This window comes from Phascolarctos cinereus, unplaced genomic scaffold (genome assembly GCF_003287225.1).
Source record: "Phascolarctos cinereus isolate Bilbo 61053 unplaced genomic scaffold, phaCin_HiC Scaffold_1;HRSCAF=81, whole genome shotgun sequence".
Taxonomy (NCBI): Eukaryota; Metazoa; Chordata; class Mammalia; order Diprotodontia; family Phascolarctidae; genus Phascolarctos; species Phascolarctos cinereus.
The window spans coordinates 220021991-220237738 of NW_027555514.1; the positions used below are offsets into that span (position 1 = coordinate 220021991).

Sequence of the window (215748 nt, forward strand, 5' to 3'; positions counted from 1 at the left end):
GGCTTTTTACAGTCATCTCTACATCAAAGAAGGAAATGAATCAAGTGTTAGGCTGTTTTTGAGAAATGTACAGGGAGTCATGATCCCAAACTTTTTACCTCTATAGCACTGGCAGCTCCGAGAATATGTCCTACCCATCAATTTGAGGAATATTTTTAAAAGATATTAAACTGACATCATTCTACAAAAAAATTAGGGGGCAGAGGACTACTACAATGAATGTGTTCTGGATTTTTCACCTTTTTCTTTTGGGGTATGAGCACAGAGGACATTGCCCTGCTGCTGCTAGCAGTTTGTGAAGAACATTGTAAATGTGTCTTTAGTGGTGGTGGTGAGTGTCCATATGTGACTACTGTATAATTGAGTTGGCAATTCAGTACAACCATTCTGTCATCCTGGTGTGTTTTAGGAGTGTCTGCAATAGTGCCACTTATGTCATTTGGTTCAGTTAGCATGTTCTCTACTGATAAAAGGATATTCTCTACACTCTGAACTGGGCTCCTTTGCTCAGCACTGCTCGCCTCCTCTACTGAGTCATTTCCATTAGCATGAAGTGAGGGGACTGTCACTACTGCTTTCTGCTACTCCATCTTGGCTACTGTTTACCAGATTTTAAGCAAACACAGAAAAGAAGCTATGGCAAGTTAAAACACAAGATGAACACAAAAGAATGACAATATTCATAAAAATAGTACGAGCACTAAGCCTCAGAATGAGCTGAATGCTAAAAACAAAAAAGTATTTTTAGCTATCTTAGGGAAAATGGATCAAGGAAGGGAAGGCTGTTCTTTGGGTAGATGTGATAATGATAATGAACAGGTGAATGAACACAGAATTGCTTAACTTTAATTTTTTTTTCTGTTTTGTCTGCAAGGAGAAAGATCTTTGGGTTGGAAGAGATAGAGCAAAGGCAGAGAACAGGATGTTGATATCCAAGACAAATGAGAAGGTTGTAAGAGAACACCCAGTTGACTTAGAGGACTGAGGATACTTGTGCTTACAGGCAGCATTCTAGAGTAAAGAGCAGTAACAGGCCCTAGGCTGTGTGTCTGGAGCAAGGAGCAAGAAGCAGAGTAGGTTTAATTCCAGTTTCCAGCCCAGTCTGAAGCCTGAAGAGGAATAGCCAGGGAAGGAATCCCAGACCAAAGGGAATCCTGTTCTGTCAATCAGTAGCATTTTCCAGCAGGCTGATGATAGCTAGGTCTAACAGCAGTCTACTGAAAGTCCAAACAGGTAAGCTGACAGGCCTATGACTCAGACCCAAACTCAGGTCAGGAACTTAGAGAGCTCAGACCAAAGAGGCAATGATCAGATTTTTCCTAGACTTTGAGAACAAAGAAAGATTGCAGGTCCCCAGCCTGAGCTGTCCCTGAGATCGTGGATAACACAATATTAGTATCCCAGAAAGCAACAGTAGGATCAGCCCAGATATTCCCCTTCCCACCCAACCCCCCCCACCTCAAAGTGCTTGGATCCTGGGCCTAACATAAACTCCAAAGTCAGGAAGTAGGTTGAAGAATGAGCAAACAAACAAAAGAATCCCACCATAAAAAGCTATTATGGTGACAGTGACCCTCAGGACACAGACCCAGAAAAAAAGAATGACTCCAAAAACATCTACAAAAAGCAAAACCTCAAAGAAAAGCACAGCTTAGGCACAAATTCAACTAGAATTCCTGGAAGAGAAGAAGTTAACAGTTTTGAAAAAAGTTTAAAATACCTTTATAAATGAAATGAGAGTGTGAGGGGGAAAATTAAAATAAATGAAAGCAATGAAGAAAGAATGGGAAAGGGAATTAATAGCTTGTTACAAGAAGTACAAAACCTTGCTCAACTAACAAATTCCCTGAAAATTAGAATGAACTAAATAGAAGCTAATGAATGAAAAAAAATAATAATCCAAGAAATATTAAAAACCAAAGTCAAAAGACTGGGTGGGGGGGGGGAGAGAGGAAAATGTAAGATAACTGACCTGGAAAAACAGATCAAGGAGAAAAAAAATTTAAGAATCATTGGATTAACCCTTTGACTCGACAATACCAGTACTTAGGCCTGTATCCCAAAGAGGTCAAAGAAAAGGGAAAAGGATCTATATGTACAAAAATACTTACAGCAGCTTTTTTTTTTTTGTGGTGGCAAAGAACTGGAAATCGAGGGGATGCCTGTCAATTGGGGAAGAGCTAAACAAGCTGTTGTATACAATTATGATAGAATACACTTGTGCTATAAGAAATGATGAACAAGATGGTTTCAGAAAAACCTAGGAAGCCCTATGTGAATTGATGCAGAGTTAAGTGAGCAGAAACAGGAGATCATTATGCACAGTGACAGCAATATTATCATGATGATCAACTGTGAGAGACTTAGCTACCCTGATCCATACAATGATCCAAAACAATTCCAAAGGATTCTTGATAAAAAAAAAATGCTTTCCACCTCCAGAGAGAGAACTGATGAACTCTGAGTACAAACTGAAGTTTAATTTTTCATTTTCTTTATTTTTCTTGTTTTTTTGTGTGTATGACATGGCTAATATGGAAATACGTTTTGCATGATTTCACATGTATAATTCATGTATTGCTTGTCTTCTCAATGGGTGGGGGAGGGACTGGGGAGAGGGAGGGAATTTGGAACTCAAATTTTAAAAAAATGTTAAAAATAAATAAATTTAAATTAAAAAATAATCATTGTATTAACTGAAAGCTATGCTCCCCCAAAAGAGCTTTGACATCACATTTCAAGGAATCTTAAAAGAAAATCTCCCAGATCTCTTAGAAGCAGAGAATAAAGTAGAAATAAAAGGAATTCAGTGGTCATCTCCTGAAAGAAACGACAAAATGAAAACTTACCGAGCAAAACTGAGCATAATCGTACAAGTGGGAAAATGGACCTTTCACGAAAGGGGACTCACAAGCATATTTGATGAAAGACCAGAGCTAAGTAGAAATTTTGAAGTACAGGGGCAGCTACGTGGCACAGTGGATAGAGCACTGGCCTTGCAGTCAGGAGGACCTGAGTTCAAATCCGGCCTCAGACACTTGACACCTACCAGCTGTGTGACCCTGGGCAAGTCACTTAACCCCAATTGCCTTGCAAAAAAGAAAGAAAAGTAATTTTAATGTTTCAAGAGAAACATTAAAAGGTAAACATGAATAATCACAAAGGTCTAAATAAGGATAAACTGCTTACATTCTAATATGGGGAGATGACATATTCATCACCTCTGAATGCTGTCATCATCAGGGGTCATAGAAGGAGCCTAATTAAACAGAAGTCCTGGGAGAAATTCTGTTATGTCTTGATGATCTTAAAACAATGGAAAGGGAAGGGAAGAAAAATACAGTAGGAGTAGGGGGAAGAGAGTGCAGATGAGGGAAATTATTTCACATGAACAAGGTAAGCAAGTAGATGTCTATATAAACAAGGAGGAAGGGGTTGGAGGAGTGGCTGACACTTGAACCTTACTAATCTGGACTGGTCAAAAGAAGGAGGAATACATATTCACACATAGTTGGGTACAGAAATGATCAAGATCTCAGTTTCAGAGAAACCTGGGAAGACTGGTATGAACTGATGCAACATAAAGTGAGCAGAACCAGGAAAATAATTTATACTGTAACGCTGTAAAAATGAAACATTTTAAAAGACTTAAGAACTCTGATTAATGCAATGATTAACCCTGATTACAGAAGACCAATGATGAAAAATTCTGCCTACCTCCTGACAGAGGTGATAGACTATGCAAAATGGGAAATATAATTTTTATATGGCCAATTTATTTTTGTTTGACTAGCATATTTATTATAAGGGTTTTGTTTTTCTTTTTTTGGTGGGTGGAGGAGGCCAGAGGGAAAGAAAATAAATGCTTATTAATTGATGGAAAAAATTTTAAAAAGAAAAGAAAAAATTATAATCAATGAGTTGAGTACAACTACATGGGTCTCTTTAGTTAGGACCCCCTTTTCTCTCTCATTGGGTTGTCAGAATTGTTTTCAGTTGAATCTTGAGAACTTTAGTCTTTGGAGCTTCCCATTCTGCTTATTCTGACTTGACTTTTAGAGTTTCAGTCCACGACTTTCTGCCTACCCTTTATGTGCATGTCATAATATTCCTATTATGGTTATTCATGTGCATGTCCTATCTTTCCTGATGGATTGTTGAAGACACTTTATCCCCTTCAGTTCTTTATACAGATGGTATTTAATTGGTTCCAATCTGTTTACTTTTATCTTCCTCACCAACCTTCCAGCACAGTGACTTATATAATAGTCACTCAATAAATGTTGAATTATTTCCAGAAGAAATCACTTACCATGTTTATAAAGATTATAGAAACAGAAAGCATTCAATAAATGCTTATATAAGATTTTTGTGTATTACAGAATCCTGCATGCGCTTAGGGCCAGTATACCTCAAAAAAGTAATGAGTTAAAAACGGTATATTTAAAAAAAAGTCAACTTAATGGCTAGTCATTTTAGTCACGGGGTTAAAATGACTCTTACAAGGAAAGATGAAAAAGATGGGCTCTTTTCAGTCTGAAAAGTGATTTAATAAAAGTTGATAAAGCCACAAAGGGTATAGATGATGGGCATACAGACCTGTTCACCTGAACCCTAAATACTGGAACTAGGCATATCTCTGGAAACTTGGAGGTATACATAAGTAAACTGAGAGAACAAGGAATAGTCTACCCATCAGATCTATGGAGAACAGAAGAATTCATGACCAAACAGGAGATAGAGAACATTATGAAAAGCAAAATGGATAATTTTGATTACATTAAATTGAAAAGTTTTTGCACAAACAAAGCCAATGCAACTAAGATTAGAAGGAAGGTAGAAAATTGGGAAATAATTTTTACAACCAGTCTCTCTGATAAAGGCCTCATTTCTAAAATATATAGAGAATTAAGACAAATTTATAAGAACACAAGCCATTCCCCAATGATTTGATACAGTCTCAGATGAAGAAATTAAAGCCATCTATAGTCATATGAAAAAATGCTCTAAATTGTTATTGATTAGAGAAATGCAAATCAAAACAACTCTGAGGTACCACATCACACCTATCAGATTGGCCAACATGACAAAACAGGAAAATGATAAATGTTGGAGAGGATGTGGGAAAATTGGAACACTAATACATTGTTGGTGGAGTTGTGAAATGATCCAACCATTTTGGAGACAATTTGGAACTATGCCCAAAGGGCTACAAAAATGTGCATACCCTTTGATCCAGCAATAGCACTTCTAGGGCTATATCCCAAAGAGATCAAACAAATGGGAAAAGGACCCACATGTACAAAAATATTCATAGCAGCTCTTTTTGTGGTGGCAAAGAATTGGAAATTGAGAGGATGCCCATCAATTGGGGAATGGCTGAGCAAGTTGTGGTATATGAATGTAATGGAATACTATTATGCTATAAGAAATGATGAACAGGCTGACTTCAGAAAAACCTGGAAAGACTTATATGGTCTGATGCTGAGTGAAGTGAGCAGAACCAAGAGGACTTTGTACACAATAACAGCCACGTTATGCGATGACTAATATGGTTAAACTGAACCCTTCTCAGCATTACGAGGATCTAAGACATCTCCAGAGGCCTCGGGATGGAAAATGCTGTCCACATCCAAAGAAAGAACTATGGAAGTCGAATCGCTATCACTTATTTTTACCTTCTGTTGAGTTTTGTTTCATCTTTCTGATGGTTCCTCCTATTGGTTTTAATTTTTACTTACAACTTCACTAATGTGAAAATATGTTTAATAGGAATGTAAATGTAAAACCTATATCAGATTGTGTGCTGTCTTGGGGAGGGTGGGGGAGGAAGGGGGAGAAAAATTTTCAACTCAAAAGCATATGGAAGTGATTGTTAATAAATCAATAAATTAATAAAATTGGGGGAAAAAAAGAAACTTGGAGGTATAAAAACACAATTTTATAGGGGTTCCCCTTTACCATTCTCGTTTCCTTAGACTTTTGCCCACCTATTCAGTTCAGTTTAACCAACACTGACTGTGGGCTCTCTGCATGGCAATCATCCTTTCTTTCATCTTCATTATCTTTCTCTCTCTTGGTTTCTTCTCTGTCCACAAACATGTCCCCAACTTTAAAACAATACCCTATCTTGATTCTGCTACCCTCACAAGCCACTGTCTTTTCTTTCCTCCCTTTCAGTACCAAACCTTTAAAAAGACTGATCTATATCCCATGCCTTGTTATACACTGCTTTACCAAATCATTCCTCATCCTGGATGCCTTAAAATTCAGCTTATATGTTCACCACTCTATTCAAACTGCTCTCTCCAAAATCACTAATGACTTCCTAATCGCCAAATCCAATAATTTTTTTTCCAGTCTTCATTATCCATAACCTCTGCAGCACTAGGCATTGTTGACTGTATCTTCTTGATATTCCTTTTTTGTATTTTATAACCATACCCCTGTGCTCTTCGTTTTTGCTCGTGCATCTGTGATTACTCCCTCTTTGGCTTCTCTTGGACATTCCTCTAAATTTCTGGTTCTGACCTCTCCCCTTGAGTTCCGGTACCAAATTTCCAACCACCTCTCTGGACCGGATCTCCTCTCACCTCAAACTCAACACGTCCAAAATGGAACTCATTCTCTGTATAACGATGTCACCGTTCTCCCTGTTGGGAGGCCATGCAGACTACTGTGAGGACCTCAGCAAGGTTCAACATAGCCTTCCTTCTCTCTCACTCCTACATTCAGTCAGCTGCCTTTTGGTTTTTCCAAACCTCTCCTATCAGCCTCCCTCTCGTCTCCACTACCATTTCAAGCTCCTTTACTTGGGCCTTCGTTTTCTCTTCTTGGGTTCTAATGAGTTTACCTGACTCTAGTCCCTCAGTCTTTGAATCTTCACAAGACGGCCAGAATAATATTCATCTTCCAGGCCCATACTCAGAACTGTTCAGTGACTCCCCATCCTTTCAGGAAAACAAAAGAAAAACAAAACCACAAACCTCTTCCTTACACTGACATTTAAGTTTCTCCATGATTTATCTCCAACCTACTCTTTAAACCTCATCTCATGCTGCTCTACATTCCATCTAAAGCCTCAGTACCCTGACCCTGCTCTGGTCTTTTCTTATTTGTGCCTTTCTGCTATCCCTTGATTCCTGAAATAGTCAGGCCCTGACAATTTGGGTTACTGAGTCCTTCCCTTTCTTTCTTTCTTTTTTTTGGGGGGCTAGGCAATGGGGTTAAGTGACTTGCCCAAGGTCACACAGCTAGTGTTGAGTGTCTGAGGCCGAATTTGAACTCGGGTCCTCCTGCCTCCAAGGGCTGGTACTCTGTTGTGCCACCTAGCTGCCCCTAATCCTTCCCTTTCTTTAGGGGCCTGCTCAACAGCTTTTTTCTGATTGCTTTTCCTAGAATTAATTTCTGCATCCTCAAATTTTAATTTTACTGTGTGATGCTCCCCTACACATTGTAACTTGTATTATACTTATAGGAGGTCTTGTTTCCTCTCCACCACCTAACAGTGTCTCATACATAGCAAGCATGTACTCAGTGTGTTGAACTGACTTATTCTAGAGGCAGCTCAGTGGAGCAGTGGATGAGAGCTAGGCCTGCAGTCAGGAGGACAGAGTTAAAATCTGGCCTCAGACACTAGTTGTGTGATTTGGGCAATTCCATTTGCCTTTGTTGGTTTCCTCAACTATAAAATTGGGTTAATAACAGCATCTGCTTCACAGGGTTACCGTGAAGATCAAATGAGGTAGCATTTGTAAAAAGCACTGAACACTGTGCCTGACACATAGTAGGCACTGTATAAATGCTTCTTCCTTTCCCTTTCCCTCCGGGACGCTGTGGCTATTAAGCATATGAAACTCGTGGAAGGTTATACCAATAATATAAGGTGTGCCTTATTTTATAAAATGTTCCACAAGTTATATGTTGTCATCTTTGTTTAAAAAATGCTTTACACTTTAAATTATGGAATTTATCTATCAGAATGCTACAATAAACCCTTATATAACCACTCCCATTTAAAAAAATATATATTTTAGTATATTGGATTTTTTCATATATACTGGAACTTCCTTTAATACTGTTTCAGGATGCAGTTCAACAAGCATTTATTAAACACCTACTATGTGTATGGTACTATGCTGGCTACACTGGATATAAAAAAACAAACAACCAACCAAATAACTAAAAACAACACCTGCCCTTAAGGATTTTGCATTCTGTGGAGGTGATAGGTTCAATCACTTAACTGGCATTTATCACGTTTCTACTAGGTGCCAGGTATATGTGAGATGGATGTATATAACTTGAGAGAATAGATGATATTCTTGAAAAACTTCCTGTAAGAGTTGGTACATGAATTAGGCCTTAAATTGAAGCTAGGGATTCTGAGGGGCAGGAGAGAAAGGAATAGACTCCACGGACAGGGGACAGTCTAAACAGGAACACCAAAATGCAAGAAGGAAAGCCAAGTTCAGGGAATGGCAAATGGGTCACTGTGGCTGGAACATAGAAAAGTTAAAAAAGCCATAAAAAAGTAGGGTGGAGTTGGTTTATAAAGGACTTTCAATGTCAGATTCCTTAATTGTATAATAATTAAGCACTTGTTTTTAACAGGGTCCTTCTGGTACTTCCAGAAATAAAATCCCTCAGATGGAACCTAAGGTTTCAGATGTGGTGACTAGAAGGGCACATACTGTCTAGGCAAGTATACAGTATGTGGATTAGATTAAAAATTATACCAGCTATTGCAATATAGTAGATCTTATTATAGTGAGGCTGCATTTTAGATGGTTTCAGATCGGTTCTTGGGCAATTTCCTATGGTAACATAATAGAATTCAGAAGTTTAGAAGTCTAGAAATTTAGAAATCCCTGGAGAGCTAGGTGGCACAGTGGATAGAGCGCCAGGCTCGGGGGCAGGAAGATCTGAGTTCAAATCTGGCTTCAGACACTAACTGTGTGACCCTGGGCAAGTCACTAAACCCAGTTTCCTCATCTATAAAATGATCTGGAGGAGGACATGGAAAACTATTCCAGTGTCTTTGCCAAGAAAACCCCAAAATAGGGGGTCATGAAGAGTCGGACACAACTGAACGACAATGAAGGGCACCTCCCTAACCTTTCTAGGTTGTTGGGGAGGATAACTATCATTTCTCCTATGAAACATTCCTTGTTGCTGCTGTCAGAGACTACAAGGTTGGGAATTCTAGAAAATAAAGAACTGATCTATTTGGCATCATTGGTATTTCATAGGACAGCTGTCTGCAATCAACAAATCTTTGGGCATTTCCTGTGTGCACAGCACCTTAAAGACCTACCTACCAATTAGAGCTGTCAAAAACTGAAATGAAAAAAAAAAATACTGAAATGGGCTGCTTGCACAAGGTGTCCCCAGCGTTTTCAACACTGTCCATTAAAAAGAGCAAATTCAGATCACCAGGCTGCACCAGCAGGTGTGACTCCCATGGATGATAAAGCCTCACCTACACAGAGCTTAGTCAGTGTTGATTTTGCCTTGCAGGCTTATTAGAGCTGGGTCTGCAAAGGTCATCTAGTTGAACCTCACTCTAATGATGAGAAAACCAAGGTCCAGAGAGGTTATGACTCAAAGTCATATGGGTAGTGTAGTAGCACTAGGATTTGAACTGAGATTCTGTGCCTCAAAATCCAGTGTTCTTTCTGCAGGGCTTAGCAGCAGTCTAGGCATCACAGGAAACATTCAACAAATAGGGTAAATCTAGAAAGGAAACAACTGCATTTAACCCATGTATACTGGAAAAGCAGACATCCCTTCCATCACCTGCGGACCTTGGGCAACCTTTTCATACGGCCAAGAATTCCCTCCCTTTGGTTACAAGATGGCAGAGCTGGGGGCTAGGTCCCATAGGAAAAGATACAAATCACAGACGTCTAGCTGGTCTCTTCACTAGACCAAAAGTTTCTTTGGGGTGAGTATAGTCAACCCCAAATCTAAAGCATACTCACTCCCAAATGCTAGCACCTAAGTGAAGAAGTAGGATGCCCTTTTCCTCTGGGTCTTCCCCTAGTGCCCAGTATGGGGATTTGGGTAGACTGAGTTTCCTCTCATTGTTGATGGGAAGTAAAGAAGCCATAAAGCAAGTACTTAATCCACGTTGATGGAAAGAAAAATAACTTTCAGTAGTTTTGAGTTGCTTTCTGGATCTGTGAACAGGAAGACAACACAGACTGGTCAGATGGCAAGAACAAGGGATACTGAGGTGGTTGGCTGGAGAGCACTCTTACGGTGTTGGGAGAGAGTAAGTTATGCCTCCAGCACCTTGGGGGAATTTGCATGGCGAACTTCTGGGAGGACATAGATAAGAGCTATATAGGATGGGCAGGCATAGAGGGGACACAATCTGTATATAAGGGAACAAACTGGTGCTCTTGAGTATAACCTCAGCTCAGCATTCAAGGCCCTCCATATTTTTTATGGTCACAGAATCAAGAGGTGGGAAAGAGCGAATAGGTCATCCAGCCTGACCTACATATGAACAGGAACCTCCTGGACATCCTTGAGAAGGCTTCCTGTGTTTCAGCACCCACCCTCTATGTCTTCTGGTGATGGAGACCTTAGCAAAACAGCACAAGCCACTTGTGAACAGACCCTTTGGAAAGTGTTTCTGCTATGAAGTAAAAACTTGTCTGTAACTTTGGCCCCACTGAGCTAAGTTCTGCTTTCTAGAGCCAAACAACTAATTCTAAATCACAGGGTAGCCCTTCAAATACTTGAAGACAGCTATCATGTCACACCTTATCTATAAAGAAGAGGATAACAAGTAATTAACTTACAAGGTTGTTGGGAGCTGAAATGAGATAAGCTACTATACGTAAAGCATTCCCCATCCCCAAAAGGTAGGCAGGAGAGAGGGTAATTTATGTCCGTCATCATCTCGAAGACCTCCCTCCCTTTAATGACCCTTTTGCTTTTTAGAAAAAAGTAAGTTAAACTCAGCTGTAAACTAAATCTTCCAGCTGACTAAACACTTCCTAGTTCCTTCATTGACCTTCATGGTCCCCTCACCATCCTGATCACCCTACTCCAGATGCATGCCAGCTTCTCAATATCCTTCCTAAGACATGGTGCCTTGAAGTAAACAGAACTCTAGCAGAGAATACCACCACAATCTTCTCTCGTTCTCAACGCTAAGCAATCAATGTGGTCAGCTGAAGGTGGGAGTCACTTATTTTGTTACCACATCTAACTACTAACTTATATTAAACTTATACTCCAGTAAGCCTTTTCTAAAAAAAAAAACACAACCGCTACAGCCAGCTCTGTCTACACTTAAATTTGAAGACAATGATCATGTCACTTCCTCCCCACCGCTTTAGTCTCTCCTGAGAGCTGTAATTCCACATCACCAGCTGTTTTCTTTCTGATATCAACAGCCATCTGAAAATCCAAAGTGTAGCTCTTTCCACCCAAATTCTCCCCAATTTCTAATGACTGTCTAGCTGTGCACCCCCTAGGGTTGCAGACTTTTTGTCATACTAGACTCCCCACTTGTCCTCATCCCACAAATCCAGATACCGAATCTGACCTTTCTTACATTCACAGCATTTCTTCTGTAGTCACACCTACTACACTCTTACTAAGCTGCACTTTGGAGCTTAGTCAACAGTTTGCTTACTTTGGTACTGCTGCCTGGAGTCTTTTCTCCATTAAATCCATCCTCCACTCAGCTACTCAATCCCAAAGTAATTTTCCGAAAGCACAGATCTGACTATTCCCTGCCTTCTCCCTCCTAAGCTGCAGTGGCCCCCTATTACCTCGAGGATCAAATATAAGTCTTGTCATTTAAAGCTCTTCCTACCTTTCCAGTCTTCTTACACTTGACTCCCCTCCAGCTAAAATGACTTAATAATTCTTCACACAGGACAGATAACTCATCTCCCTATTCCATGTCTTTTCACTGGCTATCCGCTTTGCTTGGAATGCTCTTTCCTAACCTGCCCCCTGGTTTCCTTCAAGACAGCTCAAATTTCACATTCTGCAAGAAGTCCACCCTACTTTTCCCAAATAGTGCTATCCTTCTGAGATTATTTTCCACTTATACCATATAAATCTTGGATGTCCATGGTTATTTGAATATTACTTCCCCATTAGATGTGAGCTACTTGGGTGGTAGCTATTTTTTTTTTCCCCGTATGGGCACTTAGTACATGGCCTAGCATGTAGTCAGCCCTCAATAAATGCTTACTGACTTGATATACCTGTATGAATCTCTTTATTAATTTTCACCTACACGTATTTATTTGCCCTGCTTGCTGGATTGGCCATCAATCCTGCCAAGGCTTTAAGGAGAGAGAGCAATCTATATCCATTTTAAGACCAAGCCCAAGCTTTAGCTCCTCCAAAAAGCATTCCTAACCCTACTCCACACCGAACAGTATCTTTAATTTTTGTTGCAGTACAACTTGCAATCTGCCAAGCTCTTTCTTTTTCTGTTCCCTCGCAGGAGCTCGGTGATGGAAAAGGTCATGCTATTGCACAGACGCCATCCAGTAGGTATTCACTACAATAATTTTAGCTGGAGTTTCACTGCTTTTCGGCCATCCTTTTATGTACTGCTTACCAACTCCCTTCTGTTCAATCAACGCATAACTGTTCCCATTCTCGAACTGCCAACCTCCACCTCCTCATCTTCACCTCCCTTTCCTACTCCTTTGCCCATTTGTTCATACTCAATTAAGTCTCCTGAGGGAAACATGTCTTTCCCTCAAGCCAAGGCTCTCCCTCCACTTTAGCACTTGGTCTCCTTTTTCTCTCAGCACCTTTGATCTCCATCTTAGAATTTCAACATCTCCTCACAAACTCTTTGCTTCTCTTCATATGATGCTCAGCTCTCATCGACTCTAAAAAACAAAAACGAAACAATTTCACTCAAGTTTACTATCCCCATGAGCTACTGTACTGTACTGTACATATCTCTTCTCCTTCCATGCACAATTGAACCCTTAGTCTCTACTTCTCTTGATTCCTCATGCTGCAAGGCTTCTATCTTTGTTACTAAACTGAAACTGGACTCTTAAAGAACTCCAATGATCTCATCCAAAACATACCAGCCTTTTCTCAATGCACGTTTTCCTTGATCTCTCCAGTATTTGACACCACTGACCAGCTCCTCTCCCTTGATGTTGCGTTCTTTAGTTTGTGATGGTACTCTTGTTTGGTACCTTGTCTCATTTTCTCATTCCTACAATGTAACCATATGCCAAAGACTGAACTTGGCCTTCTTCCCTTCTTATCTGGCAATCTCATCCACATCCCCTGCCTCAGCTGTTATCCCTGAGAAGACAACATTCCTGGCTCTGACCTCTCCAACTTGCAGACTGCTCTTTCCATCTTTGTGGCCCACCTGACCCTCAAGCTCAGCATGCCTAAAACCGAATTAATCCTTCCTATGTCTCATTCCTACTCTTTACTTTGCTACGTTTTAATCAACTGAGCCACTGTTCTCCCAGTCTCCAAGCCCATCACCTCAGACATCTGATGTTTTACTTTCCTTCCAACCACTCCAGTCCCAGTCTTACTATTCTTACTGCCCCTAACCTGTGACTTAGGCTAACAGGCTCCTATTGTGTTTCCATGCCTTTCCTCTTTTCCACCTCTTGTCTATGCACCAAAGCTAGATTAGTGTTTCTGGCACACAGGCATCATGAGTTATTCTACTGCACTCCCATGCCTAACAAAGTCCACCGTCCTCATATCTTGGTTTTCAAGATCCTCCTATATCTGGTTCCAAACTACCTTTCTAATGTTATTTCTCAACACTCCTCCAGCATGCCACATGCTTCATTCATACCTGACATATCTGCCACCTCACAAACACATTCCATGTTTTTCCACCTTGATGCCTTTGCTGAACCTGTTTTTTATGCCTGGAATGTCCTCCCATCAACCATTCCTCATCTTTATTTACTGATACCCTATAAGTCTTTTAAAGCTTAATGCCCCATACTCCATGAAGCCTTCCCTAATCTCTCACATGGGAAGTTCCTAAGCTGAGTTCATAGACCATTCATGGACTTACACTAAAACTACATGTAACAGAGGCTTATCTTGCCTACCTGAATGTAAGGGCAGAAACCCTCTCTTCTGTGTGTTTAAACTTCTCAGATGCCCTCGTAGAGTACACTAAATGTTTGTGAAATGAATGAACTTGTGCTCTCTAGTCCTTTCCTATGTGAAAGAGTACTCTGTACTGAGTACACCATACTCAGCTCAATCATGGAGGAAGCATTTAATAAATGATTGAATGAATAAAACCAGCCCCTCATGAGAGGTAGATGGTTCAGAATTCATTCCCATGTTCATTGTACCCCAACTCCCAAATTCCTTCCCTGTCCCTCCTCTGTAGACCCCCCCAGCCCCAGACCTAATACAAGAGAGTGAGATTGGTGGGAAGACACAACTTCATTTACACCATGGTTTCTTTTTTTTCTCCTTTTTTTGGGTTCATTTTAGTAAAAACATCATATAAAAGGCATTGCAGCCCCTTTTCCCCTCCTGAGGGGTGATCCGTCAGGTCTGATTGGGTTGAGGGATGCTCCAGTGGGTCACAGCTCATCGTGAGATATGTGCAGGGCATGGTCACACAAATCTGCAGGCACAACACACAACAAAATTTTGCAGACAAATATTACCATCCTGCTGATATACTCCACTGAATACATATATGTGTATATGTATGTGTACACACACGCACATATGCATAAAAATAGAAATAAAATCAGAACCGTTACTAGCATCATCCTGGCATACACACCCTCAAACATTCTTTGGAGTATGTGCTCATATATTAAAACTTCCCAAAACCTCTTCCCACTTCCACTCTCCATCTCTTTATCCTACATGGAGACATGCCACTGAGACTTGGGGGAAGCAAATAAGAGCTAGTAGTTGAGGGGTGAAGGGTAGAGAGGCAATTCTGAAGTCCAGGTCTCCAAGGAAGGAAGGAAAAAATGCAGGCTGTAGTCAAGCATATGGAGAGATGAAGATACGGAAAGCTTACCTGTACGTTTGCTACAGAGCCGGTCTTTGACGTTGTCAGTCTCTCGGGAAAAAAACTCAATGAGCTCATCCTCATGTTCTTCTACGATGCTCTCACACTGTAAGCCCAAAGGACAAGTCAAAGTGAGGGGTGCTGGCATGGAGGCCTTTGCTCCAACCTCCCCAAGAGAAACTAAGGCAACACTCTAACTCTGCCCTTGGGCCCTCTGGCAATCTCAGAACACTTGAAACCCCACTCTCCCAATGGCTTCTCAGCCCTCACCGCAAATTTGAGGCTGGCTCTGATGTCTCCGTCAATTCGAATGCTTTCCATGTCTGGCTCATTAGCTCTCTTGTCCCGGCTCACTACCCGTATGTAATTCTTTCGATGAGTGGTAGGGTCGGCCTGTTCCCCATATTCCTTCATTTGCTCACAAACCCGTTCCAGCAGTTCTGTCAAGTGAGCTTCTGAGCGGGCATAGGGTACCTAGGAGGGCAACACACAAAAATCTTCAGCCTGGCTCAATCCCTCTGGGCATTCCCAGAGGTCATTTCCCCAAATTCACATCCTTCCTTTCCTTCTGAATGTAATTTGAAACTAACGTTCTCCAAAAAGCCTTCCCTCATTAACTATTGTGTTACCTATATGCCACAAGTACTGATGGACCAAGTTTACACAATATTCATTTTTGTTTATTGCTTTAACAAATGGAGATAATTCAGCAAACACTTATTACTCTCCTAGAGTGTTTATAACATACTGTTCTGCTCACAGTGGATACTGATTATCTATTGGCAGCAAAGACAACAGGGTGCTCAAGGTGCCCAACCCGGCCATTAGGGATCAACCCTTACCCATTTTCTCTCGTTAGGTATAGCCCAATCTTTCCTATTACTCTCTGAGTCTGTATCTCATTACTCCTAATGAGATCAAAGCCCATCCTGCCAGGCTAGACACCCAGGCCCTGCCCAGAGCCGATGGGGCTATTTAATTTTAGAGAAAGTATGAATTACCTCCACAAATGATTGGCTGCCATCAGGGTTGATACGAAAGGAACCCATCTGGATGGTCTTCTTGGGGTCTACTTGGGCAATTTCCCACTCCAGTTCATCCACAAGAGCCCTGCAGGCTAGAGGAATGGGAGCAGAGAAGCATAAAGGATTAGCAGCCTTAGAGATCATTTAAATCAGGGATTTTTAACCTAGGCTTCACAGACTCCCAAAGGGTCCATGGACAGATTTCAGGAAGTCCCTCAACTTGGATGGGAAAAATATTTTGATAACTGTATTTTGATACGATTGGTTTCCTGTGTAATTCTATGTATTAAAAAAATACAATTAACTATATGAACACAACTATAAAATTCTTTTCTTACAAATGAAGTCAGATCTAAACAACTGGAAAAATATTAATTGCTCATGGGTAGGCCAAACCAATATAATAAATGACAATTCTACCTAAATTAATCTATTTATTCAGTGCCACACCAATAAAACTATCAAAAAATTGTTTTATAGAGCTAAAAATGACAAAATTCATCTAGAAGAACAAAAGCTCAAAGATGCCAAGGGAATCAATGAAAAAAAAATGTGAAAGAAGGTGGTTTAGTCATACCAGATCTCAAACTGTATTATAAATTGGTAATTATCAAAACAATCTGGTACTGGCTAAGAAATAGAGTGGTTTACCTGCCAGATTTAGGGATAAGGAAAGAATTTAGGACCAAAGAAGATACAGAAAGCATTACAGAATGTAAAACAAATCATTTTGATTACATAAAATTAAAAAGGTTTTGCACAAACAAAACCAAGGCAACCAAAATTATAAGGAAAGCAGAAAACTGGGGGAAAATATTAGTAACAAATACCTCTGATAAAGGCCTCATTTCTCAAATATATAGAGAACTGAGTCAAATTTATAAAATTAATTCTTCAGCTGATAAATGGTCAAAGGATATGAAAAGGCAGTTTTCAGACAAAGAAATCAAAGCTATCTATAGTCATATGAAAAATATGACTATTGATCAGGGAAATGCTCTGAGGTACTACCACCTCAAACCTATCAGAGTGGCTAATATGACAAAAAGAGGAAAATGGACGTTGGAGGGGATGTGGGAAAACTGGGACACTAATGCACTGTTGGAGTTGTGAACTGATCCAACCATTCTGGAGAGCAATTTGGAACTATGTCCAAAGGGCTATAAAACTGCATACCCTTTGATCCAGCAATATCACAGCTAGATCTACATGGCAAAGACATCCACAAAAAGGGAAAAGGAAATATTTATTTCTACAAAAATATTTATAGCAGCTCTTTTTGTGGTGGCTAAGAATTAGAAATCAAAGGAATGCCCATAAATTGGGGAATGGCTAAACAGGCTGTGGTATATGATTGTAATGGAATATTATTGACAAGCAGGATGATTTCAGAAAAACCTAGAAAAATACTTACATGAACTGATGTATAGTTTAGTGAACAGAACCTGGAGAACTTTGTACACAGTAACAGCAATACTGTACAATGTACAATGAAGAACTGTGATGACTTAACTATTCTCAGCAATACCCAGACAATCCCAAAGTTCTAATGATGAAGCTGATATTGACTGAATACAGACTGAAGTGTGCTATTTTTCCCTTTCTTCCATTTTTTTCTTTTATTCGAGTCTTCTTGTACAAAATGATTAACATAGAAATGTTTTACATAGTTGCACATGTTTAACCTATATCTGACCGCTTACCGTCTCAGAGAGGGAAGGAAAGAAGGGATAGAATTTGGAACTCAAAACTTTAAATAAAAACGTTAAAAATTAAAAAATAAGAAAAAACTATGATTCTGGGGGAGGGGGTCCACAGGCTTCCCCAGACTGCCAGAGGCGTCCGGGACCCCCCCCAAAAGGGCAGCCTGGACAGGACAGAAGCCCGGGCCCCCGACTCAGGTCACCCCCCCACCCCGCAGCCTGGGCCTTTACCTCCACAGTGCAAGTCCTGGCTCCTCCGCGCCCACGCGCTGCCCAGCAGGGCGGCCAGGAGCAGGGCCAGCCCCCCGCAGCCAGCCATGGTTCGCGCGGCGCCGCGGCAGCTCCGCGCGCCTGCGGGGAGAGCGGCCGGGGATGAGCGGTGGCCTAGCCCCGCTGCCTGCCCCCCCCCGCGCCCCGCGCCCGGCCGGCCCGCTCCCACCTCTGCCCCCAGGCCCCGAGGCTCCAGGGCAGCAGCCAGTCTGGCCACCTCACGTCAGCCCCTACCCCTACCCAGGCGCCGAGCGCGGCAGATCGGGCTGTTCCGGAGCTCTTCGGCGCCGCCCGACTCCGCGCCCGCAGCCTCGCGGCCCGTCCGCCCGCCCAGCGAGGCCCAGCCTCCCGGAGCAAAGGGACACCGCAACTCCGCGGCTCGCAGCCCAAGCTCGTCGGGTCCAGCGGCGGCAGCTGCTAGGACCCCAGCGCCTGGTGGCAGGACCTGCGTGGCAAAGGGAAGGAGGCGTGGCCCGAGGGGCGGGCGGGAAGGGCGAGGCCGAAGCCGAAGAAGCCGGGCCCAGCAGGTGAAGGGAAGGTCCTATGTGCAGCGGGAGCGCAGAACTACAGTTCCCGAGAAGCTTTGCACCAAAGGGGAGCTCCCGCCATCCGGCACTGTGCTTCCTGTACACCCTCCGGCATTAAGGAACACGGCAGAGCCCACTGGGCTGGGGGGCTAGACCAGGTGCTGGCTCCGCCCAGCTCTCTAATCCATATTCCATCTGCCCCGGGAATCCCCACCTCCACTCCCAAATTTTAAGTGGTACTGAGAATCCAATGTAAAGAGGAAAAGACGGCAAGAATAAAGAATTTGCCGCGTTGCCCTACAAAGATGGGCCACTTACATTCCACCACTGAGATTTTTGCTTTTATTTTATAAAACATTCCATTGCAGACAAAGCTTAGGAAGCAGGTGTAGCAGAAATAACCCTGCTGAGCTTTGTAGCCAAACGGTCAAAGGCCTGGGACACAAGGCCCTTTGGCAAAGCCCTTGTGTTTTTTTTGCTCTAGCCCCTGAAGCTGTACCTTCCTCCATACCGTCATCACTTAAGTTCAGAGCTATTGACCTGTCTTGTCATTGCCTGGCACTACTGTCCCTAGCCAGCTAGGGACTGAGTGTTCTGTGTTAACTAATGGTACTGCTTCTTCCCTTCTGGGCCAGTTTCCAGGTTTTGCACTCTGTGCTGCCACAAGGGTAGAAGGGAGCTCAGCTCCTGCATATTTTGTAACATCCTAGCTGCACCGAGGAAATTCCAACAGTTCTAATGATAGCACCATCAGCAGAGTCCCTATAGGTCTGAGTTGGGGCCTGGGGCCTAGGCCCTGTCCCCAGGGCAGTGCTGGACAGGGAGATGCAGAGGACCAGCAACTGGAGAAACCACCTCTCCCTGATGCTGCTTCTGTTGTGTAGCCACAGAGCACTCAAGGAAGGGGAATGGAAGGATGTGGCTGGAAAAGAGCAGTCAGAGCGCCAGCACAGTGGAGAAGACAGCTGAATCTGTTAAACACAAAAATGAGAACATTAACCTTCAAGTGAATGAAGAGGTAGCGCTTAGAATTCTTAATGCAAAGAAAATAAGAAGGAACAAAAGGTATGATTTGGGCCAGGACAAGAAGGGGAAAACAGGGCTTGAAGGGGAATAAACTTCTTTCTAAGGTAGTTGTGCATCCATTCACAGGCATGCACACAGACACAATACACACACCCCAAAACAAAGCCAGCATTTCCCCTATCCCAGCTCTTACTCTTGGGGCTTGCTTGGCCATCAGGCTCAGGAACCTTCCAATCCATTTTTCGGCCCTTCTCGTAAAGCCCCTTGAGCACTTTGTGGAAAGACTCTGGTTCACTGCCATTTTTGCTTAACTCCAGATACTTTCGGTAAAGTTGCAGAGCTGTTCGGGCATCCTCAATGCTATCATGGGTCTCCCCTTGGATCTTGAGATCTGAGGAAAGTAAAGTGGTTTGAGGGCATAGTAGAAGGGAGAAAAATTACCACTATCTACCCCTCCTTTTTCCTGATGCTTCCTTAGGGAAGGAGCAAATTAACTCCCCTACAGCAGAGATGGAGTAGTTCCTGGGCTTCTTCATCATCATTACATGAAGTAGAAGAAAAAGCATGAAGTCGGAGGACTAGCACTGCTATTTACTGCCTGTGACCAGGCAAATCATTTAGTTTTTCTACACCTGTTTCTTTATCTGTAAAGTGAGAACTTGATTTTTTAAACGTGCTTTTCAGCTTTCAGTCCTCTGCTCCTATTATATGCTACAATTATACTTTACTACCACTAACCAAGTCCTCCTCTTTCCTTTTTCTCCCCCACCTCCATTCATTTTCCTCCAACAATTTCACCTTGAGGAACCGTGAAACATGGCAACTCACCTAAGAAATACCAAGCAAGGAAGCGCAAGGAGATCATTCGTTTTCGGGGCATGTGGAAGAGGTAGACAGTATCAATGACCTGGTCTTTGGGCACCTAGAAAAGATTAAAGTGGGAAGTTAAAAGCTGAGACACTCAGTTCCCATCTTCAGTACCACAAGGAGAACCCAAACTCCAGAAACATACCTCATTCTCTCCCCCTGCCTCTACCCCCTTCTCTCCCAAATACTCAGGGAAAGTATAGTCCGAACCATGAGATTGATGACCCGGAAGTCCTTCTGCAGTCCATGACCCACAAACTTGACACCAATATCTATAAGGAAGCGAAGTTTCAAATAGGTAGACTTAAGAGTGGTAAGGTGCTTGGAGGAAATCTTAGCATCAAGGTCTCCAGGCTTTATCCCTGAGTACTGGGTCAAGTAATCCACCACCTATGAGAGCAAAGAATGGAAAAAGTCATCCGGGAGAGGGAGCCCCCATGAGGTTTTAAGATCATCAGCACAAATTCTTCCTCTGTCCAAGCTCTCAAGTATCCTGGTACCTGTTCCTGTGTAGAGATGTAGTCATCTATGAAGGGGATACCTTCATTTGGCCCTTGACCCCGAACACAGGTGATTCTAGCCACTGACATCTGGCTTGGTTTGATGGTGGACTTGGTGCCGTCACTACGCAGCTCTGCCTCCTCCTATGGGAGTAGGGTAGAGATGGTTCTTATACACTTATCTATCCCTCCTGGGTTCCTCAGGGTTCTGCTCAAGTCCCCACAGATGTCTGGGCCCAATTACCTCATTAAGGGTGACAAATTCAGCATCCAGGCCCACCAGGTCCCCGGCCTGTGGCATCTCACTCAGCATCAGTGGGATGAAGGTAGCATGGGTCTTGCGCTGCTTCCGGGCCAGTGAGGCCTCGGCCAGCAGCACGCTTGCTTCAATAGGGTTCTTGACTGGAGGGCAGAGGGGCAGACAGCCAGGGCAAGGATGGGGAGTGGTGAGGGGAAGGAGGCTCAGGGTGACTGGGGACTCTGAGTCTGCATCGTGGCCCCTCAGTAATCAAAGCACATAAGTAGAGGGAATGAAGCCTGGTGGACAGGCTGATGGAGAGGTCAAGCCAGGGAGTTATCAGGAAATACACAAAGTAGAGGCTGAAGAAGGGGCTGAGGGATGAAATAAGAATTTCAAAGTCAGGGTCCTAGTTCAGTTAGCTCAGGGCCAAAAAGAGAGAAGAAGAAAGGGTATGAGGGTGTTCACAGCTTGTGGACAGATAGGAAATCAAATACTGAGACTATTCAAAGGAAGTTGAGATGGTGGGAAAGCAATGGGGCCAGGCAAAAGGAGCAGAACAGCTGGATGACTGGTGAAAAGGGAAAATCTCTTGGCTGACTGTGGGGTAAGGACATCTGGTAACAATTTAGGCCCAAATCTGTGGATCTACTTACAAAGTAAAATCTCTGCCCTGGCATCTTTAACCTTAGTTAAACTGATAAGCAGGAATTTCTACAGTGTCACCTAACATTAACACTAATCCAAAAACCATTAAGAAATTTCCTTGATCTCTTGCTGCCAGAGGGCCCAGTTTGAACTACCCATATCATGTGCCCACCCTGTACCACTCACTGCTCAGGTTGTATTTGTTGTTGAGGTTCCTCTTGACATAATATAAGATGGCGGGCACCTTCCAGCTCATGTCAAATTGCACAGCTTCACACTGTGAAATGGAAGAATCATTTACTGCCTCTGGCCCAACCCTGTTTTTTTCTCAATGCAAAGCATAATTTTCAGTTTGGCTAAATCTTTGTTGTACAACTAGGAATCCATCCCTCCCTCCTAGGTGTGGCTGGGGCTTTTCTAAGTGCCTTGAGATGGATATAGGGTTGGAGAAAGATGAGAAGACTAACCTTATCCACAGGTTCAATAAGGAAGTCATTGAAGAGGTACCACTGCTGGTGAGTAACACCCTTTAAAGGACAAAGGCACAGCACATGTCTGAGCACAGTGGGTCCACCCTGGCATGAGGAAAGCTCCACTATGGCCACCACCTTAAAAACCTCCTTCCAATGCCATACAACTCACCTCTTTGCGCTGGTGGTAGGTCTCCCCAACTTTGATGTGACCTACCAGGCTGCCCCCTGTTCGTGAATCCAGAATGTGGACCACAGTAGCCATAAGGTCGTACACATAGACATTACCTTCCTCTTCCCTGAGTGGGCTCTGCTGTGAAGAGAATACCTAAGTTGTTAAGCTAGGTATAAAAGTGGGAATGGAAGGAGAGTTAAGGACAAATTACATGGTGCAGGAGCTAAGAGAGGTCTCCAAGATGTTGAAGTGGCTCCTTTCCTTTGAGAATCCCTCCTCCTCCCACCCAGTCCTTCCAGCATAAGCACCTCATCCCCATCAGTCCAGTTGCTGACATCCAATCCCTTGTTCTTTGTCAGCTTCATTTGAATGGAGTATGGAAGCCAGACATTCTTTAGCTCCTCAATGGAAGTACACAAAGGCCGCCCTTTTGGACTTCCTAGGTCCTTCCTGCCAGACAAGCAGTCATGGAAATGGAGTTAGAAATTCTTCCTGAGATAATAGCAGTTATTAATATTTAGCATTCCAGTCACCAACATGTGGTAGGCCAGTACATACCAATCAGCCAGAGCACTCTCTCTGCTTTTAGGGATCTCCCCACCTGCTTTCTTTACTGCCATCTTGAAGGCAAACTAGACAGAAAAGAGAAGATCAGATTCTGCAAAAAGGCCTAGGGATAGGTCCCATATTAGGAAGAAACCAGAAAGTTCCCTGGCATCCCTGACTCCTAGCCCAGCTCCAGACCTCACCTCTGCCTGCAGCTTCCAGAAATCAGCTTCTTTAGAGCTGTTGACCTCACAGTTGATAACTAGAACGTCTGGGAGACGACGAATGTTGCGGGTCTGGACCTAGGGAAGGAAACTGGGAGTTGAGGCAATCTAAAAGGTAGAAAGTTTGGGCGGGGATAAAAAAATCAGGGTCTGTACCCTTGGACTAGATTAATTTCCCCTGCCCTGAAACCTGAGGACAGTAGCTTATAGGTGCACTCCTGCTTGGTCTTAGAGTAGACTCAGAGTGGACTGAATCACCAATGTAGGTGAAGGGGAGGATGTAATCCAATCCTGGACAACGCAGGAAGGTACTCTAAAATCCATGTGCTACTTACTGTGGGCTGGTACTTCTCACAGTTCTCGCACCAAGCCTGTGTGTTCTGCTCCAGGCAGATGCTTCTCTTCAATACCTGAGCAAAGTCATAGTTCTTCACAGTCTTATCTGAAGAAAAATGAGGCCGGTCACTCTAGCTGCTTCCTTGACTCTACAGTCCTTTGGCAATGGTTACCAACTGTCCCTTGTACTGCATCCCCTCCCATGACCACCACATCTGTGACATCAAGAAGCAGCTTCCCAGGGCAGCTAGATGGTGCAGTAGATAGAGCATCGGCCCTGGATTCAGGAGGACCTGAGTTCAAATCTGGACTCAGACACATAACACTCACAAGCTGTGTGACTCTGGGCAAGTCACTTAACCCCACTGCCTACCCCTCCCCCCCCAAAAATGACCAAAAAAAAAAAAGCAGCTTCCGTAATCCCCTTGGTCCAGGGCTATACCATTACTGTGGCTCTCAGGATAGGAGAGTGTGAAGAGCAGGGTAGATGACACACGCACTGTTTCTTTGCCACATCGGCACAAGCTACAGTTCTCCACCTCACAACTGAAGAGCTGCCCAATGACTGAATCTCCTGATGAACAAAAGCTGTTAGAAGCAAAGAAGAAGCACAAAGCTATCAGAGAAAGGTACTCCTGTATGTCAAGGGGCTGAGAGGACCATACACCTGAGGGGACCCCCCATGTTTCTGTCCTGTACCTGCCTCCTGCACCCCTGTAAGCCTGAGGGCCTTCCTGTTCCTGCATGTCTTGGTGTAGCTGTGTCAGAATAAAACGATTCCACCTCTGGATAAGCCTGGCCAGATTGCCCTTGCCTGAAACCTCATCTGAATCAGCCAGGATTAGGCCAAGGGCTGAGGCTTCAGGGATGGTGCGGAATGCCCTCAGGAAGTTACTGCCCTGTAAGAAAAAGAGGCAATGGAGATGATTTCTCAATCCTAAGAATCTGACACAGAGAAGCCTTACATCTCTACTAGGTGGATGTCCTCTAACCTGGCATGGATCACCACGAGACAGGTCCAACATGTGGAACAAGAAGCCCAACTCACAGCCCAGGCAGAATTCCTTCTGGCACAGGTGGTTCTGGATTAGACAGCGGACAGGCTCAAGGAAGTACAAGACCTAAAAGGAAGGGCAGAAGACCTCCAGAGTGAGAAAAGGCCAACAGTGCAGAGCATTCTGGAAGAAGAATCACAGAAAAAGTAGACTCTGAGACATCCTAAGACAGGGGTTCTTAACCTTTTTTCTGTGTCCTGGACCTCTATGCCAGTACGGTGAAGCCTCTGGATTCCCTTTCAGAAACATAATTGGAAGAAATGCTAAATTTCAGTTAGAGGTTAATGAAAATAAAGATATAATTCTTTCTCATCTAAGTTTAGATACTCCCTGAAATCTATCCATGGGCCCCAGGTTAAGAACTCTTATCCTAGTAAAAGGGGTAGGAGAAGCCAGGGGGGAAATGAGTATAGCTGACAGAGCTTCAGAATATAGTAGTAGGCATATTCAGTCAATGGGTTCTCAGCCCTTACCTGGATCATGCAGTTACAATAGGCATTGGGAATGTGGGGTTCCAGTCCAGCAAATAATGTCTTATTGTAGTGCTTAAAGTCAAAATCCTCCAGCCCTAGCTTTGAGTATTTGATGGTCACCTGGAATGAAGAGAACAACCTAGGTGAGAGGGGAGGATAAGTAGGCAGTTCCGCAACCACCCAAATAACCTTCACGTTTCTTGGAACATCTTGCCTAAATTCAGGGTGGAAGACTGGGGTAGTGGGGTAGAGGGAATCCTACCAATTCTGCCTAGTCAACTAATAAAACAGGTTAACTACTTTGGCCTCTCCAATCCTTTCCTATTATAATACTTCTCTCTGCTTCGTAAGGGATACCAACACAGATATCCCTCCCTTTCCCTGACCCTCAGTACCTTTCGATATTTTTTGGAAACCATATAGAGATGTGGCTCCTCTTCCCGCCCTATAGGTGACTCAGGAACCTGACTGAAGTTGTCAAATTCACTATCCAGCTCCTTGAGGCGGTAAGGGATCTAAAGGAAAGGAAAATTACGCAGGTAAGAAATCTATCACCTCTGATTCTGACATCACCTTCCTCACCCCTTATGACCACTTAACCAAATCTTTTCAATCATCCCTCATAACATCTCTTGGCTCAGAACCTTCCTTTTTACTTCTACAGTCCTGGTTCAGGCCTTTTATCAACTCACAACTAGAATATTCAGTAATTTCCCAACTGGTCCCTTGATGCCAGTTTATCGTCTATCTTGATATCTAATTAGATCCATCTCCCTAAAACATTGCTTTTAGAGTCACTTCCTTATTTTATAGCTGCCTACTTCTCAGAGGATAAAGTCTAAAATATCTACCCTGGCATTCAAGGTCTTCCAATTCAATTTCTATATCTCTGTACACATACATAGTAAACATTCAAAATATATGCTGCTTTACTGAAAACAGCAGCTATAAGGTTGTTAGAGAAGTAGAACAGAAGGGGAATGAGGTAGCACAAAGTAAAGAGGTAAAGGAAGCTGGAGTTGAGGTCTCCCCCTTTCATCTCCTCTCATACACACCTGGTTACGAAGCCTGGTTCGGGGATTGGGCGCATAGCCAATGAAGCCCACCTTCTTCATGGTGCGCAGAATCTCTGCATCCACTGGTGGTGCCCGCCTACAATGCAGCATGGCTCTGGGGCTTAAGGAGTCATGGGGCCCACAACTGCCCAATCCCCAAAAATCCCAGAGAAAGGGGAAAACTGAAGCCAAAGAAAAGGGGGACACTAGCTAATAGATGAGACAGTGACAGAGCAAGAAAAAGAGAATACCAGTGTCTTGGTCCCTCCTTCCACCTGGCCCAGAAGTAAGCAATTACCTGGGAGCAGGAGCAGAGTTGGCAGCTGGCCAGTCAGAGAGAAGAGTGTCAGTGGTGAGCGGAACTGGGATGAGAGAGAGAGGCAGTAGGTCCTGATTCCAGTCTAGGGGTGGCAGTGAGTCAACAAGGCAAGGTAGGGCAAATTCAGTTTCACGGGAGTAGGGGTTGAAAGATGCCTCAGGAGAATCAGCCCAGAGGTGTACACAGCCCTCTGAGTCCCCAAAAGCTAGGGCTTGCTTGCTGGCTGACACATCAAATGTCATCAGCAAAGGCCCCACAGGATTCACATGGAAGATGTCTGCTGGGTTGGCCAGGCCTGTGGGCTCACAAAACTGGCACTGCCCTGGAAAGAGAAAGTGAAGACACTGAGCCCACGTGGAAGACATTGAAATACTACTCACACCTAGCCATAGGCAAAATTAAGAAGGGCTATATCCTCACTCTAGCAATGGGAAGAAATCTCCCCACCAATAGAGATCCATTAGCAAGTAGCAGCCTGATCTATAATCTCTAAATACCATCTTTTTCCTCTTTCTATGTTCTTGGGGGAGTGGAGAAAGTAAGGGATTACAGCTTCAAGTTAGATCTTACAACCCTGCAGAGAGGTTCCCTCCCTTGTCCCAGTATAGCTCTACTATACCCTGCCCCCTTCCCTCTTCACTGCTGCCATCCAGTTCATCTCTCTATAGAAATTCCCCTTCCCCTGTCACTGTGCACCTGTCTGGGAGATGATGGCAAGGCGGGAGGTATAAGTGGGGATGAAGCGCAGGAAGGCAGGGTCAACGTGCACTTGTAGTGGTGTAATTGCTCGCATCATTCGCAAATCATAGACCTTGAGGAATCGGTCACAGGCCAAACCACTCAAGCGGCTAGAGAAGCCACAGGCTGCCAGCAGGTTGCCATGCACATCAAAGTCTGACAAACTCCCTGAGAAGGCATCAAATTCATGCTCCACCTTGAAAGTACGAAGATCCCGAAGAGATACCTATAAGAGGAATAATGCAATCACCCGAGTCAGAAAGAACGAGAATGAAAGAAGCAGACCTCAAAATCTGGGGAACCATCTTGAGAAGACAATAAAAGGAGAAGCTGAGAAAGGGAGAGACAATTTGACTGCTCCCTTGCCTCTGTGGCCCCTGGCATACTGAAAGGAAAAAAGCAGCCAAAATCTAGGAGAAAATGTCCAGTAAGGCATAGGATGAGATAGGATGAGAGCAGGGCAGCTGGGCCCTGTTAATCACCTGGTTAGATAAAAGCCAGGACTGAGGGGCTGGAGGAAAACAAACACATTAATGCATTGTGGCTGAAGTTGTGAACTGGTCTAGCCATTCTGGAAACCAGTTTGGAACTATGCCCCCAAAGTTACTAAATTGTGCTTTATACCTTCGCTATACCCCAAGGAGATCGAGAAAAGGACCCATATTTACAAAAATATTTATAACAGCTCCTTTGGTGATGGCAAAGAACTAGAAATTAAAGGGGTGCCCATCATCTGGGGAATGGCTGAACAAAGTGTGGCATATAAATATAATGGAATACTATTATGTGTGCTATAGGAAATTATGAAAGAGACAGTTTCAGAGAATCCAGGAGAAAACTTACATGAACTAATACAGAGTGAAGTAAACAGTTAAGGAGAACAATTTGTACAATCACTACACTGCAAAGACAAACAACTTTGAAAGACTTAGGAATTCTGAACAATGAACAATTCTGATCAAGTATGATTCCAAAGGACTGATGATGAATGATGCTGCCCCTCTACTGACAGAGGTGATGGATTCAAGAAGCAGAACAAGACATACGTTTTTGGATGTGGATGATGTGGTAATTTTTTTTTTGCCTGACTATGCATATTGGTTATAAGAGTTTTGTTTTTCTTCTTTCTTTTCAAATTGGAATTGGGTGAGGGAGAGAAAATACATGCTTGTTTTAAAAAAAACACAAAAGGTTCCTCCTATTGGTTCTAATTCTTCTTTACAACATGACTAAGGTGAAAACATGTTTAATAGGAATGTATATGTAGAGCCTTTATCAGATTGCATGCTGCCTTGGGGAGGGAGGTGGGAAGGGAAGGAGAGAAAATTTAAAACTCAAAAGCTTATGGAAGTGATTGTTGAAAACCAAAAATAAATAAATTAATTAAAAAACTTAAGAGCCAGGCTAGAGGGTGGCCTGGGCACCAAAATGAGAGAGAACAGGCACCTTGCCAGATGTGTGACCACAGAAGAAAAAGCGACTCGACTGCCTCATGATGGTGATGCCCGGTACCTCCACAGTATACTGGGGAAGGAAGCAGAAGGGAATGTCTAGGAACAGAATGGCCTTTCCCATCATCCACTCTCTCCCAGCAGAGGTGCAGAACCCCCATCTTAGGCAAGGTCCCAGCCCAGGAATTTTTTTCCCTGCCAGGCCTGAGCTCAGGAAGAGAAGATCCCAGGCTTCCCCCACAGCTCCTTCTTGCCCAGGCCTGCACCTTCTGTGTTTCCTGGACAGTGTTGAGGTCAATCTCCAGCACATGGTTTTGTAGTCCACCTACAAGCAGGGTGCTGCTCTCAGTCAGGAGGAGGCTGTGCATGTCCTCACTCTCATCCAGGCTGTGGAGGCAGGGAAAGGGTGAGGACCCAGATACCTTAGATTTCTAGCCCAAAGTCCCCAACCTTGGCTCTGAGCCATCTCACAGTGAATGATGACTAGGGGACAAAGCTTCAGGTTTTCTTTGTCAGTTCAGGGCTGGGGAGCCACTTACAGGTAATCAAAGATAATGAGTCCCCCACGGGCCATGTACTTTAAGTTGTTCTTAGTAAGAAAAAGAACACCATTCTCCAGGCTTTGGATCTGTCGAATATCATCACTGCCATTGACTTGGAAGGATGAATAGCGCTCCAGGGCTGGGCCAAAGAATGAGGTGGCATGGCCCTAGAAAAAGGAAAAAGGCAAACAGAGACACATACACTGAGTCAAAATACAAGGCCATGACAGCCAGCTCCCCCTTCTTCCCTTCACTATATAGCATGCTGTAGCAGAGAAAGGGCTTGGACAGAAAAGCAATCTAGCAATCAATTAACAATCACTTACTAAAAGCTTACCAAAAAAAAAAAAAAGCCTACCATGCCACTGGGCAGACAAAGACAAAAATCAAAGTCTCTGCCCTCAAGGAGCTCATATGCCATCAGGGGAGGCAATATGTATACAAATATACAAATACAATGTAAATTTTTGATGGGGAGAGGACTAGCAGCTGGGGGCAAGGCTTCATATCAAAGGTGATGCCTGACCAGGGTTTTGAAGAAAACAAGGAGAGAGAGAAAGGGAGGGAAAGAGGGAGAGAACACGGTTGTAGTTAAATGATTATTTCTGAAGTCAGAGGATAACCACTACAAAGGACTGAGAAGTGAGTGTGGCTGTGCAGAAGGGGAGAGATCTAGGTCTCTAGCAGTAGGGTCTAGTTTCAAGATGGGAGTCAGGCATGTTTTAGGCAACAGGGAAGGAACCAATAGATAACAGTGATGATTCAGGAGGTGTGTGTGTATGTAGGGGTGTGGAATTACAATGGCAATCTATTGGAGAACACAGGAAGTGCTGAGATCAAGGGTAGATGTGGAGATGTTGGCTTTGAGAAGAACCACTTCTTAATCACAGCATGGGGGATGTCCAAGGGTTTTGAGACGTAGAGAAGAAAACAGGGTTCACAACAAGCTATCTCTCTCTCTCTCTCTCTCTCTCCCAGTATGAAATGAGGTCCTCTGCTAAGAGTCATGCTTGAAAAGAGAAGAGGAAGTTTACACAGTCTCTGTGGGAAGTGGGCTAGAGAATTAGGAAGAAGAAAAAGGATTGTTGAGGTAAGGCCCTAACTCTGATAACATCAATCTGTAATGGACCTAGTCAGTTCAGGACCATGATTGGTTCCAACTCTGTTTAATAGCAGTTGAAGAGGAGCAAAGGTGGTGGACAGTGGCAGTCATCCAAGATTGAGCTCTGGCAAGGTGTGAGCACTAATGAGGGTAAGGGTCAAGGAACTGTCAAGGAGGGGAAAAGTTTAGAGTTAAATTGGTTAACCATGAGGTCATTACTAAGAAGGAAGGAAATGAAGGCGACAGCTTGGGAGAGTACTAAGAAATTAAGAATTAGAGGTACTTGTGAGGAGATACAGCAGGCTTAAGGAAGTAGAGCACAGGGAGAGAGATGGAATAACAGGAAGTCAGAAAAGGGGATTATGGAGTTTTAGATCATTGAAGTGGACTACTTTTGGGTGATGCCAGATCTAGTGTTAGATTTTTCCAGTGTATATGTAACATCTACTTGTGGTGTGGAGGGAAGGACTAGGTCATAGAAGGCAGTAGACTGCCAGAGTTACAAAAACACAAACATCATTTCATACCTAATAATCCATTATTGGCCATATGACCAAGAAAATTTTTTTAGAAATCTTTTTGCCCAAAGATATTTATGGCAATATAAGTTCTTACTGTAACAATAATAATAATAATAATGATAATAATAAAAAAGAACAAAAACTGAAACTAAAGTCCAAAGATTAGGGAATGGAAGAACAAACTGGAATGTTAACGTAATGGACTATCACATTAAGAATGACAAGTATGGGGCAGCTAGGTGGTGCAGTGGATAGAGCACTGGCCCTGGAGTCAGGAGGACCTGAATTCAAATCTGGCCTCAGACACATAACACTTACTAGCCTAGCTGTGTGACCCTGGGCAAGTCACTTAACCCTATTGCCTAGCCAACCCCCCTTCCAAAAAACAAACAAACCAAAAAAAAAAAAGAATGACAAGTATGAAAACCATAAAGAAATGTGGAAAGACATTTGAAAATACTGTTAAACAAAGAAAACAGAAATAGGTTAGTGTATACGTAGACTGTGACTAGGTAACAAGAAAATATACAATGAGGTGAATGAAGATTGATAGACAACAGAACACAAAATCGGGAGTGACAAATTGTTACCAATAACTATATACTGAAGGCTTTTTAAAAATAAGTTTAAATAAGAATGTAACTGATTCTGTCATGATTTGGAGCAAATAGCAAATTACTTATTTGAAAAAGAAAGAACTCTGAACTAGAAAATCAGAAGACCTGGGTTTTCAGTTCCAACTCCACCACTTACTTATTGGCTGTGTGACCTTAGGTAAAATTAACTTCTCTGAGCCTCAGTTTCTTCATCTTTAAAATAAGATGTGGCCTTTTGACTTGAATCCAAATTTCACAGAACAAATCCCCTTAATAAAAGGATTTGCTTGGTAAAACTTGGACTCAGTCAAAAGGCCACACCCAAGGACCTAGAAGGCCACAGGTGGCCTTAAGGCCGAAGGTTCCCCACACCTGGACTTAAGGATCCTTCTTGTTCTAAATTCTATGAGTCTATTGGCAACTAGGCCACGTACCCATCAATCATTTACCAGCATCAAATACCAGTATTTAATATCTTTAGATAATTATCTGAGTTGGTTAGAAAAGTGACAAGGAAACCTAAGTCATGGGTTTCATCCAAAGTTGGCTAGTTAGTTTTTGTTCCATCCTCTGAAACTCCCATCTTGGAAATTTTTCATCACACATATGGGGATTGGGCAAGAGAGTAGAGAGACCACCATAAATGTATTTTTCAAAAAACAAACTCCAAAGCTCCACTGGTGGCTCAGTAGTTTTATTTTCACATACAAGGAACAACACATTCTTCTTTACTGAGCTCTAAGAATAATATAGAAGTATACTGGGCACTCAAGATACATAAAAATTTTGTTTAATTCAACAAATATTTACTAAGCACCTACAATATGGACAGTATTGTGCTAGGAACTTGGGGAATTTCAGGAGGTTACAGTCCCTACCCTAGCACAAGGAATTTTATCTCAGAGAGGTTAGAATCTAAAATGATCAAAATGATACATACAAAATATAGAGAGATATGTACAAAAGGCAGCTTAGGTGGCGCAGTGGATAGTACACCAGGCCTGGAGTCAAGAACACCTGAATTCAAATCTGGCCTGGGATATTTATTGACCCTGGGCAAGTCACTTAACACTGTTTGCCTCAATATCCTTATCTGCAAAATGAGCTGGAGAAGAAAATGGCAAACCACTCCAGTATCTTTGCCAAGAAAACCCCAAATAGGATCACAAAGAGTCAGATTGTGAGTGAACAAAAATACATACAAAAATCCTAAAATTACATAAGTACATATGTGAGAGAAGAAAAATAAAGATGTAAGATTTAACTGGCTGTGAAACTAAACTTGTGGAGTTAGTTGGGGAGTCTGACCATAACTTGGGGTAGATCTTGGCAGAGAGAAAAAGACCCACTGGGAAAGGATACCAACTCACTTCCAAACTCTCTGACATCAACTGTCCCCTTACTGGATATTCTACCCATTCTGCCCCTACCACCAATCATTTCTAGCTCTCTGCAAAGTTCTTGAACTTCAATCGCCACAGAACAGTACGTATCTTACCCCATGACTCCCCACCCACAGCATCTCCTCGTGGAGGTCGAAGTGGGAGACGGATACAGGCACGCCCACCTCGGCTACCACACTGTGCAGCTCAGAGTAGACGCCTTCCATGATGTGCACAGACTCTGGGACAGACAGTGCCTCCAGGGCCACTCCCTCGGGGTCCAGCTCCACATTCTGCAGCAGACTAGGGTTCAGGTGGGCATCCAGGACAGGGTCCAGGGTGGGATGCAGGGCTGGGGCATACTCCGTCAGTCCAGGATCCAGGCCCTCAAAGTTCATGACGACAGTCGAAGCAGGCAAGGTCCCCCCACCCTCCCGCCCCGACCCCTTCTACTGGCCAGGTCCTGAACCTTTAGTAGGGGGGCCTCTGAAGGGACATCCTGATCTGCCGGGGGAGACGAACAGCTGTGCTTGGCGGGGAGGAAAGGGGGAGGCAGGCCCAGCTACGGATGCCTCGCCAGAGCCCCCCTGTGGCCTTTCCTGGGTACCTGAGTCAGGTAACCCGGGAAATCAGGCAACTTCCATTGCCAAGGAGGTCTTCCACCCTCTCTCCACAGACCCTAACCTCCTACCGTCCCATTTCTTCCCTGTACCTCTTCCCCACACACTGTCTTGTCTTACCGCCCACACCATCCCCCCCCTTACCTGCCTGGCTTAGCCTAGATGCACCTGGGGTGGGGGGGAGGACGTGGGAAAGGTGGGGAGTGGGGAGAGGGAGGAAAAGCTACCCAGAATCCTCTGGGAGAAAGGGGGACACGGGACACAAAATTTTTCCCAGAGTCTGGGGCCTACTTGTTACCCAGAATCCTCTGGGTGGAAAAACAGGAAGGGGTGGGGATAGGAAAGGCCATACCCATAATTCTCTGGGAAGGGAGTGAGCGGGGGCAAATGATTAGCTCCCGAGAAACCTCTGGGGAATACGCCCAGAATGCGCAGGGGTGGGGAAGGGGAGGGGAGGGCAGGGATTGGAGCCTCCGGGTCCCGGGGCTGCGTGGGTTCCCGCGATCCTTGACGCGCTGACTGGCGTCCCCAACTCTGGAGTGACGGATGCTTTCGGTCAAGGGGACGAGATAAGATTAGGACAGGGAAAAAGCCAGTTCAAGAAAAATGCCTCCGCGGGAAACCCCAAATCTTCCCGGCGCTTCTTGGCCTGCCTAAGTCTAGAAACTCTTCGGACCCGCTCAGGGCCAATCAGCGAGTGGCGTTTGGGGGCTCGAGCCAATCAGGCTGGGCCGGAAGCGCCGAGCTCGGGGAGGGTGGCAGTTGGCCCATTAGTGTCATCCCTGCTAGGAATGTCGAGCTAGGGAGAGGGGCGAGGGAGGGCTACGGGGCGCCGCTAGGGACTTCTTGGGTCGTCCCAGGCCCTTTATTGAAGGGCAGAAAATACTCCTGAATATTATGTCCAACCCTGCCAGTCAGGAGTGCTAAGAGGGTTGGGCATTAGGTCTGGGTTGGAGCGTGTGGCGGGAAGAGCCCCGAATTTGGTATCAGAAGTTCTAAACGGACTTTTTTGAGCAAGTCCATCTTTTGCGATCCCAGTTTATTATCAGCAAAATAAAAAAGTTGCACTAGATCAGGAGTTCTTAACCCCGGATCCTTCAAACTTAAATTTTTTTTTCAGCCAGGGACAAGGTTTGTTAAAGATCTGCCATATTGGCCAGACTCTTAAGGAATCTGAACATTTGTGAGCTATTGGCTAGGTTTTTAAGGAATCTAAGCACCTTAATGGAGACAAGATGGACCTTATATACCCAAAGACTGGGAGGGATCTAGGAAGGATCTTGATGGGAGTGACTGGGAGGTTGAGAATAGGGTCTACATAGGGTCAAGGATGGGAAGCAGCCAGGGGCAGTAGGGAGCTAAGACTAGGCTAGGTAATGGAGAATTGGGAGATTGGGCGTAGGCGTGGTCGATAAAGAAAGGCTAGTTGATGGGATTATAGCCTCAGGGGAATGACAGGGAGGACCTTGATCTAGGGAGAGAATTCAAGGAGAATCTCTTAGACTAATGAGACCCAAATTCTTTTAGGGTAAGGGTCGAAGGTCTCAGCTTCTGAAACTGCTTCCTGCTGGCAAAGGGCATAAAGCTGTCCCTGCCTCTCTGGGTCCAGTTCACGGGGTCAGACGTCAGGTCCAGTGGGCTAGAAAACCTTGGACTCAGTCAGAGCTTGGTAGCCTGAGCAATCACCTGTAACAAATTTAAAATTTAAAAAAAAAAACCTGTTTGAATATAATTGGTTTCCATTATAATCCTGTGTTTTATTCATTTAAAAACCATGATTTTGAGAAGTTTTATGGGTTGACATTCTTATCTCTCCCCTGTCCTGTTATGCTCTCCCATCTTCAGTTCTGATTACTGACCTCCCTTGCTCCTTTTAAATCTCAACTAAAATCCCACCATCCACAAGAAGCCTATCCCAACCCCTCTTAATTCTAGTGTCTTCTCTCTGTTAATTATTTCCTATCTATCCTGTGTATCCCTGACCTTGTATATTTGTTTGCATATTGTCCCCCCTATTGGATTGTAAACACCGTGAGGGCAGAGACTATCTTTTGCCCTTTTTTGTGTGTCACTTGGGCCTAGCATAGTGTCTGGCACTTTGTAGGCATCTAATAAATATTGAATAGATTGTCAAAATCAACTGGCACAAAAAGTTAAGAACCTCTGGACTCTGGACTAGATTTTGCCTGGGGTTCCTTTCAGCTCCACATTTAATGATACTGTAATTAACGAGTTCTCAGCCACACTGGATCCTACATATCCTTCAGACCTGAGTCCTGTCTTTCATATATACTCCACCTATTCTCCAGTGAATACAGTGGAAGGTTAAATGGGCTGCCATAAAACTATGACCTACTGCTCTTCTTTGATCCCCTGGCCCCAGACTTACTTAGCATTTCCTGTGGTGTCCAAATACATGAAAGAAAAAAAGGAAGCTGGAGCTAAACCGCTGCCCAACCCAAGTGACTGCATCCTCCATACGTCCCTCCCAAGGGACCTCTTTCCTGGAACTCCTGTCTGGCTGATTGCTTCTTCCCCAAAGGCCCTGGAAACATTCCCAGGGGACAAGGTTATGCAGCTGGGAAAACTCCCTCAGCCCCAGGAGCTTCGTAGCATCTCCTAAGAGATATAGAATATGGCTTCCCCCCTTCAGAAGGACGCTGGCTGAGTTTTCCCCTGTTACCCCCACTAAAATAATCCAGTAGATTGAGGAGGAACACCACAGAGAATACCACCTATAGCGAGGTTCCAGATAAAGCCCCAAAGATGCATACCTCTATTATTATAATAAGTATCTAAAGTGTTATTACTGTCATTTTAACCTTTTATTTAGTATTTTATTTTCCCCCAGTTACATGTAAAAACAATTTTTAACATTCATTTTTAAAACTTTGAGTTCCAAATTCTCTCCCTCTCCACCTCTATTGAGAAAACATATTCATAATAGTCGTATTGTGAAAGAAAACAGACAAGAAGAAAAAACTCAAGGAAAATAAAGTTAAAAAAAAGTATGCTTCAATCTGTATTCAGACACCATCAGTTCTTTCTCTGGGGGATGGATAGCATTTTTCATCATAAGTCCTTCAGAGTTGTCTTGGATCATTGTATTGCTGGGAATAGCTGTCATTTACAGCTGATCATCTTACAATATTGCTGTTACTTTGTACACATCACATCAGCTCATGCAAGCTTTTCCAGGTTTTTCTGAGAGCATCCTGCTCATCATTTCTTAAAGTACAATAATATTCTGTCATAATCACATACCACAATTTGTTCAGCCATTCCCCAATTGATGGGCATCCCCTCAACTTCTAATTCTTCACCCCCAGAAAAGAGCTGTTATAAGTATTTTTGTACATATAGGTCCTTTTCCTTTTTATTTTTTTATCTCTTGGGATACAGACCTAGTAGTGTTATTGCTAGGTCAAAGGGTATATATGGTTTTATATCCCTATGGTTCAAAATGCTCTACAGAATGGTTGAATCAATTCACAACTCTACCAATGGTGCATTAAAGTCTTATTTTTCCCACATCCCCTCCGACATTTGTCATTTACCTTTTCTGTCCTATTAGCCAATCCAATAGGTATGAGGTACCTATACTTCATATACCTCAGAATTGTTTTAATTTGCATTTCTCCAATCAATAGTGAGAGTATTTTTTTATTTGGTTATATATAACTTTAATTACTTCCTCTGAAAACTTATCATATGTTTTTTATCATTTATCAATTGGGGAATGGCTCTTATTTTTATAAATTTTGACTCAGTTCTCTATATGTTTGAGAAATGAGGCCTTTATCAGAGAAACTTGCTTCAACATTTTTTTCAATTACTGTTATTTCCCTCCATCCTACCCCCCCATTTATTCTCTTCTCTCTTTCCTTTCACCCTGTCCCTCCTCAAACGTGTTTTGCTTCTGACTACCCCCTCCCTCAATCTGTCCTCCCTTTTATCACTCCCACACCCCAACCTCCATTCCCCCTACCCCTGCCTTCTCTTATCCCCTTCCCCTCCTACTTTCTTGTGGGATAAGTAAGATAGATTTCTGGACCCAATTGAGTGTGTATGTTATTCCCTCTTTGAGCCAATTCTGACAAGAGTAAGGTTCACTCACTCTCCCTCATCTCCCCCTCTTCCCCTCCACTGTAAATATTACTATTGTTATTAAAGAGCACATAGAGACAGGGGTGAAAAGACACCTCTACACACACAGGGATCTGGACTGAAATTATCCTCTTCTCAGCTATGGTGACCCAAAGATAGACTGCATCATGGAGTGGATTTAAAATTTAGACTTCATAGAAGGGTTTAGATTGGAAATGTCCCAAACTGAGAGAAAACACCTTGATTTAGAGTCAGTCAATAATCAATAAACATTGTGTCTATTATCTTTCTTAGGAAATGTGCTAAGCTCAGGGATACAAGAAGAGGCAAAAGACAGTTCCTGCCCTGGATCGGCACAATGTAATGGGTGTTCTCCAAATTCAGAAATGCCAAGGTCCCTCAGCCTCTGCCAGGGGCTGCATGCAGCTACAATGCTCCTGAACCAGGTGAAAATATAACTGGGAAATATTTAAATAAAAATACAATAAAAGATAGATAACATTACATTTTAAAAATTAAGTGTGTGGCCAGGGAGATCCTCATGCAGGACTAGTGCCCCCCCTTCTATTTCAATTTGATAACCACTGCTCTCGAAGATTGTAGACAGAGAACATAGACATCCTCCCAAATTTTGAGGTGGTGTATAATGAAGTTTCAAATTAAGAAAAACAAAGGCTCTCAGAATTAAAGGGGCAACTTCCTCCCACTCTTAACCACAGTAGGTCCTAGAATGAGAAAGACTATTCCAATAGACCCCTGGACTAAAATACTATCCGCCTCCCCAGACACCCTTTCAAAGGGTTCAGACAGAGGTCTGGACTCCACAGAGGTCCTAGATGATCAAGTCCCTAGCTCTCACATGCTTTAGCCTTAATCTCTAGATGAAAGAAGGGGTCAGCTGGATCAGTAGCCTTGGGACTGAGTTGGAAAGGCCAGACGAGAGGTGTCCTGGTGATTTGCATAGCGGTCAAGGCCTAGCTGACGTCAGGGAACCCTGGCAGCTCCAAGGCGGGTGGAGTCCTGGGAGAAGCTCTTGCCCTAGAATAGTCCCACAGCTGCCCCAGCAATCCGGCTTCCTATCCTGCTGCCACAGCACCAGGAAGTGAAACAAGACTGCTGAGCCTTGTGCTTGCAATTCATCCTGGTGCTTGTCATACCAAGGCTCCCCGTATCCCACCCCACTCCCACGGCTAGATTCCTTCCTAACCTTCAAAGTCCCACTTCCAGGGGCTTGTAGACCATACCTCCTAGAGCTGGAAATGGGGAGGAAAAGCAGGGACATTTTGTAGCAATGGAAAAAGCTTCCCTAGCAGGAAGGGAAAGGCCTTTTCTCATCCCTCTCTCTCTCTAAAACTGATCTACCCTCTGCAGCTAATGTGTCCCACCCAACACGTGGCTGGATCACAGAGTCAACTTTTTGGATTAGTTCTAACTCTATCCTGTAATCTTTCTCTTAGTTCTCAGGGGAGGGGAGGGAAGGGAAAGGAAGGGAAGGGAAGAAAAGGGAAAACCCCAAATCCCCATCCTGGGATGGGACAAAAGTCAGCCTCTTGGGGAGGCCCTGAGGACCAGCAGATCATCTCCCACAGCCATGGTGGTCAACCATTGCCTCACTTCATGACGTCCAAAGCTGTTCTGGGCCCTTCAGACTCTTGGCATTGCCTGGGTGTAGCAGGAGGGGCTGGGGCAGCCCCAGCTTCCCACTATGCTCTACCCTCCACCCCCACACCCAATCTTGCACTCTCTGTTGCTTTATGTTGCATCATGGTAGGTGATGAAATCAATAGTGAGGCAAAGTTTTTCCACATGGATGCAACTAGCTACAGGGCCCTAGTGCACAGGGTATGGATCTATTTGGATGGGAAGGGAGTGTTTCAGGGTGATATCTCTATACTACTTCTTTTGCTGTCAAGTGCCCAGATGTACCTGGTCTTTCCTGGAACTACTGCCAAGAATTCAGGGCCCTGGCCTGACAATCCATCTATTGATGGGACACATGGTGTGAGTGGCATCTCCTGGCAGGAGATAGGAGAGGAGGAAGAGGGAAGGGAATAAGTATTTATATAGGGCCTACTATGTACCAGGCACTGGTTTATCACTTTTTACAAATATGATCTCTCATGTCATCAGTCAGACTCAGATGCAGTTCAGAAGTCAGAAAGGGGTGGACAGCTCTGGGGTTGTCCATGGACCAACCAAGGGCACTATCAGGAAACCCCTTTAAGCCCACACATGCCTTAGTTTCTGGTCTACTAGGGGTCAAAAGGCTAGGAAATACTATGGCTGTTTTCTGTCTCCTGCCTGAACTAACCCCAGCAATCAGCATTCCTTCTGAACTTTACAGAAACTATGGGACCTATTGTAGACTTCAGGTATAGAATGTCCTTACCTCTCTGGGGAGAAACAAACAAGGGACAGTTAGGTGGCCAAGTGGATAGTGCACCGGCCGTGGAGCAAAGAGGACCAGAGTTCAAATCCAGCCTTAGACACTTACTAGCTGTGTGACCCTGAGCAAGTCACTTAACAATGATTGCCCCCCCCCAACAAATAAATAAATAAATAAATGAAATCAACAAGCATCTATTAAAAAAGAAAGAAAAACAGTTAACCTGAGGAACTGTCTGGGAGCTTTGAGGTAAGAAAATTGAAGCTCTCATCCCAGATAGGGAATCCAGGAATGTCTGGTTCCTGCTTCAAAGAAAGAGGCACAAAGCAGGAGTTGGACCTGGGTCTAAAACTGAATTATCTATTATTCAGAGTGGGGTAGGTGCTTCTCCATCTCAATTTTTCCCTTGAGACAAAGGAATAAAATTATTATGTTTTGAGAGCCTTAGCTTTGGGAGTTAAAAAGAACAGAGAAAGGGCTAGCAAGAGGGAAGGGCTGTGGCCAAGATTTACCTCAGTGGGACAACCCTTGCCTTTTCCTCCCTTTCCACAGAGGCTTCAATTCCTGGAGAGCATTACACATGTCCTATTGCTGGTCTTTAGCCACAATAACCACATGACTTACTTCCCCTGGAACTACAGCCAGATACCTGGGCTCCCCGAGAAGGTGGCGGTGGTGGGTGGGTGTGTGAGAAAAAGGCAGGAGGGAAATCCCACCTGCTGTGAGTCACCTGCCCAGCAGAAAGGGCGGTACAGAGTGGAGAGTTTAAAAAGACACGAGGCAACTCAGAGGGAGAGAGAGAGAGAGAGAGGAGAGAGAAAGAGCCAGAGAATTAACAGGGAAAGCAAAGGATAATACAGAAAGTCAGAACTGGTCACAGATCAGTGTGAGGGGGGTCTGTGTGCTAGATACAGAACTAGCTGCAGAATCAGCTTGCCAGGGAGATGGAGTCTGGACTCAGGGTGATGCTTCTGTCGATGCTGCTGCTGTGGACTGCTGAAGGCCGAGCAGTACCTGGTGGAATAAATGTCGCCTGGGACCAGTGCCGGGAGCTGTCTCAGAATGTTACTGCCTTGGCGTGGGGCATTCACCCGCAAGTAAGTAGCCCCTTTCCTGGTATAAGGTATAGGATGATAACCAGGCACTAGGGCAGGAGGAGTAATACATGATGAGTCTTAAGTCAAGGAAAGGTAGAAAGACCTGGCCTGAAGCTTGAACTTACCAGTGGGCTCGGGATTCATTTTGACTCTGCAAACATTTAAGTACTCATCATATACTAGGTGAATAAGGTATTCTATAAGGGGCAGAGATTTACAGACAAAAAATAACTCCACCACCTCCCCGCAAAAAGCAAAACAAAACAAAAACCGGTCCTGACCTTTAAGAAGTCTAAAAGTTGTGGGGAAACTTGATGATATTGTTTGAACCTAGTTGTACATTTGCTCAGAGACCAGATTTGTTAAAATGCTTAACTCAGAACCTAAGTTGAACTAATAACCAGAAACTCAGTCAGATCCGGAGATTGATGCAAAGAATGTGAGGAGTTAACTCCTGTTAACACATCCTAAGCAACCCATGTTCTTAAGCTAGAAACTGTCTCTGTGCTGGCTAATCAGCTACTGCTTCCTTGTTCTTTTGTTTGGATCTTAGGGAGTGGGCCATCCCTATTTTTGGCTCTCCCCCTCTGCCTGATGACTTAATAAACTTTTCTAAATTATTTAAGTTCTGGGTTTTGTTCTCTGCCACATCATGGTTTGCTAGGAGGTTACATTAGCTATATAAAGAATGATGCAAGGAGGGAAAACAAGAGCGCTAGCTAGCAAATATGATTCAGCAAAGTAGAATCAGAGAAGGTAGGTCCTACAGTAAACTTTGAAGAGAAGAGGAGCTAGGTGGATAGGTTCTGGGGTAAGACTCTAGGGCCAGGCAGAGTCAGAAATGAGAAGGCCCAAGTGGATTCAAAACTTTCTGTGTTGCCTCCCCATCTCCAGGAGTTGCCAAGAGATGAAGGCACTGGAGAAGCTGTAGATGACGTGCCCCTCATCCAGTGTGGTGATGGCTGTGATCATCAGAGTCTCAGTGACAACAGCCAGGTACATGGGACACAATTGGGTCAAACAGAAGCAGAGGAATGGAGGGGACTGTGAAGAGGCCTGGAGAGTCGGGGTGAGTGAAGAAGTACCTATTATCCCCCTTGTCATCATCTTCTCTCCTTTAGCTCTGCTTGCAGAAGATCCATCAAGGCTTAATCTTCTACGGTCACTTGCTGAACTCAGACATTTTCACTGGGGAACCTTCTCTACTTCAGGAAGGTCCTGTGGGGCAACTCCATACCTCCCTGTTGGGCCTTAGCCAGCTCCTACAGGTATGGAGGAGCAGGATGGGTCTGGGACTGTGGACTTGGGAAAGAGTAAACTGAGGGACCCTCAGGAGTTGTAGATAGAAGCAGGGTGGCTGAGAGTTGAGGGTTTCTCTGTATCCCAACAGCCCAAGGACCGTGCCTGGAAGAAACAGCAGTTTCCTAGCCCCAGCGAGCCATGGCAGCGCCTCCTCCTTCGCCCCAAGATCTTACAACGACTTCGAGCCTTTGCTGCGATTGCTGCGAGAGTTTTCACTCACGGGGCAGCCACTTTGAGTCCCTAGGGAATTGGCTAATACTACCTCAACCATCAGAGGGCTAACGTGGATGAGACAGACCGTCACTACGTGTAAGAAACCAAGTAATGCTGAGTCGCACTCCTCAAATACTGATAAAGCATCACAAATGTTGACAACTACCAACACTGACAGAAGCCTGAATACCTGGGCCAGCAGATATTTATTTAGGGAAAATTAAAGTATTTATCCTCATAGGACAGTTGTGGGGGAAGTATTTATGATATTTATGCTAATGTATGAATTTTCTTCAATAAAACTTATTTATGCACAAATTGTATCTGACTTTTCAGGCGTGAGGGAGAGAAAGATGGAGGATAAAGGGAAAACAATATGTATGTCCCTCCTACGATTCATCCTCCCAACCTTTAAGTGGGTAGGAAGGGACAAAGTACTAACTAGTTTTCTGAGGTCTCTTACGCTTCAAGATAAATCCTATCCTTCCTCTTGGTAACATTACCTAATACATGCTAACAGAAGGATGTAGATCAAGAAGATGAAAATAATAGCAGGTGGGGCTCCTTTATTGTATACCCTGCAATTGCCTCTATCCCTAGTTTTTCAGCCTAATGTTTAGTGATTGAAAATCGCTAAATGAAACGAGCCCGAATCATTAAGGGAATGACTATGAAGAGTTGGAACCTATAGGGGGTTCCGGGGACATGAGGGTAAATTCCCCTAAAAACCAATGGGATTCTCCCTTAAAGGACACTAAGGCCCCCACTGAAGGGGATTTTATCACCCCAGGGAAGCTGAAATCTTGGGGATAGGGGAAGGGTTAGTGGGTGCTTCATCCCTCTGTTTCATTGTTGTTCCCAGCTCTTACCTCCCCCTCCTCTGCCCAGCCCTCTCCACCCCCCACCCCCAACCACTGTCCAGGGATGGGACAAAAGAAAAATGACAGGATGGCTGTTAGAGAACACAGTTTATTGTACTGGCTTTGCTCTTGTCCAGTTCTACTGGTTAACTATCATAATAGCAGTACTTGCTTGGCTCCCAGCATCATTTGTTATCAGACAGAGCTTTAGACAACCAGCTGCTCATCACTAAGTGGTTCCAGATATCAAAGTGCACATGTGAAACTTTCGCCAGGGGTAATGAGGGCAAAGGCAGGACAGGAAAGCAGCACAGGAAGAGCACAGAACAGGGTCAGGAGTTCTGGGGTTGAGCTCACATAGCTGCATGACCATGGATAAATCTCTATTTGTAAAATGAATACAGTAGAACTTGTACTTGCTTCATAGGATGGCTACTTTTAGGGAGAAAAGGGCTTTATAAACTTCAAATGATTAGATAACCCAGTTATTATTGATCTATTTACTAGACTCCCACTTCTGGAGAGAGCCTCCCCAAGTAAAATGAGGCAGACATTGCTTATCCCTTGCAAGGAAAAACTGGGTACACAGGACTTCACAAAGTGCAAGGGGAGAAAGAAGAGACAATTTGGCACTGGGCATGGGAGAACAGGAAGCTGTAAAGTTCTGTTTCTTCCTTTTCCTAATTCCATCTCCCTCCCCCCACAACAAACACCAGGCTCTTGATTTCCACCAAACATCGATATCACGATGGAGAGGGGTAGAGGGGGAAGGAAGGAAACAGGGAGAAATTTAATTCCTAGTAATTAGGGAAATCAAAAGTAGTGGCACCATCCATGAAGAAGTGGCTCACAGAAGATGGGGCCTCATCGCCAGGGGACAGGATAGGTAACACCGGGTCATCTCTCAGCAGGATAGCATCATGGGTCAACTCGTCATTTTTCAGAGCTAGGCAGTGCAGAAATGTGAATCAGGTCAAAGGCCCAGTTACAAAGCTGCCTCTCCAACAGCTAGGAAAGACTGAAAGGGTCACATCAGGTGGGAGAGGGCTTGAGAGGAAAGGAGAGGAATGTATTGTACAAATGAACCCTTTACAAACAGCCTTTCTCAGTATGGAGTCAAAAACTTACGCTCTGATAGCAACAGGCTTATGGTACAGTCTAGGTAGATTTTAGGCAGCCTTTGCAGAGCTCACGGACAGTAAGTCAGCCCTCACTCACCTTCAATATCATTCATATTTAGAGTTAGCAGGTCCTTCCCTAGGTCCCGCAGGTCCAAGGGAAGCTCAGGCTCTGTCTGTTCCCACTCTGGATGAAGATCCAGATCAATGTCCAGCACTTCTGGCTGCTGCAACGGATGTGGTGACTGCACATCATCGACCTGCCTAAATACACAAACCAAGAAAGAGACAAAACGAGAAGTCTGAGAGAGTGAGAAACAGAGAGAGAGAGAGAGAGAGAGAGAGAGAGAGAGAGAGAGAGAGAGAGAGAGAGAGTGTGTGTGTGTGTGTGTGTGTGTGTGTGTGTGTGTGCGCACTGTCAATCAATCCATCAACATGCACTTTATTATAATAGGCCAGGCATTGTTCTAAGTGCAGGAGATCCGAAGAAAAAGGAAAAAAAAAGCAATCCCAGCCTTCCAGAAGCTTATATTCTAAGATGTATGTAAATCAGTGGATATAAGATAAATAAGTATAGAAGGTAGCCTTATAGAGAAAGACATCAAGCAGTTGTAGGGACCAGGAAAGTCTTCCTGGGGGAGGTAGGGCTTAAGTTGAGTTTTGTTTTGTTTTGTTTTTTGTGAGGTAATTGGGGTTAAGTGACTTGCCCACGATCACACAGCTAGTAAGTTTCAAGTGTCTGAGGCCGGATTTGAACTTTGGCTCTCCTGACTACAAGGCCAGAGCTCTATCTACTGCACCACCTAGCTACCCCCTTAAGTTGAGTCTTGAAGGAAGCCAAGAAATCTAGAGTTGGAGGCAGAGGAAAACATTCCAGGTTTGAGGGACATATGAAATCACATGGAGAACAGCAAATAAAGAGGTATGGCTGGAACACAGAGTGCAAGGGAGGAACACTGGGTTAAAAGAATAGAAAGAAAGAAAAGGGCTAAGTCATGAAGTGCTTTCAATGCTAAACAGAGGAGTTTCTATTTGCTCCTAGAGGTGATGGGGAACCACTTGCAGTTACTGAGGAGGTGACATGCTAAGACTCAGGCTTCAGTAAAATCATTTTGGCAACAGTATGGGGGATGAGTCTGAGTGAGGAGAGGCAGAGAGACCAACCAGAAGGCTCCTGCAACACAGACCCAGGTGAGAAGGGGCCGGATTTGGATTGTGTTTGTATGAGCAGACGTAAGGGGATTCCTTTAAGAGATCTGTCGAGAAAAGTATGAGGAATAGTGAAGAGGTACAGAGCTGAACTTCTCTTGTTCCAAAGATTTCCAAATAGTTCAGTCATAGGAAAGGAAAGAAGGTTAACAAAAAAGAGAGAATAGAGGAGCAAATGAAGGACAAGAAGACTGGGAAGAAAGAGGAAATCTTTGAGTAAAGCTGAAAGAGCTTGGCATGGGCTGGTGAAGAAGACATGGCAGCTTAGGAAAGGGCCTAAGGAGGTCACATCTCACCTGTTGGACACTACAATGAGTTCCCGGCTTAAGTATTTCCTGTGTTTCGCAAGATCAACTGTGGTAGGAAGAGATACCGTCCAGGTGTTTTTAAGAGGGAAGAATGATGGAGGTTAGCGAATACAAATCAAAGCCTTGGGTGCCCTCCTTCTGCCCTCACCCCCATGCCACCCGGTCTGGTCAGTAACCGGAGGACCCTGCTCAAATCATGCAAGCCTCTCTGAATCAGAGTTCCCATCAAAGAGATGCTGGGGTTGGATTCTACAATCTCTAACAGGACTTCTTGAGTCCTAAGACTCCATGTTTCTACCTTTCTCACGGTAATAGGGTCCAAAAGCTTCATCCCTGGGTATGCCAGGGTAAAGGAAGCATAGTGGGTTCTCAGGCACATTCTCCTCTGCCAGTAACTGGTAATTACGAATGATCTCTGTAATCGGGACCAACTGCAGAATATCTTTAGTGTACGGCTCTACTGATCGGAGGACCACCTTGTCTGGAGCGGGGGAGATGGGGAGAAGACGTCAGAAGGGATAAGGCTTGAGGGAAAGTAGCAGAAGTTTGCCTCTTTTACTTTAGGGCTCCGGCTACCCTCCCTCTCCTCAATCCCAGTCAAATAATCAAAAAGGCCAAACCAAGCAGGGATCAAAACGTGGTAAGGGAGAGGACTCAGACAGGGCACGTCTTGCAGACTTACCATCATCCTGATGTTCCACCCATGAGCAGGTGATGCCTCCCTCTGCGGAGGTCTCACTGAATCTCAGCAGAAAAGTGCCTGGCAACTTCTTCTTCAACAATCGCAGTGCCTGGGCACGGGTCACAAAGCCCTTAATGAGCCTGTTATGTGGGATGCAAAGAAGGAAGTGGGGAATAGCCAGCACATGAGCCCCCTTGAGAAACAGCATGAGTGGAAAGAAGGCTGCTTTCAAGAGTTAGAAGAGACTGAAGTATGAATCTACTTTCTGAGGGTCTGGGATCAACTGATTTGACCTTTCTAGGCTCATTTCTTAACTCTACATGAGGGATACGACATTCATATGTGACAGCACCGCTATGAGGCTCAAACAAGACAATGTCTGTAAAATGCTTTGTAAACATGAAAGGAACATTGAGGTGTCTGTCATTACCGCACCATCTCCACTCTCCAGTCTATAGTTGCAGGGCCCACTGTGCCCACAAGGGGGAGCCCTAAAGCCACCCTCAGTACAGCAGAGCTGGCAAGGTCAGAGCATCATCATACCCATCCTTCCAGATATCCTTCAGGTGGCTGTGCACCAGGTCCAGGATCTTGTCCAACCATGTCCAGAAAGGCATCTTCCCAGGAGGGCTGTCCTGCTACAGGAGAGCAAAGGAAGGGGAAATACCTCAGAGAATGTGGAAGGATCCCGAAGAATGAAGGGGGTCTGCTGTCAGAGAGCATTCATTACCTTGGAGAAGGCAGCCCAGGACAACAACAATTGTGATTCTTTCTTGTGCTCTTGCTCTGAAGGACAGAAGGACACAGGGGCTTCAAATGGAGGGACAGATAGAATGCTGTGTTCAGTTCTGGGAACTATTACATTAAAAAAATTAATTTATTTTTAGTTTTCAACAATCATTTCTATAAGCTTTTGAGCTTTAAATTTTCTCCCCCTCCCTCCTCACTTCCCTCCCCAAGACAGCATGCAATCTGATATAGGCTCTGCATATATATTGCTATTAAACATATTTTCATATTAGTCATGCTGTAAAGAAGAATTAGAACCAATAGGAGGAACCACAAGAAAGAGGAAACAAAACGAAACAGAAGGGGAAAAAAAAAGAGCAAATAGCATGCTTCAATCTGCATTCAGACTCCATAGTCTTTCTCTGGATGTGGATAGCATTTTCCATCATGAGATTTTTGGAGATGTCTTAGATCCTTGCATTGCTGAGAAAAGCTAAGTCTATCAAAGTTAGCTATCACACAACGTGGCTGTTACTATGTACAACGTTCTCCTGGTTTTGCTCACTTCACTCAGCGTCAGTCCACACAAGTCTTCCCAGGTTTTTCTGAAGTCTTCCTGCTCATCATTTCTTACAGCACAAGAGTATTCCATTACATTCACATACCACAACTTGTTCATCCATTTCCCAAATGATGGGCATCCCCTCAATTTCCAATTCTTTATCACCACAGAAAGAGCTGCTACAAATATTTTTGTACGTATGGGTTCCTTTGAACTACTACATTTTTAAGAGAACACTGACAAGCTACTGTGACACCAACAGAGGGTAACGAGAACAGTATTTCAGATGGAGTATGATGGCAAGTGGAGAATGTGCCCTACAAAAAGCCAATGAAATACTGGGCAACAGGCATAGAGAAGACTTAGGCAACGGGCCTTATAACTATGTCTTCAAGTTTTTGAAGCGGTGTAATGTACAATTACATCTGCTCTGCTAGGCTCCAGAGGGCTGAAGTAGGAACAGCAGGTAGAAGGTAGATAAAGACTTTCCAACAGTTAACTATCCAAAAATGGAACAGACCAGGTGGCCAGGAGAGCTTGCAAGTTTCCCATCACTGGAAGCAAAAAACTGGATGGCCACTTGTTCAGAACATCGTCAGGGTACAAACTGGACTAGACAATCTCTGTTGCCCCTTACAACCCTAAGATTCTCTGGCTGGGGCTGGGTGGGGAGGTGTATATCACAGTGAAAAAGGGACAGAAGGTGAAAGGGACTAGATTGGAAACATGGGGAGCCAAAGAAGAATGGAAATCAAGGGGACTGGAATTTATTGAGGGAATGGAAATCGTCTGTACCAAACAGCTTTTTCTTCAACATGTTCAGCTGCTCTTGGTCAAGACTTCGGCCAGTACAGGAAGAGAACTGCCAGCTGAGGGCTAGGCCCAACACTGTCCATGGGGCCTTGGGGGGACTGGAAAAGAACTGCTGGTCCTAGAGACAGGATGGGAAGGACAGCTTAGTTCAAAGGCGCCCATGGTACTCCCCCAGCCCTCTCTGCCACGATTCATCCTTAGACCTGACCTAACCCTAACCCTCCCTCTCCTCCCTCATACTCTGCAGAGTCTCTTCCCAACCTCTCACCTGGGGATCAGAGCTGAGCAGATTAAACCAGAGTATGGAGGCCCAAGCACTGGAAAGCTGGTTCATGTTGGAGATGATCACCACAGGAAGACTATTGGTCTAAGAGGAAGATATTAGGGGAGGGGCAGGGAAGGGAGAGGACGTTCTGTGATGGCAATTAGCAGGAAGCAGGGGCTTGGCGCTCCAGCCCCAAAGGACAAATCCCCCCTCTTCCCCTCCCATCTCTTCTCTTCTCTTCCTACCATCCTCCTTTACCTTCAACTCTAGATTCAGACCCTGGTAGGAGTATTTGACAGTGAAGTTAATGATGTGAAGTTCCTCCGTCACAATGAGCAGTCCCTAAAGAGTCAAGGTCATGGTCAGCGGGCCCTGCTGGCTGCCTGCCAACAGTCCCATCCCCTTCCTTCCTGCTCTGCCCTAACCTCACCTCGCTGCAGCCCTTCCCAGAGCTGCTTGTCTTCTGCTCCTTCAGTGTCTGTGAACAGAAAGGGAAGAGGATGGGAAGGGGTTAGAACGGGGTGTAGCATTTTATGGTTTGCAAAGAATTTCATAGACATTATTTCATTTGATTTTCACAGCAAACCTGACAGGTAGGTATTATTATCCCATTTTACAGATAAGGAAACAGTTGCAGAAAAGTTAAGTGACTTGTCCAGGGTCATCCGGCTAGTAATTGTCTGAGGTGGGATTCAAATCCAAGTGTCTCAGGTTCTTTGTCCAGCACTCTGGCCACTACACCACGCCGCCTCCTCTTGCAATGCTGCTGTGTCACCAGATTTCTCCAATTCACTCATGTTAAAGAGATTACCTAACTCTAGGGTTCTGACTCTACATACCAGGCAGCGGAAGTCCCAGATCAAGCCTTGGCTCCTTCCCTTTTCTGGGGTCAAAGTTTTCTGTTCTGAGGTCAGGATGTTGAACATTCGAAAGCTGCTCCAATTGAAACAATAATAAAACCAATAGCATCAATAACTGGCATTTATATGGTCCTTTTTTCAGGTTTACAAAATGCTTTCCTCATGATAACCTCAACTGGAAGATCAGACAGCATCAAAGACACAGTTGAACTTGCCTCTGGGTTCCCATTTCTGAAGCCAACTTCCACGAGGGAGGGGACATACAGGAAATCTGATAAGTAGCCAGGATCTGGCCCCCCAGCCCCCCTCTGGAGTCTCAGGGATAGGAGACAAAATGATTCTCTTTTGTCCTGGTCATATCCCATTCCACCATGAGTCCCCTGGCTCTTACCCTTTCATCTGGGGAGAATTCCTGTGAAGCAAGACAAGACAGTTAATGGAACAGTCCTTAGAACTGAAGCCTCTTCTTGGGAAGAGACAATTCTCCCTCCAGGGCCCCGATTTCCATCCTCCCTCCTTTAAGTACTTTCCACCCCAGCCCTCCCCATACACACACTCCTCCCGCCCGACTCACTTGTCAATGGTGACGTGCACAGTCAGGGGCTCATTCGCATCCTGCAGCCTCACCAAGAGCCTGCAGAAGGAAAGGAGAAAGCTAGTCAGCCATGGCCTCTGGGCCTGGCCAGATGCCTGAAGAGGGGAGTAGGGAGAGTTTGAAGATAAAATGGTAAGGAAAGAATTACTTTGGATTCGAATCCTAGCCTTACTATTTTCTACCTGTGTTCTCCGGGGCAAATCCTTAATATCTCTGCAAGGGCCTTACTCTCCTCACCTATAAAACAAGGGAGTTTAGCCAGATGAATTCTTAGGAACCATCCAGCTTTACATTTATGATCCTGTTTTTTCCCAAGTCTGTGCTCTGCTCTCATTATTCCCTATGCTTGGAATGGGCTTCACATCCCAGCGTGAGTTCCACCTATTAAAGGGCCTCCTTACTTTTCTTCAAGGCCCATCAGATGGCACCTTCTCTATGAAGTCCTGCCTTACCCACCCAGGTGAAAGTGATCTCCCCCACTTCAAATTTCTCACCACACTCCACCTGGACCTTTCTTTTCCACTCCTCTTAGTCCACCCTTATATTTGGGAATTTACCCTTCTCCCCTTTTAGATTACAAGCTCCTTGAGGGCAGGACCCATGTCATATCTACACATATCCTCAGCAACCGAGAGGAAAGGAATAAAGAGATGAAGAAGGGGAGAGGGAGAATAGAAACTTCTCTTTAACCACAACATAACACATTCATTCAACACAAGGGAAAGAGGATGGCATGTGAGGTGGGAGGAAGAGGGAGTCATAAGTTGGGACAGACTATCACCATGATACCAACCGTGTTTGAACAGAAAACTTATTCCCAGTCTTAAGGACAAGAGGTCGTTTGACAGGCAGGAGCATCTGAGGTTGAGATTCCACTATAAAGGCTCTAAAGTCAGGGGAAGGAAGGGCACTGTCGAGTGTCTGACACAGAACAACTCCCCAGTCTTCTAAGGCCCAGACTTTCCCTCTCTTCCTCCCCAAAGGCCTCCTCCTCTCTCCCCAGGACTGGATGCTTATCCAAGGTGGTACCTGTGGAGCAGGAGCTGCAGCAATTCTGTGACCCCCTGTAAAGGCAGCTTAGTTTTCAGGGGATCATTCTCATAGCTCACGAAGTGGGTCAAATCCTCAAGTTCCTTCAGTTGTTGCTTTAGCTGGAACAATATCTTTGCTCCAGCTGTGAACCTGGTGGGGGAGTTGGAGAAAAAGGGAATGGACGAGATGACAAGACCCATGGGGTCCCTACCTCACCCCATCCCTGAATAGCTCTTCTTCAGTCACCCTGAAGATCTGAAAATAAGACTGGTCACAGAAAAAGCAACTAGGCTGTGGGTAAATCTATTACTCCCAATAGAAAAGGGTAGGCACTGGGGACACAGAGGAGGTGAAGAAGGATGTGAAGAAGTCATTTTCCTAAACAAGAAATCTCAATGAGCACCTTCTGAAAAACTGTTCGAACCCTCTGATAATCAGAGAAATGCACACTTAAGTAACTCTGAGTTACCCAATGATGACTATTAAATTAACAAACAGTTAAAAATAGCAAGATTCAGCACTGTGTGGGCTATAGTGAGATGCATACATTGCTGATGGCGCAGGCTTCTTGAAAAGAAACATGGCAGTTAGGAGTTATAACAATGTTGAACTTAGGCATATCACTATGACTATGCCCTAAGGATGTTACTGATGGATCACTTCCCAATTTATGTCAAACAAAACAAAACAAAAACCTTAGAGTTGCTTTATGTTCAAATTAGCAAAATACAAAAGCAAAACCCTTAGAATCAATAATTAGAGAACAGGTTCACAAATTTTGCGATTTAAGCATCTGGAGTATGATTGTGCCATAAAAAATTAAGAAATATGAACAACAGAACAAAAAATCTAGACTAGACTAGATGAGGCTGCTGGGAGGGGCTGAGTAGGTGGGTAGTTAGGGTCACTTTTGGAAGGTGGGGCGGCCAAGCGTCACTAGAGGAAGAGAGGCAGGAAAGGTCACCTTACCAAGTCTCTAACTGATCCAAGTGGAGGTCCAGAGGGGCCCCAATGCAGGCCTTTCGCTGCTGATCTTTCCACTTCTCTAGCTCCTGCAGCAGGAGCTCAATCAGAGTGGCACATCGGCCATGTAGTGCTCTGGAGGTATCCAGCACCTCCTAAAGCCAAGAAGTGTGTAAGTCTTCACCTCAACCAATAGCCACTGTCCTGCCTCCCTTTACAGCCTGCCCAGGTTACAGCATCATGCCATGGTCTAAGAAACCAGGGTCAAGGAGCACAGGCTGTACTCCACTTCCCCTCGCTCTCCCCGCCCCAAGTTCTCCCTTCTAGGGTCCACCCTCCCCTTCACCCCCTTCCCACCTTCCTTTTTCGGTCCAATTCATTGAGTGTTTCCTGAAGGAGCTGTTGTTGCTTGGCCTGATTAGAGTCCATGGAAGATGTCTTCACTGGACAGCAGAGGCAAGAAGCAAGGATCAGAACCAAGGCTCAGACACCTGGGTTTCTTCCCTGACTCGTCCTGGCCTTGGGAGAGGGCTGGTGTCCCAGTAAGTTAGGCAAAGTATCAGGTAGGACAGAGGTTTTGGAGGAATAGTGAGGGAAGTTCAGCCAAAATCCACCCCATCCTAATCCCCTTTAGATTACATAGTCCTTTAAGAGATTCCTCCAGCATCCTCTCCCCAGGCAATTCCCAGGGTGGCTGGCCATCTCTGACATCTCAATCTACTACTAGGTGACCCCTGCCACCTCATCCTTCCTACACTCCCTCCATCCCCCTCAGGAGCCTCCAAGCAAATGACTCATCTCTCAGAATCACTCAGTCTGAACTATACCTGGAGGGGTCTGTGTCTTATACCGAAAAGAGAAAACATCCTGTAGGTCACTCAGTTGGTAAACATCTTTGACCAGTTTCTGCAAGAGTAGGAGGGGTGAACAAAGCTGAGGTGAGTAAAGAAAGGTAAAGAGTGACATGGTGGATCAGTGGGGAGCCCTGCCCACCCCTCTTCTGGCTCCTATTACCTGTATCATATCCTTCAATTCCTGGATCCGAGACTCAATCTCCTGTTGCTGTCTAGTCTCCTTGGATACCTTAGGGCTTGTGTCTACATGGTCCTGAAAGAAAGGACTATGCGCGCATCTGGCCACAGACCTAGTGCCTGTAGTCCTGCTACTATCTAGTGTAGTTGAGGGACATGTGATGGTTATGCTCTTTCCAAGGAAAATATGAAAGGCATTCATAGTCCTCCCCACCCCACCCCACTATCTCCTCACCCAACACAGGCCTGCTACAACAAAGAGAACTTTCTTACCTGCTGGGTCCTTTGAGCCTGGTTCAGGATATTTCTTTCCTCTAGCAGCAGATTATAAATTAGCCCGGCCAGCTGCATGGGATTATCCTGGAAGAGAGCCTAAACAGGGATGAGGGGAACACAATGACTTCTTCATAGCCACCCTTAGTGCCTCCTGCCCCAGATGCTCAGCCTGTCTCCCACTGCCATCGTTCAGTGTTTCCTAAAGCCTGGATCTATACCCCACCCCCTGCCCTTTTCTGCTCAGTGCCTCCTCCAACCCTTCCACACCCCGACATTCAGGACCTGAATATCCCGGCAGAACTTCCTTAAGTTATGCTGTAGTAGCAGGTCAGAATCCTGACTATAACCATTAGATTGGGAGCCCAGTTGGTCCAAGAGATGATGGAAGAGCAAGTAAGCATGAGATGTATCAGGGCTCATGACTGCTTGGTACCTAGGCAGACAAGATCGAGAAGAAAGTTACAATCTTTGTAGAGGTCACAATCTAGGGGCTCCTGAGTGTGGAGGTTTTTCCTGCTGTCCTAAGACCCCCCTCATGTCCCCTCATGTGCCTCAAGTTCTGGGAACCCTGGGAGAATAGGGACCACCCATGAGTCTCACCAGTTTTGGTCCTCAATCCAAGAAGCTAGGTGTTTCCGTACATCCATAGGCAAGAGACTGTTTGAATAAAGTTCATGGAGCCGCTCTTGGAAAGGCCGGTCTAGCCCCTGCAAGATCTCCCACTTGGCCATTCAGGGCTAGATACTACAGGCCACAGCAAGAAGAAGAGGATCTAACTATGACTTTTTCCCAGGCAGGGTCAGCTCCAGGCACACAGCAAATTCTTATAGTTCCGATAGATCTGGCTCAAACTCAGCAGAACAGTAAGGTCTCTTCTGGCCAAGTATATTCCTGTTATAGAAATAATAATAATAACAATAATAACCACATTTACATAGGGTTTCATGGTTTACAGAATTCTTTCTTTATAATGATCGTGAATGGTGGATAGTGAGATAATTCCCATTTTACAGATAAGGTAGCAGAGGTTCAGCAAAATAATGCGGTATTATAGAAAGTACCCTGGACTTGAGGTCAGGGAGTCTGAGTTCAAATGCTTATTATATGACTTCAGTAGCTATGACCATAGACAAGTCATTTCAGAACTCGGTGCCTCTCAGTTTTCTCATTTGTAAAACTAGTAGGTTAGACTAGATCAGTGGTATCAAACTGAAATGCAAACAGGCCACTAAAACGTATATAAGGATCCCTGCCAGGTGCATGTTGTCTTAGAAAGCTACATATCAACATTATCTATGTTCTCTTGTATTTTCATGTTTTATTAAATGTTTCCCAATTACATTTTTATCTGGTTCCCACAGCACGCAGGAGTTGATGAGTTCCAAGGTCCCTGACATTCTGTCCTCCTTCATTCACAAAGCTGGAACCAGATGCTGAGCCTGGAACTAACCCTACATATTCTGAAAGTTCAGAGCTCTTCCTATTTGGCCTTTCTTGGCAGGCAACTGGAAAACACCATTTTCTAAATCTACCACAAAACAGGGCTCTAGCTTTACAATGTGTCTAACTACAATACATAGGGTCAGTGAGATGGGGGCTCATTCACTTTGTCATGCTTCAGTAGTCTTTTGGCCAGGGCATAGCCTTCTGAATTTCTACCTGCTTTTATATAAATACCAATAGACGCCTTGCATGGCAGTTTAAGTGGCACTTCCTAAAGGGATGTAGTGGTGTAGACAGAAGTGCTGTGATCTGGGAGTGAAGACCAGAGTTACTGTGTGCTATGTGACCTTAAATGTGCCTCTTTTGTTTTGGGCTTTTTTTTTTTTGGTGAGCCAATTGGGGTTAAGTGACTTGCCTAGGGCCACACAGCTAGTATCACATGTCTGAGGCCAGATTTGAACTTGAGTCTTCCTGATTCCAAGGCTGGTGCTCTATCTACTGTGCCACCTAGCTGCCCCAAATGTGCCTCTTAATATGACCTTCCTGAGCCTTCTTTCCCTGAGTTCTATATGTGAGATGTATACTCCAAGAAGATCAAAGAAAAAAAAAAGTTTATGTAGGAGCCAAAATATCCAGGTTTTTTTTTTTAGTAGTACTAAAGAACTGGAAACAAAGTGAGTACCTGAATGTAATGGATTATCATTATATCATAAGAAATGAATGTGAGAAATTCAGAGAAACATGGCAAGAATTATAGGAACTGATGCAAAGAAAGTGAAGTAATTAGAACTAGGGAAACGATTATACAAGGAGTACAGTAATGTAAAGGTAAAGAAATAATAAAATGAAGCCCATACTGTGTAAACTGTAATGGCCCTAGAGAAGAAATGAAGAAATACTTCTCCCTCTCTTCCTTGAAGAGATGGGGGTGGAGAGTAGAAACTACTGATTGGGAATATTGCACATGCTATTATATGTGGTCACTATGCCAATTAGTTCTGCTTAATTGTTTTTCTTTGCTATAGGGAAGGCTCCTCGTGGTGGGTATGGAGAAAGGCTAGAGAGAACAATGTCTGGAAATGATTGCGATGTAAATGTAATAGAAGTCATGGAGGCTTTCAATCTACTCAATCCTGGCCACTTTTGAGTACTGAGAACTGAAGGCCTTGGTCCTTTAGGACGACACAGCAAACCCTAGGTGGTGCCTGTCCCTCTCTATCACCTTGCCCTAGAAAAGGATGGACTACATCAGTTTTAAAAAGGAAAGATAAGTTCCCCTCTCTTTTTCCATCTGCCTTAAATCTCTCTAGTTCATTCTCTCCCATTCCAAGCAACATGGGAGCCCTGGCCAGAGGACTACCTAGGCAAACTTGAGCATGAGTTTGGGCTCTCTTTTGTTTTATTGACTTATTGAGTATAGGTCACGAGCAATGATTCTGAGAGGGATGTTTCCAGCCTCAGAAGCAACCTTGTGAATTCGAGAGTTCACAGCTAGTTGGCTACATTTCAGCAGGAAACCTGACAACTACTATACGGTTTCTTGGGTAGGAAGACCACAGGCAGGAGGACAAGTACAATCATTAGCCTGACTTGCCAGAAGAGAGGGTCTTGGAGGCAAGTGTTTGGACAGTGACTAGCTGAGGTGACAGTAAAATGCTGATTCAGCATTTCCATTCTTCAGGTTTTATTTTAACTCTTAATCTCCAGGGAAAGTATAACAGTAATTACAAAATGCTGCTACTTCTTGTTTAAATTTTTATTAATATGTGCTTTTATGAACCTTTTGTATTTTCAGCATTTATTTTGTGTGGAAGAAATAAATAGCTTTCCTATATCTGATTCACATTATACATTGAGTCCCTTTCTATTCACTGCTTTGAGTGGATCTTAGATACGAGCAAACCTAAGCTTTAATTGATTTCCTTTGGAGTTTTGAGGTGGAGGTATAAAGAGCCAGAGACAAGGAGATAAATGAGCCTGACCCTTCCCTTTGGAGGTCAGGCACTCCCAGCACTGATGTGGATCCATGTGTGCATGGGTCCAAAATAATATGAAATTATATCCCCCAAATTTACAAAAGTGTCCATAACCTTTGATGCAGCATCTCACTACTAGCAGATTACTGACAGCAAGAAAAAGGTTATCATTACAAAAATATTCACAGCACCACTATTTTAATGGCAAAAAGTTACAAACTATACTCAACAAATGGATAATGGCTTAAAAAATTGTGGGATGGCAGTGTGATGGAATATTATTGTACTGTAAAGAATAAAGAATATAAAGAATTTTTAAAATATGGGAAGACGTATGAAATAAAAGAGTAGGAGAAAAAGCAGATGTGTCAGTTTTTGAGGAGCTATGGGAAGACAAGTATACTAATACACTGTTGGTGGATCTAGGAATTAGGCCAACTGCTAAATATCAAGTTAGGGTTATTCAAGAAAAATTACTCAACTGTTCACACACCTTGACCCAGCAGTCTCACTATGGAGCATGTACCCCAAGAAGGTCAAAGACAGAAACAAAGATCTAATACGTGCCAAAGTAGGTGCTCACCCACTAAAGAATGGCTGAAGAAAATTGTGGCACAGGGCAGCCAGGCGTTAGAGTGGAGAGAGTGCTGGATTTGGAACCAAGAAGACCCGAGTTTGAATGACGATGAAGACGTTTCCTAACTGTGTGACCGTGAGCAAAGTCACTAAATCACTCTGTGTGTCACTGTATCAGTTTTCTGATCCAGTTGGAGTCAATGGCCTCTAAGATCCCTTCTGACTCTAAATCTATGAATATTAATAAGATAGTACTGTGCTGAAAGAAATTATGAATGAGGAATTCAGATAAACATGGAAAAATGTACACAAACTGCTGCCACAATGGAATATCAGAGCCATAAAACACAACAAAAAAGGAGGAAATTGAATTCTGTGTAACTGAAAAATCAGCAATGGTCATGGGATGAAAGATACTTTCATTCTCTGGCAGAAAGGAAGGGGACTCCTAGGACAGAATGCTGTAAACATTGTCAGATGTGGTCATTTTGGGGGGATGCTTTTGCTTCTTTATTTTTCTTTGTCATAACATAAATTGTTTATGTAAAAGCAAAAAGCATTAATAAAACATTTTAATGGTAAAAAGCCATGGGGCCCATGTACTAACGTACTATTCAATTCAAACAATCCAACAGATTTCTTTATTGAAATTTATTAAGCATCAGGTAATGCAAGGTACTATGCTAGGTGTTGGAGACTCAGAGACAAAAACAGAACAGTTCCTGACCTCAAGAAGCTTACATTCTACTGGAGCATCACAAGACATATTCAAGGAAGTATCTACAAAGTGTTGTGCTTAACTCTTTTGGAGAGTATATTTTGGTTTCAATTTGTATTTTTAGGTTGGTGGTGTTAAAATGAAATTTATCACTAAAAAAAGATATAAAGTCATACAATTGTAATTTTTAAAAATGGGCACAGACTCTGCTTTCAGTGAATTTATAATTTCATGTAACACTTCCCTCGACAGCCTCCTGCTGTGCCACCTATGTGTTTCTCCTATAAGGTCTGCATATTGAAGGTGGCAAAGAGGAAGTGTGGGGCTCAGAAGCCTTATGGGATTAGAGTAAATGGCATGAAAGAGGTCACAAAAGATGCACAACAGAATTGCTCTTAAAAGGAACAAAGCAGTGCTTGTGGCACTTTCTATCTGGACACTCTGCATTGCAGTCTGTAATACTGGAGTGGTCTCTGGGATAGACAATTTGAGTTAGAACCTTCAGAGAAGGCCCAATCCAATGGAGGAGGCTAAGGTTAGCAGCAGCCCAGTCTTGGGCATCTGTAGGTGGAAAGTGAGAGGCCAACGAGTGACACTGATGGGAAACACAAGAAAAAGATTTTAAAAAATCAAGAGAAAAAAACGTCAATAAAACGCCAGCATAAACTCATAAACCAAACAGACAGGATGCTAAAAGGCAGAAGGAAGAAACTGAGAGGACGAGGGGGAGAAGGGTGAAAAGAAGAGGAGAAACAAACAAATAAATGAATGAACAGAAAGAAAGATAAGATATTTAAGTAAATTCGAACAACTCAGTTTAGGGGAGGTAAAAAGACTAGCACCAAAATAGTATAAGTTAGGAAAAGTAATCACAGAAAGAGAAACAGGATAACCAATTAAAAATAAATGGAGGAAAACACAAATGATTCTAAATATGAAAGGATAAAGCAATCCAATGAAACAAAGGTGTAACAATCTTGTGAAAACAAAGTCTAATAATCTGTACATATAAGAAGCACATTAAAAAAAACCACATGCAGAATGAAAATAAGAGACAAATAAAACATGAATAATAATACAGTAATACCTAGTATTTATATGGAAGCTATTATGTGCCCCATACTACACTAACTGCTTTACAAATGTTATCTTTTTCGATCCTCACAACAACTGGGGTGGTGCTATTATTAACTTTATTTTATAGCTTAGTAAACTGAGTTGACAGACATTAAGTGACTTGCCCAGGGTTATACAGCTGGCATATGTTGGAGGCTGGATTTATACTCAGGTCTTCCTGACTCGGGGGGCAGCGCTCTATCCACTGTGCCAACAAGCTGCCTATGCTTCAGATGATTTTGTATTTTCATTTATTTATTTATTTTGGTGAGGCAATCGGGGTTAAATGACTTGCCCAAGGTCACAGAGCTGGTAACTGTCAAGTGTCTGAGGAAGATTTGAACTCAGGTCCTTCTGACTCCAAAGCCAGTGCTCTATCCACTGCGCTACCTAGCTGCCCCTAGATGATTTTTAAAAAAGCAGATGTTGCAATTCTGTTATCAGATAAAGCAAAAATAAAAATTTACAATGTCAAAAGTGATTAAAAAAAGAAAAAAAGAACAATACACTTAAAGGTACCATAATCAATGAACTAATATGAACATTTAATGCATTATAGTGAATATACATCTAAATTCCCAAGGGAAAAGTTAACTAAACTGCAAAAAGGCCTAGATAGTTACATATTATAGAAGAATTTAAACTTCCTTTCTCTGAGCTAAACGAATTTAATTGAAAAAGATAGAAAATGGAAAATGTGAAACTGAGCAAACTTCTGGAAAAAACAGAACTAAAAAATTTCCAGCATCTTCAGAACAGTAACATTAAAGAATAAACACATGTATACACAGCTCTCAATACCACATGGGACCTTTAGAAAAACAGACCATGTGGTAGGACATACAGAAATTACAAATATAAAGAAGCAGAAATACTGAACACATCTTTTACATAACATAATACAAATAGTACCCAATACAGCAAAAGATAGAGACACAAATGGAGACTTAATAATTACATTCTGACTACTGAATAATTACTAGAAATAATAATTATGTGAAAGAGAATAACAATGAAACAACATAACAACATTTCTGGGATACAGCTAAAATAGTCCTCAGAGGAAAAAGTATCTGAAAACATACATTAGCAAAATAAAAAAGAAAGGTTAATCAATTGAGTATGCAATTTAAAAATTAAAAAATAAATAAATTTAAAAAGGACAAAAGAAAATTTTAAAACTAGAGAAATAAGTAAAATTAAAATGAAAAGGCTACTGAAATGAGAAACAAAGCTAACAGCTAATTCTTTGAAAAGATTAAAATCAATAAATTCTTAAAAACAACTCCTCCCAAAAGAAGAAAATAAAAAATGAACAAGGTGAAATTTCAAATGCAGAAGAAAAAAAGTATCATCAAAACCTACTATACATATCACATGCTCACAAAACTAAATATGCAAAGGAAATAATTAGTTACAAAATATAAACTAACAAATATATAAACCAAAACAACTATTCCCCATTGGACAAGTGGCCAAAGGATATGGACAAACAGTTCTTAAAAGAAATGCAAACTATTAACAACCATATGAAAAATTGCTCCAAATCATTAATAATAAAAGAAATAAAAACTAAAAATTCTGAGATTTTATGCCACACTCAGCAAATTGGCAAAGAAAACAAAGTATGAAAGTAGTCTATGTTTTTGAGAGGTTGGAGAAAGACAGACACACTAATACACAATAGGTTGGGCTGTGAATCAGTCCAACCATTCTAGAAAGTAATTTGAAATTATGTTTTTTAAAAAGTAACAAATACCATATTCCTTAACCCAGGCATCTCTCTGCTAGATGTATACCCCAAGGAGGTAAAGACAGGAATGTCATAGGCCGAAAGACTCATTGTAACACTTTTTGTGATGGCAAAGAATTGGAAACAAATATATGCTCTTTAATTGCAGAATGGTTAAGCAAATTGTGGTAAATTAATATAATGGAAAATTACTGTGTAATAAGAAAAAAATTAACATTAAACAAGATGCACAGGAAGGCATATGAACTGATAAAAAATGAAATGAGTGGAATGATTCCCACAATGTCAATGAAAAACAAAGAGAAAACCAGAACTGAACACTAGTTAATTATAAAGATCAAGTTTGATTTTAAAAGAGATAAAGGATCATAATCTGGTTCAACACTGTCATTTTACTCGTGAAAAAATGTTCTTCCCTCCGTCTTTGCAGAGACGAGAGGTTATAAGGGTGGAACACTATACATACAATCAAATCCCACTGATGTGTTAGTTAGTTTGGGGGATCTACACTTTTTCCTCACTCTTTCTTTCTTTTTTCTTTGTTACAAGGAATGGCCTGCTAATTGTAAAGGGTAAAAGAGATAAATTCAGAAATGAAAGTTATACAAATGCAAAAGATATCAATCCGTTTTTTTTTTAAAGAAAAGCTAAAATCGTTGGAGGGCTACTCATTTTTCCATGGTTGGGCTGGACCAATATCATAAAAAATGATGATATTACTACCTAAATTTGTTGTCCTGTACCAAACTACCAAGGATATATTTTAAAGAGCTAGGCAAAATAATAACCAAACTCATTTGGCAGAGCAAAGGCCTGGAATTTCAAGGGAGATAACAAAAAATGGAGACTAAAGGTAGTATGGCACTTCCAGACTTCAAAGTATTATAAAATAGCAATTAAAAACTATTGGGTGCTGGTTAAAATATAGCAAAGTAAATCAGTGGAAAAGACTAGTGAAGCAAGAATCAGAGACAATCAAACTCAATAACTTGGTATTCAATGAATTGAAAACATAAACTTTTTTGAAGAAGAACACTCCATCTGACAAAAACACTGAAAATGTGCAGTGGATAGAGCACCAGCCCTGGAATCAGGAGGACTGAGTTCAAATCCTACATCAGACACATAATACTCACTCTAGGTCTGTGACTCTGGGTAAGTCACTTAACCCCAATTGCCTCACAAAAAACAAAAACAAATTGGGAAAACTGGTAAGCAGTTAGACAAAAATATAGGTTTGGATCATCATCATCACCATCATCATCATGGACATCATCATAGCTAGCATTTAGTACTTTAACGTAGCAAAGAATTTTACATACGTAATCTTGTTTTAACCTCACAACAAACCTACAAGGTAGATACTATAATTATTCCCATTTTACAGATTAAGACTGAGGATTAGAAAAAGTTTCAGTGACTGGGCTAGGGTCATCCAGCTAGTATTTGAATTCATATTTGTACTTGGGTCTTCCTCACTTCAGGCCCAGCACTCTATCCACTGTACCACATAGCTGTCTGGCATCTATATACCACAATGAATCACAATTGCATACTTGAAAAATATAAAAAACTATATTGTTAAAACAAAATTTGGAGGAAAAAGGATGGAGTCTCTTTCACAGGGGAAATTCTTAAACAAGTTAAGGAGACAATCACAAAAGATGAAACATAATTTTGATTACATGAAATTGAAAAGCTTTTTGCATAAATGAAAACAATGCAGCTAGAATAAGATGGGAAACTGTTGCTTGGGAAAAACAATCTTTGCATCACACAGAACCACGAAGACAACATACACAATGCCTAAAAAATAAAAGGACAATGTAGAAAACTGAATGCTTTGTAATTATAATGATCAAACTTGGCCTATGAAAAGAACTGAGAAAATAGAGCCCTGTCCCTTTATTGAAGAGGTGGGCTACTGTGGTGCTGGAATATTATACAATTTCTGTGTTGACTGGCTTTGCTGAACTCTTCTTAATCTTGGTCATAAGAGGAGTTTCAATTGGTAAGGGAAGGGAAACTAATGTGATGTAAAGACAAAGAGGAAGTAGAACACAGGAATAGATTTACCCAAAAGATCAGTCAGGTGCAGTGAGAGTACCTGTCAGAAGACTAGGAGCCCAGAAATATTCAGATCTTAGGAGTTTTAAGTCCATCTTTCTATCCACCCACCCACGTACATATTTATATGTAAATACACAAATACACATATGCATTTACACATGGCATGCACATGCATAGGTGTGCATTATGCACATACATAAACACATATAAGCATACATGTATACATGCGTATATATGTACTGTGTATATATTTAAATCTCCTATAGAAATACCTATACAAATACATAAAGTACATATATGTGTATGCATGTTTATTTAGATATGTTTGTATTATATATTATATTTACATGTATAAATGTGTATATATATATATATATATACATATATATATATATACACACACACACACAAATATATGGGGTTTTTTAGGCAATTGGGGTTAAGTGACTTGCCCAGGGTCACACTGCTAGTGTCAAGTGTTTGGTCTGAAGTTAAATTTGAACTCAGGTCCTCCTGACTTCAGGGCTGGTGCTCTAACCACTGAGATACCTAGCTGCCCCAAATGTACATATTTTCCCCCTTGTGCTCTAGAAAGTACTTTCCTTTTGGTTCATGAAAAGTTAGAAAGGAGATAAGAATTTTAGTGAGAAAGGGGACACGAGTGCATCAAGAAACTTGTGAAAATACTGAATGACCCTGATTTTATAGGTTAAATCCTAGACTGAACTGAGTGGAATCCAACCCAGGTAATGGAATAAGGTTGACAGTACATTCTCAGGCATTCCCAGAGATATAGGTTAGGTGCCTGAGTTAGTGAATGTGTCAAAACCCCTGTTCTGGCTAACTGCTGGCAGTAGCTTAGGCTGAGCCTGCACTCTGAATACCTATAAATATTTGTTGAGAATTTCCTATGTGCAAAGTGCTGGGGATGGATGTTCACCCACCTCTCTTTCTTCCTTCTGTGACTTTAGGCATCAGTAATGAGAACAAATTATCTGCTTTTAAGTCTCATATATTGGGGGGGGGGGGGAGAGAAGAGGCACAACCTTCTTCAGCTGTGTTTAATTTACTGTGAGGACAAGAGGTGGCAGATTAAGTCATACCCAGAATGGATCATGTGGATGTCTGGCTCTAAACGGCAACAACTCCCGCCCCCGCCCCCGCCCTCCATCCCCACTCCCTCCTTAAAATGTTATTTTAATAAATTATATACTGCATTTTTTAAAACAGCCCTCCACCACCACCTAGTGAGTTTTAGGTAAGAAGGGGAACAGGGCGCCAAGACTGGAATATCACAGGGAAAAAAGGGTGGGGGCGGGGAGGGAGGAAATTGAGGAAGGCCTGGGGAGGGTGTTTAAATCAGAATATATAAAGGGGCATGGGATGGGGGTCAGGGAAGAGACTCGAGGGAGTCGTGGGGAGGGGGTAGTCGGGTTAGGCACCCAAATCGTGAGTCTGGGTCCCCCGCGCTCGCAAGTGGGATTTCGGGCTCCGAGGGCTCCTGGATGCCCGCCCGCTCCGGAGAACCTACGTCCGCATGCCCGGGGCCCACGCTTCTCCCTCCGAAGGGGCTCCCCAGCCTCCTTACCTGGCGGGGGTCGCTCTCCAGTCAGCCTGCTCGACCCCAAACACTGGAAGCCCCTCCCCCTCAGTCCCAGGCTCCTCCCGCTGCCTGGCTATTCCGGCTCCGCACACCCCTCCCTCCGGCCGCGCGCGCGGAGCTCTGCCTCTCCGGGAGCTCTTCGAAGGCTTCCTCAAAACGCCAAGCCCCGCCCCTCTCTAAAGGGTGGGGCGTGAGAGGAAAGCCCCGCCTCCCACCTGCAGCAATTGGACGGAAGGCCCGGTTAAACACCGCCTACTTTGCGCGGCGGGAGGGAGCTCCGCTAGAAGAACAGCCCAATGAAAAGTCGAAGATTGAAGGCAGGGAGAATGATAAATTTCCGGGAATTTAGGCGGAGCTACAGGGGAAAAGGAGATTTTAAGCTAAGGGTGAGACTATGGGGCTGTCAGTCAATCAGGGGATTAGTTGGTAAGCGGCACCTCAAGGTAGCGCAGTAGATAGGAGGCTCGGTTTGGAATCAGAGAGTATTGTTCGTGAGTTCAAATGTGACCCTAGACGTTCGCGGAGACTGCCAGACTTGCATTCAGATTCCAAAAAGGTACGAACAACTTCAGTCCATCCCATTCAATACAGTTTAATTCAGTAATCATTTATTAAGCGCAGGCATAGATCCAAAGAACAATTAAGCGGCATTTATTAAGCACTTGCACATGATGATATAAACATCACTTTACATGCCATTGGAGTCCACAGCTCTGACTCTTCCTTATAAACCACTTTCGTGCCCCCTCTCCCAGTTCCAATGCCAGCTAGTAGGTAGCCTCTGGTTTCTCTACTATCCCCAGATCTTGAATGACTCCCAGTTCCACAGGGGGGTGGCCTCTGTCACTTCATCAGCCATATGTTTGCTACTGCCCATTGTTAGAGTCACCCTATGGTCTTTCTCCCAGCTGCTGCCCATTTCAGTAGTGTTTCTCCAGTCCTTCTGCCAGCCTTGATCTGTGCCTGGGGGTGGGCTTCCTGACCCCTCCTTCTTTCTGTAATAATATTCTATCAGTCTCTGAATTCCAGATTTGACCACTGGCTTAAGTGCCAAACCGGCCATTAGCCCTGCAGGGCCCGCAGTTGTCCCCATCAACCCAACAAGGAAATCATAGCCTAGGTCCACAGCTGCTTCCTGTCCTCGCTCCCAGGCCTGAACTGTGCAATTCTGGGCAGCATAATAGAAAGCTGTACCAAGGTTATAGTAACTTCCCACTTGGGGCAGAAACTGCATTACATTGTATACTTGTTGCTCCTTCTCATAGACACAATCTGCCTCGGAGAGTGAACGAGGGGCCCTTCCCGACCTCTCTGTTCTCCTGCCCAGGAGCTGCAGGTGGAGAACAGGACCCAGTCCGGCTTCCTTTCTCTTCTGTCCTCTTGTAGGCCTCGGAGCTTTTGGATGAGTTTCTCTGTGGCTTTCACCCCACCCAGTCTATAGAGCTGCTGCCGAAGGGCATGGGCATCAGTTGGACAGCCAGCTTGCTCCAAGCTTATGTACAATGGCAGACTAATCAGGTACCTAGGCAGAGGGTCTAGGCTGTTGAAATCGGGAAGAGACTCAGGCATCAGGTTGTAACAGGAAAGGGGGCTGAGAATGGACGGCTGGGACTCCAGGGAGGAAGGAGGGAAGGGAGGCTGGGATTCAGCTGGGAGGGCAGCTACTGGGTATAGCAGGAAGCCGAATAGAAGCACCATTACAGGCATTTTGGAGGGTAGTCGACACAGCCTTGCTAGAGAGAAATAAATATAAAGAAGACACAAAGCTATTCCTTTCTGGCTGAAGTCTGAAAGTATTCAGATCCCAATCAGGGAACAATTCTACCCATGTTAGAATCTCCACCTCAATAACTTGGTACCAACAGGCAAGGTTGGAATTTTTGTTATTAAACATAAAGATATATAAACATATATTTATATTTATAAATTTTTATATATTTATATATAAACATAAATATAAAATTAGTTATTCAAGAATTTGTGCTCTCCTTCCTCCCCTGCCGCTTCTGGTCTCTTCATCTTTGTCTTTGACTATGGAAAGCTAGAGAATCATTTTTCATCGAACAAAAGAGACAGAAGGAAACCCACCTGCTCAAGAGCTACACTTGGCCTCTCTTTTGTAGGTCTCACTGCCTTGTGACTCTCCTGTTGTGGGTTCTCCACATGTCCCTCCTCCTCCTATTCTATCCCAAAGATCGGCAAGAGATGTGGTCACTGCAAATATTTGTCCACTTTGCACCAGATCAGACTTTGTCCCCTTGTGGTGTAGGAAAGTTAGAGGTTTTGAGTCCAAGTCTAAGCTCTATGACACTTAACAATTCATTTAACTTCCATGAACCTGTTTGTTCATCAGTATAATAGGGACAACAGCTAGGTGGTGCAATGGGTACAGCACTGAACCTGGAGTTGGGGAGACCACAGTTCAAATCCAGCTTCAGACAGCTGTGTGACTCTACAAGCCACTTAACCTGTTTTCCTCAACTTTAAAATGGGGGTAATGATAGCACCTACCTCTCAAGATAATTGTGAAAGTCAAGTGAGATGGGATGTTTGTAAAGTCCTTAGTACCGTGCCTAGCACATAGTACTTGCTATAATAATAATAATAATAATAATAAGAATAAGAATAAGAATAATAGTTGTTGTTTCCACTGAGGAATATGTATAAAGTGCTACGTAAAGGTAAGCTATTATTATCATGACTTCATCCTCTTAGGAAAAAATTGTTTTACTTAACACTTCCTCTTTCTTGCTATTTGGCTGCCACCCATGCTCCCACATTCCTCCTCAGGATCAGAGAAGTCTAGGGAATGGACATTATGGAAGATAAAAGATTAGTTTGAGATTCTCCAATCTTACCCAGGCTGGTCCTTAGTCAAGACAATTACTGGTGCCATATTTGCAATCTTTCTCATGCAGTAGATCTGTTACAGCTTGCACTGAATTCATATAACCTTTAAGGACCTAAAGCAGGGGTGGGGAACCTGCAGTCTCGAGGCCACATGTGGCCCTCTAGGTCCTCAAGTGTGGCCCTTTGACTGAATCTAAACTTCATTGTGAAGTAGGTGATTCACTAGAGGTGAGTACAAAAAATGAGCTACTACAAATTAAAAAAAAAAGTAGGCAAAGGAGAAAGAATCTAACCATAGAGAATTATTATGGGAATGGAGAAGAGCAGGGTTCATCTTCAGAGGAGGATACTGAAACAAAGAAATCTTTTTCTACTCCAAAGAGTAATGTCAAATGATCACCTGCCTGAAAAGAATTCATAGAAGAACTTAAGGAAGAAAATGACTCCTTGAAAATAAGAATTGGGCAAGGGGAAGCCAGCAAAGTCATAAGAGACCAAGAAATAATAAAACAAAATATAAAGAAAGAAAAAATAGAAGAGAATGTGAAACATCTCATAAGAAAAACAACTGATCTGGAGAACAAATCAAGAAGAGAAAACATAAAAATAAGCGGACTACCCAAAAGCTATGATCAAAAAAAGAATCTTGACATAATAATACAAGAAATAATTAAAGAAAGTTGTGCTGAAGTATTAGAACAAGAGGGGAAAGTAGAAATTGAAAAAATCCACCCATCACCACCTGAAAGAGATCCTTTGAGGAAAAACCACAAGAATATCATAGTCAAATTCTGAAACTTTCTAACTCAAGGATAAAATATTATGAGCAACAAGTGAAAAACAATTTAAATATGGCAGTGCCACAATTAGAATCACACGAGAGCTAGCAGTGGCAACACTAAAAGAACATAGATCTTGGAACACTATATATCGAAGAGCAAAAGACCTGGAGTTCTGGCTGAAAATATCATACCCAGCAATGCTAAGTGTAATCTTGAATTTTAAAAAAAAATGGACATTTAATGAACCGTCAGACTTTGTTAAAAAAAAAAAACAAACCTGAACTTAATAGAAGATTTGACATACAAGAGCCAAGAGAAATATAAAGTACATACCAAAGACTAATTACAAGGGACTCAATAAGGCCAGACTGTTTTACCTTTTGTATGAGGAAAAGTAACATGTATGGCTAAGATTATTATTAGTAATTGGGTAGTTTGTAAGACGAGTATGATATGCTTTTAAAAAGTAAAACCGTTTAAGAACAGCTAAAAAGAGTAATTATCTCATACAAAGGAAGTGCAAGAGGAAGAACCAACACAGAGGAATTAGATGGGGGAGGAGGGCTGGTAGTTCTGGAGACCTACTTTCATGGCTAATGGGTCCAAGAGGGAACAATATATAAACATCTAGAAGAGTATAAAAGTCTTTTAAATTCAGAAAGAAATAAAATGCTAAGGAGATAGGGAGGGGGAAGAGGATAAAGGAGGGATCTTTGGAGGGGAGGGTGAGGGAATAGGTTAAGGGGTGTATAGAAGAATGTTTAGATCAATGGGAATGGGAGGATAAGGGAAGGATCCTTGGAGAGAGGTAGGGTAAGTAACAGGAGGGCAAGGTAGTGGGTAGAAGTAAAGTAGAGGAGTCAGGACTGATAGGAAATAATAGATACACAAACATAAAATAAAGATCAGGAGTAGAATTTGTTAGGGAAAAAGGAGCAGGGGTGGTAACCATGATCTTGGACAAAGTTAAGGCTAAAATAGATCCAATCAAAAGAGAAAAATAGGGAAACTACACTATGTGTCAGCCACATTCATCAACCTTGTTTTGGACTATTAAAATAATTAGACAGTATAAGGTTGGAATATTGCTGTGGTATAGGACATGATGAGTTGGTGGACTAAGAAAAATATGGAAAGACTTGGACTTAAGGAGGAAGAGGTTATCCACCTTCAGAGAAACAGAGGACAAATAAGTATAGTATGGTTTTACATAGATGCATATGAATGTGTATGTCTATATATGAGTATGATTGTATGATTAGAGATATCTAAGTATATGTATATGTAAGTGTATGTATGTAAGGGTATACATATGTATATATATTTGTGTGTATATGTCTATATATGTATACATATATATGTGCATATGTATGTATGTGTGTGTGTGTGTGTGTATATATATATATATATATATATATATATATATATATATATATATATATATATATATATATATATAATTTTTTTTGAGCTTAATTGTAGCCTGGGGGGTGGATAAGGGAGGAAAAAGAACAAAGTAAAAAGTGCACAGCAGAAAAAAGAAAACTTACAAGGAAGCAAAGAAAAGATGGACAGCTCTGAACACAATGCACAGTATTTATGATATTGACTTTCTTAAAATGGAAATTTATCACTGTACATTTTGAATCCTCTTATGTCCTGCTGTGTACATGGAAATGCTTTTTTTTCCTTTTCTTATTTTGTATTTGTTTCAATATTTAAGTTTGTAATGTTTCTTCTATTCCTACTGTGTACTTAAGTTTAAAATAAATTTTTTTCCCCTTTTTTTTGGTGAGGCAGTTGGGGTTAAGTGACTTGCCCAGGGTCACATAGCTAGTAAGTGTTATGTGTGTGAAGCCACATTTGAACTCAGGTCCTCCTGACTCCAGGGCTGGTGCTCTATCCACTGTACCACCTAGCTGCCCCTAAAATAATTTTTTAAAAAAATGTGGTCAACATATTCTTAGAAAGTGAGAGAAGGGAGGGGAGGTCAGTCTATTATGGCTTTCCTTGTGGTGATAATCAGTACGGTAAGAGGCAGCAAAGCAAAGCTGAATTTGGGCCATGATGACAGTGGCAGATGCAGGCTTGCTGGAGAGAAATAAAAGGTAAAGAGTGGGGTGGGGTAAGGGAATGGCAAGAGGCTCAGAGTGTTGCCAGGTCATAGCTAGGGATTGTTCTTAGCCCATCTCTCGTGGGACTTGAATCTGAGACTTGTCCCACTGAGGGTCTTTGAGGAAATCTCACTTGTCTCTGGGGGGAAAAAAAGCCTGAGAAATGACCCTCTTAGGTGTGACTGCCTATTTTTCTGTGCTTCTAGCATCTAGAATAGCTAAAGTCAGTAGGGAGTGGGAAGCAGATGGTTCAAGAGGTCAAAAAAAAGACAGGGCATATGTCCCTCTGCAGGCTGGACTTTGACCTCTTTGCCCTTGTTGTCAGGTCACAAAAGCCTTCTCTCTTTCTCTGTCACTATGCCCTGTAACCTCCCCTCCTGCCAGTAGCCATGGTGAGTGCCACCAGCCTCATGATCCTTGGACCAAGAATCACTCCCCAGAAGCCTGGGCATACAAGGAGCAGAAAGACCCTGACAGTGTCACTGTCACTTCCAGTAAGGTAGACAGGGAGGCCTGGGCCAAGGGGAAAATGTGAGGAGATTCAGGCCAGCAGAAGTAGGTTTCTATTTGCTGCTTTAATTTCATAACAAAGTACAAAACAAGAAGCACCTGTGAGTTGCCTCCTCACCCCCACCCCAAAGCTCCAAAGCTGGAGGCCAAGGCAGGTAACCAAGGGCCAGAGAAGAGCAGGGCCTGTTACACTAGGAAATTGGAACAAAGTCCACTCAAATGAAAACTTCAGTGAGGAAATACCCCCTGCTGTCTTTGCCAGGCTGCCCCAGCACCCCGGAGCTGCTCCTGGCAGGCAGGCGTAGGGACTGGTGCTGGGGCATCCTCTCACGTCACCCCAAAGCCCACCACACACAATCAGTGCCTTAGTCGTCTTCATCCTCAATCAGAAACCTCCTCCTCTTGTGGATCCTTGGGGGCTCAGGGGAGCCTGGGTCAGAATCTATGAGATTTGAAGGGAGGGGAAATGGTCAGGGTCTTATGAGAGGGGTGAAAGAGAGGAAGAATAGAAGGAAGGTTATTACACACAGGCACACAGACACACACATATAGGGTGATGGAGAGAGAGAATAGGAGAAAGGTATCACACACACACACACACACACACACAGAGTAATGGAAAAGGAAGATAGGAGGAAGGTATTATACAAAGGTACAGGCACACATACAGGGTAATGGAGAAAAGAACAGGAGGAAGGTATTACACACAGATAGACAAACAGACACACACTCCTACCTTTGTTTTTGCTTTCATTTTTCTCCTGCTCCCCATCACTGTCTAGCAGTTGTAGCTTCTGCGGCCCAGAACTTAATGGCTCCTTATCAGCTTCCCCCTCTGAAATGGTCCAATGAGGCACACGAGTAAAGGACTGAGGGCCTGCCCACCACTTCAGTGCCCCCACCAGTCCCCTAATCCCAGACCTGTTACCTGATGACCCTAGATCATTCTTCCGTTTTTTGGCTGCCATGGGGGACCCTGGAGCAAGAGCCAGCTTCTCTTTCCTGGGCCCCTGCTCTGGGCGGTCTGCAGACTGTGGCTCAGGCTCTGCCTGACTCAAAGAAGCTGCTGCCCTCCGCAGCAATGCAGGGCTCAGCTTGGCTGGGACTCGCCAGAAAGATTCCTAAGTGGTCAGGAAAGTTAAGGCCGACAGTCTGAATGGAGAAAAGGGCAAGAAAAGCATCAGTCCCTCCCCAAGCAAGGCACTCACCTGTTCTGAGGCTGGAGGCCGAATTCCCAACTTCCTCAACAGCTTCTGGAAGTCCTGGTTTTCCACTGCATCTTCATTCTCCTCTGTTAGAGGCACCAAGGGCACTGCCTGGGTGCAGCCTAGGAGCAGAACGGACAGACCAAGACTGTCCCCTTCATGCTTGACTCAGGTCCCCAGAAGGCTTCAGTGCCTTACTCCTCAAATATTCCCCAACCTTTCCCACTCACCATCTTCCTCTCGGTCATCAGCTATTCGAATCAGGCAGTTCTGGAGCCAGAGGATGGGGGCAGAGAAGTCTGAGGAGGTAAAGGGAAAATGATGTGCCTCCCCCCCACCCCCACAAGCCCTTGCCTCCCCTCACCCTACCCTCCCGCCCCAGTCTCCTTACCTTCCTCCTGCAGGATTTGCCTAAGGCTTTGGGGTATGTGGACTGAGGTGTCTTGGGCTGCTTCTGCCTCTGGGCCCTCTTCGTCCTCCTCACAATTTTCCTCCAGATCCTCCTGGTCACGGTCCTTCAGATGATCCTTTCCATCCAGCTAGAAGAAAACAGTCATAAGTTGGGCTAGAACATGGAGAAAATTGGAGGCTACTGAGTGGGACCTTGATTCCTGTCCACTTCACCAGAGGACGTGGGAACAGCCAAGAAGCCATGAGATGATAAGGGCTCAGTGTGGGAGCTGTACCAAGATGCTGCTTACAAGACTGGAAGTCACAGGCTTCCTCTGGCGCTTCTTATACAACTCTCGTCGATCTGCAACCAGCCCCAGGGACAGAAGTTTCTCCACTATCCGGGCCCGTGAGCGCTTAGCTGTGATGTTCTTCATGATGTGACCCAGGACATCTGCAGAAAGGGACAGATAGGGAGGAGGCCCAGAGGCAGGAGATGGAGGAGAACAAGAGACCAGAGAATTGTAGGAGAAGGCTGACCTGACCCCACTTCCTCCCAAAATGCAGAACATGAGCTCTCACTGCTACTGAATAATCCTTCTAATCTATGTCTATCAGATTTCCCACACTGACTGTTCCAAACCTTTTTTCCCCTTCTCAAAAGATCGCCTGCACCTGCGCCTCTACCACACACCCTTAGACCAGCTGACTTACCACCCCTCCCCCCCCAGACTATGCTCCTACTCCATTCTTTGCCTTTTTCCCCAGCATCATCACCTACTTTCTTCCTAACCTCTTGTATGTGCACTCCTTGATAAGGCCAATCCCTCCTCTCTACCTGTGACCTCCAGCCCATCCCCTCTAGCCTCCTCCAGTACCCTGCTACTGCCTTCTCTTCCCCCTGCCCCTACATTTTACTTTTTTTATTTTATTAATTTATTTTGATTTATTAACAATCACTTCCATATGCTTTCGAGTTGAAAATTTTTCTCCCCCTTCCCCCCCCCCAAGACGGCATACAATCTGATATAGCCTGCCCCTACATTTTAAAAAGTCTTCTATACCAGATGCTTCTCTGTTCCTCACCACATGCCTTCTCCTTAACCCCTTGCAACCTGGTTTCTCCTTCCACTACTCTACTGCTTTCCCAAACATCACAAATGGCTTCCCCATCACCAAATCCAAATGGCCTTTTTTCATCCTTAACTTTCCTGACCTTTCTTCAGCATCTGACACTGACGACTACCTTTTCTCTTTCCAGATCTCTTCTCCTTTTTTGAGTGTAAGAGACATAAATCTTCTGGTTTTTCTTTCATATTCTCTTTTCTACTCATCTTCTTCAGATTCCTTAAGCTGGCTATTCCTCAAGGTTTTTCACTTGGCCCTGTTTTCTTCTCTCTTTGCATTCTTTCCCTTCACAATTTCATTAATTCCCATGGTTTCAACTACCCCCTGTATGTAGATTACTCACAGAACTACGCATCCAACTCTGACCTCTTCTCCAAACTACAGACCACCAATTCTAACTGACTCCAAGCATCCCTTTACCTCCATGTTCCAATGGATCTCAAACACTATCAATCCCAAAGTGAGCTTTCTTTCCCAAATCTTTCCTCCTAAATCCCCCTTTTTGACTTCACTATTTCTATCAGCAGTATTTACTCAATCTCCCACATCTGAAAATTTGGTGTCTTCTTTAGCTCTGTCCTTTTCCTTATTTTTCACATCCAATGATTACCAAATTCTACAACTCCCCCCAATCTTCTCTTTCTGTTCACATCTCTTTTTTTTTTTATTGCCAAGAACTCAACATGAGCCTCCATTACTACCCATCTGGAGTCCCAAAACAGCCTCTTTTAGATGATTCCTGTCTAGTCTCCTGTCTTCAATCGTCTTCCATCCTGCTACTAGACTTCCTAATGTGTATATCTCAAAAGCACCTATTCTGTGCCAGGCACTGTGCTAAGCACTTTTTACAAATAGTATCTCATTTGATTCTCAGAACAAGCCTGTGAGATAAGTCCTATTCTTATCCCCATTTTACAGTTGAGGAAACTGGACTGACTTGTCCAGGTTCACGCAGCCAGTAGGTACCAGAGGCTCCATTTGAACTCAAGGCCCAGTGCTTTATCCATTATCTGGTCATATCACCCCCCATTCCAAAAGTTCATAGTTCTGTACTGCCTAAATAAAGTTCAAACTCCTTGACCTGTTGTTCAAGGCCCTCCACAATCTGGTACTACCTATTTTGTGTACCTACTTTGTGGCTTACCCTCTTACTATTCACCATACGCCAAAACTAGTCCAAAAGTAGATGGACTACTCTCTACTTTCCAAACGTGACTTGCACTTTCCCATGGTTCTGTTCATGTTGTTCTACACACCTTGTATGTATTCACTTGTTTTCACTCATTGGATTCCTACCTATCCTTTAAAGCCCAAATCAAATGCCACCTCTTCCACGAAGCCTTTCCTGATCCCCTATAAGTAATAGGCAACTTGGCCTACTGGAAAGAACATGGAACTTGGAGTTAGAAAGAATAAGATGCAAATTCCATATTAGACATTTATTGTCTCTCAACCTCAACTTCCCCATCTGAAAAATAGGGATAATTGTAGCACCTGCCTCCCAGGGTTGTTGCAGAGATCAAGTAAAATAATGCATGGAAAGCATTTTGCCAGCCTTACAATGCTACATAAATGTTAGCAATTATGACAATGATTCATACAACTTTTCCTTCACACTGCATAAAGAATGATGTTTTGAATCTATCTAAAGCATTTAACATGCATTATTCTGTATTATGGTTATATGTGCAGAATATTCTGTTACTAGACTGTAAGCTCTTTAAAGCCAGGGCTGGGCTTTAACTAAGCTTTATTTCTCCCCCAATAGTTAGAACAGTAGCCTGAACATAGTAGGCATTGAATAAATTTCGTTGAAATTGATTATCTTACTTTTCTGTTTGTATCCCCAGAACCTGCACATTGTTAGTGCTTAATAAATGTTGGGGTTTTTTTTACTTGTTTATTCAAATGACAGAAGGGAAGATTTCACATTTTATTCATGGTATTCAAAGCTGGAAACAATCTTTATGTCTAATAATTAAGTAATAGCTGAATAAACTATGATGTGTCAATGTAGTTGAATAGGGTTCATATGTTTATAGCTAAAAGAGACCTCAGAGATTATTTGGTCCAAGCCCCTCTTTTTGGCAAGGCAATTGGGGTTAAGTGACTTGCCCAGGGTCACACAGCTAGTACATGTCAAATGTTTGGTCTGAGGCCAGATTTGAACTCAGGTCCTCCTGACTTCAGGACCGGTTCTCTATTCACTGCGCCGCCTAGCTGCCCTGCAAGCCACTCTTTTTATAGATGAGAAGAATGACTTGCCCAAGGTCTCACAGGTAGGAAGGAGCAGAGTAGAGATTCTCACTCCAAAGCCAGAGCGCTTTCCACTGTATCATGAGTGCTACTATGCCACTAAAAGTGGTAAAGATGATAAACACAAATATAGAAATACTTGTTATACAAATAGAAGAAAGCAGAATTAGAACACATGCATCGACTGTGAGTATAACGAAACTTCCAAGGTACAAAGATGGAAGGAGATCAAGATGACACAAAGTGTTCTCTTGAAAATGTAATTCATTCAGATTATATAGTTTTATTGCTTATTACATTTGTATTAGTTGAGATAATTAGCTTGTAATACTTTTTAAAGGCACAACGAACCTAGTGTGGAGGATGAAAAGCAGTGGCAGAAGGAATCAGATTATGTGGCCACCCCTTCCAGAGACCCTTGCCCAACCATCACCTCACCATCAGAACCCTGGAACTCTTCAAAGAGTCGCTGCAATTCTAACTCCTGATCTTCTGTCCACAAAACCAAGTTTGTCCCCTTCCTGTTTGGGGAAAAATCAAGATCAGCAGAGGAAAGGAGCACAGAGAAGGGAAAGAAAATCCCTAGTTCTCCAAGGATGCCTGCCTTTGTCTTTGGAAATCCTTGACGCTGTCAGCCAGTCCAAGTCGAACCAACTGGTGGATGACTTGTTTTCGAGAACGAGTTGTAGTATTCAGGTGTGCCAAGATGGCATCTATAACGTCCTCACCTGGGGAGAAAGGAGGAATAGGTGAGTAGAGGGAGGTCTAGAGCTCACTGGACTCCATTCCAAGCCCTTCTGGGCTCAAAGCATTATTGGGTCATATATTTCACTGGAATGTAAATTTACAACTGGAAAAGAATGTAGAGGTCATCTAGTTCAGCTCCTTTGCCAACTGAAAGCTAGTGAGGTCAAGTGAGTTGCCCAAAGTTAGGAGGTACTAAGTGGCAGGGCTAGGATTTCAAAGCTGGGTCTTTTTCACTCCATAGCAAGCATTCTTTCCACTACGCCAAGCTGCCTTATGACTTTCAATGACCTTTCTTGGACCACTTCTCAGTCCCTTTTGCTAAATCATCATTAATATCTCATTGAGTGTAACCTAAGGCTCTTTCCTGCGCCCTCTTCCCTATTCTCTTTATCACTTTTGATGAACTGATTAGCTCCCATGGGTTTAATTATCATCTCAATGCAGATGACTTCCAGAGCTATATTTTCAGCCTTTGTCTCTACTAAGCTTTGAGTCTCACATCTCCAATTGCCTACTGGACATTTTAAAATGGGTGTCCCACAACCATCTTAAATTCAACATGTCCAAAAGAGAACTCACTATTCCCCTGCCCCACCCCCAGCCTTCCAGGTTTACAACTTTGAACTCAACCTGGACTTGTCCCTTCCCCTCATCCCACATATTCAATCAATTTCCAAGCTCTGTGATGTACCTCTACATCTCTCATATCTTTCCCCTTCTCTTTACTCATGCAGTGACCACTTTTGTTCAAGCCTCTATCATGTCTCAACAGGACCACTACAAGAGCTTCCTCATTGATCTCCCCACCTCTCCCCTCTAATCCATCCTCCACGCAGCTGCCAGAGGGATTTTCCCAAAGCATGTCACTTTGACCACATCGTTCTCTTGCTCAATAAACTCCAGTGGTTCTCTTTTACCTCTGCGGTCAAACACACAATCTGCTATTTGGTATTTACAATTCTTCCCAAGCCTAACTCCGAGCTACCTTTCTAGACTCATTATACATTACTGCCCTTCATGTATTCAATGGTCTATCCAAACCAGCCTTCTTGTAAATTTTACACATATCTCTGTGCCCTTGCACAGTCTCCCAGAATTCACTTTCTTCTCATAATCAACTCTTAGAATGGTTACTTTTCTTCCAAGCTCAGCTCAAGCATCTTCTATGTAAGGCCTTTCCTGATCTCCCCACCCCAGCTATCACTTCTTCCTCAAAATTACTTTGTATTAATTTTGTGTACACACACACACACACACACACACACACACACACACACAGTCTCCCAATATTGTTTCATTTTTGTCTTTGCATGCCCAGTGACTGGCATTTGGTACACACTCAAAAGATGCTGGTTGATTGATTATACCCATGCTCTCACATTACCTTCTATGTCTTTGTGGGCCAGATATAGCTCTCGTAGCTGTTTTTCCTCCTCTGGGTTCCACTTGGGAGGCTTTCGGTTAGAAGACCTACAAGAGATTGGGAGGGGAAGGAATGGAATTGCTAGCCAAAGTGGGAGGAGCAAAAGGCATGGAGGTTCCCTACCAGACCCAGAAAGGAGAAGATCTTTAAGTACAAAGGAAATCAAGCCAAATAAGTCATGAGGGAAGTGGGCATGGGTCTGCCTGCCTTCCCTCCCTTCCCTATGCAGTTAAGGATATAAGCAGCATTTTCCTATGTCATGCCCACATCAGGAGCTGGGGGTATTTCAGGTGGAGGGCAAACGCATCAAGAGAACTTGAGAGGGCAAGGAAAACCATGAGAAGAAAGCAGTCCAGGCAAGACGGTTCCAGGGACAAGGGGGTACAGGCTTTGCCCTGCATTTTCACTGTGACACAGTCACATTCACGTGAATTCTTGAGGTTTCTCCAAATTATCTTGAGGTCGGGTGGCAATATTGTCTTTCTAGGAGCCCAGCTCCCCCTCTATAACAGCCTCCTGAAAGTTCCCTGGAGTCTCTGTCCTTCCTCGACAGCCTCCCCTTGCCTACACTTACTCAGCATCCAGAGAACCATAGCCCTCAGTCATTTCCCGCACAACAGCCGTGTTCTTCCAGAAGAGAAGTTCCACAAAAGCCTTGCGGTTGACTTCAGTCAATGCAAAGAACTTGGCCAGCACATATCTGGCAAAAGTGACCAATTCCTGGGGGAAGTGGGGAATTAGAGCAGGAAAGGATCAGGTAGTTGTTGTAAGCCGCGCCCCCCCCCCCCCCGACCCTACCTCACTACATCCCTGGCCCTCTCCTAATAGCCTTCCCAACAATCAGCTCCCTGTACCCTCAGTTCAACTCTGGAAACTGTTTCCCTTACTTTCTTAGATCTCTCTCCCCACCCAGCCCATGTCCCTTCATTCCTTGTTCCTCAGCTCTCCACATCCCTTCATTGTCCCTTTTCTTCACTGACATCTCCATCCCTCTGCCTTTCACCTAGTCTAGGGCTCCCTCTACTTCTATTCCCCTCAGTTTCCCCTCACTTTATAGGCTCCAGAAGCAGGGTCATTAAATAGCCGATGGAAGAGACAAAAGAGGGAGATCTGGAAGAGCAAGGCTTCCATTTTGAGGTCGTGGGCCAGTCGGTGAAGCATCTTAACCACACAATGATTGGTATAGGGGCTGTTCTTCTGGTAGCTCTGCAGTAATAGTACACAGGCTTTGACAACAGCTGAGCATGCAAAGCTATAATCAAACACAAAGAAGGAGAAAGAGGACTTAGAAGTCGGATACTCTCCTCCTCTCCTTGTACCCATAGAGACAACTCCCTCCATCTCCCATTTCTCTCTCACCGTCTGAGGTAGTCTAGAAAGTTAAACTCCTTCTCCAAAATCTGGACAGCTTGCAACTCCTCTTCTTCCTCTTCCTCCTCCTCTCCTTCTTCCTCCCCACCTTGTTCTTCAGGCTCCTGCTGCCCTATTAAACAGTGAGGGGAAACAGCAGGGGGTAATTTGAGGAGTCACCAGCTCTTAACAACACTTTTTCATCCATTCATTCCCTCTGTACCTAGAGAAAAGGATATGAAGAAGCCAGGTACTCACGAGGAAGTGGGGCAGAGAAGATCTGTCTCAGCAGCTCAATTTCTTCCTCCAAGGAAAAATCTGGGGAGCCAAATATATCTCCTTCTGGCCATACTTCTCTGGAAAATAAGAGGAAAGGTATAGACTATTCAGGGCAGATCTGGTATCTGGAAGGATTTAGCATTAATAGAATTACTCCATTTGTTGGCCATGAAAGTAGCAAGGCCTAGGTACCTTTAAGTATCAAAATTAAAACGCTAGGGGACCCTGTATTCAGGGCCCAGCTTCAGAGAATCTGACCTGGTTTCTGGCCTGCAGAAGACCAGAAAAAGCTACCACCACTATAGCTGTGAGGGTGTCACTCCATGGAGGGGTCACAAAAGATGAAGCATCTGCACTGCAGGCCCAGGAAGATGGATAGGCAGGGCTCTAACCTGGCTGACCGAAGAAGGGTTAGGGCCTCGGGGGCCTGGCCAGCCAGGAGACTGTCCTGGATCCGCACCATAGCTTCTGTCCGCTGTTCTTCCACGGGCACCTCTGAAGCAGCATCAAAGGGAACCACAGAGTCCAGAGTGAGTTCAGAATTCTAGGGAAAGACAAGGTTGTGAAGGCAAGAAAGAAGTGTTTTCTAGCCGTGCCCTACTCATAGTCTCTGCAGACACCCACCTGGGCACAGTGCTTCAGCTGCTCGGCAAGGGCTGGCCACACGCCCTCTGGGGGGTAGGGACCATTACCAGCAGAGGCTGGGGACTGAGGGTGTGCCTTCTTCTTCTTCTTCCTTCTTCTTTTGTTCTGTTGAGGAGCATAAAGTTGGGGTTGGTGGGGGAAGTATCAGTTCTACCACAGTTGGCAGGACACCCAGGGTGGCCAATCCTCCCCTCTCATAGCAATGGCTGAAATTCTCAATTTATCTCAATTTATCATTAGTCCTCAGTCCCTCTGTGGGGTGAGGAACTTCCATTGTCTGCACCAAAACAGCCCTTCTCATTGGTGGATCAGCTGTATTGCATTTAAATGGGACATAATATGTACTAGCTGCGTGGAGTTCGTATTAAATAGAGAAAGCATGGTGTAGTAGTGGATAGCTTGCTGAATTGGAGTCAGAAAGACCAGGGTTCAAATCTCATCTCGGACACTTATTAACTATGTGATCCTGGGCAAGTCATATAATGTGAGACTCACTTTCCTCATGAGGATAATATTAGTACCTACCTTAATTGGACTGAAGTGAGGAGCAAATCAAATACTTATGCAAAGTGATTTGCAAACCGAAAGTGCTACCTAAATTTTGCTTGTTTATTATAATGTGGCACAGTGGGTTGATAGCCAGCCTTGCAGTCAAGAAGACCTGGGTTCAAGTCTCACCTCTGCCACATACTCATACTGTTTGTGTGACCCTGGGCAAGTCATGCTCCCCTCTAAACAACTCCACAACTAAGTAGCAAGAAAGGTGCCAATCTGCACAAGTGAAGGTCATTCCAAAAAGAAGTCTCTACCCTCAATGAACTTACAGACTAGTTGGGTTACTGACAACATTCCTGGAGCCCTACTGGGAAAACCACCTTGTATAAGATTCCTTTGGTTCTTCAGTCATGAGGACTTCCTGACAAAGAATCTCACCCTGTAACAGAATGTTACAGCAAAATTCCAGCATAACACCCATAAGTCCACTCTCTTTTCTCATGCTCTACAGTATAACTCTTCTCTTGGGCTCTGCCCTTAGCCCTCTTCTCCATGGCTCCCTCACCCACTATCTTCAGCTGCCAATTTGAAATGGCTTCTCCCCAATCCATCGCTTCACCAAGGCTCTCTCTCTCCAGCTGCAGGCCCGAATTTCCGACAACATCCCACAGTTCCACTGGCTTGTCACCGTGGTACCTCAAGCTCCCTGGGCCTCCACACATGCACATCTTTGGCCGAGGACCTGCTCTTCCTTCGAACATCCCTATTCCTGTTATTGGCATCACCAGTCTCTGTCACATGTGCTTCAAACCATGGGGTCCTCTTTTGATGCTTCCTTTTGCAACCCCACTTACTATCCAATCAACTTCTAAATCCAATAGATTTAACACCCCAGTACATCTCCAATCTATCCATCTCTTCTTTTCCATTTGAGAGGGAAGAACTGCCTGATGACTAGAGGGTCAGGCTCAGTCAAGGAGGCCTAGATGTGAATCCTATTTCTGATACTTACTAGTTGGGTAACACAGACAAGTCACTTGATCCCCCCTGAATCTAAGGGTCTTAGTCTATAAAATGAATATAAGGCCACCTCTGTACTACCTAAATCATGGTTCTGGTGCGAGGCAACAAATGAGATAATGGGCCTAAAGCACATTTCAAACCTTAAAATGCTACATAGTTATTATTATTATTATTATTATTATTGGTATTCCATTACCACTGCCAACATCTTAATCCAGGCACTCCTCACCTCTCACCCTGGACCACTGTAATGTCTCCCAGGCTCTCTACCTCCAGTCTCCTTCTGTCCCAATCTATGTTATTCACCATTGCCAGTGTCATCTTCCTAATGAACTGATTATATTACTCAAATATTCAAGAATCTTTGGTAGCTTTCTCAGCTTTGTCTCTGAACTTAGTTCACAGTTCAGCTGGCCTGTAATGGGTTAAGTTTAAAAATCCAGCTCCCCTGCCTCATGGAATTTAACTGACCTTAGAGAATGTGTGAGAAAGCAATGGAGTTTGGGCTTGATATCTTTATGGCCCCAGGCTATCCTTCAAGATGTCTGGTTTGCTGTCCAAAAGTCTGGGCCACTGTCTCACACCTGGATTCAAACAACGAGCACTTCTTAGTCTCATGAGAGAAGGGGGGTTGTTGCTAGCCCCCATTACCAAACTTCCAACCAATACGGTTGTACCCTGTGCCTCAGCTCTATAACCAGTCATATTGCCTTTAATTCCATGATCCCACCTACTCTGCTCTGTTCTTTGGTCTGTACTCCCCAAACCCTACAAAAGGGGAACTGTCCTCTTCCTCTGCATTAATGGAGACGAGCCATTGACCCATTTATTAACAGGTAGCGTGCCCCTGCTAGTAAATGTTATCTGGTACAGAGATCTGCCTTAGTTTACCCTTTTGTTAAAATCTGAGTCATGACAGCTGGAAGGGACTTTAGCAGTCAACAGGTTCAATGCTCTCATTTGACAGATGAGGAAACTAAGCCTCAAGAATGTTAAGTGACTTGGCCCATGATCAAATAGCCACTAAGTATCTGAGGCGGATGCAAACCCAGGCCTTCTTCTCTACATGTCTAACATAGCAGTTTGATCTAAATGTCTGCTAAATTAAACTCAATCAAACATTTTAAATCATCATTTCATTTTGTCCTCACAATGTCTCCTCTGGTAGGGCATTTTCGGAAGTGTATAGCTGAAGAAACTGTGATACAAAAAGAATAAATGATTTATTCAAGATGGCTGAGTGGCTGAATTAGGACTGTAGTGGAAGTTGTCTGACTTTTAGGTTGGGTTCTTTTCATTCCACAAATGGTTCCCCACATGTGAGCCGAGGGCCCCTCTGGGGCTGCAGAGTTACTGCACCATGTGTGCAAATCCACGTTTGCATCACGCATGTGTCATATGATTCACTATGATTAACATGCAAATAGACTTTCTGTAGATTAAATACATATGTGTCGCATGTAAATGTTGTTAACTTTTTAAAAATGTCTCTGGAGACACTGTTGTGATTAATAACATGAGCTTCCACTTGGATGCGTTACTGAATATGTAGCAGCTTTTTGTCAATCCAAGACACTCAGCACAACTACTATCATGGGAAAGTTCACAAAAAATTTTTGCCATTAAAAGGTTTTTCAGGCTCAACCAAACTGGGAACAGTGCACTCCTCCCACTAGACCATGCTGCCTCCCAAGAGACCACATCATAGAAATATTGTAATCTAATTGTAAAGTTTCAGTAGTATGTTTAGATTGGGAGGCCAGAATTATGCTGGCAGGGCAGGAGGAAGGGAACGGTGTGGCAGGTTTGTTGGGATTTGGAATGCTAACAAATCCTTGCCATAGTCACTCAGAGAGAGAAGGTCCGGAGCTTTGAATTGGTTGAAGAGAAGGTAAGAAGGAAAAGCTCCCTATGTAAGAGATAAGATTCAGAGAAATCTAGGAAGACTTGTATGAATTAATACAGCAAAAAGTAAGCAACCAAGAGAACTATCTATATAATAAACACAACACTTTAAAGGAGAACAACTCTGAACGATAAGAATTTTGATTAACAGAATAATTCATCACAACTCCAGAAGACTGATGAAGCACCTCCAGCTGCAAAGGTGATAGCTTGTAGCATAGGTGCAGAATGAGACATATATTTCTATTACAACACAAATTTGTTTTGCTTGACTATACTTTTGTTACAAGGAAAGGTGGAAGAGAAAAAGGTGAGGGGCAGAGGATAGTGAGAATAATGCCAAAAAAAGAACAGAGGAAAAAAGAAGCATCAATGAAACACTGAAAAAATACAGAGGAGACCAAAGTAGGGTTCCCAAACAAGCAGGTACTACTAATGTTGGGACTACCATTCAATTTATAATATATTAAAAAGAACATTTACAACCAGTGTCTCTGATAAGGGCCTCATTTCTAAAACACATACAGAACTAAGTCAAATTTATAAGAATACAAGTCATTCCCCAATTGATAAATGGTCAAAGGATATGAACAGGCAGTTCTCAGATGAAGAAATTAAAGCCATCTATAGTCATGTGAAAAAATGCTCTAAATCACTATTGATTAGACAAATGCAAATCTAAACAACTCTGAGGTACCACATCACACCTATCAGATCGGCCAACATGACAAAACAGGAAAATGATAAATGCTGAAGAAGATGTGGGAAAACTAGAACACTAATGCTTTGCTGGTAGAGTTGTGAAATGATCCAACCATTTTGGAGAGCAATTTGGAACTATGCCCAAAGGGCTAGAAAAATGTGCATACCGTTTGACCCAACAATAGCACTTCTAGGGCTGTATCTCAAAGAAATCATACAAATGAGAAAAGGACCCACATGTACAAAAATATTTATAGGAGCTCTTTTTGTGGTGGCAAAGAATTGGAAATTGAGGGGATACCCATCAATCAGGGAATGGCTGAACAAGTTGTAGTATATGAATGTAATGGAATACTATTGTTCTATAAGAAATGATGAGCAGGCAGACTTCAGAAAAACCTGGAAAGACTTGTTTGGTCTGATGCTGAGTGAAGTGAGCAGAATCAGGAGAACACTGCACACAGTAACAGCCATGCTGTGTGATGACTAACTCTGATAGACTTAGCCCTTCTCAGCAATGCAAGGATCTAAGACATCTCCAAAAGTCGCATGATGGAAAATGCTATCCACATCCAAAGAAAGAACTATGCAGTTTGAATGCAGTTAGAAGCATACCATTTGCTATTTTTTTTCTTGTTTTGTTTTGTTTCCTCTTTCTTGTGGTTCCTCCTATTGGTTCTAATTCTTCCTTACAACATGACTAATGTGAAAATATGTTTAATAGGAATGTATATGTAAAGCCTATATCAGATTGCGCACCATCTTGGGGAGGGAAGAGGAGAAAAATTTAAAACTCAAAAGCTTATGGAAATTATTGTTGACAAATCAAAATAAATGAATATAAAATAAAAAAAAAGAACAAGTTACATGTAGTAGATTCATGATTTCATGTATAATCCCTACTTTCTAGTTTTCTTCATATATGGAAATGTACATATTTGTTGATGATTTTCTACTTTGTAATTTTAAAACTTTTTTGAAGGAAAAAAATTGTGAAGAAGTTTGATCTCCTACCTCCAAACCACTGCCCTCCCAATTCCTGATACCTGAACCATTAGATTTCCACGGCTTCGGCAGAAATGTTCTAACATCTTAAGGAAAAGATGAGTTGTCTCCACCAGGTCACAGAGATAAGAGCGGGGCTGGCGTGTCTCATCAAATTTCCGAAAGAGAGTCAGGAATAGTTCTCTGTACTCCATTATGTAGAAGACATTGTCTAGAAAGAAGCAAAGAGAAAAGAGGACCAGCCTGAAGGCTTCTACAGAGCTAAAGAAGAAAGGGTAAGAAATAGAGATGACAGAGTAAAATGCTACTGAAGTGACACAGAGAGGGCTAAGAGAGTAAGACCTGCCTTACTCTTTTATTATTAATTAACTTATTTTTAGTTTTCAACATTCACTTCCATAAGATTTTGAGTTCCAAATTTTCTCCCCATCTCATCCCTCCCTCCACCCCAAGACAGCATGCATTCTGAATACCCCTTCCCCTAATCTGCCATTCCTTCTATCTCCCCCTGCTTCGGCCTGCCTTACTCTTGATGATGCGGCTACTCTCCCTCACTGCTTCATCTGCAGACGTGTCCATCTTGTTCACTGTGGCCAGGAGTTCCTGATAGGCCTTTAAAGCTAGGTGCATTCTGCAGGGTTTGAGAGGAAGGGCACAAAATGAAAAGGAGAAGATATAGGAATCTGGCAACAAACTTCTGACAATTAGAGGCTGGAAGACGAGCAGCAGGCTGCCCACCACCCTACCCCAACCTCCTTATTCTGATGACCAGAATCTTGAGCAAAGACAGAGTGCTGTCCAAAGGGTCACGCAGCCAGAACCTAGGATTCCAGAATGATCAGAAAAAAATTTTTGCCACGCAACTCACCGGCGACCCCAAGAGACAGCTTCTTTCCGGTCAGTTAGCATCATCTCATAGTAATTGGTAAGGTTTTGTTCAATGAAATGGAAAGTTCGGACACTAAGAGTCTCTGAAACCAAGCCAGGCCGAAAATTGGAGGCACGGTTGAAGGTCATGAAGAAGGCCAATGCCCACAGATAGTATGTCTCATCATGTTGCTGTGCTTTCTCCCGGAGCAGGTGGTCCTAATGCCAGGGAAGAGGATACCTTATCATGACAAAATAGCAGGCCCCCTACCCAGCCTCTTTTTCACCCAGTAACCTACTGATAACTGAGAGCCCCAGGGCTGCTGACTCTCTTGGTCTTCCAAGGTCTTTTCATACCTCCTTATACATCCTCTAGGGTCACCCTTTCAGTTCTTCTACCTGTGTTTTCCTCACTGCTCCTTCCTTCTAGTCATTTCTTATAATGTCCTATCATCTCCTACCACCCCCTCTCCCACAGGTCAGGGAAACTCTCAGGGCTTTTCCTCATCTAGAGTCATATCCTTGAAGCAAATTCCCATGAGTTCCTAATTTTGTTGTTTTTGTTCATGTCCCATTTGGGGTTTTATTGGCAAAGATACTGGACTAATTTGCCATTTCCTTCTCCAGCTCATTTTTACAGATGAGGAAACTGAGGCCAACAGGGTTAAGTGAGTCACACAGCTGTAAATGTCTGAGGCCAGATTTGTACTCATGAAGATGAGTCTTCCTGACTCCAGGCCCAGCGCTCTATCCACTGCATTGACTAGCTGCCCAAGTTCCTAATACTCATTTCTTTTCTACCCTTCCCAATCTCCTTTTTTCCCCCCATCTCTTTTCTTAACCTCTCTCCCTATGTTTTCATTCTATCCCTTAAGTCTCTTCCTAATCCCCCTACAGAGTCTTTCCAAAGTTCACCTTGACCAGGCCCATGAGGCGGTTATAACAGTTCTCCAAGAACTCAGAGCAAAAGTCACGGAGGAAAAGGCGCACGTTAAGGGCTGAACGGCGCTGGAGGGAGTGGTCCTGGGCAATCTGACGACGCCGGGGCACATAGCGAGTATCTTTCCCCATATCTGGGCTGTAGGTTTGAAACTAGAGAAAGAGTTAGGAGAGAGTTGTAAGATCATCAATGCAGACCTGGAAAGGACCTCAGTGTCACTGGTGGCACCTCAATCCCCAGCTCCTTCCATGTATATCTCTGCTCCTTTCTCTGCATGGACTCCCAGGGAATTTCTCTCCCTGGTGCTAGGCTTTTAGATGAGCAGGACACAATACCATAGTTCTTATGTCTGAAACAGGTGATTTCAGTCCTGACAAAGCTTTCTCTTTGCCTCTTGGTCCCCTCTACTGAGACCATATACCAACTGCAGCTGCACAGAGAACTTACCACACCTCTACTCACATTGTGTAGACTTTTATGAAAGACAACATCCCTGTCTCCAATGGATTTCAGGCCCTGGATGACGTAGGATCCCCCAAAACGAGAATGTCTATGGAAAGCAGACAGTTCAGTATGACTTTTCCTTTTCTCTGAAGTCTTTCCTACCATCTCATACCTCTCAAATGTTTTATCTCCCAAATATCACTCTGTCTCCACCATCTTGAAAAATGTGGCCCTAGTGGTATGAAGCATACTCTGTCTGACCAAATAAATGCTCCCAGCCTATGAGACCGAGCCTGAATCCCACTGCCAAATCCCATGATGGACAAGAGAACCCAGCTCACCTGCTGCTCCTCTGAAAGACCCGGCTCTTCTTCTCTGCCATCTCCCTCCGTCGCAGAATTTCCAGCTCTGTCATGTCGGCGCCCTGCTTGCGGGCTGAACGTGCCTGCCCTGCCATGGCCAATTGCTCAGGATTCTGGGGGGAGTCAAAGGGGTTTCTGAGGTTGTTACCCTTCTCTCACCACTTCTCTTGGGGCAAGGTTCTGGCCTAAGAATGGGTAGCCACTGAGGCAGTCAAATCAGAGCACAGTGCCAGAGCTGTCCAGACCACTGGGCAGGTCTAGGGCCTCACCTGGTCCCGAAACATTAGGGAAACAATTTCTAGTACGTGTAGACTCCACTGCTGTTCAGCCGCAGAGCTGGCCAAGAAGAGCATCAGGTCGTCGAGACCACTGAGGTGCATGGCCCAGAGCAGTCGGTCATGGAGGCTGGCTTCATCATCAATACTCTGCACGAGAGAAGGCATGCAGGGTCATGAGAGAGTCTCTCAGTCCTGCTCCTGTGCTCCTCTATCCCAGGATCTGCCTACATCTTTGCTCTAGCCTTGGCAGGCATGGCCAGGAGAAACAAGGCTAAAACACGGGTTTGCATCTTTACCTGAATGCCTTATCTCCCAGGGCATGGGGTGAGGTGGGGGCGGGGGAGCGTCCTTTATCTATTACACTTAGACACTTACCTTTTCTTGATCACGGTCAGCTGGGATGTGGAGAATGTTTCTAACCAGTAGGAGAATCCGCTCGATTAGCAAGTTGTCTTCTTCCTGACGCTCCTCCCAGCCCTGTAAACACACAAGGAAGGTGACCTGGTTACTTTGTGGAACTCACCTGGCCCAGTTTGGGACTCTGAGCCCAGCAGAGGTTCAGGACACATGGCTCGCTTACCAGCTGTAATAGCTCATAGAGTGTCTCACTGAGGACCCCAAAGGTCTTCTCGTTGGCAAAAGCCTAGGGCAAGAAGGGAAGCGGCACAGATGTAACACACATTATATAGAACAAACCCTTTATCCTAACCACATGAGGCACAATCCAATAATTCTCAAGAGTCCCTGAAGAACAGCCTCACTTCTTTGTAGGCTTGCAGGTAGCTTAACACTTGCAGGAAATGATGCCGGAAGCTGGGATCCTGAGGAACTTTGCCAAAGCAGAGAAGGGCAGGTTGTGTCAGGTTCACCATCAGCCTGATGAGGGGAGTGAAGGAATATCTATGAGGCTCCCTCACCCACCAAAACAGGGACCACTAGCCTACATCCTTGTTAACCCTCCAAAGGGGAGGCCATAGGCTAGGGACAAAAGGGTCATGGGGAACCAACCTGATAACAGCATCAAAGAGCGGCTTGTCCTGGCAGTGCTGGATGAGGATGGGCAGAAGGTCCCCTTGGAGGATCTGGGCTGCCCCTAGCTGCTGCCGCACATCACAGGTCTCATCCTCATACTTCAGGTAGCGGATCAAATCTTTCACACTCTCTGCAGGGGAAATAAAAGATCTCTCTAGAGCTGGGGCCAAGGATTTTACTTAAGCCCACATTCAACTCCCATCTCAGACAAGCTGAGGAATTAAAAAGTCTCCCAACTTATTTAATACCTAAAGGTCCTTACCTAAGCAATCTGGCTCTTTGTGGTAGATGTCTCCTTCGAGGTACCCAAGGGCACTGCACGTAGCTAGAAGTTCACAGTTCATCGTGTACAAGTTTATATATCAATAGCTCAGCCAGGAGTGAGTGGAGGCCAGGTGACAGAGAATCAACCAAAATGGGGAAGCCTGAATAGAGAGAACAATGATAGTTTCTGCAGACTCCTTTTCATTTAAAGGGGAGAGATACCTGGGACTCAGACACTCAGTCTTCTCAGTGGAGCTACAATTACAGCAGCTCTTATTAATATTTTATTATTAAAATCATGAATATTTCACATTAAAGTTTTCAAAGATCTTTACTCACAACAATTCTATGAGCTAAGTAAGTAGTACAGGTGTTATTATTCCCATTTTAAAGAGATTAGGAAACGGAGGCTCAGAGAAAGGTTACGAAAAGCCCCAAACCTGAGCCTTAAAATCCCTGTCCTTTTGGCACAATCCTCAAAGAGCTTCACCTGCCAGAGGCAGAAGCACCATGCTTAAACTCTAAGAGAATTCTTTGCCCTAAGCTCTGTCTCTTCTCAGTCCAATTCAAAGAGGCTCCCCAACCAAGAATAAGAAAGAGCCAGCCCCCACTCTCATTGGCAACTCAACACCTAGAGATGAGGATGCAGTGCAGGAGCTATCACAACTTAAAGAAGAGAAAAGCTCTTTGGGTTAAGAGAGACACATCACGTAACCACAACATAGCTGTAGACATCAATTTTATATATCACAAGAAGTTTCCTTTCCCTGTAAGAAATACCAGTTCACTATCACACCTGGAAAATCCAATCTGTCTTCCCCCACCCCCTCCCAGCTGCCTCCCAATGCTAAAGAAGCTCAGCTTTGAGATTCCACCATATTCTGGTTGGGGCCTGGTGGCCGAAGGCAGAGTTATAGAGTACCAACATTTTCCTCAGTGAGGGGGGTGAGGCAGATAAATTGGCAGGCAAGATACACAGGGAAAGGTTTTTCAGTCCTACTTTTTTTTTTGGTGAGGGCAAATGAGGTAAAGTGATTTGCCCAGAGTCACACAGCTAGTGAGTGTTATGTGTCTGAGGTCACATTTGAACTCAGGTCCTCCTGACTCTAGGGCAGGTGCTCTATCCACTGCACCACCTAGCTGCCCCCTTTTTCAGTCCTACTTTGAAAAGACAGAGCTAATTCAGACATCTTTCTTGTCTCCCAGACCTTGGGAATCACAAGACAAGGCACAACATACAGGAGTAAGAGGTTGAGGGGGATTGGAGATGGACAATCTCTCCTTTCAGAAGGATTCCTCTTGTAACCAATATCCCCCTAATCTCATTAGCCATCCACATATGCCCACCAGGGCTTGTGGCCATTTCAGAACCTGTAACCAGCATCATAAACACATCCATATACACATCATGTGCCCTACCTTGCCTGTGTAGGTTCTCAGAAATATTTGTAGATCATCCCCCTCAGAACCTTCAGTCACTGTTCCCAGCCTCCAGTGGCTTCCTCTAAAGACTTTTTCACCCTCTGCTGTTCCCACCTTCGGCCTCAGCCTCCACCTATTTCCTTGGGGAATAGGCAGTAGCAGAAGGACCTAGGTTAAGCCTGATGCTATCTCCCTGCATTTATATAATTGGTCTACTTTCTTCAACTTAGCCTCCTGACCCCCTCTAATGGTAAGCTACCTTTTAGCTCTCCTCAACTGGGTTGTAGAGCTAGCAAAGGGCTCATCAGCTGGATACTCATAAAGGATGAGCTCCTCTGCTTTCCCAATTGTCCTCTCACATGTGTCCTATACCCCACAGCCCTGGGGCAGAAGTGTCTAAAAGTACAGAAGGTGCTGGGACCCACCAGCTCTCCTCACAGACATACACAGAGGAGTTTCTTTCTCTACTCTGCTGTCTCCTCCCAAAGCAGCGACCTCAGAAAGACGATATAATCAAAGCCAACTGAATGGTTGCTTAAGTAGTCCATTTCCCTTAGAACAAGACTTGGGATACTGAAGCCTTCAGAAGATGGAAAATAGGGAAGAGGGAAAAAGGAAGGCAGCAAACAGTGCCAGGGCTAAGCACTTTACAAATATTCCATTTGATCCCCCCAACAACACTGGGATGCAGGTGCTATTATTATCCCCATTTTACAGCTGAGGAAACTGAGACAAACAGAGGTTAAGTGACTTGCCCAGGGTCACACAGCTAGTCAAAGCCTGAGATCAAAACTGAACTCAGGTCAGTGCTCTCTCTCCACTGCACTGGATAGAACTATCTACCAGGCCAGTGGCATCACCTGGGCATGACTATTAACAGTTAGACACTTCTCCAGAAGTTCATAGTCCCTAGCACAGGGACAGAACAGAGAGGCATATATTTGTCATTCTCCTCTGTTCCAGACACATTTATTCCACTTTTTGTTTTCTACCCTTCCAGCTGCTACGTAACTCAATGACTCAAGCAGACCAGGGGGCAGAATAAACCTCACTTCAACCCTTAATTCTCTGGTGCCCAACACCTCTCCCCACCCCATCCTCAAGAAAACCTCATTTCAAACAGCAGCCCCAGTGTACTCTGCATGACTAGGGGTGGGGGGGTGTACAGGGGAGCAAAAGGAAACGAGGGAGGAAGGATGTTCTAGTAGCAGAGGGAAGTCCTTATATAAGAAAGCCAGTACATCTGCTCTCGATCCCCTGCAGTGCTTTCTAATCCAGACTGTGGAACACACAAAATGGGAAGAAATGGGTCAAGAGGCCTATTGTGCAGCTTCCAGGCCACAGTCTGATGCCGGTAAAACATCTGGGCCCCATTCATTAGAAGGGGCAGAAAATCGCTCCCTGAGGCAGTGACAGCTTTCCGCCCTGGCAGGGGCACTCAGCCAAAGAACTAGGCCTTCGTGACAAGAGAACCCCTCCTCCAAAACCACAACCTTCCTCCTGCGCCCAATCAGTGGCTGCTGCCCCTCCAGCCTTTTGGACTTCACTTCATCCATCACTGTCTGACTACCTACATCTTGTCTACCCACTTGGGCCAGGACAGGTCCTCTGTGACCACTGCACTGGGAGTCAGAATACCTAGGTTTGAGTCCTGGCTCAGCCATTTGTTAGCTAAGTAAACATGAACAAGTTACTGTGTCTCAGTTTTCTCACTGGCAAAATGGGGGTAATACCTCTACCCTGTGTTTGGTAACTGTAATACACTTTATAAATGAGAGCTATCATAGAGACAGCTGGGTACAGCCATGGATAGAGAGTCAGGCCTGGAGTCACAAAGACTTGAGGTCAAATCTAGCCTTAGATAACTTACTATCTGGGTGACCCTGGGCAAGTCACTTAACTTGTTTGATTCCATTTCTTCAACTGTAAAATGGAGATGATAATAGCACCTATTTTCTAGGGTTGTTGTGAGGATCAAATGGGATAATGTGTAAAGCCCGTCCTACAATAAATGCTATGTAAGTACCAGTTATTATTAATTTCAGGGGTGGAAAGGACCTTAAGAAGTCCAGCTCTGAGGCAGCTAGGTGGCACAGTGGATAGAGCACCAGCCCTGGATTCAGGAGGATGAGTTCAAATCTGGCTTCAGACACATAACATTTACTAGCTGTGTGACCCTGGGCAAGTCACTTAACCCCATTGCCTAGCCCCCCCCCCCACAAAAAGGAGTCCCGCTCCCTCATTTCACAGACAAAGAAACTGAGGGCCAGAGTGCATAAGTGACTTGCCCAGGGCCACACAGCTAGGAAGTATCTGAAGTGGTATTTGAACCCAAGCCTTCCTGACTCCAAGTGTAGAGCTCTACCCACTATGCAACACTCCCTTGAACTCACCCTCAGTGCAAAGTCCCATCTCAGTATGTTACCATCAACCAATCAACAAGTGTTTATTAAGAACCATGTTCTGGAGGAGAGGATTTTATTTTATTTTTTAATGAAGCAATCCCTCCTCTCAACCTTACATTTGATTTATTGAATGGATCATAAACCTTGAGAAAGGGAAGGAGGAAGGAGAAGGGATAAACACACACACACACACACACACACACACACACACAAACCCACCACAAATATTATTGCATTTGATCCTTATAACAACCCTGTTGAGATAGGTGCTATTATTTATCCCCATTTTACAGTTGGGGAAACTGAAGCATACAGCAGTTATGTGACTTGCCCGGGGTCACATAACTAGTAAGTGTATGAGGCTGGATTTGACCTCAGGTCTTTGTGATTGGGTCTTCCTGATTTCAGGCCCACAATTTATCATACCCTGAGCTACCAGCTACCTCCCATTGAATGAATATCATTAAAACCACCCATTGCTACAAGTCTCTAGACATTCCCTTTTTCTGGGCCAAACATTTAGTCTTCTACAAGTCCTTCTATGCAAGAAGAGTAAGTATACAGCAGGACATGCGAGGGGCAAGGTATAATCAGACAGGCAGACAACAATGACTCTTCCCATAACTCCACCAGTTCAGGTGTAGATGAGTCCTCATCATCCCTCATCCTCTCTTTAAAAGCCTGTGATCTAAGCTTCTGCCTTTTACCAGACTCTATCTAGCCCTTTCATCTTGAGTGTCTCTTTTATCACTCAATTTAAATGAAAGCTTTTGAAATAATCCGAGCCTTCTGTGTTTTTATGAAGATCAGAGGTTCCCTTCGGTGTTTAGATACTAGATACTGGAAAAGAATGGGGTTTCTCCTGTGCAGACTCTCTCATCGTGCATGTCTTTGCCTCTCTAGCACTCATCAAGGTTGAGAGGACAGAAGACACATATCTGCAGTCTTCTTCTGTTCCAGCCCGTTTCTTCCACATTGTTGTCCACACTTGGAGCTTCACAATTGAACCTTTCCCTACTGCTAGGCAGGGTTTCGATCTCCCAGCTTCCTTCTCAGTTTTGAATCCTTTGAACCTAGCACAGTGCCTGGCCCACAGTAAGTGATTACTAAATATGTATTGAATTGAATCCTTGTTACACCTACAGCTGGAAGTTCCATATAAGAGACCAGAAACTACTGGGAAAACAATGTAGCTTGCTGACCTCTCTCTATGAATGTTTGATCTTATCCTTTCCCACCTCCTCCAGCAGAATGCCCTGCTATCATCCATTTCCCCCTACTTATTGGCTCCTTTCTTAATGGCCCACAAATATGCTTAAGTCTCCCCTGACATTAAAAAAACCCTCATGAGGAGATCTCTCCTGATGTCCATGGCTACAGCCTGCCCTGAAATCATCCTGTAATTTACCTTGTAAATATTTTGCATTATGTGTACATGTTGTATAGACTGTAAGATATAAGTTCCTTGAGGACAGAGACCTCAAGGATTGCACTGCAACTTTTACCTCATTGGACAAATCACAGGCACTTAACAAACACTGGTTTGTTTATTTATTTATTTTTGCATAGGCAATGGGGTTAAGTGACTTGCCCTGGGTCACGCAGCCAGTAAGAGTCAAGTTTCTGAGGCCACATTTGAACTCTGGTCCTCCTGATTCCAAGGCTGGAGCTCCATCCACTGAGCCACCTAGCTGCCCCAAAACACTTATTTATTAAAAAAAAAACAACCTATACCACCCCAACCAGCTCTCATCCTATATCTCTCCTCCCTTTTCCAGCCCAACTCCTTGAGAAGAGCCTCTACTTTTCCTCTCACTTTTTTCTTAACCCTGTGCAACCACATCACTCATCTGAAACCATCCTTGCCAAAGTTATCAAAGAGCTCTTCATTGCCAACTCTATTAGCCCTTTCATTTTTGACTTCTCCTTAGCATTTAACACCACAGAGCACCCTCTTCCTTGATACTCTTTCGTCTTTGGGTTTCCATGACACCCCTCCCTCCAGGCTCTCCTCCTACTGGTCCCTCTACTTAGTCTCAGTGTCCTTTGCCGTGTCCTTGTCTCTACACTCTCAGGGACCTCCTCAGCTCTCAAAGATTCGATTATCTCTTTGCAGACAGCTTCCAAATCTCTGTCCAGTCTCTCTCCTGAGCTTCCAGTACCCACATCACAAACTGCTCATTAAACATTTCAAACTGGATGTCCTGTAGACATCCCAAACTCAAAGTCAGCTCATTACCTTACCCCCAGAGCCCACCACCCTGAATCTAGTTCTAGTCGCCCAGGTTCACAAGCTTGGCATTATCTGATTTCTCATTTTTTTTAAAGGGGGGCAGTAAGCCAAATAAGTTTGGGAACCTCTGCTCACCATTCCCACAGTGACTTTTCCTAAAACACAGGTCTGACTATATCGTCATGCCCTTGCCTCTCCCCCAACTCAATAAACTCCAGTGGTTCTCTATTATCCCTAAGATCAAATATAAACTCCTCTGTTTGGCATCTGGCCCCTTCCTACTTTTCCAATCTTCTTAAACATTACTGCTCTCCACCATCTTTACAGATGCCCAGGTCCCATCACCCAACAGGGATATTTAAGATTCCTAAGCAACAATTTTCAAGAGGGGAGGACTCCAGCACCCTATCCTCCCAACTCTTCAAGACAGAAGTGGGGAAAACCAAATTTATAGCAATGAGAAAGTTATCCTCTTCCACAGATCCTGGCTGGTATTTTAATATAACTCATTTCCAAGACTATAGGAACTCCATTGTTAATAGATAATGAAGAGATATTTATTTTTGCCTAGTTGGCAGGATAAGATATATACAACCATGAAAAGATAACTAAGGCTAACTAAAAGATAACTAACGAAAAAGACAAAAATGAATGGTTTTGACAGTAGTTGCTTAGGAATTCAAGAAGGAGAGGTCACTTTCAATTGAAACGAAAAAGCCTTTACACAGGAGGTGGGTTTTGAGAAGGGCCAGGTTTGGACAGCTGAAGAGCATTTTGAATGGTAAAGTTACTGGAAAAAATGAATCTGCTTGGGACAGAGGTGTAAACGTAGGGAAACAGTATAGCATAAGAAAGTAAGTTTGGGCCAGAGTATGGAGGTTCCTCATAAAATCACTGATTTAGAGCTGGAAGAGATGTTAGAGGTGATTTAGTCTAACCCAAACACTTTATGGGGGAGGAAATAGAGGCACAGAAGGATTAAGTTACTAGCTCCAGGACATACAGGGAGTAAATGGCAGAAACAGGAGGCAAACTCTGGTTCTCTGACTGTAAATTTAGTACCCTTTCCACTCTACAAAGTTTCCTCCTCAAATGTTAGGTTAAGGAGTTTGGATTATGGATCCACTGAAAATGTTCAAGCAGGGGAATGGCATAATCAAGGCCAGGTTGTACTTATACAATAGTAAATAGCAATGCTATGGGGAGAGCAGGAGAGAGTTTAGAAGAGGGATGAGGACTGAAACAGAAAGGAGTGTGAGCACAGGTAGGAGTCCCAAAATAATGGTCAATTCTTAGAGGAGAGGGAGAGTTTCCGATAATGATGGGTAAATAGGAAGTCTGCCTTAATTACTCTAAAGATCCAGTTCTACATCTGGACAAAAATTGCTTCTGGGGGAGAGACCTGTTTGGCCCTCTTGTCTGTCTATACAACTGACCCTCTTCAGCTGTCTATACACAGCTGAAGTGTTACACACCAGCAAAGATTAGGAACATTTAAGAAACTGACAACTTCCCCTATTTTTATTTATTTATTTTTACCCAGGAGTAATTTGAATGACTTGTTGGTTAGAGTAAAGAGAAAGGATATGTTTGGAAATCAATGTGAAAAAAAGCATTAATTAAAATGAGAGTAATCAATATGGGAATCTGTTGCTTGAGGCCCAGACTCATTCTGTGCTTACTAAAGGCATTCTTTATAAGGACTTTTCAACTGGGGTAACAATTTCATCTGCTGGGGTCACCTCAAATCTGAAATGACAGGGACAGAAATGGGGAGCAGGATAATTAAGTAACTAATAATTCACATAAGTCACACTGATACAAGTGTTTTAAAGTTTAAACACACTGATTTAATATACTTTCCTCATAACATCTCCATAGATGATGATGATGATGATAATTCTCCTTGTTCTGTTCACTTCACTTTGCATCAGTTCCTACAAATTTTCCAGATTTTTCTGAACCCATCCCTTTGGTCATTTCTTACATTACATATTCTCTTACATTCATATAATACCCAACATTTATATGGCATTTAAAGGTTTGCTAAGCACTTAACAATTATCATCTCATTTTAGCCTTACAATAAATAACCCTGGCAGGTAGATGCTATTAAACCCATTTTACAGATGAAGAAACCAAGGCTGATAGGTTAAGTGACTTGCCCAGGGTCACGTAGCTAATGAATGTCTGAAGCTGGATTCCAATTCAGGTCTTCTTGACTCCAGGTCAGCACACCATCCACCATCCCACCTAGTTACCTACACTTTGTTTATATATAGAGTTATATACACACATACATGTATATATACACTCCCTCATTTGGTCCCACAACAACCCTCTGAGATAATGCTATTATTATCTCCATCTTACAGATGAGGAAACTGAGGCACTGAGTTGAAAATTATTTGCCAAAGATCACACAGCTAGGAAGGGTCTGAGGCAGAATTCGAACCTCCAAATCCAGATTCTCCATTCTGTCCACTATCCTTGTTCCCAAGGTAGTCATCAAGGCAAGTCCAGGACTCCAAATCACATTCCTCCTTCTCGGTGGGAGAAAATGCACTGGATTTGGAGTGAGGTCTCATCTCTAGCTCACCTTAGGGTAACTCATTCAACGTCAGTAAGATGGAAGGGGTTGGACCAGGTCATCTTTGAAGTCTCTGCAGGGGCCCGTCCACAATGGCTATGAATCCTTTACCTGAATCTGGATGAAGTCAGCCAAGTCGAGTCAATAAGCATTTATTAAACTAAAATCTCATCCTCGACAGGAAGTCTTTCTTAAACCGCTCCCCCCACCCCAGCCTTTAATGCTAGCTACCTTCCCTCCACTGATTATCTTCAATTTATCTTGGTAGTACAGAGTTGTTGGCAAGCTGTTTTCCCCCATTAAACTGTGAGCTCCTGCAGGGCAGGGGCTGTCTCTGGCCTTTCTTTATATTCCCAGGACTTAGCACAATTCGTGGCACATAGTAGGCGCTTACTGAGCTATGAGATTTTTGCCCCTGCCCCAAGACCCGATCTGGCACATAGCAAGCACTTTAACAGCTCTTGGGACATTAGAAAACAGGCTCTGGCTTTCTGGTGTTCATCTTTGCTCCTCCAAACCTTTTCCCACCAAAGCCAAGAGTGAATTCGTCTGTCCTCTTCCCTCACCCCTCCCCTCTCCTCCATGATTTCTCCTCCAACCCTCAGCAGAGAAACACTAGCAGGAAACAGATCACAGCGCCAGCAGGACCGACCACAGTCTATTGCGCAAGAGCGAATCTCCCCCTTCCTTCTGTAGAGCGCCAGCTGGGGATCAACCACGCGCCGCCACGCATGCGCGAGCCTCCCCCCCCCTGCATCCGGCCAAGTAGAGAAATAGTAGGAAAGCCGTAGTTTAGGGTGAGAGTTCCCCCCGCACTCCGAGTCGCAGGAAGGGCATCGAGAAGACTCGGGTCCGAGCCCACTTCTATCGAGTGCCCGCCGCCTCCGGCGCACGCACTCACCACTTCGCCTCGGGTCCTCCAGCTGCCGAAGAGAAGCCGCCTCCCGGAGCCCGCTGGGCCGGCGCTCTTTCCCGCCACTGGACTAGGTGGAACCATCCATTCACTGGAGGAGGGGGGGGGCGGGGCCAGACTAGTCTATCGAGGCGGAAGAGTGGTACGATCCTTGCTCTGTGTCTCGCGGCTGGTGGTGGCTGCCCGTGTGTGCGGGCTGAAACTGACTCCTGAAACTGACACTCAGCCCTCAGGGGACTCCCTACGTAGACTGAAGTTTTCCAGAACTTATTTACCCTTGATTTTTTTTTTGGGGGGAGGAGGTTTGGGGGATGGGGTGGTGGGTTGGGGAGGATGGAGTCATTGTTTTAAATGGGGGCTGGTTGTGGTCCTGGATACAGGTTCTAACTAGGACCCTTGGGACTCAGTTTCCTCAAGTTGTAAAATGAGAGATTATATGAGCTGTCGCTAGGTGGAGTAGCGGATGGAGACCTGGACTTGTGGTCTGGAAGACCTGAGTGCGAATCCCTCCTAGAGAGGTTACATAATATATGTGACCCTCAGCCAGTCACTTAACTTTTAGGCTTCTTATACATTACTCTGTCATCATCTCCCTCCTTACCTCCCATCCCCCAAGTCTGCGATCCAGTGACACTGGTCTCTTTGCTGTTAAGAAATTTCCTTTCCCGACTCAGCAAATTTTCACTGGCTGTCCCCCATGCATGGAATTCTCTCTCCATTCTCATCATGGCCTCCTGACTTCCCTGGCTTCCTTCAAGTTCCAGCTAAAATCCTGCCTTCTACAAGAAGTCTTTCCCCATCTCTTTTAATTCTAGTGTTTTCCCTCTACTAATTATGTCCATTTTTTCTTGCGTATATCTTGTTTGTGCATTTTTTCTCCTTGAGAGGAGAGACTGTCTTTTTTACCTTTCTTTGCATTCCCATTGCTCAGCACAGTTCCTGGAATGTAATAGTTGCTTAATAAATGTTTATTGACTGACTCACCCCAGGACCCTGGGCAAGACACTTAACCTCTCTGGTGTGGAAAAAAAAAACCCTAGGCTCTGTTCCTTATTTTCCTAATCTGTAAAATGAGTTTGGAGTCTGTAATCTCAGATCTAAATCTATGCATGTGGCTGTGACAAGGCTCACAAAAGAAGGGATCAATAATATATTTTTAATGGACCTATCTCCGTTGAGTTTATTTTGCAAAATAAAGAATAAGGTGGAAGAAGACTTTTTTTTTGTTTGGCTTGAATTCTTCACTCTTAGGAAGTAGTTTTCATGTATTGGTAAGAACCCTGAATTTGAAGAGAGAAGAGTTTTGGGTTCTAGCTTAGCCACTTGCTAGCTCAATGATCTTAGGTAATTTCACCTCTCTGAGACTCACTTTCTTCATCTGTAAAATGGGAATTATGACTCCAGGATTGTTGTGAAGATTTGTTGAAATAAATTTCGTTGTCTTAGGGTACTGTATAAATGTCAGCCATAATTAAGACATTTGAGTAAATGGGATGAGAGGTTGGTGTTTAGAGTCAGGAGGCAAAAAAAGATAAGATTTATTGAAAGAACAGAGGGAAAGAAAATAGGAAAGAGTTATAGAAGTGAAAGCGGAAAACCAAAAAGAGAGAAAGGTGCCATTTGAAGGATGATTTGATGTAACTCAGATCACAGGGGCTCCTCTAACTTGGGTAAGCTGAACCCATAGAACAGTTCCTCCTCCTGCTCTCATTCCACTGACTGTCCCCTCTCTTGACCAGGATCTAGGCTTTCTGCGTTAGGATATAGATGCCATTGTCATAGGATGGGGAAGGGGGGTGTTGGAAATGTTGAAGTTCCTATGATCAAAGTGGAGAGCTAGCCCTGGGATCCACCCACCCCTGTCCCAGAATGAAAACGCAACCCAGCCATTTTGTGTAGAGGGGTTTATGCTGCTTTACAAAATAGCCCAAACCTGAGGAGTATGCCCTCATCCCAAGCAGCCAGTCTACCCACCAGGCAAGTAGCTCTGAGTTGGGGAGAATTCATTGTCTTCACCTATCATGTCTCTCTAGCTCTACATGGTCCAGCTACAACTTGGTCTGAAGCTTCTGTTCCATCCTCTACTTGGAATCCCTCTCATCGACAAAGTCTTGGCCTCACCCCCTTAGAGATGCTGAGCTTCTCCACCCCAAAATTCTGGTCCTTTGCCTCTCTGAAGTTGTCTCTCACCTTTGGGAGCAGCCCCCACCACCCCTGCAGTTGGAAATCAAGGGCCATGCACAGCTGGCAGTACAATGAAGAGGGGAAATTTAGGGTGCTAGGTCTGCCCTTACCCTTTGCACACCCGAGTGGGTTGTGGGGTTAGGCAAGAGAAGCATAGGGTGACACACAAACCCCTTTTCCTTCCCCCAACTTTCATGCCCCTAAACACAAGCAGATACATGGCCACACACATCCACATACATATGCATAAGCATGTAACCATGGCATGGTGGGGGGTGGTATCTGCACTAACCAGATCTCACACAGCAAAAAAACAAACACCTTGCCCCCACAAATAAATAAAAAAATAAAGAGGTACATGCCCCCCATTCCCCTGGGGACTGGCTTTCCCCCTGCCACCAAAACAAAACAGCCTTTGTCCACCTCAGTCCTATTGAGGCCCCTATAGGGCTTGGGTCTTTAGCTCAACAGGCTCCCCAGTGATCTCTGGTTGCCCGTCAGAGTCATTGGGCCTGATACCCTTGAGGATAGTTAGTCTCTCTGAGACACTCTTGATCCGGGGAAAGAGGAGGAAGTCATAGAGGAGGCCACCTAGGGTTGCCCCGATGATCGGGCCTACCCAGTACACCTGTAAGTAGAGGAAAGGAGGTTTGAGCTGGGAAAGGGGAGAACAGTGCAGAAGAGAAGTCATTCTCTCAGTTCAACCCCCAACCCAACAGACATTCTGGAATGTAGGCAGTCTGGGATTAGGGTGTAGAACTGGACATGACCTAAGTGGAACCACTTTTTTTTTTCCTAGACAGAACTACTCCTTTGTCCTTCAAAACCCAGCTCAAGATGCTTCAGCAGCATCACCCCCTCAAATTGTCCCATTCTCTCTGGGAAGAGAAGAGGATAATATGAGCAAGGTAATAGTTGTACCCAGTATCTCACTTCATATTCAAGAGACTGTGATTGGTGGGGGGTGGGGGGGAAGGATAGAGGTCGCTATATTCACTTATAGAGAAACTGAGGCCAGGGAGGCCCTATTTCCTTTCCTGATGACTTTCCCATTTTTGTTAATTCTTTAAGACACATCACCTCAGCAGCTATGTATGTTTGTAAATTCATATTTTCATGTTATTTTTTAAAAATTTGTTTTTTTCAGGTTTATGTGTGCTATATTCCCAACAAGACCATTAATTCCTTGAAGATAAAGGAACATTTTCTTCATCTTTAGTCTGTCTCTGTCATAGTTTCTCAGTACACAGTGGGCCACATAGTGTTCTGAGAGGCAGCTTGAGTGAAAAGAGTGATGAATTTATGGTCAGACCCTATATTCATTCCCTTGACTTCATCACTTAATACTTATGTAACTGCATGTGTGTCCTCTCTTGCATTGGAAAACCTTGTTTTGAGATCAAGATTAGATTTGTACTATTTGCAAATGGACAATCTCTCTCAGAGGCCCACTCGGGTGAAGCCACTGGTGGGCAGCTAAGAGTGCCTGATGGAAAGTGGTAACTAAACTCTGGATCCCTGGGTCCCACCCACCTCTGTGTCCTTCCCTTGTCTGTCCCTCTCCCTTACCCAGTGGTTGCTGAAGTTCCTGGTGAGGATAGCAGGAGCAAAGGATCGAGCAGGGTTCATGCCTGCACCTGTATAATACATCTGCAAGAGACACGGCTGTAATAGGAATCTCCACAGTCTTCCCCCCTCCCCACACCCACCCCTCCACCATCTCCCCAGTCTGCGATGACCCGGTTTCCCTGTAGTTGGCAAAGCAAGGGTGAAGTATGTGGGCAAGGCAGCTGTTCTGAGGGAATTGATCTGGATGGGGTGCAGGTCATTGGAGCCAAACCTGGTGACTTGTGACCTGAAAGCAAGCATACCTCCACTGCCCCTGTTTAATGGACCTCTACTTTAGATGTAAGATGAGGTAGCTGTGTATACACCTGTTCCCTCCCCTCCCTATTGCCCCCTTCCCCAGGGGAAAAAAAATCAATATTTGGACTCTAGGAGATTTCAGAATTCAGAAAGTTCTTCTGGGGACTGGGAAAGGTTTCAGGGCCCTGGCATTCCTTGAGCATGGGGTTTCCCTTACCCCACACCCACAGCTTACCCCAAACAGGTGCCCCAGGGTGAGAGAGACACCAATAGCTAATGCCACAGAACCCAAGCGTCCATTCCTTCTCTCATCAAACGTGGCAAAGATGCAGAGCACAAACTGAAGGGTCAAGAAGATCTCCACGATAGTGGCCTGACCCACGCTTACCCCAGGGTGGAGCTGGCCAGGGAGAAGAGAGGAGATCGGCTGTGAAGGGCTCGGCAGCGCTGCCCCATCCCCCGCCCCACCCCCTCCTTCGAAAGAACATTCATAATCGTTTGCATCCTCCCAGGGGAAGATGGAGGCTATGAACCACTCGGATGCTAGTATTCATTATTTTATTTTATCTTCAACAATACTCCAGAGAGGATGTTTCAGAATAATTCTGCCCATTTATAACTGAAGTCCAGAGATGTTAAATTCTCCAAAGCTACACAAGCTAGGAGTAACACTGACCCCAAATGTCTTGACTTTCAGTCCAGGGTTCCTATATCCTCTGCCCTAGCTGCTGGTGAAGAAACATTCCCTTTTCTATCCGCACCCCCTTCCAGACTTCCCCACTATGATAATCCTCTCCCCTATGCAACCCCAGCCCCCTCCCCCAGCCAACAACGAGGAATGTAGCTCTAGGTTCCCCTCCAGCTCTTTGTGGCCATTACCGTGTTGAGCGCCAGGTTCCCACGGACAGCTGCGGGGGTAACACTATACAGCACCGCAGCCCCAGCAACAGCCCCCAGCAACTGGGCTACAATGTAGCAGAGGGCGCGGAGCAGGGACATCTGGGAGCCCACGAGGAAAGCGAAGGTGACAGCGGGGTTGACATGGGCTCCGCTGACATGGCCTACTGCCTGCACCAACGTGGCCAGGGCTAGTCCAAAGGCCACAGCCACCTGCAGGACGTGTACAGGGCCGGGCGCCCATCGTAGCGAGGCCCCCAGCCCAAAGAAGACATAAAAAAGGGTGGCAAAAAACTCAGCAAAAATGGCCCTCCAGAAGGAGGCTGAGCGAAGTTCCCACATTGCAAGGGGGGAGTGGGGGGAACAGGGGAGATGGACACAGTTCCTGGGTCCCTGCTACCCCCCTGGCCTGGCCCCACTGGACAGCTTCCTTTATAGAAGAGCTCTTAATCCACGGGGAGGGGCAGACAAAAGGTTGCTGGCCCAGCCTCTTAACCCCATCACTGCTGAGAACAGATGGGCCCACTGTCCACACCTTATAAAGCTGCTTCCCTCCCTTCCCCCTCCCCCCTCCCTTCTCCCAGTTGAGAGATGAGCAGAATCAACAGAGAAGGGTTGGGAACTGGGGAGAGATTCTGGGAAGGGGAGGGAAGAACGGAACTTAGTGTCTTGAATTGGAGGTCCAGGGTCCTGAATTGATGCCATAGATAGAGGAACACTGCTAAATTCTGCTTGTGATATGAAAGTCGGGCTCAGGGAAAGTCTTTGGGGTCAAAGACAGTGTTCTTGGGGGCCTCAGGGCTACTCTGAGTCAGCCAGCTTCAGTTTTTGGGGGTGGGAATTGGGGGATGGCAGGGAGGGTGTGTAAAGGAGTGAATTGCCCCATCCAGGAGGATTAGAGGATCCACTGTCATTGGCTGGCCAGGGTTGGAATCTGTGAACCCTGCAGGCCTGGGACAGAATGATTTTTGCTGTGTCTGGTCTTTCTCTGAGCCCCGGTCTCCCTCTGCCCCCTCCATTCCAAGCCCCTGCCTGGCCTCTAGCACCATGGGGTGCTTTTCAGGGGGAGGAAGCAGAGCCAGGGTAGGGTTCTTCATGGAGGTGCTAGAGGTGAGATGTTGGTAATTTTACCTTAAAATCAACACACACTTTTCTCTATCCTAATTCAAGACTTCAATAACACTAAGTGGAGGAGAGAGGGAAACTGAGTCTCAGCACTGTAGAAGGATCTAGAAGTCACCTAGAAAGACGCCAAATTCTGAACACCAGATCCAGACAGTACCATACTACCTGCATCCAGGGAAGGGCTTTGGGGGTGGTTTGGGGGAGGAGGTTGGTCAAGGGGAGAGAGATGGGATAGGGAGAGACTGGGGGGAAGGGGGTTCAGTTGTGCTCAGGCTTGGGGTGGGACTGAGGGCGTGGTGGTAGATGCTGTGTGGCAGTGGAGATAGAAGAGTGGGACATGTTGGCAGCCTCCACCATTTCCACATCACGACAGGTTCCACAGACGACAAGCTTTTTCTGAGAAGCTCCTGATGAGAAGAGAAACTCAATGGAGAGGCCTGCAAGAATGGCACCTAGGGTAGGACCCATCCAGTACACCTGCCAGGAGGAGAGACGGAATGGGGGTCAGGACCTGCTTGGGATTTACACAATCATGTGGACTTGTGAGCTCTTTGAGGGTGGAGATGGCTTTGACCTTTCCTTGCATCCCCCACGCTTGGTTCAGTGCCTGGTACAAGTAGGCATCCTTCGTGACTTGACATAGGGAGGTTAGGACAAATCTAACCTAATCCACTGTGGGAAAAGGTGGGGGGGGAGTCAAGAATGATCCAGGAATGATACACAAGGGTTCCAAGATAAGTCAATACATTCCAGCTGGAAGGGGAATAGGGAATTCTCCGAGAAAGAGTTCATTAGAGATCACAGAATCATTCTATGAGATGAAAAGGATTATTTAGAAAATGGAAAAAAGTGTGAGCTTAGGCATCAGAAAAGGAAGGAGAGGGAGAGAATAAACTTAGAGGAACTACTATGTGTTGGGCACTTTACAAGCGCTTTACAAATATTTGATCCTTACAACAACTTTGTGAGGTAGGTGCTATTATTATCCCCATTTTACAGTTGAGGAAACTGAGGAACACAGAGATTAAATGATTTGCCTGAGGTCACACAGCTAGTAAATGTCTGGGGCAACATTTGACCTCAGGTGTTCCCGACTATCCAATGCTCTATCCACTGTATTACTACCTTAAACAAGTGACTTGACTTATCAAGGCCTCATCTGGAAAATGGGGGAAATGGGGGAAATGGATGAGATGACATCGAAAGTCCCTGCCAGCTCTAAGTCTATGATTCTATGGTCCTGCATGAGGCAAAGTGACCTTGGGAAGGTCACACAACTCCTTGGGACCTCTCCAAGGGACAGGAACCCCAAGCCTAATTTTGTGCTCCACTGCTCAGCTTCAAGCACACATCCTCTTAGGTCTCACCCAATGATGGTCCCAGATCCCAGTCACCACAGCAGGCCCCAGGGACCTGGCCGGATTCATACTGCCTCCAGAGAAAGTTCCCTGCACAAAACAAGTAACAGGAAGAGATAAGTCTCTGCTCCAAAGCCCATCCTAATTATGTCCTACCATGACAGAGTCCTTCTGGCCTCAGAGTAGAATGGGTAGACTTGTACTTTGGGTGTCATCAGCCCCTCCCTTTTTATTCCCTGTTGAGCATTAGAAAGAATCCTAGAGTTTGATCACTGAACCCTAAAGCCACTGCTTCTCACATCAGCCTCTCTGCTCAGACAAATGCTATCCTTTTCAAAAGGCATTAGATAACAACCAAGCTTGGCCTTAGAAAGAAATGGGAAAAAAAAAAGAACAAACAAACAAAAAAACCCTTCCCTCTCCTTTTTGTTGAGGTGGAGAACCAGGTGTGTGTAATATTGCATATACTATCAGACATGGTTAATATGTTGGCTGGTTTTACTGAAATGCTTTTTTCCCCCTTTTAAGTCTGTTACAAGGGATGGCTTACTGGAGAGGTAGGGTGGAATGAAGGTGATATAGATAATAAAACAATAGATCAAATAAAAATGAGATCTAAAAAACATCATCAGAACTGCAGACTCAAAAGCTCACACAGGTGTTCATTTGAAATTATTGCATACATTTGCATACATTTGCATTTTTATTATTTTCAAGGTTAACTCAGTTTATTAAGAACAAAACCAACTTTCGTACTGAGTTGTGGTCGGACTCCTTTAAAGGTCCTAAAGGTAGGAGGGAGCAGGAATGAGGGGATCCTCTTACCGCAGCCAGTGTCCCCGCAGTCACTGAAAAGCCCATAGCCAGACTGCCCAGCCCACCTGTGTCTCTCTGTTGCTGCTGGTTGGTAACGGCAAATACAGTGAGAATGAGCTGGAAGGTGGAGAAAAATTCCATACCTAGGGCTTGGCCTGCATGACTTCCACTGCTTACCTGGAGGAGACCAAGAATGCTCAGGGTTAGGAGACTGGGACATTGTGTGTGTGTGTGTGTGTGTGTGTGTGTGTGTGTGTGTGTGTGTTGGGGGGGTTCCCAGATCTTGTGCTTTAAGGAGCTCTGGGCAGAGGACCGGAAGTTAATGGGTCAAAGATGTTGATTCCATAAATGATTTATTTAGATAAATATTTATTTACACATTAACATGCTGTTTAACAATGAAAAAAGGGATCTTTTTTAATTTTTTTTCTCTCCTTTTCCCTACCCGGGTTTGTTAGGTGCTGCCCATCCCTTCTCCCTTGCTTGTTACTAGCTAATGGAGACTGCTACTCACCCTGGTTACAAGCTGAACTACAGCAGTCTGGGGCAGTGCCAGGTAGAAAATGGAAGAGGCCAGAATGGCACCTGTGCTTTGTGCCAGGATAAAGGCAGCTCCCCTGAGCAGATCAAGTCGTCCAGCACAAAGCAGCGCCAAGGTCAGAGCTGGGTTGGTTTGGGCTCCACTGACCTCCCCTAAAACCTGCACCAAGGCCACTACTACCAACCCGCCTGCAAGGGCTGGCTGTAGGGGATCTGGGGTTATGCCTGGAACAGAGCCCCTGCTAGGGCAAGAGGCCCCAAGTACCACCCCTACAAAGATCAGGGTGCCCAGGCCCTCAGCCAACACTGCCTTCCAGAACTGCCAGCTCCTCAGGTCCTGGGAAAGAGAAGGTTAGAAGCTCAGTATACAGCTGGTGCCTTATAGTGGATGGCCAGAGAAAGTAATATCACCATGCTGGACCCAGACTTAGAAATGGAGAAGACTAGATGTTTGGGCTCTCTAAAGCCAGCTTTTATTGTTTGGCAGTCTAGTGAACTCTATGGACCCCTACCCAGAATAATGTTTTTAAATATATAAAATAAAATACACAGCATTACAAAGGAGACCAACTATATTAAAAGAGTTATCAAAATATTAAAACAACAAGTTTATAGACCCCAGGTTAAGAACCTTTGCTCTATGAGAAGGATAGAATTATTGGGAAAAGGCTGGAAGTCATATCTCTCTCCCTTCACATTGATCTCACTCCCCCAACACACTCATCTTACCTCCCAGATTACCATTCTGCCCTTTTGGTATGGGGTCTCTACTGATTTCTCCTTTTCAGATCAAAGTATCTTCTTTTAGGTCTAGATGGACTAGAGATCAGTGGATTGGTGAAGTTGGAAGCGAAGCAGTTCAGATACCACAGAGGAATAGACAAGTCTGAGCTCTGCATCTCCTCTGACACTAATTTATCCTCCTTCCTTCAGCCAATGGAAAGCAATCTCATTCTCCCCCTTCAGTACCACCTCCTAGCCCCCTCTGCTTGCTCCTGGATTGAATTTTCTTACTCCTCGAGGAAACCATTGCTACTTTCTCCACAAATCTTCGCCTTTCCCCCATCCATCTTTGCCCTCCCAGCCCCAGACTCTCCTGGGTGAATTTGAGCTAGGGTCTCTAGGAGAGAATTAGAAAAGGAACTCTACCTAACCCTCTCTATCCCTTTTTTGAGGCTGATTATTTGGCGATTCAATTCAATGAACCTTTTTATTAAGTGCAACAAACTTTTATTATGAGCAAGATTTCAGGCTTCTAGTAACTTAGAGACTTTGGAGATGGGGACAAAGTCATCCCCTCACTCCTCAATCTCCTTTCTGGGTTTGCATTTCAGGACAACAGATCTCAGCCCAAACAGCGGAAAAAAAGAACTCATATTTCCAATAGCCTACAATCTAAGGCCCTGGAAAGGAACATGGAGACTATAGTCCTTGGAGGGCCATCCATTCTCTCTAATTGAACAACCTGGACCTGGGTGGGTCCCAGAGCCACACTGGCAACTGAACTAGCCACCTGAATTTAAAAGTAAGAATTTTAAAAAGCAATAGAGGTCATAAGTATATGGTGGCCTACAAAGGTTGCCAAAGTAATTTCTTTTCCATCACATAAAAGACTGAAAAAACACTGCAGAAGCAGAGAGTAGATGAGTAGCGTATCTGTTTGTGTGAACCCCCCAATGCCCAACTGTATACGCAAAGTACTCCAAAGTTTCCAAAGAACTTTATGTTTATCATCTTATTTGATTAGGTAGGTTGTACAGGTATTATCATCCTTTTTTTTGTTTTGTTTTGTTGTATGACTTGCCCAGGATCACATATATAGTCAGTGTCTGAGGCTGGACTCCTCCTGACTTCAGGGCAGGTGCTCTATCCACTGTGCCACCTAGCTGCCCCATCATCCTTTTTTTTTTATAATTAAGAATACTGAGGTTCAGGAAGATGAAGGTGATTGTATTACGTGGAAGAGGCAAGATCTGAACACAGATCTTTTGATTCCATGGTCCAATTATCCCCCCTAGCAGACTTTAAAGGAGGCAGAGCAAACATGAACTGAATACTGTCATGGCAAGTGTGCTAGAGTTGGAGTCAAAAGACCGGAGTTTGAATTCTGTTTTTATCACTTCAGAGATGGACAACCTTGGGCCTCTCTGGCTATTGGTTTCCTCATCTCTAAGATAAGAGGATTAAACAAAATGCTTTCTAAAAACCCTTTAAAAATCTCTAGTAGCTCATTCATTTATGTTTTAGGAGTTGGTATGGCGGTGTAAGTGTATGAGAGTAAATGTGTAAGTTGGTCAGACTGTATTCTCCAAGCTGGTAAGGAAAATTTCCATTAGGTTGCTTGATAAAGGGGTTCAGGATATCCACCAAAGTACAGGTTATCCCACTTTATGCAAATGACCCCACTGGCTTCAAAAGGTAGGATGGTCTACCTGAGGCTGCTGCCTCCTTAAGGCCCAGTTTACAGCAAGGAGGACAATTTACATCTTTCTGAGAAGCTAAAGATGGGAATGATAAGAGCCAGTGGGATATTGCTCTTGAGTGCAGGGACACTCTGCCCATGCCAGGTTCCCTCCCCTGCCATCTACAATTAGCTCTGGGCCCATGGGATGCCTACTCAGCATAGCAACATAACCCCATTGTGTGAATGGCTTTAGTGGGACAAAGGCCCCAATTTAGTATCTGTCCAACCAGGATCAACCCCGGCCTTCCTAGTAACTCTGGGTCACCTCCTTTCTCTTTTCCCTTTCTCTGATGATGCTTTGCTGACTCCTGGCAAAGTCCAGAACAATCTCCAGGCTACATGTGAGAGAACAGCTCGGCCATGTAAGGGAACAACGTTTACAGATGTTCCCCAGCTTTTTGCTATCCTGAGTTTTTATATCTCCAGTATCTCCCAGTGCCCCAGGTTTGTTTGGGGAGGTTTGAGTGTTGTTTCTCTCTCCCTAGAGTATTCCTTCACAGTACACCCTCACTTTTAACTCCCCACAGCTTAGGGTCGTATTTGCTGTACTCCCAGCACCAAATGTTTAAATGCTTTGCTTGTATGCAGAGAACTATGCTGGGCACTGTGGGGAAATTCCACCTGCCCTTTAGGAGCTCATGTTGTAGTAGGGGGATATTCTGGACCAGACCTTACTCAGGCTGGTCCTGTGTTTTAGACTCAAGATTACAAGGAATATTAAGCAAGGGCACAGTATTGGTACAAATAAATACGATGATCTACATTTGCCACAAGTGACATGCTCAGTCAGAAGGGTATACTGGATATGTTGACTTGCACGGTAATAGAAAGTCTGTCAAGTCAGAAGAGTGTCTAGCTCCTTGTGTGCTAGACTTTCAGATATAGGCAGCCAGGAAGCTACACCAAGAGTTCAAACCTTAGTTCCCAGAATCAGTTAAGTGTCAGAGATAGTTTCATTGGCTCCTTAGGGGAAAACTAGCCTAGCCTTGTAGAATAGATGTTGCTCCTATCACATCCCACCCCTTGGTGGCAAGAGGTTAAAATTCTTCTAGGGAATTTTCCATCACATAAATGGCCATAAGATCATTACTAATCAACCCTGATCTGGTGGATGTGAGAAGCCTGACATAGGCAGCATTGGCAGAGGAGCTTAGTGTAGGTAAAAGAATAATAAAACCAGAAAGATAGCAAAAAAGACAATAAGCAATGTAATGACCTCCTGATGGAGCACAGTACCGAACTGACCAAATATGGAAGAGAACAAAGACCAGAAATCTTAGGCTTTGCTTCCCTGTTTTAGGATCTGAGTCTCAGATCTTAAAAACCTGTTGTATGTGGTCAATGATGTCAGGGGGTGATTTACAGTGGTAAGTTAGTGAAATTAGTAATAACAGCACCAGGAATATCTAATGCTTGGGGCTACCAATAACAAGAATACATTTTTTGGCCTGTTTCAAGAATGATAAAAGTTTGCCAGAGTCATAGTATAATTGATGACACTTTTGGCATAGTCACCGGTCCTCATCACAGGCCAGGGTCTTCTGTAGTAAGGCAGCTAGGAGATTATTAGCTTCTTGCATCATTACCTTCTGTCCCAGGGCAAAGGTTGAATACTAACACTCATCCTTCTACTCAGGTAGATGTTCCCCAGCCCACCAGCCAAAAGAGAATGCAATGACAGGGAAGCACAGGAGGGTGGAAGAATAATAATAATGATAATAACAACAACAGTAAGATTGTTGGGCTTGGGGCAACTGGCTGATGCAGTAGATAAAGTGCCAGTCCTGGAGTCAGGAAGACTCATATTCCTGAGTTCAAATCTGGGCTCAGACACTTACTAGCTATGGGCCCTTAGCCAAGTCATTTAACCCTGTTTTCCTCAGTTTCTTTATCTGTAAAATGATCTGGAGAAGGAAATGGCAAACCACTTTACCAAGAGAACCCCAAATGGAGTCATGAAGCATTGGAGATAACTGAAAACATAACGGAACAATAACAAACTAGCATTTGTGTTGTGCTTTAAGGTTTACAAAGAACTTTACAAATATCATCTCATTTTATTCTCATGCCAAGCTTGGGAGGTAGGTGCTAGTATTATCCCCATTTTGTGGATAAGGAAACTGAGGCTGTTTGTGACACAAGTGGTTAAGTGACTTGTCCCGTAGTCTCAGAAATGTCTGAGGCTGGATTTGAACTCAATGCACCCATTGAACTCAAAATTAAGCAGAAACTGATTTGCTCCTCCTGTCATTAGAAAGGAAGGCACCAGTATCGACAGGACAGCTTTGAAAGCTATAAGTTGAACTTATTATAGACTTTAAAATATGTGTAAACTAACTCTACATAACAGACCTGCAGTTTCATATATAATCTTTTTCTGTTTTATTCTATATATGGAAATTCCTGTTTGAGTGGGTGTTTGTTAACTTCAGAATAAAAACAAATGTAAAAAAGAAAAAGAAAGCATCACGCTTCTAAACAATTCTCTGCCTTGGTCCTCCAAGCCCTTTCTGAGTTTTCAAAAACATCCTGGGAAAAGAGGAGCTATCACTTGAGGCGGACCTGACCAGTTTCTCTGGGCTCTATGGATCCCTCTGAGGGGGCAGGGACCTCAAGACTCAGGTAACTCCACTCAGGAGACAGAATAAGGAAGGATTGGGAAAAGTCAACTGGAATTCTGTCTGAAAGGCATCTGTTAGAATTCAGGTTAAAATGGAGGTGTGAAAGGTTGCAGAGAGGCGCAGCTCTTCCAAATGTATTCCAGAAGAGATCTAAAAAGGGTACCAGACTGAATAATCAAGAAATCCAAACAGGAACATCCGGATACTCCTTCACCCAGCCCAGGACTACACGAAAAGACAGCCAGAAGCACTGGCACTGGAAGAGAGGTCTTACCAGAAAAGCCAGCAGGAGCTGTGGTAAACCAACCTGAAGCCTGCAGGAATGCTCTGACTAGAGACATCAGACAAGTGGTAGAGAACCATAATACCTTGACCCTGGGGGGCTGGAGACCCCCAGCAACCTGCCTGGGGATGCCCGTGTGAGGTTAAGACCTCAGTACCCTGATGGGGTAGACCCCAAGGAGAAGGAAGATCTAGCTTTTCTAAAACCATTAACAATAACTAGAGAAAACGTACAATCCTCTTTTCTATTCTACTTGGTATCTGGAAATGTTAATTTTATTTGCTATTAAGTTCAGAATGGAAAAACAAAAACAAAAAACAACAACCTAGGAACTCTCCCTCTTCAGTCAGTCAACTGGCACTTATTTATTCATTCATTCATTTGTTTGTTTATTTATTCATCCATTCATTTATCTATTTACTTATTCATTCATTCATTCATTCATTCGTTTGTTTGTTTTATTTTTAAGCTAGCATTTATTAATCACCTACTATATGCCAAGCACTGTGCTAAGGGCAAGGTATCTTTATCCTCTATGTCAGAGGTCCTCAACCTTTTTTTGTCACAGGCACCTTTGACAATGTGGTGAAACCTATAGATGCCTTTTCAGAATAATGTTTTAAAATGTAATAAGTAAAACACATAAAACAAAACAGAAAGGAAAATAAAATATAGCTTTCAAAATATAAAAAAACCCCCACCAAGTTTATAAACTCACAGTCAAGAATTCCTGCTCTGTCTAGAGCAACCACTGCACTAATCCCAATGGATCGGGGAGTCGGGGGGGGGGGGTGCGGTGGTCCTGCTTTCTGTCCTGGTGAAAGGATGCTTGAAAAGGATAGAATACTGGTTCAGGTAGAGCTGCTTCTCCTCATCTCCATCAGAAGGAAATGTATCTGATCATGGGGGTGCCTTGGCTCACATGGCAGTGGGAAATCTGTTAAGTGTGAAGGGTACTGATTCCTCATTGGCTGGCCTTTTTATCCTTCAGGTGACCAAGAAACCCATCAATGGTTCAAGCCTTAGACCCTTGGGCCAATCAAGTCTTAAGGACAATTTCTTTCCTTAAAAGTATAATATGCCACTAATATGCCAACATATTTTGCATGATTGCACATGTATAAGCTGTCTCAAATTACTTACCATCTCGGGGAGGGAGGAAGTAATGGAAGGAGGGAGAATATTTGGAACTCAAAATTAAAAAGAAATGAATGTTGAAAATTGTCTTTACATGTAATTGAGGAAAAGATAAAATATTATTTTTCCTTTTTATTTATTTATTTATATTAATTTATTTTGATTTATCAACAATCACTTCCATATCCTTTTGAGTTTAAATTTTTTCTCCCCCTTCCTCCCCACCACCCTCCCCAAGATGGCACACAATCTGTTTCAGATTAGTGATGTTGTAAGTAAAAATTAGAACTAATAGGAGGAACCACCAGAAAGAGGAAGCAAAACTCAACAGAAGAGAAAAAAAAATAGCAAATAGTATGCTTCAATCTGCATTCAAATTCCATAGTTCTTTCTTTGGATGTGGATAGCATTTTCCATCACAAGGCCTCTGGAGATGTCTTAGATCCTTGTATTGCTGGGAAGGGTTAAGTTTATCAATATTAGTCATCGCACAATGTGGCTGTTATTGTGTACAACGTTCTCTTGGTTCTGCTCACTTCACTCAGCATCAGACCATATAAGTCTTTCCAGGTTTTTCTGAAGTCAGCCTGTTCATTATTTCTTATAACACAATAGTATTCCATTACATTCATATACCACAACTTGCTCAGCCATTCCCCAATTGATGGGAATCCTCTCAATTTCCAATTCTTTTTTTTTTAATTCTTTTTAGGCAGTTGGGGTTAAGTGACTTGCCCAGGGTCACACAGCTAGTAAGTGTTAAGTGTTTGGTCTGAAGTCAGATTTGAACTCAGGCCCTCCTGACTTCAGGGCTGGTGCTCTATCTACTGCACCATCTAGTTGCCCCTCAATTTCCAATTCTTTGCCACCACAAAAAGAGCTGCTATGAATATTTTTCTACATGTGGGTCCTTTTCCCAATTTTTTGACTTCTTTGGGATATAGCCCTAGAAGTGCTATTGCTGGATCAAAGGGTATGTACATTTTTGTATCCCTTTGGGCGTAGTTCCAAATTGCTCTCCAAAATGGTTGGATCATTTCACAACTCCACCAACTAGTGTTCTAATTTTCCCACATCTTCTCCAACATTTATCATTTTCCTGTTTTGTCATGCTGGCCAATCTGATAGGTGTGATGTGGTACCTCAAAGTTGTTTTGATTTGCATTTCTCTAATCAATAGTGATTTAGTAAAAAAAAAAAATTAAAAAATAAAGAAAACAAAAAAAAGTGATTTAGTACATAAAATATTATTTTTTTAAAGTGTAACATGTGTGCTCTGATCCTTTCTCCCAGAGCCAGGCTGCTACTTCCTCCCCTTTAAGGTTCTAGAATACCGTAAGGAGTTACGTATTTCTTTTCTATCACCATCAGCTCAAGTGCCCACCATCTGTGTCCCCCCTCATAACCACTCAACATCAATTGGTTTTTACAAAGACATATTTACTTCCAAAGTATAACTAGAACATAGTATAACTATTTCCCCCAAGAACTCAGTTTCTGGGGGAGTAGGCTCAGAATGGCTGCATTCCTACCTAGCATTAGTCCCACCAAGTTCATGTCCAAATGTGACATAACTGGGTAAATCCTTGTGTTGGGCTGGGGTCCTAAAGGCTGCTCCTTTCTCCTCCAGGCAATGATTGGTGCTATATGTGGCTTCAAAACCCAGACTGAATTTCAACTCCTACATTCTTTTTTTTTTAAACTTTATTAATTTATTTTGATTTATCAACAATCACTTCCATAAGCTTTTGAGTTTTAAATTTTTCTCCTCCTCCCCCGGTGTGCAATCTGATATAGGCTATACATATACACTCCTATTAAATATATTTTCACATTAGTGATGTTGTAAGTAAGAATTAGAGCCAAATAGGAGGAACCACCAGAAAGAGGAAACAAAACACACCAGAAGAAAAAAACTAACAAATAGTATGCTTTGATCTGCATTCAAACACCATAGTTCTTTCTTTGGATATGGATAGCATTTTCCATCATGAGACCTTTAGAGGTATCTTACAAGGGTTAAGTCTATCAATATTACTCATCACACAAAATGGCTGTTACTGTGTACAATGTTCTCCTGGTTCTGCTCACTTCACTCAGCATCAGACCATGCAAATCTTTCCAGGTTTTTCTAAAGTCTGCCTGCTCATCATTTCTTACAACTCCTAGATTCTTATGACATTCTCTAGCCCTTTAAAACTCCCAATGCTCTACTCCTTTCACATAAAGTAGAAAAGAACAAGCTAAAAGGACAAAGACCAAGGCCTGCTTCTTGGGACCATATATTCACAGAGGAGATAAGGCCTTAAGGCCTTTCTCTTTGTCACTTGGTCTCTCACTAGACAATATGAGTGAAAGACTTCCTGAGCTCCTCAATACTCAAAAGAAACAAAGGGCAGGGGGCTGATGTCGATAGGCCTTTTTTGAATGATTGGAAGCCAGTCAAAGAGCCTCCCCCCCACCCAGTGGTTAGTAACCAGAACCAGTTACAGAATGCATTTACATGCTCCTCACTTTCCAAGGCTCTCACCTAATACAACATCACGATTCTCCCAGAATGAAACTCTCTATTGTCTTCCATTCAGAGAGGCTGTATCAGCCAAGCAAGCTGATGGGGCCTGTGAATGCTCCAGATGCTGATGACAAAGGGAAAAACAAGCTTATATGGCAGGGACCCTAACAGATGTCCTTCTTATCATGCTTTTTTTTGTGTGTGTGTGTGGCAATAGGGGTTAAGTGACTTGCCCAGAGTCACACAGCTAGTAAGTGTTATGTGTTTGAAGTCAGATTTGAATTCAGGTTCCCTTAACTACAGGACCAGTACTCTATCCACTGCACCCTCTTCTTATCATGCTCTTGTACCACTTTGTACTGGCCCAGCCTGGAAGAGCAGTTGGATGACCAAAACCCAACATCTCTGAGCTTTGGCCAATAAACCACCCTTTGGAGCCTTAACAATAAAATTCAGCCCATTCTTCTTCTTCTTCTTCTTCTTCTTCTTCTTCTTCTTCTTCTTCTTCTTCTTCTTCTTCTTCGTGAAGTGACTTGCCCAGGGTCACACAGGTAGTAAGGGTCAAGTGTCTGAGGCCAGATTTGAGCTCAGGTCTTCCTGAATCCAGGGCTGGTGCTCTATCCACTGTGCCATCTAGATGCCCCCATACTTCTGATTAAGATGAACACATGCAGGTATGTAGAGGAGTCCACTCTCTCACATACACACTCCAACAAAGACTTGAAGAGGATTCCAGATGAAGCAATAATAAAAGAGAGGAAAATATAGAAATGAGTGACAATATCCAATCCAGAACTGGAAAAAAAAATAAAAATAAAAAAAGATTCCCAGAAGCCAGCAGTGACTGGGAAAAGAGTTACAACAAGGAAACCATATCGAACCCTGGCAAATGGATGTTAAGCCTGAGAACTTGGGGATGGGGGTCAAATGAAGGAAAAGATGATTGAACAAGAAAAAAAAAGAGAGAACAAGTACAGCGAAGAAATGCCATGTATAAGGAGAAGGACATGAAGAGGGGCAGGTGAATGTCTAAATAAGTCATGATGGTGGTGAGCAGGCCTTAATGACCTAGTGGATACACTCATGGCCTCTCATACCTGGCTGAGGCTTCTGAGGACTTCCCAGGGGCTCTGTGCCCTGGGGAGAAGGCAAGTCTAGGGATAAGCATCTTAGGTCCGAGCCCCTCAGGGAAAGGCTGTTCTATTGGGTGACCAACTCTACCTACAAGTTACTACCCTACCTGTGGGCCTAAAAGACAACCAGAGCCCAGAGCAGCCTTGACATCTGGGGGACCCGGAGGAAATGGTTGGGGCAGTGGATAGAGCTCCAGCCTTGGAGTCAATAGGTCCTGAGTTCAAACGTGACCTCAGACATATAACACTCACTAGCTGTGTGACCCTGGGCAAATCACTTAACCCCAATTGTCTCATCAAAAAGCAAAAGAAAAAAAAGGAAATGGTTAAGGCACTGAAAGAGAAAATTGAATCTGAAAAAGGGAAGTATATCTTAGGCAGGCAAAATCCTCAATGGTCTTGCTCTCAAAGATACAATGTTGATGAGAAGAACTTGGGAGGAGGGAAGGGTTATAGCTGACAAAACCCAAAGCAGCTGGCACTTCAACCCTATCACCAGCTCCAGTTCCATAATCAAACCCTGCTACTACCACCTGGAATGACTTCATCTGTCAGCTAAGCTCAAGCCCCAACCTCTTCCCCTGCTTTGAGTTGAACCTCCACCCACATTTGCAGTAGCTCAGGAACATGTACCTACTGGATTTCCCCAGGAAGAGGAAGCAGCATGAAAGCCAATGAAGCGAGGATTCTTAGGCTTTCTGCACATCCTGGACCTCTCTGGCAGTCTGTTGAAGCCTATAGACCTCTTCTCCAAACAAGGTGTTTAAATGTATAAAATAAAACACATAGAAGTACAAAGGAAACCAATGATATTGAAATGCAGTTAACAAAATTTCAAAAAAAAAAAAGTTGGTGGATCTCTAGGCTAAGAATCCCTGCTGGAGAGGCATGTATTGGTATCAGTCTGACATCATCTGATAAACTTTATGGTCAGTCAGTCAACTAGTAAGTGGATACAAGGAAAGGCAAATAGTTCCTGTTCACAAGGAACTCAGTCTAATGGGAGAAGACAACATGCAAACAGCTTTGTACAGGGGCAGCTAGGGGGTGCAACGGATAGAAAACTGGCCCTGAGTCAGGAGGTCCTGAGTTCAAATCTGACCTCAGACACACAACACTCACCAGCTGTGTGACCCTGATCAAGGTGCTTAACCCCAATTGCCTCACCAAAAAAGCAAAAAAAACCCAAACCAGTCCGGCTATATAAGAGGATAAATTGGGGGTAACCTCCGAAGGAAAGGACAAAGATTAAAGGGGACTGGAAAAGACTTCTTGCAGAAGGTAGGTCTTCAGCTAATGCTCGAAGGAAGGCAGAGAAGCCAGGAGGCAGAGGTGAGCAGAGAGAGTGTTCTAAACATGTGGGCTAGCCAGTGAAAACTCTAGGAGCTGGGAGTACACAGAACCTCAGTTTGGTGGATGCCATTAGATTGGGAGCTCCTTGAGGGTAGGAATTGTTTTTTGCCTTTCTTTGTATATCTAGCACATTGTAGATGTTTAATAAATGTTGATTGTCTCTGACTCTGACTATCACAACACACAGTTCTAAATAGTGAGCAGGTAGGGCAGCTAGATGGCTCAGTGGAGAGAGTGCTGAGTCTGGAGTCAAGAGGACCTGGGTTCTAATTTAGCCTCAGATACTTACTAGCTGTATGACCCTGGGCAAATCATTTAACCTCTGTTTGCCTTAATCCACTGGAGAAGGAAATGGCAAACCACTCCACTATCTTTGACAAGAAAAGCCCATAAACAGTACGGTGTATGGCAGGGGTAGGGAATCTGTGGCCTTGAGGCCACATGTGGCCTTCTAGCTCCTCAAGTGCAGCCTTTTGATTGAGTCCAAGTTTTACAGAACAAATCCTTTTATTAAGGGGATTTGTTCTGTGAAGTTTGGATTCAGTCAAAGGGGTGCACTTGAGGACCTAGAGGCCCACATGTGGCCTTGAGGCCACAGGTTTCCCACCCCTGGTCTATGGGGTCACAAAGATTTGGACTCAACTGAATAACAACAACATGTAATAAGGATATTTCCACATTCCGGCTGGCTAACATTGCTTTGCCCATGCAGACATAGTAACAACTCACTTATTTGAAGACGGGTTGCTTATGTGATAAACTCAACAACCTGAAACACTGAAAACCTGCTAGTAAGCCAGAAAAAGCGGTGGGGGTGGGAGAAGCTTTTGAGCAGTCAAAATAGGTGTTGTAAGAACCAGAAGGTTTATGTACTTTATTCATTGGAAAGGTGCTTCATCCCTCACTAATAACACTTTTGCTTATTTGTGATGCAGTTTTAACTACCTTGGTGATGTGTGTGTATGTATGTGTGTATTTTACGTATGTATTTTTAGTCTTGAACAGATTAGAAAGGAAGGAAAGGAGCTCCTGGTGGTGGGAACTCTAATAATGGCCTAAAGTGACAACAAAAGAAAACAATATATACATATACTATAAGAAGCAGACAGAAGAAATGAAAAAGCATTTTTGCATGGAGATAAATAACCTTATATATCTTGGAAATATTACTGATGTTCACTATGATTAATTATCCTGAGTCATGAAGAAAAGTTCAAGCATATTCTGTGCAATAAATCAAGGAAGTAAACAATATTTTTGTAGAAAGATTTCCATCTAAAGTGGCTAAAATTTTTTAAAATTGGTACTTGAAGTGGGTAAGCTTTAATTATGCAGAAAATTTGAATATTTGAAATATTTCTATTTTCCTAAGGCTGCATAAATCTAATCCAATCTGATAAAAATTTATTAAGCAGCTACTGTGCTAAATTCTAAAAAGAAAGATAGTTCTTACCCTCAAGGAGCTTACAATCTAATGAGGGGAAATGACATATAAAAGGAAGCAGAAAAACAAGGATAAGGAGAGATACCAGGACCCAGCACAGGGGCATCTTGTTCATTAGAGTAGATGCAAAGTGGAGTGAACCAAAAGGTCCAATTTCTACCCTCTATAAAGGAAGGCATTGGAAGGAGTTTGGTACTCTACCTTGTAGCCCTCTAATCAGAGGGGAGAATATGAGGGAGGTAGAACCACCAGTTTGGCAGCAAGAATGACCAGAAAAAAAGGAAATTGAAATCAAAACAAAAGGAAACAATCATGAGGAGGATAAATGGCTTAGAAAAGAAGATAAAAAACCTTACCCAAATAATGAAGTTCTGCTTTTAAAATTTTACCTGAAGCATGATGAATTTTGTTCTAGACACTGTATGAATCTTTACACTTCAGGTGTGTTTCTTGTAAAAACATATTATTTGATTCTGTTGGGTTTTTTTATCCTTTGCTACCCTTATGTATTTTATAGGCAAATTAATTCCATTCAAGTTCAGGATTATGAATATTAATGGTATATTTTCCCTTCCACCATATCCTTTTATACGTTTTTCTTTATCTTGCCCTTCTTGTGAAGAAAGGGATGGAGAAAAAGAAAGAATTTGCATTAACACTAATGGTCTATAATTGGAATAGTCTGATAGGTGGTGAAGTAGATGGAGCAGCGGTACTATAGTCAGTAAGATCTGAGATCAAATCTGGCCTCAGATACTTGATAGCTGTGTAGCTCTGGACAAATCACTTAACCTCTATTTGCCTCAGTTTCCTCAACTATATAATGGGGATAATAATAGTACTTACCTAGCAAGGCTGTTGTAAAGATTATACAACATAATATTTGTAAAGCACTTAGCACAGTGGGCTGACATATAGTAGGGGCTATACAAATGCTTATTCTCTTCCCCTGCCCCTTTTCTCTTCATGAAGTCCAATCCACAATCTATGGTTCTTACACTTTTTTTTTCTCTATTTTAATCCCGACTTTATTATCAGTCCTCTAAAGTTTATGTTTATTTTGTTTGTGACTTTCCTCTCCCTGACCTGGAGGAAGATCCAGCAAATGAGACAGAGAAGGAGCAGTCAGATAGGTAGGAGGGGAATAAGGAGAGAAGGGTGTCCCAAAAATCTAAGGAGAAGAAAGCATTAAGGAGAAGAAGGTGATCAACAGTGTCAAAGGCTGCAGAAAGGTCAAAGATACAAGGACTAAGAAGAGGACATTGGATGTGTAAAGTGAGAGATCACTGGTAACTTTGGAGAAAGCAGTTTCAGTGGAACTATAAGGTCAGAAGCCAGAGTGAGAGGAGAGAAAGTGGAGGCAACTATTATAGATGGTCTTTTCAAGGAGTTTAGCTACAAAGGGCAGAAGAGGTCTAGAACTAATAGTTAGAGGGGATGGAAGGGTCAAGTGAGAGTTTTTTCAGGATGGAGAAGACATGGGCATGTTTGTGGGCAGTAAGAAAGGAGCCGAGAGAGAGAGAGAGAGATTGAAAATAAATGAAAAGAGTAGGGCTGAAAGAGGGGGCAATCTGTTGGAGGAGACTGGATAGAATGGGATTAGCCTTGGTAAGGAGTAAGGCCACTTCATTATGTGAGATAGATGAAGGGGGAAATGGCAGAAGGCACCTGAATGATAGGAGATGGGAAAGAGAGCAGAAGTGGGAGTTCCCAGCAAATGACCTCAATGTTTTCTGTAAAATGTGAAGAAAAGTACTCAAACTAGAAAGTGGGGGGAGGAAGAGCCATGGGAGGTTTGAGGAGGGATAAAAAGGTTTGGAAGGACCACTGAGGAGAGTGAAATAGTGGATTGATAAGGGAGGTATAGCAGGATTGCAATGAGGGCCCAACTGAGGTTATGAAACATGAATCTGTAGTGATCTAATGCATGGATTCTCTCTACCTTCATTCGTGTGTATGTACATGTGTATGAACATTGGTGCAAAAGTATTGAATAAAATATTAGCAAAGAGGCTACTGCAACATATTTAAAAAGATTATACCCTATGACTAAGTTAGATTTAAACCAAGAATGCAAGGCTAGTTCAATGTTAGTAGAAAAATTATGGACATAATAGAACATATTAATAACAAAACAATACACATTAAATGATTACGTCGATAGATACAGAAAAAGCTTTTGACAAAATATCCCTTTATATTAAAAACACTAAAAAGCACGGGAATAAATGGACTGGTTTTTAATATGATAAGTAGTAGATACAGGTCTCCAGTGATGAGCTACATTATAAATATATAACATCATTAGTTCACATTGCAACTTTAGGCCACTAAAATCTCTAGGTCTTTTTCACATGAAATTTTTCTTGTCTTATTTATCAAAATGATTTTTATTATATGTAACCAGTGCCCATGCCTCTTATCTGTTTGAATTATTATTTTCCCCAATGGCTAGCATTTCCTCTTCGTACGTGGCATCGCTTAATAAATGTATATTCATTGATCATCCCTTAGTTTAGATTCAGAATCTAGCCACTGTGAGTTTTAATTTGCTAACTAAAGCCCTGAAGCTTGGCAGGGTGATAGGCTGGCATGTAGAGAGGCAGACTTACTTATATCTACTGGGACACAGCTGATGAAGCCATTTGGCTGGTGATCAATTGCTTAACTTGGCCTTGTGATAAGTATAGCTCCACCTGGTGGACCAACCAAATATTATATTCCTTTACTGAAGCAGCCACGTGGGCTGCTGTTGCTGTTACAACAACCCAGGTGTCACTTGAGATACATACTAAGTGCAAATACAATCTCCATCTTGCCTGATATATTTTGATTTTGGCTTGGAGTAGGTTATGGATGACATGACTAACACAAACTGTTATTTTTAATTTTTGTAATTTTTCTGGAAACTTTGTTTTCTCTTCAGAGAAAAAAAGTTTTTAGGGAAAAGAAAATTCCCTCTTTGGGATTTCCTCTATCAGGTTCACTATACTTTATAGGATGACAAATACAATGTGTTTGTGAATGTTCTTGGTTAATAATCCAGTAAGCTACAAGCAGTTGGTAATGGTGCTGCTGATTTGCATGTAGAATGGATTTCCTGGATATTACTTGACTTTTTTGTATACTCATTATTGGTGTATACTTTGCTGTTATTGATATTTGCATTTACATGGCTCTGGGTACGTTACTTTGAGGTATACTGCTATATAGTGTTGATCATATGCACATATCTGTTTCACTGTTTCTATTTGTTACGTGTTAGAGCATGTTTGATTGTTTTTGAGTTATTGATTTGCTGAATACAATTATAATTAAAATTTGAATGAAATAGTTGTCAAAACTCGAGAAATAAAGGAAGGAATGAAGCATTTATTAAGCGCTTACTATGTACAAAACATTGTGCTAAGAGCTAGAGATACAAATAGAGAAGTCAGATAGTACCTGCCCTCAGGGAACTCACATTCTAACAGGGAAGACCACACATATGGAAGGTTTCAGCTGCAAGTCAGATGGAAAGGCCGGGTGGTCCATAGGGTACAACCACAAAGCAGATGGTAATGGGGGATGCTGCTATTCCCAAGTCTCTTGTGTTCTTGATGCTGGGCTATCTCCATCAGTGTCCAAGAGAAGATGGCAGTCAAAGTGATGGTGGTGGCTGAACTTGCTTGCCTCCTTTATCTCTCCCAGGACGCCCGGCTGCTTCAGCTAGGCTGACTTTGCCTACCATGAAAGCAGCAGCTGGTTGGTGGTTGGTGGGGATAGTAAACCTCTTCTCCACAAGAATTGCTTCCCCAGATGATGGTCATGAGGGCTGATGAGGTAAAGAATGGGTGTAGAAACAGGAAGCAGTTTTTTAATCCTTAGGAATAGTCCCTGAGTGTAAAAAAAAGAATATTAAAACAATATTGTGTGACATAGATGTACACTGTGAATCTACTTGGTGGGATTGCCAATGTGATAATTGGGATATTGTAGGAGCGCAAGCAACCTACGCCAGTTCACCTACTTCCTTCTATAATCTTTTAGAAAGGTTTGGGCGTTATTTTATTAATTAGCTACCAAGAGGGTGTAATAAAAAAGTTTCTCACCAGGTGGCACCATTCTCTATCAACTATCCCATTGATGTCAGTTTCTTTGATGCACGTGTAGGAAGTCCCTTCAAAAGCATATGCTTTTTCTACCCACCAAAGCCACACAGCTTCAAATGTCTGGACAAAAAAACCTCTGAACTTTTGCTGACTGGGTTACAAATTTTAGACTTTTTTTGTTGCTCAGAATTATCAAAAATAGGAAAACCTGTAGCCCTAGGGCCCCCATTCCCGCATCTGAGAAATTTCTTAGCTTAATTTTCATAAAGTAACAGGAACTGGCATAAACTGTCACCATTTCCTATTGACATAATCCCCTCAACGAACAAGGTTGTCAGTAAGAGTTCAGAAACTGCCTCAGGGGGCAGCTAGGTGACTCAGTGGATACAGCACCGGCCTTGGAGTCAGGAGGACCTGAGTTCAAATGCAGTCTCAGACACATGATACTCACTAGCTATGTAACCCTGAGCAAGTCACTTAACCCTGATTGCCCTACCAAAAAAAAAAAAAAGGAAGGAAAAAGAAAAAGAAAAGAAACTGCCTTAGGCAGCAAACTCTTATGAGGCAGCCTGGTACCTGGAAATGATGCTGTATTTGGAGTCAGGAGGCCTAGCTTTAAATACTGGCTGTACTGTTATGTAAGGCTAGGCAAATAGTTGTACCTCTCTGGGCCATAGTTCTTCATTTGCAAAAGGAAGAGATTGGATTAAATGGTTTTTTAAGGTCGCTTTCAGATATATAGATAGAGCTAGCATTTACATAGCACTTTTAAAGCTTGTAAAGTGCTTTACATATGTTAATTCATTTGATTTTCACAACAACCCTGTGAGGTAGATGCTATTATTCTTCTCATTTTACAAATGAGGAAACTGAAACACAGAGGGGTTGAGTGACTTGCCCAGGGTGGCACAGCTAGTGAGTATCTGAAGCCAGATTTGAAGTTAGGCCTTCCTGATTTCGAGCCCTCCCCTTCAAGTCCACTGCACCATCCAGCTGCCTAAAATCACAAAACTATAGTCCTCTCTATCAGGGATCAATCAGCAAATTATGGCCTATGTGCCAAATGCTCTGCTGCCCATTTTTGTAGGCCCTGAGGCCTAAAAATGTTTTTTTACATTTTGAAATAAAATTTTATTGTATTTAAAAATGTAAAAATTATTCTTAGCTCGTAGGCCACAGAAAACAGGTGACCAGCATCCCTATTCTATATTTACATGTGGCACCCTCTTTGGGCCCACTCCCTTCCCCAACTCATACACCAAGGTTGAGTGCCTTGGATGGGTAATTGGTTCAAAGGTACTCTGTAGTCTGGGAAACTCTTAAAACTCTAGTTCATGAGCCCCCTCCAATCAATTTACTTTTACTAGGCAGCCAAGAGACATAATTAGTTCAGAACAAAGGCATTTACCAAGATGGCCCAGAAGGAACAGTAGCTACAAAACATTCACTCTATAAACCTGGGACACACTCCCGCACATACACACAGTGTCAGTGGGAAGAGCAGGCATAGAGTTGTTCTCTAATACGTAGAGTGTGTTCACTAATAATGAACACAGATGTAGGGAATATATGTGGTTAAAGCAACTCATGCCTTGGGTACTACTATGGGGCTCCAATGTCTTTTCTTTCTCATGATGTCCTCATGCCATTCCTCCTTTAATATAGCATTCTTTTAATATTACTTAGCTGGCCTTCCTGGACTTGCTCCTTGGCTCCATGGCTCTACTTCCTAACTGACATGCTTATTCTTGAACCCACAGTTGGCTCTCTTTTTCTGCTGCCAAGAGTCACTTTTCTTTTTTTGGCTAAGCAATGGTGTTTAGTGACTTGCCCAAGGTCACACAGGTGGTCAGTGTTATATGTCTGAGGCTGGATTTGAACTCAGGTCCAGTGCTCTATCCGCTGCTCCACCTAGCTGCCCCAAGAGTCACTTTCTTCAAAGCTGCCTCCATTGACTGTCTCTTTCTGAGCCTGCTATCTGTTGGCATGGTGCTTAAAAAGCTTTGTAAAGGCTGGCCAATGGGAAGCTGCCCTTCTAATTCCATCAAGCTTGATTGAAGACTTCTTCATACCTTCTAAAGGAGTTAATGTAACCTCTTCTCTGCACTTTCTTTAGAACTCCAATACCTCCTTGTCTTTGTTGTCTGCCCCTTACATTCCATGATTATAATATGTACAGGGGAATTGGTTGATCAGAGGCTTCCTGACCACTTTTTCCCTATATATATATATATATATATATATATATATATATATATATATATATAGTTAGTTAGTTAGTAAATAGGTAATCAACTTTCTGTATTCATATTGTTTATTTAACATAGTGAAGATGCAATGGAAAAATTTTTTCAGTGCCCCTAGATGGGCACAACATCAACCATACCCCATAACTTTCTCCTATGCCCCTAGCTTGCAGAAAGGTAAGTGGTTGCTGATGGCCAGAATCCAGCCCTGAGGAGTAGCTAGATGACATAGTGGACAGAGCACCAGCCCTGGATTCAGGAAGACCTGAGTTCAAATGTTGCCTCAGATACTTGACATTTACTAGCTCTGTGACCCTGGGCAAGTCACTTCACCCCACTGCCTCACAAACAAACAAACAAAAAAACCCCCAGAATCCAGCTCTAGATCCTAGACTGAAACAGGTGAAAGCAAGGGGATAATAGGGTGGAGGAGGTGAAGAAAGGAATATGAATCCGGGCCTCCTCCCCAGGTAATGAGGTTTCTAATCTAATCTAATGAGCTATATTGTATCGGCCATCCCGTCTGAATTCACCTTCTGATGCTGGCCAGGCTTAGGATGAACTGCACCTGGTTCCAGCCCTTGCTTTAGCTCTCATTCTCATCTCAGTCCTCTGTCCAGTGTTTCTAGCATGAACTATCCCTGTCATCCCTCTGTCCCTTCCCTATCCCAAGGTCACAGTCTCAAAGGCAAAATGACAAGAAAACCTGTAGCATGAAGGTCAGTTTTTTCATCTGAAAAATAGGAATGGTAAAAATACTTAAACTACTTACTTCCCTGGGTGTAAGGAAAGTGTTTTAGTTTTATTTATTTATTTTTTGCTTTTTTGGTGAGGCAATCAAGGTTAGTAAGCTAGTAAGTATCAAGGGTTTGAGGCCAGATTTGAACTCAGGTCCTCCTGACTCCAAGGCCAGAGCTTTATCCACTGTGCCACCTAGCTGCCCCAGGATAGTGTTTTAGAAAACTTACAATGCTCCATAAATGTGAGTAGTTATTATTAATGGTAATTTGGGCCCACTTTTACCTATTGACATGTATGTCCCTCTGTACCTCACAACAAGAAGCCTGTACTCATGGGGCCAGTTTCTTCCTTGGTATCTCAAATGAATGGACAAAAATATGCAAACCATTTGTCTAAGTAAGTTTTTGTAGATTTGTGAGCTGGTGTTTCCGGTCCTTGTTTCTTGTGTAGGAAAAAGTCAATGCTTTCTCCCCAAGTGATGTGCATGCCGGGTGTTTCATTAGGAACCTGGTGGATCAGAGGACGAAGAATGCACTTACCCGGGCCCTGGTTCCCTTCTTCCTCTGTTGTCAGTTGCAAAGCTACTTTGACTAATGCTGCTCTCTTCACGTGGAATATTCTGCTCTTCTCTGAAAGCCCAGGTGACTTCTAGCTGGGGTAGGGAAGCCTTGCATAGAAAAAAGGTAGCCTTGAGCTTAAAACTTAAAAGACAGGTGGGATTTTGATAGGCAGATGTGGTCATTCTAGACAGAGGAAACACTACTAACAAACACACTGGGGTGGAAAAGCTTTTAGGAAACCCTGAGTGAGCCAGTTTGATGGTTGCTCCCAAAAGTTTGGCTGGGAGGGAGAAGAGGAAATTAACTTGAAAAGAGAGCCAGGGCCACTATGAACCACTTGACATGATCAAATATAGACTGGACTAGAAGAGGCAGAGATAAGAAGTAGAGAAAGCAATTACGAACAAAAATTGTAATGGTCCAGTTGTGATCTAATAAGGACTTGAACTGGGGTAAGGGTAAGGAGTAGTTAGAATGGAAAGGAAGGAAAATTGTTAAGAAAGAATTGACAGCACTTGGTGGCAGATTGTATTGGGGTGGGGGAGGAAGAGGAGGGAGCCTGGTAAGAGAGGAGAAAAAAGAGTCAGAACTTTGGAGCCTGACTGGGAGAATAGTTGAACTGTTAGTAGTGATATAAGGAGGGGGCAGGAGAATTAGTTCCATTTTGGACATGTTAAGTATTATCCCAGTCTCAAAATTCATTGGTATGGGACCATCTCCTCATCGGTGGAGATGAATGCCCTACCCTACGTAAGGAGGGGGATGGAGTTGGTGAAGAAAGCAAGAGAGCTCCAGCCTTTTACAGTCTTCTTCAAGTCCACTTCAAGTCTTGAGTCACTGCTGGTTCTTCTGGTTTCCAGCTCTGAGAAGGAAGATGGAAGAGGGTGATCTCACTTCAGGTTGCTGAAGGAAAAAACTCTGGGGAGACATGAAAAGAGCTGACAGTTTCCATCACGTCCCTATCCCTAGTTTGCTACACTAGAGACTTTGGGAAACCTCCCCTTGGGTGAAAGATCCAGAATTCTTCTCTTAGTTGAGCTGAGTTACTTCATTCCCAATGGGAGAGCTCTTTCATTCTGTATTGTCTAGTACATATTCTCCTATGTATACCTTCTATGATTTCCATTTTGCTACTTGGCATCCTCCTCTCCCTCCAATAATGACACAGTGATCAGAAGTTAGCTTGAACTTGATCACATGCCCTAGACTAGTAAAGGAGTGAGGCAGATGTAATTCTAGACTAGTGCTCCTCTCTGAGGAGACCACAGTGGCAGCCTCTGGCCTTCCTTTCCTGCACCCTCTGGCAGGAATTAAAGTCTCCCTTGGAGAAGGGTAGAGGGAAAAGAAGCTAGAGATGTCCATTCTGCCTCCCTTTGAGCCACACAATATGACAGATTCATGATACACGTGAGGGAACAGCCCTCACTGCACATGGGGCCCCTCCACACGTGGGCATCATTATGTAAGTTTGAGGTAACTCAGATGTCTACATGGAAATGTCCAACAGGCAATTATTCTAAACTTCTATTTATTCCCTTTATTACATCTACTAAATCACCAGCTTATCTGGCTCCAAGCAAAAAAAAAAAAAAAGGACTCTTTGTCATCTCACTGTGCAAGCCAATCATCAGTGAGTCACACATGGCCAGAAGCAAGGCCTATCCTCATGGCCCAAGCTTCCACATGATTGCTTGGAACTAAAAATAACAACTCTATCAGCAGTTCTCAAAGTGTGGTCCATGGTCTCCTGGGAGTGCGGGGCTGAGACCTTTTTAGCAGGGGTGGTGCAGTATGGGGTGTTTGCAGGGTCAGAATTATTTTCTTTTTCTTTGTTTTTAATAAATTTTTATTGATATTTCTATTTCTTATATAGTATCCCATGTATCCCTTCCTCTCTTCTTCCCAGAGAGCTCATATGACAAATAGCAATTTTTGGAGATGGGGAAGAAAGTCAACACAACTGATCAAAACATTGAAAGAGTTAAAAAAAAAGTATGATGTATAACATCTGTGAGATCTCCCACCTACACAAAAAGATAGTGTGTTATGTGTGGATGTCTTCTTACATCTTTTGATTTCAGTCCCACTTAATCTTTATAATATTGTCACATTTACTTTTGATTTTTTGGTATGTCATTGTTCTATCCATTTACATTGTTGTAGTCATTGTGCAAATTACTTTTTTGCTCTCTTCTTACTTCATTTTGTATCAGTTCATGTAGATCTTTCCATGCTTCTTTGTATTCATCACACCTATCATTTCTTTTTTTGCAAGGTAATTGGGGTTAAGTGACTTGCCCAGGATCACACAGCTAGTAAGTGCCAAGTGTCTGGTCTGAGACCAGATATGAACTCAGGTCTCCTGACTCCAGGGCTGGTGCTCTATCCACTGTGCCACCTAGCTGCCCCCCACACCTATCATTTCTTACTTTACAGTAATATTCCGTTATGTTCAGGTACCACAATTTGTTTAGCCCTTCTCCAATTAATAGGCATCTACTTTATTCTCAATTCTTAGCTACCAAAAAAAAAAAGCTGCTATAAATATTTTGGAGCATATGGCTTCCTTGGGGTATATGCTGTTTAATGGAGTCTCTGATTCAAAAGATATGAACCTTTTAGTCATTTTTTTTTGCATAATTTCAAATTGCTTTCCAAAATGTTTATGCCATTTCATGGCTCCACCAACAATATATGAGAGTGCCTATCTTTCCACAACCCCTCCAAAACTGACTTTGTCATTTTTTGCCAATTTGCAGCATGTGAGGTGAAACCTCAGAGTTGTTTTGATTTGCATTTCCCTTATTCTTAGTGATCTGGAGCATTTTTTCATGTGGTTGCGAAGACTTTGTAGTTCTTTTGAGAACTGTTTATTCATATCCTTTGACTATTTATCTAGTGGGGAATGGCTATTATTCACATATGTATATATTTACTAATTGTTTCTATGTCTTGGATACCAAATCCTTATCATGGAAATGTGATACAAATATATTTTACCCATTCCACCGCTTCCCTTCTTATCTTAGACACATTAATGTTGTCTGTGCAGAAGCTTTTCAGTTTCTTGGTGTATTTTTAGGGAAAAGTCTCTTACTGATTTTTCTGTTGCATTCAGTTGCTATTGCTGTCCTTGCCTGCTGCATTTATTCACTTCTGCAGTTCTGTTTGGAGTATTTGAGAGACATAATCTCTTCAGTTTTGATTTTCTTTCTAAAAAATGTTTCAAATTCTTCTTTATTATTGAGCAGTCATCTTTTGTTCTACATGAGTAAGCTCAGATTTGCAGGATAGGTCACCTTAGTTGCATCTAAACAGGCAGAACAGAAGTGTGTAGGGGAAGTTCTGCTAGGGCCTGGGTTCCACAGGGTGGGTGGAATATTCACTAAGCTTGGGCTCAGCTGCCTGTCTGGTTACTGATAGCTGATCTGCCTCTTGTGGATAAAGCTTTGGGCTATGTAACATGCCAAGGTATCATCACATCATCTTTCTAGGATGTTTCTTCACCATTTTCATTGCTTGGTTGTCTTACAGTAGCTTAGAGTGGTGAAAAGTGACAGGATCTAATGAAATAATGTTTGTGTAATCCCAGCTAAGACCATCTCCCATTTACATTTTCCCAAAATGTTTTCACAAAGATGGTAGAGAACCATAGGGCAGAGAAACTTGGTGGAAAATAATGTACATAGATGCATAGGAGAGCCCCAGGTTTTCAGTGGTGAACTTGAAGGGAACTTCTGCCCAAGGTTTTTGGGGTTCACACATCAGCAAGAAGAAAGAGAAAAAATATGCACATGTACAAAAATATTTATAAGCAGCTCTTTCTGTGGTGGCAAAGAATTAGAAATTGAGGGGATGCCCATCAATTGGGGAATGGCTGAACAAGTTGTGGTACATGAATGTAATGTAAGAAATGAGCACATAGACTTCAGAAAAGCCTGGAAAGACTTGTATATTTATTTATTTATTTAGCTTTTTGGTAAGGCAACTGGGGTTGTGACTTGCCCAGGGTCACACAGCTAGTAAGTGTCATGTGTCTGAGACTGGATTTGAACTCATGTCCTCCTGGCTTCAAGGCCAGAGCTCTATCCACTGAAAGACTTGTATAGAGTGATGCTGAGTGAAGTGAGCAGAACCAGAACACTGTACACAGTAACAGCCATGTTGTGTGATGACTGACTCTGATAGACTTAGCCTAGAAATTCTCAGCAATGCAAGGATCTAAGGCATCTCCAAAAGTCTCATGATGGAAAGTGCTACCCACATCCAGAGAAAGACTATGGAGTTTGAATGCGGATCGAAGCATACTATTTGCTCTTTTTTTCTTCTGTTTTGTTTTGTTTCCTCTTTCTTGTGGTTCCTCCTATTGGTTCTAATTCTTCCTTACAACATGCCTAATGTGAAAATATGTTTAATAGGAATATATACATAGAGTCTATATCAGATTGCACACCTTGGGGAGGGAGAAAGAGTGAGAGGGGGAGAAAAATTTAAAACTTAAAAGTATATAGAAGTGATTGTTTAAAACTAAAAATAAAATAATAAAAAAAAAATAAAACTTAAAAAAAGAGAGAAGAGACTACATCATTACAGTTTCCATGCCTCTCCTTGCTGAGCCCAGAAAGAAATGCTGGATGGACATCCTTTCCTCTATGACTGAAACTAGGGGAAAAGAAGTGAACTGAAGACTCTTTGTGGAGTGGGTATGGAGGAGAGGAGACAAGTGAAATGAGAGCAGATGGGTGAAGAAATGAACTAGAGCCAGGCAGAGGAGTGGAAAGCAAATCAGGCTTAGCTAGCAGCTTTGATTGGTGAGAATAAACATAGTCCAGGCCACAACTTCTTTCTTCTTCTTTCTTCCCCATAGACAGTGGTGGGGCAATTTTTACCCAAGGTTTTAATCTCAATCTCTTTTCTTCTGATCCCCTAAGAGTAGTTGAGAGAAGAGGTAAGGAGTAAAGGAGACTTTGACCTTAGCTGCAACCCTACTGCAACCTGCTATGTATTGCTTTAATATTGATGTGTATTTTTCTATTCTGTTTGATGCTGCAAGAAAATAACATTTCCTTTAACAACGGATTGTCTAATCCTTCGGATCTCAGGGTTTGAGATTCAGAGGGGAAGCCCATCCATGAGAAAAATAGAGGCTTGAGTTGATTAGTTGATTAGAGTTTTGAATTTTGGGGTAATTTCTTAGTATAGTCCAGTGTGTACTTGTTAGATTATCTTTGAACTTGGAGAGAAAGTTAATGTAACTGGAGTACCGAAACCCATTGGTACGAGATTCTCTTCTTATTCGTAAAGATCAGTGCCCCATACCTATGCAAGCCGTGAGATTGGGAGAGAGGAGAGTAACAGGTGCTTTGAGTCTCAAATTTCTTCTAGGCTCTTGAGTCTCTTCAGCTGTCCTGAGTAGCTTTGAACCTTCTTCAAACTTCTTCAGTGTCCTAGAGTCTCTTTGGGCTTTAGGCGCTTCTGGCTTCCAACTTTGAGAGAGAAGATGGACAATGCCAATCTCACTTCAGGTTGCTGAAAGGAAAATAAGATTGTGAGGAAGCCAACAGGAAAGGAGCTGGCAGTCTCCATCACATCCCTATCCCTAGATTGTGGCATGTAGGGTGTTCAGGGAAGACTAATACCTCTGGTGTGATGGCTGCTAAGCCCTTTTCAGAGCTGCTTTCCCCCTTTTGTGTCTACCTGATTCACTCAATTCTCACTAATGGTTCTATGAAACTGTAGCATGCTCAGTGGCCACACCTTAGTAAACCATTTCAGTAGACAGGCTAAACCAGGTGGAGGATAACTGATGGGTCTCAAACCTGTTTGTGAGTTAGGGTGTTGTTTACCCCAACCAGGCGAAGATTTCCTCTGGTGGAATGGGTGGATGAGAACAATATGTTCCCACTAGTCATGAAGGCAGCTGAAGCAGGTGCTGTGGTACACTTAGAGCCTGATTAGACGTTGAAGATGTAAAGGTCATCCACTGTATCCTGAGTTATCACAAGTCATCTTGACTTGTGTCTTTACACTTCTGGAAGAAAAAGTGAGGCTGACAACTTTGCACAGCTCTCCCTCACTTAAATACAATTTATGTGCAAGTCAAAAGATAGCACCAATCCCATTTTACTATTTTTACCTACCTCAAAGTCCTGTGGCAAGTGATAGAAACAGCAGGTGTGGATACACTGGGAATTAGGACACACCTGGAACTATAGTCACAACCCTGCACACAGGCAGCCCAGACCATAGGGTTGTCTTCTCACTGGACTGAAGCAGTAGTGGGATTCACAGCTCCTGGGTGCCTGAGCAGCCTTTTTTAAGGACTACATTGCTCACCTCCTGGTGTGAGGAAGGGGCTAGAAAAGGTGTCCTAAAAATTGCTTCACCCAATCCTGACCTGCTTCCCAAGGAAGGTGGAGATTCCACCCTGTGGTTGAAACACACAAAAAATGTACAAAAACTTTTGTGAAGATGATTCTACTCACCATTGGTTTATGGAATGTGCACACACTTATGGACAACACAAAATCCAGTAGACCTGAAAGATGAATATCTCTTGTAGTGAGAGACCTTAGCAGGTATTGCATTCCAATAATAGCCCTCAGTGAAACAAGGCTGGCAAATGAAGGCCAGCTTACTGAAGGTGGGGCTGGAAATGCATTTTTCTGGAGTGACTACAGTAATGAGAACTATGAAGCTGGCAAAAGTTTTGCAACCAACATTGATCTAGTCAACAAGCTTGTGTGCCTCCCAAAAGGAGTTCCCCTTGCAGGAAAGTGTCATGCCACCATCATCAGTTTGTATGCTCCCACTATGATGAATCCTGAAGAGGTCAAAGAAAATTTTTATGAAGACCTGGGGCCCTTCATCATCAATGTGCCAGAAGAGGACAACCTTATAATTCTGGGTGACTTCAATGCTGGAGTAGGCACAGACTATCTGACCTGTTAGGAAGTCCCTGGGAAGAATGAAGTTGGAAACAGTAATGGCAACGGTCATTTGCTACTGAAGACACATGCACTTCATGAGCAACACTGTCTTCTGTTTACCTAAATGTAATAAAATTTTATGGATGCACCCTTGAAGCATATATAGGCATTTAATAGACTACGTCATTGTAAGGAGAAGAGACAGACAGGATATGAGAATGATGGAGTCAATGTGTGGCACAGTGTACTGGATCCATCACAGACTTATCTCCAAGCTAAACATTCTCATTCAACAAAATTGGAGACCCTAAGGCAAGACAATTGCCAGAAGATTTAATGTCAACAGATTAGAGCACTTCTCTTTGCATGAACAGTTTGTTGCTAACTTGGAGGGAAAGCTGAACCAACATACAAAACTCCACAAAAGTGGAGCAGAAAAGGAGTGGGAAACTCTCAGAGATTTGGTGTACAGCGTTGCATTTACTCATCTAGGTTAGAACACTTACAAACACCAAGATTGGTTTGACAAAAATGATGGGGAAATTCAGAAGCTGGTAAACAAAAAAATGGGAACTGGTAAATCCAGTGTACCCAGGATAGTTCATCTGTTTCTAAGAAGGCACATCAAAAGTAGAGTGCAAGAGAAGCTTAGAGAGATTCAGGATTCTTGGCTCAGTAAGAAGGCAGGTGAAATTCAGTTTTATGCTGATAATGACAATCCAAAACACTTTAATGATGCCCTGAAGGCACACGCTGTATCTCAACTACTCAGGGCTGATGGAGCCACAAAGATTAGCGATAAAGACATGATCTTGGAGACATATGCTAAAAAGTTCCATAGTATTCTCAAGAGACCATTAATGCTAAGCCACTGACCATATACCTCAGGTTGAAGTCAATCCCTTCCTAGCCAAACCTCCCAACTGAAGAAGAGGTTTTGAATGCCATTAGGCTCCTCTTGTGTGGCAAAGTGCCTGGTACTGATTCTATTACAGTTGAGATTCATAAGGCAGGGGGTCCACTGCTCATAAAAAAGCTGACTGAAATTTTCTGGATTATATGGCAAGAGGATGTTATCCCCTGGGAGTTCAAGATGCCTCCATCATCCATCTCTACAAAGGAAAGGGAAAAAAGCTGTCTTGTGACAATCATAGGGAGACCTCTTTCTTGGTTATTGCTGGCAAGATTCTTGCCAGAGTTTTCCTTAATAGGCCGATCCTTCACCTGAAAGATGGTCATCTACCTGACAGCCAGTGTGGCTTCAAAAAGAGCTGAGGAATGGTCAGTATGGTGTTGGCTGCTTGACAGCTCCAGGAGAAATGCCAGGTGCAGAACAGAGGTCTGTACACAACATTCATTGATCTAACAAAAGCCTTTGATACTGTCAGTTGTGAGGACTTGTGGTAAAATTTGGTTGCCTGGAGTTAATCAGTATTTTACATCAGTTTTATGACAGCATGGTTGCCTGAGTTCTAGGTAATGGACAATGCTCTCGTGCTTTCCCAGTCACTAATGGAGTGAAGCATGGCTGTGTGCTTACTGCTATGCTAATTTTTAGCATGTTTTCTGTGATGTTGTCAGATGCCTTCAACAAGGATGCATCAAGATCAGCTATTGCATTGGGTAAATTTCTGAAAATTTTGAAAATGCTATGAGCCAAGACAAAGTGGAGGGAGAGTTGGTGTGTGACTTTTTGTTTTCAGACGATTATGCACTTAATGCAGCCTCTGAGGCTGAGATGCAACAAAGTATGGCTGGATTCTCTGCCGCTTATGCTAATTTTGGCCTAACAATTAACACCAAGAAAATAGATTCTTTACAAGTCAGCACCACACCATCCATATGTAGAACCATTGGTTACAACAAATGAAGAAATTCTGAAGGCTATGGCTAAGTTCACTTACCTTGGCAGTATACTTTCCAGAGATGTACATAGATAATGAGGTTGATGCACACATTGCCAGAGCTAGCTCAGTGTTTGAGAGGTTCTGAAGGAAAGTGTAGGAGAGAAGAGGTATTAGACTGCCTACCAAACTGAAGGTCTACAGAGCTGTTTTGTTGACCTCATTGTTGTATGTCTGTGAAACCTAGACAGTGTACCAGTGCCATTTCAGGAAACTGAACTGCTTCCATTTGAATTGTCTTGGAAATATTCTGAAGATCACCTGGCAAGATAAGGTACCAGACACTGAGGTCCTTTCTTGAGCTGAACTGCCAAGTATCCAAACTCTACTACAGAGAATGCAACTCCAATGGGCTGACCAGATTGTTTGAATGCCAAGGGTAGTTTGTGTAAAAGACTACTTTACAGAGAACTCACACAAGGCAAGCTTGGAGGTCAGAAAAAGTGGTAGGACACTCTCAAGGTCTCTCTGGAGAACTTTGGAATTGATTGTGAGACATGGGAGACACTGGCAGAAGACCACCTGGCTTGTGTGCCTCCATTAAAGAAGGCGCTGTGCTTTATAAGTGAAGCAGAATTGCAGTAGCTCAAAATAAATATGAGATGCACAAATTGAGAGATATTTCTACTCCAAATGTTCATATAGACTATTTGTGCCTGACCTGTAGTAGAGCCTTCCAAGGTCATATTGGCCTGATTAGCCACAGTTGTACATTCTGTACCTTGATCCCAATATAGTGATGTCATCTCAGTCCTCTTTAAGAATGAAGGACAACAATTAATCCCTAGATTGTGACACACACACACTCTCTCTCTCTCTCTCTAGCTGACTTACCTCACTCCTAATGGGAGAACTCCTTTACTCTGCATTGTCTGATATATATATATATATATATAGATATATATATATATATATATATATATATATATATATATATCTATATATATATATATATATATATATCTATCTGCCTATGTATACTTTCTCTGATTTCTGTTTTATTATTGACTTGGATAAATGGGTTTCTTTTGCTAATCGCTATTTGTGTTCACTGTGGAGATGGTATTTAGTGGGGAGGGAGTTACAACTTGGTAATAAAGTTTGGGTCCTCCTTAGTTTGAACCTGAAAAGCACATCCTAAAGACTAACAATATTTAAAGGCGCAGACAGATATAATTCTCGCTCAATACCCCTCTCTCTGAGGATATCAGAGTGGCCAACGTTCTGGCCTCAACCTCTTGCTTCCCCTCCTGGAAGAAAATAGATTCTCCCTTGGAGAAGGATGAGGAGAGAAGAGGCTACAGATTTTGTCTCTTGTCGGGCCAGACAATGACACCCCCATGTTACATGTCAGGGACAGTCTCACTATGCTAACAAGGAGATAAACCTGTGGGGTGATGTGGTTATCTCTGAGTGTACCTTTTGTCACTTCTAACCTAGCATCAGGGGACACTTCTAGCTTCTAGCACTCTGCACTCTCTACTTCATAAATAATTTTTAAAAGGTTAAAGCACTACAAAAATGCCAATTATTATTATTAAGGTCTCATCTCCTATGCTTAACTTTTCTGATTTTTCCTTCATGTTCCTTTCACTTCCATGTATTTCTACAGCCACCAACCCAATCTAAGTTCTCCATCACATCCCACCTGAATCTATCAATCAATAAGCATTTATAATTAACAAGGAAAGACTTCTTGAAGTTGGCACTTTAGCAAAGCTCTGAAGAGAACTAAGGGTTTTGATAGGCACAGGATAGAAGGTAGAACATTACAAACATTGGAGTAGCCTTCAAGAATATGCAGAGAAACAAGCAGGCCAGTTTGTCTGGAACAAAGAGTGTGTGAGAGGGATTAATATATAACCAGCCAATTAGCCTGGAAAGATTGGTAGATATATATTGTGAAGGGCTTTATATGCCCAACAAGGGATTTGTATTTGATCTTAAGGCAATAAAGAAACACTGAAGCTTCCTGAATAGGCAAGTGACATGGTAAGACCTATGCTTTAGGGATATCTATTTGAGAAGGGATTTGAGGGGAGAAAGATGAGGTAGGAATTTAGGTGCAATAGTCTAGGTAGGATATAATGAAGACCTGAGCTAGGATGGTTTTGATGTGATGGAAGGGAAAGAAATAGATTGAGGGGAAAGATTCACGAAACTTGGCAACTGTTGGAACAGGGGGGTAAATGAAGAGTGAAAGATGACTCCTGGATGGCAAACCTGGTTGACTATTTGTGCCCTTGACAGAAATCGTGAAGTTAGGTGAAGGGAGTGGATCTGGGGGGGAAATGATGAGTTCTGTTTTGGACACTTTAAGTTTGAGATGTCTATTATGGGACATGCAGGTGGTGATGTCTAGCAGGCAGCTGTGGATATGGAAGCTAGAGCTTAGGAGAAATGAATGATTGTAAAATGTCTCTTGATTAATTTTCTGGTTCTAGTCTTTTCCTTCTCTAATCTATGCAACAAATGTCACTAGATGGATCTCCTACAGCCCCACTTAAGAATTACTCCCCCATGTGGAAAAATTGGGACACCTAATGCACTGTTGGTGCTGTGAACTGATCCAATCATTCTGGAAAGTAATTTAGAACTATTCCCAAAGACCTATAAAACTGTGCATATCCTTTGAACCAGCAATACCACTACTAGGTCTGTATCTCAAAGAGATTTTTTTAAAAAGGAAAATGCACAAATATATTTACAGCAGCTCTTTTTGTGTTAGCAAAGAATTGGAAACTTAAGGGGTACCCATCAATTGGGCAATGGCTGAACAAGTTATGATATATAACTGTGATGGAATACTATTGTGCCATAAGGAATGATGAGCAGGATGGTTTCAGAAAAACCTGGGAAACTTATATGAACTGATGAAAAGTGAAGGGAGCAGAACCAGCAGAACATTGTAAACAGTAACAGCAATATTGTACAATGATCGACTGTGAATGACTTAACTATTCTCAGCAATACAAAGATTTAAGACAATTCTGAAGGGTTTATGATGAAAAATGCTATCCACCTCCAGAGAAAGAACTGATGGAGTCTGAACGCAGATCAAAGCGTACTTGTTGCTGTTTTTTTAAATTTTCCTTGGTTTTCTTGTTTTTTTTTCTTAAATTTTGTTTTCTTTTGCAACATGACTAATATGGAAATGTTTTGCATGATACGTATCAAACCGCTTGCTTCCTCAAGGAGGGGAAGAGGAGAGGGAAAAGAGGGGGGAAGAGAATTTGGAACTTAAAATTTAAAAAAATGTTAAAAATTATTTAAAATGTAATTAAAAAATATAAAAATTTTCACTTGGAGAAAAAAAATTACTCCCCTACTCAAAAATTTCAATGACTCCCCATTGCTTATTAGAATCTAAATTCCTTAGGGGCCTGGGAAACTTGTCCTTTTTTTCTTGCACTAAAGGGGCCTTTCTCAGCTCTGCACTCATGTATATAGATTAGGTCCAGTCTTGAAGAAACCTGGTTCCTAAAGAAGGGTCAGTCAGTCCACTATTATTTATAAAGCACCTTCTATGTGATATTCACTATGCTAAGTGATTAAGGTATAAAGAAAGGCAAAGCAAAATGAAATAATATAAACCAAACTAAATCCTGCCCTCATGGACAGTATATTCTAATGGGTAAATGTAAATAATTATTTGCATATAAGATATATGCAAAATGGATGTAAGGTAATCCAAAAGGATTAGTTACAGGGACCAGGAGCGGTCTTTGCTTGAGCTGCGTCTTGAAAAAATGCTAAGCAAACTATAAGGTGGAGGATATGAAGAAAAACATTGTAGGAACAGGGAACAGTATGTGTAAAGGCACTGTTATAAAAACACCAGACAATTCAGAATTCAGCCTGAGACTGGGCTCAGTGAATTCCCCAACAAGAGTTAGCTGGGTCTTAAAGAAATCACAGTTGAGGAGTGAGAGAAGAGATACCTTTATTGTTAATTCTTTGGAGAATTGGATGTGTTTCCTTAAGGGAATCACACACCTATACAAGAGTAGAGCAAGTGATTATATAGGATTACTTGGCTTTAACCCCCTTGTCCCAACATTCCTGCATGTCCCATTTAACATCTGTGTTTGCAATGCAGTATCTATTTGTTTCTATAGAGTCTGTGAAAACCAATCTCCCCCTCATCATGTTTACATATTTGTGTAAACCAGTAAACCAATAAACCAATCTCCCTCTGTCCTGTTTTCTTATCAGTTGTCTGGGAACCAAACTGTTAGCATTTTTCACAGCATGGAGGCAAAAGACGGAGTATAGTGTTTGATGAACTGACCAAAGGCCAGTGTAGCTGGATCATAGAATACATAGAAGAGAGTCAAATGTAAGAAGACTGGAAAGGCAGGAAGGGGTCAGGTTCTAAGGTTCTGAGGGGCTCTAAATGCCAAATAGAGGGCTTTATATTTGATCCTGGAAGTAATAAGAAGCTACTGGAGCTCACAGAGCTGGAGGGGGTAGTGAGGTCGAGTTGAAGTGAACTCTTGCTCTTAATATCTACCATCCCAGAACACCCGGCAGAATAATTTGAAGCTTAGGTTTGCATCATGTTATCAGGTTTCCCCAAAAGAGAATAGAAAGATGCTAAATGGATAATATAAATACAATATAGGGCAAATATTATTTCCTTCATACAAAAGAAATGCTTAACAGCTAATGTTATACTCTCTCAATTAAAATATGAGCCATTTTGAAGGACTGCTAAATAGGCATTCCATATTCACTTGGCTCTGCATTGCTTCCCTCATGGCCATACCTTCAGGCAAGCTAGGCCAGGAGTGGGGCCCCTCCAGTTTGTTGGTCACTGTCTGTTCTTCCAGGAAGCTGTTTAGTAGTATTACCTGGCATCTCCTATATTATAACCAGCTCAGAGGAAACCAGGAACCAGACCTCTGCAACTCACAAGGTTGCCTCCAATGCTAGAACCGTCTATTTCAGGATATTTGGTCACTTATGCTTTTCAGGTGTCATAACGGGTGGGAATGGCCAAGAGACTTATCCAAGTTTTGCTAGTTCATCCCAAACCAACAAGCCCTTCAGTGCTTGACCACTCCAGTCCCAGCAAATTGGGACATTTGTCTGGCCCCCACAGGACCACCTCCACACATGCTGCATAGGTGGTACCTACAATTTAATCCTTCTATGCCTGCATTTGAGACCCTCCAGAAGTTTAGTTTTATTTAGCTGTCTAAGCTTATGTAGGGCCTCCTCTGGGCTATCCTCTTCCCAACTTACACACAATTGTTGGGTCTTCTGGGGCATGACAACCCCAGGTTCAAAGCACTCGGTGAAGCTACATAATTGCTTAGGGCACCTAGGTGGTTCAATGGATAGAGCACCAGATCTGGATTAGACTACTTCCTGGGCTCAAGTCTGGCCTCAGATACTTACTAGCTGTGTGACCCTGAGTAAGTCACTTAACCCTGTTTGCCTCAGTTTCTCATCTGTAAAATGAGCTGGAGAAGGAACTGGCAAACCACTCCAGTATCTCCGCCAAGGACACCCCAAATGGGGTATCAGAGAGTGGGACACGACTGAACACCACCACCTCCTCTTTCAGAAAGGGTATCGTTGATAAAAGGCTTCAGACTTCCCAGCGGGGGTAGGAACCCCTAACGGCCTGAAATGGAGGAGGAGCGTGGGAACAACACGAATAACCGCACCCCCCCTTCCGCCTCCTTAGGCCACACCCGATGCTCAGAAGCCTATCACGCGCGAAACGTCATCACGCTGCGTCGTGGCATCTCCGGGTCACGTGCCCAAGAAGTGGCGCCGAGGACATGGCGGCGTCCCAGCGTGAGGGGCGTGTCCAGATAGCCGGGGCGCAAGATGGCGCTAACCGGAGCGCGTGTGCTGCGTTGTTGGGGAGCTAAGTGGCTGGGGGCCACGGCCGCCGCCACCCGGAGAGGTAGGGGTTATTTGCTGGCCACCCACGGGACCTCCTGCCGACTCCCCGAACCCACGCTCCCAGGTCCGTCCCTTTTCCCGCTCTCCAGCTTCGATCTGGGGGGCGCTGTTGTGGCCCAGTCTCTCCGACCCTGGTCCCCCAGTCCCCGTACAGCGGGGATAATTCTCGTGTTTTTACAGCTGTTGGGAGGCCCAGTGAGATGAGTTTATTTGTCTTGGTCTCTGGGGCTACCCCTCTTCTGCTCCCATCTGAAATACAGGCCTCCTGAACGTAACTTGTCACCTCAGCTAGGACCCAGACCCCCAAATGTTACCCCACCACCCCTCATGCCACTCTGCCACCCCTTTTAAGGTTCCCAGCCAGGACCCAGACTTCTGAATATCACCCCACCAGCCCTCTCCCGCTCCCAGCCAGGATCTCCTTTTCTAACCTCCCCTCCCCCCAAGCTCTTCTTTGGGGAGTACCTCCCCTCTTGGACTCCAGGGTTCCCATCCCAGTCTCATCCTTTTCATTGCCTTTCTCTGGTTTGCTCTGCAGACATCAGTTTCAAGCTAGATGAAAAGACAGCTCATACCAGCCTCGCAATCTTCAAGGGGGAGACCGGTGTTAAGTATGGCATGGTGGGGCTGGAGCCCACCAAAGTGGCCCTCAATCTGGAACGCTTTAAGGAGTGGGCTGTGGTGCTGGGTAACACCGCAGTCACCAGTGGTCGGCACTATTGGGAGGTAACAGTCAAGAAATCTCAGCATTTCCGAATAGGTGTGGCGGATGTGGACGTACCTCGGGATTGCTGCATCGGTGTGGATGATCATTCCTGGGTGTTCACATATGCTCACCGGAAGTGGCATGCCATGCTAGCCAATGAGAGGGCCCCCATAACAGGCATTGGCCAGCCTGAGAAGGTGGGGCTGCTGCTGGAGTATGAGGCACAAAGACTGAGCCTGGTGGATGTAAGCCGGACATCTGTAGTGTACACCTTAAGGACAAAATTCCGGGGCCCAGTGGTGCCTGCCTTTGCCCTTTGGGATGGAGAGCTGCTGACCCATTCAGGGCTTGATGTGCCTGAAGGAATCTAGGGTGGCTTAACCAGACCCTCTCACAGAAGCCCCTGGGTGGGCCCTTTTATATGTCCAGCCCAATTTATTCTAGTTCTCATACCTACTCATCCAGCAGTTATTGGGCAGTTGTGCAATATCTTAAATTCATCTGCCATTCTTTTTTCTATTCCCTATGGAGGTTGAAGAGACAGCTCCCAGTTCTGCCAGACACATAATGTGTCTGATTTTGTTGGGGACCAGTTTGGTTATAGAGAATGATACCTGCGCCTCCCTTTGGGCCACTAGCCAGTCTTAGATTTTACCCATCCTGAAAGTTTGCTCCACCTCTGCTTTAACTTCATTACTATAATTCTACTTGAGACATAAACCAAGGTGACCCTCTCCCACTCTGCCCATATTTGGAGTCTACTGGTTTTCTGTTTGGGAGCTCTACCAAACTTCTCCAGAATAAGCCCTTTCTACCTGTGGCTAGAGAAATGGCAAAGTTGTCAACGTGTCATTGCCCCTTTCTTTGTGTAGTACATGGAGTCTGGACTTTTAACTCATTCACAAGTGCTTTATTGACTCAGTGTGCTGTAGCCTGAGAACATGGCCCTGACCCCAACAATATCAGAACCATATAACCACATAGCTGCAACCATTCCCATCCATGAGTCTTTCTGTCTGTTGAGATTCCTATACTCAATCAGTCAGTTACAATTGTGGAGGACAATGGAGAAAACTTAGGGGTTAGCCAAGGTCAATGGTACTGGGAGTTGGCATTTTTGAGGGTACCATCTTTACAAACATTCCCTCCTTTGAGGATTTTGTAAAGGGGTTGCTGGGCAGGAAGTTTCACCTAAATCATGTTTGGCAGAGAGACTTGAAAATTTTCAGTTTTAATCAAATGATATGATAAATAGTATTCTCTGGGTCATGGACCCATTGTCCCCTTCACCTCTTAATTAGAAGTGATCTTTGCCTTTTCCCTAGAATAAATAAGAACCCATATAAAGCAAGATTTGAAGTATATGTAGTGGCTATTACTGTATAAATATACATTCTGTACACTGTCTGGCCCCTCCTACTGTAGTGGTGGTGGCTAAACACTCCTCATCAAAAGAGAAAAGGAGAGGGCTGGGTTTAACAAAAATATTGATTTGTGTAATTAAAATTTTATTTGATCACAAAATACTTTCTCTGTCTATAAAAGAACTATTAGCAGCATTATATCCTGGCTGAAGGGGGTACAGTACACTTCAGCCTCCTTCAAACCAGGCTCCTCAGCTTTCCCCATTTCTTCTCTGTATATACTTATTAGAGGTGTAGTAACCGAGGGCTCCTCATCAGTGCACTCTTCCTTTCTTTAATATGTTTCTTCAACCATGGAGTCAGGGAGAAGAAACAGAATACAGACCGTTCTCATATTATGCAAATTTGACTCCTGCCATCCCTGTGGCTCAGGCTCCCAGCAAGCAGTGACAGGGTGGTGTGCCAGGGGTCCTCCACTGTACACACTGAAGCCACTCTGGCTAGGGTTGGGGTAGGGAGGTGCAAGCCTCCAAGAGCTCCAAGGGAAGGGGGACATAGGGAGGAGGGGGGGTCTATGGAAAGGTCCACTTACTTAAATGAGAACTGGCTGTATTTAAGAAGAAACTTAGGTAAACCCTCTGGGAATGCTGATTGAGTCAGAGGACTTACTTGCACCATGCAGAAACCCAAACCTTCTGGCCAAAACCCAATTCAAAAACTGGCAGTGCCCACTAGGACCCCTCTCTGGGCTTTGTCTGAAAAGGTCATGGGAGGATCTGGCTCATGATGGGGGTGGTGTGGTGAAGGGGCTGGGGACAGTATGAATACTCATCAAAGAGGCTCTGGCCTAAGACATTAAGCTGACTTCCCCTTTTCCCTCACTGAAGCCAGGGAGACTTCATTCCTGTTGATTCTTGTTTAAGGGAGGGGGTAACCCCCATCACACCATGCTCTCCAGGTTTTCCTTAGATAAGGCTTCAGCTGCTGCCTCAGCCTGAGTCTCAGACAAAGTATAGGAGTCCTGGTAATCCTGCAGCAGTTTGACTACTTCCAGATGGTTGAACTGCACAGCATCATGCAAGGGAATGTTGCCCCACCTGTGAAGGACAGAGCAAAAATCAGTCAAATAGGGAACTGGGTAGTGATAAAAAGAGACAAAAGAAAGTTCCACCTACTGGTTCCTCCTCCTCACCTGTCCTTCACAAAAGGATTTACTTTGCAGGCTTCCACCAGGAACTTGACAACCTCCAGGTGTCCTAGGGGTACCAAGAGGGTCAAGGCTTGGAAGCCTCTGACAACCCAGTCCGGTTAGCCTCCCATGACCCTTAGTGAAGGGTTGGGCACAAAGAGGGGGGTAAAAAGTTCTTTTCCTATCCCCTTATTCCTTTAAACAGCAGAGTGTAATTCTAGCTATAAATTGTAGTCAGGGGGTCCTAATTTGGAGGCTTTGTGCCTCCAATCAGGACAGTAGCACTCAATTTGAATGAATGCATACATGTGCTCTAATGGAGGCTGGTTCATTCTTTGTGTCTGGTAACCCAGAGAGGAAAAGGAATGGGATGTGATGGTGAGTAGATGGAATAAACCTGCAAGTGGGCTTTTATGGTCTGGAGCCCCTGTCAACCTTTCAGATACCTTCTGCTGCAGCAACATGCAGTGCTGTGCGGGAGTCATAGTCCTTCTGTTCCATGTCCATGGCTGACAAGGCAAACCTAGGAGCAACAGCACAAGAGCTGCTGGTGTCCTTTTTGAAACAGGGTTGGTACTCAGAGAAGTGTGGAGGAAAATAAGAAAGAGGGCCTCTGCCATGCCTGAAGTGCTCCAGCTCTTCCAGGGGGCCTTGGTGGTTCTATGCCCACCTGAATGAGTATCTCCCAAGGAAGAGTAGGGGCAGGAAGATGCCCAGAAGTACCAGTCCTCAGATTTGCCAGGTGTATCCTCACTCATAGGGCCCTGCTCTATCCAATAGCACACTTCTGTGGGTGGCAGCAGGCACTGACTCTAGAGGAATCCAGAAGACCCAGATGCTAATCCTAGCTGTCACACTCCCTGTGTGATCTCAGTTAAGTCACAACCTCCCTGGGCTTCAGTGTTCTCATCTATAACACAACAGGGAGCTGGACTAGATGGCCAAAGGCCCTTCTGGCTCTTAATCTATGAGCCTGAGTTCTTATTTTTAGCCACCAGGGTGATAGTACCTTCGAAGAGCTGAAACATCTCCACTGTAGGCAGCAAAAAGCAGGTTCACCACAGTCTTGTTCTGGGGGGGCGGAAAAGCAGTTACCTGAGGACAGTGGTGCCACACATGGACAGCCCTAATGTGTTTAGGCACACTTACGTGAGCAGTCATGGGTGCTTGCTGCTCAAGGTGCTGAGAATGGCCTATTTTAGGAATCTTTTCTACAACCAACCATGATTTTTCCTACCCGTACTTCTCCTCCTTCACGTCGAGGGTCCAGCTTCTTAGCACAGTGCCGCAAATTGTCATAGTTGTGGAAGTTGAAGAGAGATACCAGCTTCTACAGTCACAGCCAAGGGGAGACATGGAAAGTAACATATAGTAGGTATTCAACAAATATTTGATTTGAATTGGATCCTAAAGGTACAACTTACCTGGCAGAAGCTGATGCCCCTGAGGCTGTTCCCCACCTTGTCCAGAGGGGGTGACAGGCACATCAACCCCATGACATTGGGTACCACAAGCAAGATGGCTCCTGACACTGCAGATTTGGCTGGGAGGCCCACCTGGGAGACCAAAGATGGGGCTGAACATGTGTCAAGGATTGTACACAACTTGGCTACATAACCACTGTGGGAGAGGCCACATATGCCCATCTCTTGAGCTCTCCCACTTGAGTGGCCAAGGATGCTGCTCAGGCTCCTGTGAATATTTTTTTTTGACATTCTCATAATTAACCTATGATTTTCCTTACATGTACATCTCTATAATACTGCTAATTTATAATACTGCTAAATCTACATTTAGGTCCTTCTCTCCCCCGCCCCATCCCCAAAGGCTCTTGCTTAATAGCCTGATCTTCCTGACTGGAAGAAAAGAAAGATCAGCCTGAATATCTCTTGACAAAAAATGTAGGTAGTCCAAGTAGACTTACATGGAAGGCAAACTGTCCAGAGAAGTCATACATGCCACAGGAATGCATGAGGCTGAGGGTGTTGCGAACAGATTCAGCACTCAGCACACTCTCGCCTGTGATAGGGCAGATTCCACCATTGGCGAGTGTGGCCGCCATGACACTGCCCGATTCACATGTCACCTCCACTGAGCACAGCTAGGGAAACAAGGGGTATAGTGGAGGATGTTGTGTAACCAGTCACTACCTTCATTTTGGATGGGGGGCAGGGATAGAGGACCCTGATGTGATGAGAGAAGTCTTCCTGACGAGATACCCCTTTCAGCACGGAGAGTATTTTGTCTCTAGTTCCCACTCAGAAGGCTCAGGGCTAAAACTTTTTTTATTTACCTGGAAGTAGAGGTCCAATGCGGCCATCATGTCAACTCCCTTAGGAAAACACTGCAGGGGAAGAACAGAAAAATGAATTAACTGCACCATTTAGTCAACAGAAGTCATTGCTTTTCAGTCCAAATTCCTTAACACCAACTAAGCTTCCTGCCCCTCTAGTTTCTTTCTTTTTTTGGGGGGGGGGGACGGGAGGAGGAGGCAATTGGGATTACATGACTTGCCCAGGGTCACACAGCTAATGTCTGAGGCAGGATTTGAACTCAAGTCTTCCTGACTTCAGGGTCCATGTTCTATCCACTGTACCACCTAACTGCCCCCCTGCCCCTCTAGTTTCAACAGAATTTCTGCTAACTTCCTCCAGCACCCTTTGTTACCTTTTTCTCCTTGAGATAATAGCCAATGGCATAATTTCGATCTCCAGTTTCCTTTTCTGACTGGAACCTACGGCAAAAACTAGTTAGTAAGCCTAAAATTTGGAGTAGGTCATAAAAAGAGGAAATATTTTCTCTGCATTAGGGGAAATCATATCATCGACATCCTACTAAACTTTTGACCCTGTGCAGGGAAGGATAGAATATAGGCCAGAGAAAACCTTCCAACAATCTATTCCAGGAGGACTAGATTAGGAAACATCTAGGACAGGGATGGAACCCAGGCAGTGTCCTAATCATTACCAACCTCAATCTACTGAAAAAAAAATGCTACACCTCAATGAAATGTCAATGAAATGAAGCACTAATGTTAAGTTACAGGATAGGAGCAGCAGATGCCCCAAAGTACCCTTAGATTTCCCCTTCCCCCAAAAAAAATCTCTCATGGAGTCTTAAAAATCTCTCATGGAGTCTCACGTAGCATTGCTGAAGCCCATATATTCATTTCCTGCCATTTTGTTCAGATACTGCAACACCTAGAAGAGAATAAGAGGAGTCAGGAAAAATATTCCATCTAAGTAATGAAACCTCTACCCTGACAAAGACCAAGTTGACAAGGTCTTTTGAATCACTTAATATTGATCACAGTTTGGCATTAGAGCTCAGGAACTTCAAAGGGCTCCCAATTCAAGGCAAAGGCTAGTAGCTTCCCACACCTCAGAAAATGAGGGTCATAATCTGGGCTGGTGCATTGGCTACTGGAAACATTTCATGTGGCAGCAAGTGAACTTACAAAATCAAACTTCTCTGCTTTATTGCAGTCCATCTGCAAAAAGAGACATATATCAGTGCAGGGGAAAGGATGGGGTGATGACCCCAGGGTAGACATAGGAAGATTTGGAAATGGGAGAGGACTGATCTTGATGGAGACATGGTAGGAATGAAGGTAGGGGGTAACGTCTGGACATGTATGACCCAGAGCAGCCAGCATTGAGCAATGATGAGGGGACCAGACCCATCTCCCACTTCCCCACACCAGTGTGCTGCCTAGAGGATCAAAAACACAGGTTCCTACATCTCAGCAGTGGGGGGAGGGCAATCGGGTACCACCTTCCTCAACAGGGGCTGCGATTGGCTCCCAGGGTGTTGCTGCCCTCAGGGTTATTGCTCAAGGCCTGGGAGGCCTACAGCTGGTGGGACAGTCTGATACCCCTGCCCAAGGCCAACTCAGCAGTTCCAGGTGACTAACAGCTGCTTCCACTCAGGCCATTCACCCTCTCTCCTGTCTACTCCCTCACCCTGATGTGACCAATCAGCACAGAAAAGTGCTGTCCTCCCTCTGGTCTTGGCACTTAGCCTTTGGGATCAGGGAGGTAGTTAGAGCCTTTTCTCTCCTCTAAGGACCAAGGTGTTATGCTAGGGCAGGGAATGTACCCATTGTGCTGAGACTTTTCCAAAGAGATGGTAAGACCAGGATCCTGACAGTTTCCATGTCCCCTCTGGGGAATCAGAGCTAGGTGTAAGCTTATTTGAAGAGCTGGCTAAGGCAGAGGGATCTTACACTTTACCTCAGTGGAAAATGGGGAATACAGAGCTAGAGACATTTGAAGGATGAATAGTTTTGGCAGTATTTTTGGACTGAGGTCAGGACCCTTACCTTTACCAGGGAACTCACAACAATGGCACCAGCATTTACCATTGGATTATGAGGGATTCCTGGGGAGACACAATCCACCAAAGGCACTATCAGTCGGGGCTCTGGGACAGAACTGCGTCCCACCCTCTATTGCCCTCAGCCCTCTCATTCTGTTGGTCAGTCTGAAACTCACAGACCATTTTTCTGGGAAAGTGGAAAATACTGAGCTAAAAGAACGGGCAGAGAAGCACATGGAGAAAGCAAAAAGGAAGAGCAGAAAAGTAGCAGCCTATGCTTTGGTCTGAGTTATGGCAGCTCTCACCTTCCTCATTGAGGGAAAGCTTGTTGTAACGTAGACCACTGGGCTCTTTGCCCACATATTTATGCACATACTCAGTGCCCAGGTTGCTGACAGAGATGGCGTAAGTGAGGGGCTTCACACAGGACTGTAGACAGAAGGGGATCTTAGTTTGTCCTACTGAGTGCCTATAGATAGAGAAAAGCTATGAAAACGGTGGCCTTAGTTCTGCAACTCTTCCCTCCCTGCCTACTCTTCCCCCTTACCCAGTATCCTCACCTTTGTCCATCCACTGTGCATAGTGAGACACCCCACAGATCAGGATCTGACTTGGCTAGTTGGGGAATGTAGGCTGCCACCTGGGCAAGAGGAAGTTTGGGAGAGAGAAAGAAGAAAGAAAGGAGAGAGGGGAGGAGGAGGAAAAGGAGAGGACAGGAAAGGTGCGGGGGGGGGAGAAAGAAAGAGAGAGAGAGAGAGAGAGGTTAAAGGAGTTAAAATTTCACATAGTCAGAGTTGGAAGGTATCTCAGAGGTCATCTTGTTCAACAGGAATCCCTTTGACGACATTCCCGATAAGTGATTATCCAATCTCTAATTGAAGACTGCCGGCCTTCAAATCTTTCAGCTTTTCAAATACAAGTTTACAAACTGTGGCTTTCTACATGTCCCATCCCCAGCCCAAAGTCCTTTATTATGTATTTTGGAGGATTCCCTCTTTTCATGGTCCCCAAGTACATCAAAGAACTGCTGGACATTGGAAGGAACAAAAAGGGAAGTCCTTGGAGCTAGCTTCCTTTAGATATAGATATATATACATTATCTATAAAGTTTCCTTTAGATATCCACCTCTATCAAATTGCCAGATCCTTATGGTAGTTGGTCTTTTTCCTTATTTCTCCTCCCCAGAACCTCAGGAACTTTATTGAGCTGGGATCTGTGCAGTGGGGGTAGAAATTTGGCTCCTAATCATTGGGACTCATTCATAATCCTCTTCCTTTAGCCACAGAAGACCTTAGAGCATATTTCCTCCCCCTCGACTGTCCCGTTCCTAACCTTGCCTTCTGTGTGTTCTTTGGTTTCCTCAAAGATGCGATCCACATGATCTGTGAACTCCTCAAAGTCAGGAATGACGAACTTTTTTCGGAATGCCTGGGTCAGGAGCACAATGTTGCTGCTCACACATCTGGACCACACAATCACAACTGAATTAGGGGGATGAAGTTAAAATATTACTCCACCCACTCAACAGGACCCTTTAGGGTTGGGGGAAGGAAACAGTAAGCTAAGAGCTGTGCTGGGGCTTGACCCTAACTACCTGTGAGACCTTGGGTAATCACAATCTCTCTGGGCCACAGCTTCCTCATCTATAAAAACAGATTGGATGAAGTGATCTCTAAAATCTCTTACAGTTTTAATATCCTATGAATTTGTGATTTTTAGACAGAAGTGAAAGAAGTGCTTTTGTATCCTGGCTCTTACTTTCTAAAAAGATCACGGTCTAAGAGACCCCCACTGCTGGAATCTTGAACCATCTGCCGCATCTGGCTCATACAATCCCAGAGCCGGGGGTCTGATGTCTGCAGTCCAGTAGCTTTCAGTGCCTTTAGGGGAAAGAGATGGCTCCATGAGCTCTGGGATGAGATCTCTCATCCTTTCCTAACCTAATACCTTGCCAGCCCATGTTTAACTATGGGTACTAAAACATGGTGATGTTCTTTGCCTGGTCTCAGCCTTTTACTATTGGAAGAAGGACCAATGGGTAGGAGTTGGAGGGAGGTAGATTCCACCTCAAGCTAAGGAAGAACGGAATGGACACTCAGTGAGTTTCCTAAAATTGAAGGTCTTCAAATAAGAGGCTGGACAGAGCCCATATGGCTTTCTGGGGACTGATTCATGCTTTGGACAAAGCACTTCTGAGACAGGTTCCTTTAAACTCTAAGATTCTATATTCTATTAAAGAAAGTACTGGAGTAGCTCCATTATTGGTCTCTCTCATAAAGAAAAATAGTAACTTCTGTACTTGGTTTGATTTACTGGTTCATAGTTGAAAGCCCCAAGGTCACAGGGTATTCCCTTGGAAACCATCCTTAGATTGACCAGGAAGATTAACAGGCATGCCTGAGACAGGAGTAAGATGGCCCCTACTAACCTAGGAATTTTTAAAACCACTAGTTAACCTCATGTATTATAGGTTCCCAACAGCAGTTTTGCATGCATGCTGCCCTGTTGTCTCCTACCCCATCAGAAACTTGGGGAGCTAGGTAGGGGAAACTGGAGAATAGCTCACAGCAGTAAACTTATGGATGGCGATCCTTTCTTGTCCTTCAGCAATGGTGTAGAAGAGCAAGTCACCCAGGCAGGACAGCATGCCACTTTCTGATGAATCACTGTTTGGGGGTGTGGATAAGGGGGAGAGATCAGAGGTCTCAGACACATTCTCTAGACTTCTCTCCTGTTTCATCTAGGAGCAGAGGTTAAGGACTGTCTTATGAGGAGAAATGCAAATGACTGCAATGTGTTTCCTTTAGGTGGCATTTATATCTATTTCCGGAGCTTCATTCAGAGCCAAAAGAGAGGGCTGACTATATATAGATGTATGTGTTTATATCTATATCTATATATGTATATATGTGTGTGTGTGTCTCTGTGCGAATACATGTTGAGTGTGTATGTAGAAGTCTTTGAGAATCCTGACTTTTCCCATCCTACCTCTCTTTTTGGCATCCCAAGCCTAGACAGGAAGGAGGAAGAGAGAAACTGGACTGGGAGGTTTAGCACTAGCAAAATTTCCTCAGCAGGGAAGAAAGGTGAGGAATCACGCAGTCTCCCAGAGAATGGGGACATCTGGGGTAATGGAGAAAGGCCAGCACACACGTACCTACACGTAAGCAAACAAGATCCTACTCTGGTTTGCTGGCTAACTCTGAGCTGGGGAAATCTAATTCTCAGTGAATTAATTCTGCTGGGGTGGGGGGGAAGGAAGAGAACCAGCATTTATTAAGTGGCTGCTATGTGCCAGGCACTGTGCTTTTCAAATATTATTTTATTCCATCCTCACATGACTGTGAAGTAGGTACCAAAAAACTCCCCCTTTTAGTACTCACATAAAAATCTACCCTAGTCTGTAAGCTTAATTTATGACCCACATAGGTGCTATCCTGTAAAACAAACATACATACACACACATCACATTCTTCTAATCTTGAGCTAATGCAGCAATAACAAATCTCATCATTCTATGTCACCCAGATCAATTAACACAGTGAAGGCATAGACATACATACATATACATTTACATATATGTGTGTGTGTGTGTGTATACACACACACGCACACACATATATACATACATATATATGTCAGACAAAAAGCTAGACACTGGAGGAAATATTGCCCAAACATTGCCACCACCCCATCCTCTACAAGCAAATATTTAACTAGACTTGTACTCTAAATGTAAATACCACCCAAACAACCCGCACCCAGCATTATGGAGAAGATAATTCTCTTTTTATATATATATATATATATATATATATATATATATATATATATATATATATATATATATATATATATATATTACATATAACATAATATTGTTCCAACTAAGTCTAAACACCCCAGGTTACACTAGGTTGGGATCGGGAAGGAAAGGTGGGAGGGGAAGAATAAGTAGAATTGGAGAGGGGAGGGTCTTGTGCCCCGAAACTCCAGGACAGGGCTCTGCCCACCTACGCACCTTGCAAACGTACATTCCGCAGGGTCAATATGACTCAACCCCCGTCCCGAAGGACTCCGCAGGATAGCCCAGGTGGGCCGGACCCAAACCCCCAAATCCCAAGGCAAGGGCATCACGGTGTAGCGCGGTGGGAGAGGAGAGATCAGAAGGGAGGAGGTGGGAGGTAGGTGGAGAAATGGGGAGACAGCAGAGCGCTTCCCAGAGGAGGGAGGGAGAAAGGCGCTGGAGCTTGGGGCGCTGTGGCGATGAGTGCACCCCCCCCCGCTCCGCACTCCTCCCGCCTTACTGTTCCTTCTGATGCGGCGGCTGGTGGCTGTTCAGCATCTCCCTGCCTTGCGCCGCGGTGGCCTCGTGTGGATGGTGGCGAACGTTTCCAACAAGGAGGGGACCCCGGGCCAAGGGACCCCATGCTCCCTGCCCGGGAGGCCGTCCACCTGGTCGTCCACACAGAGCTCCCCGGAGAGCTCGCAGGGAGCGCATCCCCGGGCCTCCAGCAGTCGGTTCCGCGAGCGAGCACAGAAGCGCCTAAGAAGAAGCTAGGGTGGGGCTGGGAGGACAGGATGATGGAGAGGTGCAGAAGGAGGTGCCAGGTATAGGTGAGGCTCGGAGGGGGGCAGCTGAGGGAGGCGGCGGGAAAGGGGGGAGTCCTGCTTATTTACAGGAGCCTCCAACAGCGGTGAGTGTCAATCCCCCCACTATGACCCTAAGTACGTTCGAAGGCGGAGGAACGGGGGAGGGAGGAGTGAGGACACGGTGGGGAGGGGCAAGGGTCTAGTCCAGTAAGCGAGTAGAGGGAGGGAATCAGGGTGGGCGTGGAGAAAAGGTGAGACTGCCCAATAATGGGACCGAGGTGGGAGGAGGGGGTGCTGCTGAAGAACCGCTTCTCTCCGGGCTTCCCTCGCCCCTCCCCACTTTGCCCTCCCGTGCCCTGCCCTCTACGCGATTCTGCGCGTGCGCAGCGCTCGCACCTAGAGCTGCCAGAGCGCGGGAAAGCTGGAGGGCGCGAGGCGCGAGCAGGCGTTCGAGGCTCCAGGAAGAGGGGAGGGATGATGGAGGTCAGCAGAGGGGAGCGGTGAGGCCCTGGAGCGGAAAATGCGGGTGAGGTCACTGGTTCGTTCCGCAGACTTCTTCACCGCTTTCTCAGGGTCACCGAGATGACCAAGCTGGCGTTATTCTGTGCCAGCCGTCGGGGAAGTTACAGCCTGGGGGCAGTAACCGAAAGGATCCGACCAAGGCGGGAGAAGCACACCCGTCCCTCCTTTTTCTCACCCCCTGCCCCCAAGACAGGCCGCCCAGGCTTGGGGTCCGAAGTCGTGGGCCTGCCACGGACCAGTCATAGATGGGGGCGGGGGAGAGGCGCAGTCGGGTCGCCTCTGGCGTTGATTCAGTTTCCTCACCTGTACCAAAGGGCATCGTCACACTGTCCCCACCTACCTCACCAGGCTTATTGTGAGGGTCCAGTGAGAGCGTGGGAGGGTCAGCTGGGCACCCAGTGTCCTGGGGAGAGTGTGGAGAAGAGGGCTTCTTAACCTTTGCTGAGGTCAAGATACCCACTATGCAGAGGAATACAGGCTCTCTTCATTCTGTATGACTGCAAAGTGTCCCCAAAGGAAAGACCCTCCTACCTCCCCCCAGATCCTGAGTTTGGGCTGTGTACAGGTGATCCCCTCTTCTAGAGTTGTCCCTGAGTTAGTAGGGATTAGTGGGGATGGAAAGGAGGGGAATTGAAAGTCAAGGTAAATCAGTGTATGCTTAAATCTATCCCTCCTTGACGTTTTTTTCACATAGGTGAAAGCAGTTTAAAAATACCAAGGGCAGCCTTGAAGGGGAAAAGAAGTCTCAAATGGCAGCCTGAGGTCTTTGTGGAAGGGATTTGGGGGAGAATCTAGGATAGTGCTACCTCTTTGCCTTGTTTATGGTAGGATTTTTTAAAAAGTGTGTTGATTATGGTGTACACCTACAGCTGGTAGATTTCCCACCACCCCATCTGCCAATAGATTTGGTTCCTATCTAGGAAAGAATTTGTGGAAGACTTTTGAGAGAGCCCTAAATCTTTTTTTTAATTTTTGTTTTGATTTATCAATAATCAGTTCCATATGCTTTTGAGTTTAAAATTTTTCTCCCCCTTCCTCCCCACCACCCTCCCCAAGACCATGCACAATCTGATATAGGCTATACCTTTACATTCCTATTAAACATATTTTCACATTAGTGATGTTGTAAGTAAAAATTGAAACTAATAGGAGGAACCATCAGAAAGAGGAAACAAAACTCAACAGAAGAGAAAAAAAATAGCAATTCAACTTCCATAGTTCTTTCTTTGGGTGTGGATAGCATTTTACATCATGAGGCCTCTGGAGTTGTCTTAGATCCTTGTATTGCTGGGAAGGGTTAAATTTATCAATATTAGTCATCTTACAACATAGCTGTTGTTGTGTACAACTTTCTCTTGGTTCTGCTTACTTCACTTGGCATCAGACCATACAAGTCTTTCAGATTTTTCTGAAGTCAGCCTGTTCATCATTTCTTAAAGCACAATAGTATTCCATTACATTCGTATACCACAGCTTGAGAGCCCTAAATTTTAAGGCCTGATTTTGGTGCAGGTTATCATGTCCTTGCCTCAGTTCTCCATCTTTGAGAATATAACCTTCACTTTCCTTTTTTGACAAACTTTGTAAAGAGATGTATTGTGTGTTATGGGTTGGCCTGGATGACCAATAAGGTCTTTTACAATACTGCAATTGTGAACATATGTGTGAAATGCTTTGATCTCCTCAAGAGAAAGATGCTGTGTAAATTTACAGTAATAAACCCCACCTGGAGAGGCAACATGACAGTAGATAAAGAACACCAATCATGGGGTCAGAAAGACTAGGTTTCAAATCTTCCATCTGATATATATGGACTGTGTGACCTTGGGCAAGTGTCACTTAACTTATCTTAAGTTGCAGAGCAGGTAAGAGGTACATTATATACTGTGGTAGAGGAAATTTCTTTACTGTGAATTTCCTACGCCAATGAAGTTACAGGTTCCTTCCAAAGAAACAAAAACTCACCTAGAAGTTAGTTAGAATCATCCTTATTTTGATTTCCAGTGACAGGAAACACCCTGAGGTAGCCATTCTACTTTTGGACAGCTCATATGTTTTTTTAAAAAATATGTTTATTTACTTTTCTAAAATGATTTTTTAAAATTAATTTACTTTTAGTTTTCAACATTCACCTCCATAAGCTTTTGAGTTTTAAATATTCTCCCCCTTCCTCCTCCCCTCTCTCCCCAAGATGGTGTGCAATCTGATAATGGCTGTACTTATATATTCCTATTAGACATATTTTCACATTAGTCATGTTGTAAAGAAAAATTAGAACCAATAGGAGGAACCACAAGAAAGAAGAAACAAAACCAAACAGAAGAAAAAAGAGCAAATGGTATGCTTTGATGTGCATTCAAACTCCATAGTTCTTTCTCTGGATGTGGATAGCATTTTCCATCATGAAACTTTTGGAGATTCTTGCATTGCTAAGAAGAGCTAAGTCTATCAAAGTTAATCATCACACAGTGTAGCTATTACTGTGTACAATGTTGTCCTGGTTCTGTTCACTTCACTCAGCATCAATCCATACAAGTCTTTCTACGTTTTTCTGAAGTCTACTTCATCATTTCTTATAGCACAATAGTATTCCATTACATTCATATACCACAACTTGTTCAGCCATTTCCCAATTGATGGGCATCTCTTCAATTTCCAATTCTTTGCCACCACATATAGAGCTGCTATAAATATTTTTGTACATGTGGGTCCTTTTCCCATTTGTATGATATCTTTGGGATACAGCCATAAAAGTGCTATTGCTAGGTCAAAGGATATGCACATTTTCATAACCCTTTGAGCATAGTTCCAAATTGCTCTCCAGAACGATTGGATCAATTCACAACTCCACCAACAATGTATTAATGTTCCAATTTTCCCACCCTCTTCCCACCTAAGCAGTTCCCTTATCAGAGATACTGGTTGTAAAAATTCGTTCTCTGTTTTCTGCTTCCCTCCTAATTTTGGTTGCATTGGCTTTGTACAAAAACTTTTCAATTTAATGTAGTCAAAATTATCCATTTTGCATTTCATAATGTTCTCTAATTCTTATTTGGTCATAAATTCTTCTGTTCTCCATAAATATGACAGGTAAATTATTGACAGCTCATATTGTTAGTAAATTTTTCAGTATACAGAGTCATAATCTGACTCCTTGTAATTTCAACCCTTTGTTCATAATTTTTCCCTATGGGGCCAAGTAGAAGTAAGTAACAATCCCTGTTCCACATGAAAATTCTTCATATACTTGAGGACAGCTAGTTGCTATGTTTCCCAGACTTAAATATCTCTAGTTCTTTCAGCCAGTACCATCTACAGCATGGTTTGAAGTGCCTTCCTTTGACTATATGTAACCTGGCTAAGACAGAGTACAACTGGGCTATCACCTCCGTTGCTCTGGACACTGTGTTTGTACTCATGCAGACTAAGATCCCATTAACCTTTTTGGCTGCCACATCATATTACTATCCCTTAGTGAGCTTTTAGTCTACTAGTAACTCTGGATCTTTTTCATAGAAACTACTGGATTTTATTGTATTTTTTGCTGTATCTCCTTCATCCTGTAGTTGTTACAACTTATTTAAACCGAGTGCAAGACTTTACATTTATCTCTATTAAATTTTGTCTTCTGTTCAGGTAACCATTCCAAGACTGTTGAGATCTTAATGTTCAACTTGGGCCTGAGTTCAAATGTGCCACTACTTGTATGCTCTTAGGCAAGTTATATAAAAAATGTCTCTGGACCTCAGGTTCCTTATCTGTAAAATGATGGGATTGAACTAAATGACCTCTATGACCCCTGCTAGCTCTAGATTTGTGATCAAATGATCTTTCCAGATCTCAGTTCTGTCATCCAATCTATCAGTTATCCCTCTAGCTTTGTATCATTTAAGCATGCCTAGAGGATCATAAATTTAGAGTTGGAAACAACTTCAAAGTCCCCTCATTTCATATATGAGGAAGCTGAAGCCCAGATTAAGTGGCTTCTCAGACATCCCACAGATGCCTAGTGGCAGAGTGGTGACCAGTAAGACCAGATCTCACTCCAAACCTGTACTCTTTCCACTAGAGCACACTGATCTGCTATCTCTACCTTCGCTGAATTCAGTGCCACTGACTTTAAAGTATCTCCTATATGCAGTGCATTATTTTAGATTCTAGGGATATAAAGACAAGAATGAATCTTCCTACCATCAAGGATCTATGCTCTATTGTCATGATTTTAATATGTTGAACAGAACAGGGCCAAAGATCTCTGGCACTATGTTAGAGACCTGCCTCTATGTTGACATTGATCCATTAATCAGTATTCTTAGGTTCTGATCATTTAACCAGTTCCAAACTCAATCTAACTTACTGTCATTTAATCCACATCTCTCCATTTTATATATAAATGTATTGGGTGGAGACTTTTTCAAATGCTTTGCTGAAATCTAGCTACTATGTTCATGGCATCTCCTCATTCAATTACTAGTCTGGTAACCCTGTAAAAAAGGAAAAGAGGTGCCTTTTTGATTGTTTGTCCACACATTTCCAACTTTTATAAAGGTTAAAAAGTTATCCTCAACCCCATGCTCATTCTGATACTTCTGTAGTAGATCATTATGGTAAGGAAAATTTATCCTAATATTTTGTAGGATGAAACAGTTCTTTGCATTCAGAAACAGTTCACAGCCAGCTCCAACACTACCTTCACCTTTGACCTAGATCTCTGTCTATCCTTCTCTCTACCTTTGCTTTTATTTGAGTTAGGAGAGTGGTCTCATGACTGAGCCCCTCCTCCAAGTATCCCTAACACAGTTCAGATTATAAGATTAGTATTAAAATATGATTCAAACTCTTAATTTCCAGGTGGTTTCAAGCTTGCAGGTATGACATTCTTTCCTTGGTTTTAACTTGAAATAGCCCTCTAAACTGGACATTCAGCTGAAAATAAAGCTTTAGTAAATTAAAAACCCCTTCCTTGTGTCCTACAAAGTTGGTTATTGGATCAGTCTTTTTTTTTTTTGGATCAGTCTTTTATTGTGCTCATGGTCCCATAGTTTATGATGGGGGTGCTGGCCATATAGGCTATAGATTTTGTGGTTTCTTGAAGCACAAACTAGATCATAATAACATTCTTTTTTTAAAAAATTTAATTTTATCTTATTTTCAATGACGACCCACCTTTTCCTCTATATTGAGAAAGCAAACAAATAAAACTCCTGTTACAGATGTGTAGTCAGAACAAAATAAATTCCCACATTGGCAATGTCCAAAAAAATGCACCTCAATCTTTACTCTGATGAGCTTGGAGACTTGATTTTATGGTAGTGGCAGATAGTAAATGCTTAATAGATAACTTTTTCCACTCATATTGATTTATATATTTTGAGAATGGATTATTTAGGTTCATAGGAACTCTTGAAGTTACTTTGTCTAGATTTTGGAATGTTCTCTAGCTTAAATGAAGATTTAGCACCAATACTCCAATTACCTTTAACACTGTGGGTATAACCTATATCGGATTGCTACCCTTTGAGGAAGGGGATGAGGTAAGGAGAGAGAGAATTTAGAACTCGAAGTTTTTTAAAAATGAATTTTTAAAAAATTGTTTTTTACATGTAATTGGGGAAAAATAAATTATTATATTTTAAAAAACTACTATTGATGTAGGTACTTACTCCATCAGTGTAGCTTACAACACTTCTGTGAACCAGAAAGTCTTGGAGAGTTGCTGTGGCTGAAAAACTCATTACCCTGTGGTCATTCTGGGGATTAATCCTTCAGAATGCTTCTCACTAAGACTGCACTCTAAATCTTTCCAGCTTGGTAGGAGCAGCTAGGGTTTTTGCTCCATTGGCATAATCTTTTAGAATTTAGAATATCTCATAATGAGATATCAGATTAGGACTTTTATGGAAGTTGAATTTCATATTTTAAGTAATTCTCACCCTCTCTGCCACTATGTGTGTTCTTATTGATGTGCAAAATTATACATTAGCAGAAACTCTGATTTTGTCTCAACTTAAAAATCGGCTAGAAAAGAGAACTAATGGATGAGTTCAAGGGAACTAATGGAAGAGTTCAAGGACATCCATGGAGTCTTCCATTGGACTTAGTGAAAGGGATTTATCATGGTATATTTCCCCCCAAAAAAGTCAGTTGAAAGTTACCTGGTACTTTGGTGGATCCCTGATTTCATTGTTGTGAGTACTTCAAGACATCTTTTCACCCTTTGAGATTCTTACACATCTTTTAACATAAATTTTCCATAGATCGTCTATGAATATACTACAGAAATAATTTATTAGAAGTTTTCTTTTTCCATTCAGTTCAATAAGCATCTAAGAGCAAGGCTCACTGAGGATGCAAAGACAAAAAACCAAACCCTATTCTCAAGATGCTTACATTCTTTTGGGGTGGGGTCTGGGGGTTGAGGGGATGCAACATGTATACAGAGAAGCAAATACAGTGTGATTTCTGGAGGGAACACTAATACTGGGGTGTCAGGAAAGCTGAGCCTTGAAGGGAACTAGAGTTTCTAGGGTGTGAAGAGGGATAGCATTCAAGGTATGGGTAACAGCATATAGGTAGCAGTTGGAATGTAATGTACAAGGGGACTTCAAGTAGGCCAGTTTAGCTGGAATGTAGATTATGTGAGGGAAAGTAATGGAAAATAAGTCTGGAGCCAGATTGTGAAGTGTTTTGAATGCTAAAGGAGTTTGTATTTTATCTTAGTCATTAGAGAGCCACTGAAGTTTCTTGAGCAAGGGGAATTCCATAATTAGACCTATACATAAGGAATATCAGTTTGACAGATGTTTGTAGGATAGATAGAGAGAGGAAAGACTAGAAAGGGAGACCAATTAACATGCTATCGCAGGGACCTAGGTAAGGTGTTATGATGGCCTGAACTAGAGATGCTAGAGATAATGTCACTCGGGATGTCTGCTTGTGACATTTTTGCTATATGATTACTCCACTTCCTTTTTCAGTTCTCTCCATGTGCTTGATAATATCTTTTATGCCATCTCTAGGATACATGTCATTATTGAAAAAATTGTAGCTTAAGAATGCCTGTGCCATGCGCCTCAGCACTGTCTGCTGGGTTATTTGTAATCCGAGGCTCACGCCCATCCAGCCCTTACCATTGACCATCAGGACAGGACCAGGGACTTTACATCTGCTCTGCAGCCCTTTTGCATCTCCCTAGCAGGTGACTGGTCAGCAGGCCAGAGCAAGAGGCCCTCCTGAATCCCTACTCCTCCACTGAGAAGGAGGAGACAATCAATTCCACCTTGGAGCTGGTCCAGGGCCAGAGCTGCCCCTGAATGATAGTTAGGTGAATTAATTAGCTTCTCCTCACCCTACTATGAACAACCAGGCCCCAGACTTAGGGTCCATTCAGTGTCCAATCCCTGCCATCCTGGCCCACTAGAGCCAAGACTTGCCTTCTGTGCTTCCCTTCTGCTTTTTTCTCATGGAATGATGATCAGATCAACAGTACCATATAGTTGCTTCTGGAAAGGAAATGTCATTATACTGTCCTGCTTAGGCAGAAGTTACTTTTCCACATATCTAGTCATATTAGCCCTGACCTTCCATTGTCCTAATTCCACTCTACCCCCCCACTTTTGTTCTCTAAAGAGCTCTAGGAGATTATAGGAAGTACTTTCTGGGCTCACTAGCCCAAAGAAAGGCCAGCTACATCTCCCCTCCCCACATAGGGTTCTAGGGCTATTTTGAGGGGTTGGGGGCTGTCTTCTGTAATGCTGTTGGCTAGAGTCCCATCCTAGAGTGTTCCTCCCACTGTTAGATGACAGTGAACAGCACACTAGTTCCATTTAATCAGTTAATATCAGTAGCTTTTACAAAGGGATATTTACTTCAAAGATATAGCAAAAAGTAGTATAAATACTTCATGCCAATGTATGGAGGGGAGTTTATACTCTTCCTCCATACCACCTTAGTTTCTGGGGAGAGTGGCCTCACATTTAACTCAATTTCTACATAACATTAGTCCCACCAAGTCACATCTCTTCTGGAAGAATGCCTCAGTGGCCATTAGGCTAGGATCTGAAGGCTGCTTTTCTGTCCTCAGGAATCATCGCTGAACTGGGTGTAAAACCTTGGCATGCAAGACTTTTTAGATATCTCAGAACTCAGAATCTCCTCTCCATTTAAAAAAAATATTATATTTTATTTTTTTCAGTCAGTAAAAATCTTCCTTCTCTCCCTCCCATCTCATACTGCCTCTACCTCCAAATTGAGAATGAAAGAAAGAGAAAAACCATGTTACAAACGTGTAGTCACAACAACAATAACAATTTGCATTGGTCATGTCCAAAAAAAAAATCTTAATCTGCTCTCTGAGTTCTTCACTTTTCTATCAGAATGTATGTAGCATATTTCGTCATTAGTCCTCTAGAATTATGGTGTCATTACATTGATCAAAGTTCTTACTTTCAAAGCTTTTTGTCTTTATCATATTGTTATTGGTCTATAACTTGTTCCCTCAGTTCCATTCACTTCCCTCAGTATCAGTTCATATAAGTTTTCCCAAGTTTCTCTGAAACCATCCCTTGCATTATTTCTTTTAGCACAATGTGTTCCTTCACATTTATACACGATAACTTATTTACCCATTCCCCAATTTAGGAGTACCTCCCTCAGATTCCCTTCTTTGCACCTCAAAAAGAGCTACAAATATTTTGTGCATGCGTAATTAAAATTTGTTTTGCTTATGACCCATGATGATAGTTCTGAAGGGACACATATATTTATCTCCTCATATTAGAATGTAAATAGTTTGTTCTTGTTTAGTCCTTTATATTTGTTTGCTGATTTTTTACTTTGTTTCTCATGACTCCTGTGTTTGAACTTAAGTGTTTATATGCAGCTCTAGTCTTTTTATCAGGAATGCTTGTCAATCCTCTTTAAAGGTGCATTTTCTCAACCCTGTTGGATTATATTCATTTTTTCAGGTAAGTTATTCTTGGTTGTAAACCTACATCTTTTGCCTTTTGAAATATATTATTTCAAGCTTTCTGCTCCTTTATGGCAGTGACAGCTAAATCTTGTGTGAGCCTTGTGGTGGCTCTTTGGTACTTGCATTCTTTTTTTTTTTTTTGGCTCCTTATAGTATTTTTCTTTGACCTGGAAGCCATGGATTTTGGCTATAATGTTACTGGGAGTTTTCATTTGCAGGTTTCTTTTAGGAGGTGAACAGTGGAATCTTTCTATTTCCATTTTGCCTACTGGTTCTAAGAAGTCTAGGCAATTTTCTTTTATGATTTCTTGAAATATGACATTTAGGCTCTTTTTTTGGTTATGGTGTTCAAGTTGTCTACAGATTCTTAAATTATTTCTTCTCCATCAGTTTTCTAGGTCAGCTATTTTTGCTATGGAACACTATATTTTCTTCTATTTTTTCAGTCTTTTGGTTTTGTTTTAATATTTCTTGTCTTACGGAGTCATTAGCTGATCTTTGGTTCATTCTAATATGTAAGAGTTTGTTGCTTGGGCAAGATTTTGTAACTCTTGTGCCAAGCTGTTGATACCCTTTCCAGTTCTTTCTTCTGTAGCTCTCATTTCTTTTCAACTCATGGCACAGTGGATAGAGAGCACTGGGCCTGGAATACCAGAGTTCAAATCCGGTCTCAGATATTTACTAGCTTTATGACCCTAGGCAAGTCACTTAGTCTCATTTAACCTCAGTTTCCTCAACTATAAAATGGACATGATAACAGCATCTACCTCCCAGAGTTGTTGTAAATATCAAAAGAGAATTGTAAAAAGTGCTTAGCCCAGTATCTGGCATATAGTAGGCACTATATAAATGCTTATTTCCTTCCCCTTCCTTTTTCCAACTTTTCCTCCTAGTGTTCTTATTTCATTTATAAAAAGCATTTTAAACTCTTAAAAAAAAAACTGCTGCTTCATCTCTTCCAGGACTTTTAGTTGAATTTTTGCCTAAGCTGTGTTTTTCTTTGAGTCTTTGTTTGCAGGTGTTTTGGAATCATTCTCCTCTTCTGGTTTTGTGTCTTGAGTGACTCTGTCACCATAATAGCTTTTTATGGTGGTATTCTTTTTTTGTTTGTATATTCTTCCAGTCTACATCCCAATTTCAGACTTTCTTTTAGAGCTACACTTTGAATACTTCTGAAGGAAATATCTGGGCTGGGCTTAGTGGTGGGTATTGAGTGTTGTGCTATTCTTGAGGTTGCGTTATTTCTTTCAGTGCTAACAAAGTGATCTGATCCAGGGCAGAGTCTTACTGTTGGTCTGAGCTCTTCAAATTTCTAATTTGAATTTGAGTCTGAGCAACAGTAGATGCTGCTAGACTCATTCACACCAATCAGCTGGGAAGCTCTGCTGATTCAGACTAATAGAACTGCAGATTCTCTTTTAGTTTGGGATTTCTGCCCTAGTTATTTCTCTGCAGCCTTTAGACTGGGTTAGAAGGTGGAACTGAGACTGACAGTGCTTCTAGGGTCTGAGCCACAGCAGCTACCTGCTTCTGAATTTGCTCCTTGCTAGGCACACTCCTTAGGATCTGCAGTTGCTATCTATTGCTTGAATACTATCCCAGCGTGCAGTTCCCCTTCTTAGAACTGTGACCTGGAGCTAAATAGTAGATGTCAGTGCTACACACCCTGTACTTGGTCTCCCCTATAGGTTTGGAACCTACTCTTTCACAGCCTTTCCCTGGGTTCTGGAGCAAATTATACACCCTTTGCTCCTAGTCAGACCCCTTCTCAATGACTTTAGACCCTTCCTTTCTCTCTCTGTTTACCTGGGATGGAAAAATGACTCACTGTGACTTTGTCTTGGATTTCCTATCAGGATGTGTTCTGATGCATTTTCTATATCTGTTCAGAGGAGTTTTGGGGAGAGGAACTCTCTCTGTACTGCTTTCCTGCTTTTCTACCATTTTAGCTCCTTTTCTTTTTATCTCCATTTCCAATATCCTTAATCTTTATCATTTAAAATAAAAGAACAGCTAGGAACCCCTGCAGCTTGTCACCTCTCACTTCTCCCCAGGACCTCTAGCCGAAGGTGTCGACTATGCCCCATGGAAGCAGGAGCCAGACCTCCCGGGTGGCTCCCCCAGCTAGTCGGGAGCCCCCAGTGAGAGCTGCACCAGCACCAGCAGCTCACCCTCCAGCAGCGGTACCACCATCTGCAGTTGCCCCTCCTTCTGCTGCACCCAGGCAGCCGGGTTTGATGGCCCAGATGGCTACCACCACAGCAGGAGTCACAGTGGGCTCAGCTGTTGGCCACAGTATTGGTCGTGCCATTACTGGTGGCTTCAGTGGTGGGAGCAATGCTGAGCCTGCAAGGCCTGACATCACCTACCAGGAGCCTCAGGGAGCCCAGCCAGCGTACCAGCAGCAGCAGCAGCAGTTCGGCCCCTGCCACTACGAGATGAAGCAGCTCTTAGAGTGTGCCCAGAACCAAGGTGACCTCAAGCTGTGTGAGGGCTTTAGTGAGGTGCTGAATCAGTGCAGGTTTGCAAATGGATTAGCCTAATTGAGACCTTCAAAAGAAAGAAATGGAAAAATCAACTCTGAAGACCAATTTAATTTACCGTAATCCATAATTAGTAGTGAAATGATAAAGAAAGCTGAGACCACTAGTATTTCATTTCTTTGTCTGTTTGTCACTAATAACCTTTTGTTTCTGAACAGCCTTCGAGGGGGAGAAGGGTATTCCCACTCTGGAGATAACATGTTGGGATGAGACAAATGCTTATGTGGTCTCTCATCAAAATGAATGATTGTGATGTAAACTCTTAGCAAAAAGAGCATCTTAAGTTATGGCTATTGATTAAAATAAAGTTGTTTCCTCTTGGATCTGAAAAAAATAAAAATAAAAGAACAAACCCCAGGGCAAAGAACTATGTTGGCCTCAGACAAGCAGGGCTTAAAGTCTCTCTCATTATGGTTTCTCTCCTCTCCCTACAATGTCAATAAGCAAGATGTCATCTGAAGAGAAGGATAAGGCCCCAATTGGCTAGTGCCTCAATTCCAGCTATGTAACTGCAGCCAGAGATGCTCCTAATGAACATGTGGTTGGTTAGCAGGCTGGAACTAGTTACAGATTGTCTAAATATGTTCAAAATCTATCCCAGGCACTCTCAGTACATTTTATCACAGCTCTTCTCAAAGTAGGCTCCCCAGTCTCATTCAAGTAGGGAATTGCACCAGTGGTACTTTCTGGACCACCTAGTGGCAGCTAGGTGCATAAAGCACTGGACCTGGTGTCAGGAAGACCTGAGTTCAAATGTGTACTTAGACACTAACTAGCTATGTGACCCTGGACAAGCCACTTCGTCCTCATTTTCTTCAATTGTAAAACAGAGATAATAATGGCATCTGCTTCACAGCATGTTGTGAGGATGAAATGGCATATTTGTAAAAAATACTTAGCACATAGAAGGTGCTGTATGTTCCCTTGCTCTCTCTTCACATGTTCATGAGGACTAGGCTTAGTGGCCAGCCTCCTATATACCATTTTGGAAACATTTTTCTTTATTATTATTAACTTGACAAACACGAACATTTCCTCATACAAAGAACAGAAAAAGAGGATGGTTATGTGACTGTGAAACCTAGACTATGTTTAACAAAGTTCCAACACTGCCCTGCTTAACTGTCCCCTTCTTAACTTCCTTTTGCACTCTTTTGTGTATTTTTAAATGTTTCAGTCATGCTCTTTTTTTTTCCTGATTTCACTATTAACTTCTCACACAACTACCATACATCTCCCTTTCCAAAAAACAAAATCCCATTCTTATAACAATGTAAGTCAAGAAAATGGATCTATACACTGGATGTATCTGAGAGTTTGTGTCTCTGCATAAAGTCCATCACGTCTCTGTCAAGAGGTGGGAAGCACAATTCAAAATTTCTGGAGTTGAGATCATTGTATTGATCAATTTGTAAGGTTATCATAGCTTTTTTTTTTCTTTTGCAGCACTTTAATCATTGTATGAATTATACTTGGTTTTCTTTAGTTCTGGTTTTCTCTAACTGTCCACTTAAATAATTCATATACTACAATTTGTTTAGCTATTCCCCAATTCTTAGGTATTTAGTTTGTTTCCATTTCTTTTGTAGAACAAAAAGTGCTGCTGTAATTATTTTTGTACATACAGGTCATATCACTCTTTGTTCTAATTAGTAGTATTATTGGATTAGGGGATATTACACATTTTAGTGACTTTTATGTATAGTTCCAAAGTGTTTTCTGGACAGGTTGGACCAATTCACAGCTCCGCTAGCAGTGCGTCCTTTTTATTTTCTTTTATATACTTCAGAATGTTTATGGATAGTCTTTAATTTTTTAAATCTCTTTTGACAGAGATGTAAGTTTTTTAAAAAATTTAAATTTTTTATTCTGAATTTAACAGACACAAAATAAATTGAGCATTTCTGAGCATTTCTGTGTTACAGAGTAGAGCAAATAATGAGAAGCATACAAGGCACTATGAATCTTCATTACAGTTTGCCCTTCCTTTTAAGTGTAGTCCTTATAAATTCTAAGAATTCTTATTCCATATCCCATTCACAGAGGACTCAAATCCTCAAATAAAACTGCACCACCCCCTCAGGGCCTTAGAGGTAATCCTAAGGGATTTAGGGTATCTTTATCTAATGCTACTGATTCAAGCCCCCATTACAGTGTGTTCTCCCCAATATTAATCACCAACGATTAATGCCCCAGTTTAATTTAGCCAGTTTTCTTTAACCAATTAACATCAATTAGTCTTTGTTTTTGTTTTTGCTTTTTTGGTGAGGCAATCAGGGTTAAGTGACTTGCCCAGGGTCACACAGCAAGTAAATGTCATGTGTCTGAGACTGGATTTGAACTCGCATCCTCCTGACTCCAAGGCCGGAGCTCTATCTATTGCGCCACCTAGCTGCCTGCATCAATTAGTTTTTACAGAGGGATATTTAATGAGAAGATACAGTAAGATTGGAAATTATAAACACTTCTTCCAACACTTGGGCACATTCTCTTTGAGTGGGCTCAAAACAATTGCTACATAACAGTCACCTTACCAAGTTCACTTCTGAATGTGGCATAACCAGTGGATAAGTTGCTGTTAATCCTTGGCAGCCTTTGATCTATTTCTCTATGGGGTCAAGCAGGTTGCATGGGATTTTGCTTCCCATTAGGCTTGGCAGTTTGCAAAAGCTGTCATGGATTCCATCTTCTGAATCTGTGGTGGCTTGCTTTCCTTACCTGTCAGAACTCACAAGGTTCCTGCTTAGTCTAACACTCCTTGAGCAGCAAAGAAGAGAAACCACAGAGATAGAAGCAACTTTAGAACCATGTGCTCTCAGGCTACATGGCAGTGGCCTGTTTAGAGAGATAAAGACTTGTGGCCTCTCTCCCCACCTGGAACTTACAGCTTACTTGGCTCTTCACTTGAATGCAGCCTGGAAACCAAGAGGACTCCTTTATTTGATGAGTGATTCTTCTAAGCCTCCTTAGTTCTGGTTCAGCAGCCAAATGAAAGACTCCTTTATTTCATGTGGTAAGCAGACCAGAAAACAACATGCTCAGAAATCCATGTGGGGATTGCATCAGTAGAGCACAGAGCACTTATTCTTAAGGACTGGACCCTCATTGGCCAGTCCTAATCCTCCATTACCTAAGTATTTAATAAATTCAATATGCGACTTTCAGGCCTGTCCTGCGTGTCTGTTTTTATTTCTCAACTTCCTTCTGTTTGCTTCTATGTATTTTAATAAATGCTTCAAAGATTCTCTTCTTTTTTGGGGGAAAAAAGGCATACCAAAACCCTTGTAAAAATATGCATTGTCAAGCAAAACAAATTCACACATAGGCTATCTATATCTAGATCTATATCTCATTCTGTACTTTGAGACCACCATTCTTTATCATTGGTCTTCTGGACCTATGGTCTTCTGGAGTCCTAGTTGGTTATTTCATTGATTTCATTGATCAAACTTCTAAATTATTTCAAAGTTGTTTTTCTTTGTGATATTATTGCATAACTATCTTCTCACTCCACTCTGTATCATCTCATACAAGTCTTTTCAGGTTTCCCTGAATCCATCCCTTTAATAATTTCTTATTGTGCAAATAATATTCCATTACATTTATATGCCATACTTTATTTAGCTGTTCTCCAATTGAGGGGCACTTACTTAGGTTTTGGTTCTTTGCTATGTTAAATAGAATTTATTAATATTTTTGTACATATGGACATTTTCCCTCTTTAATCTCTCTTTTTTTTTTGGCAAGGCAGTTGGGATTAAGTGACTTGCCCAAGGTCACACAGCTAGAGAGTATCATGTATCTGAGGCTGGATTTGAACTCGGGTCCTCCTGATTCCAGGACCAGTGCTCTATCCACTACGCCAACTAGCTGCCCCTCTCTTTAATATCTTTGAGGATTATAGGTCCAATAGTGGCATTGTTAGGTCAGAATGTATTCATGTTTTAGTGGCTTTGCATATAATTCCAAATTGCTTTCCAGAAAGGTTAGATCAGTTAATGTATAACTCCACAAACAATACATTTAGTTTGTTTTTCTTCCCACAGCCTAACAGTTGTCATTTTTCTTTTTGACACTTTTGCCAGTCTGATTTTGTCGTGAAGTGAAACCTCATGGCCAACTTAATTTGCATTTTTATAATTTTAGTAATTTGAAGTATTTTTCCATTTGGCTGTTGATAGCTTGAATTTGTTTCTTTAAGGACTACCTGTTCATTTTCTTTGACAGTTTTTTTTGGGGGGAATGACTCTTGTTCTTAAATATTTGAATCAATTGCTTATGTGTCTTTGAAATCAGACCTTTAACAAAAAAGCTTGCTGGAAAGACTTTTTCCCCCCAATTAATTATTTCTAACTTTAACTGAATTGTTTTTTTGTAAAAAATCTTCTCAATTTTATGTAATCAAAATTATGCTATTTTCTTTTGTGATCTTCTCTAGCCCTTGTTTGGTTGTGAATTCTTTCCTAATCCATAGGTGTAAAAGGTATTTCCTTTCCTTCATCTTCTAATTGTTATATGATGTAACCTTTTATAAAGTCACATTTCCATTTGGAGCTGAGCTTGGTATATTAGGTGAAGTGTTGATCTAAATCTAATTTCTGTTAGACTGCTCTCCAGTTTTCCCAGCAGTTTTTGTTGAGTAGTGAGCCCTTACTCTAGTAGTTGGGACTTTGAGTTTGTTGAACACTTTTTACCAGGTTTAAGCAGTATCACATAGTTTTGACAATTGTTACTTTGTGGTTTAAGATCCAATGTAGCTAGGCCTGTTTCCATCCCACTTCCCCACTCCTCTACCCCATTGTTTTTCTTTTTTTTTCTTTTCTTTTTTTTAAGGCAATTGGGGTTAAGTGACTTACCCAGGGTCACACAGCTAGTAGGTGACAAGTGTTTGGTCTGAGGCCAGATTTGAACTCAGGTCCTCCTGACGTCAGGGGCAGTGCTCTATCCACTGCGCCACCTAGCTGCCCCCCCATTGTTTTTCTTGAGATTCTTGATTTTGTTCTTCCAGATGAATTCTTTATTATTTTTTGTAATTCTATAAAATAATCCCTTGGTAGTTTGGAATGACACTGAATAAGTAAATAAATTGATGTAGTATTATCATTTTATCATATTGGCCTGGCCTAACCATGAGAAATTACTATTTCTCCAATTATTTATGTCTGTAGACTTTTGTAATTGTTTATATGTTGTTCCTGTGTATTCCCAACTATTTTAAATACTTTGTAGATATTTTGAATGGAATTTCTCTTTCTGTTGCTTCCTATTGGGTTTTGCTCATAGCAAGCAGAAAAGCTAATAGATTTATATGCATATATGATGATATTTGTGTATATATATATACAATGTATTTTTTATATATAATGATATATGAGATTTGTATTTTATGTGTATATATGTATGTACAAGATATTAATGTGTGTTTTATATTTATATATACACATTTCATAGTATTAGAGAGATGTGAGCTATGTATATTATACATACATATATGTTTATACATATGTATACACATACATGTCATAACATCAACATGCCTGCAGCTTGACGTGGAAATAAATGTTTTCTGAGGAGGAGAGGGAGAAAGGAAGAGAAAGAAGAATATTTGGTGGTCATGGGTCACTTTGTGATTAACCCAGAAGACGCTCTCAATGAGAGACTTGAACAAGTCATAGGTAAAGAAGAGAGAAGTACAGAAGATAAGTGGCAACGAAAGGAAGGTAAGAAAGGTCCAAAGAATCCATGTATATACTTTCTTAAGGTCAGTATCATCCTCCTATTAGAAATTATCTAATTTTGGGTTTTAGGTTTCTTTAATTTCAGATAGTTTCTCTGGCCATCAGCTTTTTCATAAAACTAGTTTATTTCTCCTTTTGAACACAGCATTTTCACCTGATTACTTCATAGATATTTACTAATAAATGAATTCTATCTAATGTATTCTGGCCCCTGAATCTGTTTTGTTAGCTCAAAGATATTTTACACTCTTTGCCAAATTTTTTTCCTTTTCTTTTGGCACTGTCACCATAACTAGATGGATAATTCTACTCCCTCTTTTACTTCTATCCCATGCCACTCACATTCCAACTCATAAGAGAAATATTTCTAGGAAAATGAAATATACAGATTCAAAAATAAATACACAAAGATATGGTAATTAGAAGCATGAATTTTAAATTTATATTTAAAATATTTAAATTTTAAAAATTAAATTAATATATTTAAAAATTTTAAGTTTATATTACCAGACTATTTTCACATGTTGGTTAGTTTTGTTAAACAGTTTTTGCCTTTTTATTTTTATAAGGGACTTCTCTCTGAAAGAGATGAATGAGCTATACATTGAGAAATATAGATGATGTAAAAACAAAATACAGCAGTTAAAATTTATTTAAGAAAATTGCCCAGTTCCAAACTGGTACTTCTTCTAAGCTTTTTTGTCTATCAAGAGTTCATGGAGACATATATGGACCATGATTAATGTTACCCATGGAAAGACTACCACTTCCCTCATGGCCCTGGAAATGCCTACCTCCTTCTTCACTGATCCCCCAGATGCACTACATCAAGCTCATTTGCTCAAAAGTCAATCACACTCACTCTCAACCAGTGTGATCACTGGCCAGGTATTGGTGCTCTGTCTTTATGACACATGATCGGTTAACTAGATATGCTGGCCAAGGTGGGAGGAAAGATACAGGTTTATGAAGTTTGTCAAATCATGTCAAAAAGAAACTGAAATAACACTTGGTACATACCCAAAGCTGAGCCCAAATATCACAGAAGATGCCTGCCTGAGCCACTAAAATTTACCTTCCTTGTATATTTACAGGTTTCTTAGAGTTTCTGAAACATTTCGGAAGACAGGTTTCTTTAAGGGAAAAAAAGAAGCAGAAATGGCTAATTAGTCTGTAGAAAGAATGTCCAAAATGATCTCAGTCAATTGATTATTAGATATACCATTTTGAAATTTCAGGGATAAGGAATATAGATGGGGAAAGGGAAGAAGATCTGAGAATTTCATTGGCATAGAGAACTCCAGGTGGAGAAACTTTCTTAACTAATAGAAGTCAACACCTCTGCAGTTGTGTAGTTGTAGAGAATTTCCTAGAGCATCAAGAGGATGAGTGACTTGCCCAACCACAGGATCAATATGTCTTAGACTTGAACACAGAATTCCTGGCTTTAAGGGTACATATCTAGTAAAGGTTTTTCTTATTTTCCTTTGAAGACAAGGTAGAATCTTAACATTTTTTTCTATTTTGTATTTCTCCTATGGTTTCTTTTTTCTCCATTCTTACCATGATAGCAAATGGGGAAGGTACCTAAGTGACTGATATGCTTTTATGCCTTGGATAGGAGTGTTTGCTTATATAACCATACAGCGCTAAACTAAGTATTGGGAATACAAATGCTGCTGCTGCTGCTGCTGCCGCTTCTACTACTACTACATTTCTTGTCCTCAAGAAACTTATGATCTAGTTGGGGAGATAAGATGTGGAATCAGGAAATTAAAATTACAACTATATATGCTGTTGTTTGCCCTTCGTTTTTTGAAGAGGACCAATGATGTCAAGGCTGATGTCTCAACTGGTAAGTGAATTGGATTTAAATGAGGCGGAGTTGCACAAAGTCACCAGTCTCACTCTGTCTTCCAGAGTCATTGAAGTTCAGTGGCAAGACAATTCTTGAAAAGAGGTGGGGGCAGCTAGATGACACAGTGGATAGAGCACTAGCCCTGGATTCAGGAGGACCTGAGTTCAAATCCGGCCTCAGACACATGACACTTACTAGCTGTGTGACCCTGGGCAAGTCACTCAAACCCATTGCCTAGCCAAAAAATAAATAAATAAACAAAAACAAAAACAAAAAAGGAAAAGAGTTGAGATAAGTTTAGTTAACAACACAATATCTACTGTATCATAAATATACTACTATAACATACTCTGGCAGAGAAAGATTAGAATAAAAGAGTTTTTCAAGTTGATGTTTTTAATCTAGAATAACTTGTACTTATAACAACTTTAAATCTGGAGTGAAGCAATGCCCTTGCAGTTTCCACATCTACAATATAGCCCACATATCTGATGCCAAATGTTGTATGTCTTAACTCCATAGCCCTCATATCCTCCCCCTCCCCACCCTGCTTTTGTTCAAGCCCTGATTACCTCCATCATTGACTATTTCAGTAACGTCCTAATTGGACTCCCAACCTCAAGTGTCTCTCTTCTCCACACACCATATAGTTGCCAAAATGATTTTCCTAAAGCACAAGTTTTGACCACGCCACTTCCCTATTCAATAAACTCCTATACCTCCCTCAAGCTTTTTACAACCTCACCTTTCTACTTTGTAGCCTGGTTACAGATTACTTTTCCTACATTTTATAGTTTAGCTAAATTGACCTTCTTGCTGTTCGTCACACAACATTTGATGTCCCTTTTCTGTGCCTTTGTTTTGGTAGTCCTCCATACCTAGAATATACTTTCTCCTCACTTAGCCCTCTTAGAATCCTTTGTTTCCATCAAGATGTAACTCTGGCTTCATCTTTCTTTTGTGTCTCCAGATCTGCTGTCTCCCCAAATTATATAATTTATTTTAATTCATTTTACACATTGCTCATATTTGCACATTTTGCCTTCCCCAATAAAATGTAACCTAGCTTAGCACAAAGTAGATGCTTAATAAAAGCTTATCGATTAATCAGATTACATCCAAATTTCACAGGCTCACACAGAATCTGAGAATTGAAGGCACCCTGGAGATCATCTAATCTACCACTCTAATTTTGCAAGCAAAGAAGCTGAGGCCCCTAGAACTTAAGTGACTTGTACAAAGTCACATATAACAAGGAACAAAGCCAGGATTTGAATCTAGATTTTGAATGCAAATCCAGTGTTCTTTATACTGTCACCATGAAGACCTCCCGTAATATAGATATCCCAAGGCAGTTTATTCCTTTTTTGGATAATTTTAATTATTACAAAGCTTTTCCTTCCATCAAACTTAACTCTACCTCTCTGTGACTTACATACTTAGTTCTTCTGAACAGGGCCAAACAAAATAAATCTGATCTTTCCAGTTAATGGCAGGACAAGTATTCAAAGACAGTTCTTATATGCTCCTATATTTTTTGTGGTGGCAAAGAATTGGAAATTGAGGGGATGCCAATCAGTTGGGGAATGGCTGAACAAGTTGTGGTATATGAATATAATGGAATACTATTGTGCTATAAGAAATGATGAGCAGGCAGACTTCAGAAAAACCTGGAAAGACTTATATGAATTGATGCTGAGTGAAGTGAGCAGAACCAGGAGAACATTGTACACAGTAACAGCCACATTGTGCAATGACTGACTTTGGTAGACTTATCTCTTCTTAGCAATGCAAGGATCTAAGACAACTCTAAAAGACTCATGATGGAAAATGCTATCCACATCCAGAAAAAGAACTATGGAGTCTGAATGAAGATAGAAGCATATTATTTACTCTCTCTTTTTTTGTTTGTTTCTTTTTTCTTATGGTTTCTCCCATTGGTTCTAATTCTTCTTTACAACATGACTAATGTGAAAACAGATTTAATATGAGTGTATATGTAGAGCCTGTATCAAATTGCACACTGTCTTGGGCAGAGGAGAGGGATGGGGAGAAAATTTGGAACTCAAACTCTTATGGAAGTGAATGTTGAAAACTAAAAATAAATACATTAATTTTTAAAAAAGAGGAAAAAAGAGATAAACAGGAGTTTATATCTTATAAAGAAGGCAGAAGGAAGCCACTGGAGTTGATTATTGGAGTGACATGGGTAAATCTGCACTTGAGGAAAATTACTTTGGCAACAGTGTGTAGGATGCAGTAGATTGGGGAAAAACTTACCGATTAGGAGCTGTTGCAATAATCCAGACAAGATATGATGAAGTCCTAAACTAAGATCTGAACTAACTCTACATGAGTAGAGAGAAGGGGCTAGATATAGGAAATGTGAAGATAGAAACAGTAAGATTCCTGTAATGTTTATTTCACTTAATGCAGCCCAAGGTCTCCTCAGGTCTTTCTTAGCTGCCACATCACACTGCTGACTTATACTGGGTTTTTAGCCCTCTAAAACCATCTGTGCAACTGCTATATGGTCATACTTTTCTGATCTTAAATCTGTGGAGTTGATTTTTTTTGTTTCCAAGCTAAAGGCTTTAATTTGTCTCAAATGAATTTCATCTTATTAGATTTAGCCCAGTGTTCAAGCCTATGAAGGTCCTTGAGGATGCTACCATCTAGTGTGTTAACTGGATGACAGTGTCTTGGTACACCCTCTGGAGTGACCATACATCTTCTTATTTCCTTATGCCACTGAAAGATAAGTCCTTACAGAGAATCCCCAGAAGGCATGCAAAAAGTAGGTTCTTTTTCTGAGACAATGTGGGTAGAATGCTGAACTTTAAGTCAGAAAGACCTGGGTTTAAATCCTGCTTCAGAGGCCTTCCTGTTATGTAGCTTGGGGGACCTCTCTTGGCCTCAGTTCCTCATCTGTAAAATGAAGGAGTTGGACTAAATGTCTTCTATGAAATACAAATCACAACTGTGAATATGAATGGGATGAATTCAACCATAACAGAGGAGGATAGGAGAATGGATTAGAAAGCAAAGTCTAACAATATGGTCTTTCAAGAAACAAACTTGAAATATTCATAGAGTTAAAATGAGGAGCCAGAGTAGAATTTATTTCAAGTCAAAAGAACTCAAAAAAGAGCAGAGGTAGCAATAATGATCTCAAATAAGATAATACTAAATAAAATAGGTGGTTAAGAAACAAATGAGGAAAGTATATTATGCTTAATATATGTGTACTGAATGGCATAGCATCTAAGTACTTAAAAGAAAAGTTGAACAAGTTACAGGTAGAAATATACAACAAAACTTTATTTTGGGAGACTTCAACATAACCCTTACAGACCTTGAAAATGCTAATAGATAAACATGAAAGAAGTTAAAGACCTGGATAGAATGTTAAGAAAGTTAGATATGTTGGCACTCTGGTCATCACTAAAAAGAAACAGGGCTTTACATACTTTTCAGTTGTGCATGGCAACTTTATAAAAATTGATTATGTGCTGGGGCATAAAAATTTCACATCAAATGCAGAAGAGCAGAAATGTTAAATGCATCCTTTACTTACAGGGCAGTAAAAAAATTATGTTCAGCAACGGGTCTGTAAAGAGAGGATTAAAATATTAGAGACTGTCAGTATCCATATGAAATACTCAAATACAAATTAAGGAACCAGGAAAACAATTTATACTGTAATGTTCTAATGAAGGAAGACAACACATAAAAGGGAACTAGAAAGTGGAGGTTTGTAAGGAGGATACCTGCAAGGCTGCAAGTGAGGGAGTGAAGTCCAGAGAGTGAGGAATGGAAAGGAAGAGAGTATAGCCATTGTAAGGTGTTGGCCTAGGAAAGATAGGCTAAGAGGTAGAGGGACTGAAGGTCATAGTGAAGACAAAGGACAGTGTTAGGGATCATAAGACATAGAGAAAGAAAGAATGATAAAAGAGTATGATCAAGTAAAAGAATTTTGGAGAACCTGGAAATTGAACACTTGCAAATGACGGCAAGATAAAAGGCGTGGCCATCTTTGTGTACAACCGAGGTGAAGTAGAGGAGGTCTTAGGAATTAAACATATTGAGAAATTAGGAAGTTAGGTATTTGTGGGAACATTAATGTGGATGTTGAAATCTAGTATAAGGACAAGAATTAGAATGGGAGGGGCAGGACTGAGCTAGGTAGACAACTCATTCAGGAAGGAAGGAGAATGTCCTAGTGGTTGAGAAACCAAAGGATCTGGATTGGGTGACAGATTTGGATAGCATGAACCTCAAAGGAAAGGAGATTGCTGTGGGATGGTGAGAAAGGAAAAGTAACAGTGGTTAGTAAGTATAGTCCAACTCCCCCACTACCAACAGTGATTTGGAAGGATAAAAGTTCAAGAGTAACGAGTACTGGAAAGGGTAGTCAGAGATGCACTGTTATCAGGAAGGACCCAAGCCCCAGTGGTGGGTGCCAGAAAATGGAAGGAATAAAAAGGAAAAGGGTGCATAAAATATGGGTAATTGATTTATCCATTTCTTAAATCACCGCATTCTCATACTTCACCTCTAATTTTAAAAGATCCTAGCTCTACTGTGCCTTGTTTTATAATTTTGCCTTTACAAACAGATCTGCTCCCTGTCTTATGTCATGTAGGCATCTATATATCTCTCAGATGTGTTCAGTTTTGTTTTAATCCATTCTCATAGACCTTTGTGATTTATAGCCTCTAATAAATCCAGGCTCCACTGTTCTATTTCCTAGTTCTCCATTGTGGAGATATGCTCTACTGTGAAGGATGGCTAATTCTAGTACAAAGGAAAAGATTGGGCTGCCGCAACTCTCCCTCCCTCTCCCCCTCCACACACCCTGAAACTCCTTATAGCAACACCATAAAATTTAACATTACAAGTCATTTGGCAAATATACATTATTAAACAATTGCTAAGTTCAAATATCCATGATACAGGTGACCTTTAATACTACCAAAAAAAATCCAAATAAATCCTATTCCCTTGCCCTCAGTCTTGTTACAACATGATTTGCCAAAATTATCTTCTTTCGTGGGGACTTTCTTATCCTAGATTAGGGGCAACCAACTCTCAACATTAGATGATACAGAAAAACTGTGGCCAGAGAAGGTGTAGTAAGGAGTCATAACTTCAGTAGGGGTTGAACTAGATAGAGGTAAAGTACAGTTCTGATATTCAGTGATCCACCAATTCTTCCTTCTCCTGAGTTTCTCTACCAATAAGAAAACATCGGATCATAGGAAATAATAACAGAAGAGCTCTTAGAAATAATGGCCAAACTTCTCATTATATAAAAGAGGGAAGTAACTTGACCAAGGTCAATTTAGGTAGAGTCGAACCTTTAACCATTCTGAAAAAAAAATAGTTGCAGAAATTGCGTAATTAGAAACAAAATATATGAAAACTTGAGGAAAGGACCTATCTATACAGATTTGACAGTTAACTTTATAGAGTGGGGGTTGGGGGGGAAGATATACAAAATACTTTAATGGAATCGTAGAGGAAGATTTACTTAAGGCAGGTCCTGCCTGTCCCCCATCTTGTTTCTTGGCAGAAGATGGGGATGGTACCCAGAAGAGAATGAGGGAGACCCTACAAATTGTCCCCTGCCAGAAGAGGGAAGGCTCATTACAACTGCAGATTTAGATGGAGTAACAAAGGGCTCCTCTGTGGACTATTGCAATAACCTGCTGATCAATCTACATTTCCAGGCTCTGGACATTTTTACTGGCCATTCCCACTCCTGAAACTCTCTTGCTTTTCATCTCTGCCTCCTGGCTTCCTTCAAGTCCCAGCCAATGTCCCACCTTTTGCAAGAAGCCTTTGTGGTCCTCCTTAATGTTATCACCCTCCCCCTGAGGTACTCTCCACTTTATTCTGTGGTTTGTTTGTACATAGTTGTCAGCATGTTGTCTCCCCCAGTAGACTGGGAGCTCCTGGAGAGCAGGGACTTGTTTTTTGTTTGTTTGTTTTGGGGTTTTGGGCCTTTCTCTGTATTCTCAGAGACTATCCAATGCCTGACACATAGGACTTTTCAGTTTTTCATAGTAAGGATAAACTTCAGTTAATTTGACAGGAAACAGCATTTTGAAAGGGGGCAAAGTGGATCATAAGATCATTGATCTAGAGCTGAAAGGAACCTCAGCCCATTTAGTCCAAACTTCTCATTTTATAAATGAAGAAACTGAGGTCGTTCTAGGTTAAGTGACTTGCTCAAGGACACACAGGTCAGAGGCAGGATTTTAACTCAAGTCTTCCAACTCCACAGCTCTAGTTCACTGATTTTTTCTTATATTTCCTTATCAGGGCTCATACATTTTCTAGATCTGTTTGGAGGTGTTATAGGGGAGAGCTTTGCTGTACTTCTCCCTAGTACTCTGCCATCTTTGCTTTCCCCTCTCTCTACTTTGATAGCTCTGGCCAGTCTTTGTTCATGCTTGGAGGCTACCTAGGGGCTGGTACTTTTGCTTTTTAGTAGATTCTTTTTCCATGGCTTTCAGGCTTTTGCTTGACATTTTGTGCAGTGCTGGGGTGGAAGAAGTCATTCACTACAGTTTTTTATTATATTTTTAAAAAAATTTCCCTCTTTTGGGGCAGCGAGGTGCAGTGGATAGAGCACCAGCCCTGGATTCAGGAGGACCTGAGTTCAAATCTGGCCTCAAACACATAACAGTTAGTAGCTGTGTGACCCTGGGCAAGTCACTTAACTCCATTGCCTAGCTAAAAAAAAAACAGGGGAAAAAAGATTGTAAAAAAAAATTTCCCTCTTTCAAGTTATTTTCTTTAAAAAAATTTTTTTTTACTACATTTTAAGTGTTGAACTGTCTCCCTCCCTCCTTCACCACCCTGCATTACAGGCCACAATTTGATACAGATAGTGTGTGTGTGTGTGTGTGTGTGTGTGTGTAAAACCACACTATGCATACTTCTATTTATCAGGTCTTTCTCTGGAGGTGGATAGCATCTTCCTTCATAGCTCCTTTGTAGTTGATTTGAATATCTATAATATGCAGAATAGCTTAGTTCACAGTTATTCATCGAACAATATTGCTGTTACTGTATCTAATGTTCTCTTGGTTCTGCTCATTTCACTCTTAATTATTTCATCCAAGTCTTTCCATGTTTTTCTAAAATCCACCTGCTCATCGTTTCTCACAGCACATCAGTATTCCATCACAATCATATACCACAGCTTGTTTAGCTGTTCCCTAATTGATGGACATCTCCTCAATGTCCAGTTCTTTGCCATCGGAAATTGCTGCTATAAATATTTTTAGAACATACAGGTTCTTTTCCTTTTTCGCTGGTCACCTCTTGGGAAACAGACCTATTAGTGGTATTGCTGGGTCAAAGGGTATACACAGTTTTATAACTCTTTGGGCATAATTCCAGGCTGTTCTCCAAAATGGTTGGATCAGTTTATAATTCCACCAATAATGTATTAGTGTCACAATTTTTCTACATCCCCTCCAACATTTATCATTTTCCCCTTCTACATTTTAGACAATCTGATAGATGTGAGATGATATTTCAAAGCTGTCTTATTTTTATTTCTCTAATCAATAATGATTTAGAGCATTTTTATATGACTATATATAGCTTTGATGTCTTTATCCAAAAGCTGCCTGTTTTCATTCTTTGATCATTTATCAATTGGGGAATGACTCATTCTTATAAGTTTGATAAACTTCTCTATATATTTGAGATATGATACCTTTTCTGAGAAACTTTTTATAAAATTTGCCCCCCAATTTCCTGCTTTTCTTCTAATCTTGGCTACATTGGTTTTATTTGTACAGAACCTTTCTAGTTTAATCAAAATTATCCATTTTATATCTCACAATGCTCTTTGTCTCTTGTTTATTCATAAATTCTTCTCCTATTCATAAGTCAGATAGATAATATGTTCTGTGTTCTTCTTATTTACTTATAACTCCTTTTATAAATTGGTCATGTTTCCATTTTGACCCTTTCTTGGTAAATGGTATAAGATATTGGTCTATACCTAATTTCTGCCAGAATACATTCCAGTTTTCCCAACAATTTTTACCAAATAATAAATTCTTATCCCAAAAGCCTAAATCTTTCCATTGTCAAAGACAAGGATGCTATAATCATGTACTACTGTGTATTGTATGTCTATTCTGTTCCACTCATCTACCTTTCTATTTCTTAACTATATCAGATAGTTCTGGTCCTACCAAACCTCCTTCCTTTATTTTTTAAAAAAAATATTAATTCCTTTGATATTTTTTACCTTTTGTTCTTCCAAATAAATTTTGTATTATTTTTTCTAGCTCAATAAAATACTTTTTTGGTAACTTAATTAGGATGGCATTGAATAAGTAGATTAGTTTAGGTAGAATGGTCATTTTTATTGCATTGGCTCTGCCTACCCATGAACAATTAATATTTCTCCAATTATTTAAATCTGGCTTTATTTGTATAACGAGTGTTTTATAGTTCCCAGATTTGTCCTGGCATTTATACTCCTGGGTATGCTGTCTATGGTTATTTTAAATGGTGTTTCTCTTTTTTCAGAGTTTTATTGGTGAGATATAGAAATGCTGATGGTTTATTTTATATCCTGCTACTTTGCTAAAATTATTGTTTCAACTAGCTTTTTAGTTGAATCTCTAGGCTTTTCAAGTATATCATCATATCATCTGCAAAAAAGAGATAGTTTTATTACCTCATTGTCCATTTTGATTTCTTCCATTTCTTTTTCTTCTCTTATTGCTATTGCTAGCATTTCTAATACAATATTGAATAATGTTGGTGATAATGGGCATCCTTATTTTACTCCTGATCTTATTGGGAAGGCTTCTAGCTTATCCCCATTACAAATAATGCTTGCTGATGGTTTTAAGTAGATGCTTCTTATCATTTTAAGGAAAAATCCATTTATACCATATGCTTTCAAGAGTGTTTAATAGGAATGAATGTTGTATTTTGTCAAAAAGCTTTTTCTGCATGATATAATCATAATTTTTGTTACTTTGGTTATTGATATAATCAATTATGTGAATAGTTTTCCTTATATTAAACCATCCCTGCATTCCTGGTATGAATCTCATTTGGTCACAATGTGTAATCTTTGTGATATATTCTTGTAGTCTTCTAACTAATGTTTTATTTAGAATTTTTGCATCCATATTCACTAGTGAAATTGGCCTATAATTTTCTTTTTCTATTTTTGATCTTTTTGGTTTAATTATCAGCATCATATTTGTTTCATCAAAGGAGTTTGGTAGGACTCCTTCTTTGCCTATTGTTCCAAATAATTTATTTAATGTTGGAATGAGTTGATCTTTAAATGTTTGGTAGAATTTGCTTGTAAATCCATCTGGTCCTGATGCTTTTTTCTTTTTCTTTCTTTTTCTTTTCTTTTCCTTTTTTATTTTTTGGCGAGGTAAAAGGGTTAAGTGACTTGCCCAGGGTCACACAGCTAGTAAGTGTTGTTGTGTCTGAGGACAGATTTGAACTCAGGTCCTCTTGAATCCAGGGCCAGTGCTCTATTCACTGTACCACCTACCTGCCCCATGATGTATTTTTCTTAGGAAGCTCATTTATGACCTATTCAATTTCTTTTTCTAAAGTTAGTTTTCTTTAGATATTCTGTTTCTTCTTCTGTTAATCTAGGCAGTTTATATTTTTGTTAGTATTCTTCCATTTCACTTAAATTGTTAAATTTATTGGCATATAATTGGGCAAAATAACTCCTAATAATTACTTTGATTTCATCTTCATTAGTGATATATTCACCCTTTTCATTTTTGATACTAGTGATTTGGTTTTCTTCTCTCTTTTAATCATATTAACCAATGATTTGTCTATTTTATTGGTTTTTTTATGAAACTAATTCCTAGTTTTATTAACTAATTCAATAATTTTGTTACATTCAATTTTATTAATCTCACCTTTAATTTTTAGGATTTCCAATTTGCTGTTTAATTGGGAATTTTGAATTTCTTCTTTTTTTAGTTTTTAATTGCATACCCAGTTGATTGGTCTGCTCTTTCTCTATTTTATTGATATAAGCATTTAGAAATATAAAATTTCCTCCAACTACTGCTTTTGTTGTATTCCATAGGTTTTCATATGTTGTCTCGTTATTATCACTCTTTTTAATAAAATTATTTATTGTTTCTATGACTTGTTCTTCAACTACTCATTCTTTAAGATTAAGTTATTTAGTCTCCATTTAATTTTAATCTGTTTCCATGGTCCCATACTACATATAATTTTTATTGCATTATGACCTGAAAAGGATACATTTAATATTTCTGATTTTCTGCATTTAGCCATAAAGTTTTGATGCTGTAATATATGGTCAGTTTTTGTAAAGGTATCATGTACTGCTAAGAAAAAGTATATTCCTTTTTATTCCCATTCAGTTTTCTCCAGATTGCTATCATATCTAATTTATCTAAGATTCTATATATTTCCCACTATTATAGTCTTACTATCTATTTCCACCTGTAGTTCATTTAGCTTTTCCTTTAAAAATTTGGATGCTATAGCATTTGGTGCATATAGGCTTATATTGATATTATTTCATTATCTGTAGTACCTTTTAACATAATGTAGTTTTTCTGTTTATATCTTTTAATTATAGATGAATTTTTTTCTTCTTTTCTCTTTTGGAAAAAAATTATTAATTATAAGGAATGGCTCTCTGAAAACGGTAAGAGATATATAGAGAAATATAAGCTAAATAAAAACAAAAGCTATCAATGAAAACCTATGATCCTGACTGTGGTTCCTTTGTCCTTGAACTCTTTCCTTCTGGCTCTTATTGTATTTTTTTTTTACTTGGAAGTTCTTTTATTTACCATAATATTATTAGGTGTTATGGTGATTGGTGGAGTTTTTGGTTTTTTCTGTTTTCCATTTTCCCTTTGTTTCTAATAAATCTGGGCAGTTTTCTTTTATGATTGTTTAAAATATGGGGCATATCTATAGTCATATGAAAAAATGCTCTAAATAGTTATTGATTAGAGAAATGCAAATCAAAACAACTCTGAGGTACCACATCACACCTCTCAGATTGGCCAACATGACAAAACAGGAAAATGATAAATGTTGGAGAAGATGTGGGAAAATTGGAACACTAATGCATTGTTGGTGGAGTTGTGAAATGATCCAACCATTTTGGAGAACAATTTGGAACTATGCCCAAAGGGCTATAAAAATGTGCATACCTTTTGACCCAGCAATAGCACTTCTAGGGCTATATCCCAAGGAGATCATACAAATGGGAAAAGGACCCACATGTACAAAAATAGTTATAACAGCTCTTTTTGTAGTGTCAAAGAATTGGGAATTGAGAGGATGCCCATCAATTGGGGAATGGCTGAGCAAGTTGTGGTATATGAATGTAATGGAATACTATTGTGCTATAAGAAATGATGAACAGGCTGACTTCAGAAAAACCTGGGAAGACTTATATGGTCTGATGCTGAGTGAAATGAGCAGAACCAAGAGAATGTTGTACACAATAACAGCTACGTTGTGCGATGACTGATATTGATAAACTTAACCCTTCCCAGCAATACAAGGATCTAAGACATCTCCAGAGGCCTCGTGATGGAAAATGCTATCCACATCCAAAGAAGGAACTATGGAAGTTGAATTGCTGTTTTTTTTCTCTTCTGTTGAGTTTTGTTTCCTCTTTCTGATGGTTCCTCCTATTGGTTTTAATTTTTACTTACAACTTCACTAATGTGAAAATATGTTTAATAGGAATGTAAATGTATAGCCTATATCTGATTGTGTGCTGTCTTGGGGAGGGTGGTGGGGAGGAAGGGGGAGAAAAATTTTAAACTCAAAAGCATATGGAACTGATTATTGATAAATCAAAATAAGTTAATAAAATTAAAAAATATATATAAAATATGGGGCATATGTTTGTTTGGTCGTAGTTTTCTGCGAGTCTGATGATTCTTAAATGGCTGCATCTTCATGTGTTTTCCAGGTATCATTATTATAATTATAATTATTTTGATGAGTTAGATACACCTTATAACTTCTTTTATTTTTTTCTCTTTTGAATTTGTTCTATTTCTTGTTATCTCATGGAGTCATTGATTTCTTTTTACTCTTATTCTATTTTTCCATCTCCTTATAATTATGGAAACCTAGCTCCTCCCAATCGGGATTGCATCTCTGGCCACCTTCTCCAGTACTGGGCATACCTTTACTGGTCCCCTCCCCTCTCTAGATACTAGGCCAGAAGATAGAGTAGGCATACTTTTTGTTCAGACCCTTCTCTTGTGGCCATCATTCAAACAACCTCTACTTATTTGAGGCTTACTACATCTAGATATATATTGCCCTAAACACATCCTGTAGCTAGTCCCTACTATCACAAGCTATTTTCTCTCCTTTGATTTCCTGGCTCATAGTCTTCTTTTGCACTTCAACCCCTGTCCTTATACTTGGAGACTTCAGTTTATTTGTTGATAGTTCTTCAAATACTGTTGCTTTTGAGTTCATCAGCCTCCTTAATTCCTATGACTTGTACCTTCAGTTTACTTCAGTCAGACACAGGGATAGCCACACATGTGATCTCATCACCCACAAGTGACTCATCTCCACAATCCATAACTCTAAAACTCCTCTGTCTGACCACCTGTCCTATTTTTCCCTCTGCCTCATACCTGATAAACCCATTCTCTGGCCTCACTTTCAGTAACTCTGCCCTGTACTTCTTTCTTGGGCCATCACCCATACTCTGGTCTCAATTTTCACCTTTAATTTCTATAGTTAATTTGGTCAACTTTATATCATCTTCTACCCTCAAGTCCCTTATCCCCTTGTCTTTTCTGTAATTGTGTTGCATGGGTTAAATTTGTTATGCAATCTCAACTAGGTTGATCCTCACTGCTACATATTTAACCTTAAACATTTATTAGCTGTGTGACCCTGGGCAAGTCACATAACATTTATCTGCCTCAGTTTCAAATGTAAGATGAGGATAATAATAGTACTTATCTTGCACTACTCCCTCTCTGTTTCCTGTCATCAGAAGTATTTGTATCCTCAGTGCTGAACACAATGCTTGGCACATAATTAGTACTTAATAAATGCTTTTTTTATTTATTGATTTGCACAGGCTGTCTGTCTTCCATGCCTAGAATGCTCTCCCTTATCACTTACACCTCTTGGAATCCCTTGCTCTCTTCATGGCTCAGCTCAAGTGCCACCTTCTTCAGAAGACCTTTCCTGATTCCCTCAGTTGTAAATGTCCTCCAAGTTATTTTGTATATATTTATATTTATTTTGTATTTACTTATCTGTGTATATGTTGTTTCCCCTCAGTAGAAGGTGAGTTTCCTATGGGCAGGGACTGTTTCATTTTTGTCTTTTTAATTGCAGTACTTAATATAGTACCTAGAACATAGCAAATAATAGATAGACACATGTTGAATTGAATTAAATTGTAAGATACTCCATTTTCTACCTGGGTACCTTTGGAGCATTCTCCCTCCTCACTTCTGCTTTGCAGAATCCTTAGCTTCTTTCAAGCACACCTCAGCTGACATTTACTATAGGAGGCCTTACTGAATGATCCCATCATTGTTAGTGCTCTCTGCTCTGCTTCCTTTCACACCAAAATTATTGTTTATTTACTTTGTAGTTGGATAGATAGATAGATAGATAGATAGATAGATAGATAGATAGATAGACAGACTTATACATAACATGTATACAAAACAGATGTTCATTAAATGTTTGTTGTTGAAATGAATCTTGGTGTTCCATTACTCTCAGCCTTTTTGTATTGCAATGTGATGTAGTGGAAAGAATGCTAGATTTGGAGTTGGGAAATATGTGGGTTTGGTTCTAGACTCTGACACTTATTTAGCTATGTAACTGTGGCGGAAATGTGGTCATGCTATATGAGGATTAGTTGATGGAACTGGGGAAGATTTAGGAAGCAATACTAGCTGTCTTTAAATATTTGAAGGATTGTCACATGGACAATAAGATTAGACTTTAAATGTAAATAATAGAGATTCTCAGTTTCTTGTACAGTCCTCTATTTTGTGGTGTATGTAGAATTGTGTATTTTAGTTGGTGATCATTAATAAAGTCATTAATGTTAAAAAATTTTTTAATTAAAAAAAACTTTTCAGAGAAAGCACTGCTTAATTTCCCAAGTGCAGTACTATGTGATTTCCTCCTTCTCAGTTCTTGACTCATTTTATTGTCTGTCTAAAGCATTGCATATAAAAACTCAAAGGCTGCCCATCCAGCTGCCTATCCATACTATTATTTAGGCTTTGTGTGTTTTTAATCAATTTTGTTTTTCTATTTTACCTAGTGAAGAACTGCTTATTAATGGCTCGTGTTTGTATGTATTTGCATCAATTCTGCACATGCCTTGGATATCAGACCTTTACCAAAGAAATTTGCTGGAAGAGAGTTATCATGGATCTCAATAAGTCTTCTCTACAGGGGCATTGGCATAAACACATACTTCAAAAAACTTTATACAAATTTGTAACTATGCCCCCAAAGTCACTAAACTGGGTATACTCTTTGACTCCAAGGATGACATAGAGATGATGATGGATTCAAAGTACAGAATTAGAAATATATTTTTGGACATAGAAAATTGAGGATTATTTTGCTTGATCATGCTTTTTTGTTACAAAAATTATGGGGTTTTTTGGGGAAGAGGGTAGAAGAGATGGAGAAAGGAAGTGGTAGGATTGCCAAGAAAAAGTAAGAAAAGAAAGGAGGACCATTGAAATCCTTATAAAACTGCACCAACATTAGCAGAAGGCAGTTTAGAAGGAAACACAGACAAGCATGTCATTTTTTAATATTTCGAATTGGTTGTATATTACCATATATTAAATATATTTAAAAGCAAATTATGTCATATTCACCCTTTCCATATATATGTATGTATGTGACTTGGCATACTAATTAAGGTTGTACTGTAGTTATAGTCATCAAAAATCTTAGGTGTTATATATGCCTTTGTGGACCACACATGTTTAAGGTCCTTGTAGCAAAGACAGAGTATTGTCCATTGAGCTTTGCCAGGAGGGACAGAGAAGTGCCAAGTACATTAAGGACTGACCCTTTCTCATGCATGGATGTTATGCCTATTTGGAGGGCAGCCAGCTGGTCCTGAATGCATGTTCTATGCATTCTACTAGAGGATTAACTGTGATGGGTATGGCTGAAGTTTTGTGGCTGTAAAACTTATGTGATATAGAAGGGGCTATCAGAATGATCAATCAGATACGCAAATTTAAACTTTTGTGATATCGTTATCTGCCCACAGAATATGAAGTCTTGGGAATACAGGTTACAGTGAAGTAGAACCAACTGCAAATAGTTCTCAAAGATCTAGTATTGATTGAGCTACTTGTCATTCAGAAGTAATCTACTTTTTAGGTGATCATTGTGGCTGCTCTTTGTCTCAGATGTAGTTTTTGACTTGTAGTTCCTTTTGTCACAAGGCACAATTTTTTTTTCTCCATTGGTCATTCTAGAATAGTGGTATAAAAAGGACCAGCACGCATATGGAAGAGGGCAACATGGCTTGCAAAAGGATGGCTACTATAGTGATGATGGACATGTTACTTCCAGTGGTTAACTGTCTGTTTTGGATCTGGTTATATCAGTACAAGGGCTGAGATGTGAACAAACCTGTCAGGTCATTAAATGCAACATTAGCCTCTCTCAGTCTCTCTGGAAAGCTTTGGCACCTTTCAACAATTTCCACCATTCCATCACATGCTTGCTGTGTACCCACAGTTACTGGTAATGACATGGATGACATATCAGCAGAGATGCTTGAGGAGTGGTTGGGCAGGTAGGAGGAGAACAAGGAAATAGTAATGTCTTAAAAACCCAGGGAGAAGTGAAAGAGTATCTAGGAAAAGTTGGTTAGCAGTGTCAGATGTGGTAGATCAAAGAATGTGAGGATTGAGAGAAAAGATATATACATAAGTAATTAAAGAATTTATTAAGTGCTCACTTATGTGCCAGTTATTGTAAAGAGGTTTGTTCTTAGGATACCATTTGTAACTGGAGAGTTTAGTTGAGTGATGGAGTTGGAAGACAAGTTTTCAAATAGTTAAGAAAAAACTGAGAGGAGAGGAAGTTGAAGCACCAGTTATGTATTACTTTTTCAAGAAGTTTGACTGAATGGACATTTCAGATAAGATGGCCTGTTTACATCTTAAATTCAACGTGTCCAAAACTGAACCCATCTTTTTCCGCAAACTTTCTCCTCTTCTAAACTTCCCTATTACTACGGAGGGCATCACCATCCTCCCAGTCACTAGGGCTCACAACCTAAATGTCATTCTTTTTTTTTTTGTGATAAACCTTTTTTTTTTTTTTTTTTAATTTATTTTGATTTATCAACAATCGCTTCCATATGCTTTTGAGTTGAAAATTTTTCTCCCCCTTCCTCCCCCCACCCTCCCCAAGATGGCGCACAATCTGAATAGGCTTTACATTTACATCCATTAAACATATTTTCACATTAGTGAAGTTGTAAGTAAAAATTAAAACCAATAGGAGGAACCATCAGAAAGAGGAAACAAAACTCAACAGAAGGTAAAGTAAGTGATAGCGATTCGACTTCCATAGTTCTTTCTTTGGATGTGGACAGCATTTTCCATCCCGAGAGTTCTGGAGATGTCTTAGATCCTTGTAATGCTGAGAAGGATTCAGTTTAACGATATTAGTCATTGCATAACGTGGCTGTTATTGTGTACAAAGTCCTTTTGGTTCTGCTCAGTTCACTCAGCCATCAGACAATATAAGTCTTTCCAGGTTTTTCTGAAGTCAGCCTGTTCATCATTTCTTATAGCACAATAGTATTCCATTACATTCATATACCACAACTTGCTCAGCCATTCCCCAATTGATGGGCATCCTCTCAATTTCCAATTCTTTGCCACCACAAAAAGAGCTGCTATGAATATTTTTGTACATGTGGGTCCTTTTCCCATTTGTTTGATCTCTTTGGGATATAGCCCTAGAAGTGCTATTGCTGGATCAAAGGGTATGCACATTTTTGTAGCCCTTTGGGCATAGTTCCAAATTGTTCTCCAAAATGGTTGGATCATTTCACAACTCCACCAACAATGTATTAGTGTTCCAATTTTCCCACATCTTCTCCAACATTTATCATTTTCCTGTTTTGTCATGTTGGCCAATCTGATAGGTGTGATGTGGTACCTCAGAGTTGTTTTGATTTGCATTTCTCTAATCAATAACGATTTAGAGCATTTTTTCATATGACTATAGATGGCTTTAATTTCTTCATCTGAGAACTGTCTGTTCATATCCTTTGACCATTTATCAATTGGGGAATGGCTTGTGTTCTTATAAATTTGTCTTAATTCTCTATATATTTTAGAAATGAGGCCTTTATCAGAGAGACTGGTTGTAAAAATTCTTTCCCAATTTTCTACCTTCCTTCTAATCTTAGTTGCATTGGCTTTGTTTGTGCAAAAACTTTTCAATTTAATGTAATCAAAATTATCCATTTTGCTTTTCATAATGTTCTCTATCTCCTGTTTGGTCATGAATTCTTCTGTTCTCCATAGATCTGATAGGTAAACTATTCCTTGTTCTCCCAGTTTACTTATGGTATCAGCCTTTATATCTAAGTCATGAACCCATTTTGACTTTATTTTGGTATATGGTGTGAGATTTGGGTCTATGCCTAGTTTCTGCCATACTCTTTTCCAGTTTTCCCAGCAGGTTTTTTCAAAGAGTGGGTTCTTATCCCAGAAGCTGGGGTCTTTGGGTTTATCAAATAATAGATTACTATAGTCATTGACTACTGTGTCTTGCATATTTAACCTATTCCACTGATCCACCTCCCTATTTCTTAGCCAGTACCAAGCAGTTTTGATGATTGCTGCTTTATAATACAATTTAAGATCTGGAATTGCTAGGCCACCTTCCCCTGCATTTCTTTTAATTATTTCCTTTGATATTCTGGACCTTTTGTTTTTCCAAATGAATCTTGTTATTATTTTTTCTAACTCTATAAAATAATTTTTGGTAGTTTGATTGGTATGGCACTGAATAAGTAAATTAGCTTAGGTAGGATTGTCATTTTTATTATATTAGCTCGGCCTACCCATGAGCAACTGATGTTTTTCCAATTATTTAGATCTGATTTTATTTGTGTGAAAAGTGTTTTGTAATTGTATTCATAGAGTTCCTGGGTTTGTTTCGGAGGTAGACTCCTAAATATTTTATAATGTCTACAGTAAGTTTAAATGGGATTTCTCTTTCTATCTCTTGCTGTTGGGCTTTGTTGGTAATATATAGAAATGCTGATGATTTATGTGGGTTTATTTTATAGCCTGCAACTTTGCTAAAGTTGTTTATTATTTCAAAGTTTTTTACTTGATTCTCTAGGATTCTCTAAGTATATCATCATGTCATCTGCAAAGAGTGATAGCTTTGTTTCTTCTTTGCCTATTCTAATGCCTTCAATTTCTTTTTCTTCTCTTATTGCTAAAGCTAAGGTTTCCAGTACAATATTGAATAACAGTGGTGATAATGGACATCCTTGTTTCACCCCGATCTTATTGGAAATGCTTCTAGCCTGTCCCCATTACATATAATGCTTGCTGAAGGTTTTAGATAATGCTATTTATTATTTTAAGGAAGACTCCATTTATACCTATGCTTTCTAGTGTTTTTAATAGGAATGGGTGTTGTATTTTATCAAAAGCTTTTTCTGCATCTATTGAGATGATCATGTGGTTTCTGTTGGTTTTGTGTTGATATGCTCAATGATGCTGATAGTTTTCCTAATATTGAACCAACCCTGCATTCCTGGTATAAATCCTACCTGGTCATAGTGTATTATTCTTGTGATAAGTTGCTGCAATCTTGCTAGTATTTTGTTTAAAATTTTTGCATCTATATTCATTAGAGAAATTGGTCTATAATTTTCTTTCTCTATTTTGACTCTTCCTGGTTTAGGTATCAACACCATATTTGTATCAAAAAGAATTTGGTAAGACTCCTTCTTCACCTATTTTCCCAAATATTCTATATAGTATTGGAATTAATTGTTCTTTAAATGTTTGATAGAATTCGCATGTAAATCCATCTGGCCCTGGAGATTTTTTCCTAGGGAGTTCATCAATGACTTGTTCAATTTCTTTTCCTGAGATGGAGTTATTTAAGTATTTTACTTCCTCTTGTTAATCTGGGCAATTTATATTTTTGTAAATATGTATCCATTTCACTAAGATTGTCAAATTTGTTGGCATATAGTTGGGCAAAATAATTCCTAATTATTGTTTTAATTTCCTCTTCCTTGGTGGTAGCTTCGCCCTTTTCATTCTTGATACTAGTAATTTGGTTTTCTTCTTTCTTTTTTTAATTAAATTAACCAAAGGTTTATCTATTTTATTGTTTTTTCATAAAACCAGCTCTTAGTTTTATTTATTAGTTCAATGGTTTTCTTAATTTCAATTTTATTAATTTTTCCTTTGGTTTTCAATATTTCTAATTTGGTGTTTAGTTGAGGATTTTTAATTTGTTCTTTTTCTAGTTTTTTTAGTTGTATGCCCAATTCATTAATCTCCTCTTTTTCTATTTTATTTATGTAAGCATTTAGAGATATAAAACTTCCCCTAAGAACTGCTTTCTGCATCCCATAGGTTTTGGTATGTTGTCTCATTATTGTCATTCTCTTGAATGAAATTATTGATTGTTTCTATGATTTGTTGTTTGACCCAATCATTTTTTAGGATTAGATTATTTAGTTTCCAATTATTTTTTAGTCTATCTTTCCATGGCCCTTTATTACATATAATTTTTATTGCATCATGATCTGAAAAGGATGCATTTAATATTTCTGCCTTTCTGCATTGGATTGTGAGGTTTTTATGCCCTAGTACATGGTCAATTTTTGTGTATGTGCCATGTACTGCAGAAAAAAGTATATTCCTTTCTATCCCCATTCAGTTTTCTCCAGAGGTCTATCATACCTAACTTTTCTAATGTTCTATTCACCTCCTTAACTTCTTTCTTGTTTATTTTGTGGTTAGACTTATCTAGTGCAGGGGAGGTTCAGGTCCCCCACTAGTATAGTTTTGCTGTCTATTTCTTCCTGTAACTCCCTGAACTTCTCCTCTAAGAATTTGGATGCTATACCATTTGGTGCATATATGTTTAGTAATGATATTACTTCATTGTCTATGGTGCCTTTTAGCAGGATGTAGTTTCCTTCCTTATCTCTTTTGATTAGATCTATTTTTGCTTTTGCTTTGTCTGAGATCAGGATTGCTACCCCTGCTTTTTTACTTCAGCTGAGCATAATATATTCTGCTCCAGCGTTTTACCTTTACCCTGTATGTGTCACTCTTTTTCAAATGTGTTTCCTGTAAACAACATATTGTAGGATTATGGTTTTTAATCCATTCTGCAATCCATTTCTGTTTTATGGGAGAGTTCATCCCATTCACATTCACAGTTATGATTACTATCTGTGTCTTTTTCTCCATCCTTTCCCCCCATTTATGCTTTTCTTTCTCCTTTTTCCTTTCCCCCTTCACTAGTGTTTTGCTTTTGACCACCGCCTCCTTCAGTCCCTCCCCCTTTTATTATCCCTTTCCCTTTTCTTCCCCTTTACTCTTACTGCTTCTTCCCTCCCTTCTTTCCCCCCCCTTTTCTTTCCCCTTTTCCCTCCTACTGCCTATAGGGCAAGTTAGATTTCTATACCTAACTGATTATATTATGCCCTTCTTGAGCCAAATCTGATGAGAGTAAGGTTCAAACAATGCTCCCCCCCCTTCTTTCCCTCTGCTGTAATAGGATTTTGTGTCTTTTCCTGTAATGTAATTTACCCTTGTCTGCCTCCTCCTTTCTCAGTACATTTTCTAAGATCAGATTGATCCACTTATTTGGATCCATTTAACCCACTTGATTAGATTTTTTTTTATCATTACATCAAAGTCAACTAATATCCACCCTCTTTATGTATACTCCTTTAACAGGTGTAATAACAATACAGTTCTCAAGGGTTGCAAGTGTCATATTCCCTTGTAGGGGTTTAAACAGCCCCCCCTTATTAACAACATATTGTATCTTTCTGTCCCATTTACCTTTTTAAGTCCTTCTTGAGTCCTGTACTTGAAGATCAAATTTTTTGTTGAGCTCTGGTCTTTTTATCAGGAAAGTTTGGAAGTCTCCTATTTGTTGAATATCCACCTCCTCCCTTGAAAAATGATGCTCATTTTTGCTGGGTAATTGATCCTTGGCTGCATTCCAAGCTCCTTTGCCTTAGGAATATCATGTTCCATGCCCTGCGGTCTTTTAATGTAGAAGCTGCAAGGTCCTGTGTAATCCTGACTGTGGTTCCATGATATTTAAATTGTTTCTTTCTGGCTGCTTGCAGCACCTTCTCTTTCATCTGGTAATTTTGGAATTTTTATTATATTCCTTGGCGTTGTCAATTTGGGATCTCTTTCAGGTGGTGATGGTGGATTCTTTCTATGGTTATTTTCCCTTCTGGTTCTAGGACTTGGGCAGTTTTCCTTTATGATTTCCTGAAAGATACTGTCCAGGCTCTTTTTTTCATCATGATTTTCAGGTAGTCCAATAATTTTTAAATTGTCTCTCCTGATCGATTTTCCAGGTCGGTTGTTTTACTGATGAGGTATTTTACATTTTCATCTATTTTTTCATTTTTTTGTTTCTATTTGACTGATTCTTGCTCTCTCATAGAGACATTAGTTTCCATTTGTCCAATTCTAGTTTTTAACAGATTGTTTTCTTCTGTTAGTTTTTGTCCTTCCTTCTTCAATTGGCCAATTGTGTTTTTTAGGGACTTGTTTTCTTCAGTGTACTCTTCTGTTAGTTTTTGTCCTTCCTTCTTCAATTGGCCAATTGTGTTTTTTAGGGACTTGTTTTCTTCAGTGTATTTTTTTTCCAATTGGCCAATTGTATTTTTGAAGGACTCTTCTACCTCTCTCATTTGACTATTAAAATCCTTCTTGAGCTCTTCTAAGAAGGCTTTTGGTTGTTGCAGATGTGGGTTTGTTGACAATGTTGTCCTCTTCAGAATTTCTGTCTTGATCTTCACTCTTCTCATAATATGAATCTATGGTACGTTTCTTTTTACTCATGGTGTTTCTTTATTCCCTGGCCTTTAAAGAGATTGAGCTCTCCTGCTGGGAACAGAGGGTACTGACCCAAGCTTCTTGTGTTGGGAGCCTAGGTCTTGGTCACTGGCTTTGTGTGCTGGGGCCTCTTATGCTGGCAATTGGAGGCTGTAGGTTTCTGGCAGCTTATCTGTTGGGCTGGAATCAGCAAGGCTGGAACTTTCAGGCAATTCTAGGTTGCCTGCTTTTCCTTTCCTTTAGCTTTCTTCAGCTCCTTTTAGATGGGTGCTGCAGGGTGTTTATCTGCCTGGGGCCCCCTGCAGTGTTGTCTCCCTCGTTTCTGCTAATGCACTGGAGATTCCTTTCCATAGAGTGCCAAGGCACCTGGTGGTTTTCTGAGCTGGTTTCCACCGTTTCCCCCCCACCCCACCCGGCCCTCACTGAGGCACTCTGGAGGTCCAGGTGTTGGTGTTTGCCTGTTCTACCACCTGGGCTTCAGGATTTCTTCACAATTGGAGGCTGCAGGGCTCTGACAGCTCACCTGGTATTGGGCTGGAACCAGCAAGGCCAGGGCTTTAGGAAGCCTTTAGGTTGTTTTCTTCACCTCCTTTCAGATGAATGCAGCAGGGAACTTATCAGCCTGGGGCCCCTTGTAGTTCTGCCTCCCTTATTTTTGCTGAGGCACTGGGAGATCCATTTGCTGGGCTGCTGCACTGCTGCTCCCCATCTTTCTTCTAGGTCAGTTGTTCCAGTGTTTTTTTCTGGGGTGATATTTTCTGGGTTTTCAGAGGTTGATAGGGGAGAGTGAGAGCAGCTACCTTTTCATTCTGCCATCTTGCCTCTGTGTTAGCTAATCTTAACTGGGCAATTACTGCAACAAGGCAATATTTTTCTTACTCCCTAAGTGATTTTTTATACCAATTCTTGTAATTTTTTAAAATTCTGAATTAAACACCACAAAAAAGAACTTCCAGACATACAGCAGAATACACAAAGAAATCTATATGCAATTATGAATCTCTATTGAATACACTTGCTTTTTAAAACAGTATAAATTCTACATAGTACTTTCAAAACTGTCCTCCTTGTCTGTACTTCCTTCTGAACTTCTCTTATTTGCATCTTAAAAATCATTAATTGCCTTCTTTTTTATCATCACTCTTGCTACCCAAGCCCCACCCCCACTCCCAATTAAAAAGTGAAAGATGGGGGACAACCCTTGTAGCAAATAAGCGTAGTCAAAATGAATCCCCAATGTCTATCAATTGGGGAATAGCTGAACAAGTTGTGGCATATGATTGTAATGGAACATTACTGTGCTATAAGAAATGATGTGCAGAAAAACTTGGAAATATCTATATGAACTGATACAAAGTGAAGTGGCCAGAACCAGAACGTTATACACAACTGTAAATGAACAACTATTAGCTATTTTCATCAATATGATGATTCAAGACAATCTGGAAGGACCCATGAAAAATGCTTATTCACCTCCAGAGAAAGAAGTGATGGTATCTGAATACGGACTGAAGCATACCGTTTTTCACTTTCTTTCCTTCTTTCTTTTTTTTTATTCAAGTTTTCTTCCATAAAATGACTAATATGGAAATGTATTTTACATGATTGCCCATGTATAATGTTTCAAATTGCTTACCATCTTAGGAAGATGAGAGGGGAAGAAGGAAAGCATAGAATTTGGAACTCAAAACTTAAAGAAAAACCTAATGTTAAAATTGTTTTGGGGCAGCTAGGTGGCACAGTGGATAGAACACCAGCCCTGGATTCAGGAGGACCTGAGTTCAAATCCGGTCTCAGACGCATAACACTTACTAACTGTGTGACCCTGGGCAGGTCACTTAACCCCATTGCCTAGCCAAAAAAAATTTTAAAACAAAAACAAAAAAAATGTTTTTACATGTAATTGGGGACAAATTATGAAAAACAAAACAAAACAAAAAAAGAATTCCCACAGTATCCATGTCCAAAAATGTCTGTCTCTTTTTGTACCTTATATCAATTATCTCTCTGCCAGGTAATGGATAGGTAATATATTCCATCATAGATCCTTTGGAGACATGGTTGGTCAGTCCATTCAATTCTTAAGTCTTTTAAAGTTGTTTTTCTTTTCAATAATGATGTCTTTGTATAAACTGTTCTCCTGGTTCTGCTCAATTCACTATACCTCAGTTCATTCTACCAAGAATTCTTTGAAATCTTCTGTTTCATAATATCGTAATATCATAGGCAATAATACTCCATTATATTTGTATAGCCTTCTAAGAGGCAACCTAGGTACTCCTTTAGATTCTAAAGATTCTTCTCTACTCCTTCCCCTTTTAAAATTCTCCCTTCCTTTCCTTCAGGGGGAAGAAGTTTGTTTTGCTTAGAGCTATTCCCTCTGTAGTATTATCCTCCCTCTAAATTGGGCGCCCCTTTCCTATTTCTGCTTGCTTCCCCATTGAGTTTAATATATTTCTAAACCAAACTGTTTATGTGTTTATGTGAATGTGTTCGACCCTTCTCCCTCCATTTTAAATAAAAGTGAGGTTCATCTGATGCTCACTCCACCTATCCTTTCCTTCATGTTTGTATACTCTTCTTCTCATTCACCCCAATTATGAGAAATAGCAAGTACCACACGCTTCCTCTATTCTACATGAGGGTATTCCTTTTACCCTCTCTATCTCTTTCCCCTCTTAAAACCCTCAGAACAGAACCAATCTATCCCCAGGTCCTCTTATCTTTGGAAGATATTATGGTTCTGAAAGGAAACTTCTTTCTTCTTCTCCTATTAGAAGGATAGGGCTATGTACACCCTTTCCAGTTGTTCAAATAAATTTACCATTAAAGTTTTCTCTGGATTCTTGTATTTCTATTTAAAAATTAGCTCTAATCATTTCATCAGAAATATTTGAAAGTCCTCTATTCCATTAAAAATCCATTTTTTCTTTAATGTGAGAGTTCTGGATTGTGGCTATGACATTCTTGGTACTTTTTCTTTTGGGGTTCCCTTCAGGTGATCCGTGTATGCCATATAAGCGTTTTTCCCCTCTGGTTCTAATAGATCTAGGGAGTTTCCATTTGTGATTTCTTGAAATATAACATTTAGGCTTTTTAAAATCATAATTTCCAGCAACCAAAAAGAAACAATTCATGTATTGTGGAAACACAATCAGGATGACACAAGATTTAGCAGCTTCTACATTAAGGGACCGGAGGGTATAGAATATAATATTCCAGAGGGCAAAGGAGATAGGACTACAACCAAGAATCACCTATCCAGCAAAACTGAGTATAATCCTTCAGGGTAAAAAATGGTCATTCAGTGAAATAGGGACTTTCAAGCATTCTTGATGAAAAGACTGGAGCTGAATAGAAAGTCTGACTTTCAAATACAAGACTCAAGTGAAACATGAAGAGGTAAACAGGAAAGAGAAATTATAAAAGACTTACTAAGGTTGAACTGTTTACATTCCTGCATGGAAAGATGATATTTGTAACTCATGAGTCCTTTGTCAGTATTAGGGTAGTGGGTGGGACAGATAGAAAGATAGGTAGAGGGCACAGGGTGAGTTGAAGATGAAGGGGTGATATCTGGAAAATAAAATTAAAGGGTGAGAAAAGATTATACTGGGAGAAGGAGAAAGGGAGAGGTAGAATAGGGTAAATTATCTCACATGAAACAGACAAGAAAAGGCTTTTACAGTGGAGGAGAAACAAAGAAAGGTGAGAGGGAATAAGTGAATCTTATTTTCACAGGATTTGGCTTAAGGAGGGAATAACATACACAATTGGGTATGGAAATCTATCTTACCCTACAGAAAAATAAGGGGGAAAGGGGACAAGAGAGCAGGGAGATGATAGAGGGGAGGGCAGATTGGGGGAGGTGATAATCAGAAGCAAACACTTCTGAGGACTGACAGGGTCAAAAGACAGAATAGAATAAATGAGGGGTAGGATAGGATGAAGGGAAATATACTTAGTTTTTCACAACATGACTACTATGGAAGTGTTTTGCGTGACTACACATCTATAACCTTTATCGAGTTGCTTGCCTTTTCAATGAGGGTGGGTAGGGAGCAAGGAAGGGAGAAAATTTGTAACCCAAAGTTTTAAAAACACATGTTGAAAAAATAAAAAAATTGTTTATAAAATCACAATTTCTAGAGAATTCAATTACTCTTTTTTTCTTTCTTTTTAAACATTTTTAATTAATTTATCAATTACTCTTAAATTGTCTCCCAACATGTTTTTCAGGTCAGTTGTTTCTGACATCAGATATATTTTCTTCTATTTTTTCAGTCTCTTAATTTTGTCCCAATATTTCTAATGCAGTCATTGATTTATTTGTTATATTCTAGTATTCAGGGTATCTGTTACTTTGGTAAGGTTTACAATTTGCTCTTCTAAGCTATTTGTTATTTTTCTAATTATTCCTTCTGGAGCTTTTATTTCATTTTTGTAATCTTTTGCTTCATTTCTCCTAAGTATTCATGTAGTCCTTGTAGAAAACAAAAAATTTTTCCTTTGAATCTCTGCTTGAAGTTCTTATGGTATTACTCTTTCTTTCTTCTGGGGGATATCTTTAGATTTGGAATCATTTTTGCCACTAGTTAGCATTTTCTTTGCTTTATTCATCTATCTAGTTTTGGTTCCTAAATTAGAGATTTGTACTAGTGCTGCCAGTCACCTGATTGTATTCTTAGATGGGGTGGTCTGCTCTTTTGGGCCTTACCCTCGCTTCTTGTTAGGACCTCTATCCCCTGAGATTAATGCCCCCTGGATCCTCAGGGCCTTCTATGGTATCTTAGGATAGAGTGTTGAGGACCTCAGAGCTCCTGATCCTGAGCTGTCCCATTCTTAGCACTGTGGTAACAGTGGTCACTGCCTGCTGCTGGTTACTGGGGAGGGGAGCTGTATCCCAAAGTTACTATCCTAGAGGTTTTTGACTACACTAGGGCTTTCTTAGGAGAGCCCTCCTCTCTTGCTGCCTCTAGGTACAGAAGCTTGCAGGCTGCATGTGAATAATATGGTTGTAGTGGAGCTCACTTTACTGGAGGGGACCCCTTTCCTATTGTCCATGGACTTCTGACCGACATTTTAGGCAGTTCTGGGGTGGAAGAAGTCATTTACTGAAGTTTCTCAATGAATTTTCTGATTACTATTGTCTGGTGTGAAATTCTGGGTTTTTCTGGAATCAGTACATGAGAGTTGGATGGTCTGCCATCTTGGCAGGAACCTCTATCCCACTCTCCATAATAGCTGTTCTAAACTTTTTCTTCTCTCCTCAAGCCAGCAACCATACTTCCGTCTCCAGATCTCTCAGCTAAGCTCCCTGCCTCATACTATGAAAAAAAAAATCAAAGCTATCTACCAACACTCACTTTTCCCCACCTCCTCACCTGACAACCTATCCTTTTCATCTCACAACTCCCTGATATCAGCCACCACGTCCTCTAGTTTCAGATGAAGAGGTAGCTTTGGTAAAAATCAAGTACTTGTGATCCTTTTCCCTTCTGTATTCTCCAGATTGGATCCACTATCTTCATCTTCTTTCTCTCTAATTTCTAATTTCTCTCTCTCTACTAGTTCCTTCCCTGGTACCTACAAATATGCCCAATTCTTCCCCACCCTAAAATAAACTAAAAAGTTTAGACTTAACCATCCTCATTATTGTCCTATATGTCTCCATGCCTTTTTAGTCAGTCAAAAAGCATTTTTGGGTGGGGTAGGCAATTGGGGTTAAGTGACTTGCCCAGGGTCACACAGCTACTAAGTGTTATGTGTCTGAGGTCGGATTTGAACTCAGGTCCTCCTGAATCCAGGGCCAGTGCTTTATCCACTACGCCACCTAGCTGCCCCTAGTCAAAAAGCATTTATTAAGCACCTACTATGTGCTAGGTAAAAATATTGAGGATACAAAGAAAGGCAAAAAACAGTCTCTAATCTCAAGGAGCTCAGAGTCAATTGGGGGAACAACAAGACAACAATCATATTCAAACAAAATGTATATAGGGTAAATAGGAGATAATTAACAGAAAGAAAGCACTAGTATTAAGGAGAATTAGGAAAAGCTCCTCATACAAAATGGGATTTTAGGGGAGCCAAGATGGTGGAGTGAAAAGGTAGCTGCTCTCACTCTCCCCTATCAACCTCTGAAAACCCAGAAAATATCACCCCAGAAAAAAAACACTGGAACAACTGACCTAGAAGAAAGATGGGGAGCAGCAGTGCAGCAGCCCAGCAAATGGATCTCCCAGTGCCTCAGCAAAAATAAGGGAGGCAGAACTACAAGGGGCCCCAGGCTGATAAGTTCCCTGCTGCATTCATCTGAAAGGAGGTGAAGAAAACAACCTAAAGGCTTCCTAAAGCCCTGGCCTTGCTGGTTCCAGCCCAATACCAGGTGAGCTGTCAGAGCCCTGCAGCCTCCAATTGTGAAGAAATCCTGAAGCCCAGGTGGTAGAACAGGCAAACACCAACACCTGGACCTCCAGAGTGCCTCAGTGAGGGCCGGGTGGGGTGGGGGGGGAAACGGTGGAAACCAGCTCAGAAAACCACCAGGTGCCTTGGCACTCTATGGCAAAGGAATCTCCCAGTGCATTAGCAGAAACGAGGGAGACAACACTGCAGGGGGCCCCAGGCAGATAAACACCCTGCAGCACCCATCCAAAAGGAGCTGAAGAAAGCTAAAGGAAAGGAAAAGCAGGCAACCTAGAATTGCCTGAAAGTTCCAGCCTTGCTGATTCCAGCCCAACATGACGTAAGCTGCCAGAAACCTACAGCGTCCAATTGCCAACATAAGAGGCCCCCAGCACACAAAGCCAGTGACCAAGACCTAGGCTCCCAACACAAGAAGCTTGGGTCAGTGCCCTCTGTTCCCCAGCAGGAGAACTCAATCTCTTTAAAGGCCAGGAAATAAAGAAACACCATGAGTAAAAAGAAACGTACCATAGATTCATATTATGAGAAGAGTGAAGATCAAGACAGAAATTCTGAAGAGGACAACATTGTCAACAAACCCACATCTGCAACAACCAAAAGCCTTCTTAGAAGAGCTCAAGAAGGATTTTAATAGTCAAATGAGAGAGGTAGAAGAGTCCTTCAAAAATACAATTGGCCCATTGGAAAAAAAAATACACTGAAGAAAACAAGTCCCTAAAAACCACAATTGGCCAATTGAAGAAGGAAGGACAAAAACTAACAGAAGAGTACACTGAAGAAAACAAGTCCCTAAAAAACACAATTGGCCAATTGAAGAAGGAAGGACAAAAACTAACAGAAGAAAACAATCTGTTAAAAACTAGAATTGGACAAATGGAAACTAATGTCTCTATGAGAGAGCAAGAATCAGTCAAATAGAAACAAAAAAATGAAAAAATAGATGAAAATGTAAAATACCTCATCAGTAAAACAACCGACCTGGAAAATCGATTCAGGAGAGACAATTTAAAAATTATTGGACTACCTGAAAATCATGGTGAAAAAAAGAGCCTGGTCAGTATCTTTCAGGAAATCATAAAGGAAAACTGCCCCTGAAGTCCTAGAACCAGAAGGGAAAATAACCATAGAAAGAATCCACCAGTCACCACCTGAAAGAGATCCCAAATTGACAACGCCAAGGACTATAATAGTAAAATTCCAAAATTACCAGATGAAAGAGAAGGTGCTGCAAGCAGCCAGAAAGAAGCAATTTAAATATCATGGAACCACAGTCAGGATTACACAGGACCTTGCAGCTTCTACATTAAAAGACTGACAGGCATGGAACATGATATTCCCTAAGGCAAAGGAGCTTGGAATGCAGCCAAGGATCAACTACCCAGCAAAACGAGCATCATTTTTCAAGGGAGGAGATGGATATTCAACAAAATAGGAGACTTCCAAACTTTCCTGAAAAAGACCAGAGCTCAACAAAAAATTTGATCTTCAAGTACAGGACTCAAGAAGGACTTAAAAAGGTAAATGGGACAGAAGATACAATATGTTGTTAATGGGGGGGGCTGTTTAAACCCCTATAAGGGAATATGAGACTTGCAACCCTTGAGAACTGTATTGTTATTACACCTTGTTAAAGGAGTATACATAAAGAGGTGGATATTAGTTGACTTTGATGTAATGATAAAAAAAAATCTAATCAAGTGGGTTAAATGGATCCAAATAAGTGGATCAATCTGATCTTAGAAAATGTACTGAGAAAGGAGGAGGCAGACAAGGGTAAATTACATTACAGGAAAAGACACAAAATCCTATTACAGCAGAGGGAAAGAAGGGAGGGGGGGGAGCATTGTTTGAACCTTACTCTTATCAGATTTGGCTCAAGAAGGGCATAATATAATCAGTTAGGTATAGAAATCTAACTTGCCCTATAGGCAGTAGGGGAAAAGGGAGAAAGAGGGGGGAAAGAAGGGAGGGAAGAAGTAGTAAGACTAAAGGGGAAGAAAAGGGAAAGGGATAAAAGGGAGGAGGGACTGAAGGAGGTGGTCAAAAGCAAAACACTAGTGAAGGGGGGGAAAGGAAAAAGGAGAAAGAAAAGCATAAATGGGGGGAAAGGATGGAGAAAAAGACACAGATAGTAATCATAACTGTGAATGTGAATGGGATGAACTCTCCCATAAAACAGAAACGGATTGCAGAATGGATTAAAAACCATAATCCTACAATATGTTGTTTACAGGAAACACATTTGAAAAAGAGTGACACATACAGGGTAAAGGTAAAAGGCTGGAGCAGAATATATTATGCGTCAGCTGAAGTAAAAAAAGCAGGGGTAGCAATCCTGATCTCAGACAAAGCAAAAGCAAAAATAGATCTAATCAAAAGAGATAAGGAAGGAAACTACATCCTGCTAAAAGGCACCATAGACAATGAAGTAATATCATTACTAAACATATATGCACCAAATGGTATAGCATCCAAATTCTTACAGGAGAAGTTCAGGGAGTTACAGGAAGAAATAGACAGCAAAACTATACTAGGGGGACCTGAACCTCCCCTCTCTGCACTAGATAATCTAACCACAAAATAAACAAGAAAGAAGTTAAGGAGGTGAATAGAACATTAGAAAAGTTAGGTATGATAGACCTCTGGAGAAAACTGAATGGGGATAGAAAGGAATATACTTTTTTCTGGCAGTACATGGCACATACACAAAAATTGACCATGTACTAGGGCATAAAAACCTCACAATCCAATGCAGAAAGGCAGAAATATTAAATGCATCCTTTTCAGATCATGATGCAATAAAAATTATATGTAATAAAGGGCCATGGAAAGATAGACTAAAAAATAATTGGAAACTAAATAATCTAATCCTAAAAAATGATTGGGTCAAACAACAAATCATAGAAACAATCAATAATTTCATTCAAGAGAATGACAATAATGAGACAACATACCAAAACCTATGGGATGCAGCAAAGCAGTTCTTAGGGGAAGTTTTATATATCTAAATGCTTACATAAATAAAATAGAAAAAGAGGAGATTAATGAATTGGGCATACAACTAAAAAAACTAGAAAAAAACAAATTAAAAATCCTCAACTAAACACCAAATTAGAAATATTGAAAACCAAAGGAAAAATTAATAAAATTGAAATTAAGAAAACTATTGAACTAATAAATAAAACTAAGAGCTGGTTTTATGAAAAAACCAATAAAATAGATAACCTTTGGTTAATTTAATTAAAAAAAAGAAAGAAGAAAACCAAATTACTAGTATCAAGAATGAAAAGGGCGAAGTTACCACCAAGGAAGAGGAAATTAAAAAAATAATTAGGAATTATTTTGCCCAACTATATGCCAACAAATTTGACAATCTTAGTGAAATGGATACATATTTACAAAAATATAAATTGCCCAGATTAACCAAAGAGGAAGTAAAATACTTAAATAACCCCATCTCAGAAAAAGAAATTGAACAAGCCATTGATGAACTCCCTAGGAAAAAATCTCCAGGGCCAGATGGATTTACATGCGAATTCTATCAAACATTTAAAGAACAATTAATTCCAATACTATATAGATTTGGGAAAATAGGTGAAGAAGGAGTCTTACCAAATTCTTTTTATGATACAAATATGGTGTTGATACCTAAACCAGGAAGAGTCAAAATAGAGAAAGAAAATTATAGACCAATTTCTCTAATGAATATAGATGCAAAAATTTTAAACAAAATACTAGCAATAGATTGCAGCAACTTATCACAAGAATAATACACTATGACCAGGTAGGATTTATACCAGGAATGCAGGGTTGGTTCAATATTAGGAAAACTATCAGCATCATTGAGCATATCAACACAAAACCAACAGAAACCACATGATCATCTCAATAGATGCAGAAAAAGCTTTTGATAAAATACAACACCCATTCCTATTAAAAACACTAGAAAGCATAGGTATAAATGGAGTCTTCCTTAAAATAATAAATAGCATCTATCTAAAACCTTCAGCAAGCATTATATGTAATGGGGACAGGCTAGAAGCATTTCCAATAAGATTGGGGGTGAAACAAGGATGTCCATTATCACCACTGTTATTCAATATTGTACTGGAAACCTTAGCTTTAGCAATAAGAGAAGAAAAAGAAATTGAAGGCATTAGAATAGGCAAAGAAGAAACAAAGCTATCACTCTTTGCAGATGACATGATGATATACTTAGAGAATCCTAGAAGAAAACTACTTGAAATAATAAACAACTTTAGCAAAGTTGCAGGCTATAAAATAAACCCACATAAATCATCAGCATTTCTATATATTACCAACAAAGCCCAACAGCAAGAGATAGAAAGAGAAATCCCATTTAAACTTACTGTAGACATTATAAAATATTTAGGAGTCTACCTCCGAAACAAACCCAGGAACTCTATGAACACAATTACAAAACACTTTTCACACAAATAAAATCAGATCTAAATAATTAGAAAAACATCAGTTGCTCATGGGTAGGCCGAGCTAATATAATAAAAATGACAATCCTACCTAAGCTAATTTACTTATTCAGTGCCATACCAATCAAACTACCAAAAATTATTTTATAGAGTTAGAAAAAATAATAACAAGATTCATTTGGAAAAACAAAAGGTCCAGAATATCAAAGGAACTAATGAAAAGAAATGCAGGGAAGGTGGCCTAGCAATTCCAGATCTTAAATTGTATTATAAAGCAGCAATCATCAAAACTGCTTGGTACTGGCTAAGAAATAGAGGTGGATCAGTGGAATAGGTTAAATATGCAAGACACAGTAGTCAATGACTATAGTAATCTATTATTTGATAAACCCAAAGACCCAGCTTCTGGGATAAGAACCCACTCTTTGAAAAAACTGCTGGGAAAACTGGAAAAGAGATGGCAGAAACTAGGCATAGACCCAAATCTCACACCATATACCAAAAATGAAGTCAAAATGGGTTCATGACTTAGATAAAAGGCTGGGAAAACTGGAAGAACAAGGAATAGTTTACTATGAGATCTATGGAACAGAAGAATTCATGACCAAAACAGGAGATAGAGAACATTATGAAAAGCAAAATGGATAATTTTGATTACATTAAATTGAAAAGTTTTTGCACAAACAAAGCCAATGCAACTAAGATTAGAAGGAAAGTAGAAAATTGGGAAAGAATTTTTACAACCAGTCTCTCTGATAAAGGCCTCATTTCTAAAATATATAGAGAATTAAGACAAATTTATAAGAACACAAGCCATTCCCAATTGATAAATGGTCAAAGGATATGAACAGACAGTTCTCAGATGAAGAAATTAAAGCCATCTATAGTCATATGAAAAAAATGCTCTAAATTGTTATTGATTAGAGAAATGCAAATCAAAACAACTCTGAGGTACCACATCACACCTATCAGATTGGCCAACATGACAAAACAGGAAAATGATAAATGTTGGAGAAGATGTGGGAAAATTGGAACACTAATACATTGTTGGTGGAGTTGTGAAATGATCCAACCACTTTGGAGAACAACTTGGAACTATGCCCAAAGGGCTATAAAAATGTGCATACCCTTTGATCTAGCAATAGCACTTCTAGGCCTATATCCCAAAGAGGTCAAACAAATGGGAAAAGGACTCACATGCACAAAAATATTCATAGCAGCTCTTTTTGTGGTGGCAAAGAATTGGGAATTGAGAGGATGCCCATCAATTGGGGAATGGCTGAGCAAGTTGTGGTATATGAATGTAATGGAATACTATTGTGCTATAAGAAATGATGAACAGGCTGACTTCAGAAAAACCTGGAAAGACTTATATTGTCTGATGGCTGAGTGAACTGAGCAGAACCAAAAGGACTTTGTACACAATAACAGCCACGTTATGCAATGACTAATATCGTTAAACTGAATCCTTCTCAGCATTACAAGGATCTAAGACATCTCCAGAACCCTCGGGATGGAAAATGCTGTCCACATCCAAAGAAAGAACTATGGAAGTCGAATCGCTATCACTTACTTTACCTTCTGTTGAGTTTTGTTTCCTCTTTCTGATGGTTCCTCCTATTGGTTTTAATTTTTACTTACAACTTCACTAATGTGAAAATATGTTTAATAGGAATGTAAACGTAAAGCCTATTTGAGATTGTGCGCCATCTTGGGGAGGGTGGTGGGGAGGAAGGGGGAGAAAAATTTTCAACTCAAAAGCATATGGAAGTGATTGTTAATAAATCAATAAATTAATAAAATTGGGGAACAAACAAAAAAGAGATTAGCTAACACATCCTCCTATTGGTTCTAATTCTTACTTACCATATCACTGATGTGAAAATATGTTTAATAGGAATGTATATGTATAGCCTATATCAGATTGTGCGCCGTCTTGGGGAAGGTGGTGGGGAGGAAGGGGGAGAAAAATTTTAAACTCAAAAGCATATGGAAGTGATTGTTGATAAATCAAAATAAATTAATAAAAAAAAAAGTTTAGCTAACACATTTGTAGTGAGTCCAATCAGTGTGGATTTGGGACTTTTTCCAGCTCAGTTCAGCAGCATGAAGAAGAAAAAATGTATTTTGTTATCTGGGGTTGGTTTTTGGTGAGGAGTGAGTGGTAATAAGACAAGGATGCAACGAATTCTTGAATGAAAGTGAAAGAAGAGTTGAAGTGGTTCTCTTAAGGGATTGAGCTGGGGAAGGGAAGAGAATATAGCTAGAGTGGGGATGATGACCTGACAAAATTCTGAGGGATGCAGAGATTGTAGGTCATGGTTGGGACAAAACATAGGTTTGGAAGTCAGGAGACATGGAATGGTAGGAGATTGTGACCAGATAAAAGACCTTCCAATTTCTTGATCATGGAAGTGGAACACTTGTGGATGATAGCAGTATCAAAGATATAATGATCTATGTGTGTAGCAAAGATGGACTGAAGGAGTCATCATGGGAGTTGAGCAGATTGAAAAACTGGGAAGTTGGGGTATTTGAGGGAACGTTAATATTTATGTCTAAGTCTAGGAGGCTAGGAGTTGAGGAAGAGAGGGATCTTCTGAATAAGGCATGGAAATAATTTTACAAGAGTCAAAGGAGAGAGAGTATCCTGGGGGTTAGCAGATAAAAGCTTCTAGGATCTAGATGGGATGATAAATGTGGATAGTGAGCCTCAAAAGAGCTCCTGAAGGAGCTTTTCCGCTTTGTCTGGTAGGGAGCTATTTCATACTAGGAAGTACCAGACGGCTAAGCATGCAACTGTTCCCACTCTGCTGAACATCATGAAGCTTGCCTCAGCTCAGACTGTGGGAAATACTGGAGATGAAAGTATATGCACTGCATTCTCTGAACCTAAAACTCCTGGGGTGGGGGTGTCTTCTATTTATCCAGAAGCATCTGAAGGGCTTGTGTTCACTTTTGGGACTAAGAATTCCTTTCTTGTAGAGTTGAATGTCCTTTGCAGCATGTGGTCAAGTCTGCAACGGTCTGCTCCCTTTAGTATTTGAACTTTGAAATCTCTGAGACCCTCCGGGTGGCAGGGACGGAAGGGCTCAGCCAATAGGGCCATGGTCCTGTATTATTATCAGTAATAACTAAAGTTATTATTAGGGCTAAGAGAACCCCTCCAGCCTTTCTGGGAGAAAGAGAGGTGAGATCCAAATTGGGAGCCAAATGAAAGATTAGGCTAGATTAAGAGGTCAGGGCTTCTCAGGAACATCAAAATCTGTGGGTTTGAGGCTGAGACAAAAGCAGGAAAGGCAGGGGCTGGATGAGAGTAATTTCATGCTAAGAAGAGTTCGATATGAGATCAGAAGGCAAACTAATAGGAGTGTCAGTGAAATTAATGTTTGACATAATCTGTCTTCTTAACATTGGCCTTTTAGTAAGATCAGCATGTTCCTTGCCCTATTTTAAATTATTGGCATGGAGCTGGACTCAATGGCTCATGTTTTGCCCTAATATATAAATACCCACCCTATTGAGACTGGACTTAGACAATTTGTATTGAGAAATGATATAAAAGATATCATTGGCAACATTTATGATGGGAAAATTAATGAGCTAGTCATATAACAAAAATTAAAAATGGGCAGCCTCAGTGCTACGTTGGGATTCTGAGACATTCAGAGTATATTGTGGGTGTCTTTTTCTGTAAATTTTTGGAAAACTGTATATAATAATCCTACAGGATAAGATGTGAAGAGGTTTAGATCTACATCCATTGAAGGAGTACTAATGCCTATGTAATTATTAATTTTTCAAAGTTAAACAAAATAAATTTTGAGTATTTTCTATATTCCACTCAGCAGTTTGCAGGTTGGATTTTAGGACTTGGATTTCTAGACTAATTTGTCCTATTTGTTTGGCATTTATTCATTCAACAAATGTTAATTGAACCTATACAGAGTATTGTGTTAAGTACTGAGGATACTGTACATGACACAGATCTGGCTTTCATGGGACTTGTTGGAAGAAAAGACATGTATACCAACAATTGTGATATAAGAGTGAGATTAAATGCCAAAGATAGGTCCATGTAAACTATTATGAAATATGGCATGGATATAGGCTCTGTGTGGATTTGGTGGGAATCACACATGATATTTGAAGCATTTCAATAGTACAACCTTTCTGGTTCATGTGCCACCTTCTTTAAGACTATCAGAAAGAAAAGTGTCATTTTCTGTATTAACCATTGAGATTAAAATATACAGTTTGCCCACCAGGGACCTCTTCAAAGTCTCTTGAATACCCTTACACCATTGCCATGCCAAGCTGAATGGTTAAGCAGGTTTGGAGAGAACCTTACTGGCCAAATTCAAAATTGGTCCTATTTATCAACCCACCTACCACCATCCCTACCTCCTATTTAAAAGTCTCAGGCAGTGTTCTCTGGTCACTTGGTTTTTATTGTATGTAAAAAAGAAATGGAAAAGAAATAAATCAGGTACTCTTGCATGGAATTCCCACCAAGAGATATATGTGTGTGTATGTGTGTGTGTGTCCCAGATCATAACCCCTGAATTGGCCTCAGAACTTAAACAGGAACACAGAGATGACAGAAGAAAGGCTCATCTTCCCACCCTCACTTTAGTATTGCTCTACAATAGTTGACAGTCCCTAGAGATCTAGAAATTGCCTTAGTACCAGTGATCACTGTAATCTTAGATGGGAGCTTGAACTCTGCTCCAGTGATGGGTATCAGCTTTCCTGGGTGCTGCTTCCAATCACTCCAGGGAGAGATTCCAGCACACAGCAATGCAATAAATGCACACATTAGTCTATAAGCTCTTGACACCCAGTCTTTGTGATCGGTATGTTGGATATGAAGCCCCAGACCAGCTGTGGCATTTTACCTTGCTTTTTGGACTCAGAATCTCCTGACAGTAAGGAGAGTTCTTGTTCTCTGACATAATAAGGACCGATTTTTCTGTTCTCTCTTTGGAGAGTAAGTAGCAATTCTTAGTCCTTTCTCTTTGGGAGCTTCTTACTTCCTGTGAGTTTCATGTTCCCCTGAAATTCAGTGAAGGAGGAAGGGCTCTTACTATCCCAGCTTACCATCACCCTGAGCCCTGGAGTGAATAATAGTCTGAAGATAAGAACGGGCAGCATATAGAAAAAATGTTAGAACTCACTTTCATCGTGAAGAGATAGAGGGTATCAGGGAAGGCTTTATGGAAGAAGTGACATCTGAGTTGGGATCTAAAGGACACGAGTGACTTCTAAGCATGGGAAATGTGGTGTATATGGGGTGAGGAAGAAGGAGGAGTTAAAGTGATTCCCATGTTGCAAATCTGAGTGACCACAAGGTTAGTTAGGAAAAATAGTAGTAATAGATAATGTGGAATATTATTGCCCTCCAAGAAATGAAAAAAGGAAAGGATTCAGAAAATCAGAGATGGGGAACCTGTGGCCTTGAGGCCACATGTGGCCCTCTAGGTCCTCAAGTGTAGCCCTTTGACTGAATCCAAACTTCACAGAACAAATCCCCTTAATAAAAGGATTTGTTCTGTAAAACTTAGACTCAGTCAGAAGGCCACACCCAAGTACCTAAAGGCCACATGTGGCCTCAAGGCCACAGGTTTCCCACCCCTAACTCAGATAAGTGAGAATACAAGGTTGCTAAGTGGTGTAGTAGATAGTGCTGGGTCTGGAGTCAGGAATATCTGAGTTCAAATCCAACCTCAGTTTGCCTCAGTTTCCTAAACTGTAAAATAGGGGTAATAACAGCACTTACCTTGCAGGATTACTGTGAGGATCAAATGAGATATTTGCAAAGTGCTTAGCACACAGTGCCTGGCACATAGTAGGTCCTATGTAAATGCTCATTCCTTTCTCCTTGTATGAACTGATATTTTGATGAAAACTTTGAAAGGCTTTTGTAATTGATCAATCCAGTCACCAGTTATGATTCCGAAAGACCCAGCAGAGAGATGATAGTTCAAAATGAGATACATTTTCAGACACAACTAATTCCTCTTTTTCAGTCATTCTTTTTATACAGAAATGTTCATTTTTTATGACTGTGACATTCATAATAAAAATAACTTACCAAGAAATACAGTAATAGAGAATCTAGAGAGAAAGGCAGGAAGATAGGTTCAATTTAACCCAGAGTTGGAAGAGAGCTTAGAGATCACCTAGCCCAATCCCACCCTCCCCACTTTCTATATGAGAAGACTGAGATCCAGAGAGGGTTAAGTGACTTGCCCAAAGTCACTCACATAGTAAGTAGCAGAGCTGATATTTGAAACTAGGCCCTCTTCCTCCAAATTCCTTGCTCTTTCCATTATGTTATACTGCCTTTGTTAAGTTTGAAGTGCCTCACTCTGTATGGAAATTGCCACAGGCATCAGAAATATGAGATTGGAGCTTCAGGTGGAAGTTGGTAGTTGGGTAAATGGATTTGGGAGTCACCCATAGAGGTGATATCATATGAGAGGATGAGATCACCGAGAGAGTGATAAAAGAGGCCCAAGAATAGAACGTTGAGATACCTTTAAGGGATACAAAGATGATATTTGTTGGATTAAACTGAACCAGTAAAACAGAAAGGAGTAGATAAAAGAATCATGATAAAAGTATATTGTTACAGAAACTGATGGAGGGGAGGGTATTTCAAAGTATGGGGTGGTCTGCAGTGTCAGACACCAAAGAGAGTTCAAAGAGGATGAGGACAGCAAAGATGAAATTTGATCTGGTAATAATTAATTTTGGAAATAGCTGCCTTTCCAAGATGGTATGAAAATGGAACCATGTATCAAGGAAGGGACTGAGTAGTTAAGAGGGAGTAGCATGGTAAAGGAAAAGGTTTTTGCTTATTTGTTGGGTTTTTTGTGGGGGAGAGATGGGGAGACCAGAGCACTTGCCTAGGATAAGGAAAAAGAGCTTTTTGAAAGAGAGACTAATAAACAAAGTTTAAAGGAGATGGGGAATGGGTGGGATCAATGGTGCAGTTAGAAGGATTACCCTTACAAAAGAGGGACACTTAGTTGTTTGAGACTAGAGAGCAAGGAAGGACTTTAACATTAAGAAAAGTTAAAAAAAGGAGTTGAAGCAGATGGCTTCAATCTTATATTCCTGGAGAGTCTTAA

The 215748-nt window shown here is 41.9% G+C and overlaps 10 protein-coding genes and 1 pseudogene across 24 annotated transcripts; 3 read left to right on the top strand and 8 right to left on the bottom strand.

The window, feature by feature from the left end:
* Positions 1-12233: 12233 nt before the first annotated feature.
* On the bottom strand, positions 12234-18597 carry CNPY2 (canopy FGF signaling regulator 2). Of its 2 annotated transcripts, none has more exons than XM_078145863.1 (6): positions 18267-18597; positions 17988-18107; positions 16030-16145; positions 15299-15502; positions 15038-15134; positions 12234-12878 (listed from the first exon to the last, which is right to left on the bottom strand). In XM_078145863.1, exons 2-6 carry the CDS (start codon positions 18073-18075, stop codon positions 12820-12822), a joined length of 564 nt encoding a protein of 187 aa, XP_078001989.1. In that variant the 5' UTR covers positions 18076-18107; positions 18267-18597; the 3' UTR covers positions 12234-12819. The 2 variants fall into 2 exon arrangements, with proteins under 2 accessions (XP_078001989.1, XP_020845698.1); XM_020990039.2 differs by lacking the exon at positions 12234-12878 and adding an exon at positions 14439-14626 and having other exon boundaries at positions 18267-18568.
* Positions 18598-18881: 284 nt separating this feature from the next.
* On the bottom strand, positions 18882-33903 carry PAN2 (poly(A) specific ribonuclease subunit PAN2). 2 transcript variants are annotated; one of them, XM_020990032.2, is made up of 25 exons: positions 32934-33903; positions 29214-29383; positions 28941-29061; positions 28670-28747; positions 27182-27449; positions 26465-26807; positions 26167-26263; positions 25507-25626; positions 25112-25231; positions 24576-24704; positions 24283-24482; positions 24026-24171; positions 23583-23689; positions 23227-23325; positions 23036-23109; positions 22786-22927; positions 22475-22612; positions 22300-22359; positions 22019-22109; positions 21191-21348; positions 20947-21090; positions 20657-20836; positions 20408-20501; positions 19773-19970; positions 18882-19524 (listed from the first exon to the last, which is right to left on the bottom strand). In XM_020990032.2, exons 1-25 carry the CDS (start codon positions 33213-33215, stop codon positions 19490-19492), a joined length of 3594 nt encoding a protein of 1197 aa, XP_020845691.1. In that variant the 5' UTR covers positions 33216-33903; the 3' UTR covers positions 18882-19489. The 2 variants fall into 2 exon arrangements, with proteins under 2 accessions (XP_020845691.1, XP_020845690.1); XM_020990031.2 differs by having other exon boundaries at positions 22475-22615.
* Positions 33904-39040: 5137 nt separating this feature from the next.
* On the top strand, positions 39041-42860 carry IL23A (interleukin 23 subunit alpha). Its single transcript, XM_020990035.2, has 4 exons — positions 39041-41027; positions 41922-42023; positions 42149-42295; positions 42418-42860. Exons 1-4 carry the CDS (start codon positions 40875-40877, stop codon positions 42571-42573), a joined length of 558 nt encoding a protein of 185 aa, XP_020845694.1. The 5' UTR covers positions 39041-40874; the 3' UTR covers positions 42574-42860.
* Positions 42861-43491: 631 nt separating this feature from the next.
* Positions 43492-65214, bottom strand: STAT2 (signal transducer and activator of transcription 2). Of its 4 annotated transcripts, none has more exons than XM_020990040.2 (24): positions 65086-65212; positions 54446-54736; positions 54128-54278; positions 53843-53941; positions 53553-53645; positions 53366-53444; positions 52896-52981; positions 52545-52693; positions 51573-51725; positions 51337-51429; positions 50523-50582; positions 50340-50360; positions 49928-50021; positions 49519-49566; positions 49347-49430; positions 49092-49190; positions 48806-48941; positions 47450-47574; positions 47263-47357; positions 46720-46859; positions 46336-46518; positions 46026-46083; positions 44621-44784; positions 43492-44348 (listed from the first exon to the last, which is right to left on the bottom strand). In XM_020990040.2, the coding sequence occupies exons 2-24, from the start codon at positions 54574-54576 to the stop codon at positions 44200-44202; spliced, it is 2490 nt and encodes an 829-aa protein (XP_020845699.1). In that variant the 5' UTR covers positions 54577-54736; positions 65086-65212; the 3' UTR covers positions 43492-44199. The 4 variants fall into 4 exon arrangements, with proteins under 4 accessions (XP_020845699.1, XP_020845700.1, XP_020845701.1 ...); XM_020990041.2 differs by having other exon boundaries at positions 47450-47529; positions 65086-65211; XM_020990042.2 differs by having other exon boundaries at positions 47450-47505; positions 65086-65210.
* A 472-nt stretch (positions 65215-65686) lies between these two features.
* APOF (apolipoprotein F) lies at positions 65687-66807 on the bottom strand. The gene is given in 2 exon segments (XM_020990047.2): positions 65687-66438; positions 66441-66807. Coding segments are annotated over 2 exon segments (912 nt in total). The 3' UTR covers positions 65687-65893.
* A 4595-nt stretch (positions 66808-71402) lies between these two features.
* Positions 71403-99755, bottom strand: TIMELESS (timeless circadian regulator). 3 transcript variants are annotated; one of them, XM_020990045.2, is made up of 30 exons: positions 99648-99754; positions 98756-98863; positions 90095-90257; positions 89809-89962; positions 89562-89676; positions 89381-89443; positions 89176-89277; positions 88792-88947; positions 88502-88635; positions 88179-88266; positions 87692-87868; positions 86778-86995; positions 86437-86540; positions 85951-86120; positions 80759-80884; positions 80527-80678; positions 80114-80211; positions 79865-79988; positions 79556-79757; positions 79080-79225; positions 78467-78552; positions 76940-77063; positions 76774-76856; positions 73263-73405; positions 72953-73100; positions 72792-72860; positions 72565-72683; positions 72285-72477; positions 72093-72191; positions 71403-71798 (listed from the first exon to the last, which is right to left on the bottom strand). In XM_020990045.2, the coding sequence occupies exons 3-30, from the start codon at positions 90174-90176 to the stop codon at positions 71722-71724; spliced, it is 3552 nt and encodes a 1183-aa protein (XP_020845704.1). In that variant the 5' UTR covers positions 90177-90257; positions 98756-98863; positions 99648-99754; the 3' UTR covers positions 71403-71721. The 3 variants fall into 3 exon arrangements, with proteins under 3 accessions (XP_020845704.1, XP_078001997.1, XP_078002000.1); XM_078145871.1 differs by having other exon boundaries at positions 89176-89301; XM_078145874.1 differs by lacking the exon at positions 98756-98863 and having other exon boundaries at positions 89176-89301; positions 99648-99755.
* Positions 99756-102172: 2417 nt separating this feature from the next.
* On the bottom strand, positions 102173-104948 carry MIP (major intrinsic protein of lens fiber). Its single transcript, XM_020990048.2, has 4 exons — positions 104589-104948; positions 103945-104109; positions 103413-103493; positions 102173-102471 (listed from the first exon to the last, which is right to left on the bottom strand). Exons 1-4 carry the CDS (start codon positions 104946-104948, stop codon positions 102286-102288), a joined length of 792 nt encoding a protein of 263 aa, XP_020845707.1. The 3' UTR covers positions 102173-102285.
* A 1041-nt stretch (positions 104949-105989) lies between these two features.
* Positions 105990-109189, bottom strand: LOC110211128 (aquaporin-4-like). Its single transcript, XM_020990305.1, has 5 exons — positions 109175-109189; positions 108420-108782; positions 107915-108082; positions 107099-107179; positions 105990-106208 (listed from the first exon to the last, which is right to left on the bottom strand). Exons 1-5 carry the CDS (start codon positions 109187-109189, stop codon positions 105990-105992), a joined length of 846 nt encoding a protein of 281 aa, XP_020845964.1.
* Positions 109190-143608: 34419 nt separating this feature from the next.
* SPRYD4 (SPRY domain containing 4) lies at positions 143609-146014 on the top strand. 2 transcript variants are annotated; one of them, XM_020990069.2, is made up of 2 exons: positions 143609-143846; positions 144321-146014. In XM_020990069.2, exons 1-2 carry the CDS (start codon positions 143705-143707, stop codon positions 144857-144859), a joined length of 681 nt encoding a protein of 226 aa, XP_020845728.1. In that variant the 5' UTR covers positions 143609-143704; the 3' UTR covers positions 144860-146014. The 2 variants fall into 2 exon arrangements, with proteins under 2 accessions (XP_020845728.1, XP_020845729.1); XM_020990070.2 differs by having other exon boundaries at positions 143612-143783.
* Positions 145976-156745, bottom strand: GLS2 (glutaminase 2). Of its 6 annotated transcripts, XM_078145886.1 has the most exons (20): positions 156650-156745; positions 156349-156460; positions 155667-155927; positions 153926-154025; positions 153118-153239; positions 152692-152821; positions 151919-151998; positions 151664-151827; positions 151363-151421; positions 150499-150531; positions 150183-150241; positions 149709-149775; positions 149335-149385; positions 148966-149142; positions 148466-148597; positions 148279-148371; positions 148051-148112; positions 147488-147564; positions 147045-147108; positions 145976-146949 (listed from the first exon to the last, which is right to left on the bottom strand). In XM_078145886.1, the coding sequence occupies exons 3-20, from the start codon at positions 155858-155860 to the stop codon at positions 146793-146795; spliced, it is 1821 nt and encodes a 606-aa protein (XP_078002012.1). In that variant the 5' UTR covers positions 155861-155927; positions 156349-156460; positions 156650-156745; the 3' UTR covers positions 145976-146792. The 6 variants fall into 6 exon arrangements, with proteins under 6 accessions (XP_078002012.1, XP_020845720.1, XP_020845719.1 ...); XM_020990061.2 differs by having other exon boundaries at positions 156349-156676; XM_020990060.2 differs by lacking the exons at positions 156349-156460; positions 156650-156745 and having other exon boundaries at positions 155667-156287.
* Positions 156746-156896: 151 nt separating this feature from the next.
* LOC110210945 (coiled-coil-helix-coiled-coil-helix domain-containing protein 2 pseudogene) lies at positions 156897-168309 on the top strand (annotated as a pseudogene). Its single transcript, XR_013484422.1, has 2 exons — positions 156897-157039; positions 167500-168309. The product of XR_013484422.1 is annotated as a coiled-coil-helix-coiled-coil-helix domain-containing protein 2 pseudogene (transcript).
* Positions 168310-215748: the final 47439 nt, after the last annotated feature.

Coding starts and splice junctions, on each gene's coding strand:
- TIMELESS (XM_078145874.1), bottom strand. CDS start 90,176: ATGAACTGTGAACTTCTAGCTACGTGCAGTGCCCTTGGGTACCTCGAA. Junction 86,996..87,691: donor GCCTCATGGGCCTGGTCAAG/GTGAACTTTGGA, acceptor CCCTGGCATTAG/GACCACCTGCTCCGGGAGAA. Junction 79,989..80,113: donor CTTCTCTGCCCCACTTCCTC/GTGAGTACCTGG, acceptor ACTGTTTAATAG/GGCAGCAGGAGCCTGAAGAA.
- MIP (XM_020990048.2), bottom strand. CDS start 104,948: ATGTGGGAACTTCGCTCAGCCTCCTTCTGGAGGGCCATTTTTGCTGAG. Junction 103,494..103,944: donor CCCTGGGGCACCTGTTTGGG/GTAAGCTGTGGG, acceptor TGTCTCTTGCAG/ATGTATTATACAGGTGCAGG. Junction 102,472..103,412: donor GGAACTTCAGCAACCACTGG/GTAAGGGAGAGG, acceptor CTCTACTTACAG/GTGTACTGGGTAGGCCCGAT.
- CNPY2 (XM_078145863.1), bottom strand. CDS start 18,075: ATGGCTGGCTGCGGGGGGCTGGCCCTGCTCCTGGCCGCCCTGCTGGGC. Junction 15,135..15,298: donor GAGCCAGCCTCAAATTTGCG/GTGAGGGCTGAG, acceptor TTGGGCTTACAG/TGTGAGAGCATCGTAGAAGA. Junction 12,879..15,037: donor GCTCTGTAGCAAACGTACAG/GTAAGCTTTCCG, acceptor TTTGTTTTTTAG/AGTCGATGAGAGCTGAGCAT.
- LOC110211128 (XM_020990305.1), bottom strand. Junction 108,083..108,419: donor TAGTTCAGCTTGTAACCAGG/GTGAGTAGCAGT, acceptor GGTCTCCTCCAG/GTAAGCAGTGGAAGTCATGC. Junction 107,180..107,914: donor CTGCGGGGACACTGGCTGCG/GTAAGAGGATCC, acceptor TGTTTTGTGCAG/GGAACTTTCTCTGGAGGCAG.
- IL23A (XM_020990035.2), top strand. CDS start 40,875: ATGGAGTCTGGACTCAGGGTGATGCTTCTGTCGATGCTGCTGCTGTGG. Junction 41,028..41,921: donor CGTGGGGCATTCACCCGCAA/GTAAGTAGCCCC, acceptor CCCCATCTCCAG/GAGTTGCCAAGAGATGAAGG. Junction 42,024..42,148: donor GTCTCAGTGACAACAGCCAG/GTACATGGGACA, acceptor TCTCTCCTTTAG/CTCTGCTTGCAGAAGATCCA.
- SPRYD4 (XM_020990069.2), top strand. CDS start 143,705: ATGGCGCTAACCGGAGCGCGTGTGCTGCGTTGTTGGGGAGCTAAGTGG. Junction 143,847..144,320: donor CCCCGAACCCACGCTCCCAG/GTCCGTCCCTTT, acceptor TTTGCTCTGCAG/ACATCAGTTTCAAGCTAGAT.
- STAT2 (XM_020990040.2), bottom strand. CDS start 54,576: ATGGCCAAGTGGGAGATCTTGCAGGGGCTAGACCGGCCTTTCCAAGAG. Junction 52,694..52,895: donor AATTGGACCGAAAAAGGAAG/GTGGGAAGGGGG, acceptor TCTTGGCTTTAG/GAGGTGCTGGATACCTCCAG. Junction 47,575..48,805: donor GTTGAAGAAAAAGCTGTTTG/GTACAGACGATT, acceptor TTAATGTAATAG/TTCCCAGAACTGAACACAGC.
- PAN2 (XM_020990031.2), bottom strand. CDS start 33,215: ATGAACTTTGAGGGCCTGGATCCTGGACTGACGGAGTATGCCCCAGCC. Junction 24,172..24,282: donor TACAGGGGTGCAGGAGGCAG/GTACAGGACAGA, acceptor TGCTTCTAACAG/CTTTTGTTCATCAGGAGATT. Junction 19,971..20,407: donor CCTTGCTTGGTATTTCTTAG/GTGAGTTGCCAT, acceptor TACTTTCCTCAG/ATCTCAAGATCCAAGGGGAG.
- GLS2 (XM_078145886.1), bottom strand. CDS start 155,860: ATGCGCTCCCTGCGAGCTCTCCGGGGAGCTCTGTGTGGACGACCAGGT. Junction 153,240..153,925: donor CCATCCATAAGTTTACTGCT/GTGAGCTATTCT, acceptor TTTCCCCTAAAG/GCACTGAAAGCTACTGGACT. Junction 149,776..150,182: donor ATGGGCTTCAGCAATGCTAC/GTGAGACTCCAT, acceptor TTTTTGCCGTAG/GTTCCAGTCAGAAAAGGAAA.